The sequence below is a fragment of the Lagenorhynchus albirostris genome, chromosome 3, assembly GCF_949774975.1.
Source record: "Lagenorhynchus albirostris chromosome 3, mLagAlb1.1, whole genome shotgun sequence".
Lineage (NCBI taxonomy): Eukaryota > Metazoa > Chordata > Mammalia > Artiodactyla > Delphinidae > Lagenorhynchus > Lagenorhynchus albirostris.
The window spans coordinates 118,245,481-118,533,838 of record NC_083097.1 but is presented as its reverse complement, the minus strand read 5'-3'; the positions used below and the strand labels follow the sequence as shown (position 1 = coordinate 118,533,838).

The window sequence follows — 288,358 nt, the reverse complement described above, 5'->3', positions numbered from 1 at the left end:
CAACTACTGAGCCTGTGCTCTAGAGCCCACAAGTCACAACTACTGAAGCCTGAGTGCCTAGAGCCCATGCTCCGCAACAAGAGAAGCCACTGCAATGAGAAGCCTGCACACTGCAATGAAGAGTAGCCCCCGCTCGCCACAACTAGAGAAAAGCCTGCGCACAGCAACAAAGACCCAATGCAGCCAAAAATAAATTTAAAAAAAAATGCATGTGGTAGAACAGCTGTCCAAGACAGCTAAGACACTTCTGAAAAAGAGTTAGTAGAAGCATTGGGTACAGTGGCAGGGGGAGCTACCCAACCAGATACTATGACTTACTGTTAAAGCTGGAGTAATGAAGACTGTTCATTGGAACAAGGACAGAAGATGGACCAATGGAACACAATAGAGGAGCTCGAACAATACTCATGTATATGCAGAAGTTTGATTTATGACCAAGAGGACATTTCAGATAGTGATTAAAGCCTGGACTCTTTGAGAAATGGTGTCGAGACAATTGGTGAATTAAATACAAATAGGTGAAATTGCATCCCCGTCTCACACCATATAAAAAAAAACGCCCATCCATTCTGGGACTTAAATATGAAATACAAAAGTGTAAAATTTTGGGACTTCCTTGGTGGCGCAGTGCATAGGACTCCGTGCTCCCAATGCAGGGGGCCCGGGTTCGATCCCTGGTCAGGGCACTAGATCCCACAGGCATGCCACAACTAAGAGTTCACATGCCACAACTAAGGAGCCCACCTGCCGCAACTAAGACCCAGCGCAACCAAAAAAAAAAAAAGTGTAAAATCTTTATAAGTGACTAGAGAAATATTCTACATGCTCAAGGATAGGGAGGATTTTGTAATCAAGAAGAAAAAGCCTAAATGATAAAGGAAACAACTGATAAATTCAACTACATTTTAAAAAGAGTGCAAAAAGACAACTTGTTGGGGAAAGATATTTGGGACATATTTCACTAACAGGATTAATATACAGAATATATAAAGTACTTTCATGAATCAAAAAGAAAAAGTAAAAATAAATTGTAAACATGAGCAAAAGCCTTAAGGAAGCATTTCACAGAAGAGGAAACACAAATGGCCCACCGACATGTGAAAAGATGCTCAATCTCATTAGTCATCAGAGAAATGCACACTGGAAACCTTGATGAGATACCCTTTCACACCTAGTCTTAGCACACGTACTCCTTCACACCTACCAGACTGACTATAATTAAAAAGTCACTCAGCCCAGGGCTTGGAGACGATGTGAAGCAATGGGAACTGCCATTCACCACTGATGGTAACATAACTTGGTACAACCACTTTGAAAAAAGCTAGACCTTTTCTAACAAAGATTAACATGCACACTTTCTACCACCCAGCAATTCCACTCCTGTGCTACGTACCCTAGACAGACTCCTGCCCGAGGGTTCCAGGTGACATGCACAGAGGTTCATTGCAGGATTTTTTAGTAGAGCCGGGACCTGAGGGAGAAAGAGAGGCTCCTGGGGCACAAAAGGTAAGGTGCCATTCACCCTAAGGGTTGTGTAGGTCGTTGACTCTAATATCACACCCTTGGTGTCTGCAGTGGGTTGAATGGTAGCCCCCCAAAAGGGGGCCTGAAACATATGAATGTGACCATATTTGGAAAAAGGGTCTTAGAAGATGTAATGAAGATAAGGATCTAGAGATGAGATCATTCTGGATAATCTGGATGGGCCCTAAACTTAATGACAAGTGTCCTTATACACAGAGGGAAGAGGGAGTCAAGTGAAGATGGCAGAGATTGGAGTGATGCTGCCACAAGCCATAAACCAAGCAACATTTGGAGCCACCAGAAGCTAGAAGAGGCAAAGGCTCTCTCCTTCGAAGGGAGTGTGGCCCTGCCGACATCTTGATAACAGATTCCTGGCCTCCAGAACTGTGAGAGAATACATTTTGGTTGTTTCAAGCTACCCCACGTGTGGTCATTTGTTACGGCAGCCAAGGAAACTAATATAGGGTCTCTCTGCCTCACTGTAGCCCCAGCTCTGTTGCTCAGAAGAGTAAAAAAAGGAAACCATCCTACTGTGCAACAACAGTAGAATACAGGAATAAATTCTGGTGTTATCTCACAAGGGAACATTACAGCCCAATGTATGAACTGCAGCTACATGGGTCAATTTGAAAGAACCTCCCAAAAAAAATGTTGAGTGAAAGAAGTCAGGGAAAACTACAAATATATGCTTCCATTTATATAAATTTCAAAAATAGGCAAAAGGAAACAATGTATTGTTTAGGTTTTCAAGCACAGGTAGTAAAGCTATAGAAAATAGCAAATGACTGACTAACACAAAATAGTGACTACGATTATTTCTGGGAGGGAAGAGGCACTAGCAGCTTGCAAAGTCATGGGATTTTAGCTGGATGCTGGGGGACTTGCCTGGCGGTCCAGTGGTTAAGACTCCACACTTCCACTGCAGGGGGCGTGGGTTTGATCCCTGGTCCTGCATACCACGCAGTGTGGCCAAAAAAAAAAAAAAAAGCTGGACGCTGGGTACAACGGTATTTCTTATTTCTCTCTACACTCTACGTGTACCTTTCATAGACTTTTTGATACCTTTGATATTATTTATAACAAAAATGAATTAACAAAGAAAGTATAGGCTTATGGAAATTAATCTTGTCGGTATGCTCTCCTCAGACGAAAGATGCCACAGGACATGGGCTAGTTAGATCATAAGTCATTCAGTCCATCACCTGACACATACGCACCGAGCTCCAAGAAGGGCTGATACTGTGCTAGGCTCTGGCCTCCAAAATGGGGGCACAGATTTGCAGAGAAAAGTCTCGGGAGCTTGGAGAAGACAGAGAAAACACACTGACTTATTTGCAAAATTAATTTGCAAATTGAAACGTGTGTGTGTTTTTTTTTAACATCTTTATCGGAGTATAATTGCTTTACAATGGTGTGTTAGTTTCTGCTGTATAACAAAGTGAATCAGCTATACATATACATATATCCTCATATCTCTTCCCTCTTGCGTCTCCCTCCCTCCCACCCTCCCTATCCCACCCCTTTAGGTGGTCACAAAGCACCGAGCTGATCTTCCTGTGCTATGTGGCTGCTTCTCACTAGCTATCTATTTTACATTTGGTAGTGTATATATGTCCATGCCACTCTCTCACTTTGTCCCAGCTTAATACGGTATTTGTTTTTCTCTTTCTGACTTACTTCACTCTGTATGACAGACTCTAGATCCATCCACTTCACTACAAATAACTCAATTTCGTTTCTTGCAAATTGAAATGTGTTTAAGGGTCACGACTTACAACATTTTCCGTTACCCCGAAGCCTGAAAGCTTTCAGTGTTTGATAAAGGGATAAATCTACTGACTGGATAAATTCCATCCGGTTAAAAATGGAAGAAAGAACACATGCACTTAACACCCCAAAGCTCACTAAAATAAGATGAAGGGATTTTTTTTTTTTTTTAAGAAAGACATAAACCCAGAAGGACAACATGAATAGGAGAAGAGACAGCAAAAAAAAAAAAAAAAGAAAGAAAAAAAAGCTAAACAAAAACCCAGCAACAACAAGAAAAAGAAAGCTGGAAAGCAGATGGATGAGTGGTTTCCAATTTAGCAGGCCCCGCAAAGCTGACTCCTAAGCCAGAGCCAGGCGGGCTGAGTTGCCATATAATTTGCACGCAGATCCCTGCAGAGGACTCAGGGTTGGCAGCCCCAAGTATCCCTAGAAGTGGGGGCGAAGGTGGAGCCTATGAGCTGGAGAATGCGCTCAAAGGCTGTTTAAGTGGAAGCCGGACTCCTTCCGTCCTCGCTCAGTGCAGTCCCGGGTCTGCCTCTCCCCGAGGCTGGTGGACCCCGGGAGGTTTATTCTCTGAAGAGGGATACACAGAGGGTCTCTTTCCTGGGGGCGGCAGCTCAGTAGACAACAGTGGGATTAAGTGAATGTCTGCCTACGGTGGCAGAGACATCCCAGTCCTCTGCCTCCATCGGTTCCCCAGAAGGTTGGCAGCGGGGGGAGCTAAGGATGGTGATTGGTACCCTGAAGAGCTCAGTGCTTGCCAGCCCTCATCACTGTGTCTCATCAGTATGTCTCTCTCCCCTGGTTCCACAGCAGAGTGGTGGGACTGGAACCCAGACACCCAACCAAGCCTTCCAAGCCCATGTACTTTCACCTTTTTCTGCTGGCTCCCCCAGCTCAGACAGATACTCCCCTCTGACCTCCACCCCCAGCCCACTGTCCCCAACTCCAATATACTTGTAGAAAGAATTAGCTGGCATTCCATCAGACACGTCGAGGGCCTGGCCACCCTTCCCTGACCTCGGTAAGCTCAGCCCTCACATTCCCACACCCATGGCACCCCGGTCCACAGTGGATTCCTCAGGATTTTCAGGAGGTTTTCTGAAAATCAGGAGGAGATCTGAAGAGTCCCCAAGGGTCCTGGGCCCTGGAGTGAGAGATGATAACAGAGGGCAGAATCTGGCCCTCGAGGGCCGTGCTTGAGAGCTTCCTGGTCAGACTCACAGCCGGTGGGTGAATGGGTGTCCCCTTCCCCAAGTGAGGGAGGGGTTAAACAAGTGCTTCGAGACCATCACATGCAGGGAAAGAGGAGAAGCAGCAGCTTCTGTGCCTTCCAGACCTGCAATGAAAACCCCAGTCTCCCCGCTCCTGCCACCCCACTGCTGCCAACACTGGCAGAGATGAAGGGTAAATCACGTCTGTCTAAGAGCCTTCTGAGAAGGGTGGCAGTGAAGCCGTTTCCACACAAAAGGCAGCAGCTTCTAGACTAGCGGGAAGACAGGGATCAGGAGTTCAGGTGATTCGCAGCCCTGCCCAGGATGGGAAGCGCTCAGGCACAGCTGGCCTGTCTCCAAGGGCTGGCGCTGTTTGGTTCCATCTCTCATTCACAGATCTGCCTGACTGGTCCGCTCCAGAGCGGAGACCCCATAACGAGTCAGGAAAAAGAGCAGAAATACTCGCAAGAAACCCAAGAGGAATTCTGAAAAGATCCTCCACACCCACTCCCTCCCTGCTCCAACCCCAACTGTCATCAGCTCAAGCCACAAAGCCTTCCGTCCCTGGGGAGCCCCCAGCGCCATTCCTGCCTGCGGGTACCACACAGCCAGGACAAGAAAGCATTCCTTTCGGTGGGGCGAGGAGGAAGCGGGCCAGGCCCTGCCAGGCGGGAGGGGAAGAAGGATTCCATTCCCATTGTTCTCACTCAGACCGCCCAACAATGGGAGAAGGCGCAGGAGGAAGGAGGTGCCTTGGGAGTCTGTCTGACCTGCTGGAGCAGCAACAACCAGGGCATTCCAACCTCCCTACTGGTGTTTTCTCCCCCCTCCCTCCCCTAGAGTTTCCCACAGCATCCCTTCTTCTTCCTCTCCCTGCCCCCACCCTCCACTTCACCTTCAATCGGCAGGAACCTCAGGGCAGGGGCCCCAGCCCTGGTGCCTGTCACCTGTTGCCAGCCCCTGCTTGCCTTTAAGCTCTCTGCAACATTCCTTCTTGCAGACCTGCAGCCTCGACCCACAGAGCTAAAACCCAAACATCTCCCCAGTCTGTAGACCCCACACCACAGTTCCAGGGCCACAACCACGTGGGGTAGAGACTGCTAATCAAAATCAGTTTCTTCCATTGTAGTCATCACTGTTTTTCATGAATACGTGCCAGGTACTGGGGATACAGCAGCGAACCAAAGAAAGATTCCCGTCCTTATGAAGCTTATGTCCTCGTTTCCTGCTCTCACCTGTGTGCCAGGTCTATGTGGCAAGAAAGTGTCTCCTCGGCAACCTGGCCGGCGGTGTGGCAGTATGGTGCAGTGGTTAGGGGTAGGGTTTTTTGACGCCAACTAGACCTGGGTTCAAGGCCTGTTTCTACCCATGTGCAAATTATATAACCTTAGGAGGATTTTTCGTAGCCTTCTACGTCTCAATTTCCTCATTTGTAAAAGTAGGGGTTTAGTATGGAGATAAGCATTATTGTTAAAAAAAAAAAATTTAGTTATCACAGGGGTTGTTGTGAGGATCCAGTGAGAACATGCATGTCAAGGGCTTGGCCCAGTGTCCGGCATGTAATAAATAAATGCTCAGTTAACATCGGGTGAGCTCATGGGACCACTCCTCCATGGGGAAGCTGTCTTAGGGAAGGAATCTTTGCTCTGGTTTACTGTGTACTTGCTAAAGTTCCACTTGCCCTGACTGCTCCCTTTTCTGCAACATCTTATTGTGAGCCAGCTCCCACCCCAGAAATTCACAGGGTTGTTTATTTTCCATTTGTCCATATGCTCACCACAAACACAGAGGAGCTTCTCAGAGAGGCTTACACTGAGGAGCTATAATCGCAACCTTGCAGCCAATGCATGGAGCCAGGGGACAGGATCCAAATGAAAACGCTCTCCATATGGTTCAGATTTCTGGGGTCCTTGAGAAGTACAACCCAGGAAGGTTTTTAATTATGTCATTGGGCTGTTTGAGAGAAAAGAGTACCCTCTGAGAGGACCCTTTCTGAGCTACCAAACTGGAAGATGACTCAGTCTCATCAGCTATCTCCTTTGGTGTTGGGACAAAAAGGCAGGTCCCATCCTCCTGAAGACCTTCCTTCCCAAGAGGGTGAACACAAGAAGGTTTGAAATCATTCAATGAACGCAGTAGGGGCAGGGCCAGGTTGGGGACTGGTGACCATACTGTCACAAATAAATCTTGCCCACAAGTGATGTCTACCTGTTCATGTTTGCGGTGGGGGTGGAAAACCATTCTCAGAGTAGATATAAAACAAGGCCCTGAACTCACGAAACCCAGCTTCCCCAAAGATGTTAAATCCTAGTCTCATTTGGGGGCCATTTATGCAGATATTGAAAGACTCAAGGAGACATCCGAGGAGAGCGTGATCTAATCCTACTGTCTTAGACGAACGTGCTTTCCGAGTTCTTCTCACCATGAACTTGACTTACTGGAGCCTCACACTGCACACAGCCTCCTCATAAGTGTTACCACATTTGCTTGCCTGTTGTCAGTGTGCCTCAGATACCTAAGGAGTTTCCACTGAGCTCTTTGGCTTCTAGACACACAGGGCCGAGAGGAGGTGGGCAGAGCCATCATGTCCCTGTTGACCTGAAGATCTGGATTGGCCGAGGGAATCCCAGGATCCACACTGGATTTCTCTGTGAGTGTGTTAGGGGGTGGAGGCGAATTAGGGGTGCTGGCTTGTCCTTCTGTGTACACTAGTCCATTGGAATAGGGAATCTGGTGTCAGCTCAGAAAACCCAAGGGGACAGGCCTGAAATGAAGACATTTTAAGTGGCAGAAGGCATGGGACTGTGTTTACTAATTGTGACATCCCTCAGGGTCTGCCTGGCAAAGTGGATGGCACGTAGAAGACCCTGCATCAGTCAGAGTTCTGGTAGGAAACAGGGGTCCGCTCCAACCAGAGGAATGAGAAGTTTCATAAAAGTTCAATTTACAAACTTGAAGGAAAGAAACAAGGGATAGTGCAGTGTCCCAGGGTGAGTCATAGTGGGGGAGCCTGAAGAGGCAGGGGGAGGGGAGAGTGCCCACCAAGGAAACCCAGCTCACTCTCCCTTCTCCCCCCAGCCTCCTGCTGGTGCTTCCCATTGGCCAAACCCAACCAGAAACCAGAGGGAAGTGAGCCCAAGGTGCAGACCGCCCCAGTCCATCCCCCACGTCACACGGCAAGGTAGAGAAGGGAGACACTGGTTCTGGAGGGGCAAGCAAAAAGACACCCAGCCCAGCCCTCAGTAAGGATTTGCTGGTTGACTGAGAAGCCAGCATCTGACCCAGGATGAAGCTAGAAGGGAAAGAGGCCTCTTGGTGCTCCTTTGTGTTATTGCTGTGTGGGGATACAGTCAACACACTGAACACTTATTCACCAAGCACGGTATTAAGGGCATTACGTAAATGGTCTCAATCTTCACAACGGCCCCAGGAGGTGAGTGCTGCTATGATCCCCATTTTACAGGGGAAAAAACTGAGTCTCAAAAGGGTTATATAATTGGCTTGAGACCCATACTTATTAAATGGATTCAAGTTTAATCTTACTGCTTTATTTTTATTTCCCCACTTTTCATTATGAACATTTTTAAATATAGAGAAAAGTGGAAAGAATAAAACAGTTAACATCCTTATATCAACCACCCAGATTCAATAACTGTAAGTACTTTGTCATTCATTTTGTCTATAAGTATATGTAAATATGTAGTGTTTTTTTTTTTTTTTGTGGTACACGGGCCTCTCACTGTTGTGGCCTCTCCCGTTGCGGAGCACAGGCTCCGGACGTGCAGGCTCAGCAGCCATGGCTCACGGGCCCAGCCGCTCTGCGGCATGTGGGATCCTCCCAGACCGGGGCACGAACCTGTGTCCCCTGCATTGGCAGGCAGACTCTCAACCACTGCGCCACCAGGGAAGCCCTGTAGATTTTTATTTAGAAAAAATATAAGATAATTTGCAAATATTCCCTCATGCACCTTCTAAAATACTGACACTCTCCTCCTAATCACTCTACTATTATTACACCAAAGAACATTAACACCAATTTCCTGATGACAAGCAAACCAGTTTCGAATCAAATTTCTCTCGTATTCCCTAAAACATCTTTTAACTTATTTCTTTATTTGACCCAGGAGCCAGTTAAAGGTCATGCACTGCATGCAGTTGTTATGTATTTTTGTTTATTTGTTTTCGTTTGTTTTTGTTTAATGTATCTTAGCCCCTTTTAATCTAGAACTGTCCTCCCAAATTTTTAAAAAAAATTATATCAGCTTGGTGAAGAGTCCAGGCCTGCTGTCTTATGGAATGCTCTGTATTCTTGATTCATCTGACTGTTTCCTCATGGTGTTATTTATCTTGCTTCTGTATTCCTTTTTATTTTTGTACACTGGAAGTAGAGGCTGGATTAGATTCGGGTTAAACATTTTTGGTAAGAATCCTTTACAGGTGATGCTGGCCCCCCTACTGCATCTCCTCAGGAGGGCTGTGATGCCAAGTGACTCTCAGAGCCTGCACTCTGACCTGCCAATCAGAGGCCAGTTCCCCAGCCAGGTAGGATGGGTGGCGGAGGGCTGGAGACAAGCTCGCCGACCATTAGAAAAATCCAGACTGAGGAATTCCTTACTGAGAGCTGTCTGGTTGGGAGAATGGAAAATCCATGGGAAAGAATAGGGTAAGATGGGGGAGTGACAGACGACCCTGCCTTCAGAGAGCCTTCAGTCTTCTCTAAGCAGTTGTGAAATAGGCCAAGAGCTCCGAGAAAAAGGACAACTCCCTACTCTGAAGCACACACAGAGAGACCTGTGCCCCATTCACATTTGAGCTGCCCCAATCCGCAGCGTGACCCTATTTACCACCAAAGATGTTTGCCTTTCTTTTTGTTCCATACATTTATGTATCATTTTATTCTTTTATAGCCACAATCAAATCTGAAATATGAGGTAAGTCTCCAGGGATTCAGTAAAGTTAATATATTATCTCCATACATTGAAAATTATAGAAAGAGTGATTTGATAAAATTGTACCGTATCCTCACTTCATTTGTTTTCAAAAGTATTAAATTGCTTGTTCTTTTTTTTAAATTGAAGTTGATTTACAAAGTTGTAAAGTATCTATTTTATATATAGTGGTGTATAACTGTTAATCCCAAACTCCTGATTTAGCCCTCCTTCCCTCCCCTTTCCCCTTTGGTAACCGTAAGTTTTTCTGTCTATGAGTCTGTTTCTGTTTTGTAAAGAAGTTCATTTGTATCATTTTTTTATATGCCACATATAAGTGATATATGATATGTGTCTTTCTTTGTCTGACTTACTTCACTTAGTATGATCATCTCTAGGTCCATCTATACCGCTGCAAATGGCATTATGTCATTCTTTTTTATGGCTGAGTAATATTCCCTTGTAAATATATACCACATCTTCTTTATCCGTTCCTCTGTTGATGGACACTTAGGTCGCTTGCATATCTTGTCTATTGTAAATACTGCTGGTATGAATATTGGGGTGTGTGTATCTTTTCGAATTAGAATTTTCATCTTTTCCGGATATATGCCCAGGAGTGGGATTGCTGGATCATATGGTAGTTCTATTTTTAGTTTTTTAAGGAACCTCCATAGTGGCTGTATCAATTTACATTCCCACCAACAGCGTAGGAGGGTTCCCTTTTCTCCACACCCTCTCCAGCATTTGTTATTTGTAGACTGGAAGTTTGTCTTTCTTATGTGGTCCCTTTTGCCCATCAAGTTATGTGGGTTTTGTTTTGGTTTGGTTAAGGATTGTCCTGTTGCAAGAAATAAAAATCCACCTCAGGTAACTTAAGTGAAAAAGTATATATTATAAGGAAATGGATATATTTAAAAACAGACAGACTCATAGGGGTCTCAGACCAAGAGCTGTCCTACTCCTCTCAAACCACATCCAGATGAATAGAAACAGGGATCCCACATGGGTCCTAAAAGCCCTGGTTTTCAGGACCTCCTCCTTTGGGCATTAGATTAGGATCCGTGACCTAATCAGGATCCACCCTGGTCCCATTGGATTTCTGCCTCCCAGGAATTCAGCACTAGAACTAAGACAGGCGGGTCAGTCTCTGCTGGCTGCTGAAATTGAGGACGTGTCACTTTAGTGAAGCTGAGAAAGCCAGCGTGTAGAGGGGGAACAGTGAGGCCAATACACAGAGGCCGGAGGTGTGTCTCAGGGTCCCAGAGGAAAAAGAGAGGCCTCCCCACCGGCTTCTGCATGAGGGAGCCCAGTTCCTTATACTATATGACCCTTTTGGCTTAAGCCAGTTTGTAATGAGTCTGTGTAACCTGCCACTAAATCAATGTGACCAGGCAGTAGCATACCAGGGCAGGGCAGAGGAGCAGGTTGCCCCGTGGGAAGGAACAGTTTATCACGGACATTGTTTAGAATTGCTGGTGTATGGCGAGGAGTCCTCTGCTTCAGTTTCGTTCTTGACTTTTTATTCTCTGCAGAAAACACAGCCCTTAGTGCCTGCACTGGCGGCTGCTCCCAACCGCCCTGCTCTTTGAACGCCACAGAGACTAAGTCGGTGAGGACCAGACCAGAAGGGGTTTGGAAAGGTTTCTTAAAGCCTTTGTTTCCCTCTGCTTTCCCAGCCCTAATTCAAATACACTCCTGCAAGGAGTGCCCCTGAAAGAATTCCCAAGGGGACTGAAATTTTCCCTCTTGTCAGCCTGTGCAGGGGCAGAGGACAGGTTCTGCCTGTGGGGAACTCAGCCCTGGATGTCAGCGGGCCTGAGCCTGAGTCTTCAGCCTGTTGCCAGCTCCAGCTAAGCACCCCGCCCCAGAGGCTGCATTAGTACCCAACATGGATTTCCTCATGCCAGGAGGATGGCGGGTGTCATTCTCCTCTTTCTGTGACATTCCCTCTTCTGTTTACTCAGTGAGATTCAGCTCTTAAGAGGAAGTGAGGGTCAAAGATGGGAGCCCAGAAGCCTTCCTGGTAGAGAAGATGAACTTGTACACAAGACCTCAAGACCCAACCCACTGTTACTACCTCCTCCAGAAACACTCCAAGAATGCCTGCCTCTTCCCAGGCCTGTGTGAGCTTCCCCCTGCAAGGCCGAGATAAACGCTATCTCAGGGAAGCAACACTGTCCAGTGGTTAAGAATGTGGTCTCTGTAACCCGGCTGCCTGGGTTGGAGTTCCGGCTTCACCGTTTCACAGCCAGTCACTTTAGACAGGTTACATGATCTTACAAGCCTCAAGTTTTAAAAAACAAGTTTAGTGAAGTGTAATTGACATATCATAAAATTCACAATTTTACGGCCATACAATTTAATAATTTTTAGTAAATTTACTGAGTTGTGCAACCATCACCATAATCGAGTTTTAGGATATTTCTATGACCCCATAAAATCCCTCGTGCCCCTTTACAGATAATCCTCATTTCAACCCTCAGCCCCAGGCAACCACTAATCTACTTTCTGTTTCCATAGATTTGCCTTTTCTGGATGTTTCCTATAAATGAAATCATACAACACGTGGCCTTTTGTGTCTAGTTTATTTCACTGAGCATAATGTTTTTGAGGTTTATCTACATTATAATATGTATCAGTACTTCATTCCTTTTTATTGCCAAATAATATTCCACTGTATTGAGTAGATAGATTTTTTTTTTTTAATCCATTCATCAACTGATAGATATTTGAATAATTTCCAGCTTGGGGCTATTATAAATAGTGCTGCTATAAACATTAGTGTCTAAGTTTTTGTGTAGCTATCTGTTCTCAATTCTCTTGGGTATATACCTAGGAGTGGAATTGCTGGGTTATATGGTAAACTGATGTCTAACTCTCTAAGAAACTGCCACACAGTTTTCCAGAGTAGCTCAGCCTTGATTTTATTAGTGCAGACTCAGTATACCGAGTCCCTACCTTGTCTGGGTGTAGTGAGTCAATGCATAAATGAGTCAATGTACATAAAGCACTTAGCACAGGGCCTGGCTCGCAGTAAGTGCTCAGGAAATGCTACTTATTATAGCTGGTGTAATTAGCTCCTGATTACTTGACTCAGGGAGTGTGTCTGATTTGAGTCTTTATCCCCAGACCTAGCAGAGTCTCAGAAACTTGAATACAGGGCCGGTTACAGGCAGAAGAGGGTCGAGCTGTCCCAGAGGCATGCAGTGCCGTGGGGATTGAGAGGGAGGGTCCTGCGGAGCGCGTGTGGCAGGACTTCCCGGAGGCAGCGGCCATTGAGCTGGAAGGCTGCCTTCTGCAGGGGCACAGGATGGATCCCTAAAGAGATACCCTTCACACCTCAGGTAAAGCATCCAAAATACCTCACCTTGGACTGAATCCTGGGGCCCTCTATTTTCCTTTTGGCACAGAGGAAGAATAATGGGGGATACTTTCTGCCTACTTTCTCCGTTGCCCAGCAAAAGTTGGGAGAAGAACTTCCAAAGGCATGCAACCTGACAGCTCTCGCCAGCATCAAATTCTTTTCCCCATCCTCTGCCCTCGACCACTGAGGCTAGGAGCAGGCTCTGGGGTGCCCTTCCAGGGGGCTGGGCCATGGGCTTCAGAACTCGCCGCTTGCCCCTCCTTAGGATGCCCCTCCAGCTCCTTCCCACCCATCCTCCACAGCCCCAGGTCCCAGCCTCTGTCCCACTCATTGTCGTATGGTGAACTCCCCACACACCCACTGTGTTCCCCAGGTCCCCATTCTAGCCAGGCCTGTGCGCACGACAGTGTGTGTGTGGTGGTGGCGGGTTAGCGAGGAGAATCAGGGTTCATTAGGGCGCTTACTCTCTGCCTGCCTCCCCCTCACTCCCCCCCCCCCGCCGCCCCGTGCCCCTCACAAGAGCTGGAGGTAGAGCAGATTGGTGAGCGGAGATCTGTGCCCCCGCCCCTGCCCCAGACAGCCTCCAGCCTGATTTATCTGAGGCTTTGGCTCTAATGCACTGTAGTTGTTCTCCACTGCGGGACCTGCAGCAGTCACACCTGCTGCTCACCTCCACCTCTCACATCTGCCGGAAGCCCCCTCCCCAGAGCCCCACCGGCCTAGGCAGCTCAGGTTGGGGGAAGGGTGTAAGGGAGGGAACACTTCCCATCCCAGAGGGCAATTTCAAAATCAATGCATTGCGGACCCAACAGCAAGCCAACTGCAGGTTTAGGGAAATCAGTGGAATGTATGCAATTAATTAAAGGGTAGGACTCAAGGCAGACTAAATACTGGAAATCAGGAACCGGAGTCCAAGTCCCTTCATGATCGGAAGGGGGAACTTCCCCATTTGATTGCAGAAAGCAATTTACTTCAATTAGCAGTGACATAAACAGGGTGATTGCTTAATAGGAGTGCCAAATCTCTAAAAAATAAACAGCCTGAATTGTATCCCTTACCATTACATTAGCGGAGTAGGATAGCTTTTCCCCAGACAGGTTGGATTAACCCTTCAGGAGCCATCCCACTCCTAAGCGGAGAGCCGCATGCCTCCGCAAGGTCGTTACATGGTGGTCCTAACATTTTTTGTGCATTTAATATGTGTGAATCAAATTGCTTGTTGCTTTCATGTCCTTTAATCCCCTCAGTAATCTTATGAGATATGTATTACTACAGCCATTTTAACAGATGGGGAGAATGAAGCTCAGAAAGTTCAAGGGGGTGAGCTTTTCAAATACAAATCCAATGACGTCATTCCCCTGCTTACCTTAAAACCATCCCATGGCCTCGAAACTCTTGATCGTGGCCTGAAAACCCCACAAGATCGATCTCCTGCCTGCTTGTCCCACCTCTACTCAAAACACTCTCCCCCTAGCTCACTACATCATACATTTTGTGGCCACTGCCTGTTCCTGAAACATATCAAGATCGTTCCCACCTCAAGGCCTTTGCACCTGCTGTTCCCTCTGCCTGGAATGTTCTTCCTCCATTTCTGGGTAGAACTGACTTCTCTCCTCCAGATCTCAGGTCAAACATCACCTCCTCAGAGAGGCCTGCCTCGCTGTTCCCACTCCCTTTTGGCTTTTGACCTGACACTGAGAATTACCCAAAATTATCTTGTGTGTTTATTGTTGGTGTATTCCTTGTTTGCTTCCCTCCCTACCCCCTGACGCCCAGCCCCAAGCTCCATGAGGGCAGAGATCCTGTCTCCTGTCTGTCTTATTCACTGCACAGGGTCAAGCACACAGGAGGAAGACAGAAGTTACCTACTTAATAAAGGAAGTGTTATCCCTGCTTTTATATAAAAGAAGAAATTGAGGTCTGGCAAAGTTAAGCCACTTCATAATGCTGTCAAACAGCTGGTGAATGGCAGAGCTGGGGTTCGGACAGCTTCCTCCCATGTAGTTACACTACACAGCCCTTTGGATCTTTTTTGAGAAGCTTCCCTTCCCCCCATCCACTTTGCCCCGCCACCTTCTCACCCTACCCACCCGAGCCCTAAGAAGCAGGCACCCATCCAACCCGCTGGGAGAGCATTAAAACGGCAGCCCCAGGGCTTCCCTGGTGGCGCATTGTTTGAGAGTCCGCCTGCCGATGCAGGGGACACGGGTTCGTGCCCCGGTCCCAGAGGATCCCACATGCCACGGAGCGGCTGGGCCCGTGAGCCATGGCTGCTGAGCCTGCGCAGCCGGAGCCTGTGCTCCACAATGGGAGAGGCCACAACAGTGAGAGGCCCGCGTACCGCAAAAAACAAAAAACAAACAACAAAAAAAATGGCAGCCCCAGAGCAAAATCTCTCCTTTCTGCTGAACCTCCCTCCATCATGGGTATCGGTGGTACTGTTACTCCTTAGCTGGGCAAGGTCCTCATTCCAAGAATGCAAATTCCGGAAGTTAAAGACCTTAAGACCGTCTTCCTTTGGCTCCCCACCTGGAAGGAACTGGGCTCCTCTTAGGAAAAGCACCCCCGGCCCCAGGGAATGTGGAGGACGTAGAAAAGCTGTTTGAAGGAGTTTATGCTGCCCAGTGACGGCCACACCACCCCCAGCCAAGTCCCACCGTTGGCCCAAGCTCCCCATACTGCCAGTTGGGTGGGAACTGCCTGGCTTATCCTGGGCTGATTAAACTGGAAAGAGAAGGCTGGGGAAGCCACGATCAGTGGCAAGACAAGTGGCCGGTAGAAGATCAGAGAGAGGGTGAAAGTCGTGGAAAATGGGACGCAAGAACCTGAGGTTTGGGTTGCGGGGGAGTGGGACTCTGAGCTTCTCCCTGCAGCCAGGAAGATGGGCTGGGGCGGACCTGAAAGCAAAGCTCTTCCCCTGCCTCTGCCCGCTAGGTGCTGGCTGACTGGGCCTCACCATCTTCCTCTGGCCCCTCCACATTGTCACCCTCAGGTCAAGTATGGCTGTCATCACTGTCCCAGATTCACGGTCCATTCCCTGTGTGACCTTGAGCAGGGCTTTAACCTCTCTGAGGCCACTTCCCAGTTGATAAGGAGATCACAGTACTCGCCCAACCTAAAGGCCGGGTTTCAACAACTTTAAATAAGGTGATGAATGGGAAAATGCCCTGGAAAGTGTAAAGTATAAAGAACACCAAGAACACTCTTGTTTCAGCCTAAGTAGGAACGAGACTTTACCATTTACTAAACATCTACTGCCAAAGGTAGTTTTTTAATGCCCCATGTTTAGAGGAAACTGAGGCTCACAGAGCACCTTGCCTCCAACCACTGAGCACTGAAGCCTAGGCGTCCATCACTGTCTCTGTTGCAGGCATCCAGCTGGGACGTGACACTGGCACGCAGACCTGATCTAATCGGACAAAATCCTGGGGAGAGGGGAGCAGCCTGGTGCAGGCCCTGAATGTAGGGGAAGAGCATTGCGGGGTGAGGGGGCACAGGGTACAAGATGAAGATGGAGAGGGGGCAGGGTCAGATCATGGGGCCTCCCAGGCCATGGAAAGGGGTTTTCATTATTTGGTTCCAAATTGCAATAAGAAAGAGATTAAAAAAAACCAAAATCAATATCTTTAAAAGCAATCCTGGCAGCACGTGGAGATGGCCCTGTGGACAATAGGGGCTAGGATGGGGTGGGAGGAATGATGGAGCTCGAAACAAGAGATATTTAAGAGATACTTTGAATTTAAGAGATACTTTGGAGGTAGAACCCACAGGACATGTTGGATGTGGGCAGGGATGGTCAAGAGAGAGCACTAGAAGTTGAAAATAGTTTACAAAGCAGTAAAGCAAAAATCCAGAGCTGGGGACTTCCCTGGTGGCGCAGTGGTTAAGAACCCGCCTGCCAACGCAGGAGACACGGATTCAAGCCCTGGTCCGGGAAGATCCCACATGCCGTGGAGCAACTAAGCCTGTGCGCCACAACTACCGAGCCTGCGCTCTAGAGCCTGCAAGCCACAAGTACTGAGCCCACGCACCACAACTATTGAAGCCCGTGTGCTCTAGGGCCCACATGCCACAACTACTGAGCCCACGTGCCACAACTACTGAGGCCACACGCCACAACTACTGAAGCCCGTGCGTCTAGAGCCCGTGCTCTGCAACAAGAGAAGCCACTGCAATGAGAAGCCCACGCACCACAACGAAGAGTAGCCCCTGCTCACCACAACTAGAGAAAGCCCAGCGCAACAATGAAGACCCAACGCCACCAAAAAAAAAAAAAAAAAAAAAAATCCAGAGCTGCCTTCTTGTTAGGGACACTTGAAACATTTCAGAAGATCCCAAACCTAGTGGATAAACATGGAAAAACTCTTGCAAACAAGCCTCATGTATGCCCTCAGGAAACAGGGACGTATGGCGCCTCTAACCCCATTGGCTAGAGCCATCTGCTCCTTTCTTTAATTAAGCTCCTCTCTGAGCCCCTTCACTGTTAATTATTCCCAGCTCCTGGGTGGGACAGGACCTCTTCTCATGAGACTGTGGCCCAGCACAGCCTTCAGAAACGGCTTAGCGTGGCTTTACTTAGGCTTTGGCGCCAACTTCGGGCCTTAGAGCCTCAAATTCCCTCGAGACCATGGGGAAAGAAGACTGAGTCTCATTTGAGGTCATACAATGTTTTCTAAGGAGCTCAAATGTCACCTCCTCCATGAGGCCTGCCCTGACGACTCTGAAAAAAGAATTCCACCTCCCTGTTATTCTCTATGTTTGTACATAGGGGCTTTAAAAATTTTTTTAGTGATTATCATAATTTATAATTACCAGAGACTCATTTGATTACCCTTTGCCATCCTTTCCCCACCAGGCTGTGCCCTCCTGCGGGCAGGGAACATATCTGTCTCTTCAGCTTGCATCTGCAGCCCCCAAGCACACTGCAGTCACCTGGTAGGTGGTTTACATTTACCCATTAAACTCAAGGCACTCAACCAGAGCTTTGAAAGCTCCCATCATGCCTTCCTTCTTGTGGTCTCTCTCAGGCCCCGGAGCTCTGACTGCCACTGCCAACTTCTGTCCACAGGAGCTGTGTTCCCAGGGGGAACTGATCACTCCAGTGGCTGCTGAGTGCATCATGTCACGGAGGTCAAAGAGGTTACTGATAACAGAAAGAAAAGCCAGGCTTCACTTGTTAAACGATGGTACTCAAAGGATTATTGCAGACGTAAGTTTTTCAAACAAGGACTCTGAGTGCTGGCCATATGCCAAGCACAGTGCTCAGAGCTGGGACATGGTGGATAAGACCAACGTGGTCCCAGGCCCGCTTGGAGCTCACGATCTCATGGGCTCCTCAGGCTTTTCCAAGAGCCATTTTTTCCCCAGGGCAGATGTCCATGGCCAAGGAATCCAGCTCTTATCCTCCCTTCACCCTGCATGGGGCAGCTTTCAAGTTCCCCAAGGAAGGAATCAATGCAGCAAACCCCACCTCTACTGACTTCAGGCCAAGAGGACACTAGGAATGAAGCCTTCAAGCTTTCATATCCCAGCCCTGCAGCTCATTAACTACATGACCTTGAGCACATGACCTCTGTAAACCTCATTTCTTTCCCTGCAAAATGAGATCAAGAGTCCTCACCCCAAAGGGTGGTTATGAGGATTAAGTGAGGTGATGATGATGATAATTGCTAACATTTTTTGGAGTTCGTTACTAATGCCAGACACTGTGCTAAGAGTTTTGTGTGAATTATCACATTTAATCTTCCCAACAACCCCACAAGGAGAGCTGTTATCACCCCCGTTTTTAGAGATGAGGACAGGCAAATCACATCATTGCCCGGTGTCAACTAGCCAGCAAGTGGCAGAGCTGGGATGCAGACCAAGCCATTGTCACTACAGTCTATACTACAACCCATTGCCTTATATGGCCTCCCCCATGTGAATGCAGGCAAAGTACAGGTTTGGCGCCTGGTATGAAGCAAGTGCTCAATAAATGGTACCTCTTAATTAAGCAACCGGAGGATCCCAATATAAGGCTGCCCAGCGCTGGCGGTTCTTTGGGACTGGCCTGGGATCTCCCAGCAGTCACACTCTCCCTGACCCGTCCCTGTTCCAAGTCCCCAGTCTGCCTCCTTACAAAAGCTCAGATTGAAACAGACGGTGGCTGGACTTTCCCTGTCATCTCCCTGGCAGCTCAATCACCATGGGCCACCCAGCGTCTCAGCCGTGACTGAAGACCCAGACCTGAGCCTCCCTGAAGAAGCCAAGTGGCCAAGTCGTCTCAAGGGACTAATTTCTGCTCCCCCTGTTCCCTTCACCCTACCTGCAGGTAATGGCCTGAATGAAAACAGCAGGGGCCTGGGAGGTAGTTCCCGGTACCGCTGGGACAAGCACGACTTGGGTCCAAAGAAAATGATAGTATGAGATCATTCATTATAATATTTAGCTCCCAGAAGAAACCACTGCAAGCCCTATCCAAACCACAGACAGCTTTGGCAGCCCCAGTATCCTCTTACGGTTACATAAGCTTTGCAGGGAAATAAATACCAACTCATCTTGAAGGAATTTTAAGGGCTAATAATCCTTAACCAGTCTGTGCAGAGAGGGCTCCCTTCCGAGGGAGGGATTGTGGTTTTCGGGAGGAAGGATTGAGAGGGCCCTGGGGCAGGGCTTAGAGGAGCCCCCGTGGGCCTGGCTGCAGGGCCATTCCTAATAGAGGCTCTGTCCCGCGCGGCCTCACTCATGCGGCATTCATCCCCAAGGCCAGCTGCGGCCCTGGCCACCCCCTCCTTGTATTACCACCAGAATCCACTCTCCAGGTGCCTTTCACAGGTACTGAGCTCTCCATCACGGGAGATGCTCCAGCATACTCAAATATAAACTGCCTGGCTCTAAGGGATTCAGTTCCAGGATTTTATTATTATATTATATTTTTTAGGTATAAGAACTCGCCCTTGGCATCAACAAAAGGCAGGATGATATGGGAGAAAGAATTTGCATTCAGAAACCGAAGACCTGTAATTTTATACTAGTTGGGTCACCTTGGGCAAGTTGCTTCACCTTTTTGAGCCTCAGTAAAATAGAAATAACAATCACTCTCTTCTGCCTGCCCTGCCTGGTTGCTGGAAGGGGCAGGTAAATTGCAGGTGTGTGAAAAACGCCTTGCAAACAGTTAGATGCTGCAGACACACCAGGCATTAAGCAGAGATGGTGGCTTCCTCCCTGGGGTGATAGGAAAAGCACTAAAAGCCCAGCCTGACCATCACTCCATGCATGTCTAAGGCACATTCTTCCACTGCCTTGTGTCTTCTGGGGGAAGAAGTGTGTCTGTAGATTGTGGAGCCAGATTCCCTGGTTCTGAATCCTGGATCTGCCACTCACTAGTTGTGTATCCTCAGCCAACTCAACTTACTCGACCTCTCTGTGCCTCACTCTTCTCATTTTAAATGGGTATAGTAATAGTACCTGTCCTAGAGAGGCCTTAGGAGAATTAAGTAGAAAATAGATATCTAGTGCTTAGAACAGTGTAAGTACTCTAGTGTTATTAATATCTTAACCAGCTAAGTAAGTTAACTTCTACTAGCCACTGTCACTGAGCAGAAAGAACAATCCTCACACCAGATGGGTAAATTTGGAAAGGGGTGACAGAAACGACTACTACCATTTAATGAGCAATTAATATATACCAGGCACTGTGCTAAGCATTTTACATACATTATCTTATCTAATCTTCATGACAGGTGGTAGCATTATTGTTCCCATTACACAGAAGAGGAGACTAAGCCTCGGCAAGGTCATGTGACTTGTCCAAGATGACAGAGCAGGTAAGTGATGGCGTCAGGACTTGAACTCAGGCAGTCTGTTACTGAGGTCAATTCCCTTAGGCTTATTGGAGGCTTGGGTGTTATCATGGCCTCTGGGATCAGAGTCACTGTAGTGAAGGGCTAAAGGAAACAGGGACTTCTCTGGTGGCTCAGTGGTTAAGACGCTGCGCTCCCAATGCAGGGGGCCTGGGTTCGATCCCTGGTCAGGGAACTAGATCCTACATACATGCCGCAACTAAGAGTTCGCATACCACAACTAAGGAACACATGTGCCGCAAAAGGAGCCTGTGAGCCGCAATTAAGGAGCCCGCGAGCCGCATCTAAGACCCCGTGCAACCAAATAAAATAAATAAAATTTTAAAATAGATAAAGGAAACAGGCAGATCACGTGTCATGAACACAATGGGTGGCCTGCAGGCCGTACCGCAGTCCCAGGCCATTCTCAGGGATCCTGGCATCTCTGGTTTCCAAGGAGGAGGGGAAGGGCCTCCCTTCAGGGCCAGACAAGACTGCAAGGTTTGGGGAAAAAACATCAAATCTGAGGGACGAGTCAAGTGCAAGAAGAGACTGAGTCCCATCCCAGCCTCGGTGGCCTTTGTTCCTCTGTCTGTGGACAGAAGTTGGGGGACATCTCTCCAGAACAGTGAGTCTGGGTGAGCAGACCAAACGCCAGGAGCCGAGGCTGCTGGCTCAGCCAGGTAAAGCCTGTGGGAGAGGTAATAAGTAACTGGGCTCAGTGAGGTTCAGCCTGTGTATCCAGGGCAACTACGAGGTTTAATCATCCAGAGACCATAGCGCTGGAACAGGCCCCCCTGAGCCCCAGAGCTGGCAGGCCACATTCCCCGAGTGCCAGGACCAAGGTGTTTGGACCCCACTGCTCTCTCCCCCCCGCAAAGCAAGGGAGGCCCTGTGACGTCCTCTAGCAAAGATCCGATTGGCCCCCATATTAAAAGCAACAACTTTGATCCCTGCCCAGAAGTTCTTACTGGCCAACTATACTCACAGGAGAAAAAGAACCTGTTCAAGCCTCACTCCCCAGACTCCTGTGCCTCCCAAAACACTCATAGGCTGAGAATGCCCTGGAAAGGTGGTGGCTGGCCCCTCTGTGCCAGGCCTGTGTTAAGTGCTGCCAGGCTTCTGGAGATCTGGGTGCCGTAGGGCAGGCCGGGAGAGGGGTACAGCCACGAGGGGATAGGGGAATGGGAGCCTTGGAGGCCCTTGGAGAACCTCGGATAGACACTGCCACGTAATCCTGCCCATCTCCTCCTTATTTGCTAGCAGGCCCCGAGTTGGTAGTTTGGGTCTTCCTCCCCGGCCTGCAGAAGGGCTCCAGGTGGCCAACCAAAAGGCTCGCCGGCCAGCTGTGTTGGGCCCTCTCGGCCTACCCGGCCCCCAGCAGGGCACTCTTCCCGCAGAGCCTCACCCACGTGGCAGCCAGGCAGCTGGCAGCTAGTTTTATGAGCATCCAAAATCCAAGGGGAACCACAAAACCACGCTGGGCTGCAGACAACCGATGGAGAAGGAGGCCGATGCTGGGGACGCCCCTGCATCCCCGTGGGCTAGGCTCCCACTGGGCTCTGCCTGGTGCAGGGCAGCGGTGGGAATCCACTCCCCATCCACCAGGCGCCACAGCCTCCCCAGTCTCAGCATGAGCCCTGTGAGCTGCTTTCTCGCCAGGTAGACTCGAGAATGGGGAACAGTGGAGGACGGCAGGGGTGGGTGATTCCACGACATAGCTCAGAGGGTCAGTAACCAAAGGAGACTAGCTGGAACCTTCTCAAATACATGGAGCCTTTTCACTGCCCATTACTAACTTCTGACAAAGGGGAAGAAATCAGGAGTTTGGGGAACTCCCCTGGCTAAAGGATGGTATGTGGGAGAGGCAGGGGGGCAATGTTACAGAATTTTCTAAAACTGCTTTTTTTTCACCAGACAATAGGTTGGGGATACTTTTCTGTGTCAGGAGATATAGTTGTACTGTATTCATTTTTTTTTTTTTTTTTGCGGTACACAGGCCTCTCACTGCTGTGGCCTCTCCCACCGCAGAGCACAGGCTCCAGACGCGCAGGCTCAGCGGCCATGGCTCATGGGCCCAGCCGCTCCGCGGCATGTGGGATCCTCCTGGACCGGGGCACGAATCCGTGTCCCCTGCATCGGCAGGCGGACTCTCAACCACTGCGCCACCAGGGAAGCCCTGTATTCATTTTATATCTTACTTTCAGGTGCCTTTTTTCAGCTGTGAGATTTGGAGGGCATAGAGATGGATGGATCAAAAAAGTGTTAGGGCTTCTCTCCCCTCTTTCTTGATCACAGTCACGATGGTATCACAGATCTTAAGACTGAAGGTCTTAGCTTAGGGCAACCTCCTTCTGAGTGTTCCTCCCTAACCACTTCGGAGGGCCTCTCTCCCCATTGGTCTTTACCTCTGTAAGGTTTTCTTTTCCTTCTGATCACTTCATCACAATGTTAACTAAATATTTTTTGATTGTGTATCACCTTTGTCCTCCACTAGATTAAAAGCCCCATGAGCACAGGAGCTTATTTTAAGCACCTAGCATAATTCTAGTGAGTTCCTAATAATGAGCACTTCCTGATAATGAGCACAGAATGAATATTCAATTCATGTTTGTTAAATGAATGAATGAATACTAAGTTCAGAGGGCGATGGCAAGAGACATAAGATGTGGTCCCTACTTTTAGTCTCACTATTTAGGGAGTGAAAACGATGGTTGTAGACTTCCCTGGTGGCATAATGGTTAAGAATCTGCCTGCCAATGAAGGGGACACAGGTGTCTGCGCCACCAGACAAGTCCCAAAACAAACTTTTTGAAATGTGAAAGACTCTATTAAGAAGATGAAAAGACAAGCCACAGATTGGGAGAAAATATTTGCAAATCACATTTCTGACAAAGGAATTGTATCGAGAATATAAAAAGAACTTGTTAAATAAACTCAACTGTAAGAAGATAAAGGATCCAGTTAGAAAACAGGCAAAGTCTTCAACAAATGCTTCACCAAAGAGATTATGCAGATGGAAACAAGCACATGAAAAGGTGTTCAACTGGGAAATGCAAATTAAAATCACAGGGGACCTCTGCACGTAAAGTGCAGGTAAAAATACTGGTGAAACTTGAACAAAATCTGTAGTCTAGTTAATGGTATTGCACCAACATCAATTTCCTGGTTTGTCAATGTAATACTATAGCTACGTAAAATGCTACCATTGGGGAAGCTCACTGAGAGGTTATTTTTGCAACTTCTCCAAGTCTGTAATTACTTCAAAATAAAAACTTTAAAAAAATAATAAGGAAGTTCAGTATGGGTTAAAGCTCCAAATGTGAAGAATGAATGTTAAAAGCTTTAAGCTCCAGGGGAGGTATCGAGTAGGCAGTGGTCAAGAAAAGCTTGTATTTAGTATTTAGTAGGTCCCTACCCCATGATGCATGCCAGGCATCATGCCAGACAGCGGGGGGAATTTAAAAACCCTGGGCCTGGGACTTCCCTGGTGGCACAGTGGTTAAGAATCCACCTGCCAAAGCAGGAGACACAGGTTCAAGCCCTAGCCCGGGAAGATCCCACATGCCACGGAGCAACTAAGCCCGTGTGCCACAACTACTGAAGCCCGCATGCCTAGACCCCGTGCTCCGCAACAAGAGAAGCCACTGCAATGAGAAGCCCGTGCACCGCAACGGGCTAGTTGTAGAGTAGCCCTCGCTCTCTGCAGCTAGAGAAAGCCCACGCACAGCAACAAAGACCCAATGCAGCCAAATAAATTAATTAATTAATTTAAAAACAAAACAAAAAACCCCCTGGGCCTATTCTCAAGAAACTTTGAATCAAGAGGGTAGGGAGTTGGGGGAAATGGCCATTGGTAATGGCAGGACCCAGTAGACACATCGTAAGCTGGATCTTGGTCAGGACTCCATTTATTATGTGGACCCCTACAGTCCCATCTCAAAGGAAAACTATGGTGACACTTCAGGTCTTGGGGTATTGATGTCAACTCAGACCCTGTCTACAACAGTCCTCAAATACCTAGGTAGTCCCAGTTCCCCAGTGCAGTGACTTGAATAAATGGCCACAGGTCCCTCTGAAGGAAGGATAGGGATATTATATGTCACAGCATTACAGGGTTCTTCTTTCTGGGAGACCTAGCCACCTCTTAGTCAGGGGCTTCCAGGTCTAAAAACTGGCTTAGGTCTGGAAACCTGGCAAAAGATGGTATCTTTTTCTTGGACCCCAATCTCTAATTTGTCTCTCCTTGATTTCTTCTGCTGGTACAAGCTGAATAGTACCCTTACTAACTAACTAGCTATTTGCCCCAGAGACACTGATATACCAACCACCTCCATAACTTTCTGTCAGGCACCCTTGCTACCACTTCAGTTTTGCCAGCCATCATGATCATTATGGTCCCCTGGCTTCTGGAGTTTGAAGCACTGTCCCCTGACCTCTATTATTTGGGGGTCCTATCATTACCACAGCTATCGGGGAGACAAAGTCTCAAAGAGCCACTCTACCCTCAGCCCTAGCCTACAGAGAAGAGCCAACACTGAACTCTGAGTGATGCGGGGGCCCCTCTCACCAGCATATCCTTTTTACCTCTTGGCGCCTGGTGTGTCCTCTGAGCCCTCCTGGGGAAGATGAGGAGGCAGGTGTTCTGGCTGTACTTAGTTGCTCTATTTCAGCACACCTACCCTTCAAGCCTTTTCACCCCCTCCTCCATCATCTGCCATGGTAACTTGGCATTTCAACTTTGCTTAGCAGGGGTGGTCACTTTCTCCATGCCTCTGGGAACATCCTAGGAGTGACTTAGTACCACCTCCAGGGTCCCGCATCTCAGGAGGGCACACCAAAGTCAAACTCTTTCCTGTTCGATGTTAACGTTTTGGTCCTTTGATAGACACCCTAAGATCCAGGCCCACGCACACTCTCCCGACCCCTCCAAGCGCTGCCTAGCTTGGTCCTGCCGGTGGGATGGGCCCTTTCCTCCCATAACATCCCTCACTGGGTTATGCTCAACTTAACCGTAAGTTCAGGCCTAGTGGCCAGGAAGGAAGGAGAGGACATATCCTAGAAGTACCTGCGCCTTCAGGGGAGAGGCCGTTGCACTGTTGTCCAGCACTGTGCTAGCCCTTACGAGGGAGGGCTGGGCCACTTCTGCAGGCTCCAAATGTCCAGCAGAATTTGGGGACTCACAATCTTCTGGGGCACCCACCTGAGATGTCTCCATCCCATTTGTCAGGGTTCTAGGGTCTTGACCTTGGCATAATAGAACTGCTTGGCTGGGCATTTCACTTTCTTTGAAGGTTAGCCACTGAACGGGCTTGGGTCCTTGCCCTCTTCTGGAGATTAGAACATCTTTGTATGCAACAGAGAGGCCTTCAGGCTTTCACACTTGCCTTTCAGTTGCCTGTTACTGGAATCAGCTGGCTATTATCTTTCTGTACAGCATCAGTGGGGCTTAGTAATAGCCATCCAATCCCTTCATCCATACAGCTCTGTGAACTCCATACCTTGCAACACCTCCCACGCCTGCTAGTGCATCCTCCACCTCACCACCAGGTGAGTTAACAGTGGGCCACCACCTCATCCCAGGGGCAGCCTGGGCTCCACCTCTGCTTGCTGTCAGCCCTGGGATAAGTGATCCCGCTCCAAACCCCACCTTATCGCCTGCTTTCTTGAACCATTCCCCGGACCCACTGTCACAGGTTGGGTTCTCCAGAAGCAGACGCAGATGTGGAGTCTGGGGTGCAAGAGGCTTATTAGCGATCAACACCTGTAAAAGGAAGGGGGCAGAAGCAGAAGCAGCGGAGGGGAAAGTCCAGCTGCAATGCAGACCCGACCTGGCGGAAAGCCCTGGGGCCAATGGTGCACCAGATTTATCCCTGTCAGGCTGAAGTGGTCAGGCCTTTATACCCTTACCTCCCCCGGCCACTAGACGTGGGCCACCCTGGGGAGGGCACAGCCTTGGGTGGGACAGCTTCTAGCAGCAGAGGCAGATCCTGAGGGACGCGAGAGCTGGGAGCTGCCTGCTGACAGCCCTGCAGCTGGACAGCAAGTCCTGCCTCGAAGGGAAATCTGGGGGATGAAGGAGAACTCCAACCCATTTTAGCTGATGAGAAACTTCTTCCCCAAAACTTGAAACATGGGATTTCAACAGAAAATAAAAGAAGGGAAAGTAAAAGAAGGGAAAGACTTTCCCAAAGGGAGAAAACACCTGACACTTTCCCAGAAGACAGGAGAGTGAGAGGCTTGGATGGGGGAGCTCCATGGGGGAGGCTGTCCCCTGGGCCTGGGGACATGATCCCCTTTAGTGATCGAGACATGCTTGACACTTGCTATCTATCAGTTTCATGTTTTGGAAAAGTAGCTGAGACTATTGGTCATGAAAAAACCCCTCAGAGAGCAGTGGGCACCATCTTCAGAGAGAGGGCTCCCAATATTTCTCCAGGGGGGGAACCTGAAACACTAGCAAAGTTCTTGGGACAGGTACCTTCTCAAAAATTGTTCCAGCTGCATGAAAAGATGCTCAATGTCACTGATCATTAGAGAAATGCCAATCAAAACTGCAATGAGGCATCACCTCACACCAGTCAGAATGGCCATCACCAAAAAGTCTACAAACAATAAATGCTGGAGAGGGTGTGGAGAAAAGGAAACCCTCCTACACTGTTGGTGGGAATGTAAATTGGTGCAGCCACTATGGAGAACAGTATGGAGGTTCCTTAAAAAACTAAAACTAGAGTTACCATATGATCCAGCAATCCTACTCCTGGACATATATCCGGAGAAAAGATACATGCACCCCTATGTTCAGAGCAGCACTATTCACAAGAGCCAAGACAAGGAAACAACCTAAATGTCCACTGACAGAGGAATGGATAAAGAAGATGTGGTACATATTTATAATGGAATATTACTCAGCCATAAAAAAGAATAAAATAATGCCATTTGCAGCAACATGAATGGACCTAGAGATTATTAAGTGAAGTAAGTCAGACAAGGAAAGACAAATACCATATGCTATCACTTATATGTGGAATCTAAAATATGACACAAATGAACTTATTTATGAAACAGAAACAGACTCACAGACATAGAGAACAGACTTGTGGTTACCAAAGGGGAAGGGGGGAAGGTATAAATAAGGAGTTTTGGATTAGCAGATACAAACTACTATGTGTAAAATAAACAACAAGGTCTTACTGTATAGCACAGGGAACTATATTCAATATCTTGTAATCAACTATAATGGAAAAGAATCTGAAAAAGTATATCTGTATCTATATATATGTATCTGAATCACTTTGCTGCACACCTGAAGCTAACACAACATTGTAAATACTTTAATTTTTTAAAAAAGAATTTATGCCAGCTGGCTATTCAACATCACTATAGGAAAAAAATAAATGGAGAGGGACTGGCCCCCTCAACTCCCTGAAGGAAGTCCTGGCATTAGGATGCGACCTGATCACTGATGATGACTTCTGCCCAGGAGAGGTTATAAGCAGGGTTTTCACACCGTCCCCCAGCCCAGACTGACTGAAGGCAGAATCCCTGGGGTTCCCCTACCACTCGGGAGCAAAGGGCCAAACCAGTAAAGCCTCACTGTTCTGTTAATTATGGAAAATAGAGAATAGCAGGACACTGGATTAACACTTTCATCCTCTATATATACCTCATAGAGTACTGAAATATCTACTTCATTGCTTATTTTCAAAGACCTAAAAACTGGAGCCCTCGTAGAGAAGTAAAGCCCCCTTGATTTGAAAAGTGACGAACACAGAAAGGGATTTTTTTCTTTCTAGTGTTTGCTTTCCATTGCACTTGAATCCAGATAAACTCAAAAGCCCCTTGACAACCCCCTCCCTGGTTACAATCCCCTTCCAGAGGTGACCACAGTCAGGGTTTATCTTTCCACATCTGCCTCTATGCCCGTACAAACCTATATGTGTACAGATGGAAATAATTTTTGTGGACGTTATTTTTTAAAACATTTGTCCATAATGCCCTGCAACTTGCATTTTTCACACATCGATTTGTCTTGGAAATCTTTCCCCACCTGCAGCGTGGTGGTTTGTAATGCAGGGGTTTGGCAAGGCTGAAGGCCGGCTCAGGATCTCCCTTCCCAGTGTGTTTCCAGTTAGGCTGGGCTAGGAGACAGTTTTGCTGAGATTGGAGGGCACATGTCACACAGTGACCACGCTCCTTTTTACTCCTGAAAGGTGAGAGCAGGGTTTCGGGTCACTCATAATGCCGTTTATCTGCTGGCCTGTGGCTGCTCTGCCCTTCCCATGTCTGGTTCTGTGATGAAAGGCATCAGCTTCTCTTGAAGAAGTTGGAGGTGGTGAGACTGACATGGATTTCAGTGGACTCCCGCTGGTCCTCACTCCCCCCACTTTTTTTAAAATAGATTATTTATTTATTTATTTTTGGCTGTGTTGGGTCTTCTTTGCTGTGCATGGGCTTTCTCTAGTTGTGGCGAGCGGGGGCTACTCTTTGTTGCGGTGCGCAGGCTTCTCATTGCGATGGCTCCTCTTGTTGTGGAGCACGGGCTCTAGGTGCGAGGGCTTCAGTAGTTGTGGCACACGGGCTCAGTAGCTGTGGCTCGCAGGCTCAGTAGTTGTGGCACACGGGCTTAGTTACTCTGCGGCATGTGGGATCTTCCTGGACCAGGGCTCAAACCCGTGTCCCGTGCATTGGCAGGTGGATTCCTAACCACTGTGCCACCAGGGAAGCCCTCTCCCCACTTTATTTATATCATTCTTAAAACTCTACCTGCCTGCCTGGTGGACTTCAAGCTCCTGCATCAGATGAGGAGACTACAGTCTCCCAAAGACTGTTCAACCAGCTCTCCCAATTGTGTAAAGTCAAATCCCCATCACACACACACACACGCGCGCACACGCGCACACACACACACACACCCAGTACCCCCTGGTGGTTCCACTTCTCTAACTAAACTGATAAGAACGCATGACTATACTTCATTCTTTTGAACTATTATGGAAATGCCAGAGTTATTCAACTCTTTCCCTGCAGAAGGACCTTTGGGAAGTTCCTCTTCGTTGCTCTTATAAACCATGCTATAAGAAGCACCCTTGGGGCTTCCCTGGTGGCACAGTGGTTGAGAGTCCGCCTGCCGATGCAGGGGACACGGGTTCGTGCCCCGGTCCGGGAAGATCCCACATGCCGCGGAGCGGCTGGGCCCGTGAGCCATGGCCGCTGAGCCTGTGCGTCTGGAGCCTGTGCTCCGCAACGGGAGAGGCCACAACAGTGAGAGGCCCACGTAAAAAAAAGACTTATTTAAAGAAGCACACTTGTTCGTGCCCCTTTTTAAAAAATCACACCTGTGATTATTTTCTAGGACAGAGAAATGAAACTGATGACTCCAAAAGTTGGCACATTTTACATTTTAGCAGATACGTCCAAACTGCAGGGAGGCCTCCTTTGCCTGGAACCAACAAAGGTAGGGAACATTCACAGGGTAGTTTTAGTCTCCTCCTCAACAAGGAGAGAAAAACGTTCAGCAGCCATTGATCAGTCAGGGGGAGTCCCTTCCTGGGATTCAGCAGCGTGGGTGGCACTAACACACACCCACATGGGGACTCACAGGCCATGTAGTGCGCCTGGAAAAGCGTTAAGGCACACAGTAAGTGTGGGAGGTGGGGTTACTGGTCCACAACAGCAGTAGCACCCACCCAGACCTCCGCCGTGGTTTCATGGAGGGCAGGATGTGCCTTTCCACCCTTGACGCTGGGCCTTGTGACTTGCATTAGCCAATTAGACATTTCAGATATGAAGTGAGATGAAATCTGAAATATGGTTGCGCATGACTTCCTTTTTGGCCATGAAAAGAATGTGTCTCAGGGACCTGACAATCCAAGGAGGATGAGGGACACATGGTGCAGACCTGGACTCAACCCACAGCCTGGAGCCAAGACCAGAGAGCCTGGCTTAGATCAGCTGAACCTTGGTGGCCCAGAGAGAGTTCAGCATCACACATTGACATCACATCTGGTTAGCCTCCTTCAATTTGGAACAGGTCCTCAGCCTTCACGACCTAGACGCTTTTGAAGATTACTGATCAGTTATTTTGGATAATGTCTTTCAGTGTGGTCCTTATGATTAGATTCTGGTTATGCATCTTTAGCAAGAATACAGAGAAGTAAGGCTGATTGATATCCTACCGGTGGTGCATGATTTCAATTTGTCCCATTGCCAGCGATGCTCACTTTGATCATTTGATTAATGTCATGTCTGCCAGACTTCACTGTAGAGTTACTTTTTTCCCTTTTGAAATTAAAAATAGCTTGTGGAGAGAATATTTCAAACGATGTAAATATTCATTTCTAATTTATATTAGTATGTAATCAGAGTTTCCTAACTCAGTCAGCAAGTTATAATTCATCACTGTCATTATTTATTTTGTGGTTCAAATTGTCCCAGATTCGGCCAGGAGAAGCCCCTTCAAGCTGGCTTCTGTGTCCATTTGACATTTCCCCACCAAGTTTTGAGCACATCCTTGCTTTCTGGCACAAGAAGATGTTCCAGCCTCTTCTTGTACTTTCCATGCCCTAATCTAGGTATCAACCATTTCTCCAAGGAGCTGTAGTTCCTGATTGTGGAAAATGATATTTAGAAACCAAGATCTGGGTGCTAGGTGTGTTCATTGCTATTGAGGTGTCACTATTCCCAGGCCCTCAGTGGTCAGAGATAGTGGATATTTACATCTATCTATCTATCTATCTATCTATCTATCTATCTACCTACCTACCTATCTATGTGTTGAAAGCCATGAGTTCTGATAGACATCTCCCATTCCAGTCTAATACCACAGGGTTCACTTAAGTTTTATCCCTCTCCATAACTGTAACTCTTTTCTCTGACACTGAGAAACCTGGCTCTCATCAGTCCTAATCATCGATCATTCGATCATTTTCCCTGATGTCACCGATCTGCCATCACCATCCTTTCCCCTGGATGCCCTTCTTACCCTCTTGACTCCCACGCTGGTACAACCTCCACCCACATGGGCACGTTCCTCACTCTGCTTGGACTCTGAACCTTCGTGCCAGGCCCCTCTTCTGCACAGACACCTTCCTCACTCTATTTGGACTCTAAAACCCCATAACAGGTCATACCTATTATGTAGGTATATACCTCCCTGTAGGTACCCTCCTCTCCCACCCAGGTCTGCCTTCCCATCTTTCTACATGAGGGTGCTCCCTGTACCACTTGGACACCTTTTTCACCTTTCAAAGGCTCTGATATGCCTCCTCCTCGGATACCCTATCGTCCCTTTGGGTTTTGATGCCTCAAGCCAGGCAGTCTTTCTACACAGACCCCCTCCTTACTCTATTCAGACCCTGACTTCATTCTGGACCACAGCAGCTCTCCCCAGGTGCACCAGGCACCTATCATGCTTTGTCCCACCTAATGGCTTCAGGACCAATCTATTCATAAAAGGATGGGAAAACACAGGAGGGAAAGGGAAGGGAGGGAAGGGAAGGGAAGGACCCTCTGCCCCCTGGCTGCTGGGTGAAGAACAGACTGTGGGGAGGCACGAGTGAAAGGAAGGAGACAGTGGAGAGGCTGCTGCAACAATCCAAGTGAGATAATGGAGACTCGGTTGTCCTGGGGATGGTGAGAAATGGTCATATTCCAGATATATTCTATAAGCAAAGCCAGAAAGGTGTGCTGATGAAATAACTTGGGAATTCAACCAAGGATACCTTATTTTTCATATTGCTTAGTTAAGGTTCTCTGGTTGCAAGAAGCGGAAACCCATTCAAACTTGTTTAAGCAAAGAAGATGAATTTATAAGGATTCAGGTATATCTCTCGGAACCCAAAGACAGGAGGAGCATCTAGGTCTCGTGAAGGGCAGAAACCAGGACCTGGAGAGCCAGTGGGAGCAGGGCAGGCTCCCTTCCCCTCTGATTCTTTGGCCACATAGTCGCCTGTCAATGCTGCTCTCTGCACATCTGCTCCACTCTCCTCTCTTGGCAGACCTCCCTCCTCTGTTCTCCATTCACACGGCAGAAGACGGCAGTGATGATCCCCAGCTCCTGCCTTACAGGCCCCATTCAAAAGACTAGAGGAAACCAACCAGTGCCTGGTTCCCGGTCCCAAATTCCCCGGAGACATAAACTGAGTGGTCAAGCATCAGTCAGAAGTCTACCTCTTATAGGGGAGTAGGGTTACACAGGACAAACTTGGCACCTGCACCCATTTTTGATGAGGGAGGGGGCACTCTTTAGTAACTAGGGGATCAATGGGCAGGTCAGACACCCCCTTCCCCAAGAGTGTCACCTATTCATCTATTAAAGGCAAAGGATTGAGTAGCTGCTGTGCAGTACACAGAAACATACAAGACACAACCCATATCTTTAAGCCAACAGTCTCTGAAGAGAACTAAGATATGAAGCAATAAGAAAATGATTTAGGACAGCCAGGGTCATATGGCAGGAGCTCCGAGAAGCGCTGGTGGCCTTCAGAAATGGAAAAACCCCACAGGCCACCAGGCTCTGTCAGCAGCATCTAAGTTTCCAAAACAGAGGCTGGTGGGGGAAGCAGGGGGGAATCTTTGGTTATTCTGCAGTGGACATGACAGGCCCAGCAGAAGCCCCGTGAGCTGGGCTGTCCTCTGATTCTGCAGGCACTGGGCCTCTTCAGGGCTCTGGACCCCCTCACCACTGATTTACGGCTTGTGCAGTCAGCAAATTTATACCCTCTGTGGCTTTGTTTTTATAGCATTGCTTCTCCAAGAGCTGGCTTCATACCTCAGACATATAAATCTGTTAGGGGGTGGTATATAACCCAAGAGGTCTTTCCCAGGTGGGCAAGATTTTGTTCTCATCTATAGAGTCTTTCAGAGCCCTTCCAGCCTGACCCCTCCACCCCCCCATCCCAAGCATTCAGGCCGTCTTTATGCACCAGAAAAGCCAACCCAATCTACAGTTCCAGTGTAGCTGGGAGATGGGGCCTAGCTCCTTCCTGAAGCCCTTAGAAAAGTTAACTGAGCCATTCAACTGCTGTTAGCCCACCACCTTGGAGAGTCAACCCAAACTGCTAATTGTGCTAATACCTGCCTGCTCTTGTTAATTCTACCATCTCTAAGACCTTGGCTAAAGGGGCTACATGACAACAAAACAGAGGTGGAATCTCGTTCCAACTACTTCCCGTTGTCATTCAAATCTAACGTGGCTAGGATCACATTTGTGGTTTAAAGCAATATGGTACTAGGGCAGAGAAGGAAGTGTCAGGCAGATTCTTGCAACGCCTGTTCATTTCCCCTCACCTGTTCCTTTTGGAGTGTTGTTTTGGTTGGAGGAGAGCTGTCGTGTTTGATGTAGGGATGGGTGAGGGAAAGGTTGAAGAATATTTACTTCTTGTGACTGAAGAGACCCTCTCCCACCTCCAAACCAAGCAGCATAACCCCAACACCTTCCTCAGGAGCGACTTGCATCTGTCAGAGGTGGAAGGAAGCTGGTGCTGGTTTGTTTGTGGAAGAGAACTTGCTGGGCCCAAACAATAAAGCACTGTGACCCTCGGCTCTGCACTGACCATGAAAACCGTTTGGTCCTGCAGGCTCCCTCTTTGACTCAGGGATCACAGATTGTGTTCAGAAGGAAATACGAAGATAATATGAGTTCCTTGTTTTCCTCTACATGGTTCAGTCTAGGTCAGCACTTTCCAGAGAGGGTTCCATGCAACATTAGTCCCACGAAATGCTCATCAAAACATAAGTTGGTGAAAAGACAACCTACTGAATGGGAGAAAATATTTGCAAATGGTATGACCAATAAGAGATTAATATCCAACATATATAAGCAGCTCATAGAACTCAACATCAAGAAAACCAACAACCCTATTAAAAAGTGGGTGGAAGAAATGAACAGACATTTTTCCAAAGAGGAAATGTAGATAGCCAACAGGCACATGAAAAGATGCCCAACACCACTAACCATCAGGGAAATGCAAATCAAAACCACAATGACGGGGCTTCCCTGGTGGTGCAGTGGTTAAGAGCCCGCCTGCCAGTGCAGGGGACATGGGTTCGAGCCCTGGTCCGGGAAGATCCCACACGCCACAGAGCAGCCAGGCTCATGTGCCACAACTACTGAGCCTACTTTCTAGAGCCCGCAAGCCACGACTACTGACCCCATGTGCCACAACTACTGAAGCCCGTGTGCCTAGAGCCCATGCTCCGCAACAAGAGAAGCCACCACAATGAGAAGCCCGCGCACTGCAACGAAGAGTAGCCCCTGTTCACCACAACTAGAGAGAAAGCCCGCGTGCAGCAACCAAGACCCAATGCAGTCAAAAATAAATAAATTAAAAAAACCCAAAACCACAATGAAATATCACCTCACACCTGTCAGAATGTCTATCATCAAAAAGAACACAAATAACAAATGTTGGCGAGTATGTGAAGAAAAGGGAGGCCTTCTACACTGTTGGTGGGAATGTAAACTGGTGCAGCCACTGTGGAAAACAGTATGGAGGTTTCTCAAAAAACTTAAAAAAGAACTACCGTATGACCCAGGAATTCCACTCCTGGGTGTGTATCCAAAAAAACAAAAACGCTAATTCAAAAAGATACATGCACCTCAATGTTGATAGCAGCATTACTTATAATTGGCAAGATATGGAAGCAACCTAAGCTCAACAAATGAATGGATAAAGAAGACGTGGTGTATATATACAACGGAATACTACTCAGCCATAAAAAAGAATGAAATTTGCCATTTGCAGCAACATGGATGGACTCGGAGGGCATTACGCTAAGTGAAATAAGTCAGAAGAGAAAGACAAATATTGTATGATATCACTAATATGTGGAATCTAAAAAATACAACAAACTAGTGAATATAACAAAAAAGAAGCAGACTCACAGATACAGAGAACAAACTAGTGGTTACCAGTGGGGAGATGGGATTGGGGAGAGGAATATAGGGATAGGGGAAAAAGAGGTACAAACTATTAGGTATAAAATAAGCTACAACGATATATAGTACAACATGGGGAATGTGGCCAATATTTTATAATAACTATAAATGGAGTATAACTTAAAAAACTGTGAATCACTGTATTGTACACCTGTAACTTGTGTAACAGGTATACCATACAGCAACAATACTTCAATTTTTTAAAAAAATCAGTTTGGGCATACTAATATCTATGATAGTCCCTCCTGGGATTAATACAATGGTGTGTGTGGTGAGAGGTGTGAGAAGTGCAGGGGTTAAGAAGCCCGGTTAACTCTGTTTAACCTGTTTCCCCAAACTCTTTGACCTGAAACACACACCTTCTGCCATTGTGCCTTCTTTACTAACAATGAGCTTAAGGACACATTTCAGAAAGTGGTGCTCCCGGCCGACTTGTCCAGGTGAGGTTGAATTTGGGAGTCAAAGGGGTACCATAAAATACTGACCTACTTAGATCCGTCCATGAACCAGGAACATTTTGGTTCTGAAAATATGCCCTCTTCTATAAAAGAGGCCTCTGCATCTCAAAACAGATGAATACAGAAATATTTGACAAATTAAATGATTAAAAAAAAATTTTAATCAACAAAAGCCTACCTATCTAAAGTGAAAATTGAACTTGACAAGCCAAACATCAAACAAACATGTGGTAAGTCTGCGGAAGAACAAAAAAATCTAATATTGGAAAAGTTATCTCAAATTCAACATCTACCATGACCTTCTTTTATTAGCTCCTCTCATTGTGATCTATTCGAGAACTTAAGCTCTTTAAGCCTCAGTTTACCCATCCACCCTATAGGGAGGTACACACTCAGTATGCTGCAAGGCTCCAGACACCAGGCGTTGAACATGACTCTGATGTCTTGGTGTTTTCTGAGGTTCTGTGGCCGAGAACAAAATCACTGACGCCAAGGAGGGCACTAACTCACCAATGTAGGAGTGAAAAGGAGGTTGTCAAAAGTGATTAGACAACTCTTGACAAACACCCACTTTAAGGACATGAAAGGAAAAGACTGAAGAAGTTAGAAATGATCATTTCTCTGGAGAAAATGACTGCTGTGCATAGGCATCCCTCGCTGCCGTTGGCCATTAAGACGTAGCCATGAGGTTGGAGTTGGGAAAACAAATAAAATGGAGAGGAAGGAAAAGCCCACCCCTTCTCGCCCAAAGGATTGTGGGGAGAGGACGGCAAGCAGAAACATCAAGAGGTTGACGTGTAGGCGTGTATTTCTCAATTTTCTCTCAGAGAGGAGGTGGGAGCTAGGTCAGGCGAAAAACGCACAGTGAGCAGGGGAGCTTCCTGCCCCGCTTCTGATGTGGCCTCTGGAAGGGTTTCCAATACAGAACAGCGGGCCAAGCAGCCTGGCCAGAGGAGAGGGTCCGGGGGGCCTGTGGAGCTTTCTCGGTTCCTGCTCGGCGGGCACACTGAGTACAGAACCAGAGGCCAAGGGTGGAACTCCTGCCCAGGGGCAGATGGAGGACCAAGCAGAAGCACAGGAGGGTCTACTGAGGGTTACACAGGTCAGCAGGATGTCCCAACAGCCGCTATCTGAGCTGAGTAGGAATGAACTCAAACGTACAACAGACACCATGGTGACCTAGCGACAGGAGTGGCCCCAAACAGTCCTCTGTGACACCAGCCAGCTCACACCCAAGGGCAAGCAGAAGGACAGAGGAAACCCTCACCCCAGACTGTGAATTCCCCCAAGCCCCTCCCTGCACAGCCTCTCAGACCAGAGAGAAGAGACTGAGTGAAACCTCAAGAGACTATTATTATTATTATTTTTTAATATTACAATGAGGTATGTACTTTTTTTAAAAATTAATTTATTTTTTGGCTGTGTTTGGTTTCTGTGCGAGGGCTTTCTCCAGTTGCGGCGAGCGGGGGCCCCTCTTCATCGCGGTGCGCGGGCCTCTCACTGTCGCGGCCTCCTCACTGTCGCGGCCTCTCTTGTGGTGGAGCACGGGCTCCAGACGCGCACGCTCAGTAGCTGTGGCTCACGGGCCTAGTTGCTCCGCGGCATGTGGGATCTTCCCGGACCAGGGCTCGAACCCATATCCCCTGCACTGGCAGGCAGATTCTCAACCACTGAGCCACAAGGGAAGCCCTCAAGAGACGATTTAAAAGATCAGATTCTAAATCAACTATACTCCAATAAAAAGTTAAAAAAAAAAAAAAAGTCAGACTCCATCATAAGCTACACTGGGCTGCACTGGCTTTTTTTCTGCCACCCAGCAGGTAGGGGTAGGGTGGGGGCTTCTACCAGTTATAACCGTAAATGAAGAAGCTATAACTTTCTCCCATTATCTTGTAATTTTAAATGGACCATAATCTATAAAAAATATTGAATCATTATGTTGTATTCTTGAAACTAATATAATATTGACAATCAACTATATTTAAATAAAAATTTTAATACATTGTACTATTAAAAAAAAGATATACTTTCTCTGCACATCTGAAAGTGGAGTGAACAAAATTTATGGCCCTACTACAAACCAATGAAGATGTTTCTTTTTATTAAATAACGATGTTACCTCTTTTTGATAGAACACAAATCGGGCTCCTTAGTATGAATCTGTCTACAAGGAATCAAGGTTCTTTTGGAAACAGTTAGTTGTTCACTTTTAAAAATACTTCTGGGCTTCCCTGGTGGTGCAGTGGTTGCGCGTCCGGAGCCTGTGCTCCGCAACGGGAGAGGCCACAACAGTGAGAGGCCCACGTACCGCAAACAAACAAACAAACAAAAAAACCCAACTTCTATTTCATAACAAATTGCCAAAGGATGGGTCAGACGTGTCACAGTGCCAGGTGGGCAGTGCTTTCTGCACAGGGCCTAAGGTGTGGGCACGGGAAGCAGAAGGACCAGGTGTGAAACGCTGCTTCCACTGAGCCCCGGCTTCACGCCCTGGAGCTCCCATCTCTCTTTGAGGTCAAGTGCTCACCAGTAAAATGAGCATGACACTCACAGGAGTGCGACCTCACAGGGCTCTTCTGAGGCATCAGTGAGATAAGGCTTAGAAGCACTTGGGACAGGGCCTGACCCCTGTGCTCAGCAGTTATTTATTACCATTATTATTTCCACATCTCTCTGCTTGCTGCACTGTAAGGCACAGGACTACAGAGTGATTTTTTTTTTTTTCCAACGAACAGCAGCACTTTTATGTCTGGAATGAACATCATTCACAGCCATCTCCATGGGACTGAGACCCACATGAGTGATTACGTCACAGCCACGCCCATGCCCACCCCTCGGGACTGCACTAAGCGCTGCCGGGAAAGGGGGCTGGGCATCTTTCATCACTTTATCCCCGGGGCCACACACAAGGCCTGGGACACAGCAGGGGTGACACGAAAGCTTCCCCAGTGGAGTCTTGCCCCGTTTGCCATGTTTCTTGGCCTCTTCTCTCAGAAGGGCCGTCAGGTTCTGAGCCAGCAACTTTGGTGCAGCCTCGGTGGTGGTGAGTCTTCACCTTTGAGGATGGGCTTTATTTTTGGAACCTGGGGGGTGTTCGGAGCCCAGACAGCAAATAAGGTGGGGGAAGGGGGGCGGATCTTGTCAAATAATGCTGAGCGAAACCATTTCTTGATCAAACGAGCTAGGAAGCTGTTCAGCGTGCGGCCTGGTGAATGCAGAGCGTTGGGAAGAGAACACGCAGATGTGTGTACACCGCCAGAGGCAGTGTGACTGGAGGTGTGGCGGGATTTGTTTCTCTAACTCTGTGGCCTCAGCTCAGGGAGGCGGGGGAGTGGGGAGGGGTGTTTGAAGTCACTGCTGTGGACAATTCTAGTTGTTTTATTTTAAAGAACAACAAAAATAAGTCATCATTCAGTAATGTATATGTGGGACATTTTTCTATGAAAGAGAAATAGTGTGTGGACTCTCTCAGGAAGGATGCCTCTGGGCTGGTGAGCAGGGCTGCTGGGCCAGAGGGTCCGGGCACTAGACTCTGCCCATAGAGCATTTGGTACCGCTTAGAGTTGATCCTGTTTGCATGCTATCGCCAAGTAGACAACTAACAGCAACAAAGCAGGAGAGGCAGGAGGGAGCAGCATTCCTCTCCTCTACAATAAATATTTAACCTGAATTTTCTCTACAAAGCAAAACCAAAAAAGTAAACCATAAAGGGATTAACAGGAGGCTAATAACCCCATTGGGAACTGTTAATACATCCATCCCAGGGCTGTTGGCCCAGCCGGGCCAAGAAGGACATTTCACTTCTCCAAACTGTGTAAGTTTGTGGTTGGAGAAAATATAGACCCTTGACATAAACCTGTATAGACAGTCTGCAATAATCCATTTTTACAAATTCTAATCCTGTAACTGGATTTTGAAAGGGGCCACTCTACCAGCTCCTGCCCTCCTCCCTTCTGGGCCTTTTGTCCACTCAGCCACCGTCCCTCAGGGCAAGAGGGCTGGAGAAGGGGTCACAACTAGCCTCGTCCCCACCCACCCTGCGAATGCAGAAAAACCAACGATAACCAGTGATGAAACCCAGGCTTTGGGATCATTGGCAATTATTCTTAGTCTACCTGCAGTTTTTTGTTTGCCACTGTTGGTCCTGAGATGAAATGAATTGGCTTTACCTGAGCTGTTGGATCCCCAAATCCCTCCCCCTGGTGGATTTTCTATCCTAAATGAATGACCGTGTGATACGCACCATGAAGGAACCATGGACAATGACTTGGGTCCCTGACATTCCCCACGTTGTTCCCTTTTCACAGGGAAAGGCCCCCGATAGAGGCTAATGAAAAAAGCAAATTTAAGAACATGCCTAGAATAATTTTATGTAAAATGTATATTATTTACGTAAACGCATACACACCAAACCATTAATAGTAGTTATTTCTGGAGAGAAAGATGTGTTTGAGGGTCAAAGAAGGATCAAAAATTTCTTTTGGTTAAAAGCTTAGGATAAACAGGAAACCCATGTATTATTTCTAATTCTCACAACAACCCAGTCAGGTGGGCCTTATTTTTCCTACTTCAGGTGTGTGGACCCTTGGGTTCAGAATGGACAGGCAGCTTTCCAAGTGTCACCCAACTGAGTGGTAGAACCAGTATTTGAACCCAGGTGGGTCCCACTCCAATGCCTGGGTGCACTTTCAGGGAAGACCTTGGCCCTGCCTGAAGGAGCTGAAGGTCTGTTTGGGTACAAGGACTCACCCAGCTGAGAGGCACTGCTTCACAGGTTCAAATCTCAGCCTCACCGCTGATGAGTTGGGAGGCTGTGGACAAGTGACAGCCTCCTGCATCTTATTCAACCATCAAACAAGCCTTTACTGAGTACCTCCTGGGTGCCGGACACTGCCGTGCCAGGCCCCCAACACCTCTGAAGGGAAATCCTTGCCCTCGTGGAATTCATGATACAATGTGGGAGCCAGATATGAAACAAGTAACCAAATAAACACATAATGGACCACAGAGGGTGATAAAAGCTAAGAAAGGGGAACACAAAAATGCCTCAGTTTCCATGTCTGTAAAATGGGATACCAATGGTGCCAACTTCATGGGATTCTTGTGCTGAGTCAACAAAACATTTCGTGTAAGATGCTTACTACCAAGTTGAGGACAGACTGAATTCCAGTAAACAGGAACGATAACAATGATGACGATATGATGATTAGCTAAACTGTGTAGCTATAGGTTGTGATAAGGAATTTTTTTCAAGGATGTGTAACAAACATGTGTTAAATGAATGCAACAAAAAGAGGTAACCCACCTGGGCTAGAGCAGGCAAGGAGGCCTGCCCAGAAGAGGTACCACACAAGCCTGTGCTCAAACCTGGACCAAGCTTTGTTTACAGGACAAAGGACTCCACCCTGCCTGGGAGGCTCTAGAGTAGCCAAACACCGGACAGACGCAAGGCAGCCTAGCCATCCCAGGCTAGCCATCCCAGGCTACAGTGGTTAGTCATGGCCTTATCACAGAGAGGAGCAGGGCCTGCTGAGAAAACAGACTGGAACAGGCCTGCTGCTGCCCCCACCAGGAGGGCAGTGTGGGTGGGGGGCACAGGAAGGCCTGGGGGAGCACTGGGTTATTTGTTATGGGGTGAAGAGGAAGCTATAAGTGGTCCTCTGTCCTCCATTAACAGCAGGATGGAGTCAGGCTGGAGCCGCCGGCTGTGGAATCAGCCTTGTTTTTTAAACACACATGGCTGGTCCAGGCCTTTTAACCCCCAAACACCCCAGGGTTCCTGCAGGAAGAAAACAGTAGCCTTTGGTCTAGAAAATCTACAGCTAGGGTGGAGCTTAGGGCATTTCTGTTCAGCTCAGAAACAAACAGAAGATAAGAATATTGTGACAAAAGGAACTGCATTTTATAATGGAGTATTCAAAGCCAGGGAGTCTGGGCTGGTTATAATTCTTTATAATGGAGACTCCTCACTGTACATCCTCAAAGCTAAGAGCGAATAATAAAAATGGATTACTCCCGTCTGCAAAGAAATACAAACTATTTATTTCTACCTCATCCATCCTTCTGAGGGGAGGGGACAGGTATCTCACCTGTTAGCAAACGTCACCTGAAAGTATGAGGTCTAGAAGAATTTAGACCCTGCACCCCTCTGTGCCCCAGCCCCCACTGTATTCCTCTGGGACTTTTCTACAGCACCCTTTGGTGAGGTGATTGGTGAAGTGGTGGCGATTAGACCAGTGATGCTTCCCTTTCTGGAGAAGTCCAGACACCTTGGCAAGTTCATGGAGGCCAGGGACCCTCTCCCCAGAAAATGCACGTGTGCCCACCACACAGAACTGTGCAGCATCAGGGGCCCAAGACTCCCCCTCTGCCCCCAAGCACATTCTAAGTCTTCAAGGACCCCAGGTTCTGTTCTTCCCAGATCAGACTGACTGGTAAGGGTCCTCCCAGCCCTCATTCTCCAATTGCTTTGATTCCATTCTCTACACGAGATAATCCTTAGCAATCAGAGGCTAATGACAAAAAAATTCAGGGCTCAGAAACACCCAGGCGAGTGGGGAAGCTCCAGTTAGCAGGAGGAGAACTACTACCACTGGGGAGACCAGGGCGTTTGAGCAAGACCCTGGACAGTGGCTCTGAACCCAACTCTCATGCATGTTGCGGGGAGGGTCCCTAGGACACTTAAGGCTCAACAGGACTTCCATCTGTCTCATCAGACCCACTGCTTGGCTAAGGAGGCACTGATGAGAAAGCGGAGGGTCCCCAGTCCCCAGAGCCACCCGCCTCTCCTGGGGCCTCCACCCCACACTCCACGATGGGGTCCACAAGGCCATGCTGCTGAGCGGGGGCAGCCCTGCCTGAGAGTCCAGACCAGACTGGCTGAGGCTCGCCAACCTCAGAGAAAGGTCAGGAGGTGAACACTTCATATTCACCGTGACTCGCGGACTTCCCTGGTGGTTAATACTCCACGCTTCCAATGCAGGGGCCGGGGTTCAATCCCTGGTCAAGGAACTAGATCCCGCATGCCACAACTAAGACCTGGCACAGCCAAATAAATAAACAAATAAATACTTTAAAAAAATTCACCACGACTCGTATCTAGCCTTGACGAAGTACAAAGATCTGGGGCTGCGTTTCAGCCCCCAACCCCACCCAACTGACCACTGATGGGGGCTGTCTTTCCCAGAGCCTTCCATCTTTATCTACCGAACTGGGGTTCCGTGCTACCTTCCCACGCCTGCCCCCACATACACAAGAACCATCCCAGATCTTCCAGAAAGCAATGTGCAAGGCAAAACTGCCCCAAAGGCAGTCCCTTAAGAAACCAGGGTGATCAGGACAAAGGAACGTATGTGAGGCGGGAAGGTTAGGATCCACAAGCCTCTGGTCAGGCTCAGCGGGAACAAGCCAGCCCCCAAACGCGGGAATGATTACTAACAGACCGTGGCCCAACCTTACACGTGTTCCACATCCACAAACTGGAAAAAATGTCGAATTAAATATGAAACAGGAAACGGAAATAAAGAGCTATGCACACGAACACATACACACACTCTTCTAGTTAGCATGGGAGGAAAGCCAGTGGTGGTGATTTTTAATTAGAAAGGAGGACTAATAGCCGCCTCCCAAGGCCAAGGCCTTCACCACTGGAGCACTGGGCCAGCGTTAACCCTTGTGGCCCCAGTGTGGGTGCCTTGCTATCAATGACCCCACTCTAGAGAAAGCTCATGGGGGTTTTCTAAGCCTGGCTCGTCAACCGAAGTATCTTTAAGACAGAGAAGGAGGGAGGGAGGGATGAGAGAAGCGAAGGGTCGGGAGAGAAGTGAGTCAACCCCTCTACCAGGATGGTGTATGGGTGAAGTCACCTGAAGCCTGAGAGAACTGGGTTCAACTCCCAGCTCTTCTGTGTACAGCTGTGTGACCGTGGACTGCTTACTTACTCCATCTTTTGGTCTCAATTTTCCTTGTCTGTGAACTGCGGATGATAGTACGAATTGGACAGTGTTGTGAGGATTAAATGAGATAACGTATGAAAAGCATTATATATGAATGTATGCCTGGAACATTATAAGGACTCAAACACGGTGGCGACTGCTACTATTAAATTAGTTTTGTTATCACTCTTTAGTCTGCTTCACGTGTCTGAGGCAGCCATTTGCTCCAATGAAACACAAGGGGATAAACCCCCTCCTGAAGAGACTGAGCTCAAAACGTGTGGGAGGTGAGGGGAGAGAGAGTAGATGCTCCTTCCGTTAACAGACGGAAACCATCACCCCACTGAGAGTGAAACGCTGACAGCCTGGAGCGGGGAGTCCATAGGCTGTCCTTTAGGGAAACCCCCCATCTCTACAGAGAGAGCAAAACAGAAGCTGAGGCCCCTCCTCCTCCAGCCCCTTCCCCACCCATCACTCCCCTGAGAGGCATTTGATTTGAGCACGGACAACAATACAGGTCCACGGGTTTTCCTCCTTTCTCTTCCCAAGACTGTGTGAGCTAGAACAGGCAGGGAAAAGTAGCCTTGGTTGTTTCTGAAACAAAAGTGATCATTTAGAGGTAATCATTATGGTCTTGAAAGAACTCTTCATAGCTCAAAGACCATTTAAACAGCTAGTGCATAGAACAGTGCTAGGCACACAGTAGGTGCTCAATAAGTATCTGCTGAGCGACCAAATGGACAAGTGTGATCTGTCCCCACAGTGGCTACTCTTGAGGCATCCACAGTCCAATGAAAGAGACGCACAGAAAGAAGCTACTACGCCCCCTCACCAAGTTTCCAGGTACAGGGTCACAAAAAGCAGTTAAATTATAGCCTCCAAACACATTTCTCATTTTATAAAATCAGTTTTGGAAAGAACTGAGGTTTCCTCTCTCTCTCTCTGCCTCCCTGTCACCTATTACCCACATATTCATACCTAAGACATCCGACCCAAGACCTGACACATAGTAGGTTTGCAATAAATATATGTGGAATAAAAATTAATTAAGAAATGCATTTACTGACATCAAGAGCCACAGTGCTGGCCTGATGCAACTGTCAGAGAAAGATGGCAGCAGAGCCTGGAGCAAGCCAGCCCTGTGAGCTTTCTTCCATCACCATCTCCTACCAGGTAGTATTTGCCTAAATGAAAGCAGACCTGCTTTCAGGTCCAGACCTGCTTCTCACTCCAGTGACTCAAGAGATACGTTTTAGAAAAGCACAGTCCACCTTAATTATTAGCAGTAGACACAGTGCCAATAATTTACATTTTGTGAGCATTTCTATGCCAGGCACCATGCTGGTTGATTTACATCCAATATATCCTTTCAGTCTCAGAAGAATAAAAGCAGGTTATATTAGCCCCATTATATAGATAAATAAACTATGGCTGACAGAAGTGAAATAACTTGCCCAACGCCACACAGCCAGTCTGTGAGACCCCAGAGGGTCTTCCTACCCCACCTCTCAGCACATCTCTCCAACCCGTGTCAGCTTCCAAGCCCGCCCAGCTGCGTCCATTCCTCAGAACACCTCGGACCCGTGTTCAAGCACTTTCCTTGGCCTGGAAAGCCCTTCCCCACTTGCAAGGCTGTGCTCAAATGCTGCTCCTTTCTGGAACCTCCCCCACCCCAGCCCAGGCAGAGCACCTGCTCCTTTCTCTGTGCCTTGAGCATCGTGCCACAAACCCAAGACAATCCAAGCGAGGGTCGGGAGCCAGTGCCACCTGTACTTCCAGCACCTAGCACGGTCACCTGTCTGCCCCACAGCACGAACATAACGCATGTCCTACAATTAAATAAAATCAAACACACCCTTCCCCAAATAGCAAAATGGAGAAATAACCCCCCCAACCCAGGGACGTGCCCATTCTGGTCCCATCTGCTCCCCAGGATGCGGCTGACCAATGGGGTTGAAGTGCAGTCAGAAGAAGATAAGAATTGGGCTGGTGCCCCAGACAGCCCCGGACAGGGGTCCAGGCCCCAGGAGAGGCAGTGGTGGCTTCCTCTCCTGCCCTCAGCAGGTGCCGGGGTGCGGGGCGGGGGGCAGGTGCCAGTCGGGCTGAGATGGTTCCAGGCCAGCTGGGTTCTGGGTGGTGGCGACCCTGACCCCGCAGACAGGGTCACAGCCGCAGCCATGCCGCCCCTGAGGTCTCCTGCAGGCCACTCCCTGGCCTCCCCTCTGGGGATCCCCACGAGCTCATTGCTTTTATGCCAAGGAAGCCAGCAGAACAAGTTACTTCCTGGGCTCGTCTTCAAGGCCAAGGGCTTTCTTCCTGTCAGAACAAGAGGCCATTCCCCCAGAAGTCCCAGCTTTTCTTCTCTCTCTTATCAGAGACTTCTGTGTAGAGAGGACAAGGTTGGCGGGTGGTGCTGCACGTGGTGGTGGCGAACCTTCCTGTTGAGACGCCTGTAAAGGGCTGGATCCAGCACCTGGGAGGGAGGCATGGGGTCCCCCTCCGTGGAAGGGCTGGGGGGCTTGCCTGTTGTCTTCCAGGAACAGAATGAACTAAAAGAACCATGGGAAATCCCTTCCAACCCCCAAATTTTGTGTTCTATCTGGAGGCTAGTCCTAGGTATCTACAGTTCAGGTGGCTACAATTTATTGTCCAAACCAAGATACCTTTTTAAATGAAAGGGGTCAAATAGGCATAAACTGGGCCTGCCCCCTGGCAAACTGGGACATCTGGTCCTTCTACCTATGTGGTTGAGGGCAGGGAACACCTTCCCAGAGTGCAAGTTTGCCTGGCTCCAAACCTGGAATCACGGTTCAAACTTTTCCACTTCTCAAAAAAGATTCTGTCAAACCACTTCTCTGAGTGACATCATAAGATACATAATAAATCATAATGTAATCTGCCCTTTGCCTGAAGTCCTCTGGTTTCTCCTGTAGATGCTCTAAACAGAGGTGCATGTCAGGGGCCTTCTTTGGGTGGGGCCGACACCCCCAAAAGAGAAGACAGATAATTCCAAGTGGCCTGTGCTACTGAATGACTCTGTCAGTACTGCCTCTTCCGAGAGGTGGGTGCAGGGAAACAGGGCCTTTAACCAACTTTCCCAGGTGGCAAAGGGGAGGGAGACTAGCCACTGATGACCAGGTAGAGTCCCTTTGGGTATCGTCCTTTGGGGTGCACCTACACGCTCCAGGGAAGTGAGAGCCGGAATAAGGGGGTGGTACTTGTCTTCCCTCCCCCAGAGCAGGATGTGGGTCCAGGCTCCCCTTTTCTCCGTCCCTCTGGCTCTGCTGTGAGAGCACAATGCAGCCCAGGGTTCAGTTTCAGGACTGTGGGAACTTAGGGGCAGCCCACCCTGATGAGCTCAAGCAGACGCAGGGCTCCCCTTCTGGCTCCCCTGTAAGTTAGGTAAGGGAAACTCTGGGATGGGGTCTCAGCAACCTTCCCTTGCATTCCTGCATCCCTTCTGTAACACTGGGGATCAGGGACAAGTGACCATTGGTGATCAAGAATCCTTGACCTTCCAGGATAGTTATCTCAGGTGTGTGTGTGTGTGTGTGTGTGTGTGTGTGTGTGTGTCTGTGTGTCTGTGTGTGTGTGTGTGTGTGTGTGTGTGTGTGTGTGAAACTGGAGATCAAAGAATCAGATGCTGTGGGAGAGTCCCTGTAGGGAAGCCCGTTTCCCCAAACTTCAGTCAGTTTTGCCACGCCCCTGTAGCACCTACACTCTTTTATTTTATGTAGTCCCCCAAAGCAAGTCCATTTTTAAACTTAAATCTACAGTTTAGCCTTACACCAAAAAGAAACATTTGTGAAACAATAGATTTTATAAATATGTTTTTACATAAATAAGATATAAGCATTTAATGTGTGTATGTTAACACATGACTATTAAACTTTTAAAAATCTTTATCCAGGGACCTCCTAAAGCTATCTCACAATTTGGGAAACGGAGGTGTAGGGGGTCAGAGGTCCGAGCTCAGGGCACCAGCAGGAAAGGAGAGGAGGAGGGCAGAATGGAGGTGGGGGGCTTATTCTCCTGGCTTCCTCCCTGCAGTCATCTTGAGCTGGCCAGGTCCCTCCCTCAAAGCCACAGCTCCTGGCAGGGACTCCCTCTGCATATCATCCTTATCGGGGAGTGGTACCTGCTCCCTCTTGGCTTCTTGAGGTGTCAGAGTGGTCGCTCAGGCTGATGCTCTCTCCTGTTGGTTCCTCAAACCCCGCTCACACCGTTGGAAACTGTCCCTTTATTACACTCTTTGCAAACTATCCAGCTGAATGCGCCATCTATTTCCTGTCTGGACCTGACTCATATAAATAAACATCTCATATAAAACATAAAACTATGATAAAGGCCCCAAGAAGTGACGAACAAAGCTTAGGAATAGACAATTCATATAGAAGTAATAAAAAACAGTGAACAAATGGTGGGCAAGTATTCAATGTATTTATATACATTAGAAAGTCCAGGCTTCCCTGGTGGCACAGTGGTTAAGAATCTGCCTGCCAATGCAGGGGATACGGGTTCAAGCCCTGGTCCGGGAAGATCCCACATGTCGCGGAGCAACTAAGCCCGTGCGCCACAACAACTGAGCCTGCACTGTACAGCCCGCGAGCCACAACTACTGAGCCCGCGTGCCACAACTACTGAGCCCGCGGGCCTAGAGCCCGAGCTCCACAACAAGCCAAGCCACCGCAATGAGAAACCCGAGCACCGCAATGAAGAGTAGCCCCTGCTCGTCACAACTAGAGAATGCCCACGTGCAGCAATGAAGACCCAATGCCGCCAAAAATAAACGAATAAATAAATATATTTAGAAAAAGAAGTCTAAGGACTATGTTATACCTTTTAAATCAGCAGAAAGTAAAACACAAGCCAAGAGCCTCCCCAATGCTGGCCAGGCTGGGGAAGAAACGGCACCCCATCATTTGCTGGTAGCAAGGAATGGTATATAGTCCTGCTGAAGAGCAATTCAGCAAAATATATCAAGTGCCAAAAAACCAAAAATGTTTACATCTGTGAACCAGGTAACCGACTCCTGGGAATTTACTGAGGAAATACATCGTAAAATGATAAAAAGAAAACTGCACAGAGACCCTCCCTTGGGCTTTTTCAGATTAAAAAAAATTAAAAAGTGTCTAGATGAGACCCAAAAGAGTAGATTGGTTAAGTAAGTTATGCTCCATCCTCCCCATGAACTTTCACCCAGTCTTTAAAATCATAAATATAATGACTTCACAGAAATGTTTATAATACATATAAAGCCAAACAAAAAACCATGAAATAATATATGCACTATGATTAACACCATGTACGAATACCCATACCCAAGGGCAAGATTGGAAGCACTTATTAAAGTGGTAAGATCATGGACATATTTTTTCCTACAAATATTTTCTTTACGGCTATAATATATTTAATACATTGCGCACAATATTATTTTGACAATCACATGTAGAAGGGAACAGTTTAAATTTCCAAAGTAACAAATATTTTGTGGATAATACCTGTAGTTAGTCTCTTCCCTTCTCTAAATCCCTGGGTTTTTTAACTGCTGGTAACAGAACACCATGATGTGGTGAGTGGAGCATGGGCTTTCAGACAGAGCTGAGCTCCTGGATTTAAGATCTGTGAGGCCTTGGCTAAGTTATGTAACCTCTGTGAGCTCCAGTTTCCTCACTGAAATATAGGATGATAACGTTTACCTACCTTCTAGGGATTTTAAAGGTAAGTGCGTAGTATAGAAGAAGTGTTCAATAAATGATGGCTATCAGGCCAATCCACTGGAGCTTATTTCTACAAGTCTATTTGACACTGCTTTCTATTCCACTTCCTACGTGTATCGCTTTCCTCCCAAATTAGACAGTGAATTCTTTAAGGGGCACTTCCTCCAGAGTTAGCCAGAGGCTGAAGCCCACAGACCACACTCCATAAATATTAGGTGAACGATGATGGATAGATAACAATTCAGTCCCTTGTTAATCATATGAAGGGGGCAAAAATAAAACCTAGAAACATTTGACCATTCAGGAAGAAGCTGATGAAATCTATGGTCTCCCACAAGCAGAGAGCCAGGAGGAACCCCCGAGAAATAATGACACTACCCACCCCCCAACTCCAAAGGCCCTCCCAGCTCATTCCAAAAAATGGAGCAAGCACAGGACCTGGAAGTGAAGCACCCCTCCCCCGATCCCACCCAGGGAACTAGCCTGCAATGGGAAAATTCCGAGTGGAGGACTCCACTGCTGAGGAAGGGCAGTTGGCCCCATGTGGTGCTTCCAGCCCATTTCTGAAGACTTGAGAGATCACAGTGGAGAAAACAAAGGAAGAGAAAACCTTAACCCCTCATTATATTCAATCTTCAGCCCCTTAAAGGCTAAACACTTCCCCCACTCCTCACTCTGAAAATTGGTCATGATAAGGAAAGAATCTAGCATTTATCCCATCTTTTCAGAAAGCACTGTATTTCAGGGTAATCAGATAGTGCCACGCAACGAGGGAGAGCTCTTCTTTACAGATTCTAGGTAATAAACGTAGAAGGAACAAAAAATTAGAAAATCACCTTTTGCAACACCAGTGACATAACTGATTCAGTCAGGGATCATCAACGGATGCACTGGTTTGCGGTGAACTGGATAGTACTCAACGTGGGACCAAAGTCCACCTCACAAATTGTTTGCTGGTAGCAGCGTGGAAAATGACAGTGGCAGGATCAGGCAAGAATCTCTTACCCCCCCAATCAATCTCTGCCCCAGGCACAGAGGGACCCACAGTAGGACCACCAGACAAGATACACCTCCCGATTCTAGGCAATAAGAAGTGTGCAGCGTGGCCACACCTGAACCTAATCAGGTTCCGGGTCTAACTTCAGTTTACGGGAAAAGAGGCCAATGGAAAAGGAGTTAACATCACCACCATCAACAATCAGACCAATCCAGAAGGATTCTACAGAGAATCTGCCTGGTTTCTTCAACAAGCCAGTCTCACAAGGGTGTGGAGAGGTGGGGAGTGAAGTTCTAGAATAAAAGCATCTTAAAAGCCATAACAACCAGATACAATTTGTGGTCCTAATTTAAATAAACCAGCTGTAAGAGATATTCTTAGGACAACTCGGGAAATTTGAACATTGATTTGGTATTATACGATATTAAAGAATGAATGCAAATTTTATAAGTTGTGATACACGGTCCTAAGGTAACTTACGAATATATTCTTACTTCCTAGAGACGTATACGGAAATATTTAGGGAAATGTCACGATGTTTGTAATATACATTAAAATACACCAGTGAAAAAAAGATATGACAAATAGAACCAAATATTAACGGCTGTTAAATTTAGTTGGTGAACTTGTAAGGTACCTAGTAGAGCTGACTTCATAAAGACAAAGGAGAATAGTGGTGGGGGGGAGTTGGGAGTGGTTGTTTAATGGATACGGGGTTACAGTACGGGATGATGGAAAAGTTCCGGAGATGGGAGGGTGGCGATGGTTACACAACACTGAGTGTCCTTCATGCCGCCAAACTTTACACTTAAAAATGGTTAAATGGTAAATGTTATGTTATGTATGCCTTATCACAATAAAAAAATTTAGGTGGTGGGTGTTCATTACACCACTGTTATTCTTTCTACTTTTCTGTTAGTTTCTACTTTCTACTTTTCATAATAAAGACTAACTCTCCTCTGGTCACACACTGTCCCTCGGTCTTTACTCTTAGTTAGACCCTATGTCTTCCAAAAAGCCAATAGGAGGTCGAAGCATTTTTTTTTTTTAACGCTCCTTTTTTCGTTAAAAGCAAACATCTAGGATGAATCCCTTTCTGGACCTGCAGAGAATCTGGCTCAGAGCAGAAGGGAGGAGGCAGATCCTAGAAAGAGAGACTCAGAGCTGGAGGCCTGAGAAACCGAGCCTTGCCTGGAGTGCCCAACACAGCCGGGCGCAAAACTAAGGCAGCCAGCCCTTCAGATCATGTGAGGTCAGCATCATCCTCCACTGACAGCCTCAGAAAGGTTAAGTAACTTGCCCAAAGCAGCTCAGCTGATGTGCGATGGATTTTTCAGAAAGCAGAGCCTGAGTTAACCAGCCGTGGAAGTTAATCTGTCTCCTCCGCTAGAGAGACTGAGGGGCTGTCACCTCCAAACAGAGGGCTGGCCAAAAACTGTGTTCGGCCTTTTCCGTACCATCCTGCGGAAAAACCCGGATGAACATTTTGGCCAGCCCAATACATCACTCCTGCCACAGGGTTCAAGGTTGGTCGGTCAGTTTGGAAGCACTGACCCCCATTTACCAGGAACTCTAAAGTGGGTGAGGCTCATGCAGGAGTCACGGCAGAAACCCGGCCTCTGGCCTAAAGGCACTTCCGAGCCGTTTGTGGAGACAACACTGAGAAACGCAATGTAACTAGGAGTAACAAAGCGGACTGTGTGGTACCTCCCCCAGCAGCACCTTTCGCACTTGGTTCCTCTTGCTGCCATGCGTGTGAGGACATATTTAAAGAGGGTTCTCTGCCTCTGCAGTTTATGGCTACGGACTCCTTAAGCTCAGGATCTTGTCTTATCTTTATGCACTTAATACCTGCAGTGCTGCCCGGCACAGGGAGGGCGCGGGCAATGCCGAATGTGGTGGGAAAGTGTGACGAAGTGCGCAGAGATGGCCCGAATTCCCCCTCCTTATCTGCCCTTCCCCCACCCCAGTCATTCCAGAATCCCTCCAAGGGGCCTGCGTTCCCTTGACTTCCTCCCCAGCTGCTGGAGGATGTGCTGTCACTTCTGCCAGAGCCCCACACAGATGCTAAGGGCCCTTCGGGAATCTGCTCCGACCAAAGGCCACCTCCAGGCCCTGAGCCCCGCCTGGTTGTTCTGTCCTTAGGCTGATGGGTACCTTGTCAGTGCTGGTCCCCATTTTCCCCAGCCCCTGGCTGCTAGGCCATCCAATTTTCTCCATGGGTGACAGGGACTCACCAGGCAGATGGGATCGGCTGCCTCCAATCCAGCCCTGAGACCTGGGCAAGGTGACGGAGATAGCAGTAGAAGTTCCCACCCCAACCCCCATCAGGATAAAGGCTTGTTTGTGTGCAGAGCGATGCTGCTAAGACCATTTCCGGGGTCAGGCCTGCCCCCCACCCTCAGCAAGTCCTCTGGGCTCCAGCGGGACGAGAGCATGACACACAGCCAGGCCACAGCGTCCAGGTGCTCAGGCCCCAAGGACGTGGGTTCCCCCAAGAGTCCCTAAGTAGGCAAATAATCCCTCCCAGACCTGGTGCCACTGTCTTTCTGACGGAGGGGGTGGGTGGGCAAACAAAAACCTTAGCAACAGCAGCTTCTCCCAAGGAAATCTCCCTCCCCACAACGTCCATGCCTCTGTGGGCTGGCATTTCATTCGGGGCCACATTTTCCTCCCTCATTCCCAGGGACGGCACTGAAAACACACGATCTCCAGGCTCCCACGTGGCTGTAATGACTCCAGTTTTCCTCACCATATGCTATTCACTGACACAGTTTTTAAATGCTGCGACATACACGTACCGCCAAGCACATTCTTGCCTTTCAAAGCCTTTTTTTCATTTTGGTCAAACAGGTCAAAATTATTAGTGTCACAGGCCGGATCTGAAGGCAGAAGAAAATGTGGACAAGCAGAAACCTGGAATTCTGTCCTTGTTTGTTTTTAAAGCCATATTCCAACTTTTTTTTGAATGTGTACTCAAATTTGAGATGGAACAATTCTGAGGTTACATATTTATACTCGAAGATATTTGAACTAGAAAATTCAGTTCAAAATAGTCAACACTTGAAGTTACATCCTAGCCCAAGACGCCAACACTCAGTGCAGCCGCATTAGTCCTACTTCCTGTTGTTTATATGACAAATTCATATAAAACTATTCTGACGAGGATACTTCCAGGACCTGCCCTCCCCGCCTCCAACCCCAGCTTTTTGTGCAAAGCTAGTTGCCTAAATACCACTGAGCAGGGGCACTTTTTACAACTTTACTTTGTCCTGTTAACTATAATTAAGTTATATCTCTAAACCTTCCCAGCTAGAAAGCTTCTGTAAATGCTTCCTAATGAGGTAGCCTGGCAGGATGGCTTGGGGCAGGTTCTGGAGTCTGACATGGACTGGAACCCCAGCTCCACCTTTTCAGCTCTATGGCTTTGGGCAAGCAACTCAACATTCCTCCACCTCAAGGTCCTCTCCTGGAAAACAGAGAAGCTAACAGGCCCCAGCCCAACACACAGTAGGGACTCTGTACATGCTCACCACTCGTCTCGTTCTGCTCGTCCTGACTTGGCGTTTTCCCTAATTGCAATCCCCCGCTGCCGACCTCACAGGTAGAAAACACATGGGGGCAACAAATAGGCAAGCAGTCTGCATAACCTTGGGGGCCAAGTTCCCCAGTGACCCAAGTATGTTTCAGCATCACGACCCTTGGTCTGGCATGGACCCAGAGGAGCACAGGCACCTAGGAAGGGAAGGAAGACTCTTCCTGTTCTTTCAAGCTCTCAAAGCTCTCCATGTCACTGCCCTCAGCAACCCCCCACTCCACCCCCACTGGGCCTCCACAGCCAATGTCTCCTTGCACGCAGGAGGGCCTGGTTGGCTCTCATCCCCCTCCTGCAAGGTTGCTCTGTGTTGTCCTCAAGGTGCCTCGAACATGGTCCACCCAGTGAGGGTCCAACTCTCTCTGAGAAACCAAAGTCTCCTTCCCTCCAAAGCGAAGGTAGAGGACGCTGAGCTCACCTGGGAGGACTCAAACCAGCCAGCGCTCGCCCTTTCAGCCCAAATCCCAGTATTCAGGATGTTTCCACAACATAGCTTGGGGGCAGGGGGGAGAAGAGGGATGGCAATTGGGACGCAACCTAAACATTCAATAACAAGAGATTATTGAAGTAAATTATGGTATAGTCAGGTGATGGAATACGACCCACACTTAAAATGATGAGATGCAGGCAATGAAAGGAGATGCTTGGGATAGACTGAAACAAAAAGCAGGCTAAAAAGTTTGCACAGTGTCATGCAGTTTGAAAGTTTTTCATAAACCTTTCCCACGCCTATTGTGTTTATACATTTCACACCTAGATACATACACAAGCACCAAAATCATACTGCAGTCACCGCACGGTGGAATTGGGGGAAATCATTTTCTTTCTCCTTTTGCTTATCAATAGTATTTTCAATAACGGTTATGCATTACTTCTGGAAAGAGGAGGAAATTAACTTCAAAAGACCATGAAGAATCACCTCACCTCTAGTCTCTGTGGCTGAGTCACATCTTACAGAGAGAAGAGACGAAGGCTGGGCGGAGCTCCCCAAACGCGGCTTCCCCTCCCGTGCGTGCGTGTCACTGACATTCCTTCCCAGTGGCAGAGAATGAGTTTCTCGACAGCAGAGCCGGCCCACCTCAGGGCCAGGATGGTGCTGGCAGGAGTCACTTTCTAACACGTCCCGACACGTGTTTCCAGTAACGCTGTTTGTGGCCGCTTTCTTCTCTTATCGCTCCTCCCGTGACCTTTGCTGGTTACAGACTTACTGGCTGGAGCCAGGTGGATTTGTGTGATTTTTGTTGATGGTTATTAGGAAGAGGAAGTGCCAGAAGGGATTACCTCAAGTTTAAACCTATTTCCAGCAGAGTCCTGGGGCCTTTAATTACACATCTCGGGTCTGTTTGGTAAAGAAGTGGTCAAAGATGTGTTTTTTATCTCCCTCGGAATCTCCAGCGACTGGCAGTGCTCCATGTGCGCCTGGTGTTGTGTCAACTCCAGCCACTGGTTCCTGGGGGGAGGAGGGCGGTGGTGGAAGATGGGATGTGAAGAGGAAGGCCGGCGAGAGGCATTTTAAACAGCCCCATACCTGGGAATCCTTGCTCAGGCCATGCCATTTTGCGGTACAGACAGTAGAGGAACTGCACTCCCAGAGAGCTGGAATTTTGTTTGCAGGACCAGAACTACTGCAGATTCCAGAGGAGTAGCCCGATTCAGCTACTGCTGAACTACAAGGATGAGGACAGTCAGAATGTGAAATGCCCAGACCAATCCAAGAGCAGACTTTTCTTTTTTTTTGCGGTACGCGGGCCTCTCACTGTTGTGGCCTCTCCCGTTGCGGAGCACAGGCTCCGGACGCGCAGGCTCAGCGGCCATGGCTCACGGGCCCAGCCGCTCCACGCCACGTGGGATCTTCGCAGACCGAGGCACGAACCCGCGTCCCCTATATCGGCAGGCGGACTCTCAACCACTGCGCCACCAGGGAAGCCCAGACTTTTCTTTCTCTCTTCCTTTTTTTGCAGGTTTGTTTTCACATCTTGGTACTGAAATATTAACAGCCTGACTCACCGTGAGGCAATCCTTGACTGGAATGATCAAGGTACCAGATCAGCTGTGGGGCAGACCAACGTCACTTCCGCTACAGGTGGGTCTACTCAGAGAGATCAGAACCAGCTGGTCCTCAAAAAGAACCTTTCCCACTGTGATTTCTCGAGGCCGGGGAAAGAAGACAGATTCCTGGAATCCACCACCCAGGCCCTCCTGTGTCTTACTTGCCCGCTGAAGGGACTGCCAAGTGACAAAGTTGCTAAAGGTCCAAGACCAGGAAGTTTAACACGTAAATTGAGACTTTACTGGGGGAAAAAATGAGGATGCTCGGTCACTGAGGGTCTTAGCACGTTTTTGGCATAACAGCGAAGTCAGGAAATGAGGAATTGTTCTTTAGCTGCTTATATTAAAGACACAGCATTGTAGGTCAAATGCACACACAACTTCAGACAATTGGACTCCAAATTTCCCTTTAATTTACGGCCCAGAGGGGATGGAATTTGGGGAGGAACATTTGGTTGAATGGAAACGGGAACAAATGGGGTTTAGTTAGAGGCCTCTTTCATCCTTCATCTGAGGCTGGGACCCCTTAACCACCCAAATTCTGCCCCTGGCAAGGCAGTTTCTTCCATAATCCCCAGAATCCCAACAGTTCCCTTTCAGGAGGAGCACACAGCATTGAGTACAGATTCTTGCCCCAGTCTCTGCAATCCTGAAACCCCCTCAAGTCAAGCTAAGTAATACGCTTTTTCTTGGCACTGCTGCCTCATTAGTGCAATGAAAACAGGCCCTGAAAGACACAGAAGAGCTTCTTCCCTGGGGTCAACCCAGCCAGCTCTCTGAGGCTCTCAGCACCATGTTCCATGAGGCAGGCCTGGGTGGGAAAGGCTGCCTGGGGTGGGAGTGTAAAGGCTATTTTAGTTCACCCACAGTTCTGAAGCAATAGGGACAGCCTTTACATCTTACATCAGGATTGTTCCAAGTGCAGTGCCCATACCTTGAGGGTACCTTAAATGATGTTAGGAGGGGCATAACATTTTTCATTTTAATGGGTATGTATTTATTTTAGTGTGAATTTGAGAAAAATGAAATTAGCACATCAGTGGTTATTTCACGGATGTTGTTTAGGATGAGGCTAAGTAATAACAAATTGATTAATAATAAAAATTTTAAACTAAGGAGTAATTTAATAATATAGGTGATATAGAAATAGGACAAAATCCATGAAGCCAATTTTTAGATGACCAAAGTTTGGGACAAGTCTGTGCTAGTTAGACAAATTAACCAATGTATATGCAAAGGCTAGACAAGTATATTAAAACACTAGAGACAGCCTTCCACGGTGCTAAGGACTATGGAATCAGAAAGCCCAGGTTCAGATGCTAGCTCTATCGTTCAGTTAGCTCTGTGACCTTGGACAAATTCCAACTCTTTAAGATTCAGTTTCTTCACCTGTGAAACAGAAATGAAAACTCCTATCTCATTAGATTATTCTGAGCATTAAATGAGGTAATATTTATAAAGTCTTTAGCATAGCACCTGGCATATAAGCAGTGCTTTCAAAGTAGGAGTGAGGCTCATAGAGGGAATGGATTCATTTCTAAAGTAGGCTACTCATCTACCTGTCCTAAAGAGTTCCTTCCAGGAAGATGCAACCCAAATAGTACACGAACATTTAGCCTTTGGGTCATGGATCTGCTCCCAGAGAAATATGCATGCAGACATGCTTGCAAATGCCAAAATTGCATACAATTTTAAGGTGTTCACATTTGCCACCTCCTTTAACCACTTCCTGAGCTGACTGCAGACCTGGTAAGCTAAGATGGAGAGCCAGGGTCACAGGAGGTATCTCCACTACTTCTGCGCCAGGGAGGCCGGGCGTCATCCCATCTCCTGGATGCGTTCCTAAACTAGATTTTGGTTCTCTCAGGCTGCCTCTAAACACAGAGGCTACCACAGCTTTACTCTCTACGTGGGCAGAATGCAAATAAGATATCAAGGACCGCCCTCGGCACCACCACCACACTCAGTAACCGGCTTGTTCTTCCTGCCCTATCTCGGAACAGTACAGCCTGGCCTTGCAATTTTTAACTCGGTGCTAATGGAGCTGGGTAAACTCAAGAGACCAGCAAATGTACATGGAAAACCAGGGGCCCCGATAAGCTGCTGATATGGTGTGCCTGCGCTTCCGTCCGTTCTATTTAAACACTGATAGACCCCTGCACAAACAAGAAACTCTTTGTGCTCTGAGCATCCGCAACTGCCATCCGGAGTCCATTCTGGACACGGCCAAGGCTTGGAGTAGGCGGAGTGGGGGTGGGAGAGAGGCAAACCTTGCCTGCATTTTATCAGACAAATGCACACGGGGAGGACCAAGCTGATCTTCAATCCTAAGGGCTCCACATCGTTCTGCCCCCTGTCCCACCTCACAGTGCTCTCTTAACAACTGAGACTGAGAAAATGTCTTCTAGAAAACTGACTGCAGATCCTTCAAGCAGGACACATGGGCTAGTTCAAGCCATGACCCACCCACATCACACCAGTAAGTAGGAGATGACTGACTCAGCTCACAAAGAAGCAAGGAGGTGGAAGCTGGTGAGTTTCCCCACATGCACTAACATCAACCAAAAAAGGAGTCAAGGTCAAGCCCAAAGAAACTCCAAGGAAGTCAGATTGCTATGGAGCTGGAGTACGGAGGCTATTTGAGTTTTGGTTTATTTAGTAAACAATGTTTGTAAACTCAAATTCTGAATTTGAATTTCTTTCTTGAATATTAAGATGGTAAGAGCCTCACTCCTCAAAGTATGGTTCTTCTGGATGGGTAGTTTGGGCATCATCTGGGAGCTTGTTACAAATGCAGAATCTTGAGGCCCAGACCAGACCTTCTAAACCAGAAACCGCATTCTAACAAGATCCCTGGGCAATGCATATGCACGTTACGGTTTGAGAAGCACTGCTTAGAGTATTTACAAAGCTCTTGGAAAGGTCTATTAGAGGCTAATAAAACTATTATGGATTATGTCCTTTCAGGTTTGCAACAGATCTTCACCTAAATATCGAGTAATAAAAAATAAAGTTCAATTTAAAAGGAGACTAATAACAGTAGACCTATAACTTTTGTTTTCAGTAATCAGTTTTCAAATCTAAATAAAGACATTTCTCACAAATAGCTCAACAGAGATGACATCAGCTGGGCAGCTTCAAACACCCTTCTCTGACTTGAAAACAGGACTATTCTTAGCAGTCCAAAGACTACAATACATGCTCTTCCCATGAAGGTTCACAGCTGTACACATGTGAATTAGTGGCACTTTGAGAAGTTAAAAATGTACTTCAGATTTAGCATTATTGACAGAAGGCGAATTTTACAAAATCAGAGAGTAAATGTTTCTATAATCAACATGGATTACCTTTGGGAAAAAAAAAGCAGAGGAGGTTGAAGATGTTTCGATTAGTGGTCAACAGTGGCTGGGTTTGGGGCTTCCCTGGTGGCGCAGTGGTTAAGAATCCGCCTGCCAATGCAGGGGACATGGGTTCGAGCCCTGGATCAGGAAGATTCCATATGCCGCGGAGCAACTAAGCCCATGCACCACAACTACTGAGCCTGCACTCTAGAACCACGAGCCACAACTACTGAAGCCTGCGTGCCTAGAGCTCGTGCTCTGCAACAAGAGAAGCCACCGCAATGAGAAGCCCGCGTACTGCCACGAAGAGTAGCCCCCGCTCGCCACAACTAGAGAAAGCCCGCGAGCAGCAACAAAGACCCTGCGCAGCCAAAAATAAATAAATAAATAAATTTATTTAAAAAAAAAAGAGAGTGGCCAGGTTTGATGTGGAATCTAAAAAAAATGATACGACTGAACTTATTTACAAAACACAAATAGACTCCCAGACATAGAAAACAAATTTATGGTTACAAAAGGGGAAAGCAGGGGAGGGAGGAATAAATTAGGAGTTTGAGATTAACAGATACATACTACTATATATAAAATAGATAAACAACAAGGACCTACTGTATAGCACATGGAACTATACTCAATATCTTGTAATAACCTACAAGGGAAAAGAATCTGAAAAAGTATATATATATTATGTTATACATATATATTATATATAATATATATATAAAACTGAACCACTTTGCCGTACACATGAAACTAACACATTGTAAACAGTATAAACCAACTATACTTCAAAATAAAAACAAAACTCGTAAGCTAAAAAAGAAAAGAAAAAAAAGAGTGCCTGCATTTGGATCCTTGCTTTGTGTGCTGTGTGACTTCACCTAAGTCACTCGACTCCTCTGAGCCAGCTCCCTCAGTGTAAAATGGGGATAACAGAACTTTTACTACTGATTTATTGTAGGATTAAAAGATATTACGCATGAAAAGCATTATAACAGCACTTGGACTCACTAAGTGCTGAATAAATGTAAGCCATTAATAAGAAATTAGTGTTGAAATACTGTTTCAAGATGTCATTCTGCGTAACTTGAGAGCGAGAGAGTGAAGGACACCTGGGTCTTGTCCTGTCTCTGAGAGCCTGCAGGAATCACTTCATTTGAGCAGTAGCTAGAAAGATCCACATCAGCAGCTAGGCCTGCCTCACTGGCTTAGAGGGGGGATTAAAGAATCCTGGGGTACGAGCTGGGGAGCCTGAGGCCAAGGTCAACGGCTGTGTTAGGGTAGATGTTCTGTGCCTCCAGGCCAGAATCCCCCCACTGCCACTCCAGTGAAGGGGAGTTGGCGGCTGGGAGCCTGGGGGAAGGGAAATAGTGTTTGCGGATCAAGAAGGGGCAGGTGCACTCCCAGGATAGGTGCTGCATCTTTGCTAAGAGTTCATGTTCTGACAACACCAACCAAATCAGTCTCAGCCTCATCACTTAAGAGCTCTAAGGGGCAAGTTGGTTAACCTCTCTGGGCCTCCCTTTTTTAAAGTATAAAATGAGGATAATAGTACTACCCACTTCAAAGGTTGGGGATGATGATTAAATGAGGTAATGTGTATAAAGAATAAAGCAGGGTACTTAGCACATGGTAAATGCTCCATAAATAGTACCCATGACTATGTATTTATGATAGGCGTCTGCAACACAGCAATTTTACTGTAGGTTGAACTCCTGGGGCCAAGGAATTGGATATAAATTTCAGATGAACAGAGGACTGGAAATGTTTTGGTCATCCTATGAGTGAAAGACTAAGATTATAGGAAGGCTTTGTAATAATTGCTGCAAAAGCCTAGTCATTGTCCTTAGGAATCAAACAGTGGAAAGAAGAGGAATTAGAAGTTGGCTTTAGGGACTTCCCTGGTGGTCCAGCAGTTAAGACTCTGCACTCCCGATGCAGGGGGCCTGGGTTCCTACCCTGGTCAGGGAACTAGATCCCACATGCCGCAACTAAAGATCCCGCATGCCGCAATGAAGATCTCACACGTGGCAACGAAGATCCCACGTGCCGCAGCTAAGACCCGGGGCAGACAATAAATAAATAAATATGTATTTAAAAAAAGAAGTACTGGGCTTCCCTGGTGACGCAGTGGTTGAGAGTCCGCCTGCCGATGCAGGGGACACGGGTTCGTGCCCCGGTCCGGGAAGATCCCACATGCCGCGGGGCGGCTGGGCCCGTGAGCCATGGCCGCTGAGCCCGTGTGTCCGGAGCCTGTGCTCCGCAACGGGAGAGGCCACAGCGGTGAGAGGCCCGCGTACCGCAAAAAAAAAAAAAAAAAAAAAAAAAAAGTACTACAGAAAAGTTGGCTTTAAAAACATAACCATTTAGGACTCATCAGAACTCGTCGAAAAGCAGGACAAAGCAAGATAATCTCCACTGTAGCAAGAAGACTGTAAAAAATTTCTTTTTAATGTCTAACATGACCAGAATGGCTTAATAAGAGACCTCATCTCACCAGACTATACTGGTGGCTAGTACTACACTATGTAAAAATGATAAAGCCACAAAAACAAGGCTGAAACCACCCCTCAAAACAGTTGCTTTTGGGGGGTAGTGGGATTAGAGTTGATTTCTAGATTTGGTTTTTTTTTGCAAAATCAGGGTATTTTTGAAACCCCTGTAAGATCAAGGGGGGAAAAATGTATGACGGTCTGATAGTTTCAGGCACAGTGAGAGATGATTTGGGGCAGTGCTTTTCAAACCTTTTTTCCGGCTGTGGAACACTTTTTGTAAACAAAATCTTATTGAAACCCCCATCTATAAAGCAGATAAAACATTGCTTCTATTGAATAAATTCATTTATAGGTTCAGTTTTAATCCTTGCTCCACGTAGGTCTCTAAATGAGAGCACAAATGTGTACTGGTTGCATACACATTTCAATAAAGACATTCTATTCGATTTTTTAACGGTTAAAGATAGTTTTAGAAGATAAAATTCCAAATAAAAACACAGAATCCTAGTATTTCTTGGAAGATGGTTCAGGAACATAGAGAGGATTGTGAAGATGAGGGCTAGCCGACTGCCAGGCACTTTTCCATAGGGACCACAGCTTCCAGAGCTGCATGCAGAAGTCATCTGTGTACATGTAGGGAAAGGAGGAACAGTGAGCGGAAGACACCCCGATGTCTTCTGTTTAATGACCAAACCAAACTAACACAGAGGGGTATGGAGAAGAGGCGAGTGTGGGGACACTGTGACAAAGGCCTCATCTGTGCAAATCTCCCCAGGTCCCAAATGAAAGGAGAAAACAGGCAGGCGTACCGGATGGGCTTGGATTTGCTGGAAACACCTACCTGGGGGCATTCAGGAATCCTAACTGGCGGGCTCAGGAAGGAAAATAAAGCATGTGATCTTCTTGTCCGGTGGGGCTAAGCAGGAAGGTAAAGAAGGCAGAAAGTAACTAGAGTTGCCGTGGCCTAGGCAAGATGTAGAGAAAGGAAAGGGTGAGGGGACCGCCGAGGAGATGGTCCTCTCTACGGCGGGAGAGAAGAGACTGGTAGGGATTTGGTTCAGGAAAAGGCAAAGCCAAATAGAGTGATCTAAAGTACTGGAAACCTTGTTAGGGGAGGTACAGAGTGGCAGGTAAGGAGGTCTGGTGAAGAGCAGGGAACATAGCGAAGAACTTAAGGTGAGCGCAGAAAGAAACAAGCGAAGGATAAGAAGTTCAAAGGACGCTTTGAAGACGTAAATCCACACAAAGATAGTGTACGGCAAATCTTGTCATATAATACAAATGGCCCAAGAAAAAAGGAGGCGAGAATTTCAGCCTACAGAACTCAGGAAATGAGAATCAGAGTTTATTGGCTTTATACAGTGTTTTGATGTGACTGAGTGATGAAAAATTATTTGCCGGGGTGGCTTGGCGGTAAAGAATGCGCAATGATCCCTTTTATAGTAATCTGTGAGGATCAAATGAACATGGATATAAATATAAGGGCCTACAGAAACACATGATGGTATTACCAGAAAAGCAAGAGTAGGTCATACTCTCATCTGGGCAGCAGGAATTTAGGTAGAAAAGAGCGGTTTGATTTGTCAGGGATGGTCTAATGACAGCCTTGACGAAGGAAGGAATGAGGAAAGGCAGAATTTATGAAAGCTATGTGGTCCTCAGAAGGAAATGAATGCCTGGGTTTGAATGATAGGTTGGGGTTTTTAACGTCCTGTCCTGGAGCTGGCTGGAGAGCTGTAAAGAGCTGTCTCCTAAGTGCCTGGCCCTTTAACTACATTATCCCATTTAGAACTAAAAGCAGCCCCGTGAGAAAAGATTCTGGAACACAGATTAGAAAACCAAAGTTTGGATAGGCCAAGTGAATGACCTAAGACAACAAAGCTGGCAAGTGGGGAGCAAGGGTTCCGGCCCCGTGGGATGGACACATGCGCACATCTCCCCTCGCAGTGGTTTTCCAGGTCCCAGCCTCACAAACGCCCTGAGATGCTTTCCCATCCATCCTTCTAGGCCTTTGGGGCCTGGCTTCTTCAGGTGGTAGGAATCTCTCTTTCCTTGGAGGGTATTGGTTTTAGGAAGACTTTGGTGCTCTTCTGGTGAAAACTAAGTTAGGGGCAGGTCATCACAACTTGAAAAATGCAAAAACCTTCTTACACCTCTATGCAAATAAGGCAGAGAAAATGATGGTGTATTATGATTTCTTGGACAGGAAAGCACTTTGTCTTATGCCCTGCCCTCTCCCTCACCAGAACCTCCTTGTGCCCAGGGGCTCCCATGCACAAATCTTGCATACCCTATAGCCAGCACAGGGTCATACACATCATAATCAGCTAATAGAAATTAATTTATCAAATGAAGGCCTAAAACATCTATATTCAAGAAGCCGGAGCATTTCCATTATGAGTAAGTCCCAGCAATCTACTGCACAGCATAGTGGCCGTAATTTAACAACACTGCTGTGTACTTAAAAACCTGCTGAGAGGGTAGATCTTATGTTAAGCGTTCTTATCATCAAAAAAAAAAAAAGATAATACTAATAACAAAAGAAGAAACTTTTGGAGGTGATGGAGAGGTTCACGGCACAGACTGTGGCGATGGTGTCACTGTATACTTATCTCCAAACTCATCAAGTTGTACACATTAAATACGTACAGCTTTTTGTATTCAATCATTATCTCAATACAGTGGTTTACAACAAATAAAAATTAAAAGTCCAGATCAAAAGTATGTATAATATACAGAAACTATATTTTTCAGAAGGTGGACTTTATCACTTCTAACACACAGGTGAGTGTCTAAATTTCACCTGTAATTCTTTCTGAGGGGAATAAAATACGTAGATGGAGGCGAAGCCAAGGCCACTTGGGATGTGAAGATGCAGGAAGGTGTCTTGGCTTCCCTTCAGGTGTCTGATGTCACTAAAGCAGTGCTCTAGAGGGCCAGCTTGGGTAAACTTATGAGCTCTGTTTTGCCCTGTGTTCCTAAAAGTTTTATGGGAAGGTCACTAATAAACTAAGTGTGTAATGCTCCACCATCTAGTTAAAAAATAATAACTGCTACTGGAGCTGACTTGCGCTACATATTTTCTGCAAAACACATTTATTTACCTTTCCTTCTAATAAAATACACCCGGCAATAAATAAAAGGCAGTAAAAGTATCCATGCCTTACTATTAAAATTTGATATGTTTTTAGTGACAATTTTTAGTATATTGTTTTTGAATGGATCAGGTACTATTTGAAAATAAGCACCCAATGAAGACACGATTGAGATTGGCACCAAGTTACAAACATAATAATTTGTCCTAAGTATAGTGTCTGTACTCAGAGAATTTAAACGTCTTACCCTAAAAGATCAAATTGCACTTTAAAATGGTCAACGTACTTCTACCAATGAGCCGCTTGTATAAAAATGCCACCATAAAACACATTAGTCTTTTTATTTTTTAAGTTTAAACTACAGTCTAGTGAATTTAGTTCATCATACGCTTACATAAATCCTACAGTGGAGGTGGGGGTAGTCTTTGGAATTTCAGACTTCTTTTTTTAAGAAAACCTCTCAAGAAGGTATCCAACCACTTCTTGGAGACATAATCACATCTAAAGAAAAGTGACCCGAATAAAGGAGGGATTTAAAAAAAAACCTTTAGTCAGTCTTTAAATTTATTCTCCAATTTAGGCCAATCCTCTTTTATAGGGGGCTCCTAGCAATTAGCTGGCAATCTTATCCTGTGAGTCTAAAGGATTAAAGCAGAAGCAAAGAACAAAAGGAACCGATTTGCTACACTCTTCCACAGGTCCCCTCTCTTCTTAACAAATCAGACTTCATTTCCTCCAGGGCCCTCCTTACCCACCTAATCTTCTTTCTTTCTTCCTCCCACGGTCCCTTAGGAAAAAGATTCTTAAACGTAACATTAGGGAATGCCATCTAAACCAAATTCCTTCAGAATATAACAAAGGTTGAAAATGACTGCAGAAACTAGAGGGTGCTTTTTTGAGTCCTTGTTTTGGGATTCTGACAAAGTGTAACTTTTTTGATAACTGGATCTTAATATAAAAGGTAGCAGTAGGTAATAAGCCACCCAAGTTAGGTTTCCCAGAAGTTTAGACACACTCCCTTCCCTCTTGCAGACTATTTAGGACAGTGCTCACAGAAGGTCACCACATTAAAGAGAGCACAGCCTGGGAATGGCAGACGTGACATCTGTCGAACTTACTGTTCCATCTGTCACTGACATGGGCCACATACAAACCTCTAGGGCTCTGAGGGACTTTAAGGGGCCTGCTAATCCACTCCTTTTCCTTTACCCTTAAACCATTCCAGAGGAGGATCGACCCTACTTTTAAAGACCTCCAAGGAAGAGTCCACAATCACTCTTAGCCAGCCAAGTATTTGGAAATCATTTTCCTTATGGCCTTTCCCCATTGCTCTGCAGACACATTCCTTCCCATAGTCTTGCCATAAAAAGAAGAAACTATGGTAGCCACGAGCTTTGAGAAGATCTACATGAAGACAAAATAACTCTTCATTTCACCCAAAAATCGATGCCATGAAAATACCCTAATGAAAAATTAACTCATAATTTTAAGCGTAGGTATACATGCTCTGCAGGTTTCTTCTATGGAAAGTGAACGTTGGAGATGAGTACTTACCCCTTATCCTTATTTGGAAGCTCTGTGTAACTGCAGCAGGAACCAAGTCTGACCATTTATAAATTCTACAGGATGGGGATTAGAAAAACACAAGTTTAGTTTCAATACCTAAATCTTGAAAACTGCTGTATCACAGAAGGGCTTAAGGTCAAAATTAGTTGGGAGACCTACATACAGATTAAAACGCATCCCACACATACAGCCACAGGGAAAATACATACAACTACCCCAAAAAGGGCTTTTCTCATACACATGACCGTGATTTATAGAGATCTAGGGTTTGAGAGTCATTGAGCCAAACCTAGAAAAAATGGACTGCTAACTTTGATTCTTTAGCCCACCAGTGCCCACTTTTTAAAAGAACTATATAGTAAGTACCAAGTGATGCTAGTGATAAAAGAGTTGCTGAAAATATTGATCCATCCAGTGGCTCGCTTAGTAATTTATCTGCAATCCTAGTTAAAATACCAACTGGAAATAAATCATGAATATAAAAATCCTCAATGTCAATAATCAGAGAAAAAAACAACATACTAAAATGACCAGAATGACATCTAAACCTAGTGACTGCCAAATACGGCCTGAGAAATGTTCTGTCAAAATAAAGATGTGGAATCAGGAAACAGATGGCAAAATTCTTTCTAAAACCTCACTTTAAGGGAACATTTTAGGCATTTTGGACTGTTGTGCAAATGAAAAAAAGAATGTTTCATCAAGTGTAACTCTAGCCGAGTTATGATGATAGGTTGCTCCAATCCTCTCTCCTTGACTCAGGAAGTAATGGGCTTAAATGGGGGAAGCAGCTCTCAGTAGGGGATGTGACTGCAAACCTTAACTAGCATGGTGAAAAATGAGTGCAGCTTGGGATGAATTTCAGAAAAGAGTCAGGCTGGGTTTCAGAGTCAGAAGGCAGCACTTCCTGAATTCTGTAGTTTAGCTGATGATGCTTTGCGGCAAGAAATCACCTTCTCTATTTGAGATGGTTTTTTTTTAGGTTTTTGACCCAATGATGAACCTTCCAGTCAACTAATGAATAACAATGAATACCGTCTTCTCAGCACTCCAGCACTAATCTTTGTAAGATTTAAGGAAACCATTTTTCTCTGTTTTGCTGTCTATTAACCTGCAATCACATATGGATGGGAAAAAGCTTATGAAACATTTCATTTCTCACATAAATGATAACAACTATTCACTTTAGAGCAGGATGAACAACATACAAAGCAGGGTTGGGAGATGTCTGTTTCATACAACTACATCTCAGTTTCTGACCTGGATGAAATCCTGCATAAATGCAAGAGAATTCTCTTTATTTCATATATTCTATACTCAGGTTTAATAGATTTGCATTTCAGTTTACATCTTATTAATTTGCCAACTGACTTAAAACTCTCAAAATCAGAACACAATGCTTTTTGGTAAAGAAAAAACAAGACTTTTCAGCAAAACAGGCATCAAACCAAAACTTGAGTAATGTATCTATTCTACAAGTGACAAATTCTGAGAATAACTGGAGGGCTGAGGGGATCAAAATGCCAGGCAGTAGATAGGACTATTTCCAATTTCTAGTCAGAGAAACTGTCCTTCAGGAGGACAGCTCTCCATTTAGGTTGTCCAAAGAGCAGGTCTTTCTATAGGCCATAAAGTTGTAAGTAAGAAAGTTGTAAGGAGTAAACTGGGTAATAAAAGAGCCCCTTTTTAGAATGACACAAAATTAGTTTCTGTAACTCTTTTCCTCCTGAAAGTCTTTTACGCTCAACCTGAACTTATCCTCCCCTTCAAGAATTCTTGGTGTCTTGCTTTGAGATGTCCTCCATTTTAGCAGCAGAGCCTACAGAGAACCAATACACAGAAGTTCCCTGTCACAGAGCACTTTCTGTGGGTGCTCTAAATGAGCACAACCATCCACTGTACAAAAGCGTACAGTATATGCAAAGGGAAAGTTAAACCTCGAGTACCTACCTTTGGTGGTTTAGCAAACGCTCTCACTCCATCCACCTTATCGGCCTTACAGACTTTATAAATGCTATTTAGGCTTAAAGATATGTGAAACAAGATTTTTTTAAACCCACAAACCATCTACAGAAACGTGTGCATTTTGTTATGCCTCTCATCACCCTTCAAATCATCTTCAGAAAGCCTGAAAAGGTGAAAATCTAAAGAGCTAAAAAACATCAGCAGAACCTGAAAATTATTAAGCTACATCTTGCACATGATTTTCCTGTATTCATCACTGAGGTTTCACCAAGAACCAGATTCAGGTAGGTAGTAGGGGCCACACTGCTTTTTCATAAATTATTCCCTCATACTGTACATAACGTACAGTTCTATGTCTATTCTTGGCATGTTTTAAGTTAAAATTTGATCATCGGTGTTTTACCAGCATCGTCAGGACCAAGTGATTTTTCAACATCTACTATTCCAACCCTTCAAGAAGGTCAGACATCCAGAAGAGGTGGTAGGGTTGGACTCAAAGCTGAGGCCAACACTCCATTTGCTGTGTATATTTTTCCTGATTCTCACCTAGAACCCTGCCACCTCAGGCAACCACTTAACTTGAACTATCACTTGGCCCTGAAACTCCCTTTCAGGAGTTATTTCTTCCCTTAAACATAGTATAAGAATATAATGAAGGTGAAAAGAAATTTCATCTGGGTTACAAATGACTCACAGTGGGACACAGCTCAAGTCAGATTGCTTAGTTTGTATCATTCCAAATGGCAGCAACAAGTAAGAGACATGAGGGACCTACCTCTGTAGTCATGGATGAGACCCAATTGTCCCCTAGCCCAAGGTCAAAGCCAGTTTATTCCATAACCTTACGCAAATAACAGTGGTTCCTCAGTATCCCCTTTCAAATAATTTAAACACTCCTCCTTTATCTGAAAGGGTTATTCTTAATAATGAACCTACCAAAGGGAGACAGAAAAGAATGAAAGACAAAAATAAAAAGTAACAGTGCAGGATAAACATTTCCACCCTAACAGTAAGGCCTCTAGGTAACATATGGTACCAACTTTATATATCTACAAAGACGTTAATCTTTAGAACATTAAAAGGAGAGAAATCACCTTCCTAATTAATTTTAAAGCAAAGCAAACTGTAGGTTTACATATGACAGAGTCTTAAGGACCACCAAATATGCAGAAATAAGAATTCCAGATATTTCAGTCCTCAAATATACAAAGCCAAATAAGGCACAGGACCTAAAGAATAAACACAAAGTGAGACTACAATGTTTTAGTTCATGTGATTTAGGGCCCCTCTATTTGGTCCTGTAAGATAATTTAAATAGTTCTCTCTGTTGTACATGTCCAAATTTATTCAGACTGTTTAGAGAGATCTTCGTTCTGAAACATAGAACACGATAGGCTATAAACTCCTCCAAACTACATTGTTGGTATAATCTAATTCAAAATATAAAAAATCTTCAGAGACTTTCAAACCCTGCCCCACTAATCTATTGTAAAATACAACTTTTAAACAGAAACATACTATACTATTACTTATAGTAATCAATAAACGAGTTAGAATGAATGATCACTGAAACGTTGATCCAGGAGGCACTGTTTTCCTGCTTGGTTTTCAAATAATGTACATTTCTGTGCACTACATACTGACACCCCTGAACAGACTTCCTAAGCTGATCCTGGATGTTCACATGCAGCAGATAAATGAATATCTGCAGGTATCATACCAAGCTAGTGCTGGTTTGTGTAGTTATTGGACCATCTTGCTACATTTTTTTCTTCATATTTTGAATAAGTGGAAGAGGTGGAAAATATCAAATGACTGATATTGTAAGAACCACTGGTCTCTAAATTTAACACAATTGAGACAAAAATAGAAATCAGGAGGAATGAGACATTTTTAGCTTCAACTGGATGCTCATAGGACTTAAACCAGTTGGCTGTGTTCACCTGAGAAAAAGGGCAAATGCAGGAAACACGCAGAAAACATTGGAAATAAATTATCTGAGATTATGTCTAAAAAATGAAGCATAATTGGGAATTCCAGAATGATTTAAGAGCTCTACAATTCCTCCCTATTTTAACCCATTATCTTTTGAAGAACTAATATATTTTAGGGAATATATTGAGTATGATATGAAAGAAACTTCCCCTGCTGAAAAATTGGCCCAAGACCAATTTCTTTTCTGTTTACTGAATGATTCTGTATCAATCTATATGAAGATCAGAAAAAACTGCCTTAGCAATTAACAAGTGCAAACCAAGATATTAAACACTAATCCACAGCAAAAGTTGCTACACAAGAGACGTTTATTAATGTTCTGTTGTATTTACAGCTTTAACATACCAAACCAGGGTGAATACCACTTGGTAGAAAGCACATCACTCTACACTATAACACATTGGTCTCTGCTAACACATTGTAAAAGCAAGTAGTACAGTATGTTAGGGATCATCTCAAAAGTTCCAAGCTAATTCTTTCTTTGCTCCTGGTAACTAATCCCCTCCCTACTCCTAGCCCCTGGCCTAATCATCAGGAGACAAAAGAAAAAGAAAAAAAAGGGGTAGGGATTCTAATCACAGAAAGTATCACCAATTGCATTTTATTAGTAATTATGCTGCATTTGTCCTTGTCCTTTCTATTTTATACAGTGATAACACCTTTACAATCCCTTAGGTACACAACAGAATAAGGTACAGCAAAATTAGAATACAGACTATAAAAAATTAATGCTTATCATTTACCAATTAAGAACATATTCTTGACCACACCTTAAATGTATTTTGCACTATGATTTTGTTTCTAGGTGTTCACAGTACAATTAAATAAATTTCTAGATTAATTTTAACAGCAAAATGGATTATGTGCAGAAATGCAGTCATAACAAAAGTTATACTTTTGAGAAAACCCCTTTTTTAAATGGCCAGCATTGTACATATCTTACACTAAAATATTTAATTCCAAATTCATTTTGAGATGGAGGATGAATAAAGCAAGATTGCCCCCTACTGACTACAGGGACAAGGCTCATGCTATTTAAAATGACTACAAATAGATAAGGCATTATTAGTACACCACAGACTTGATTGCGAGAGCTTTTTCAAACATTAACCACTAATGATTCAATGATTACAGAATTTTGCATTAACTATTAAAATTTTACATCTAGGAACAAATAGAGAGAAATGATCTTTGTCAACAGTACTTTATTTTTTTAAAGCAGGTGATTATTCCTCTGTGTTCCGCCTCTTGATTCACTTCCTGCAGGTGTTCTCTTGCTTCTTGGGAGAGAATTCATAAACGCAGGAAGGCCTCTGCCAGAAAACATCTGCCAGAGAAGGATATTGAATATTGAAACTCTGGTTAAGTTGTTATTTTGGCTAAAAGAAGGATGTAGTCACAAAAGAAGGCAGGATGTCTGGAGACACAAGAAGTACATTTTTACATAGCTTTAAGATTACTATACACTGACATCATAGTATTCAATAAACGTTACATTTTTGGTTCTTAAAGTTATAAAGGACTGTAGAACTAGAGAGAACTTGAATGCTTTCTTAAAACCCACGAGGTCAGGGGTCTCTCTCTCTCTCTCTCTCTCTAAACCTCCTAACAAAAGAACAGAATTCAAGTAGCACTTCATCCTACACTTAACCTCAACAGCAATGACTGAAATTTGGGGACAAAGACACAGTAGAATCCAAATGCATAGGTAATTTTCCACACACACTCGAAGCTGTTTACCCTGCCAATTCTGCCAAATCTCACAGGAGGAAGATTTCCAATAAGGATGCCAGTGATATCAGTCTATACTTGAAGTAGGGCAAAGTTAGGAAACAACTATAAACTCACAGGTACCACAAGTACTTTTTCCAATCAATTAGAAAAAAAGTGACTGTATTTTGGGGCATGTATCTCGGGGTGGGGGGACTGTATATAGCCCCAATTTTTAAAAAGCAATATACATGACTAAAATAAATACTCTCAAAATGATGTCCATCTATTTTGTTAAATGCAGTTTTCATCTAATACTCTAAGGCACTTTTGTTTTGGCATATAAATTGGTTTGGTTCTCATGGAAATAATGGAAAAAATACAAATAACTCCCTATATTACTGCTAAAAAAAATACTCTAAAGAGATATATTAACAGCTTAACAAATATTTATTGAGAAACTACACTGTGATACCCTATACCAGAAGAGAGTTGGATGGGCTCATACATAGGCCCCTAGCTCACTTTTCCATCTTTCCAAATTACTGTAAAAGCCACAAGCAGCCCTTCTGTATCTTTTCTAATTAGACTACTGTATACGTCTTTAAAAGGCTGGCAAGATGCAGAAAAGCTACAACACTGGAGGAAATCAACATGTTCTTTTTGAACACTTAATATTTCCCAAACCCCAAATTCACTAACACTGGTGTTTTGATTTGAAGTAAACCAATGATATTGACGTAAGAGCAACTTTTCTTCATGGAGACTTCAGAATGTGCAGGGACAAAGACACAAGAATATAAGGAATCATGAAGGGCAAGTAGAACCAAAAAGAAAATTGGTAGACAGATGTCAAATAGAGATTTTTCAATGAGGCTAGCTACACTCACTACAAGCCTAAGTAAATTCAGTTTTACCACTTTCCATTAACAGATAAAAACTGATAGAATGATTACTATAAAGTCAAAACACTAGAGTTTTGCAAGAATATGAGATACAGTTCAGATACAGTTCACCTGGCCACTTTCTTTAGTTCATGCTGCTTCCACGGAGGCAAATTAGTTTTAATAGATCCCTCAAAGTCAGAGCCACCCAACAAACATTAAAAATGCATTAAGAGGTCCTACCTACTGTACAGCACAGGGAACACTACTCAATATTCTGTAATAACCTATATGGGAAAAGAATCTGAAAAAGAACAGATGTATGAATATGTATAACTGAATCACTTTGCTGTACACCTGAAACTAACACAACATTGTAAATCAACTATAATATTAAAAAAAAAATCCATTAAGAGGTCCTAGATAGGTTACTAATGGGTGATCTCAATCACCATACAAATTCCAAATGAAAAAGATTGCTAGAGAGGCACTCACTGCTCTCTAAGACCCAGAGGCCTGTTCTGATCAACTTGACTCACAAGCTGTTACAAAAACAGTGATGGAATGCCACGTTTTAGGGACTGTGGCTATCATTACTAAACTTTAGATTAGATCACTTCAGAAACAAAAGGAATCCAACAGCCTACAGATCATTTAATTTCAAGAGGAAGACAACAATTTCTTCTAGGACACTGTGTGATTTTTTTTTTTTTTAAGCAAAAATTCCCCTGGAAACATTTTCTACTATCTTGCTACTTTACAACACAGTCCAAATAAGTGAAACTAACTTGAGGTGAATTAAAAATAAAGACGTATTAAGAAGGAGGGGGAAGGTTATAGAAAAAAGGAAATGAAAACACTTATCACTACGTGGAAAAAAGTTAAGAAGATATCTGATGCCTCATATGTATAGCTCACCAGGTCACAGCAATCACTATTTAATTATGAAGGGCCCTATCTCATTAATGCCGCGAGGGCTTACAAATTTTCTTCCCTCCTATTTCAGATGTGGTTAAAGTAACAAATTTAAGATCCATTATACTTCACATATACAAGTGCTTTTGCAGTAGTGTTAGATTATCAGTTAACTGTGTTACCACCTTACGGTTACTATAACTAGCTCCTCAATTATCTGGCAGCATCAAAAGAAGTGGTACTCCATAAAAATTTATTTTCCAGTTCATTGGTAAATAAGATAAAGTATGGACATTTTACATTTTTGACCATTTCAGATAAAGACGTTTCTAAAAGGTATCTGTTTCTTTTTAAACAACATAGAAGGAACATTTTGTTTTTCCTGCTTCCTCACAGTCACACACTTCTTGCTGCCACTGTGCCCAGCTCTAGCAGTTCCTTCTGGCTTTTTTTGCTGTGAGGCAGGAACTCAAATTTCCTTTATAAGCTTATAAATAAGTTCTGAAAGGGAACCTGAGAGTTGCCCTATGATAGTAGTACGTGAGCTTTAGTGTTCAACTCTTGTAATATCTACTTTGGCTGGTTAGAAAGAAGGCCTTTTGAGGTCATTTCACGGTGTGTGTGTGTGTGTACTATATTTTGGGCAGCCTAAATAGAAAAGTCACTATTCTTACACTTTTTTCTAGTACAGTGCCAGATCTTAGCACGGGAATTGAGTTATTTTTCTCTATGGCAAAGTTATTTTAGAAATTCCCTACCTGTGGCTTTCTGGCAAAAAGGAAGCCCACAGCTAGCTTTTAACTAGTGATACCTCCAGTAAAGAAAGTAAAAGGTCTTGGTGAAAGAAAAGAAAATCTTCACACCTTACATGATGGTTTTCTAGTACATCTTCAAACTAAATTAAACTAAATTTCCTCTGAACTAGAGAAAGAAAACATTCTACTTTTGGATCTGGATGGACAGTTCTTACCCCTGTCAAATGGACAAAGGAAATTCAGTCCCATGAGATATTACAGCTTTTTGGGTTCCCTCTGGGGATACTGAAAGTTAGTAAGGAAGTTATTAAAATTCTAAATGCTGCTGTAAGTCCCTAAACCCCTAATTTGGAGCTCTGAATCCTCTGGGCATGTCTGGGACAATTTCAAATCAACTAGGATATCAAAGTCAGACAGGAAAGCAAAGAAACCCTACTATGCCCTCCACTGGGGAACTTTATTCATATACCTCTAAGTCTCTGACAATGCCTAAAGCACTGTAAGGCCTCTGGCTCCAAAATACAGAGAACACCAAGTCTATAATATCCTTTTACCCCTTGCAACAGCATTATTACTTAACTAAGGGCTGCCTACTTCAACTCATAACCCTAAAGATGCTCTGTTTTACATTTAGAATATACCCATAAAGCATTTCAGAAGTTTTAGAAAATCAAAACAATAATAACAAATTTTATAAACAAAAAAAACCCTCCAAGTCCCTAACAATACAGGAAAACTGAGAAGTTCAGGCTTTCTCTCAACCTGTATTGTCATGTCAACCTGTCATGTATTAGAAGCAAGAATGTATGCATCCTCTAATAAAGCCTGAAATTGCCTTCTAACTGAAGAATGAAGAGAACAGACAGCGTGTGGCCTCATTCCATTTAGAAAGTCAAAGCCATTAGACTAGACCTATAGAATCTGTGAAGGAAGGAAGAAAGGGAGGGAGGGAGGGAGGGCAGGAGGAATCTGTCCCCTCAGGATATGTTGGGCACCAATGGATTAGGGGAAATCTGCAGGTGATTTCAAGCATTCATCCTAAGAAGAACTGTGGCGACCCCAAAGAATTAACTTTTTTTTTTTTTTTGCGGTATGTGGGCCTCTCACTGTTGTGGCCTCTCCCGTTGCGGAGCACAGGCTCCGGACGCACAGGCTCAGGGGCCATGGCTCACGGGCCCAGCCGCTCCGCAGCACGTGGGACCTTCCGGACCAGGGCACGAACCCGTGTCCCCTGCATCGGCAGGCGGACTCTCAACCACTGCGCCACCAGGGAAGCCCAAGAATTAACTTTTGAATCTATGGTAGGTAAGAGTTAAACCTAGGGCTTAGAAGTAACTACAAATTATAATCAGATATGTAGAGGAAGAAAAAAGATGACAATGGTTAACTACAATAAAACCACACAAAATATCTGACAAGCCTCTTAAAGTTAGGATGTCCCAGACACAAACAGGCACATCACAGGCATTAGGACCTAGGCCAGTGGTGTCAGTGTCCATCTGTGCCCAGACTGTGTAACTGAATTCAAATTCAGGACACACCACTCAGGACATTTTAAACATGCAACAAAACATTCCTTTTCTTTTAAAAAAAAAAAATCATACACACAAGTGGTACTCTTAATGGCTAAAATTATCTCTCAAATAAAAGTCCACGCTCCTTTGAAGAAACTGACTTTAACCAACAGAACCTAAGTTCTTTCCATGCTTTATTTAACTTTTATAAGAAATGCCTTATGAATATACTCTACCATGCAAGTATCTGAGCTTATCTGTCACTGTAACCTTTGTTACTTATGTAAGAACATTTAATTATACATGTAAAGTGCTTAGTACAGTATCTGATATATCAAAAAGTTGACAAACATTAGTTATTACTATTACGCCATGCTTGAAAAAATTTTTGTTTCATTTAAGTAGTTCTCATCACATTATTCTGTTGCTTAAAAACTTTCAATACCATCTCACCACCTGGCAAATTAAATACGGTACTTTCTTTTCTAGAAGCATATATTCTGAGACCACCACGAATCTTCAAAACTGAGAACTCTACTCTGCATGCTAAGATCACCGCAAATCTTCAAAACTGAGAACTATACTCTTAGCATATGATTACTTACATAAACTATGATAACCCAACAGCAAATACAGAACAAACTAATGTTCACATGGAGTCAGCCTTGTGTTGAGCCAACACATCACTGGGTTTAAAGGGCTGCTCTATGAGTTCAACACTTCCACCGCAAACGGGCTTAGTGCTCAAGATATTTGAGAACACTTTCTCAGCCTGGCTTTCCAGCCTTAATCCTCAACACTCCTTTATGCTACAATCACACTGCTGTCCCTTAAGCCAGCTCCGTAACTTCTCTGCCTCTATTCCTATTCAATGCTTGGCCTTAGGTGACTCTGAAATGCTTCCCCACCCAACAATTTCCACGATCATTTACACTTCCTACCTATCATTTCAGGTTTATCTCAACTGCTACAACCTTCACAAATCCTTGCTTGAGGCCTTCAACCAGCCTGGTCCCACCTGTCCTCAACAGTCTTAAGTAACAAAGAGTCAACTCCACGAAGGTTAGATCTTGTAACCAGAGGCCTCTCTCTGGTGTACTCTTTCCCAAGATTCCCTAACTCCTCCTTTTTGTAGCTAGTGATGTAAGATGGAGTCAGCCTCTGGGGAAAACCACGGGTGAACCAAAGAGCCTCGGCAAGGCTTAGTCCTCCTGTTCTAGGCAAGGGAAAAGGCCCTTTCCTCCCCTTCCTTTCCTGGGGTTTGACACTACCACCAGAATGGTAACATTAGGATGGGAACCTGAAGAAAAGGGATCAGCAAAGCCTCTCTGACTAACCTGAGAAGACGGAAGCCTTGATGGGCTTGTCAGTGGCCAGGCAAAAGGAGTTCCTAAAGTACTCATGGTCCTGTCAGCTCTGGGGTTTAGGGCCCCACATAACTGAGCTGAGTGATCAGGCCTGAGAGGCTCCTTCTCGCTACAGTCCTCTGGAACCGGTAAAACTGCAGGCAGCAGTGGCTTTGGGATTCACGATTCAAAGATCTAGGACCCTGAGTCCCAGTCGAGCCTCTTCTGCATTGTCTAAACATGAGATAATGTTTTCTCCTTCGGCAGTTTTTCTAACTTGCCTTTTTTAATAGTTTTTTTCATAGAAACACCCCTTACTAAACTAGAAACTAAAAGACAAGGCTTCCTTACCTTCTCCATATCCCCTACCGCAGGGTGTACACTCTACTCTAAACCTGAATAGTCATCTGCAATGTATCACATGATTACACTGGGACTACAATAAAGTTTTTTTCTTTAATACCTTTAATAAATAAAGAGAACTCTGGTCCTGGGGAGATTTGAGAAAGTTTCTGGCATCTTCCGGACTTTTGCATAATTGATAAATCCTCTGAGAAACAGGAGAAAGCCTAATTTAAAAAAGAGAAGTCAAGAATGAGTTTATAATTCCCATATTAAGTCCACTCCCCAGAAATATCCCTTCTGATACCAATACTTCATCATTTTTCTGCTAAAAACTATCAAAACACAATTGCCTCTAAAATTTCCAAAGGATTTCCACACCAAATTTTCCACTTCTCAATGAGAATACATAATCTCAAGAGCCAAAACAAAGTCTCTTTTGCACATTCAGAATCTAAGTGGTCTAAAAAGGAAAAAAAATAAGATGGGGCCAAACATTTACATTTGGAAGCCTCATTGAGAAGCATTATCAAAACCTACCTTCTCTCCCCTGCCCCAACTCTGGCCTTGCCCCACGGCTCCAGGGATCTTAGTTCCCCAACGAGGGACAGAACCTGCGACCACAGCAGTGAAAGGGTGGAATCCTAACCACTGGACCACCAGGTAATTCCCAAAAGCTACCTTCTGAGTTCCAAAAAAGTATTCCAAGATAATATACTCTTTTTAGAGAGGTTATAAACTGTTTTTCTCAAAAAAAAAAATTCCATCCTTTCTTGCTGTGGGCTTCTTTTTTTCCAAAGACAGTACATAATGTTGTCCACTAGATGTCAGGCTCCCCTTACCTTTACAGCAATTCTCATATTCTCAACTGTATTTCTCTACTCTTAATTTAGGAGTCAGCGGGGAAGGTGAGGAGCCCCCTCCAATGGTAGCTCACATACTCCCGGCCCTCCTCCTCCAGAGATGGTCCCTGAGTCTTAGACACATTTTTTTTAAACAGCTTTATGGAGATATAATTTACACACCATAAAGTTTACCCATTTAATGTGTACGATTCACTGGCTTTTAGTCAGTTAAAACTATAATCCAATTTTAGAACTCTGTCGCCCCTAAAAATATCCTGTACCCACTAAGGAGCCATTCCCCATTTCCTACCCTCCTCCCATCTCCCCAGCTCTAAGCAATCACTTTCTTTTGGATACATTTTAAAATATACTCAAGGAGTAGAAGACTCTTTGTACTCAAATAGAAATGATTTTTGGCAGTAACCAAGAATCATCAGCACTGAGCACAACATCATCCTTTTGGCACCAAAATCAACAAGCCAGCTCCAGTCAAAGGATGGGTGCCATGTGGGAATGAATATAGGTCAGTTTTGCTAGACATTTCAATTTTGAAAGGTTAAAAAATGCAGGTATTTTATATGAAAATTCTTGATTTTCATGCGAAGACAACTAATAATAATAAAAAAAAAACTTCTTGGGGCTTCCCTGGTGGCACAGTGGTTGAGAGTCCGCCTGCCGATGCAGGGGACACGGGTTCGTGCCCCAGTCCGGGAAGATCCCACATGCCGCGGAGCGGCTAGGCCCGTGAGCCATGGCCCCTGAGCCTGCACGTCCAGAGCCTGTGCTCTGCAACGGGAGAGGCCGCAACAGTGAAAGGCCCGCGTACCGCAAAAACAACAACAACAAAAAACTTCTGAAAATAACTGTGGAACATACAAACCACAACTGCAGGCTAGCTATAGCTTATGAGCTGCCAGCTTGAGAACTTTGTACAGACCTGTTCTCTGCAGGAAAAAAAAAAAAAAAAAAGTTCTCTCTGCAAGGGGTTCCAAAAATGACCCAAACACTGGATCCAAATACACTAAGTACATCCAAAGTCTCACTACTTTTTGCTTATCAGTAAGCAGTAAGATAGCAAGAATGATGAATTACCAAGTACTATAAATTCATCTCCCATGAAACTTTAATATATGAAGGAAATCAGCCCATTAAATTTCTTTAAATTATCAACGCTGTCAACAATCAACCTAAAATTATGCTTAATGACTCTTCTTTGGTCTATTCAGGATTTGCTTGGACTTTAGGCGGCTTGGGGGAAGATGAGGAGTCAGACTTTCTCTTAAAGGTACAGTTTAGAGAATAAGCAAGTCAAGGAACTACTCCTCTAAAGTAACTCTCCTGTAGGTCACTTTTAAAAAAAGTTTCTCAGTAATCAAGGGAAGGGGTAAAAATCACCCTCTCTCTTTCCTTGGAATGCCAATGACCAATAGTAGAGCAGATGATGCTACTGGGGAGGTGGGGGATGGCATCATGGATGACTTGTATTTTCTAAGTAAAATTTAGGGTCAGCAATACATGGCTCTATTACCCTGGGTAAAACAGGTAGGTCCTGAATATATTAAGCACCTGTCAGGCATGGGTTCTACACTGTGCTAGCCAGACCCATTAGCAGCCCTGGAACAAAGGATCCTAATCAAGGAGACAACAAAAAGGCCTGAAACAGGAGAAATGTTAGGATAGGAGAAAATGATGTCACAGAAGCAGAGTGAGGCAATTATACCATCTTTAGCAGCTACAGGATGTCTCTGCTATTGTAGAAATGACAGCAGTGATGATGGTCTGTTACTGTATCATATGTATTTTCTCTACAATGAGGAAACCAACAGTATTCACCACACTGCTCATTTCTTTGCTTTAAGATATCTTGGAAGAAAAGATTTTAAAATAAAAATTTAGAGTAATAAGTATAATCTGAAGACCAACAACCTGAAATGGCTGGTATATTTTTTTAAAAAAAATTCCTCCCTCTCATCACAAAATAATTCTTATTCGCAACAACAGCAAACTAAAGAATTCTGGAACCCCAATTCTTACTAGACATAACTTCTGGTGGTTCTTCCAGAAGTTATGTCTAGTAAGGTTATACATTTTCTGTTTTCTACCGATAGATCCAACTGAATATAGGCCACATACACTCATGAGTAGTTCAGCTGGTTACAATATACCTATAAGCAATTTGGGGTTGAGCTTGTGAATGCTTTGCGGCAATAACTCACAAGGGGAAAACAGATCTATGGACTATAAAGTTATCTTATCAGTGTGCCCCTCTGGCTACACAGGAAATGTGAGAAGTGTATATGGACGGGTTAAGAGAAATTTATCACCACTAAGAGACGTTCTATGAACATTTATATTACTCTGATGGTGACAAGAGCCTAATCCTTGAAATATTTTAAAAATTATACTTACTATTGCTAATATATTACTGTATAGTAAGTGAGATGAGGGCTTAACAAAAGTAATTTTACTTCTAAAATTTAACATAATCTTTCCTCTCCTTTGTCTTTGTTAAGAGCACTTACCTAAAACCAGGAACACCCACCAGAGCCAGTACTGACCATCAAAATATCCAGGGAAGTAAGTGGAAAACTGAAAAATAAAGCAAAATACTTCAGAGCACCTCAGCAGATATAATTTCACATTTTAGCTTAAGAGTTTACAAAACACAAGATTTTATCTTGTATACTAATGCTATTCATTTAGTTCTTACAAAAATTTCTAAGAAGTTAGTGAAAGTATTTTATACAGTACAGATCTGAAATGATTATGATATACGCAAACATATTTTCTTTCATGGAAAAGCAATCTTGAAATATGATAGCTTTCGGCTTTACATACGCCTTGTTTTGAAAGTGCTCAAATCTGCTTGTTTTTAAAAAAAAAATTTTTTTTTTTTTGCCCACGTTATTTTCCGTTGTAGAAATATGTCTTGATGATAACTTTCATTTTGCTTACCCAGTGCCAAACCCAACTATCTGACCTCTTTTCTAATGATCCCTGATTTTGTTCCTATGCCTCCAGCCATGTCTTGACCTTGGAAAACTTTTGTCACATACATCATGATGATCACATTCCTTTGCCAGGGACTAGCACATAATGTTATTCTGGCCAATGGAACTGAGGGCTGCTGAGAAGGTTTCCTAGCTCTTAAGAAGAAAAGGAGGAGAAGAAATAGTTCCCTTTCTTCTGTTGAACACTGTTGTGTTTCTGACGTGATGCGTGAAACTGCCTTGGCCATCTTAACCCTGAGGGTGGAGCAGCTATACTAACATGTTGAGCAGACCGTCAGCTGTCCTCGATGATGTCAGTGAAACATTTAACTAACCTCCATGTCAGGACTTATTTTCACTGGAAATAAAGTTTCCCCATTGTTTTCTAAGCCATTTTGAGCTAGGTTTTCTGTTACTCAAAAAGCCATCCTAACTAATACAAGCTGATTCATTCAATTCAGTTAAAAGTTTAGTAAAAATAAAAAGATTGGTAACTAATTTGATCTTGTTTTTATTGGAGGCTTTACACAGTATGGACTTTAGCACAGTTTGAGCATTAAATACAGTATTTTATTTCTTAATAAAATAACAAGGTTTATAGAGAAAGAATGAAAAACCTCTTTAGGGCTTGAGTTCTTAACTTAAAGTCCATGTTTTAGGTGAGTACACATTAGCCATCTAGGAGAAAAGCATGTAACTTTTATCAGATTCTCTAAGGAACCTGGAATTCTAAAAACGTTAACAATTCCTTTAGAATAAATAACTTTGAAAAACTCCAATGCTCAGTCAACACTCATTAATTAGTTAATGTCAATTTATGATAAACACATTGGTTTTATATATAAAGTTAACCATGGCAGTAAACCTATCCGAAATCAGAGGACACTTTAAGAGACTAGATATTTTACAACTTTAAATTAACTTCATGCAATTCTAACTAACTGGTAACTCCTACATCACTGAAGATCTCTCTCTAATTTACCTTAGAGATAAGGGCCCCTAATGGAGTAGGGCTTGTTAAACAGTTAAACAGTTTTGGCTCTCCAAACATTATGGCATAACCAATGATGCTACTGATAACCAATCCTGGAAGGAAGGATAGGAGGGAGGAAGGAGGGAGAAAAGAAGAGAGGGAAGGAGAGAAGAAAGACTAAAACTTCAGTAGCATTAACGAGAGGAATGTCTGCTTTTGATGAGATACCAGAGAGGTGACAGAGTCTTTCTTTTATTATAAAAACAACTAATTTCAGAACAAATACATGTATTATCACATTACAAACATTAAAAACAGAGAAAGCAGCTGGTGAACAAGGACAGATGGATGCCCTTGGACCACCAATATTCACTAGATTTGACTACAAAACTTGGGTGCATGAACCAACTGCAACTGATCTAGGTTCAATTTCATGAAACCAGAACAAAGACAAATCAAAAATCATTTTTAAGTGATTCCAAAAAGCAGATAAAAAAAATCAAATATTCAAAATTATTCTACTTATTGCTTCTCTACAGACTATCATTACTGTTGCACAACTTACCCTGACAATCAGGATCCACTTAATTAGAGAGAGACCAAATCCTGAAATGGCCCCATACCTTCCTGCAGCTGAAGTGGTCAGGCAAAAAGACAGGAAAAACCCAATCCAGTTAAAGAGGAATGCCACTGTAAAAGCCAAGAGAAAAAAAGAGGTCAGACATGTCCTGTTACCCAAGGAGCAAGAGTGCCCTAAGGGTGCCCTCTGTACTTGCTTCTGCTTAAATGGCTTAGCCCACCCTCCAAAACCCTTATCCCACTTCCCCAAAACATCCATCCTCTGTCTTCCTCCCAAAAGCAAACAAGAAAACACAGTCTCTGGATATCAGGTGTTATATTATTACATCTACTGCTATATACGCTTTCAAAAATGCCTTAATATCACCACACTGAATACTTATGACTTGTGCCCTTTACTGTATGTGTTACACCTGAGTAAATAAACATTATTTGAACATTAAATTAGTGCCCGCCAATAATCTGATTCAAGTCATTCACCTCCTGCTTCTATGAATTTTGACAGCTTATGTAACACGTCACCTCTAAAAGCACTGCATTTGCTTCATATCTTTTTAATACAGTAAATTAAAGAAATTGTTGCTCACTTCCAAGTCAGGCATATGGAAACCTAAATGCAAAATAACATCAAGGGGGAAAAATCGGGCTGACTTTGATGTATTAGAAAATAGAAGCTTGTAAAATAAAATTCATCGAAGGCATTTAATTCCTATTCCACGGTCAGGAATGAGTAGGAGGAATGCTAAGGGGCCTTGAAGATTGCAAAACTGAAGCTTATTAGATCATGTAAAAATGAAGCATCCCCCAAAACTGCTTTAATTATATTTTGCATAGGTATTCACAGAAATAAAAGACAAAGAGAAAGGATAGTAAAAGTGTACTAAGCTCTGAACATCTCAGGAAAAGGCATCAAATATAATGTAATATATTAAATAAAATGTATTAAAATAAATATAATGTATTAAATATATGTAATAAATATAATGTATTAACTCAACTAGTTCTTTTAATTCAGTCATATTCACTCATAATCCAAAGCACTCTGGTTTGTGGGAAGTGGCTCTGCTGTGTGTATATACTTACTGAAAAAAGTTAACATGAAAATCCCATCGTTTCCTATCCTCATCTGGTCAGGATCATCAAAATCATCCCGACCCACAAAATCCTCATCCTAAATGAAAAGAAAAGGTAAATTCACAATAAATTATTTCAAGGCAAAGGAAAGACATCAAGAAAAACAGAGAAAGGGACGAAAGTGAGTTCCAATGAGAAAATATACTGCTTCGGCTCAATTCAAAACTAGGAGCATTAAGGCTTTAACTATATGTTAAAATTTTCATTTGTCTTATAAGTAAAAGATATAATTTTTCTCAGTGAAAGGAATTTTTCACTTTATAACCCAAGTTCTTTAACAATACACTTCAAAAATTATGAAGTTCACAAAGAACTGTTCACTCTTCCTTTTATATATATATATAAATATAAAGAAAAGAAATATATACATAAAGAAAAGAAAAAGAAATTTTTCTTACACATTTGGCTTAAATTCTAGAATATCAGCAATCCAGGGCCTGTTTAGCCCAGAATATTCGTAATCCTGGGCCTATTAAGAAGATACCATTGACTAGCTCAAGTGCTTTATGAGACTGACTTGGGGTGGGGTGGGGTGGAGCGGTGGAAGAAGATAGTGTAATCATACGTGAAGAGTCTAACAGCGCTGCCCACTGCTCCATAACCATTTGTTTATATTGGTACATAGGTCTGAAACAACCTCACTTCCAATCTTGTCGGCAGATAGGATCCTTTCCATCCTAACCTGAAAACACAGTGTTGCAAGTCTAGAAGGAAGATGATCTTGACCAACAATGACACCAACATATGCAACTTACCTTTTCAACTAATTGTAGATAAGTGTTGAGATATTGAAAAATAAATGAATATACGCTTAAAAGTAAAAGTGGTAGACTTGTACACAGTACAATGAGGGTTCCTCAAATGAAAAAAAAAAAAAAAACTTTAGGGAGAACCAAAACTTGCCCTACACAGGAAAAGGACTGGGAAATTCAAGCTGCCAACTGGCTCCCCTGGGGGATGGGAACTGAAGAAGTGGCAGGGGCAGCTTTCATCTAATTTAACACCTTTCCTCTATTGTTTGAAATTTATATAAGAATGTATTCGTTTTATCTTTTTAAAAATACGAAATAGCTAGTATTATGAATGCATACTAGTAGGATAAATAGGCTTTGCCAAATTAGAAAGTAATTCTGTTTTTTGCATAACTACTCAAAGATGTACTACAAAAATACATGGAAGTAATGCCTAATCATATTACAAATGCCTTCTAGCTGTTCTTTCTGTCCTTGGTATCTCTACTACCAGGATTCCTCCTACAAACTGTTGCCAGGTTAATGTTTCTAAAACACCATACTTGTCTTATCATACTCATGCTTAAAAACTCTGAAAGATTCTGTGTGACCTACGTGTTAAGTCTAAATGCCTCAGCCTAGCATTCAGAAGATTCTACAACCTACAGTTCTGGTCACGAACTCTTTGCTCAAGCAAAACCAATTACTACAACCACAGAACCTGCCCTGCACCTGGCTGATTCACATCTGCTTTCTGAGCTTTTCCTTCTGGAATATTCTTATCCATCAAAAATCGGGGCCCACTTCAAATCCCATCTTCCCCGTGATCACAAAGTTAAAGTCACAGTTCTTAACGCTCACTGCTCTTGCGCTGTTCCTTAGATATAGGTCTTCGTGGGCCTTTTCCCCAGCTGCATTTTAAGCTCTTGTATGGCAGGAGCATTGCTTTATACAAAGCCTTCCACCTATCCACTGCAAAATACATAGCACATTGTATAAAAAAGTGTTCTATACGTGTTGGCTGAATAAAAGAGCCCCTTAAGAAGTTCTTAAATGTGTACAAAAGCATTCTAAAGAGTTCTGTGATTAATCAGAGCTAATCTCCTGGTCTATTTCATGGGACAGTTACCATAATCCAAGAGGTCTGGAGAGTACATACAAGGACTTTGGAGTCTAGAATATCTGGGTTTGACTCACCTATGCTACTTATTAGCTATATGACTTTGGGCAAATTATTTAATCTCTCTGGGCCTCAATTTTTGCATTTGTAAAATAGGGATAATATAATCTCTACCTTGCAAAGTTATTGTGAAGACTGGAAACAACATACAAAATACATGTAAGCATCAAGCACTGTACCAACCACATTGTTTGCTTCCAATACATGGTAACTATATTAAGACTGTTTTGTCTTTAGAGAGTGAGCTGCATGAGGGGTCTTAGTTTCTCCCTAGCACCCACAAGAAGTGAATGCATTTCACCAGGTAGAATCAGCCTAGACTAGGCTTGTAAACTATTACTTCTGCCCAGCAGTGGTTTTATGAATTTCACCCCTCATAGTATAAATATGATCTGCGAACAGTCTACTATCCTAAGGCCCGAACTTCTGGGGCTTGTGTCATTGCACTGCCCAGACCGAATTTCTGTTCTTGTTCTTATCTTTTACTCTAGTTTCCTGTCAGGCCTAGGGTCTGGAGCCTTGATTGCCCCACATTTATGGGGACTGGATCCTGCTTTCCTTTCTCTCAATATCTCACCCAAGGCCCCACCTGCATCAGCTTCAACCTGAATGAATATTTATGAAAACACAACTGTATCACTTATAGGCCTGACATCACGAACCAAGAGTGTCCAAAATTCTCCATGGGCTTTCATCACACCCCACCCCCACTCCCATGAATTAACATCAGGCCAGATGGGATCTGAATTCACTGTGCCTCCACAGATGGCATGATCTGGACCGCTGGTGGCATGGGGTTCATCTAGATGATTGTTAGAGCCCTTCTGAGTTTAATTCTATGAAGTTCCACTTATTTATTCTCTCCATAGACTCCCTAGCAGCTATCTACCTAACACCAAAATATTCAGTGTGCAGAATCAAGGCAAAGTTGGTGTATTTCCTAAATCAGCCCCGGCTCCAAGATGTTTCAGCCATGCCAGGAGACTTGAGAAAGTGATGGCAGTAGGAGAGATATAGGGAAAATGAGCTGGTTTGACTAGTGATTTTTCTGCTCATTTGTATCTTTTACCTCATCGTTTTCAGGAAAAGATAAGAGTTTATTATCCCAAAAGAAAATGTATCTGCTTTTAAACACTAGCTGTACTTTTACTAATCAATTTAATCATAAGTAATATCACAAAGTGGATAATGCAAAGAACTTAATTCCCATAAACCAGCACCAAGTAACATGGTAAGTTGGACTTACTCTTCCAGGAACCAAAGGGATAGTAGCTTCAGCTTTGGTTCTCTCAGCTTCATCATAACTGGGCAGTGTGGTAGCCACATTGTAAGATGGGGGCTTTGGAAACCCAGACTCATCTTTGTAGTCAAAATATGCTGCAGAATAAAAAGGAAGTCATAATAATCTGAAGATTAGTTGAAATGAGGAAAAAGAGGATTTCTGCTAACTCTGGCAAACAAAAACCAGCCATTCCTCTAACAGTACATACAGAATAATTGAATCAAAAGGTGTTTAAAGATGAACATAAGACTGGGAATGATTTTTAAATGTATCCACTTTTCAATTATCTAAATTCCACATTCACTTTGCCCTCCCAAGTGCTTCTGAACACTTTTTTTTGGCTGTTTATGTGGTGTGTTCACAAAAGGCATGTAATATTAATAATGGAATAAGGTAAAATTAAACTAAAAATAATTCACCTGTGTGTTTGGAAATATGTACCATGGTGTCCTCCCATTTATAAACATGAAATAAACTTGAAAAAAAGTTAAAAGTCATTTCTCACAGATTTTGGCCCTTTTGATTCTTTCACATTATTTTTGCCATGTATTGTTTTCTGTGACATGCCTAAGGTAATTAGGTAATTACAGGTTCAGTTACAGAACCATTATTTATTTGTGTGAAATCTTGCATTCCTTCTTTCTAATACTGCATCTTCATTTTCACTGACTTCTATTATAAAAGATTCAATATGTATTATTAGAAAAGTTCTATTTACAAATGGATTAAATTTCTATACAATTTTTGAAAACACTTAAGAATTCTGAAAAAATTCCTATACTTCATCAAGATGAACATTTTTCTTTTCTTTTTTCTCTTTGGTTAATTATAACTAACTTCCAATTTTACTGTAGTATATTACTGAAATTATCAATCAATAGAATTCACCTCATTAACAGAAAAAAGGAGAAAAATTCTGTCTTCACATGGGCAGAAAAAGCATTGATAACATACCTATTAATAACAAAAAAACCTAGCAAATTAGGAATACTGTGAAAGAAAACTATGATTCCTTAACCTTCTCACAAATCTCTATGAAAAATCTAGAGTAAATATCATAATTAATGGTAAATTATTAAAAGCTTTCTCCCCTAAGATTAGAGAATCAGACAAAAATGGCCCACCATTCCCACTTCTAATCAAACATTATCTTAGAGGTACTACTAGTTGATACAATATGGAAAGAAAAGAAAATGTAAGACATAAGGATTGGAAAAGAAGAAATCTATCCTTAACCATGGATGACATAGTTACATATGTAGAAAATCCAAGAGTATCTACAAACTATTAGAATTAATATATGAATTTAGGAAAGTCTCTGAACATATAGTTAATATAAACCATCAACTGTATTTTCATATGCCAGCAACAAAGAGAAAATAAAATTATACACGGGCCTTTTATAACAGCACCAAAATACACCAATACCTAGGAATAAATCTAATTATCTCTATATTGAAACTCACAAAATATTATTGAGAGAAATTAAAGAAGATCTTAATAAATGGGAGGGATTTAACATAGACTGGAAGATGCAACATTATAAAGATGTTAATTGATACACAGATTCAATGCCATCCCAACTAAACTTCCAGCAGAATTTTTGTTTGTTTCATCCGTTTTATGGAAATTGGCAAACTGATTCTGAAATGTAAATAAAAATACAAAAAGCCAAGAAGTATCAAGGAAATCTTGAAGAACACAAAGGCTAAAGGACCTAATTACCAGATATCAAGATTATAAAGTTCTGGAATTAAGAAAGTTAAGCACAGGCACAAAGATGAATATATAGACCTAAGGACAGAATATTTAGTCCAGAAAACAGGCGCGCGCGCACACACACACACACACACACACTCACTTGATTTATGACAAAGGTGACATTACAGCAGTGGAAGAAGAATGAATGGTCTTTTCAATAAATGGTGTGGGACCAAATGGATATCCATATGGAAGAACAACCTTGACCACTACCTCACACTACACAGAAAAAACAATTCCAGATGGAACGCCCATCTATCTAAATGGGAAAAATAAAATATCAAAGGTTTTAGACGAAAATTAGGAAAATGTGTTACTGAAACTAAAGCTGCCACCTAATCCAATTCAAGAAATTTGTTTTTCTCTATGTCAAAATAACTATTTTACATACATTACACATACACATACATATATACATGCATGTATGTGTATATAAAACACTGTATATATAATTTCCTTAAAAATTTCTTTTTACTTTAAATTTAAAAGTTAATTTACAAATTGAAGGGTACAATCTGCATTCGCCCACAGCCACAGTAATTCTGAATACATGAACAAAACTGATACCTACTACCTTAAGGAAAACTTTTTTTTTGGCTGCACCACGCAGCTTGCGTGATCTTGGGTTCCCCGACCAGGGAAGGAGCCCAGGCCGCAACAGTGAAAGCCCGAATCCTAACTACTAGGCCACCAGGGAACTGCCCTTACTACCTTAAGTTGAGGGAAATCAAGAACATTTTTATTTCCCTATTTCAACGGAGTTTTAAAAAATGGGATCCATCAATATAGACACCTCACATAATTTTAAGTTTCCATGAAAAGTTTAACGACAACCTTTTCCATTTTATTTAGTACATTCAAAACAAACAAAAATCCAATATTTGTTAGACTGTCCAAATTTATACACCACAAATTAAAACAGGTAAAGTGAGTATACAAAATAGTGACTTGTGCCTTTTATCCCCCTGCCAACATGTGTGCACCACTCTTATTTCTAACCATCAGCCATGTACTTGCCACTCTGCCACAGTTGTTTCAGAGAATATGGAAGAGGTTCCATCAAAACTGGTCAATTTTCAGTAATTAAAGTAGAACTGGTTATCATAAAGATCTAATTACCAAAAGTCCTGAACTACTGCAATTTTCTTTCTTCTCCCCCACCCCTTCTAAACATGCGTGTGCAAATTATAAAGATAATCTGGTATAAGATGGGAAGATGAAAGGTTAATTAAGGATGGTTTTAAACTATGAGAAACAAAATGAAAGAGTTGGGAGACTTCTAGTTTTTTTATTAAGAATTTATTAGCATAAAAGAAATCTAACATACTATATTCCAGGTCACAGGTACTAGAATCAAAAAGCAAAACAGGGGGCTTCCCTGGTGGCGCAGTGGTTGAGAATCTGCCTGCTAATGCAGGGGACACGGGTTCGAGCCCTGGTCTGGGAGGATCCCACATGCCGCAGAGCAACTAGGCCCGTGAGCCACAACTACTGAGCCTGCGCCGTCTGGAGCCTGTGCTCCGCAACAAGAGAGGCCGCGATAGTGAGAGGCCCGCGCACCCGCTCGCCACAACTAGAGAAAGCCCTCGCACAGAAACGAAGACCCAACACAGCAAAAATAAATTAATTAATAAATTCCTACCCCCAACATCTAAAAAAAAAAAAAGATTAAAACAACAGGATTTGGTTTAAAAAAAAAAAGGCAAAACAACTAATGAGCAAACTACAAAAAGAACAGCAACAGAAAAAACAGGTGATCACCTGGTTCCTGAATTCTACCTCCTTTATATTAAGAGTCTCTTGGGATGAAACTGAGTTCCGTAAGAAAGCCACATTGGAATGGGGTTTTATCTGTTTTTCAGAACAGTGACTTTTTTTCACCGCAGACTACAAACTAAAACTAATGTCAAAGATTTCTTAAGGAAAGCTGAAGCAAACACAAACACCAACAAATACATAGCAGACAAAAGCCTCTGGCTGATGCATTTCAAGAGCTCAGCAGCCACCTCACCCTGTTACCTACCTGCACTCTCTGCAGAGATGCTGCTATAAGGTGGAGGAGCGTCCCCTGCAGCTTGTTCCGGCTCTCCAGGCTCTTCTTCATTCTGCAACTAAATAAAAATTTCACATTTTAATGCAATCATAAAGCCAATTAGACAGAGGAAAACCTGAAAACTGGAATAGCCTTTCTGGAAAGCTATTTTGCAATGTGTTTCAAAAGCCTTAAAATGAGCAAATCCTTTGCGAATTATTCTACTCCCAGGAGTTTATCCTAAGGAAGTAATCAGACAGAGGCAAAAAAGGTAGCCATAAATGCTATTGCAGCAAAAATTAGGAACAACCTAAATACCAATCATTGGGGACTTATTAAATAAACTACAGTTCATCTCACAAAGGATTACTAAGTAACCACAAAAATGAAAATGAAGAAAATTCGATGACTTGAACAGATATTCGTGCTGTACTGTTACATGAAAAAAGCTAAGTTTACCAAACCGTATGAATCATATAACTTGGTTTTGAAAGACAGATATGTGATGGAAAGCAGGTGTATAAAGATAAACATCTACAGTTTACACTGGTTATCTCAGGAGATGCAATTAGAGGGGATTTTTTCCTTGTGTATATGTATGTTCTAATTTCTTGTAATGAACATTTATCACTTAATTTTTTCCATTAGAAAAATAATCTAATAATAAAAATCTGTTAAGGCAAAGACAAATCACAGTAAAACCAAAGTTTACCATTATATCCAGTTTGTGCATAGAAATTATATCTTAAATAATTGAGATATTTACAAAAACATAAAATTCCACCTAATTCTACATATAACCTCTGTCAATACATCTTCCTCTTCCATATCTCAGTAACTTTCTCACTAGTCAAATCTACAGCTCCAGTTACTTTAGATAACTGACACTGAAAGTGTCTTCCTACCACTGCCAGTCTATATAGTCTATGCAACTCATCTTCATAAACAAAGACATGTGATTTAATTTTTCCACTGTCACGACTACAGCTCATTTAAAAGATGAACTGGCTAAGAGTCAGTCTATTGATGGGCAGATGGGAATATGCTTCAGAGGTGATGGAAGTATTACCTGGTCTGGGTGCTGGTTTTGTGAATGTCAACTCCATTAATGTTTAGTAAATGTTATATAAATATATATGATTTATGTAGCTTTCTGTGTCTATATTTTACAAAGGAATTTTAAAGAAAAAATTAAAAACATTAAAAAAAAAGATGAAGTGGCTGAGAATGGAAGTCAATCTGTAAAGTACTAACAGAGTATTTATCAGTGTAACTGACTTGGGGGTCTGCGTCCCAGCTGTGTAACATCAAGATATATAGAGCCAACTGAGCCAGCTGTAAAATACAAACCCCTCTAAACCAACTGCTGCAAAGAACTCTATCCTGAATTGAAACAGAAAGAGAGAAAAGCCTGACCTGTCCTAACATGAAGTAGATATTAAAGTAATATCTCAGCCTCCAATCTCTATGCTATTCAAAATCGGAAGCCAACAAAACCTTTCTGATTAATACTGCCAAGCATTCAACTTCAACTGAATTCTTCTCCCAAATTTTCATCAACATCTACCATCTGGGAACATTTTTTTGAACCCTAGTTATCTAATGTTAAACCTAAGGCATTCCCAAAATAAGTGCATTGTAACATAAGATGAATTTTCCTTTCAAAAGAAAGGAAAGGACAAAATAGCTACAGTAAATCCAAATGTTCCTGGGAGACCAAATCAGTAAATTATTTAAATAGAGTTCCTGGGGCCATGTTCACTTGGAATACTTTTAACATCATCTGTAGCTCTCTAGACAGGGTATTCTCAGCCTACTCCTACCTAACCACTCTTGTGTGCTGCAAAAAGTACAAAAAAGCAGCAAAAAAAAAGTTGCAAAAAGCAGCAAAAAGAGTCAGCAGCAAAAGCAGAGGCAAATACAGACTCACTTTCAAGAATGTTGCCTTAACTTACTGTAGCCAGTCATGTTCTTTATTTAAACCCTGCTTGATATTGTTTTTTTCCAGCTTGATATTTTTGATTTGATAATTCTTTCATCTCCTGAGCTTGGTCAAATAATCATGTTACCTCTGCATAATTTAGGTTTTAGAAAGAAAGCATGAGAATTCTAAGAAATACAGAATTCTAAGAAATAAAGCATAATGGAGTTTTAATGCCTGTATCTACAAGATAGGTTGCCTGTCTCCTAGCAACCTGGAAATGTGAAATTTGATCATTCCACACCAGGGTAACAGATAACAAAGCAAAGAAATTCCAATTGGCTCAGAAACCCCCATTTTCTCTTTGATGAGGAAAAAAGAAACACTTCCAGATGAAAATTTTTACTCCATTAAAATTCACCACTTCAGAATCATATTATTATTAATAATTAGTAATTAATCATACTAATATTATTTCTAACTGAAAAAACATAACCAACAAAAAACACCCACTATGATTATGGAGGCTCCCCACATACTGGGATGATCCCAGGACCTCACTCTACAGGGTTCCCAACTCTGGTGTTTTCTATAATGCTGGTGATAAATTTAGGCTCCACCAAGAAAGGTGTTTAAAATGAAACACTACGATGTGGGAGGGAAAGAGGCAATCACCTTCAAGAAGTATTTAGTGACCACCATCTGTGTGAATAATAACTTGTTATATAACAGAAGCCCTAACTATACATCTTTTTACACTTTGGGGGCATCTATTGCCATTAATTTGGCTCTGCCAGCCAAACAAGCCAGGCACTCACTAACAGGGGCGGGGGGGAGGGGAAAGGTGGGGAGGACTAGAACTAGAGTGGGCCTTACCTATAAGGCTATGAAATTGGTTACCTGGTTCCAAAATGTATTTTTTAAAATATTTCTTTATTTTTTAAATTTACTTAGGCTGCACCAGGTCTCAGTTGTGGCATGCAGTATCTTTTAGTTGCAGCATGCGGGCTTCTTTAGTTGCAGCATGCGAACCCTTAGTTGTGGCACGCGTGCGGGATCTAGTTCCCTGACCAGGGATTAAACCCGGGCCCCCTGCATTGGGACCGCGGAGTCCTACCCAATGGACCACCAGGGAAGTCCCCCAAAATGTATTTTTAAGGTTCTCCTTTTCTGTCCTTGGGAACCTTTCCTGTGCAGCCCTCCCTGCCATATCCCTGGGGTTCAGGGATCCTCAGGCTCTCCCAAGGCTAAGACAATAAGTGTCACTGTCAATTTGGGGCTGGCGTTGGAAAGATGCCCAGTCTCTTCTAGCAACTGGGTCAGTGGAAGCTTGAGTGCAACCTACCTGTTACAGATCCCTGGTTGTAGGGGATACTGAGAGACAAATCTGAGAAGTGGTGGGACTTTCTGTTCTCTCCCTACTGCGGGGGGTGGGGGGGTGGTCCTTTGATTGTGTAATTGTGACAGATAATAAATACCTTCGCGGCTCTGGATTCTTCTCAGTCACATAATTTTTTTTAACAATTCTCATCAATTTTACTTATCTCCAAATAAGATTTAAACTGTGGCTTTTCCAAACAGAATTATACAATTACCTATACATGCCATATAAACTACTGAGTTTAATACAAAAGTATGTCTCCACTGCTGACAAAGGAATAATTCAATCATGTGAAAATTCAGATGGTCTTTCTCTTTGCCACTCCCCGGACAGTGCCCTTACTCCCACTTTCCTGATTACCTGCGTTCCTCCTTATACTCTGAGCAGACTCTGTTATGGCTCCCCAGAAGAACCCTTAAAACTCTTCCACATTCCCATTTTATAAATATGTCACAATCTCCTATGGTACTTCTTAGCCTTGATCGCCCTCAGGTTGAAAAAAAAAATTACCTACAAATAAGTACTAAAATGCTTTGTCCTCTAGATTTAGCCTGTGAAATACAGCACATCTAAAATAAAGGATGTTTTTCCTTCCTCCGTATCCTATCCATATTGTTGCTATTAGAAATAAGTATATGGTGTTTTAGTTGGACAACAGAATCTCCCATATAGAAATCATACATAGCTCCAGTTCTAATAGAAGAAAACTTGAATTAACAAGTTTAAAGACACGTAAACCCTACAGGTTTAAATTCTTATTTGAGCTCCCACCCCAGTAAGAAGGCTTCCTCATTGCCCTCCCATAAGTAGTTCTAAAGATGTTCTCCAATTTAGAAATAAGCTGTTTTTAAGCAACAGAAGAGCAAGGGCTAGGATTAAGCCTAAGTAAGGGTCAACATTTACAACTGTACAGGACGGCAGTACCTAAAGGCACTTACGTAAAAGTCATTCTTGGATTCTATTTACTAAGAATGGGAGAACAAGAAGAAAACCTACTAAACAACAAAGAGAAAAGCCAAAAACTCATAAATCCATGAGAAGAGGTATCAAAATATGCCTCATAATTCACACAAATATGTGGAAAATAATGCTGAACTTATCCGGTAAGTCCATAAAGTTACAAGTATTTTCACCACTCATTTTTTTCTTGGGTGAGTCCTATTTAAACGGCAAGAAAATTCTGGTAAGTTTTAAATCACTTCTTTAAGTTAGTAACAGTCTCAGAAAAGCCTAAACTTTAGCTTTAAGTGCTATTTACCACTTCTAATTTTAGAGTTAATTTCTAAAACTTTTACTTAAAATGCAATTTTTTAAACCTCTCATTACCAACCCACTATTTCTGTGTACTCTTTAAATCCCACCAAATGAGACAGTATCATTACCAGAAAGTAAACAAGCACATTTCTTTAGGTAAACAACTGAGTATGCTATTTTACTGTGTTGTTCAGAAACAGCTGAAGTTTGTGGACTATAAATTTTCTATTGTATATAGACTATAGTTTTTTTTGTAATTGAAGTATAATTGGCATTCAATATCATATGATATTACTTTCAGGTATACATTATAGTAATTCAATATTCATATACATTTCAAAATGATCATCACCGTATCTAGTTACCATCCATCACCATACAAAGTTGTTACAGCACTACTTACTGTTTTCCCTATGCTATACATTACAACCCCGTGACTTACTTATTATATTTTAAAACTGGAACTCTGTACCCCTTAATCCCCTTCACCTATTTCACCTGCCCCCCAACCCACCTTCCCTCTGGCAACCACCTGTTTGTAGATTTTTAATTGTATATAGTATACTGACTATAAAATATTCTACCACCACCAAATTCTTTACATTCAAGAATAGTTCTCCTGGGACTTCCCTGGTGGCGCAGTGGTTAAGAATCCACCTCCCAATGCAGGGGGCCCGGGTTCGATTCCTGGTCAGGGAACTAGATCCCACATGCATGCCACAACTAAGAGTTCGCATGTCACAACTAAGGAGCATGTGTGCCGCAACTAAAGGAGTTGGTGAGCTACAACTAAGGAGCCCACCTACCTCAACTAAGACCCGGCACAACCAGAAATAAATTTAAAAAAAAAAAGAAAAAAAAAGAATAGTTCTCTGCTAAAGGTAATTTTGACAAAGAGAAATTCAACAATAAAAAGACAATCTAATTTTAATAGACATTTCTCCAAAGAAGATATACAAATGGCCAGTATACATGAGACGCTCAACATCATTAGTCATCAAGAAATGCAAATCAGGGGCTTCCCTGGTGGTGTAGTGGTTAAGAATCCGCCTGCCAATGCAGGGGACACGGGTTCAAGCCCTGGTCCGGGAAGATCCCACATGCCACGGAGCAGCTAAGCCCGTGCACCACAACTACTGAGCCCATGCGCCACAACTACTGAAGCCCGCGTGCCTAGAGCCCATGCTCTTCAACAAGAGAAACCACCAGAGTGAGAAGCGCGTGCACCGCAGCAAAGAGTAGCCCCCGCTCACCGCAACTAGAGAGAGCCTATACACAGCAAGGAAGACCCAACGCAGCCAAAAATAAATTAATTAAAAAAAAAAAGAAATGCAAATCAAAACCACAAGCTACCTCGTCACACGAATGAATATGGCCATAAAAAAAAAAAAAAGGAAAAAAGGGGGGCTTCCCTGGTGGCGCAGTGGTTGAGAGTCCGCCTGTCGATGCAGGGGACACGGGTTCGTGTCCCGGTCCGGGAAGATCCCATATGCCGCGGAGCGGCTGGGCCCGTGAGCCATGGCCGCTGAGCCTGCGCGTCTGGAGCCTGTGCTCCGCAACGGGAGAGACCACAACAGTGAGAGGCTCGCGTAAAAAAAAAAAAAAGGAAAAAAATCAAATGTTGAATATGTGGAGCAGTTAGAACCCTCACACACTGCTGGTAGGAATGTCAAGTAGTACAGCCACTGCGGAAAACAGTTTGGCTGTTTCTCAAAAAAAAGTTAAACACAGAGTTATAAAAGGATCCAGCAATTCCACTCCTAGACATATACTCAAGAGAAATGAAAACAAATTTTCACAGAAAAACTTATATATGAATGTTCATAGCAGCATTATTTACAATAGTCAAATGGTTCATCAAATGATGAATGGATAAACAAAATATGATATATCCATACAAAAGGATGGATAGGAATAAATCAACCTAACAACAACAAAAAAATGGCGGTAAAGTACTGATACGTGCTAAAACCTGGGTCAACCTTGAAAACGTTATTATGCTAAGCAAAGGAACCAGTCACAAAACGCCACATACTGTATGATTCCACTTATATAATGTCTCCAGAAACGGCAAATCCAAGAGAGACAGAAAGTAGACTGGTGGTTGCCAGGTGCTGGGGAAGGGAAGAAAGGGGAGTGACGGACTGCTAATAGTGTCATATTTCTTTTGGGAGTGATTCAAATGTTCTGGAATTAGACAGTGGCAATGGTTGCAAAACCGTGCGAACACAGTAAAAATCACTGAATTGTACACTTTAAAAAGATGAATTTTATGGTATGTGGATTACATCTCAAAAAAAGAGTATTTTCTAAAACTGCAAATCTGTATAATGCACATTTCATTTAAAATGACACTGAAAACTGACTATTCCAAATCAGTATTTCCTTGCTAAATCAATGTCTATGTCCTTTAATGGGAGGGGATAGGTCCTGATCCCATAAATATCTCCAGAGCTTAACAAGGAACACATATATATGAATGGATAAAAAGAAAAAAGAAAAATAACACAATGAATTATAACCTCATCATGATTTTTAAAAAATTCCTTAATATTCTCCTTTCCTGAAAAGAAAAATATTAGGATCAAGAAATTAAAAGATAGTTTGACTAACAATCTGTTTTAAGAGCTGAGAATAAACATCATGATTTTTTTCTACTTTGTTTACCTAAAGATAACTTTAAAAACAAACAACCACCGGATTTAGACTATCCCCAACAGCAGCTCTCATGGCAGAGGGAAAAGATAAATGCAAATCCTCTTAATAGCAAAATGAAAACAATTAAAAATCAAAATTCACCAAAGCAAAGTAATTAGAATAATGCTTTAAAAAGACAATGGCAATAAGAGGTGAAAAGTATACTACAGTAAACCTCCTCAGAAAAGCCAGCAGTTTGTAAAGCTTTCTATTTAAAGATGTTTGTGGTTATCACCGTTAACATACATAAGTACAACTGATGAATATAATCTGGTTTGGAAGGAGGGAAAATATTCTAACTCAGTATTTATGTTAGTCCTTAGAAATGAGAGCAAATGCTACAAACTATGATCACCAATTTGATGGTTTTTCTTCTTTTTTTCACCTGAGGTCCAAATAACAAGTGTAGGCATACCATCCAGAGAGAAAAGAGGAAGGCAAGATAGTAGCCACTCATCACCAACTCCAACTTCATTAAGAAGCCAAGGCACTAGGAGAAATAACTCCTCATCCATGAAGGCACTAAACTAGCCAACTATGGCTATGATAGTGGCATTGTGAGATTTTTGGGTGGCACCAGAAAGCTGCCATCAACCTGCCAACCCCTGGGATCCACATCTTACATCCAAGTATTTTCACTACTGATGGCTTCACCAAGGCACTGTCAAGTAAATGGTGCCCAGTGTTTTCTGTCACCTAGCTTCAGCAAAATCTACAGCCAAGAACCTTCCAGGTTAATGATAAGTGCCCCCCCACCCCTTGCCATGCTTCATGATTTTATAAAGATTGGGGAAATAAGGAACAATCACATGGTTTTCAAATAGGTAAGTCTCTCTGCCCCTGAACATAATATGTTTTAAGAAGTAGCATCCAACTATGTACTAACCAATCCATGACTTGATTCTTACCTCTTCTCCACTTTTTGGTTCCATAAGAAAACTCAGTTCTTAGTTCAGCGCTCCAGAACCCACTTGGAGAAGGAATTAAACGTCCTAGCAAAGGCAAGCTGAACTGGAGACTAAACACCTGGCTTGTTCCCCTTGCCTCTGACAGGACAGTTCATCTTTTGTTTACAGAATAAACAATATGAAAATAGGAGCTAGATCAGATTCATTTTAAAATAGTTTACATAAAATCTAGTCCATGAGTGGTAAATACTGTTTGTGTTTTTAAAACCCTACATGTTGCCCTCTTCTAAGATACGTTAAAGCTCTAAAATATCATCATGAAAGCAAAACTGAACTCCTAATTATTCACCACTTAAAAGGATATATTAAGCAACACTTTATGAAAAAAGAATTGTCCCAACAGAACGTGGACTACAACTGGCATCTATTCAATGGTTCTTTTAAATTTCAAGAACAATTTTTTACAATTATCTGTTCCTATTTATAAACTCACAACAGAACTGAAAGGATTTTGGACTTGGCATGCAGAACATTTCTAGTCTCCATTAAGATTTTATACACACATATACACACTAATACACACATATACATGTATGTGTAAATGTACACATATAAAGACATATATATAAAGATACATATATTTAAGATACATATATACCATACATACATATATATGTCTCTCCTAAAATCCTGACTGGTAAAACAATTATATAATGCAATATTAAAATTACAAAAGAAGTCAACCCTTTTAAATCAGTACAATGCAAGGCTATCATCAAACTACATGCCTATCTAGCAATATATTTAGATTAGTTTGATTTGTACAACTTTTCTGAAAAACAGCTGTACTGCAGAAAGAGTACTTAGAATGTGAATGTGGCGACTTCCCTGGTAGTCCAGTGGTTAAGACTCTCCATGCTCCCAGTGCAGGGGGCCCGGGTTCGATCCCTGGTCAGGGAACTAGATCCCGCAGGCCACAACTAAGACCCGGTGCAGCCAAAAATAAAAGTAAATGCTATTAATGTAGATACATAACCTACAGGAATAGAATTAGATGTAAATATGTTGTGATTCATGCTTTCCATTCTCTCCATTGCCTTTTCTTCTGCAATAGCCCACAACAGCCTTCCTCATGGATAGTCAGAAATTTGAATGATTTCATTCAATGAAATTTTACCAGGCACTATTACATGCCACAATCACACCAATTTGACTATTACCCCTTAATATTCCTGAAAGAACACTTCCATTTTTTCATTAATTTACTAGAAAGACTGGTTGCTATTTTTTTTTTTTTTTTTTTACTGGTTGCTATTTGAAGCCATAATAGTATTATTTAGGCTGATAATTTGGGATATTAAAAAGTTAACTTGATGAAATTTGTTAAATGATGCTTTATGTACAATTTTTAAGATCAACATTCGTCAACATGGACAAAATAACTTTTCCATTAAATCTACTGACAGAAGCACTATTCCTATATACCATTATAATAAAATGCCAAAGGAAATTCTTTCTTAGGTACAGTTACTGGTTTCTTCTGGGCTCTACTTGTTTTTCATTTGTCAGTATTTTCTACTCTGTGGTCAGCTTAGTGTTTGGGTCATCACAAGGGATGGCATATTTTTATCAGCAAGTTCCTGCAGAAGTAGTACATATCCATCTTACAGATCTTCAAAAGTGAACTATCAATTTCTTCATTTATCGTTAGCTTTTTTGTGCACAAGGACATGAAGATGTTCACCCACATGTACTTCCCAAATTAAGAACTTTTATTCATTCAAAAGACCCTACTGAGAGAATGAAAAGACAACCCAGAAAAGAAGACAAGTTTTCTGGACAAAGGACTCATATCCAGAATACATTAAAAAAAAAAAACTTCTAAAAAGCCGTAACAAAAAGGAAAACACCGAACTGAAAAATGGGCAAAAGTCTTGAATAGACACTTCACAAAAGAAGAGAGCCAAATGGCTGATAAACATATTTAAAAAGTGCTGCATTTCAATAGTCATCACAGAAATGCCAATTAAAACCACAGATAATAATTAAAATAAAAAAGCAGAAAATACCAAATGTTGTTGAGGGTACATAACAACCAGAACTCTCATACTGGGAATGTAAATTTGCAGATCCACTTCAGAAAACTGTTTAGCAATATCTACTAAAGATGAATTCATACATACTGTATGACCCAGCAATTATACTCTAGTTATACATCCTGACAGAAACACACATGTTCACCAAAAGACATACCAGGATGTTCAAAGCAACAGTATTCATAAAATTGGAAACTACCCAAATGCCCATCAACAGCAGAATGGGTAACTAAATTATAACTTCACACAATGGAATATTATACAGCCATGTGAATGAATAAACTGTAACAACACACAACAGCAAGGGTGAATCTCATAAACATAATGCTGAGCAACAGAAACCAGACACAAGAGCATTTACTGTACGATTACACTTATGTAAAGAGCAAAACCAGGCAAACCTAGTCTGCCAGCTGAGTGGTCACCCAGGGCAGGGGCACAACTGGAAGGGCACATGAAGGGAGCTTTTGGAGTGCTGGTAATGCTGTTGCTTGAACTGGGTACTAGTTAACGTGCATGTTCAGCTTGTGAAAATTCACTGAACTACAATACACATTTATGATTTGTGCATGTTTCTGTATGTAAATCATACTCACTAACAGTTCCAGAAGGGGAGAAAAGGAGACGGGCAGAGGATTCATGAAACCGCATCCCCCTAAAACTGAGTTCCCCTGCTCAGTTTATGATTAATCCCTCTCCAAAACTTTATTTCATTTCTGGTTCTGCCCCTGTTCCTCTCAGGATTGAGGGCTATCAAAGAAAAGGGGGAAATGAAACCAAACAGGACCCTGTGGGGCCTTCCCAGGTACAAAAGGCTCTTCTTGTCCTTTGTTTCATTTTTTAAAAAAATTTTTATTTATTTATTTATTTATTTTTGGCTGTGTTGGGTCTTCTTCGTTGTGCGCGGGCTTTCTCTAGTTGCGGTGAGAGGGGGCTATGGGCGGGGGCTACTCTTCGTTGCGGTGTGCGGGCTTCTCATTGCGGTGGCTTCTCTTGTTGCAGAGCACAGGCCCTAGGCGCACAGGCTTCAGTAGTTGTGGCTCGCAGGCCCTTGAGCACAGGCTCAGTAGCTGTGGCACACGGGATTAGCTGCTCTGCAGCATGTGGGATCTTCCCGGACCAGGGCTCAAACCCGTGTCCCCTGCATTGGCAGGCGGATTCCTAACCACTGCGCCACCAGGGAAGCCTGTCCTTTGTTTCTTGTTTGCAGAAAGAAAGGCTTTAGTCTCCTAGGCAGCAACTACTGAAGCCTGCATGCTCTAGCACCCGCGTGCCGCAACTACTGAGCCCACGTGCTGCAACTACCGAAGCCTGTGCACGTAGAGCCTGTGCTCTGCAACAAGAGAAGCCTTCGCAATGAGAAGAGTAACCCCTGTTCTCCGCAACTAGAGAAAGCCCGCGTGCAGCAACAAAGACCCAACGCAGCCAAAAAAAAAAAAACCCTTGCCTGAAAGCCATCAGAGAGTTTGGGTCTTTTGAGCATAAGCTGCCCGGCTCTCCTTGCTTGGCACCTTCAAATAAACCCTTATTTTGCTGCAAATACCCGCTGCCAGAGTTTGGCTTTCTGTGCCACAGGCACACGAGCTCTTGCTGCGTTAACAGTGTAGACTGTGAGCCCTCTGCAGACTGGGACCTTCATAGGGTTCACTGCTGTATTCACCCCAGCACTTAACAGTGAGTGGCATATCATGGATACCTTATTAGCACATGTTGACTCAAGCAAGCATGGAGGTGTAGCTTTAACAGAAACCTACCTGAAGAAATGGCAGCTAATCTTAATGCCATCTTGACTTACTAGTTCACATTTATCTTATTCATATTACTTTACAAATCACCAAATAATATAAGGCTAGGTATGGAGCCACATGCAGATGACTGCTGTATCTGTGGAAGGGCCAGTGATGATGATTCCATGAGTGATCAACAGCAGGTGGCATCCCCATCACTACTTCATGCTTCATAAAGTACTATGCATTACATACATCAACACTATGGTTCCAGAGTTACCTATTTTAAAAAGAAATGGTAACAAGAGTATAAGAAACAAAAAAGAAAAACAGACCTCTCCGACCTTCAGCTCTTAGGAAATAAAACATTTAGCATAGTGTATTGGGTACAAATAGGTATTCAGTAAATGTCTGTGGTACATACGAAGGAAAATTGGTATTTTGATTGATCACACTAATTCCTAGAAAGTTTTCCCTTCTAAAAACTACCAATTGGCATATCCAAAAAATGGAATATTCTACATTAAAATGATAGTAAAGGGACTTCCCGGTGGTCCAGTGGTTAAGAATCTGCCTTCCAATGCAGGGGACATGGGTTCGATCCCTGGTCAGGGAACTAAGATCTCACGTGCCACAGGGCAACTAAGGCCACACGCCACAACTATTGAGCTCACATGCCACAACCAGACAGAAGCCCGCGCACCGCAACTAAGACCCGACGCGGACAAAAATAAAGAAATATTTTTGAAAAATAAGCATGATTATAATTTCGAAAATAATAATAATAATAAGATAGTAAAGTCAAATGTACAGCCCCAGGAAGTGACAGACATGCCTAGAATCCAGAGACTCACGCTGACTGCAGCCTGCTTGGCTCTGCTAGCCCCATGAGCTACCAGAGCTCTCTCAGCTATGCTTGCTCATTATTATTATTATTATATGATGATGATGATGATGATGCCTGGAATACAGCATACTGAGACAGAGATTACAGATGGGGAAAGGTATTCTATTCAAGAGGCTGCCTTAACTTAGGCCTGGTCATGAGGTCCCCTTCTCCTGCAAGAACGAGAACCAAGAGGGAGAGTCATTAAGCATTTCATATCTGTCCCTTCACCCTATCAGAGAATGTTCCAATATGCAAGTGTATAATTGCTTGCATTTTATAATTAACACCACTCAAAGAACATGTCAGGCCATGACTGATGTTTTTTACCTCACTAAGTCTAAAGCTTACCAAAGAAAAGACCATCAAAAGAAGTAATGACAATCATAATTTTCCAGCTGAAGATTAAACACACACATTTGCCTCTTATACCTTCCCAAATCCTCTCAAATGTAAATGTTATTAAAGTTTTATTAAATTCGAGGCAAAAAAAAATTCAAAATCGATTAACAGGAGACGAAGCAGCAATAAAATCCCGCAAGTTAGAAGCAGGAAGACAGGAAACAATGTACACAGCAGACCCAAGAAACCTGAATCCTAACCCAGAAAGCAGAAAAATCAACCTGTCTTGCAGTATACCCTCTAAAGGCTCAAGAATCAGTGGTAGCAGGTACCAGCGGAAATAACAGTGAAAATGAGATTTAAAAGCAGAAAGGGGAGTTGGAGATCCAGTTATTCATTCATTCATTCATTTATGGCTGAGTTGGGTCTCTGTTACTGCGCTCAAGCTTTCTCTAGTTGCAGCGAGCGGGGCCTACTCTTGGTTGCAGGGTGTGGGCTTCTCATTGAGGTGGCTTCTCTTGTTGCGGAGCACAGGCTCTAGGTGCGTAGGCTTCAGTAGCTGTGGCATGTGGGCTCAGTAGTTGTGGCTCACGGGCTCTAGAGCACAGGCTCAGTAGTTGCGGCGCACGGGCTTAGTTGCCCCGCGGCATGTGGGATCTTCCCGGACCAGGGCTCGAACCAGTGTCCCCTGCATTGGCAGGCAGATTCTTAACCACTGCGCCACCAGGGAAGCCCGGAGACCCAGTTAAACAAACACAGCTCCGGGAATCCCCATTAGAAGACTCTCTCTGGAGAGACTGAGGTGGAGAGGTCTGGACTGGAAACACCAGAGCTTAGGAGAAAGAACAACATATCAGAAAAGAGTGATTAAGTGAGAGGTTTATGTACTAAACCTTGAGATATCCCAGTCTTCCTCCGCCAATCAGCTCCCAGAACAGTAACAGTCAGGCCTATTCTCTGGGGAAACTGACCAGCCCAAGAAGAAAGATTTAAAAACACTGTCACGCAAAGCAACAGCCTAGTTAGATTAGAAGGCAAGAAGCCCCCGCAAGAAGTTCCATCAAGCGTACTGAGCTTCCAAACTGCTTTACTGATTGTGCACTCTTAACCAAGCAGACAAAGACCACCACATACTTCTAAGTAAAAGGCCATAAAAGACCAAAGCAAAGAGAATAAATGCAACACGGAGGAAAGAACTACGCAGGAAGGTGTGAACTTTAAAAAGAAAGAAAAAAACTTTCTGTAATCTCAGAGAAATAAGAGAAAAAAAATTAAAACCATAACACAAGGACAGTGTGCTACTAAAATAGGGGATAGGGCCAATTAAAGAGTTTTTGAAAATTAAAAATAACAGATTATTAAAATTTTATCAAAGAGTTAGAATATAAAATTGAGAATCTCTCATAGAAAGTAGAGAAAAACAGGTGAAAATATGAGAAGAGGTTAAAAAAAATTTTAAGGGACTTCCCTGGTGGTCCAATGGTTAAGACTCCGTACTCCCAATGTATGGAGCCTGGGTTCGATCCCTGGTGCGGGAACTAGATCCCACGTGCTACAATTCAGACACAGCGCAGCCAAATAAATAAAATTTTAAAAATTAAATAAATAAACAATTTTAAAGAATCAGTACAAAAGATCCAAGGAGAGAAGGAAAAAAAAAATTAAAGCAGAGGAAAAAAAAATCAAACACTTTTTAAAATTTCCCAGAACTAACGGACATGAGCTTCTAGACCAAAAGGACCCACTGAGTGCCTAGCACAACAGATGTAAACAGATCTACACCAAGGTACAACATAGTGAAATTTAACAACACTGGGGACATAAAGAAGCTCCTAAAGGCTTCCAGAGAAACAGAGAAAGTAGGCCACATTTAAAGAATCAGACATCACAATTGGCTTCGGTCTTCCTAATAGTGGAACCTAGAAGGCAATGCAACAAATGGCTTTCAAAATTCTAAAGGAAAATGTTTCCAACCCAGAAGTCGAAGTAAGGGTGAAGATTAAAAAAAAACAAAACTTTAACCCCCATGCATTCTTCCTCAGAAAGATACTGGAGTGTATGTTCCATGGATATGAGACAATAAACCAAGAAAGAAAAAAAAAGATGTGAATCAAGGGAAAAGGCTTCAATTTAAAAAGTTGGAAAAGGAAATCCCTAGGATAACAACTAAACAGCAGACCTTGAGAACAGCCTTCTAGAACAAGTCAAAAAAACAGGAAAGAGCCACACACACCACCCCAACAATGAAATCAATAAAGTAACTGATGTGTTTGAAAATATCAAAAAACTATTAAGAGGGGCTTCCCTGGTGGCACAGTGGTTAAGAATCCACCTGCCAATGCAGGCGACACAGGTTCGAGCCCTGGTCCGGGAAGATCCCACATGCCACGGAGCAACTAAGCCCGTGCACCACAACTACTGAGCCTGAGCTCTAGAGCCTGCGAGCCACAGCTACTGAGCCCACAAGCCACAACTACTGAGCCCGCGCCCCTAGAGCCCGTGCTCCGCAACGAGAAGCCACCGCAATGAGAAGCCCACGCACCACAACAAAGAGTAGACCCCGCTCACTGCAACTAGAGAAAGCACGCGCACAGCAACGAAGACCCAGCACATCCAATAAATAAATAAATAAATAAATCTAAAAAAAAAAACAAACCCCAAAAACCATTAAGATTATTAAGTGAGAGTCTGAGGGTGAATTCATGTTATAAGCAATTTATGATATATACGTAGAAAATCAGACAAACAAAAAAAAATGTTGTTAACTAGGGAAAATAAGGTACTGTCAGGCAAGGAAAAGTAACCACAGCATACAACATATTACTGAATACTGATCTAACTACATTGTGGATATAACTATACTAGAAAAATGGAGAGACAGGAAATGGGAGTACATGCAGTTGTGGGAGGGTGGTAAAAGAGAGCTAAATCCTTAAATCTCCTAGTGGTAAGTCAATTAAAAAATTTTTTTAAACCCTGAAAACTGAAAAATCAAGAAGTAACAGCCTATAAATGTTTTTTACCTTCACAGATAACAGCGAAACAGCAAAAGAAAGAGCTAAGAAGCAGGTAAGTAAGCAGGAGACTGCTGTTTTGGGTAATAAGCCTGTAAGATCGATCTGACTCTAACCTATATGTAAGTATAACTATCTGTAAGATATGAAAAATAAATTTAAAAAGATTAAAATGTGATTACAAAATGTGTCATGAAAGAGTAATCTCGTATTCATGGGAAACTAACCTAACTGGGGGAGAGGGGAGGTACTCAAACTCCCCTTAGGACAGACTACCTAAACTGAGAGGGGAGCTGGGAAGAAGGGAGCATTCCAGGTAGAGGAAGTAGAGCAACAGGAGAGCTCCTGGCCAGAGAAGGTGATGTATTCCACGAAGTGAAACAAGTTCCCCAGGGAAACAACAAATCATGAGAGTCCAACTCCACCCCTTCTCCCAAGTCCTGGTCTCCCCTATCTACCTCTTTCCTATCCTCCAAGGCCAGGCTCAAGTTACATCTTCTCAGAAGCTTCCTAAGAAGTCTCTGGAAGTAGGTGATCTCTTCCATCTCAAGATAATGCCTTTTATCTACTATCTTATTTTCTGAATTAATATAATTAATATTGTATCAATATCATAATACATTCTCATGGATTGAAGTCATTCAACAGGTATTTAGTGAATACTTACTATATGCATCAAATTGTGCTGGGTACTAAAAGTAAGGGGAAGAAGAAAAGGAAGGCAAGATGCGAAGGAACGAGGACAAACAAAGCAGCACTCTACAGGCACTTAGTCAACTTTTAATTCCATAATATTTAAACACGCAAGCTGGCACTTCATAAATGCCTTATTACGCAGATTGCAGATGGCTCACAAGATGAAAAGTCTTGGATGAATGGAAGCTTGACACTTTAAAAACCAAGATACAAATCTGGGGGGAAAAAGTATACTCTATACATAAGACAAGCATAAAAGTAACATTTTCATAATAATAAACAGCACACAGCGATTTTTAAAAATTCTTTTTTCTAAGATTCCTAGGCTCACAAGGAGAAAACCTGACAAAAATACAGAGAAGAAAATAAAACCCACCACAATCCCATCTTTCAGATATCCTTCCAGCCTTCTGGGGGAATACAAATCATCTTACAACCTTTTTCACTCACTACACGGTGGAATTTTCCTTCATTATTAAATATTCTTTTGTAATATCACTGTAGCATTTGAAAGTCAGTCTATATTTTTCTCATGGGAAAAAAAGTTCACTTCTTAGAAATAACTACAGCAGTAATTAGGTACAGCTAAATAATATTTAAAGCAACCTGCTAAGAGAAATACAAAATCAGTGTTAAAAAGGTATATGCCAGAAATTGCTGAGATCCTTTCAAACACAATTACAGATTCTTACTTAAATATTTTCACTAAAATGTGAAGTCCTAAATATAAAATGGCATTTGGATTACCTTAAACCTAACTGATACATAGAAAATAAGATATTTTAACCTTCCCAATAATGGTGAAGCTAATAAGCCAATAATTACCTTTCATGCCCAGCATAATTTGCCTTTTCTCCCCCTCGACTCAGCTAGTCATTTTGGCCAGAGCTGAATGGTGACAAGATGGCTGTAAAGCTTACAACATCACATAACTGTGATCACCTCAATTAACTCTCACCTAAAATGAAATTGGACCAATGTGCTTGAGAGCATTAATGCTACCCACCCTCACATGCATGACTGAGTAGATCTGATTTTAAGTATGTACACTCTAAAATACTATTACATCTGAAAATGCAATTCTGCTTCACAAGGACAAGTGTTGAAAGGAATCTCCTATCAACAATCAATCATGTGTAAGATCCCCAAGGCTGCAGATAACCCTCAATTCATACTTCTTATGCTATTTCTATAATAACATGAGCAGATTTTCCAAACTTGTGAAAATGCAACTGCTAAAAGCAGTGAATAAGAATACTAGAAATCAAGAGCCAGTTTCCTTTAAAAAAGCTAAAAAAACTTTTAAAATTGGTATTTTCTTCCTTTTAAAAGATTATTGATTTTATTGTGAACCTAAAATTGCTCTTAAAAATAGTTTATTTGAAAAAATTTTAAATTATTGATTAACTTTTCTGATTTCTAAAAGCATCATTAACTTTTTATTTTTTAATTAATTTATTTATCTATTTTTGGCTGCGTTGGGTCTTCGTCGCTGCGCATGGGCTTTCTCTAGTTGCAGCGAGCGGAGCTACTCTTCGTTGGCGGTGTGCGGGCTTCTCATAGTGGTGGCCTCTCTTTGTTGTAGAGCACGGGCTCTAGGTGCGCGGTCTTCGGTAGTTCTGGCACGCGGGCTCAGCAGTTGTGGCTCGCGGGCTCTAGAGTGCAGGCTCAGTAGTTGTGGCACACGGGCTTAGCTGCTCCGTGACATGTGGGGTCTTTCTGGACCAGGGCTCGAACTTGTGTCCCCTGAATTGGCAGGCGGATTCTTAACCACTGCGCCACCAGGAAAGTCCCATATCATTAACTTTTTGTCATGATACACCATGTTTGTTTGAAGCTGACCAGAAGGGAAAGACCTACAAACAGAATGTTTTAACTAGTGGGAAATTACAGAACAGTACTCTGTACTCACCAGTGACTCATTCTTTTAAAACATAATATTAAGGAGATTTTTCTATTTTTTAAACCATGCATAATTTAAAAAAAAATCTACTGGGCATATATATTTACTGACATCATTTTCAAAAATAATTATTCATCATAAAAGAAATTTGCTAAATCATCAATAGAATGCTCTCTTTGGATCAAAGCCACCAACTTCTATAAATAAAAACAATCAATCATAAAGCTGGAAGGAGACAAAATGATCTAATCTAACTACTACTTCATTTTATGAAAGGAGGAAATAAAGCTAGAAAGAGATTGAAGTTCTAAGTTCTAGCCCACAGTCATATGACAACTACATACTTCATTGCAGAAGTCAGGCAATATATTACTGATTAGATGTTTTCATAAAGTCCTTTTTTGTTCTCCTGAATCAGTCTCTACTTAATGTCCAAATTGAGCCTTCCAGATACTGAAGTGTACATCACACCCTTCAAAAACTGCTTTTTAACACAAAGTTATATGAAAAGTTTGGACATTATATCATAAAGCTCCTAAAATGAAAGCTTCAAGATACTAAGAACACTATATTCCTGACTACACAGTCCACAAAATTTCACCTAAATTTAACAAGGACAAAACAAATTTTTAAAATTAATAACAAAGTAAACAGCAAAATAAGCACTGAGTTCCATAGAGAAAGGATTGGTGGTTAAAAGGACTTGAGTTTTACCTGTAGTGCTTTCAATTTTTATAGGATTGTAGTCATTGTTAATCAAATCTTAATGTTTACGATGAATCTGGGCAATACATACTATATGGGTATTATTTTATACTATTCCTGCAGTTTTTATTACTTCCAAATAAAAAAAATTTTAAGGAATTTTTTAAAAAGAAGCAAAACATGATCATTAGTGGAAAACTTGCAAAATAAGAATGAGAAATCACTCATCATTTTTCTTTAAAAGTAGTTTGAAAAACAAAAAACAAAAAGGATGCTACACATTTGTCAAAACCTATATTTGTCTAAACCTACAGAACTTTATAGCACAAGGGGTGAACTTTAATGTATGTGAAATACGATAAAAAAAATTTAATGTATGTGAAATAATGTATGAACTTTAATGTATGTGAAATTTAAAAAAAAATGTTAGGTGGTTGGTGGTTCCCAGGATGGTTTGCAGAATGTGACAAAACAATCTAACTGTGTTATAAATTTATGAAACCACCTCATTAAAGAGGGTGAGAAGAAAAGGTGCTGACATAAGTACCTAAGTAACTTTGGAAATGAGTAGTCTTTATAAGACTAAAGGCAAAAGAAACTGTACATATGCCCTGTCCTCTAGTTGATAAAACTGTTTCCCACAGGGGTGTAAGTTAACAATTCTGACACTGCTACACATGTACATGTACACATGTACATTAGAACTGAAGTTAAATTAAGTAAATGGATGGCAGGTGGGAGGAGCCAGGTCTCTCATTGTTGGAGTAGAAGTTTAAAAATGAGAGGGGAGGAGGCTAGAGTGATCCATGTAGTAATGGATTAGAGTCAGTTTAATATAGATAGATGGTTACATATGAAATGTTTATGGATATACACACACACATATATTTCTTTACTCTGTCAGCCTAGAAGGCCTAGAAGCAATGACACACCAGCAGCAATGAGCACAGATCTTGGTTTCTAACATCATTCTCCAATAAAAGGAACCAGGGTTCCTTGGAGAAATGGCTGATTCCAGGATGGCACAGAAAATATACATGGTGAACCTGGTGCCAAAAAGTAAGGAAGTGCTTTAAAAAAACCACAAAGATGGAGCTCTGTCAAAGGGATACAAGTGCCAACTGAAAGAGATCCCAATGGCCAAAGCTGGAACAATTTGAGCAACAAAATAAAATAGTGTTGGCTTATAACCCAGAGTAAAATTAATGAGTTCATACTAGTATCACTGAATAAATAAATTAATGGAGAAGAGACGAATGTCCCACGCAGAAAAATTCCAAATAATTTATGTAGATACACTGCTCCCAATGAGGTGGTGGAACTTAACTCCCCAAACCTTAAGTATAGGCTGTGCATAGTGACCACATTGACTTCCTTCCAAAGAGCACAGTACAAAAGGGGGGAAAGAGTCATTTTATGTAGAGTGATCTGACAAACACTACTTCAGCCAGAAGATCAAGGTCAACATCAACAGTGGTAAGTCATGGGGACAGTATGCATTCTTGATATGACATGAAGTAAAATGGCACTTTACCTCTGTGGTCTTCCTCCCTCCAACCCACAACTTTAGTCTAATCATGAGAAAAGCAACCAACAAATCCCTGGACTTCCCTGATGGCGCAGTGGTTAAGAATCTGCCTGCCAATGCAGGGGACACAGGTTTGATCCCTGATCCGGGAAGATCCCACATGCTGTGGAGCAACTAAGCCTGTGTGCTACAACTACTGAGCCTGTGCTCTAGAGCCTGCAAGCCACAACTACTGAGCCCGCGTGCTGCAACTACTGAAGCCCACGCACCTAGAGCTCGTGCTCCGCAACAAGAGAGGCCACCGCAATGAGAAGCCCGCGCAGTGCAACGAAGAGTAGCCCACACTCGCTGCAACTAGAGAAAGCCCGCGCACAGCAACAAAGACTCAAAAATAAAATAAAATAAATTAATTTATTAATTAAAAGTAAATTAAAAAAAAATCCCAATTCAGGGACATCCTGCAAATAACTAATACTCCTCAAAACTGTAAAGGTCATCAAAAACATGGAAAACTTGAAAAACTGTCACAGTCAAGAGGAGCCTACGGAGATACAATGACCAAATGTAATGTGGAACAGAAAAAACACACAGATAAAAACTGAAAATCTGAATAAAGTATGGACTTCAGTTAATAACAACATATCAATACTGGTTCATTAATTGTCACAAATGTACCACACTAATATAAGATGTTAAAGGATTAACTGGGTCTGGGGTATACAGAAACTGCACTATCTCCAATGTTTCTGAAAATCTAAAAACGTTACAAAAAGTAAAGTTTATTTTTAAATATTTAACACTTTTAACATTTTTTTTTTAAAGGAAAGGAAGAAAGCCTGAAGAACGCACACCAAACTTGAGAAGCAGTTACACCTCTGGGGAGAGACTAGAAGGGAAGTCAAGTTTTCCTTTACAAGTTACTGTTTGACTCCAGTACATAAAGAATGTATCTGTGTACTATTTTATCACAAGAAATGTTTAACATTTAATGCCACATTTAAACACTGAATGACAAATAAAATGAAATTGTTATTAAACAGAAACCCTCCCTAAACCTTTGTATGTCTATTCATAAATATCCAATCTCCAGAAAGACCTCCAAATCACATTCAAGCCTCTGATTTACTACTAACTGATATTATTGCAATACACAAATTTAAAAGAGAAACTGTCAAAATTATACTAAATTGCTAGGGGAGAAGAAATATATAATACACGTGAAAGAAACTGCTTTAATCAGAAAATATTTCACTAGAAATGTTCTTAAATTGGATCAATATTTAGAGCTGGTATTTAGAACTTTTAATATAAATTGTGGTATTCAGAAAAAAATGAGCCTGTTACAGAAGGATGTGCAAAGTGATGTCTGATAACACTCACTTTATTACTACACTTGGTGAAAGCAACAACATACACTGTACTTCTATCTAGACAGCCACGAGAAGCAATTACAACTGGAATGTGTAAAATTCAACAGATTCAATACATGGTATTCACCAACTGCCTGGCATACTGGCAAAAATGACTTGAGAATAAAGATAAGATCACCAAGTTGATTCTCAGCAGTAATCTCTAATTAAAGTGTTAAAAGTTGCTTTAACTAAATGGGCATTATCCACTACTACAAGAATATGATTCCACTAAACGGCTGTACTTGTTCACAGATAATGTAAGAATAAATGATTAAGAAACCAAAGTAATTATTTTAAAGCCCTAAGAACAAGTAAATCAGAGACTGTCACTTGAATTTCTTCATCTTCCTTTTTTTTTTAATTAACAAAATACAAAATTACTCTCATGGTAGGATTTATTTTATAATCGAATTTAATGTAATGTAATATAATTGGTGTCCAGGATAAAGTAATTTGAAGTTACATGCAGGCAAGGCAGTGGGTGGCATCAGTTTAGATGATGCGAGGATTTCCTAGAGCACCTCATAGAGAGTGAGTCAAATACAATGGATAGCTGCAGATCTGCAGCTCCTGACACTCACAAATCCTGGTTCCACATTCATAACAAATTACAAAAGTGCTCTCATGACATATTTCCTCATGTGATAATGTCTGCTTAAAATATCACACCATTATCTTTTACACACAGAAATATTTATGGACAAACTGACATGATTTCTAGCATTTGCTCCAAAATAATGGTAGAGAGTGTAAATGAAAAAGATTAGCCATTTGTTTTGTTTGTTTGTTTTTTTATTTGGCTGTGTCGGTTCTTACTTGTGGCACGCGGGATCTTTGCTGTAGCATGCGAGATCTTTCGTTGAGGCGCGTGGGCTTCTCTCTAGTTGTGGTGTGCGGGCTTAGTTGCCCCGTGGCATGTGGGACCTTAGTTCCCTAACCAGGGATCGAACCTGCATCGCCTGTATTGGAAGGTGGATTCTTTTTTTTTTTTTTAACGTCTTTATTGCAGTATAATTGCTTTACAATTTTGTGTTAGTTTCTGATGTATAACAAAGTGAATCAGCTATATGCATACATATATCCCCATATCCCCTTCCTCTTGCGTCTCCCTCCCACCCTCCCTATCCCAGCCCTCTAGGTGGACACAAAGCACTGAGCTGATCTCCCTGTGCCATGCGGCTGCTCCCCACTAGCTATCTATTTTACATTTGGTAGTGTATATATATATGCCCATGCCACTCTCTCACTTAGTCCCAGCGTACCCTTCCCCCTCCCCGTGTCTTCAAGTCCATTCTCTACGTCTGCATCTTTATTCCTGTCCTGCCCCTAGGTTCTTTAGAACCTTTTTTTTTTTTAGATTCCATATATGTGTTAGCATGCGGTATTTGTCTTTCTCTTTCTGACTTACTTCACTCTGTATGACAGTCTCTAGGTCCATCCGCCTCACTGCAAATAACTCAATTTCGTTTCTTTTTTTGGCTGAGTAATACTCCATTGTATATGTGGAAGGCAGACTCTTAACCACTGGACCACCAGGGAAGTCCCAAGGTTAGCCATTTGTTGATAATTGTTGAAGCTGAGTGATGGGTACATAGGATTTATTACACTAAATTTTTGTATATGTTTGAAATTTTCATAGTAAAAAGTTGAAAATGTACATAAAGAAGATGTGAGATACACAAACACATACACCATTATCTTCTTAATATATACATACAATGGAATATTACTCAGCCACAAAAAAAGAATGAAATACTGCCATCTGCAGCAAGTGGGTGGACCTAGAGAATATTATGCTTAGTGAAATAAGTCAGAGAAAGACAAATACTGTATTATATCACTTATATGTGGAACGTAAAAAATAATACAAATGAATGTATATGCAAAACAAACAGACTCACAGATATAGAAAGCAAATTTGTGGTTACCAAAGGGGAGAGGGAAGGAGGGAGGGACAAACTAGGGGTATGAGATTAACAGATACAAGCTACTACATATAATATAGGTAAGCAACAAGAATATTCACATAAAGGGAATTATACCCAGTGTCTTGTAATAACCTATAATGGAGTATAATCTGCGAAAATACTGAATCACTATGTTGTACACCTGAAACTAACACAATATTGTAAATCGACTATACTTCAATTAAAAAAAAGAAATTATGCCTACAACTCAACAACAAAAAGCAAACAATTCAAAAATTTGAATTTTTGAATTTGCCCAATTCAAAAATTGGCAAAGGACTTGAATACACATTTTTCCAACGATATTCAAATGGCCAACAAGCACATAAAAAGATGCTCAATATCACTAATCATTAGGGAAATGCAAACCAAAATCATTATGAGATGCCACTTCACACCCATTAAGATGGTTTTATCAAAAACAAAACAGAAAATAACAAGTGTTGATGAGGATGTGACAAAATTGGAATCCCTATGCACTGCTGGTTGGAATATAAAATAGTGCATTTCTATGGAAAACAGTATGGCAGTTCCTCAAAAAATTAAAAATAGCAATACCATATGAACGAACAATTCTACAAATTGTTGGTTCATATGGTAAAACCTACAAATTATACAAATTCAACAATATATCCAAAAGAATTGAAAGCTGGGACTCTTTTGATACTTGTTCACCCATATTCACAGCAGCATTATTCACAATGGCCAAAAAGTAGATAAACAAAATATAGTATACACATACAATGGAATATTATTTAGCCTTAAAATGGAAGAAAATTCTGACATATGCCACAACATGGATGAACCTGGAGGACATTATGCTGAGTGAAATAAGCCAGACAGAAGGAACAAATACTATATGATTCCACTTATATGAGGTACTTAGAGTAATCAAATTCATGGACAGAAAGCAGAATGTTGGCTGTCAGGGGCTTGGGAGGGGGAAATAGAGAGTTATTGTTTAAGGGGTATGGAGTTTCTAGAAATGGATGGTGATGAAGACTGCCCAACAATATGAATGTACTTAATACCACTGAACTGGGACTTCCCTAGTAGACAGTGGTTGGTTAAGAATCCGCCTGCCAATACAGGGAACACGGGTTCGATCCCTGGTCCAGAAAGATCTCACATGCCGCGGAGCAACTACGCCCGTGAGCTACAACGACTGAGCCTGCACTCTAGAGCCCACGAGCCACAACTACTGCAGCCCGCCGCCTAGAGCCCGTGCTCTGCAATGAGAAGCCACCGCAATGAGAAGCCCGCGCACTGCCACGAACAGTAGTCCCCGCTCGCTGCAACTGAAGAAAGCCCGAGCACAGCAACGAAGAACCAGTGCAGCCAAAAATCAACAAACAACTACTGAACTAACTGTACACTTAAAAACAGTGTACAGTTAAAATGGTAAAACTTCATATATATTTTACCACAACTAAAAAAATTCTTCTAAGAAATAATTCCACCCATCTTCTCAGTATTTTTATAAAAGTTTTCTTTGATCATTGGCAATACAGGCCACAAATACGCCAAATAACCTCAAAATCTTGACATGACATCCTAAGGGGCATTCCATGATATAATTATAATGTCTTCTGAAACTAAAAAAAATAAAAATAAAAAAATAAAACCACATGGGCACCACTCACTCCTTCCTCTAGGATCATGACGTCATCTAACACTTGAACATGAAAAAGTTTGGCCTGCCGGAGATGAAATTCTTTCCCTCATCTATCAAAACCTTCCTTCACAATCCTGAAAGAACTTACCCAAAACTGCTTTACAATGTCACCAAACTACAACACAAACTTATTAGTGATGCCCACAAGCGAGCAACTTCTTTAGCAGACAGGGAGTCAGATCTAAAAGTAAACATTCTGCAGCCTTTTTTTTTTGGCTGCACTGGGTCTTCATTGCAGTGCACGGGCTTCTTCTAGTTGTGGCGAGTGGGGGCTACCCTTCGTTGCGGTGCACGGGCTTCTCATTGTGGTGGCTTCTCTTGTGGAACACGGGCTCTCGGTGTGCGGGCTTCAGTAGTTGTGGCACGCGGGCTCAGTAGTTGTGGCTCGTGGGCTCTAGGGCACAGGCTCAGTAGTTGTGGCGCACGGGCTTAGTTGTTCCACGGCATGTGGGATCTTCCCAGACCAGGGCTCGAACCCGTGTCTCCTGCACTGGCAGGTGGATTCTTAACCACTGTACCACCAGGGAAGCCCTCTGCAGTCTGTTTTTAAGTCTATATGGCAGTGTCATCATTGCCTACTTTCAATGGATTTAAATCCAAATATCTCAGAACATTTCAGGAAGTATTTGGCAAAATGCATGATATAGCCAAAGATCTATTACAGTGAGGCAAAGAAGGCTTGGAATGGATGAACAGGGTAAACATCCTCAGAGAGATGAAAACACAACAGGTTTCTCAACACTGGGCCTACCTAGAGCTTCCTGAAACAGTGCTTCAGAATGTTTGGACACACAATTTCAGTTTCAAAATGCAAAAAGGGAAAAATAAAGCGACAGGAAACCTATGAGCCCAGCCTATCTGTATAGTCTGTGGTAATGCTAAGTTGTGCACATATTGCTCTACCAATCAAAAGGCCATAAAGGCAAAACCACTGTTTGCATTTATGAATGAATCATACAGTTTTCCATTACACTTACTTCACTAGAGGACCAGCTCAATTTGACTAACCAGATCAAATAGAAGTCAGAACGGCCCTTTGTGACAACCAAAGGGTATCATGCGCCTATCAAGTTGCCTGGACAATTCAACATTCCATAATTCAAAAGCCTTTTAAATATGTATATTCTCTGACCACGCATTTACATGGCTAGAAATTTATACTACGGAAATGGTTGAAGATGTATATAAAAGAAACTTCAGTGACAGAAAAAAAATTATAAACACCCTTAGAGACCAACAATAGCCAATTGATTAAATTATGGTTCAGCTATACAACTGCATGCTCTGCAGACATTAAAATATGAACCCATTTTATTATATAGCTATATTGTGTGCCTTTGTACATATATGTGCACAATACATACACGTGCAAATTTGTGAATGCACATGTATTTGAGAACATGTGGGTATGTAAACATACATGTGCACATATGCACAAAGTGTGTGCAAGTATAATCAGGGGCCCTTGGAACTGCACGTATGTACAAAGATGTGCCTGTATATGTATGTATGGGTACATAAAAGAATACATATGCACATGTATATATCTGCTAATGCATATGCTTATATTTGGGCCATAAACCTGTGTTTTAAGTAGGTAAGCATGTATTTATCCTTGTAATCACTACTTAGAAGCTGTGACCTTGAGCAAGTTACTGAGCCTCTAGGGAGTCTTGACTTGTCATCTATACAATACCAAACCCTGCCTCGAAGGGGTTTTGTGAGGATTAAGTGAAATAATGGATATAAAGCACTTAGTACCATGACTGGCACATAATAAATGCTCAATCAATATTAACTTTCCTTATCTGTACATGTACACACTCATGTATACTTACACAGCTATGAGTCCACAAGAATACACAAAATATTAACTTTGGTTATCTATATGTGATAGGTTTTTGGTGTGGGGTTTTGGTTTTTTTTGGCTTTCATATTTTGCAATTTTTCTAGGAAGATTAGGTCTGTCTTTTTTTTTTTTGAAGATTTCTTCAAAATAATAAGTTTTAAAAAAGTAAAAACGATGGCCTGTCCTTAACATACCTCTGTTCTGCATATTAAAAGCTATTAAACACTACTCTGAGAAATACGTAATTTTGTTACTCCACCAAATTTTTTGTATTCTAGCGTTATGTCAGCATTACCTAATAGCTCAAGAAGATGGCAGTACAAAGAAAAGCCACAGCTTTTTGCTTCTTTGCCTTATCCAAGGCAGGATGAAAAGAATGAATTAAATCACACGATGGGGTACATGTGATTTGTGAACACCTTGGTGACAGTTAAGTGATACCTGTCAATCATATTTTACTAAAGCAGGGAGGAACCCAGGGCCTTGCCCAAGGTCATACAAAAAAGCATGTACCCCAGCCTGTGAGAGATCTAAGGACTAGACTCCATTGCCACAATTTGGCCGTGCTTATGAAACCAAAAAGCTGAATTCTTAAAATCGGTCATATCAGGAATCTGACTGTAGGAGGGAGGAAATTACAACAGAGGGCTGACGACAGCAAAACAACCCAGTAACTGGCCCCACCAGGGTTAATCTACATGTTTTAATCATACTGGTTTTCCTCACTTCTAAAATATAAAACTGTATATCATCTATGATAGGACATTTAATTTCATAAAAGCACGATTGCCATTTGTATGCAAATTATAGTGAAAGCATCTGAAACAAAATGTAAGCAGTTACCTGCAGTTCCAATCAACATCAGTTACCAGCTGGCTCAGTTGCCATAATTACGGTGTCTTAGATTGAATACCTCTAAAAACCCTGCAAAATGTCTTCCCGAATTTCCGAGGGAAACCCGGCTACAGACAGGCGAGTAAAACAAGCAGCTGTTTTCCCTAGGGCCTCAATTTATAAATCGTACCCGAGATAATAATCCAATCATCTCCTATACATTTTCTCCCCAGCTATGCTATTCAATCTCTTTAAACGTCATTTCCAATCTCTGAAAACACACACTCAGGCACACGCCCTGCAGCCTGCAACGTAGCTCGACATTATAGGGACATCGCCAGTTAATCGCCTTTTCCAAATCTACTGCGAACTGCAGACTTGTTCCTCGTCTCATTTTGACTTTTGTCTTAAAACGCAAGCGAGGGGGATGGGTTTCGACGAGCAGACTAGGCTCTGAAACCCTGAGTAATCGCATCTCGCTGCGGAGAGCTGTCGGCAGCAGTAACAGCGATTTTAATCTTTCATCTCCACCCAGTTTCCTTTCCCATCTCACGCTTTTTTTTTTCTTTCTTTCCAGTGACATCAAATTCAAGGTGGAAAAAAGGAAAACTGAATGCACCCTGGTCGACGCCTCCGGAGGGTGGCGGGTTCCGACCCGGGGACCCGCCCGCCGTGGGAAATGCGAGAAACACCGTGGGGCGGAGGGTTTTCCACCGCCCGAGTCCCGGCCCGGGTGGCGGAGGGACAGGCCCAGCTCGCGGCCGCCTCGAATTCGAGCCCGGGGCCCGCCCGGCCCGCCCGGCCCGCCCAGGCCCAGCGCGGCCTGCCAAGCCGCGGCATCGAGTTGGCCACAGGCGGGGCCGGAGAGGAGGCCTGAAGCGGCCAGCGGGTAGGGCAGGGCCGGGGAGACACTGGGCGCTGCTTACCTGCTGGTACCGGCTGCCGCAGGCCGGCTCCACCGCCGCCAGCGCCGCCAACGCCAACGCCATGGCGCAGCCGGCCGCAGGGAAGGAGGGCGAGCGAGCGAGCTGAAGGTGCGCGGGCGCTGCGGCCTGGGGGCGCCGGGAGGCCGACGGGGACGCGCCTCCGGTGGGTCTGGGTGGCCACCGCCGCTGCCAGGCCCGCCGCTCTCCTCGGGCTGTAAACGCCGCGGCTACCGAGGTTCCGACGCGGCCCCTGGGGAGGAGGCGGGGACGACGACGACGACGCTGCGCCGCCGCCCCGCCCCCGACTCGCGCCGCCCGGCCCGCCCGGCCCGGCCTCGCCCCGCGGTGCCGGCGCCCCGGGTGGGCTCCGCCCCTCCTCCCGCACCCCGAGGCTGAGGCTTCGGAGTCGGTTCCGCTCGAAACCCGGTTGCTCCCAGGTCACCGCAGAGAGAGCGACGCTGTAAATGGGCCCCTCGTTCCAAGCACCGAGCTTCCCCTGCGTGTCACTTCTAACCCTCATCACAAACCCCAGACACGGGGGCCGCAGCCCCGTTGCAGAGGTCGTTGGCGCCCAGGGAGGTTGAGACAGCCTCACGCAGCAGCCATCTGATCCCTAATATCTGGCTGCAGAATCTCGGTTCTTCTCCACTCCCTTCTTGTCTGCCATCCTCATATAGACTAGGGGTCAGTCCGCTACAGGGCAGAGGCCAAATCCGGTTCAGTGACTGTGGAAAGCAACGTGAAAGTCAAATTTCTGTGTCCATAAATTGTTTTATTTGGAACACAACCGCTCCCATTTGTTTAGTATGGCCTGCAAATCCTAAATGACTTGCTATCTGGCCATTTAGAGAAAAAATTTGCTGACCCTAAATCCCGGAGAACTCCTTGATCTCAAAGCCTGTTTCGGGTGGCTGATAATAATAGCATCCGTATTTTTATGTAGTCCTTTTCGTGTTTTAACAGCCTCATCCGTGGATATAGACACGATATTTTCTGAACTAAAGCTCTCTGACATGAAAGGCAAAACTTCAAAGATGTAGCCATGCTAAGAGCTTTCCAGGTAACAGGAACATGTATGCAAAGGGGGTGAGGGAAGTGAAAGCTTGCCTTGTGGAAGAATGGAAAGGAGGCAGCATAACTGCCATATAGGAGATACAAGTATTGATGTTCCACAGATGAGGGAGTAATGCCTGAAGACATTAAGTATTTTACAAGTATTTTACAAGTATTTACAAGAACACAGTGCTGGTAAGGGTTAAAGCTGGACTGTAAACCCATCAAGTTGGCTTTCTAAACCATTATCATGCAACTAAATTAGAAACTTCATGAAGATGAAACTATTCGTCTTTTAAATATTTTGATATCTCCCCAAGTATCTAGCACAGTATAGCTATCTGTACTAGAGCAGGCATTTGAGGTCTGCTGTTTTATCATACCCAGACATCTGGAATTGCTTCTACTCACATGTCCAACACAGAAAAACACTTGATCTCTGAAGCCTGTCGCCATTCCCACTTCTTCTTGATTGCCTTTCCAAGTTGGTAGTCCAGAATTGCCACTAATCTCATTATTGTTTTATCTTCTAATTTTCAAGTTATTTAACTACATATTTTAAACCTCAGCTGCACGTTTTGAACCTGAGGTCTCTGTATGTAGAAGCCAACTGTAATCAACAAAAATTCTAGGGGCTTCCCTGGTGGTGCAGTGGTTGAGAGTCCGCCTGCTGATGCAGGGGACGTGGGTTCGTGTCCCAGTCCGGGAAGATCCCACATGCCGTGGAGCGGCTGGGCCCGTGAGCCATGGCTGCTGAGCCTGCGCGTCCGGAGCCTGTGCTCCGCAACGGGAGAGGCCACAACAGTGAGAGGCCCGCGTACAGCAAAAAAAAAAAAAAAAAAAAAAATCTATATATTTCTCTTCCTCACTTTGAGTTCTCTACCAGTATCCAAACTCCAACATGTCTGTCCCTATTTCCAAGCACTGGCCTCACATATGTCCACTGTGGGAGAGTGAACAAATCCAGCAACATGCCGGTCCGAGAGTTTCCAAGGGGTCTGCTCCTTAGTCTGTCCCACAATTGTTCTTTTTAATCCGGAAAAACAACCTTCAAATGTAACTGATGTACACTGAGTCATTCCAAACATAATCTCCTACCTTGTGGTTTTATATAAGGGAAAAAAAGTCTAATTTGAAATTTTAAGAAATCTCATCCTTGGAAAGTAGAAATCCAGACTTCTTTGCTCAGATTTTCTAAATTTATGGGTAAGAAGGAATAAAAAAAGATGTCTGTGCTGAAACATATGGCTACTGGAGCAACGGCTGCCACCTTCATGCGTGTCTGCAGCACTCTTGTGGCTTCTGTGGATAAGAAGTTGCTGTCCTTCTCATCTACTTCTTTCCTAAATTACTTTCTCCCTCAATAGCTATATACTCCCTGCATGTGGACATACATATTTATCATAATATAAACACTGGGCTTTCTCACAGGAATATTTTCTCTCAAAAGAAAAAAAAAAAAGTGGATCTCCAGCTTCCAATCTCCCTTTCTTGCTCCTTTTCTGATGTCCTGAACCAGTATGTTTTCTGTTAACGGTGAGGACTTTTTTTTTTTTTCTCTGAGTTCCCCCAAAGCCTTTTGTAAGTAGATTGGGAGTTCCCTGGTGGTCCAGTGGTTAGGCCTCCATGTTCTCACTGCCGAGGACCCAGGTTCGATCCCTGGTTGGAGAACTAAAATCCCATAAGCTGCACGGAGTGCCCCCCCCCAAAACAAGCCTTTTGTAAGTAAATTGAGGTGATGTGTGTTGATTCAATGGCTGCGTGAACTGGGGAATTGAGAAATTGAGTCACTGCTGTGTAAGGTCTCCAGTTGGCGAGCAAACTGTACAGCAAAGGGGCAAACTCTGAATTTCTGACTCACGGATCCATGCCTGCTACAAGCCAAGCAGACAGAGAAGATAATCCAAGGCTGTAAAAATTGCACTCTTTGGCTTCATCTTGAGATGTTGTCAAGAGAGTTTCCACAGAGAAAGTTATTAATTTCAGACTGCTGTACTTAGAAGCTTATTTCCCCACAGAATAGCAGTAATACTTTCCATGTGCAATTCTTTTTATGTGAATTGCTGGCTCTGAATCATCCATCCTGAGAGAGAAGAGAAAAATTACGGACAAGTAAGAACATAGCTCATGTCTGTTTCCCCACTCCTACCCCAATTTAAACAAAAATCTCCTCCAGGATAGATGTGGTCTTCTTTCACATCACCTGAGGTCTGTCCAAGGCAGTACTGAGCTCAATAAGTAACCAAGAAAGGTTTGTTAAATTTTAAACAAAGTCTCATTGGTCTAATATCTCATTTCAGGCCTTGAATGTCTCCAGCTAATCTTTACAGGACTCCAGCTGAACCGTGCAGCTCCATTTCTAGTGACTTACTACTTCTTTGAATTCTCACTCCATCACTTTGAGTATCATTAAGGGCAAAGGTAATGTCTTGCTATTGCAAATAAAGAAATTATCCACTGATAATTACTACTGTTTGTGGAGCACCTCCTGGGTCTTGGACCCTTTCATAATCATCTCCTTATTCTTCATAACAAAACCCTTCTGCAGATGAAGAGATTCAGGAAATGTACATCACTTTCTCAGCTAGTGAGTGGTGGAACCAAAATGCGAACCTGTCTGACAACAAAACTTGGGCACTGCCCTGTGTATGGAGGGAAATATAGGACATAGAAGAACCTTGGAGTCTTCACAATGAAGTAGAGAAGATAGGAAACACATATTCAAGACATATTTTTAAATATAAAAATTGCAAGTTAACTATATTTGTGTTGGCCTATATTAAGTAATGCCAAGAGGTGGTGAAGAGAATTATGTGACCAGGTGTGATAATCAGGTAAGGACTGAGGAGAAAGGGTTTTGAATGAGAGTAAGGGTTTGTCATGATGGAAAGAGGGAAAGGCATAGCAAGTCATGAATATAGTTGTACAAAAGCTTAGAACAGGGGTCCACAAACTTTTATGTAAAGGGATAGATAGTAAATATTTTGGGCTTTGTGGACCACAAAAGCTTTGTGACAAGCTTTCTGTCACAGCTACTGCACTTTGCCATTGTATCATGAACACAGCCATAGAAAATAGTAGACAGATTGGCGTGGCTGTGTTCCAATAAAGCTTTATTTATGGACAATGAAATTTGAATTTCCTATCATTTTCAGGTCATGAAATATTATTCTTCTTTTGATTTTTTTTAACTATTGAAAAATGTAAAAACTATTCTTAATGCAGGTCATACGAAAACAGGTGGTGGGCTGGATCCGGCCTCCAGGCAGTAGTTTGCCAATACCTAGTTTCACAGCAGAACAAAAAAAGTTTATGTGCTAAGAGCTTGACTACGTAGTTTAAACCACAGATTGATGCAGAAGGCCTAATGGAGAAGAAAGGGAAAGAGTGAAGAGGATGGGAATTTATAAAAACTCTTAAAACATAAATGGCTTGTGCAAAAAAGTAAGAGGAAAAGGGTTAGTCAAGTAGGAATCCAACATGAGACTCCTGATTCCTTAGTTTACCTTCTTGCCACTGGAATGCAACTGATTCATTCATTCAACAAATATTAATTTAGCACCCATATGGGCAAGTACTGAGGCTTTCTGCCTAGAACCTGAAACTATAAAAGAATAGTTTCTCATTTATCCTCTGAAATGAAATTAAGTAATGCTAAGAGTGGTTATTTACTTATTTTAGTTAACAGATAATAAGTTTTGGTATGTTATGGCCTTATTTTCATTCATCTCTAAGGATTTTCTAATTTCCCTTGTGATTTCTTGGACTTGTTGATTATGTAGCAGTGTGTGGTTTACTTTCCTTATATTTGTGCATTTCCCAAATTTCTTTCTATTATCGACTGCTAATTTCATTCCATTGTAGTTGAAGAACATACTTTGCATTATTTCAATCCTTTTAAATTTATTGAGGTTTGCTTTTTGCTATAGCATATGGTCTATCCTGGAGAATGTTCCATGTTTACTTGAAAAGAATATATATTCTGCTGCTGTTGGGTAGAGTGTTCTACAGTTGTCTATTAGGTCTAGCTGGCTTATAGTTAACTCAGATCCTCTATTTTCTTGTTAATCTTCAGCCTAGTTGTTCTAGCTATTATTGAAAGTGGATTGTTTTGTTTTGTTTTGTTTTGCTGTACGCGGGCCTCTCACTGCTGTGGTCTCTCCCATTGCGGAGCACAGGCTCCGGACGCGCAGGCCCAGCGGCCATGGCTCACGGGCCCAGCCGCTCCACGGCATGTGGGATCTTCCCGGACCGGGGCACAAACCCGTGTCCCCTGCATCGGCAGGCAGACTCTCAACCACTGCGCCACCAGGGAAGCTCTGAAAGTGGATTGTTGAAGTCTCCAACTGTTATTGCTGAATTGTCTATTTCTCTTTTCAGTTGTGTCAGTTTTGCTTCATATATTTTAGTGCTTTATTGTTAGGTACATATATATTTACAGCATTTACTTATTTTTTACACTTTTTTGATTCAAAAAGGATATAAGTGCTTACAGTATAGCAAGAAATCATAGATTAGAGTAGATGAGAAAGAAAAAGCAAAACAAGAGTAGCAACATGAAATAGACTTTGCCTTCTTGTTCACTGTTGTCTCTATGTGAACAGAGCCTGACACATAGTAGGCCCCTGTAGGATTGAAATAACATCAGGAATGAGGTTAACACAAAAATGAAGTAATACATATTACAGGCACACCATAAATTTGGCATCCAATCATAGTGAAGACTTCATTGTTTATACAATTGATAGTGAACCTGAGCTAAATAAAACGAGAAGGACTTCCCTGGTGGCACAGTGGTTAAGAATCCACCTGCTAATGCAGGGGACACGAGTGTGAGCCCTGGTCCGGGAAGATCCCACATGCCACGGAGCAACTAAGCCTGCGTGCCACAACTACTGAGCCTGTGCTCTAGAGCCCGGGAGCCACAACTAATGAGCCTGCGTGCCACAACTACTGAAGCCCACAGGCCTAGAGCCCGTGCTCCGCAACAAGAGAAGCCACCGCAATGAGAAGCCTGCGCACCACAACGAAGAGTAGCGCCGCTCGCCGCAACTAGAGAAAGCCTGTGAGCAGCAACAAAGACCCAACGCAGCCAAAAATAAAAAGATAATTAAATAAATAAATTTACTAAAAAATAATAATAAATAAATAAATAAAACGAGAAGATACCGAAAACAATGGAGAAATTTCTTCCAAGAGTCTTCACTAACATTTAATTATAAAGATGCCAAACTGACCCCTCTGTCCTGAACAGAACATATGCTTTAAGTTTTGGGGATCCTCCCTGCCAGGAATGATGCTACAGCTTGTCCACGTACTTACTGCCATCTATGATTGTGCACGTTGTGCATTGCCCCACTGCAGGAATGGCCATCCCATTGTAGTCTATGCAAATGACGCCCACCACCCTGAATTTGGGCAATATACAATCTGTGCAACCATAGGAGGTGAACCCACAGAATCTCTGAGTGATCCCTCCCCTGACAAATGGCTCCCAGTTTATTTAGGGGCATTGTGGGTGGCAAAGGAATGAGGAACAGCAAAGGGTCCACAAAGAAATCAAGTGAGTGATCCTCAGCTTTGGACAAAACATACCAACCAATTGTATTAAATAGTTCTTTGAAAAAAAGAACAAGGTGATTAGGGAAATGCTTAAATCTCTAACCCTCAGGCTGACTGGAAGGGTAAGAAAAGGGTTTGTCACATTTCCCAGGCTAGTAGTTTTCTTACTGTGTTTAGGGAGTATAATAAGTAACACAATTACACAAGGGAAATACTAAAGCTCATATTTATTCCTGTGGTGTGTCGGGAGAAAAGATGTGCACTAATTATGACACAGAAGAGAAGCGACCCGCAGGGGGCCCCCACTGGAAGAAGCTGAGGTTGGCTTAAACTGAACAGCAGCTTGTGGGCATGCACGCTGGTTCCTACAGGTCTTCAGGGAGCTCTTCCCAGGTGACTTAGAGCAGGCCTCAGGCAAAGTACAAGAGAGAATCTCGAGTTCTAAATGAGATTACATACGGACCTGGAAATTACACCTTAGTTTTTTTAAGCAGTGTTGACATCCCAGCCAAATTATTCAGGAACTCCTCTCTAACATTATTCCTGTGTGGGTCTCGCCATCCTCACCACATCTTCAGTAACTAAAGCCCGTAGATAGAACAAAGAGAAGCCCCCTTGTATGCCAAATTCCTCTCCTTGAGTCAGCAGTGCTCTAGGGTAGTGGTACAAGGTGGGATGGCACTCTGGGAACACAGCCTTTCCAGAATTGATTGCAACAAAACAGGTCACAAAATCTCACATTTCAATTTTAAGTGGTATAATTGGCTACCCTCTTGGTGGCGGGGATGGAAGCTGTTAGCTCTTGAAACACCAAACATCCTCTTTCCTTGTCTTTCCTTTACCTGTTAAGCCAGTGTCATTCCAGTGGCAAACATGGTCAGTATACTCATCTGTAGGTCATCCAGAATACCAGCTTAATTCCCACGGATGTTTGTCACGCTGTTTATTGTCCACCGCCCTAACAAAGCTGCCTCTGATGTCACTGGCCACATGAACAGTGCTTTAATAACTCACATGTATTACACTGGGGACTGTGCCAAGCAGTTTACATTTATCTTTTTACCACTCATAGTAAATACATGGGGTAGAGTCTGTTTCTATCTCTGTTCTATGGATGAGGGAACAAGTTGCATGAAAGTTAATTATCTTGCGTGTGTGTGTGTGTGTGTGTGTGTGTGTGTGTGTGTGTGTGTGTGTATCATCGAAGACTGGGGCTAAAAGGACCTTAGAAATCATTTGATTTGATCCTTCACTTTACAGATGAGGAAAGTGAGCTCAGAGAGGTTAAGTCACGTGCCCATGATCACACAGCCAGGAAGTGGCAGAGCTGATCCCCAGCACAAGGTTCCTTCCACCTCGGAACTATACCATCTACCATTTTAGGTTAACACACATCACCCTGGCCTCCTCTCTGTGAGTCTGAGGCCCAATCTTTTATGATTTGAGAATTTGTACCATCCCCAAGTGTGCTGTCATCATGCAACCAAATGTGATTCAAAACAAGGCCGGGGCGGGGTGCGTGGGGGCGTTTTGTGCTCTCTCTGCAACAGATTGATGATGAAGTCAAACTTCATGACTCAGAATACGCAGAAGCTCTCCAGCCCTTAACAACTTTCCCCACAGGAAACCTTGTGCCAGGTGCTTGGTTACCTTTTGAGGTCTTCGTGGGTGGCAGAGAACGCTTCCAAAAATAGATCTGTCCTCAGTGCTGTCAGAAGAGGCTTGCAGCCTAAAAATGTCACTCCCTTCTCCCTTCCAAAACACAGACATCACTGCCCAGGGCGTAGCCCTTCCTTACTAACCCAGCAGGTGCCTAAAGATAAGCCTTCCTCCCACCTGGAGTCTAGACTTCTTTTATTGGGGAAGGTAGAAAAGTGTCTCTTGCCAGCAGGAAAAAACCACCTTTCATATGAATTTTGGCAAAAATTGCTCTTCTAAAGCAGATAGATTTCAAGGAAAAAGGTGTGGGTCTCTGACTTAGTCTTTTACCTCCTGAAGATCAACTAAAATGGATAATGTATGTAAAAGTACTTTGTAAACTGCAAATATCAAGAACTATCAGGTGTTTCTGCCTGTGGTCCCTGCATCTCCAAAATTGCAGTGAGTGGAAGGGATGACTTCTCTAGCGATACCTCTGGTGACACAGATTTTCCAGCCGCAGAGACCCAGGGAGTTTTCGTGGCCTGGGCTTTCTGTGAGTAACTCCTTACTTGCTGAGATGAGATTAGGACCACTGCAAAAGGCAGTCCTGAGGCTGGACTGATGCTGGCTAAAACGGGGTGCAGGGCGCTAGAATGAGCAGAAATGAATTCAACCAGACAGCAGAATTGAGGAGACTGGGAGAGAGCATTGTTCAGCCGTGGGCGGACCTTCCATTTGAGTCTCTTCTGCTGTGTTAACCTGGAGTTGGTCTTAATACAGAGACCTGTTTGCTAGCTTCTTGCCAGGGGCATGCGATGCTTGAGCTCCGTGGAACACCTTGTCATGTCAGAGCTGTTTTCAGTTCTTTTATTTTATTCATGTATTCATTCATTCATTAAATAGATTGTTAATTCTTACTCCATGGGCAGCTTTCTCTGTTTCAACAAACCCTTCCATTTTCTGCCCACATACAAAGCCCACATGCAGTGAGTATAGTTTGAAGGTAAACAGGTTTTGCTTGAATAGAAAAGTAAAGATGTGCCTCCTTCTAGTGCACCCAGCCCCTGCCACCCTCCTGCCTCCACACCATAAACTAGAGGTCACTCTGGGGATATTTTCTGGATGTGGGAACCATTCGGCTCCTGGAAAGCACTAGTTTCAGAATGCCAGGTACTCTTTTCAGAGTATTTTTTATAGCATTATTACAGTATTTATTGGGCACTCTTGTACATAGCTCCACGAGAGGTTCTGAGGGAATATAAAAAGCAATAACAACAGTAGCAACACAAAGATATATCATTAAGAACAAGAAGTGTAAGATGTGGTCCCTGGGCTTTAGGTACTTAGAATGGGATGCCCAGAGGCAGAGGAAACGCATGTGACTCATGCCACCTATCCCAGGCCCCAGATAGATACCAATAATTGATCACAACACTCCCACCGAGGTCAGTGCAGCTCAGAATTCTTCTCAACACAGTGCTTTGAATCACCACTGCCAGTTGTCTGGAGCTGGCAGGTAAAATACAATCCATCCACCTCCTCTTTCCATCCCTATATTTTTGACCAAGTTCAACAGAAGTTCAGGAAAGGAAGAAATGATCATATGTGCTACAGTGGCTGGGAAAGATGCCACAGGGGAGAGCAATTTTAGCTCTACCCTGAAGGACCGATCAAATTTGAGTAGAGTGAGTAACTAGAAAAGAGGAGAGAGGAAGGCTATTTGCGGTACTGAAGTTTCTTGCATTTTTTTAAAAAGGTAGTCAAATCTATGTCTCCTTTTTTTTTTAACTTCTTGCTTTAATTTAGGAAGATCTTTCTCATCCCCCAAGATCATGAAAACATTCACCTATATTTTCTTCCAATACTTTTACGGTTTTCTTTTTTACGTGGACATATTTGATCCAGTTCAATTTATTTGGGGACAAGGAATATGATAGGAATCCATTTTTTTTTAATGGCTAGCTAGCTCTCCTACCATTTGTTGAACAATCATTTAAAAAGTCTCCTATATCATATACAAAATATCCTTATATACATGTGCTTATTTCTGAACCCCGGATTCTTTTTTCAGTCATCTGTTCATAAGTTTATTGTGAGTCCTGAATTTTAGAAAACTCAATTCACAAACTCAACATACAAATTAGATAAACTAAGGAGATAGGATTCTTCAGGCTGCAGGTCGTAAGCTACCCTAACCACCCCTGAAATGATTCAATTTTTCAAAAGCTTAAATGTATACATCTCTTTTATTATGTAACAGCTCTATTGACATACAACTCTTATACCATACACCTCTTCCATTTAATATGTACAATTCAATGGTTTTAAGGATATTTGCAGTGTGGAACAATTTTAGAACATTCCCATTCCCCCCAGATCTCCAGTCCTGTGCAACCATTATATATTTTCTGTCTCTATGGATTTGCCTGTTCTGGGTATTTCATTACCAATGGAATCATATAATATGTGGCCCTTTGTGTCTGTTTCATCCATATTTTAGCATGTATCTGTACTTAATTTCTATTTTTTAAATTGAGATACGATTTATATAACATGAAATTAACTCTTTTAAAATGTACATCTAGTACCCTCATTATGTTGTGCAACCATCACCTCTATCTAGTTCCAAAACATTTTCATGACCCCAAAAGGAAACCCTGCGCTCATTAAGCAGCCACTCCTCACTGGTCCCCCTCCCCCAACAGCCTCTGGCAACCACTGATCAACTTTCTGTCTCTATGGATTTGCCTAGTCTGGACATTTCATATAAATAGAATCATACAACACGTGACATTTTGTGACTGGTTTCTTTCACTTAGCATAATGTTTTTAAAGTTCATCCATATTATAGCATGTGTATCCATACTTCTTTTATTGTAATTGTTGACTATACCACACTTGGTTTATCCATTCATCAGTTGATGGGCATTTTTGTCATCTCCACTTTTGGGCTATTATGCATAATGTTGCTATGAACATTCGTGTACGTGTTTTTGGGTGAACTCTGCACTTCCTTTAAAAGGGGGGTTATCTTTTGCATAAAGTCATATAATTCTTTGTAATACCAATCCTGTGAGTCATCTTTTCAGGATATCAAAAAGTTTATTTCAGGACTTCCCTGGTGGTCCAGTGGGTAAGACTCCGTGCTCCCACTGCAGGGGGCCCAGGTTCTATCCCTGGTCGGGGAACTAGATCCCACATGCATGCCACAACTAAGAGTCTGCGTGCTGCAAGCAAAGAAGATCCCGCATGCCACAACTAAGATCCGGCACAACCTAAATAAATATTTTTAAAGTTTATTTGCTCCTAGCTTTGTTTCTTTTCTTTTTCTTTCTTTCTTTTTTTTTTTTTTTGGCTGCGTGGCTTACGGGATCTTAGTTCCCTGACCAGGGACTGAACACGTCCCCCCTGCAGTGGTAGCGCAGAGTCCTAACCACCCCTGCAGTGGTAGCGCAGAGTCCTAACCACTAGACCGCCAAGGAATTCCCTAGCCTTATTTCTTTAAAGCCAAATGTAATTTCATTTGTGGAAGCCTTGATCCTGTCACTCTATGCTAATTTGAACCACCACTAAGTAAAGTAAATTAAGAAATTAATTAAGAAAACTGCAGTCTGGTGAAGGACATGGCTAGGTGGGTGCACAAAAAGATCTGGTGATAAAGATGAGGGTGACACTGAAGTATAGTGTCCAGACTCACTAACACTACTCCTTTTAAGTCCTTTTCTTTGCGGGAACAGGATCCAGGTAACTTCATTCATTTATTTATGTACCAGAGGTTCAAATTTTAAACTAGCTTAAACATTTAATAGGTTTTGCCCGTTAATCCTGCCGTGAACAGGACTGCCGCAGAAAGGTTCAGTGAAATAAATTAAAGAAGCAAAACAAAGTCAGACTCAGTTTTTTTACAGACCCAACTCCCCCACCAGACTCTAAGTTCTTGAAAACAAGGCCTGCATCTTTGTGGTGGGAGCACCATAAAAGTACTCTATTTGTTAAATGAGAGAATGAGGGAAGGCGTGTCTAGAATCAGATTTCTAGCTCTTGCCCCACTCACCTACTCCCACCCTGTTGTTTATGCTCCCCTGGAGACCCCGGTTTCACCCAGTTCTAAGGGACAAATCATGGTCTATCTGAGGCAGGGGAGCTGGAAGACTGTCTTTAGCATTTTGGGGAAGGGAGGGGGCACCCACAGTAGAAAACCAAACAAACCTGTTCGGTCATAATCCTTCATCTGCCAATTTTGAGAGGAGAGTGATTTTTTTTTTTATCCTTTGCAGTTTATACTGAGAAACAAAAATGAAAACAAAAGCAAACAAAAAAGTCTTTAAATACTAAATCAAAGCGACTTGACCAAACCCCAAGGGTGCCTGTGGAGGTGAACAGACCTAGCACTGTAAGCCCCCAATCCTCCTCCCAGGGCTCCCTGACCCCTCAGTGCTGGCTAATTGCAGTTCTGGGAGAAACAGAATAAACAGATGGTTCAATGCCGCTATTTTAAGCAGCACCAAGTCCAGTTAGTCAATGCTGGCAACAGACAGTGCAAGAAGCACCTTCATGGCCCGGACGGCCATGTACTCTGCGATACATACTGAAGACAAGTTGCAGGGAAGCCCGAAAAGTCCCTTTCAGGAAAACACCTCTTTGCCCTTTGTTAGGGAAACCTGGGCAGACATGCCAGGCCAGAGGTGACATATCTATCTGGAAGCGCCTAAAAAATCCCACAATGCCTTGGCTTGAAGCAGCCGTCTCGATGTGCCAGTGGCTGGCTCCTTTGTATTACCTGGCAATCAGTTCAGATGTCACCTCCTCGGGGGGGGGCTACCCTGGTGCCTCACACAGCCCTTGAGACTGTAGAGATGAAATCGCTCGTCTCAGCCCGCACACTGCCCTAGTTCTGTCTCCTTGGCCACAGGAGCTCACTAACGGTGAGGGGTGGCGGGGCCACCATCTGAAAGGGGGGTGGCGGCCCTTTTGATTAGTTGGTACTCAGTTTTTCTCTGCCTTTAGCTTCTATTCAGATGAAATAATGGTGATCCCCCCCCCCCGCCCCACCGTCCCAGAACAAACAGAGCTATGACTTAACGCTTGTTTCCCAGTGTTCACTGCTAATTTCCTGCACCATCAGGTTTCCTGTTCTCTCGCATTTCCATTAAACCTAGACTCCCCCACCCCGGGATGTTGGCACATTGTGGGGAGCACATTGTGATGGGCTGGCTTGCTGGGGGTTGGGAAGAGGCTGGAAATCACTTGAGGAGAACTTGTCCCTCGGTGTCACCCACCCAGGGGAAACTTGTTCTTCTGACTCTCACCCTCAACCCCCAAGGGCAGCCACAGCTCACCAATCACCGCCAAGCCTGGAAACAGCCTCTGGGTTCTTCCGCACAGCACTCCAGGCAGCCACCACCACTGAACTTAACTGGCAGTAGTTGGCTTGATTTATTACAATAATTGGAAAAGAAAAAATAAATCTGTCCCCCAAACTGGATTCAGTTACACTGTTGCTCAGATCGTGTTTTCTTGCACTGTTTCATGAATTTTCCCATCACCAAAGTCCGTAAGGTGAGAGGGCCCCTTGTTCTTTTAAGGAGGAAGGAAAATTTCTCTGAAAACTTCTTTTAAAAATAAGTTTGAATATTTTTTAAGCATGAAGAAGTACAGAGGAGAAAACATTTAATGGTCCCTGTCCTCACTGCCCAGATCACTCCTGTTGATATGAGATAATTATTATAATGTTAGAATAGTAATACATGTATAAGTTTTGAAATTTTAAGCATTAAAGTATAAAATAATATAAAAGTATGAAAATATAAAATAAAGTATAGAATAACAAGTGATAACTTCTGTTCCTGTCCTTCTTATGGTAACAACTATTATTTATTAATAATTTTTTATGAGTCCTTCCAGAAAAAGTATATGTATATATATATACACATTTTTAAAAAGATTTACCAAAATCAGGAGAGAGATAATGCTCTACATTATGTTCTGTACCTTGTTCTTTTTTTCCTTCTTATTAAATAATACATCTTGGCATTCTTTCCTGATTCACCTCATTCATTTCATCAGCATATGGTTTTCCAACATATGGATGTGTCATAATTTAATCAGTACCCTATTAATGGCAAAACATCTTTTAAAGACTTCATTGGGCCCCTTGGCAGTTGATACACTATTCATCAAAAGAGAGGAGGGACCCCTATTTCATTCATTTACTCAAACTCCTATAGCTCCAAAGATGATTCTGCTTGGTCCAGAACATCTGGCAAATACGACTACAAAGCAAAGCATCAGCGGAACTGGGGTGCGGGAGTTGTATGAAAAAAGCTGTTTGTAATGCACCAGAGTGAAGATCACTTGCAAAGATCATAAGCAGTAAACGTCGACAGTCCTAGAAGACTCAGTCACGTGATGGGGTCAGGTGGTATTGCTCTGGGTGACATCAATGCAGCGTTGCTTCACACAGACTTCGGACTAACAATGTCTCAGAAGCCTTCTGGCACTGAAAATGCTTTATTTTATTCATAATGGGTTATTTACTACAGCTGCTGAGTCCACTGAGCCATCCGTGCTTTCCTATCACCAAGGTGCCTTGAGATCGATTGATCGATCAATCAATCAGTTTATCTATCTATCTTTTTTTTTTTTTTTTTTTTTTGCGGTACGCGGGCCCCTCACTGCTGCGGCCTCTCCCGTCGCGGAGCACAGGCTCCGGACGCGCAGGCTCAGCGGCCACGGCTCACGGGCCCAGCTGCTCCGCGGCATGTGGGATCCTCCCGGACCGGGGCACGAACCCGCGTCCCCCGCATCGGCAGGCAGACTCCCAACCACTGCGCCACCAGGGAAGCCCTATCTTTATTTTTTTTAATTCTCCAGGGAAGAGACCTTTGCTTTGTAATTCTAACTCTGCCAAGGATTTGGGGTGATCAGTTCAGGTAAAATTGAAACTAGCCTCACTTTACCACTTGTTAACTGTGTGCCCTGGGGCACGTCACCTAACCATCCTAAGACTATAAAATGGAGATGATAATACCTACCCCACAGGGTTGTTGGGATGATCAGCTGGGACAATTTATGTCTATAGGAAAACACATGGTATGCGCCCACTCGTGTATTTAAACACATATCTAATATGTGAATCTGCAAAGAGAGATGTCTAGGAAGATGTTTACCAAAATGCTAACCTTGGTTTTCTCTGGGGGTGGGATTTCTTAAGATATTTTTCCTTCATTTTTTTCCATACTGCTTGGGCTTCTTTGTTTTGGGGATTTAAGTTTTGGGTTTTTTTTGTGTGTGTGTGGGTTTTCTTTACAACGATTAGGAATGATATTTATAAAAACCATAAAGCCATTTTCAAAATGAGATAATGCATTTAAAAGATCACATACAGTAAGTGCTTAATCAATGGTAGATTTTGTTTTGTTTTGTTTATTTATTCACTTTATTTAGGCTGAGCGGGGTCTTAGTTGTGGCATGCAAACTCTTAGTTGCAGCATACAGGATCTAGTTCCCCAACCAGGGATCAAACCCGGGCCCTCTGCATTGGGAGCATGGAGTCTTACCCACTGGATCACCAGGGAAGTCCCAATGGTAGATGTTATTACTGTGAAAAGCTATCTTCAAAAGATGGCTCATTCAATTCCAGAAAATCACAATTTAACTATATTTAAGTCTAAGAAAGCCCAATTTTTAAGAAATTAGGGTTTGGAATCAGACAGTCCTGGGTTTAAATCTCAGTTCTATATCTCTTTTTTCCCCTCTCAATCTTTTTAGATGCTACGTCTTAAGCAAAACACGTCACCACTTATAGCCTTGATTTCTCCATCTGTAAAATAAAATGCTTTTCCCCTTATCCAATCACCCAAAATCCTACGTAACCTTCAGACCACTTGGTGTTTCCAGTTACCTTGAACACACAGAACACCTAGAATACTTGTGACTTTGTAGTGGGTCCTGGATACAATAATAGAACCCAGTCATGCCAACACTGCTAATTTCCTACACAATATCTACTTCCTTTTCTCTCTACTAACAGAACCTGGATTTTATTCAGGGCAGCAATGTGCCCAATTAAAAATGCTTACCTCCCAGACTTCCTTGCGGTTAGGGGTAGCCATGTGACCCAGTTTGACCAATGAGATATAAGCAGTACTCATATGTTTCTTATATATCACAAGGAGCTTACAAGAAAATTGGCGTATACCTGCTCAAAAGGGAGATACTCATCTGATATATATACTCTGCCCTTAAGTCTTCCCCCGTTCCCACCTGAAGCAGGAAAATGACATTTAGAGGAGCAGTAGCCATCTTTGCAACTATAAGAGCCACACACTAAGAATGACAGAGCAGGAAAGCAGAAAAAACCAGGTCCTTGATGAATTCATGAAAATGCTGTCCAAATCCTGGACGACATACTCTAGATTTCATGTTGCATAAGGAAAACAAACATTTAGTGGGTTAAGCCACTGCTGGCAGGATTCAGTTACATGCAACCAAATGTAGTTCCAAGCGAATACACTACATTACAGGGTTTCTATGAGGAGTCAAATAAGATAATGTTTGTCAAGTACTTAGCCCAGTGCCTGAAACATGGGCATAACTTAATAAATATTTGTTGATGAGCTCCAATCTTGTCCTAGTAAGAGGAAATTAGGAATTGGAAATCTTTTACAGAACATGATTTCCTAATAGAAAGTTAGGAACTTTATTTGTTCATTTGTAAAGTTCTTAGAATGATGCCTGGCACACAAGAAGCACTTTATAAATATCCGATAAATAAATACAATCCTAACAAATGCTTATTAAATGCCTACAATGTGCCAGGCACTGTTCTAGATGCTTGCAAATACAGAAATGAAGAAGACAGACAGTGTTCCGGCTCTTGTTGTACCTTCATTTTAGAAGGGGCAGCAGGAGAGGAACAGTAAGCAAATAAACAAATAAACAAGAAACTGTCATGAAAATAAAAGGATGGTGTGATAGAGATACGAGATCTCCTCGGGTCGGGTACACAGGGAAGGCCTCTTGCAGGTGGTGACCTTGAAAGTAAAACCTGATCTGTAAGAAGGAGCCAACTCTGTAAAGATCTGGGGAAAAAACATTGTAGGCAGAGAAAGGCTTGTCAAAAGCCGTAATGTAGCTATGAGTCTGGAGTTACAAAGGAAGAGTCTTCCTGTAATCACCCAAGGTTTGCATTTGCAACCACAGAGAGGAATGCAAACGCAGGGCAAATCCACATTTTATGCAGTCTGAAACTTACAACTTGGGGGGCCCCTCTTTAAGAAAAAGAATACAAAAGTACGGATACAAAATAGGGCTTTGGAAGGGGCCTTTGCAAGTGAGTGGCTCTAAAGCTTAAGCTTTCCTGAGCTTCATGGAAAATCTATTTCTGTTTAGACCTGACGTGATAAAGAAAAGTAAAGAAAAGATTTTTGTACCAATGTTTTCTTAGGTCAGTCTCCCAAGGCAATAGAAATAAAAGCAAATATAAACAAATGGGACTTAAACAAACTTACAAGCTTTTGCACAGCAAAGGAAACCATAAACAAAATGAAAAGACAACCTACGGGCTGGGAGAAAATATTTGCAAATTGTGTGACCGACAAGGGCTTAATTTCCAAAATATACAAATAGCTCAGACAACTCAATAACAAACAAACAACCCAATTGAAAAATGGGCAGAAGATCTAAATAAACAGACATTTCTCCAAAGAAGACATACAGATGGCCAACAGGCACATGAAAAGAGGCTCATGATCGCTAATTATTAGAGAAATGCAAATCAAAACTACAATGAGGTACCACCTCACACCAGTCAGAATGGCCATCATTAAAAAGTCTACAAAGGGAATTCCCTGGCAGTCCAGTGGTTAGGACTTGGCGCTTCCACTGCCATGGCCAGGGTTTGATCCCTAGTTGGGGAACTAAGATCCTGTAAGCAGCACAGTGCAGCCAAAAAAAGAAGAAGAAAAAGCCTACAAATAATAAATGCTGGAGAGGGTGTGGAGAAAAGGAAACCCTCCTACACTGTTGGTGTGAATGTAAGTTGGTGCAGCCACTATGGAAAGCAGTATGGAGGTTCCTCAGAAAACTAAAAATAGAGTTGCCAGATGATCCAGCAATCCCACTCCTGGGCAAATACCCAGAAAAAACTCTAATTAGAAAAGATATTCATAGCAGCACTATTCACAATAGCCAAGACATGGAAACAACCTAAATGTCTATCAACAGATGAACAGATAAAGAAGATGTGGCACATATATACAATGGAATATTACTCAGCCATAAAAAAGAATGAAATAATGCCCTTTGCAGCAACATGGATGGAGCTAGAGATTATCATACTAAGTGAAGTAAGTCAGACAGAGAAAGACAAATACCATATGATATCACTTATATGTGGAATCTAAAATGTGACACAAATGAACTTATCTATGAAGCAGAGATGGACTCACACAGAGAACAGACCTGTGGTTGCCAAGGAAGGGGGTGGGGAGGGATGGAGTTGGAGGTTGGTATTAGCAGATACAAACTATTGTATATAGAATGGAGAGACAAGAAGGTCCTACTGTATAGCACAGGCAACTATATTCACTATCCTGCAATAAACCATAATGGAGAAGAATATGAAAGAAAAGAATGTGTCTGTATGTATAACTGGATCACTCTGCTGCAGAGCAACAACATGGTAAATCAACTATACTTCAATAAAAAATAATAAAATTAGGGCTTCCCTGGTGGCGCAGTGGTTGAGAATCTGCCTGCTAATGCAGGGGACATGGGTTTGAGCCCTGGTCTGGGAGGACCCCACGTGCCGCGGAGCGGCTGGGCCCGTGAGCCACAACTGCTGAGCCTGCGCGTCTGGAGCCTGTGCTCCGCAACAAGAGAGGCCGCGATAGTGAGAGGCCCGCGCACCGGTGATGAAGAATGGCCCCCTCTTGCCACAACTAGAGAAAGCCCTCGCACAGAAACGAAGACCCAACACAGCCAAAAATAAGTAAATAAACAAATGTGGGGTTTAAAAAAAAAACAAAACAAAACCACTTCTCTAATAAAAAAAAAATGACATCATGTGATTAAAAAAATAATAAAATTAAATTAAATTTTAAGAAAAAGTAGATTTGAAGTACAACTTATTCAGACTCTTTTGGTACTCAGAAACGCACTGAGTTTGATGGAGTGAAAAAAGTTGACATCTGTGATAAGGATCCAGGATGACAGGACCCAAGAATGAGCATCTAGCTGGGCCAAATTTGTACTGCAGCCGGAGACTCAAACACCAGCAGGACTCCTCGTGCTGCATCCACTTCCCTAACCTATACATGTGCTTCATTCCTATCTTCCTCTTGCACGATCAGCTCCATCTGCTTTTCTGACCCATGGGACAGAAAACCACGACCACTCATGTTACATGGTACAGCTCCAACCACTAGCTCCAACCACTACACTCCTGGCACATCCCAATTCAGATCAGCCACATTTCAAGTGCTCAATAGCCACACCTGGCTGATGGCTACCAAGGTGGACACACAGGTCTAGATTTCTTGGCTGAGATCTGGTGGATGCTGCTACTTCTGTCCATCACAGCAGGCCCAGGGCTGTAGTGATCAAGCTCAGCCTACTCTTGCCTTCTGCGGATGTCATGATTGCGTGTCTGCTCTTGGGCTCAGAAAAATGTGCAGGATTAATCATCACGGGCTTTCAGAGTACACACAGCACAAGCACATTTGCTGCTAAATTGCAATGACAGAGTTCTTTCTTTGCTGGACTCAGAGTTAATGTCTTTGCACTTCCTTTATTCCAGAAATGAAATTAAAGCCACTCAAACACACACACATAAGAGGCCCCCAGCAACCTGCAGCTCCATCAGCAAATTGTTCAGCCTTGGTAGGAAGGTCATTAGACTGGTTTTAGATAGAGCCCATAAAGCATCGGGAAAACAGATAAATTTCAAAATACTGGTTGCTCAGCTGTACTTCAGCTCAGCCTCTCAAAGGTAATAAACGCATCTCTCAAAGTGTGTCTGCTTTCTCTTCAATTTGCTACATCCAGATACTATAAGGTATACTCCTTTTTCATTACATACATATTTGCCCCAAGTTTTAGCCAACACATATGTATATAGGTCAGATCTGCTCCATGTCACTTTGGCAGGTTGGTTTCTCTTCTGTCTATAGATTTTTCAGGTGCATTTTGTTGAAAAGACCAGATGGGACTGATTTAGAAGTCTTATTTCTCCGTCTGGAAGCAATTTCTAACAGTGGCCTAATAATTTGATAGCTACTATACATCGAGCACTTATTATACAGCAGGCAACGTGCTAAGTGCTTACAGACACGATGTCATTTAATTTTTGCAACGTCACCATACGTACGTACTATTGTTAACACACCCCCACTTTACAGAGGAGGAAAGTGAGGTTTGCGGAAGGTTAAGCACCTTGTCCGAAGTCATCCGCCTACAAAGCAACAAAGCCAAGATTTGAACCCCAGTTGCCTGACTCCAAAGCTTTAGCTGTTGATGTCTGCACAGCAATTCGGCATGATTTTTGAAACAGAAAGCCATCAAGTCTTGCTTTCAAGGGCCAGCGCTTTCACCAAAAGGCATTTTTGAGGCAGGGTGTCTGAGAAGAGAGGACAGTCGGAATGACGTTACCAACTGGCAGGGCTGGAAGGTAGCAAAATGAAGCTCCTCGTCTGTGGGAAAAATAAAGACAGATGTGCAAATGCCTGGGGAGAGGTCAGTTGACCAATCCTGGCAAAGAAGGGCCGGACCCCAGTCCTCCACTGTTGTAAACCAGCTCTAACCTTCCTCTATGTGGCCTAGAGCAAAGCCACCTGGCTCCCAGAGCTGTGGCTCTGCCAGGCTTCCCTGAGGGCCGATTTGGATTAACTAGTTAATGGTTATACACTAGTTTGAATAGGCGAAGGGCCCAATAAAATCTCTACTCAGGTCTTTTTAGCACAGTACTGAGCCCCTGTTGATGACAGATACTAAAGGAAGATTAATGTCTCTTTAGTTTTATGGCTTGAATTGAACCATTTGGCAGTACTAGGCCAGACAAGCAATAAACAGCATGCCGATGTTAATTAGCTAACTCGACTCTAAGCGACAGCACCAGTAGTGTTCTCAGAACCTGAATTTAATGCTGGTAACTTCAGGTGGAGGGCAGGCATTGGAGCAACATTTGTCAAAAGACTGAATGCACAGATTTGAGGCTCACTCAGGCACCTACTATGTGCCGGACAGTGGATTACAAATACCGGGCTCTAAAAGGCCACCTATGTGACGTCAAGATTTTGCCCGGCGATTGGGAATGTTACTACATCGGTCTGAATGTGGATTTCTCCATCAGTAAGTGCACAACCAGCACTCAAGCAAACCAGCAAACTATTGAACCATCTTGCTTGATAGCAAACTATCAAACGATTTCTCGGAGCAAAGAGAAATTGAAAATCCAACAGTAGCTCTCTTGGAAGGCTGACCCTAGAAGACGGAAATCTTCATTTGCCAAACACAGGATTTTCAGGAGCTATTTTGATAACAAATATAAATTGAAAAATATACAGAATATTTTCATCCTTTAAAGGTCCACATCTACTCAGATTTCCACATGGCAAGAGTAAGTAAATTCCCACTTAGAGGTAGAAGTCACATGTCAGTCACATAACACCTCTCCCGCCCACAACTCTTTTTTTTTAAGTGAAAGCAAGTTTATTTAGAGAGAGACACATTCCATAGGCAGATGCAGTCTGTCTCAGAAGATGGGAGCAGCCCCCCAACTCTTAACTGTTTGAAAAAATGTGAAATGTGCAAGTTTCCATACAAATAACTAGGCAATTGTCCAGCTGGTCTCAAAAGTGGCTAGATCCTGTTAATCATTTAACACCTTACCTGATGTAAGATAAACACAAGAGAAGTCATTGCCAGGCTACAGTATTTTCTGGAACCATTATTTATGTATTCATTCGTTCATTCCTTTATTCATTCAACTAAAATAAATTGAGGGCCTACTATATGCCAGGTGCTGTTCTAGACATCAGTGAAGCATGAACAAAACAAAGATCACCTGTCTTCCTGGAATTTACATTTTTGCGACTACTTTCAATTCACCAGCAGAGCCCAAGGACCCTTCAGCTTGTAGTTTACCGAAACGAAATAGCCTTTTGGGCTAGTATTCAGATTTTCTTACGTTGATTCGTTCTTTCAGCAAATATTTACTGAGTAACTACTGGGCTACTCTGGAACAATACAAACATGTATGAAGATGGAGCTCACTGTCTAGATGGAAACATAAAGCATTTACAGAAAAAAACAATACAACAAGGAATTAAATGCCATGAACCAAGCAGACAGAATGCTGTGGAATAGTCAGAGAAGAAAATTCAGCTTCATGGAGGAGAAACTAGGTGGCATTTGAATTAGGATTTAAAGGATGAGTATGGGGACTTCCCTGGTGGTCCAGTGGCTAAGACTCCTTGCTCCCAATGCAGTGGGCTTGGGTTCAATCCCTGGTCAGGGAACTAGATCCCACATGCTGCAACTAAGACTTTGCATGCCACAGCTAAAAATTCTGCATGCCGCAACGAAGTTCCCACGTGCTGCAAATGAGACCCAGTGCAGCCATATAAATAAATAAATATTACACACACAAAAAAAAGGATGGGTATGATTTGCATATGTAAAACGAAAGGAGGATGGGACATACTAGGATGAAGGGCAGTCTGTAACTGACCAAAAATAACTGATCTTGTTTTCTAATATACATGTTGGTAAAACAAGGTCTGAATGCTGCTACAGACTGAATGTTCGTGTCCCTCCCAAATTCATGTTGAAGCTCTAATCCCCAGTGGGATAGTATTTGGAGGTGGGAACTTTGGAAAGTAATTAGGTCATGTGGGTGGAGCCCTCATGATGGGATTAGTGCCCCTAGAAGAAGAATCATGAGAGAGAGATCATTCTCTGCCATATTAGAATATAGCAAGAAGGTGTCATCTGTAAACCAAGACGAGAGCCCTCACCAGAACCAAACCATTCTGGCACCCTGGTCTCAGACTTGTAGCCTCCAGAACTGTGAGACATCTTTGTTGTTTAAGCCACCCAGCCTATGGTCTCTTGGTCAGTTTGGCTAAGCAGCTATATAGCAGCCCAAAGTATCTAAGACAAAAGCAAAGGTTTCAAAGAAGTTTTAAACTTCTGTATCCAAATGAAGTTTTAGAGCAGCTGTAGTCCTCAGTTCAACTGAATGCTCAAGGTCTACCTACAATGAAGTCACAAGAGTGGAAAATTGATTTCATCTCATATGCCCACAGTAGAACTGGCTGCTAGAAGAGTTAAGTTATAAATAATTCTGAGGCTTTATTAAGGTTCAGCAGGAAAGGGCCTGTGATTGATTAGTGATGCCTGCCACAGGCACAGGATTCAGATATGGTAGTTGATTCGTTTGCGGTCCCTGGGTTCAGGTCACATACCTGAATTACCCAGTGAGGAAAGCTCTGTAATAGAGGTTTTGAAACTGTTTTAGCAGCACAACCTTTTGTGCAGATGAAATCTTACTCAACATTCCAATTTTTTTTTTTTTTTTTGCAGTACGCGGGCCTCTCACTGCTGTGGCCTCTCCCGTTGCAGAGCACAGGCTCCAGATGCACAGACTCAGCAGCCATGGCTCACGGGCCCAGCCGCTCCGCGGCATGTGGGATCCTCCCGGACCGGGGCACGAACCCGTATCCCCTGCATCGGCAGGCGGACTCTCAACCACTGCGCCACCAGGGAAGCCCTCAACATTCCAATATTTTAAAGAATGGGGCTACCCTCCTCAAAACAGGGAAGGGAGAGGTCTAGAGCCCCACCCACTCACCCTCCTCAGCCATCAGAGGGGCACCTGGAGCACAACCTGAACCATCACCACTTTATGAGACTGTGGCTTTCTGTGTCACAAGAACAGCATTTAGTAATTTGTTCATATTAAATTCCACAAGAGGGATGATAATCACCATTTTACAGATGCAGAAACTGAGGTTCAAAGAGGTTAAGTGCTAAGCCCCAGGCTCCTCCCTCTTACTCAGGCTGGCGTCTCACATGTCTCTAGCTCTGCAGCTTCATCAGAGCTTGTCTTCCAGAGAAGAGAGCTGAGTTGAATAGAAATAAATGCAAGGAAAAGGGGGGTGCTCCTGCCCCTCTGTGTGAAATTCTGTCTCCCTCTGCCTTTGCCTGCATAGCACTTCCACAAGCTCCTTTGTCAGTGACACATTAGAGGTCTGCAATCCTGAGCCACTCAGGGCTCCAGCAGGACTGAAGTTTCCCCCTCACCTCATGAGCTGAGGCAACCTGAGCATGCCCTTCCTCCTCTCTTCTCGGCTGTTCCTAAGGAGAGCCTGTCATCTCTGCTTGGACTGGAGCGTGGGGTGGAGATGCAAAGGGGGGCACAGGGTGGTCACGGTGAGTCCCCACATAAGGCGTTTACAAATGACAAAGCACGTTTGTTATCTCACCATGCTCACCCCGCTCATCATCACCACCATCCCTTCCAGCCTGGACCACAGCAGCAGCCTCCCATCCCACCTCTTCTCCCCTCACCCACTCTGGTCTCACCGCAACCCCTTCCATTTCCTGCACTGCAGGCAGAGATTTTTTAATAATGCAAATCTGATTGGGTCACTCCTTTGCTCAAAACCCTTTAACAGCTTCCCATTGTCCTCAGTACCCTGTGGGAAGAGCACTTGCTTGTGAGAGAGTGTGTGTGCACGTGTGTGTGTGCGTGTACGCACGTACACTCTTGCAAGGGAGGGTGGTTTATGATACTGGGACATTTGATACACAGCAGGGTGTGTGTACTTATTCATGTACATTTACGTAGGTCCTGCTTCAGTCCACAGAGGTATTGCAGTGGCTGCGTATACAATATGCTTCCCGGGCAGGCAACAACAGGAAGCATTTCCAGCTATGTTTTGGAAACTTCATTCATGTGGTATAAACCAACTGCAGTGTAAAATAATAATAAACGAGTGTTTTATTATTCTAAAAACTCCGATAGGAAACTAAGAAACAACATAGCTGCGGAGGTGCTCTATCACAGCCCCACGTGATTTCTGGATCAACAAAAGGGCATTCCGAGGTGCACTAGGAGAAACTGAGTCATTACCTAAGACAGTCGGTGCCAGCCCTCCTCTGCATGACACTCAGGGACACTTGTTTATTTTTAGAAATTTTCCTCATTTTTAATTACACAGGAATTACACTGTTGGGGAGGGGGAAATTCCTCTTCTACTCCTCTTGATTTCTTGTGGCTGGACTAATAATAAAATTGACACAAGACAGGAGAAAAAGAAACAAATTTCAATTCATGCACATGGAGGTCCCATAGAAATGGGACCTAAGAAGTGGTCAAAGCAGGCACCTTTAACCTTTTTAGACAAGAAGCAATAAATTTGTGAGGAATTGACTGGATAAAGAAACATAGGTTTGGGGTGATGGATTAGTGAAGACGCTAAACAGAGCTTGGGCTTGGGACAGTACATTAAAGAAGGAACAAGGTTTGTTTATATAGGCTTCTTGGCCTGACTTCCTATCTTTGGTGATAAGGGCATCCTTCTACCTCCAGATGCAGGGAGTGCATCTGTCACGTGAGAGATTGATTTCCTGCTTTCAGGGAGACAGAGAGTCAGGGTGTCCCTCTTGCTTTGGCTGATTCTTCTAACGATTTTATTTATTTATTTATTTATTTTTGGCTGCATTGGGTCTTTGTTGCTGCGCGCAGGCTTTCTCTAGTTGCGGAGAGTGGGGGCTACTCTTGGTTGCGGTGCGTGGGCTTCTCACTGCGGTGGCTTCTCTTGTTGCAGAGCATGGGCTCTAGGCATGCGGGCTTCAGTAGTTGTGGCACGTGGGCTCAGTAGTTGTGGCTCACGGGCTCTAGAGCTCAGGCTCAGTAGTTGTGGCGCATGGGCTTAGTTGCTCCGTGGCATGTGGGACCTTCCCGGACCAGGGCTTGAACCCGTGTCCCCTGCATTAGCAGGCGGATTCTTAACCACTGCACCAGCAGGGAAGCCCTGGCTGTTTCTTAAGTCACTTTAATTCAAAAGAATCAATATGCCATTGAGGCACATTTGGGGGTGGCCGACTCTGGGCCCCACAACATGAATATATTTCTGCTGCAAAAATGTCAAACAGGGCTTCCCTGGTGGCACAATGGTTGAGAGTCCGCCTGCCGATGCAGGGGACACGGGTTCGTGCCCCTGTCCGGGAAGCTCCCACGTGCCGCAGAGCGGCTGAGCCCGTGAGCCATGGCCGCTGAGCCTGCACGTCCGGAGCCTGTGCTCTGCAACGGGAGAGGCCACAACAGTGAGAGGTCCGCGTACCGCAAAAATAAATAAATAAATAAAATGTCAAACAATATCCACCTTCTACTCAGAAGTATCCACTGTAGCCAATTTGGTATTTTGTGTATTTTGAGCCTTTTGTTTTGTGGGGAAGGTTGTTTTTGTTGTTTTCCTACACAGGATCATATTCTATGTATTACTCTATAACATGCTTTTCTCTTTCAACATTTTGTCTTGGCCTTACTTCCCTTTCCGGGTATGCAGATCTACTTTGTTCTCTGTAACCACCACATTCTAATTCCACTGTATGGGTGTATCATAGTTTATGGAAGGATTTTCCTCTGAATAAACATGTGGGTTGTTTCTGACTTTTTGTTATTACACCCAATGCTGTATGTGAAAACTATGCACAGTCAAAAAATAATTTCTCTAAAATAGAGAAGAGGAATTTTTGAGGTAAAGCATATACACATTTAAAATTTTAAGAGATACTCCCGAATTACCCTCCAAAAAGAAAGTTCAGGGATCTCCACTAAGCAGTGACATGGTTGTACAGGACTGCTACGTATGTACCTTTGGAGATTGTGGCCTAAAACTGATATAGTGTTCACAAGCAAAAAGAGGCATGCAAATCCATAGGATAATACAAACTCTAAAAAACAAATAAAGCACCGTTTGCACTGCCATAGGGGATTGGGGGTAGAGAGAGAATGGTGAGCATAGAGGACTTCTCAGGAGAGCAGCCCCCTCCTCACCCTTCCCTCCTCCAGGCCCCGCCCCTCTTCCTTCCCATCCTCTGGTTGAATAAAGCAGCACTGAAGGGAGAGAGAGAGGACTTCAGATGCAGCAATGGAGAAGGAAAATTGGTATGTGCTCTAACACAGACTTCAGGAGGCTGCCATCACCAGATCCCATGAACAAAGTACTGATGGCTAATTGTACTGACCCCAGTGGAAGTTTGCATTCCACCGGGCTTCTCTCTGGAGATGCTCTGTTCCTCAGCTTGTGATGTAATAATATCATGAGCAGCCTACTTCCCCAAGTCTTCCAGCCTTCAGACAGTACCCTTCCCTTCAATAACAAAATAAAATGGCTGCTTTTCCTATTTCACAACCTACGGCAAGGCCATCTCCCTCCCCAGGATTACTGTGGATTCCAGGGTTACTTATGTGTCCCTGGTCACTTCCTGTCCCTGTCCTGTTCTTGAATCTGCTACTGGCCTCTCTGTTCTCACACCTCTCTCCACACTCATCATCGCTGCTATTCCTTCTTTAGTTCTGCCACACATCAATGTTTTTCTGCGGTTTGTGGGTAAAGGAGAGGGGTCACAACACAGTGCTGAACAGGAAGCATTACAGCGAATACCAGGCATCACTCTTCTGAACAACTCCTTGACTGCAGTACCCTGCGGGGAGCCACTGGCTGAACTTCTCAGGCCCTGGACTCATGGCAACTTGCCAGGTCACCTCCTCTCTCTCAGGGGCCCTTTGCCGTCTCCCCAGATTTCTTCCCATTTCACAGTCCAGGGAACAGCTCCTCAGTTCCCATTGCTTTCTTCTTATTCAGCCCAGCAGCTGACCTCTCTTGGTCTTGTGGAGTGGTCGATAGGCCCCATCTGTCCACATCGGGGCTCCGCTACTGCTGCCTGCATGGCCTTCGGCATGGTACTCATTCTCTCTCAGCTCCAGTTTCTTAATGTGTGACAGGGGTAACACCAGAATGTATTTAAAGGGGTTAGCACCGTCCCTCATACATTTGTGCTAGGCATCCGTGACAGTACCACCTCTCACGCCAGGAAGTGACCCATCAGGTCCCTTACCGCTCAGAAGGGCTGTTATGGCCCTGAGTTTTGCCACCACCCTAGCACATCTGGCAGTTGGCTTTTGAAATATGACTTTCTTCCCTGTTAGTGGGTTGTAGGAAAGCTTCCTTTCAGCCTAGCTCCTTAGAGATGTTGCTTGTGAAATGTACTCGTTCTCGGGGGTTTCATGGTGAATATGGGAAAAGAGGTGCTTGGGCAACGTAAACTCCCTTCCTCCAGGTCACAAGGCAGAGATTCAGTGCAACCCCTCCCCTTGGCCCTCTGCTACCCCTCCCTTCACGGATGGCACCTGCACCCACCCAGGGGCTCAAGGAAGACATTTGGGAGTCATTGTGAAGCCGCCTTTCCCTTATCTCCGCCTGTCAGTCCCCCAGTAAGCCCTCGTTGGGGTTACCTACAGATTCTCTATACACCGCTCCGCACAAGCCAGGCCCATGCACCTGGGTCACTGCAGCCATCTCCCCGCTGGAATCCCTGCTTCCACTCTTGCCTTCCTACAGTCCATCGTCCAGCAGGAGAGCAGAGCCATTTAAAAACATGGCAGGGACTTCCCTGGTGGTACAGTGGATAAGAACTTGCCAATGCAGGGGACACAGGTTCGATCCCTGGTCTGGAAAGATCCCACATGCTGCGGAGCAACTAAGCCCGTGCACCACAGTTACTGAGCCTGCGCTCTAGAGCCCGTGAGCCACAACTACTGAAGCCTGTGTGCCATGACTACTGAAGCTCGCGTGCCCTAGAGTCCGTGCTCTGCAACAAGAGAAGCCACCACAATGAGAAGCCTGTGCACCGCAACAAAGAGTAGCCCCTGCTGGCCGCATCTAGAGAAAGCCCACGCGCAGCAACAAAGACCCAACACAGCCAAAAATAAATAAATAAAGTTATTTATATATTTTTAAAAAGTAAAAAATAATAACATAAGTCAGATCACTTCCCTCTCTTGCTTAAAACCCATCAGCGCTTCCTGTTGCCTTCAGAGCAAAATCCAGGCTCCGCGGCGAGGCCCAAGGCCGTGATCCCACTGCTGCCTCTCCAGCTCCATCCCCCGCTGCCCTCACAACTTGCTTCCTTCCTCCTCCTCTAAATCCACATCCCTGGAACACTCCTCACACCTGGGCAACTCCATGGCTCCTTCTCAGCTTGCCAATTTCGGCACAGAAAGACCTACACTGACCACCCACTCTAGATTGGCCCACCCACTCCAATTTCTCTGTATCATCCTGCCCTGTGTACCACCCTCCGAGTCTCCCTCTACTCAGTTGTTACTGTTTTCTCCCCACAAAACTGTGAGCTCCCTGAGGGCAGGCGCTCTGTCTGTCTTGTTTGCTGTTTTGCCCCCAGCCCCTGGCACAGCAGGTGCACAGTATGCACTTATCGAATGAAGGAGCAAACAGATGAATGAATACATCAACCAGGAAAATGAAGGAGGAAACCTCCAGGAGAACGTGTGGTGTGAGGAGACACTCCAAGGGAGGGGTCCCCAGGGAGCTCTCTCTCCACACAGGAGCCTGCTTCCTCACTGGGACACAGGTGTAGATCGGAGCCAGGAGCGACAGCCCTGAAGTCTCAGGGGCCTCCTGAGGCTTCCTGAGATGGGAGAGGGAACGGCTCTCCATCACTGAGAAACGCCTTGACTGCCGCAGCGAAAGGGCAGAGCTGCTGCCTCCAATGCTGATTTCCACACAGCGGCTGCCTTCCTCCACCCACCAGCGAGCCCACTGAGTTGCCGTAGCAACAGAGGATGGTGCCAGAGTCCAAATAGGGATGTCTGCATCTCCCAGCACGTCTTCTGGGGAGGGCGAGAAGGAGGGGGGCCGGTCCACAGTCGTGCCCTGGCTCTGTCTGCCTCTGGTCTGTCCTGGTGTCTAAGCAAAGCACCTCCTCTGCCCCTCACCCCCACATCCCTTGAACATCGGAGGAAGATCTTGCTTCAGAGCCTTCTCCTCTGTGTTCTCTCTCCTGCTGTGGAAGGCAAGGGAAGGGATGGCCTCATCTTTGTATCCTGTTCAGGCCTGTAAATTGGCCAGAAGAACAAAGGACAAGGGCTCTCTGCTGGCTCACGGCTCTCAAGACGGCCTTAAGAATGTTTTCTTTTTGGGGCTTCCCTGGTGGCACAGTGGTTGAAAATCCGCCTGCCAGTGCAGGGGACAGGGGTTTGAGCCCTGGTCCAGGAAGATCCCACATGCTGCGAAACAACTAAGCCCGTGCGCCACAACTACTGAGCCCACAAGCCACAACTACTGAAGCCCACACGCCTAAAGCCCATGCTCTGCAACATGAGAAGGCACCACAACGAAGAGTAACCCCCACTCGCCACAACTAGAGAAAGCCCGCGTGCAGCAACGAAGACCCAACGTAGACAAAAATTAAATAAATAAAAAAAAATTAATAAAAAAAGAATGTTTTCTTTCTTTTTTTTTTTTAAGAATGTTTTCTTTTTAAATACCACTTTGTTAGTCTAACTTGTCACGTCCTGGAGTTTTTGAGGCTCTGTTGGCTGCCTTTTTGGTATCCCTAAAGAAGCAAAACCTGGCTTTTACTCCCCAGAAGCTAAATGCCCTTTGGGGAAGCTGCTGAGAAGCAGTTTGTGTCATTTGTCAAAAGAATGACAATAGTATCTACCACTCACTGAGTGTGTGACATGCATCACTTCTCTCAATCCTCACAACTGCCCTGGAGAAAAGGTATTATAGTCCCTCTTTACATGTAAGGAAACTGAGGCTCCCTCGTTCCTGGGGTCACACAGCTGCTAAAGGGCCAAACTGCGATCCAAACACTGCACTCTCAGATGCTGAAACCCAAGCCATTGGCCACTGCTCTATACTGGGAAGTACCAGCAGCTACAGAACATGACTACAGTGAGCTTCCCCAGCCTCAGCCAGCCCTCTTGGGTCCTCATGTGGCCTCATCCTGGCCACAGTGGCCAGCACTTGTTGGCTCAGGCCCCAAGCGGCATCACCCCCACAGGGATCTAACAGCAACTCGCTCAGAGTGGGAACAAAGGCAGCTTTTTCAGCCCCTTCTTTAGAAACCTTCACTCCACGCCGCAGAAGCAGCCCCTCGGATTGGCTGTTACCATGGCAACTGGCTGCTGATCTCTGTCCAATTATGTCAGCCCAGAACTGCAGTGCCTCCGTGTCCATTTCCTGCCCAAGCTTCCCAGCCCGCCAGCCCAGCCCCTCTGACCTCCAGGCAGCTTTGAATGCCTAGGCTTTCTAATTACAGCTGCCTTTCAGTTCCCTAGTCCTGTTGGAAAACCTTTGTATTCTGCATTGAACTTCTCCTCCCAAGAGCCCATTTATCATACCCAGCCTCTGGCTCTTTATCTGGGGTTTATGAAGCACTGATTGTGTTATCCAGCCTTGCCCCCAGCATATGTACTCAACCGACTTGCAGAGTGCTTGGACACACACATTTCAGACATCTGGGACTTAGTGTCTGGCACCAAGATCTTTCCGCTGCAACCGTGACTTTGTATGCGGTCTACAGTGGCCTGATTTCACGTCTGATTTCTTCATTCATTTATTCATTCAATGACTCATGAGCACCTACTATGTTCCAAGCACTAGGGACACCATGTTAAACAAGAGAGAATGGAACTTTACATTTCCCCAGGGGAGAGGGGTGATAAAGTAAACAGGTAAACAAACAAATAAATATAATTTGCGGTATCTGTAAGTGTGGTGCAGATAAAGGAGCTGAGGGGCTCCGATCCTAGGCTGGACATTTTCCTCTGTCCTCATCTAAGCTCCCCACTTGCAGAGGGAGGGGCACACCAGATGAGGGGTGAGTAGATGGTGCTTGATGTCCAGTGGGCACTTTTGGATGCAAGTGGCAAAGACCAAACTTAGGGAGAAGTGTTCTTTAGGCAGTGATGCAGCTGGGGATCTGAGGTCGGAAAGTCATCAGGACTCCATCCCCATCTCCTGTCCCTCTCAGGACATCAGCAACCTTCCTTCCCCTTGCAGTGGCTTTTCCCACGAGATGGGAAGCGTGGCTGCTGACAGATCCTATGAGTTTTAATTTTCACAGCCTCAGTCATGGAAGACAGCCTGACCTCAAGCACTCTCCCATTCCCAGACCAAAACACCAAGGGGAGAGACTCATTGACCCAGGTTGGAGGTTCCCAGGCCTGGGCTAACAAGTAAAGGCCAAGGATGGGATCAGAGTACTAATAAGGGTTAGTGCTCTGTGCTCTGGGGGAAGGCAGACCATCCCAGGGTCTAGACCACCCCTACAAAGTGAGACCCATGGCGGTGTGTGCTCCCTGCCACTCCCCCACCCTCACCTCACCCCACCCCTACTCCTGCTTTCATACCTTAATGGTCTCACTTCTGTTTCAGAGAGGCAGTGTTGTGGCCTGTACCCCAGTTCAGTCCCAGTTCTTAAGGTCACCCTCTGCTCTGGGGTCTTCTCTGCCCACCTCACCTGTGTCACCCTCATGTGGAATCCTAACCACTCCATGCATGAGTCCAGGTCACCATCAACACTGGGCAGGTACAGCAGGTTTTATTGAAGGTCTGGAGGTGACAGAGGGCGAACACCCCATAGCTCAGAACAAAACCAACTTGTGGTCCGATTCTCACCATCTTCTATCCTTAGAGCTGAGACCCAAGGGTCTTATCTGGTTTCCCTCCCTCCTGACCTCACACCCCACCCCCAACTCACAGCCGGCGCCTGGAAATTCCTTATTACGTTCTACTGCAGAGGTATTCACCTGTCTGTCTCCACTCAAATCAGGTTCCCGTGCCAACACTGGCATATCCTAAAAACACATTAAGGTGCTTTGCTCAACTAAAGAATCTTCATGCTGAGCCTACAAAGGACAGGAGAAACTTTGGAACTATAGTCACTGGTTTAACTTATCCACTCTCAAATGCTTAGGGCTCCCATTCCCAAGGACCAGAGCCAGGACAGGAGGTGGGGGCAGAGGAGTTCATGCACAGACTCTGATTTGGGCCCAGGATAAAGCGGTGTCTTCCTCGATGCGGAACTCTTGTAAGCCTGACCGGGAAAACTTACACACAGTGTATTCCACCACGCCTACTTTGAGGTTAGATGGGTTCGTGTTTTTGGATCCCTGAGAGTTCCTCCAAGGGGTGGGCTAGCAGGTCACACACTACCCAACACCCAGAAGGTGACACAGAGGAAGAACAAGTGGCTCCCAGACTGCAGAGGTCGGGGATGCTTCAGCGAGGGACACACGATCCCATTCAGGGAAGAGAAATAGTAATATGGCTCTGTTACCAAGCCTATTGCCCCAGAATCATACCTCTGTCCCTCCCTCAAACAGAAACCAACTACTCTTATCTAAGTTTCAGGAGGAAGCTACAAAGAGAAAAAAACAACTGGTTGGAACCAACTGGGCCCAAGATGGTGGGAGATTTGACTTCCAATAGACCTTGAGCCTCGTTATAGTCTCATTTAATACATTAGCATGCTAAATGACACGCCCGCCAGCGCCAGGACAGTCGACGATTGCCATGACAACAACTGGAAAAGCCCATACAAGGACTGAAAAGGAGAGTTGGATTTCTGGGTCCAGACCACACCCCTGTTCTTGGATAACTCACGAATATTCCCTCCATTCTTTCCAATTTCCTCCCTTTTACCTCGACCCTCCTATATATTTGATGTCTCCACCCGAATTGGGTTGAGAAGTTGATTTGTGAACTAGGTTCCTGCTTCTCCATTCTTTGGCTGTTGAATAAAGCTTGTGCTTTTCCCGTCTCAGCATCAGTTTTGTATTGGCTGTGCGAATCTGATCGGAAAAAGAACCTCCCTGGCAGAGACAGGGGTCTTGGTCTGGGCTAGGACCCCAGCACGAGTGCAGTCAACCGATTCAGTAACAGATCCTCTCTCCCATGCTCAGTTACATTACCTTGCAGCTGAAAAAGTTCAAGTGCCTGCATTTCCAGTGCCTGCTCTTTTCACTCAATGCCATGGGGCTCAGCAAATGCTAGACTCCTAACGGGGTGTCTCCTCCACAGCTCCCTATTGGATCTGTGAAGATTCAAAGATGACAGTCATCTGGGAAGCTGTGCCCTGACATGTTTCCAGCTGCCTGACGCTATCTCTGTGAACAATCAGAGCCCTCCCTGAGACCTCAGAAAAACCTGTGCAGAGGTAGACTGCCCACAAAGGGCACTCATGCCTTCTAGTGCCTTAACTTAGAGGCTATTTTTAATCTTCTGGAAGGATGAGGGACAGGGATGAGGAAACCAGCTGCCCGTTCTACTTCTGTCCTCTTCTCCCCCAGAGAGTTCAAATGAGGAGAGTTACCAAGATCTTGGTGCTCCTTCCTTAGAAGGCTGGTTCCTTCTCATTAACTCAGATTTCCTGGAGCCTGGTCCTATTATGGACTCCTCCTGACTTCATGGTCTGAGCAAACTGCAGGTGGTTTCTGCAAATGCATTTGACTTTGAATCTCGGGGCTACGCTACATGGCCTTGAGATCACTTTCCCTCCTCACAGGAGGGAAGAGCACATTAGTGACATGGCCAGGAACCAGGTAACTTGGGTGAGCTGGTCCTGGCTCTGAGGAAGTCTGACTACTGCAAGCAGGTCACTTGCATCCTGGCACCTTGGTTTGCTCATGTCAAACACATGGCTTGATAGTTTTCCGAACCACAGTCACTCATCTCCACCTTCATATCTTCTGTCACACTTGTGTATTACCTGTCTTATTATATACTTAATCTTTTTCTGAAAATTCATTAATCTTTATAACTTGGCTCCATGCTAAGCAATACATCCATGAAATCACATATTTACGGTGCTAGTTTTATTTTTTCGACTATGTGCTGAAACAAATATTTATTTTTAATCACACTCATCTGTATAATCCCTGAAACCATCCTGACTAACATACACGTGGACCACCCTTTGGAAACGCTGGATTAGAGCACCACTTCAGCTCCCAATGTCTTCACCCCTACTGTGAAATTCTAATAATCCCAAAAAGGAGAAGCAATTTCAGAAAAAAAAAAATATTATTCCCCAGCCAACAGCCAGCATGATCCTTCAAACAAAATTGCTGTGTTTTGACAGGTTCTCCTCTCCCATCACAGTTTACAGAACCCAACACTGACTCCAATTTCCTGAGCCTTTGAGGAGTCTACTGGGCCCTGGCCACTGCACTTCTCTTCGAGTTCCATGTGGTCACTGAAGGCCTCAGTCCCAAACTGCCCCAGGCCCGGCTCTGTGTCAGGTGGTGGGGTTGCTGTGGCCCAGAGGGAAATGGCCTTCCTTTCCCACCCCAAGTGACTGCAGGGTTGGCCTTTCATCCTAAGCAAGCGATCCCACGGTTAGAGCAAATCTTTGTTGGGTTGGCAGCCTCATCTGATGCCCTTCACACCCTCAGTGTTTCCTGGAACTCTTTGGATGACACATCGAGAAATTCACGGGGATCCTTGGCTTGGAACTCTCTTCTCTGGTAAGAAATTGGCAAGCGGGGGAAAGAAGAGCTGGGTAGCCAAGAGAGGGGCAACACAAGATGTTTCCCTGGTGAAAGAAGTCGTTCCTGACACCTGCACAGCGACACAAAAGCTGAACAAATCATCAGCCGAATCATCAAGGTTGATCTTTCTCTTCCTTAGGGGTCCCCAAATCTGGCTGATCATCAGAATCATTTGAAGCGCTTTTAAAAATAAAGTAAAAATAAAGTTAAACGCCCTTACGCAGCAATTACACCCCTAGGTATTTACCTATGATAAATGAAAACATATTTATAGCAGCTTTATACATAATAGCCAAAAACAATCCTAAAAGTCCTCTCAGTAGGTGAAGAGAGAAACAAATTGAGGTACAAACATGTGGTGGATACTACTCAGCAATAAAAAGGAATGAACTGTTGATGTGATCCATGCAACAACACGGATGGATCTGGAAAACACTATGAGAAGCAAAAGAAACCAGATCCAAATAAGTGAATCCTGTATGATTCTGCTGGTATTCAAGAATGGGCAAAACTCACCTACGGTGGCAGAAATCAGGACATTGGTGGTCTATGCAGGGTGGGGGTTGATTTAACTTTCTGGGGCCATGGAAATGTTCTATATACATTTGTCAGAACTCATCCAATTATACTCTGAAGATCCGTGTAATTCGCTGTAGATAAATTTTACCTGAATTTCAAAACAAAACTAAAAAATATATCCTCTGACCCCATCCCATTCCTACTGAATCAGAATCTCCAGAGGCAGAATCTGGAAATTTATATTTTAAAAAACTCCCCAGGTGATTCTGCTACATAGCCAGATGTGGGAACCTGCGGCTCTAGAAGCTTTGGCTGACTCTCATTGTTTACCAGATTTGAGGAAGTTCTAGGGCTGTTACTAGAAAGAAAGACTAGCTATGATAATAGCTATTGCTCACGGAGCACTTATTATGTTCTCAAATTCTTCCAATAACCCAGCAAAGCAGGTGTCATTTTACAGATTAAAAAAAACTGAGAGCAAGAAACTTGCTCAAATCACACAGCTGATAAGTAGCAAAACCACTTAGCCCAGTCTTCCTTACTACAAGTACCTCATTCTTCCCACCATTCATTCATTCATTCATTCATTCAAACAATCAAAAACAAATAAGTATTGTGTACCTTCCCAGAGCCAGCCCATCTGCTGGCATGATGTTGTACCAACCTCCCTGAGAAGTCTCTAAGGAGGAGTAATGCGTGAGCGAGATGGAGTCTGTAAGGCAGCATTTCCCTTTGATTTGAAGAACTTGAGGAGGTAAAGGGATCCCAGGCCTCTTTTGATTTTAATTATTCAGGTGGTTTGGGGAAAGGCAGGAGGTTTATGGTTATATAAGCATTGCTAAAGGAAGCCTCTCTGTTGCTTACTTTGGGAACTTTCCAGAAGCTAACACCAATAGCAGGTCATGATAAAAATGGGTTCAAACCATTATCGGATTATGAATAATTCACAAGGTACCCCCTGTTACCCATTACATTTTGTTCTACATAATTGCCTTCTGGAAATCTGCTCCCAGTGAAGGGAATTGGGAGTATGCATGAAATTGAATATTTCTGCCTTTGACAAATAAATTTAAACAAAATTGTGAATTAGTTTCAGTCCACTGCCGCCTATCCCCTTTGAGTTGATAAGACTGGTCTTGTATCCCAGCAAAATAACTGAGCAAGGAGAAAAGGGTCTAGCTTCTTTGAAGGGGAAGTCAGCCCTAGCTCCTATTCATGGCAGGCAGTGTCCCAAGGGTTCTAAATATTGTGGAGGATTCAGGGTGGGATGGGGAGCTCTAGGTCTGGGGAGAATCAGAGCCAAACCACAAAATGAACTCTGGATGGTATGATGCAAAGATGGGAATGACCAGAATAATAAGAGTAATCTTTTCTAAAAAATTGAGATGTAATTCATCCTTTTAAAGTATACAAGTCACTGTACACCAGCCTCTGGCAACCATTAATCTACTTTCTATCTCTATAGATTTGCCTGTTCCAGACATTTCATATAGATGGAATCACATAACATGTGGCCTTTAGTGACAAGTTCCTTTAACTTAGCGTAATATTTCCAAAGTTCATCCATGTTGTAGCATGTATCAGCACTTCATTCCTTTTTATCGCTGAATAATATTCCATTGTACAGATATACTATATTTTGCTTATCCACTCATCACTTAATGGAAATTGGTTTGTTTCTCCTTTTTGGCTATTATGAATAATGCTACTATGAACATTCACGTACAGGATTTCGTGCGAACGTATGTTTTCAATTCTCTTTGGTACATACGTAGGAGTAGAATTGCTGGGTCATAAGGTAACATATATTCAGTTTTTTGAGGAAGTGTCAAACTGTTTTCCACTGTGGCTGCACCATTTTACGTTATTACCCCCAGCAGCGTACAAGGGTTCTGCCCTTTTCTAGCACTACCTTTCTCTAGCAATACCCTTACTTTATCTTCCTGGTCAAAATGCTATCTATTCTATGTACCAGTCACAGCTTATCTGAAAACCTAATCTACATTACTGGCTTCATGTGTCATCCCTCTGGACAACACATTCACAGTTTAAGAAAAGCTTCCCGGAGATACAATAATACATTATTCAGGACACGTCCAAATTCAAGACATCTGAAGCAGAAAGAGGATTTATTTGCTTATGTAGCTGGGAAGATAGCAGAGCAGCTTACAGACTCTAAGGGGGAGTTACAGGAACCAAAGCTTCAGCTTCATGGTGAATCAGTAAATCTCTCTCTCTCTCTTTCTCTCTCTCTCTGTTTCATCACCCCCACCTTTCTGAACCTCCCTTTTGTTTCTTTGGTTCCCTCTTTCCATGATACTCTCTCCATATCTCATCTCTGTAGCCTCATCTTGGCCTCATTCCACATCAGGTTCTTTCCATGTAGAAGAATGATGGCTGCCAGCAGTTCAGACTTACATCCTCCCAGCTTAGTAGCCCCCAGGGATAGTTTTAGATCTGGGGACAGGGACCCTCTCTCTCCCAGAATCGTGTGTCATGCCCATCTGGATCAATCATGTGTCTAGGAAAATGAAAGCTAATGTTCGGTCTACACTAGCTACCGCACCTACATCTGTGGCCAGATCAGAAGAAGGGGCATAGGTGGACTAGGGTAGATGGTGAGAGGGACATGCTGAGCAGCCAGAAATAATCACTGCCAATACCTTAATCCAAAGGGGAGGAGCTAGTGTTAGAAATTTCTGACATCATGGACATTCCAAAATCATAGGCAAATAGAAGGTCATTTGGGGCAGGACAACAACCCCAGAGCTTATTCTGTCTGTGTCTGGAGCCAGCCCTGGTCTGGACAGTCTCCTGGGGTAACAGAGGACACTGAGTCCCTGGAAAGCCAACAGGCACTTTTCAAATTATAGGGCAACACATATCACCGCAGCACACGTGGGGACTGGAGCAGACCCACCACCTAACTTGATTACTGCCTCCTTAGCTATTTAATTCTGTTGCAGTTTTACTTTGTCCATATGAGTGGAACGGAATCTTTCTTAGAAAATGGAGGAACAACTTCAGTAAATGAAAGCATTTTCTACTTTACTCTCGGTGGGTTCCAAAATCTGAAAAGGACTCTCAAGGGACTTCCAAAACTTCTCAAATAAGGTTAAATGGCTATTAGGACCCACACATTCAAGAGACAAAATGAGCTGAATCCTTAGATGTTAGAATTGGAAGACCCTGTGGGGACCACCTAGTCCCCCCACTCGTTTTACACAGGGAGCAATTGAGCCCCAGGGATGGAAGAGGCCTGTCTGGTCGCACAGATAAGAAGTGGCAGAGCTACTACATCCATATTTCCCAGTGCATCATGCCCATTCTTCTTGACCAGGCCTCTTCTTGTCTGTACTCTCCCTTATGAGCACAAACTTAAATTAAAAAAAAAAAAAAAGTAAATATGGCTCCAGATACATAGTAAGGGCATAAGAAAGAGGTGCTGAATGGTTGCAAAGACTTTCCAGTTTAGTTCACTCTTTGGGCATTGCAGGAACCCAGCCTATGCCTGGGGGAGGATTTCTTGCTGAAATCAGCACTGCGGGTACCATAATCCAGCTGTGAGTCACAGACTGCACAGGAAGCATTTTAATGAGATTTTTCTGAGTGAGAGAGGAGAGTCTTTACATGTGAGGAAGGGAAAGAGGTGCAGACAGTTTTGAAACTGCAATAAACAGCTGAAATCAACAGACTCCACCTGAGTACTTACCATGTATAATGCCCCGTGGGCAGAACAAAGACATTTCAGACACAATTCTCTCCTTGCACATTTACAGCCCAGTCTCCCAGGAGAGAAGACATGCTTCTGGGACGTGTTTTGGAGTGTGTGTGTGTGTGCGTGCTCTCACGCACATGAATTTGTAAGAGCTCTTAGTTCCTGTCTGTCTCAGAAGTTGCAAATATTTCTCTCCGGCTTTCATTTGTCTTTTAACTTGTTTTTCTCTTCTGAAGTATTTCATTTTCATACACGATCATATCCATCAATCATTTCTTTTGTGTTGCCTACGCTTTTGTGTCATGACTCAGTATCCTGCTCTACTTCAGTTTTCTTCTAATTTTTTTAAAATAAATTTATTTATTTATTTTTAATTTTGGCTGTGTTGGGTCTCTGTGGCTGCACACAGGCTTCCTCTAGTTGCGGTGGGGGGGGAGGGCTACTCTTCTTCTCCCTTCACAGAGCAAATATCCCACATAAATGGATGGAGACCGATGGGGGGTGACTGGGGATGTGGATTGTCAGCAAGAACAATGCTCTGCTAGCCCCATCCCTTTTTCTAGACCTAACCTGAGAGCATGTCTGGTCTCTCTAACTCACCTAGTTAGCACTTGCCTTCTCACAGATATAGCTTTCCTATCCTTGTTCCAAATATCTCCTCCTTGGGAACCCAACAGCTCTCCCTCTGCCCCAGAGGAACGAGACCTGCCTGTGCTTTTTTTTTTTTTTTTTTAATGAGGCTACTGGATATTTTCTGAGGGGTGAGGTCTCCTGATTTAAATATTTCTCTCAGGGCTTTTTTTTTTTTTTTTAAATATTTATTTATTTATTTATTTATTATTTACTTGGTTGTGCCGGGTCTTAGCTGCCACAGTCAGGCTCCTTAGTTGCAGCTCATTGGCTCCTTAGTTGCAGCAGGCAAACTCATAGTTGCAGCACGCATGTGGGATTTAGTTCCCAGACCAGGGATTGAACCCGGGCCCCCTGCATTGGGAGCGCAGAGTCCTAACCACTGCGCCACCAGGGAAGTCCCAACCTGCCTATGCTTTTGCATTATAGATGACCTAGTATTCTTAGGGAAGCAGTGCCTTCTGCACTTTAGATATAGGAAGGAGTGAGTCTGTGTTCTAGAGAGGATTCTTTTCCCTCTAACCTTCAAACTGGCATTCACCAGTAAGAGGTTTTTGTTGTCAAGGGTGGGGAGGGGGACAATCTGGCAGCCTTCAAATCACACATCTCAGTCTTTTAACAAGCAACTCCATGGTTAGAAAAATTTTAAGGACATAGCAAAGATTTAATGGCAAGGGTGTGCATTATTTTTTTTTAATTGAAATATAGTTGATTTACAATATTGTGTTAGTTTCAGGTCTACAGCATAGTGATTCATTTTTGCTGTTGTTGTTGTTTTGCAGATTATATTGCATTATAGGTTATTTACAAGATATTGGGTATAATTTCCTGTGCTATACAGCAGGGGTCCCCAACCCCTGGACCACGGAGCGGTAGCAGTTTGTGGTCTGTTAGGAACCGGACTTCACAACAGGAGGTGAGTGGCAGGCAAGAGAGTGAAGCTTCATCTGCCGCTCCCCACCACTCACATTACCGCCTGAACCATCCCCCACCCCATCCATGGAAAAATTGTCTTCCACGAAACCCACCCCTGGTGCCAAAAAGGTTGGGGACCGCGGCTATACAGTAAATCCTTGTTGCTTATCTATTTTATGTATAGTAGTTTTTATCTGTTAATCCCATACTAATAATTTGTCCCACCCCAACCCCCCTCTTCCCTTCGGTAACTATAAGTTTGTTTTCTATGTCTGTGAGTCTGTTTCTGTTTCGTATGTAGATTCATTTGGACATAGATCTATTTTTTAGATTCCACATGTAAGTGATATTATATAGTATTTTTCTTTCTCTGTCTGACTTATTTCACCAAGCATAGTATTCTCTAGGTCAAGGATGCCCATTATAACATAGTTTATAATAGTGAAAAACTGGCAAGAGCCTAAAGGCTCAAGAGTAAGGGGATTCACACACCTATGGTTTAATCTTCAACAAAGGAGGCAAGAATATACAATGGGGAAAAGACAGTCTTCTCAGCAAGTGGTGTTGGGAAAGCTGAACAGCTGCATGCAAATCAATGAAGTTAGAACATACCCTCACACCGTACACAAAAATAAACTCCAAATGGCTTAAAGACTTAACTATAAGACATAACAACATAAAACTCCTAGAAAAGAACAGAGGCAAAACATTCTCTGACATAAATCGTACCAATGTTTTCTTAGGTCAGTCTCCCAAGGCAATAGAAATAAAAGCAAAAAAAAAAAAAAAACAGATGGGACCTAATAAAACTTTATAAGCTTTTGCATAGCAAAGGAAACCATAAATAAAGTGAAAAGACAACCCATAGAATGGGAGAAAACACTTGCAAACGATGCGACCGACAAGGGTTTAATTTCCAAAATATACAAACAGCTCATACACTCAATGACAAAAAAACAAACAACCCAATCGAAAAATGGGCAGAAGACCTAAATAGACATTTCTGCAAAGACATACAGATGGCCAATAGACATATGAAAAGATGTTCATCATTGCTAATTATTAGAGAAATGCAAATTAAAACTACAATGAGTTACCACCTCACACGGGTCAGAACGGCCATCATTAAAAAGTCTACAAATAACAAATGCTGGAGAGGGTGTGGAGAAAAGGGAACCCTCCTACCCTGTTGGTGGGAATGTAAGTTGGTGCAGTCACTATGGAAAACAGTATGGTGGTTCCTCAAAAAACTAAAAACAGAGCTGTCATATGATCCAGCAATCCCATTCCTGGACATACATCCGGAGAAAATATACATGCACCCCTGTGTTCATAGCAGCACTATTTACATAGCCAAGACAAGGAAACAACCTAAATGTCCATCGCCAGAGGAATGGATAAAGAAGATGTGGTACATATATACAATGGAATACTACTCAGCCATTAAAAGAACAAAGTAATGCCATTTGCAGCAACATAGATGCAACTAGAGATTATCATACTAAGTGAAGTCAGAAAGAGAAAGACAAATCCATAGGATATTACTTATACGTGGAATCTAAAATACAACACAAATGAACATATCTATGAAACAGAAACAGACTCACAGACATAGAGAACAGACTTGTGGTTGCCAAGGTGGTGGTGGAGGGGGAGGCTGGGGAAGGGAAGGATTGTGAGCTTGGGATCAGCAGATGCAAACTATTATATATAGGATGGATAAACGATAAAGTCCTACTGTATAGCACAGGGGACTATATTCAATATCCTGTGATCAACCATAATGGAAAAGAATATGAAATAGAATACATATATATGTATAACTGAAGCACTTTGCTGTACAGCAGAAACGAACACATTGTAAATCAGCTATACCTCAATTTTTTTAAAAAAAAGAATATGGGGTTTATTAAATTATGGCACATCCATAAAATAGAACATTATTTACCTTGTAAAACTATGCTGTAGATGAATACTCATAGACATGGACAGATGGGTACAGTACAATAAACTGTTAGAAAAAAATATAATTGTAGTATGATGCCATTTTTGCCAGTATACATACAGATAAATGTACAGATGGATATATGTATTTCAAGTGTTAACAGCAGTTGACTTGAAATGGTGGGTATGTTTATTATCTTCATTTTGCCTAAGTGTAGGTTCTACATATCTTCTAGGGGTTACCTTTAGAGATGGTATTGAAGAAAAAGGAACATGAGGAAGATTTCTGGCGTGCTGGGAATGTTCTAAATCAGTGCTATCCAAAAGAAATATAATGTAAGCTGCGTATGTAAATTAAAATTCACAGGTGAAATTAATTTTAAGGATATATTTGTATTTAATATAATATATCCAAAATACTGTCATTTGGGTATTTAATTACTATAAACAAACCACCAATGACATATGTTCCCTTTTATTGTACTAAGTTGTTGGAAGTGTATTTTACACTCACAGCACATCTCAATTCCAACTAGCCAGACTTGAACTGCTTAGTAGACAGAGTGGCTAGTAGTTACTGTATCGAATAGTGCAAGACTGTATCTTGATTTGAGTGGTGTCTTCATGGATATTTATATAAAAATTCATCATGCTGTACATTTAAGATATAAGCGTTGGGGACTTCCCCGGTGGTGCAGTGGTTAAGAATCCACCTGCCAATGCAGGGGAGCCGGGTTCCAGCCCTGGTACGGGAAGATCCCACATGCCGCGGAGCAACTAAGCCCGTGAGCCACAACTACTGAGCCTGCGCTCTAGAGCCCGCTCTAGAGCCACGACTGCTGAAGCCCGCACGCCTAGAGCCCGTGCTCCGCAACAAGAAAAGCCACCGCAATGAGAAGCCTGCGCACCGCAACGAAGAGTAGCCTCCCTCGCCACAACTAGAGAAAGCCCGCGCGCAGCAACAAAGAGCCAACGCAGCCAAAAATAAATAAAATAAAGACTTGACCTTTAAAAAAAAAAATCTTAAAAAAAAAGGTATAGGGCTTCTCTGGTGGTGCAGTGGTTGAGAATCTGCCTGCCAATGCAGGGGACACAGGTTCGAGCCCTGATCTGGGAAGGTCCCACATGCCGCGGAGCAACTGGGCCCGTGAGCCACACTGCTGAGCCTGCGCGTCTGGAGCCTGTGCTCCGCAACAAGAGAGGCCGCGACAGTGAGAGGCCTGCGCACCGCGATGAAGAGTGGCCCCCGCTGGCCGCAACTAGAGAAAACCCTCGCACAGAAACGAAGACCCAACACAGCCAAAAATAAATAAATAAAAATTTAAAAAATGTATAAGCGTTGTATCAATACTTCAATAAAATAAATTTTAAAAAATTTAAATGAACCTTTAAAAAAGAGGGTTAGGAGACATATCAAGCAAAGAAAAGCAGCCTCTGGAGACTCAGCAGAGCTGAGCATTCCTCTCTGGGACCGAGGACACCATTCAGAGTTCCAGGGGCAACCCCCTCAAGTCAGCTGATTTGCCTACACAACAGAGGCTCAGCCCAGGGCCAGGCAGAGCAGGGCGAGTCAGCTCCACTAAGAGAAGGAAGAACAGAAACTTGGGGAGAACGCCCTAATGCTAGTAGGAGCGTGGAGTGAGTCTAAAGGTTTACACACAGCACCTTCTAGCTGCCTTTGCCCCCAGAGATGAAGAGAATGTTCTGGGACTCATGTAGAGAAGAGGCGGGTGAGATCCCAACCCACTGGCCAGGAAGGCTCCCATGGCCACAGCTGACCCGTGCTCCATGCAACCCTGAGAGAATCTACCTCCATTCTGCTCTGAGCACTGCAGGTTAGGTCAGTGTTCCTGAGGTAGGGTACATGCACCCGATAATTTTAGTGGTATGTCGGAAAATTTTTTTAATTGTTATGTATTTATTTAAAATTGTGTGTGTGTGTGTAAGTACATGCGTGTATAATGGAACATAAAATCCATAACTTCATAGATAACAATTGGTTAGGGTAATGCTAAAGTTAAAAAAATGACCATAGGGAGTCCCCTGGTGGTCCAGCGGTTAGGACTCTGCGCTTCCACTGCAGGGGGCCCGGGTTCGCTCCCTGGTCAGGGAACTGAGATCCCACAAGCTGCATAGAGCAGCCAAGAAATAAAATAATAAAATAAAATAAATGAATAAAATAAAAGGTGACTGTAAATAAAAATATTAAGCATGTAACAACACAGATGGTACATGGATATAGCAGCAACAGCAACAAATTATAAAGTGGTAGGCAAATCTTTGAATTTTTGATCAACCACTGTCCCTCCATGAAATGATCCTGGAGACCCAGGCTTTTTGGGGTGGGGCAGGGGGAGGTACTTAAGGGACTGGTCTATGCAGGTGAATCAGGAGGAAAAGAAAAGCAACAGTTAGTTCAGAATCTCTTCAAGAGGCGTCAGAAATTGGCTGGTTGGAAGTCAAGAGACCATTTGCTAGAAAAAGCAAGACCTTGAAGGAAACACAGTGCAGGTTTCTCCAAAGGGACTTATATTGCGGTCATAGTGGAGATTCTTCTTCTTTGTTCCCCTGGGGCAAAGGGGAAAGGCCCCCACTCCTCACCCAGGCGGCATCCCAGAGCCATGCACTCCTGGGTCAGCAGATCTCCCAAGGGGGCACTTCCTGTCTGTGGGGTTCACAGGCAAGTGGCTGCCTGCAGGGCTGACCAAGGGCCAGGACAGCTGCCAGGATGAAGGACTGACAGAGAGGAAAGCCGTGGGGAAGTGCACATCCGTGAATATTGAATTTGTTGAACAAAAAAAGATAATGGACCAGTTCCCTAACTCTGGGTGGCGCTCTCTTTCTTAGGTCTATGAGTAGATCTGTTTTGGGAATTTGTCTTTCCTATCAATATCCCCAAAGTCCTTTCTTTCTTTCCTTTTTACCTGTTTCTGACCAGAATGCTTCCCAACTTGGATAGAACTACCTTTGGACGCCAGAGCTAAGGGTCAGGGTCCTGCCAGCAGAGCAGGAAGTAAGGGCTTTGTCTGCCCTTGAGTTCCTGGGGGCCACAGGGCCCGCTGAAGAGAAGCCACACACACACCCATTCAGCAAGCATGTGGGTTTCCTGAAGAAACCAAAAGGTTTCTTTTGGGTCCTTTGAGCCTAAAGCCTGTGTGTGGCACCTGTGGAGCAGACACAAAGATTTCACCATCTTGTTCTTAATGTACTCAGTCCATCTGGGAGTAGAGAGGAGCAAAAGCATTAAAAAGGTAGAAGGAAGCCAAGAAGGAGAGATGCCTAGGAGTGCACTGAGGAAGAAACAAGCCAGGCTCACAGAACGGGGTGGGGGGTGAATTATAACCCTCCTCAGAGCTCCCAGCCATATGGATGGGCCCATGATGGTAATAATTGTTTCTATTTATGGACAGCTGACAACGTGCCAGGACTGTGCTGAGCTCTCTCTCCATGTGTTACCCCACTTAGCAGAGTGGCTGACAGCACAGGCTCTGGAGTTATTCAGTCAGCACATTTTATTAAGAGCCTACTATGTGCCAGGTGCTGTTCTAGGTACTGGAGAAACAGCAGTGCCAAGTCCAAGTCCCTACTCTAAGAAGTTACCTAAGCCAGAGGCTTCACTTGGACCAGATTTGGGTTTTAAACCTACCTTTCACTAGATGATCGACCAGTAGCCCCTGTGGGCCTTAGTCTCTCCAGCTACGAAATTTAAAAAGAATTTACCTTAAAGGTTTGTGTGAGGATTAAATGAAACAAAACGTGTCAAGTTCTTAGAGCAGTGCACAAGACCCAGTAAAGGCTCAATAAATACTGGCCGTTATTTGTAATGCTTCAGGTAGGTACCCTTATTGTCCCCATTCTTTTTTTTTTTTTTGCTGTGGTGGTGAAATATACATAACATAAAATTTATCATTTTTACCATTTTAGAGTATATAGTTCAATGGCATTAAGTACATTCACGTTGGTGGGCAGCCATCACCACCATCCATGTCCAGAATTTTTTCCACCTTCCCAAACTGAAATTTCATACCCATTAAAAGTAACTCCCCATTTCTCCCTTCCTCTGGTCCCTGGCAACCACCATACTACTTTCTATCAATTTAACTACTGTTAAGTACCTAATATAAATGGAATCATACAATATTTATCCTTTTGTGGCTGGCTTATTTCACTTAGCATAATATCCTCAAGGATCATCCATGTTGTAGCATGTGTCAGAATTTCCTTCCTTTTTTTTTTCTATTTCTATTTTTTCAAACATCTTTATTGGAGTATAACTGCTTTACATTGTTGTGTTAGTTTCTGCTGTATAACAAAGTGAATCACCTATACATATACACATATCCCCATATCCCCTCCCTCTTGCCTCTCCCTCCCACCCTACCTATCCCACCCCTCTAGGTGGTCACAAAGCATGAACTGATCTCCCTGTGCTATGCGGCTGCTTCCCACTAGCTATCTATTTTACATTTGGTAGTGTGGTAGTGTATGTATGTCAATGCCACTCTCTCACTTCGTCCCAGCTTACCCTTTCCCCTCACCGAGTCCTCAAGTTCATTGTCTGCGTCTTTATTCCTGTCCTGCTCCCAGGTTCTTCATGACCTTTTTTTTTTTTAGATTCCATATATATGTGTTAGCATACGGTATTTATTTTTCTCTTTCTGACTTACTTCACTCTGTATGACAGACTCTAGGTCCATCCACCTCACTACAAATAACTCAATTTCATTTCCTTTTATGGCTGAGTAATATTCCATGGTATATATGTGCCACATCTTCTTTATCCATTCATCTGTCAGTGGACACTTAGGTTGCTTCCATGTCCTGGTTATTGTAAATAGTGCTGCAATGAACATTGTGGTACATGACTCTTTTTGAATTATGGTTTTCTCAGGGTATATGCCCAGTAGTGGGATTGCTGGGTCAGATGGTAGTTCTATTTTTCGTTTTTTAAGGATCCTCCATACTGTTCTCCATAGTGGCTGTATCAATTTACATTCCCACCAACAGTGCAAAAGGGTTCCCTTTTCTCCACACCCTCTCCAGCATTTATTGTTTGTAGATTTTTTGATGATGGCCATTCTGACTGGTGTGAGGTGATACCTCATTATAGTTTTGATTTGCATTTCTCTAATGATTATTGATGTTGAGCATCCTTTCATGTGTTTGTTGGCAACCTGTATATCTTCTTTGGAGAAATGTCTATTTAGGTCTTCTGCCCATTTTTGGATTGGGTTGTTTGTTTTTTTGATATTGAGCTGCATGAGTTGCTTGTGTATTTCGAAGATTAATCCTTTGTCAGTTGCTTCATTTGCAAATATTTTCTCCCATTCTGAGGGTTGTCTTTTCGTCTTGCTTATGGTTTCCTTTGCTGTGCAAAAGCTTTTAAGTTTCATTATGTCCCATTTATTTATTTTCGTTATTTCCATTTCTCTAGGAGGTTGGTCAAAAAGGATCTTGCTGTGATTTATGTCATAGAGTGTTCTGCCTATGTTTTCCTCTGAGAGTTTGATAGTGTCTGGCCTTACATTTAGGTCTTTAATCCATTTTGGGTTTATTTTTGGGTATGGTGGTAGGGAGTGTTCTAATTTCATTCTTTTACATGTAGCTGTCCGGTTTTCCCAGCACCACTTATTGAAGAGGCTGTCTTTTCTCCATTGTATACTCTTGCCTCCTCTATCAAAGATAAGGTGACCATATGTGCGTGGGTTTATCTCTTGGCTTTCTATCCTGTTCCATTGATCTATGTTTCTGTTTTTGTGCCAGTACCATACTGTATTGATTACTGTAGCTTTGTAGTATAAAGTCAGGGAGCCTGATTCCTCCAGCTCTGTGTTTCTTTCTCAAGATTGCTTTGGCTATTTGGGGTCTTTTGTGTTTCCATACAAATTGTGAAATTTTTTTGTTCTAGTTCTGTGAAAAATGCCATTGGTAGTTTGATAGGGATTGCGCTGACTGCTTTGGGTAGTACAGTCATTTTCACAATGCTGATTCTTCCAATCCAAGAACATGGTATATCTCTCCATCTGTTTCTATTATCTTTAATTTCTTTCATCAGTGTCCTATAGTTTTCTGCATGCAGGTCTTTTTCTCCTTAGGTAGGTTTTTTTTTTTTTTTTTTTTTTTGCGGTACGCAGGCCTCTCACTGTTGTGGCCTCTCCCGTTATGGAGCACAGGCTCCAGACGCTCAGGCCCAGTGGCCATGGCTCACAGGCCCAGCTGCTCCACGGCATGTGGGATCTTCCCAGACCGGGGCACGAACCCACGTCCCCTGCATTGGCAGGCGGACTCTCAACCACTGCGCCACCAGGGAAGCCCTTAGGTAGGTTTATTCCTAGCTGTTTTATTCTTCTTGTTGCAATGGTAAATGGGAGTGTTTCCTTAATTTCTTTTTCAGATTTTTCATCATTAGTGTACAGAAATGCAAGAGATTTCTGTGCATTAATTTTGTATCCTGATACTTTACCAAATTCATTGATTAGCTCTAGTAGTTTTCTGGTAGTATCTTTAGGATTTTCTATGTATAGCATCATGTCATCTGCAAACACTGACAATTTTATTTCTTCTTTTCCAATTTGGATTCCTTTTATTTCTTTTTTGTCTCTGATTGCTGTGGCTAAAACTTCCAAAACTACGTTGAATAAGAGTGGTGTGAGTGGACAACCTTGTCTTGTTCCTGATCTTAGTGGAAATGATTTCAGTTTTTCACCATTGAGAATGATGTTGGCTGTGGGTTTGTCATATATGGCCTTTATTATGTTGAGGTAAGTTCCCTCTATGCACACTTTCTGGAGGGTTTTTTATCATAAATGGGTGTTGAATTTTGTCAAAAGCTTTCTCTGCATCTATTGAGATGATCATATGGTTTTTCTCCTTCAATTTGTTAATATGGTTTATCACATTGATTGATTTGCATATATTGAAGAGTCCTTGCATTCCTGGGATAAACTCCACTTGATCATGGTGTATGAGCCTTTTAATGTGCTGTTGGATTCTGTTTGCTAGTATTTTGCTGAGGATTTTTGCATCTATGTTCATCAGTGATATTGGCCTGTAGTTTTTTTTGTGTGTGACATCTTTGTCTGGTTTTGTTATCAGGGTGATGGTGGCCTCGTAGAATGAATTTGGGAGTGTTCCTCCCTCTGCTATATCTTGGAAGAGTTTGAGAAGCATAGGTGTTAGCTCTTCTCTAAATGTGTGATAGAATTCACCTGTGAAGCCATTTGGTCCTGGGCTTTTGTTTGTTGGAAGATTTTTAATCACAGTTTCAATTTCAGTGCTTGTGATTGGTCTGTTCATATTTTCTGTTTCTTCCTGATTCAGTCTTGGAAGGTTGTGCTTTTCTAAGCATTTGTCCATTTCTTCCAGGTTGTCCATTTTATTGGCATATAGTGCTTGTAGTAATCTCTCACGATCCTTTGTATTTCTGCAGGGTCAGTTGTTACCTCTCCTTTTTCATTTCTAATTCTATTGATTTGAATCTTCTCCCTTTTTTTCTTGATGAGTCTGGCTAATGGTTTATCAATTTTGTTTATCTTCTCAAAGAACCAGCTTTTAGTTTTACTGACCTTTGCTATCGTTTCTTTCATTTCTTTTTCATTTATTTCTGATATGATCTTTATGATTTCTTTCCTTCTGCTAACTTTGGGGTTTTTTTGTTCTTCTTTCTCTAATTGCTTTAGGTGTAAGGTTAGGTTGTTTATTTGAGATTTTTCTTGTTTCTTGAGGTAGGATTGTATTGCTATAAACTTCCCTCTTAGAACTGCTTTTGCTGCATCCCACAGGTTTTGGGTTGTTGTATTTTCATTGTCTTTTGTTTCCAGGTATTTTCTGATTTCCTCTTTGATTTCTTCCGTGATCTCTTGGTTTTTAGTAGTGTATTGTTTAGCCTCCATGTGTTGGTAATTTTTACAGTTTTTTTCCTGTAATTGATATCTAGTCTCATAGCATTGGGGTAGGAAAAGATACTTGATACGATTTCAATTTTCTTAAATTTACCAAGGCTTGATTTGTGACGCAAGGTATGATCTATCCTGGAGAATGTTCCACGAGCACTTGAGAAGAAAGTGTATTCTGTTGTTTTTGGATGGAATGTCCTATAAATATCAATTAAGTCCATCTTGTTTAATGTGCCATTTAAAGCTTGTGTTTCCTTATTTACTTTCATTTTGGTTGATCTGTCCATTGGTGAAAGTGGGGTGTTAAAGTCTCCTACTATGATTGTGTTACTGTCGATTTTCCCTTTTATGGCTGTTAGCATTTGCCTTATGTATTGAGGTGCTCCTATGTTGGGGTCATAAATGTTTATAATTGTTATATCTTCTTCTTGGATTGATCCCTTGATCATTATGTACTGTCCTTCTTTGTCTCTTGTAATAGTCTTTAAAGTGTTTTGTCTGATATGAGAATTGCTACTCCAGCTTTCTTTTGATTTCCATTTGCATGGAATATCTTTTTCTATCCCCTCACTTCCAGTCTGTATGTGTCCCTAGGTCTGAAATGCATCTCTTGTAGACAGCATATGTACAGGTTTTGTTTTTGTATCCATTCAGCCAGTCTTTGTCTTTTGGTTGGAGCACTTAATCCATTTACATTTAAGGTAATTATCAATATGTATATTCCTGTTATCATTTTCTTAATTGTTTTGGGTTTGTTATTGTAGGTCTTTTCCTTCTCTTGTGTTTCCTGCCTAGAGAAGTTCCTTTAGCATTTGTTGTAAAGCTGGTTTGGTGGTGATGAATTCTCTTAGCTTTTGCTTGTCTGTAAAGGTTTTAATTTCTCTGTCGAACCTGAATGGAATCCTTGCTGGGTAGAGTAATCTTGGTTGTAGGTTTTTCCCTTTCATCACTTTAAGTATGTCCTACCACTCCCTTCTGGCTTGCAGAGTTTCTGCTGAAAGATCAGCTGTTAACCTTATGGGGATTCCCTTGTTATTGTTTTTCTTACCTTGTATGTTATTTGTTGCTTTTCCCTTGCTGCTTTTAATATTTTTTCTTTATATTTAATTTTTGATTGTTTGAGTAATATGTTTTGGTGTGTTTCTCCTTGGATTTATCCTGTATGGGACTCTCTGAGCTTCCTGGACTTGATTGACTATTTCCTTTCCCATATTAGGGAAGTTTTCAACTATAATCTCTTCAAATATTTTCTCAGTCCCTTCTTTTTTTTTTTCTCTTCTTCTTCTAGGATCCCTATCATTTGAATGTTGTTGTGCTTAGTGTTGTCCCAGAGGTCTCTGAGACTGTCCTCAATTATTTTCATTCTTTTCTCTTTACTCTGCTCTGCAGTAGTTATTTCCACTATTTTATCTTCCAGGTCACTTATCCGTTCTTCTGCCTCAGTTATTCTACTATTGATTCTGTCTAGAGAATTTTAAATTTCATTTATTGTGCTGTTCATCATTGTTTGTTTGCTCTTTAGTTCTTCGAGGTCCTTGTTAAATGTTTCGTGTATTTTTTCCATTCTATTTCCAAGATTTTGGAGCATCTTTACTATCATTACTCTGAATTCTTTTTCAGGTAGACTGCCTGTTTCCTCTTCATTTGTTTGGTCTGGTGGGTTTTTACCTTGCTCCTTCATCTGCTGCATATTTCTCTGTCTTCTCATTTTGCTTAACTTATTGTGTTTGGGGTCTCCTTTTCACAGGTTGCAGGTTCATAGTTCCCGTTGTTTTTGGTGTCTGTCCCCAGTGGGTAAGGTTGGTTCAGTGGGTCATGTAGGCTTACTGGTGGAGGGGACTGGTGCCTGTGTTCTGGTGGATGAAGCTGGATCTTGTCTTTCTGGTGGGCAGGACTGTGTCCAGTGGTGTATTTTGGGATGTCTGAGAACTTATTATGATTTTAGGCAGCCTCTCTGCTAACGGGTGGGGTTGTGTTCCTGTCTTGCTAGTTGTTTGGCATGGGGTGTCCAGCACTGGAGCTTGCTGGTCATTGAGTGCAGCTGGGTCTTAGCGTTGAGACAGAGATCTGTGGCAGAGCTCTCACCGATTGACATTACGCTGGGTCAGGAGGTCTCTGGTGGTCCAATGTCCTGAACTCAGCTCTCCCACCTCAGAGGCTCAGGCCTGACACCTGGCCGGAGCACCAAGACCATGTCAGCCACACAGCCAGGTACGTGGGGAGTTTCTTGCCTATTGGGAAGTCTGAGGTCTTCTGCCAATGTTCAGTAGGTGTTCTGTAGGAGCTGTTCCACATGTAGATGTATTTTTGATGTATTTGTGGGGAGGAAGGTTATCTCCACATCTTACTCCTCTGCCATCTTGAATGTCCTCTTCCTCCTTCCTTTTTAAGGTTGAATAATATGCCATTATATGTATATACCATATTTTGTTTATCCATGGACACTTGGGTAGTTTCTACCTTTTGACCATTGTGAATAATGCTGCTATGAACACGGGTGAACAACTATCATTTCGAATCCTTGCGTTTGGATATACACCCAGAAGTGGAATTGCTAGTTCATACAGTAATTCCATTTTTTATTTTTTGAGGAGCTGCCATACTGCATTTCCACAGCAATGCACCATTTTACATTCCCACCACAAGAGTTCTAATTTCTCCACATCCTCACCAACACTTATTATCAGTTTTCTTTTTTTTATAATAGCCATTCTAATGGGTGTGAAGTGGTATCTCATTGTAGTATTTATTTATTTACTTACTTACTTAGTTATTTATTTAGCTGCACTGGGTCTTAGTTGCAGCACACAGGGTCTTCATTGTGGCATGTAGGCTCTTTAGTTGCAGCATGCGGGCTCTTAGTTGTGGCACGCGGGATCTAGTTTCCTGACCAGGGATTGAAGCCGGGGCCCCTGCATTGGGAGCACAGAGTCTTAACCACTGGACCACCAGAGAAGTCCCCTCATTGTGGTTTTGATTTGCATTTTCCTACTGGTCAGTGATGTTGAACATCTTTTCAGGTGCTTCTTGGCTATTTGCATACCTTCCTTGGAGAAATGTGTATCTAAGTCATCTTTGAATTTGAGCTGTTTGTGTTGTTGTTGAGTACAGCAAGGTGTTTTACACGAGTTTAGTCCTTTCTTCCCACAATGCTCCCAGAGCCTCCTCTTTATTTAGTTAGTTAGTTATTTATTTATGGCTGTGTTGCGTCTTCGTTTCTGTGCGAGGGCTTTCTGTAGTTGTGGCAAGCGGGGGTCACTCTTCATCGCGGTGTGCGGGCCTCTCACTACCGCGGCCTCTCTTGTTGCGGTGCGCAGGCTCCAGACGCGCAGGCTCAGTAATTGTGGCTCACAGGCCCAGTTGCTCTGTGGCATGTGGGATCTTCCCAGACCAGGGCTCGAACCCGTGTCCCCTGCATTGGCAGGCAGATTCTCAACCACTGCACCACCAGGAAAGCCCCAGAGCCTCCTCTTAATGCCCCCGCCAGGCACAGACTCAGGCCCCGCCTCCTCTGCTGGCCTACCAAGGCACCTCAGCCTGATAAATGAAACCTGCAACAGCAGCTAGACAAGAAATAACCAAATGCAGAAAGGAGGGAGGGGAAGACCAACTAAGAGGATAAACAAATAGCCTCCAATTCTCTCAATCCGGTCCTTACTAAATTGGGCACAAAATACCAGTGCCTCAGATCCAAATGTGAAGTGAGTCATATGAATTTCACCTTTGAACTTCACAAAGGGAATGTGTCTTTGCACATTCTAGGAGCATCCTCCCTGCATCCCCTCACAATGGAGCGGCAGCAGCAAGGAGCAGAAGACATAAGAAAAAGAGGGGCCTGGAAGGATGGTAGGTCCTGTGCAAGCAGCCTTTGGGGAGCAGAAACGTGTCTGGGGGAAGAAGCAGCAAGAGTGATTGCTCCCCCAGCACATTCTCCAGAGGTGGAATTTTAGAACAATAGTGTAATAAATAAGTTGATGTTAAAAAGGCAATTGCAGCCATGATGAAAAGTTGTGTAGGGAAGACATGTGAGAGCAAAATCAGGAGACCTCCTAAAATGGCAGCCATCCATGAGCCACTTTTTAAGCATACTTGCTCCTCTGACAGTGACCCCAGCCCCATCCCAGGTTCCTTCCCCTAGACATTAGAATAAGACTATAGCTCTTCACCAGGAAACACTACATGCAGGTTCCCAGGCGCCATCTCTGGAGATGTGCCCTCAGTGGGTCTGGGGCAGGCCCTGGGAACCTGAATTTTGGCCCCGCTGCCCACGATGATGGCAGTACTAATGGCTAGAGCCCATACCTCGAACCCCGCTGGCTACTCTCAGTGGCAGAGACTCCCCTGGGCTGTCCCCAGTCTGTGAGACAGCCACCATAGTCTCTATTCCCCCTTTCCCTTCCCCAATACTGGGAATGATTCCTGAGATGATAAACAGAAAAATTAGGGGTCAATGACTTATTACCCCAAGACAACAGGATTCTTCCCTCCCCAAAAGAATTTGCTAAGGGATGCTTTCACTTTTCAGGTGCTTGCTCTTAGGTGTGTGTTTGCCAGATTAAGAGTGTGAGAAGTTTGGCAGATGGCATTCAGGGGAGAGGTGGAGAGCATTTAAGATCCATGGCAAACTGAACATCACTGAGCAATGAAGATAAAATGAGAATCACAAGCTAAAGTTACAGAGAGATAGGATTTGGTTTTTATACTTGTCAAGAACACACCCATTTGTAACCATAATAATAATGGCTCATGAGCTAGGCCCTGTGCCAAATGTTTTATTCATTAATTCACTTAAAAATATATTTACATAAGTAAACGTGTACAAAAATATAAAGAGGCTGTATTTACAGATGGTTGCAAGTCAGTCAAGCGGTATAGCCTTCTGTTTTAGCACTTGAGTTCTAGACAGCCTCAGGTTCCAGTCCTGGCTCTGACCTTCATTAACTGTGTGACCTTAGCAAGAAGGATATCCAGACCTCAGTGTGCTCATCTGAGAAATAAGGCAGCACGTACCTCACAGGACTGTTCATCTGATTAAAGGAGATGATACATGCAAAGCTCTTAGCACAGTCCCCGGCATGTGGTAGAACAGCTTATGAGTGTTTCTAATGGTTGTTATTATCATTGTTGCTGCCAGAGTAGAGTTTGAGTCCCCCATCCTAAAGCAGGGCAAGAGTTGGGTCTAAAGCCACTTCTGACTTCACACACTCCCACCAAGATAGAGGAAATCCAGGGGATGCTTTCAGGCTAGTGCAGTTGCCGAGGTGGTACCAGAGCCAGAAACAACCTGCCACCAGCATTCATGCTGGATAACTCCTCCTGCACACACAGTATGTCCTAGAAACTGCAGAGATCTGTAAGATAGATGGGAGGCCACTCTAAGAATTAAATGAGTTAGTAGAGAGCCTAGCACACAGCAAATATTCCATCATTATTAGGCATTGTTATTATCTATCGTTTTGTAAGGTATCTGCTAGAGTGTCTCTAAAAACATGACTTCATTAATAATAATTCACATTAATTGAGTATTACTCCAAGAGCCATCTCTTGGGTCTGCATGCTCAATGCCTTCACCTTTTCCTGATGACAGCATCTCATTTACCTCTGGGGACCTTCCTCCCTCCATCACAGTCCTCTATTCCTGACAGTCAGTAATAAATCGTTCCAGCCTAACCAGCCAGAGGTGACCAAGGACAAGCCTGTGGTCTGCTGGAATCAGATTTCTTGGCTCCAAGCAGTGAGGTGGGGCACTCCAGAGGACCCACAGAAGGATGGCAGCTCTTTTGTAAGTTTTGGGTTCCAGCTCAAGGATTCCAAGGAGGGTCAAAGGGAAGTGGGAATCAGTTCTGGACTGGTTGCTGTTTTGGACTCAGGATTGAGAAAAGCAGAGATTAACTAGGGATGGAGTGCTGTCATGAGGTGAGGCCACAGAGCAGTTGGTTATCTGCAGTAAGAGATGAGAATAGCAAACCAGGCTTTTGCTTTTGTCTTTTGTCAAAAGTCAGAAAGCAGCAGTCACCCAAAGAGAGGTCCCTGTGGCATTTCACAGCTGCTGCCTGACTGTGGGAGAAACACAAAGCTGTGGCTTTGCAGCTGGCTTTATCTCCTCTGTCCTCCCAGCCGGCTTTTTTTCTTTTTCAGTCCAAGCTGATTTTCAGCGCCAACTGTGACTTTGTACAAAGACACCCTTCCTCAAGACACTTGACTGTCATTTGCTAGAAAATTGTCCTAATGAGAATTCAATCCTCTGACGACTGTGACATGAAGGAACCCCCTGGAGTGTGCAAAGCCCAAACTGCAGTGATAGGCAGAACCCTGCCACACCAGCAGAGGTTGGAGCTGGGTCATCCAAGACAGAGCCCCAGGGGAGGCCGAGCTACAAGCCTCTGGTGCTGAGACGCCCATCACTTCCTGGCCTCTTTCCAGCCTCCCAGAGGACTGATTGTTTAGCTATTCTTTCCATTCTGGGAGCTATCCCAATCTTTATCCAGTAATCCTTGTTAAACCAAGCCACTGAGTTTCTATTGCTTGCCACTCCAGAATCCTAAATGACCTATCTCTCTAAGCCCTGTGTTGGCTGCTGGGGATAGAGGAATAAGATGCAGGCCCACCTGGATGTGCTCACTGACTACTTGTGGCTAAAGGGAGCGATTATTCTCATGACAAAAAGATTCTTCCTTTTGTAAAATAATTCACTCCTGGGTCCTCCCTTCCTCCTCCCACCCCTCATTTTGTAAACTTCACGATGGCTTACTCTATCCCCAGTGCCAGACCTGCAACAAGCCCTCAGCGGATTCATTGAATGAATGAATGAATGGATGCTGTGATCATCTCCATTTCTGCTGATAACTTAGTAGCAGATGCTTTCAATAAGTGGTAGAGCAGAGATTCAAAACCAGGTCAGCTTGTGTCTTCCCTGCACTACACCACACTGTGTTTCTCTTATTCACCTGAAAAATGAGTTCTCCTTTTCTTGGATAGGAGAAAGCCAAGGTACCAAGGAGAGATTCTAATATCAAAACATCACATTCTGATTTGGCAGATCCTCTAAAAGTTAAACAGAATTCCCACATGACCCAGCAATCCATTCCTAGGTATACACCCAAAACACTGAAAACAGGTACTCAAACAAGCACACACACACAAATGTTCACAGCTGCACTATAGCCACAAGGTGGAAACAGCCCCAAAGCCCATCAATGAATGGATGGATAAACAAATTGCGGCAGATGCACACAATGGAATGTTATTCAGCCATAACAAGAAACGAAGCACTGATGCATGTTATAATGTAGAAAAACCTCAAACACACATGCTATGGGAAAGAAGCCACACACAAAAGGTCACATATAGTATGATTCGATTTATATGAAATATCCAGAATACATAAATCCACAGAGACAGAACACATATTTGGTGGTTATCAGAGGTTGGAGGGAGGGGGAAATGGAGAGAAACTGCTTAACGGATAGAGGGTTTCCTTTTGGGGTGATGAAAATGTTTTGGAACTAAATAGAGGTGATGATTATGAAACACTGTGAGTGCACTAAATGCCACTGAATTGTTCACTTTAACATGGTTAATTTTATGTTAGGTGAATTTCACCTCAATTTTTTTTTTTTTTTGCTGCACCATACGGCATGCGGGATCTCAGTTCCCCGACCGGGGACTGAACCCATGCCCCCTACAGTGGAAGCGTGGAGCCTTAACCACTGGACGGCCAGGGAAGTCCCTCACCTCAATTTTTAAAGCCCACATTCCAGGAGCTGTGCTGGCACTCGGGAACACCAAATGTTCCCCACGGCACCTATGCTTAATGCTGTTCATTGGTTTTTAGGTTGTGCCAGAGAAGCCCTCTTTTGGAGGCAGTATGGTCAAATGGCTGGAGTACAGACAGCCTTGGTTCAAACCCCAGATCAACTACATATGTGCCCTTGGGTGAATTTCTAAACCTCTGGTTACCAGTTTTCTCATCAGTGAAACTGGAATAAGGGTATCTACCTCATAGGGTTGTTTTAAGGACTAAGTGAGAGTATAATGCATGCAAAGCACTTGGAACAGTCCCTAGGACACGATAAATGCTCATTTAATATTAGCTGCTATAATTATGATGATGATCCCCTATAGTGGGTTCACTGTTTCCAACTCCTCCATTTTCAAAAGTTTTTGTCATACTCTCTCTCTTATACATTTTATGCTGCAGAGATCTGTTTCTGCCAGGAAAGGAGCTGTTCTCCTCAAAGCAGACTGACTCCCCAGTGAGGAGACCTCCAGCGATGAAATTCCAAGGATGTTCGGAGGGACCCTTCCTGCTTTTTATCTCCATCAGCAGTGGAGAGCTCCCAGGAAGTGAACTCGACACAGGATCATTACAGCGATCCCTGTTCCCTTTGGCTGCCTGTGCAATTTAGTGCACTTATTGTGAGCTCTGTTTCTTGGTCATTTGCTACGTGGGATGGCATTGTTCCCCTCCCAGCCCCAGGCTAGTTCCTGTGCTCTGTGGTGTGGAGACTTGGAGATGTGGGAAACATCCCACACACCTGGTTAGCCAGCCTCAGAGGTCCACCCTTGTGCAGACGGGTCACTAGGCTCAAAAAACATCCTGTCCACACCCTTAGCCTATCAAACCTGTGCCTCTCACCCATGCCCAGGTCACACATTCGATTTTTTAAAAATCATTGTTTTAAAAATAATTAAAAGTGTTCCATTTGCAAAAGGATATGCCCTGAAAAGGAAGCCTCTTCTGCTCCCTGCCCTTCAGCCTCCCAGCCTTTCAGTTCCCCTTCCCCAAGATCATCATGACTGTTTCTTGAATATCCTTCCACAGACAGTCGACACATATAGGAACATATATTTATTCCTCTCTCCATGACCCCCACACATATTCTAGCACAAATGATACCATACAGGGAATTTGCATCTTGTTTTTTTTTAAATTAACTATCTATCATGGTAGTATTCATATTAGTTCACAGAACTCCATCTCATTTTTAATGGATGCACTGTATTCCATTTTACAGGTACCCAAAGCTTTATCCAACCAGTTCCCAACTGACGGACATTTAGGTTGTTTCCAGTATGTGCCTTTAACAAGCAGGCTACAATGAATGCCCTTCTAGAAGGAAATGAGAATTCAATTTCCTTCTGTTGAGGTGAGGCTTCCTTCTCTTCCCTTAGCACTTTGCTCATAGAGTTGCCTGTACATACAGGACATGTCCTATATTTTGTCCTGCGTCCTGTATTGACTGTCAGGACACCATGAAGGTCTTGCATTCAGCTTTTTTCAATAAATTACTAAAATGCGTCAGAGCTATTTTTCCTCCACAGTAACTGGTGCTTAAATCACTTAAATGGCAACACCAGCTGAAAAGCGTATCTCCACAAATAAAAATTCAACCTCTTATGATCTCCTGCAGGTTTAGCTGAGGGAAATAAAAGGGGAGACTGAGAATCAAAGGTACTTATTTTCATATTCAGGAAAGGAGAACACTGTTCTTTGGTCAAAGTCCCAAGCTGTGACCAGTAACTGCGATGATGAGAAATCACTTACGATTTTTGTTCTGAAAATCAGCCAATCAGCGATACTCTCACTTCAGTAACTATGCTTCTGGATGTGAACAAATCCACCACCAAGCCTCTGAAAGCCAGCAAGTCAGTGACAGTCCCCACGCTCCTAGACGACAGCCAATCAGCAAGCGTCTCACTCCCAGGACCGTGCTCGAAAGCCAGCCAGTCAAAGACAACCTTGCTCCAGGGAGCAGCTGAAAGTCCTTACATCCTTAAAGCCTTTCTCTTCTGAAAGTCCACCAGCCCCTGCGCCCAGGCTTCCCAAAACCTTCCATAAAATCAGCTCTGGCTTTGCTGGGGAGACTTTGCCTTAAAAGTGCAGTCTCACTTTCAGGCAAACAGGAAGTTCACCTTTTTTTTTTTTTAAATCAGATGTTAAACTCAATTTATGTTAGCTTGCAGTTGTGCAGCCCTTTCAAACTGGGTCAAGTTGGACCCAGTTTATAGTAAGTCAAGAGTTTGAACCTGTAAATGACAAATGCACTCTCACAGCTGTGAGATTATCAAATTCAATCTCTTTGATTCTTGAAGTGGTTTCTATTACTTTTTTTTAAACCTTCCTGCAATTTTTTTTATTGAGGTGTAACAGACACAACACTGTATTAGTTTCAGGTGAACAAAATATTTGATATTTGTAAATATTGCAAAATGATCACCACAATAAGCCTAGTTAACATGTCACCATACAGTTACAAAAATATTTTTTTTGTGATGAGGACTTTTCAGATCTACTCCCTTAGCAGCTTTAAAATCTGCAGTAAAGTTGAACTGCAGTCACCATTACATTATCTGCAGTAAAGTTGAACTGTAGTCACCATTATATTATACCATTACATTACAGTCACATTACATCCCCATGATTTATTTACTTTATTGCTGGAAGCTTGTACCTTTTGGTCCTTTTCACCAATTTCTCCCACTCCTTACCCCCTCACCTGTGGCAACCACCAGTCTGTTCTCTGTATCTGTGAGCTTGGTTTTTTGATGTTGTTTTAAATTTCACATATAAGTGGAATCATAGGCTATTCTGTCTTTGTCTTATTTTGCTTAGCATAATGCCCTCGAGGCCCATCCATTTTGTTGCCAATGGCAAGATTTCATTCTTTTTGATGGCTGAATAGTATTCCATTGTGTAATATATACTGCATCTTCTTTTTTAAAAAATATTTATTTATTTTCTTACTTGGCTGCACCTCATCTTAGTTGTGGTAGGCGGACTCCTTAGTAGTGGCATGCAAACTCTTAGTTGTGGCATGCATGTGGGATCTAGTTCCCTGATCAGGGATCAAACTGGGGCCCCCTGCATTGGGAACATGGGGTCCTATCCACTGTGCCACCAGGGAAGTCCCTATACTGCATCTTCTTTATCTATTCATCCATTGATGGACAGACACATGGGTTGTTTCCATATCTTGGCTGTTGTAAGTAATGCTGCAGTGAACACAGCGTTGCATATATCTTTTTTAAAAAAATTGCTTTATTTGGCTGCTCCAGGTCTTAGTTGCTGCACGTGGGATCTTTGTTGTGGCATGTGGGAATCTTTTAGTTGCAGCATGTGAACTCTTAGTTGCAGCATGCATGTGGGATCTAGTTCCCTGACCAGGGATCGAACCCGGGGCCCCTGCTTTGGGAGCTCAGAGTCTTAGCCACTGGACCACCAGGGAAGTCCTAACATACATCTTTACGAATTAGTGTTTTCATTTTCTTCAGATAAATACCTAGGAGTGGAATTGCTGGATCGTATGGTAGTTCTGTTTTTAATTTTTTAGGAACTTCCATACAGTTTTCCATAGTGGCTGCACCAATTTACATTCCCACCAACAGTGCACGAGGGTTCCCTTTTCTCCACATTCTCGCCCACACTTGTTATTTGTTGTCTTTTTGGTAATAGCCATCCTGACAAGTATGAGATGATACCTCATTGTGGTTTTGATTTGCATTTCCTCATGATTAGTGATGTCGAGTATCTTTTCATGTACCTATTGGCCATCTGTATATCTTCCTTGGAAAATGTCTATTCAGATCCTCTACCTATTTTTAATTGGGATTGTTTGTTTGTTTGTTGCTATTCAGTTGTATGAGTTCCTTATATATTTTGGATATTAACACTTTATCAGAAATCTATTTTTCTGTATATATGAACCCCCAAATATAAAAGAGCAAGCATAACTTGTGCTGAACTTTCTGAGCAGTGAACATTTATTAAACAAGACAGAAATCCCTTTTGAAAGTTTCTGCAGTATGCAGTTGTTCATTTAATAAAAGATGAAAAATCAGACATAAGCCAGCATATATTAACAACTAACCATAAGAGATGTATGATTTCCTTAACTAACACTAAGGAAAGCGATAAACAATTTTTTTTTAGGAAAAATTCAGATTAAGCAGATAATACAATCACAGCAGAAATGTAATGGACTTCCACACCTGTATATCATCATCAGTCTTTCAGCTCAAGTAAGTGTTTGGATGGACTACCACCAGAAGTGTTTTCAGGTTCCAAAATTGCAAACAAATTTTCAAATGCTAGGATGAAATCTGCTGCCATAATAATATAATAGTTCCATTTATCACTACAGAGATTATCAAAGATCTAAATGTCTCACTCTTTTATGGCATTGCCAAAATGCAAATAATCACAGTGCAGAAACAAATTTTCCTTTGTGCAATATTTTTCTTGTGAAAAAGGCTTGCATATAAGGCTATTGCAAGTAGAATACCTTTCAGATGAGACTTCAGAAACAGTAAAAATTTTTGCAGACAGTCTCTTATTGAGTTAAGAGTTAATCACACACACACACACACACACACACACACACACACACGAAAACCAAAAACAAAGGGACATGGGAAACTTTTGGTGATGGATAAATCTATCACCTTGATTATGGTGATTGTTCCCCAGGGAATGCATATGCCCATACTCATCAAATTATACACATTAAATATATGTAGTATTTTGTATATATTTTAAAAAGTTAGTAGTGCAAATCAAAACCACAATGAGGGACTTCCCTGGTGGTCCAGTGGTTAAGAATCCACCTTCCAATGCAGGGGACACAGGTTCAATCCCTGATCAGGGAACTAAGATCCCACAAGCCATGGGGCAACTAAGCCCGCGCGCCACAACTACTGAGCCCGCACACTCTGGTGCCTGCGCTGCAACTGGAGAGAAGACCACGCGCCACAACAAAGAGCCCGAGTGTCGCTACGAAAGATTCCGTGTGCCGCAACTAAGACCCAACACAGCCAAATAAATAAATTAATTAAACCCCCCCCCACCACAATGAGATATCACTTCACACCTGTCAGAATGGCTATTACCAAAAAGACAACAAATAACAAGTGTTGGTGAGAATGTGGAGAAAAGGGAACCCTTGTGCACTGTTGGTGGGAATGTAAATTGGTGCAGCCACTATGGAAAATAGTGGCTCAAAAAATTAAAAACAGAACTACCATATGATCCAGCAATTCCACTCCTAGGTAGTTATCTGAAGAAAAGAAAAATACTAATTCAAAAAGATGTACCCCCGGCTTCCCTGGTGGTGCAGTGGTTAAGAATCCACCTGCCAATGCAGGGGACACAGGTTCGAGGCCTGGTCCGGGAAGATCCCACATACCGCGGAGCGGCTGGGCCCGTGAGCCATGGCCGCTGAGCCTGCGTGTCTGGAGCCTGTGCTCCGCAACGGGAGAGGCCACAACAGAGAGAGGCCCGCATACTGCAAAAAAAAAAAAAAATTAAATTAAAAAAAAATTTTTTAAATACAAAATATCTTCCCTCCTAAAAATAAAAAAAAGAAATTACATGTGCATCACAACCAATTCTAAGGTCATTGCTAATATCCTAATATGGTAAAAACATTTTTATCATGAAGCTGTGATTCACCAAAATATATATTTGTATTGAGACGACAGAAACAATTTCATCTTGAATGCTGGATATTTTAACTAAATTTATAATTGTGTTTACATTAATTTTGGATGTTTTACCTTTGGCAGAATGAACTTCTTAAAGCTTTATTTTGATTCCATGAATTGGTTGAATAAAAATCAAATCCCCATTGGAGTTAACTGATATACTTAAAACACTGGATGACATTGATATCAAACTGGCATTATTTAGCTGTTTGTAAGGTTGTTCTTTTGCCCATGGAGCCCACACATTAACAGTTATCACTTCTCTTTGGATATGTACAAGGAAACTTGGAATAAAAAATGAACAAGATTAAAACAAACTCACAGAAAAAGAGATGAGATTTGCAGTTACCAGAGGCAGGGGGTGGAGGGAGGGGGAGTTGGCTGAAGGTGGTCAAGAGGTACAAACTTCCTTTTAAAAGATAAATAAGTACTAGGGATGTAGTGTACAACATGATTAATATAATTAACACTGCTGTACGTTATGAATGAAAGATGTTGACTAAATCCTAAGAGTGCTTATCATAGGTAAAAACATTTTTTTCTTTTATTTTGTATCTATGAGATGAAGGATGTTCACTAAACTCATTGTGGTAATCATTTCATGATGAATGTAAGTCAGATCATTATGCTGTACACCTTAAACTTATACAGTGCTGTATGCCAATTATATCTTAATCAAACTGGAAGGAAAAATCTTTCCCAAATAAGTGCACCAAATACACATTTTGGCTGAATAACAATGTTTATATCAGTATTTGACCAAAGTCGAGGTCAAAATGCAATACTACAATCGCAGAATGAACTTCTTGGATATCAGAATAAAGTCGAAATTTTATTTTAAAAATAAAGAGTTAATGAGAAATTTTTACTATTTTTGTTGGAGATAATACAAATATAACTTTTGGTGGATGTTTCCATAACGGTACAAACGACGTTTATTCAAAGTTGAAGCAAAGCATGAATAATTCTATGGAAGGCGTTGGTGGTCCTGCCTGTGCTCTGCATAATGTGCTCAAGAGTACCTGATGTTGGGACTTCCCTGGTGGGCCAGTGGTTAAGACTCTGAGCTCCTAATGCAGGGAGCCTGGGTTTGATCCCTGGTCAGGGAACTAGATCCCGCATGCCGCAACAAAGATCCTGCAGTCCGTAACGAAGATCCCGCGTGCTGCAAATAAGACCCGGTGCAGTCAAATAAATAAATAAATTATTTATTTATTTATTAAAAAAAAAAAAGAGTACCTGATGTCTTTTCTTTTGAGATTGAAGTAACTGTCATGCAATGTTCTCCTACTTCAGCATTTACACTATTCTAACTAAGCGATTTAAAGCTTTTTGTGATTTTTTTTTGGCATTCAGTATTCTTTACTTCTCCACATTCAAAAACCACTGGCTCTCTAACAACTGCAGTTGAGAGAATCCTCCATTTATTTGAAGCACGGACATTATGCTTCAATTCTGAAGAAAAGGACCCCAAAATTCTTGTTGGCTTTTTAAATAATGCACTGAATGAAGTTTGTTCCTAGTTTTCAGTATCAATTTAGCGATAGGATTATGCAAACAGAAAGAAGAACCAACAGTGTTGCTGCAGTACTCCATTGCTTAAAGGAACTTGTTGAATGTGTTAAAGAAGAATTGATGGAAAATGTATCCCTTTTATTACCAAAGCTGTTTTTAAAAGGGACAACATTATGTAAGCAGGAAAATAAATTTCAGCCCTAAGTGGATAATTATTGCAGCACTTGTTATGATTATCTTTTGAAATGGATTTCATCCATTGACAAATTCAATTCTTTTACATGGATGTTACTAAATACGCTTTTAGTGTGGAAACAGGTGGAATCATCAGGTGCAGTGTTGAAGAAAAAAAGAATAAACACTGATGACAATGCTCCTTTTTGTTTGTGCACATTTAAAAAAGTTATTGATCAAAAGGTACAATGTAATCCTGAAGAGTGGAAAAGCAAGTTATGCTGTGAAAGACTTTATTATGGGCTTCAACCAATGAAATTTGAAGAGTAATTCTCAGAGTTGTTAACTTTATGACAAGTTGTTAACTTTATGACCAGCCAGTTCTATATACTGGCTCATAATGCTAACGCTGAGCACGATTTCTCATTAGTGAATGTTCAACGGCCAAGAACACAATAAGTTAGACGTGACCCCTAAAGAAATCGTATCAAAATGTAAATAAAACACAGACTGTAACTTTGAGGAATTTTATAAGCAAATCCTGCAAAACAAAGATTAAGAGCTTCAGTAGTTGTGGCACGCAGGCTCTTTAGTGGCTTGCGGGCTCTAGGGCACAGGCTCAGTAGTTGTGGCGCATGGGCTTAGTTGCTCTGCGGCATGTGGGATCTTCTTGGACCAGGGATCGAATCCATGTCCCCTACACTGGCAGGCAGATTCTTAACCACTGCACCACCAGGTAATTCCCCAAAATTTGCTTTTAGAATAAGTATGTCATGCGATATTTTTCTTTTATCTCAAAGTACATATGCACAGGCAAGTAGCCATAATTCAAATTTAACTGGATATCCTGTATTTTTGTTTCTTAACTCTGGAAACAGTACTCACCCAGCCTCAGTCCATTCCTGCCTCTGATCATCCCTGTCTGTAATGCCACCCTCCTCCTCTTCAGCGACCAAACCCTGATTCTCTTTCAAGGACCATCTCAAAACCCTAGTAATAATAATGATCCCTTAGTGACAGCTAACTCAGTGCCAGGCACCGTTCTCAGTGCCTTACATGTATTAAATCATTTATTCTTCCCCTGAGGTAACTACTCTTGGCAATAATAGTCCATACAATAAGGTAGGTGTTATTTTTCCTATTTCATGGACGAAGCAATTAGTCAGAGAGAAATTGACTTCCCAGAAGTTAACCAATCGGTAAGTGGTAGAGCTGGAATTCAAAGCCAGTGTGGCTCTGGCATCCATTCCTGGATATGCCACCCAAGTCTGTCCGGCTCTGACCGATGTGGCTCTCTTGGGGCTGTGACCTGCTTCCCCATTTAACATTTGAACAACACAATCATGCAGTTTATTACATTGTCTTCCCCTTGTGAAGGAGCCTGAAATTACTAAATTTGTTCATATTTCCCCATTTAAAAGGAATTCTGCAATAGCCAAGAGGTAGAAGCAACCTTAGTATCCATGGACAGATGAATGGATAAAATAATATAGTATGTACGTATGTATGTGTGTGTATGTATCTATGTATGTATGTGAGAACACTGTGCTAACTGAAGTAAGTCAGTTGCAAAAGTCAAATACCACATGATTCCACATATATGAGGGAACTAGAGTAATCGAATTCATAGAGACAGAAAGTAGAACGGTGGCTGCAGGGACTCGGGGCAGGAGGAAATGGGGAAGTTGTTGTCTAATGGTTTAGAGTTTCAGTTTGCCAAGAGGAAAGAGTCGTGGAGATTGGTTGTACAACATGAATGTACTTAACACTATTGAGCTGGATGCTTAAAAATGGTTAAGATGGTAAACTTTGTATGTTTTTACCATAATTAAAATTTTTTTAAAAGAAAGAAGGAATTTCATCTTTGCCTTCTCAGCCTCTCCCCTCTCTTCTGCTCTCTAGGAAGCCAGTTTTGGGCAGTATCATGTCTAGGTTTTTGCAATGAGAGAGAGGAAAAGAGAGACACCTGGGAAGCCAAACCCAGGTGTCTGCATCAGAAAAGAGAAATTTACTGTGAGGAAAAGAATGGAGGTAAGTTGAAGGATGGGCAAGGTAGTCACCTACTTTGGCTGGTTACGTGGGATGGGGTGTTGGGGCAGAGATTTTTTTAGTTAGGAGTTTAGAATGAGCAGTGGAAAAGGTTTCCTGGTAACAGTAAAAAGAATGAGGCAAGGAGAATTTTAAGAGGTGCTCTGGGTTCTGATTTGGATTGTCTTTAACATTCTTCTAGAGACATTACCAACAATTGTAAGTGTTTTGGGTTGCCGGACTGTTTCTTTGAATATAACTCTGGTGAAAGGATAGAAATAATAATATGAGATTAAACTATGTGAAATTGCCAATATTTAGTTTTTTTGACCCAGAAAAATGACAATTTTTGTATGATTCAATCTAATAAGTGATATTTATGGAGCAGCTGCCACGTGTCAGGCATAGTTTCAAATGCTTTCCACGTGACAAGGTATTTTAATGCTCAAAACAACCCTATGAAGTAGCTACCATTACTCTCCCTATTTTACAGTTGAGGAAACTGAGGCACAGAGATTAAGAAAGTACCCCAGCTAATAAGTGGTTGATCTAGCATCTGAACCCAATGGGCTCCAGAGCCAATGCTCTGAAACATGTGGGGCTTTGGCTTTTATGTGCAAGGTAGTGAGCTAGGTGGTATGGGAAATGCAAAGATCAGTGAGAAACAGCTACAGGGAGTGAAGGTAAGACATGGCCTCAGATAATTAGAAAACAGCAAGTAACAGGAAGAAAGCCTCAGCAGAAGCCTTGGCAGGGGATTCCACAAACATGGCGGAGGGCAGCACAACGTGGGAATGTGTGGTCTGAGGAATGGAGTCTCTGGTGGGTCAGATGACACACCTCAATGCACAGGGGAGAGAAACAGGGGTTGAATCCCCTGCTTAACACCTACCCCACCCATGGAATTTTCCTGAGTGTGTTATCTATTGCAGCATAACAAATGACTTTATAATTTAGCAGCTTAAAACAACAAATGTTTATTATCTCACAGCTTCTGTGGGTCAGGAGTTCAGGACTGACTTAGCTGAGTGATTCTGGGTCAGGGTCTCTCATGAGATTTCACTCAATATACTGATCAGAGTGGCACACTTGTTGCAAGTGACAAACCTGTACATTATAATCACCCAAAGTCCATAGTTTACATCAGAGTTCACTCTTGTACATTCCAGGGTTCAGACAAAAGTATAACCACACGTATCCACCATTACAGTGTCATACAGGATAGTTTCACTACCCTATAACCTCTGTGCTCTACCTATTCATCCCACCCTCCCTGCTAACTCCTGGCAACCATCTTTTTATTGTCTCCATAGTTTTGCCTTTTCCAGAATGTCATAGGGTTGGAATATTACAATATGTAGCCTTTTCAGTAACACACATTTATGTTTCCTCCAGGTCTTTTCATGGCTTGACAGCACATTTCTTTTTAGCCCTTATTGTAATTATTGCTTTCAGCCATTAAGTTTTGGGGTAATCTGTTATGCAGCAATAGATAACTCAATATTCTCCCAGAGTTTCCCCTAACTAGCCTCAGGGAAGAAAAGATATTATTTTTATACTCCCTCATTCATTCACCCAACTTAAACCCAACAGAGTATATTTGGCTTTGGACATGGCTAGATCTAGGCAGCTCAAATGATGTCACAGGGCTTTGTATCACTTTTCTATTGTTTCTACTTTCCTCACTGGCAGCTCTAAGCTTTCCTGGATTTCACAGCTTAAAATTCCTGTAGAAGAAAGGTATCTCCCCACAATACCAGCATAAACCCCAAGGAAGACCTGAGTCATCTGCTGCAACAGTGAGTCATGTTTTTAATCTCAAGACACAGAAAACTCTACCAGCAGTGGCTTAAATAAATACCACATGGATATTTGTTATTTCCTTAGAGGAAGTCCAGAAGTAGAGGTCTAGCACTTGTCAAACATCAAGGACTTAAGTTCCTTCTATCCTCCACTCTACCTTCATGCTTATTGCCTCATAGTTATAACATGGCTTCCCCAGGTCCAGGCATCACATCTGCCTTCACCACAGGAAGGAAGGAAAAGGAACAGAGACTGCATAGATGAACTCACAAGCAAAAAACCTGGGGTAGGGAGGGACTCACAGTTCTTTTAGTTAGCCAACTTTAGTTCCAAAACAAGAGGATGGAAGGATGGGTATGGGTAACAGTTTAAACCCAGGCATGGAGTGGGAGGAGCCTGAGGAGGGCAGAAGGTTAGGGTAGAGAGTATTTCAGGGTTAGAGAGAGAGAGCTGTAAGGAGGGTAGGAGGAAATAAGGGGTATTGGTAACATGGCTAGCCATGCTATGATATGCTAACACAGTCAGCCATCAGTTTCCCCAGGAAATTGGTTCCAGGACCCCCACAAATACCAAAATCCATGCATGCTCAAATCTCTTACATAAAATGACACAGTATTTGCATATAATCTACATACATCTTCCCATAAACTTTAAATCACCTCTAGACTACTTATAACACCTAATACAACGTAAATGCTATGTAAACAGTTGCCAGGCACAGAGCAAATTCAAGTTTTGCTTTTTGAGAACTTTCAAGAATTATTTTTTGAATATTTTCCATCTGAGGTTGGTTGAATCTGTGCATTTGGAACCACAGATATGGAGGGCCCACTGGTTTTCATTTAATGCTTACAACAGCTACATGAGGTCACTATTACGTGATTTCCACTCAATTCCCAAGTTCCAGATAAGAAAATGAAGAGCTGCAGAAGCTGAGTCATTGGCTTGAGTCACTCACTCAAGAAATGGATATTGGCAAGACCAGAATTTAAACCCAGGCCTTCCTGATTAGTCCGCATGCAAAATCAAGAGCCTCCAGGCTTAACAGACACCTGCATTGGTTCCCTACAGAAAGGGTAACTCTGGGGAAACAGACCCTATTAGGTCCCATGAAGTCACTTCCTGTACCATCTGAGGGCAAGTGCTGCAGACCTGGAGGTATCATCTGAAGTGTTTGGAGATTGGGATGGGAACCTCACTGTGAAACATCTGCAATCCTCAGGCTAAGATGAGATTTCTAACTGAATGTTAAAAAACAGAAAAGCAAAAGACACCTACACCAACACTGAGGCCAAAGAACAAGTCCCTCTAACTGTGTTAGCTCCACCGCCCGGGCTCATCAGGGCCTCACCGTTAGAAGCCCACTCTCTCAAGCTGCTCCGGAGTCGCAGCGAGGCCCAGGGAAGAGGCGAACCAAGTCACGGGAACTGCAGGATGTGGTCGCCCAGCTGACTGTGGACCACACGTGTGGTGTGTTCTCATTTCTGTAAAATACAATGTAAGGATATTCACGAAAAATCACTGAGGATGTAGTCTAACCTGTTAGCAATGATTACCTTAGGTGGGAAGTAGAGGAGACCAGGGACCTACATTTTTCTCTAGTTCATACTGCTGCAAAGATGGATTTTTTTTTAAGGTAGAAAAAATCCAATTATATTTAAAACAAAAAAGCAGCAATAACTAGGTAAATAAATGATATCTAAAAAAATAAACTGAAGGCAGAGCCCAGCCCAGCCCTAGAGGAAGCGATTCTGCTCTTCCTCCCGCGCCCCACCCCCAGCACTGAAAACCCTGCGCCAGCCCCCGGCCTTGGGGACTGCATCCCTGGGAGCGACCTGGGACCCCCCAAGTCTCCCTCCTCCACCAAACCAGTCTCCAAGCCCCGCCCCCCACGGCTTTTCCGGGGCCTACACAGCCCCTGCGCTAAGAAAATGGGAGCCCCTGGCCCGCCGGGCAGAGCCCTCCCTGGAGCCGCAGCCCCTAGAAGTCAGCCCCGCGGGCAGAGCGCGGCACCGCGTGACCTGCAGCCACATGACCCACGCGGGGCGTGGCCGCCAGCGCAGTCGCTGCATCAGCCGCGGGAAGCGTCCGCGTAAGTGGGGAGCGGGGTCCGCGGGGACCCTCCTCGCGGGCGGGGGTCCGGGCGCTGCCCAGCCTCCGGCAACCTGGGGCCGGGACCCCCAGCGATCCGTTCGGGTCCCTCCCCGGGAGGGGCGATGGGATCGCCATTGGGGTGGGGGAAAAACTCCTGTACCCCACGGACCGCGGATCCGGCCACCTCAGCCTTGGCCTTCCCACTCTGATTTGACCGCAGTGCGGCGGGGAGGACTAAACGCCCTCCTTCCAGAGCGATTACCTTTGCCGCGTGTTCTTTGGGGGAAACAGGATCTGCAAAGCAAGGCAGGCCGCTGGGAGCGCCCCTCTCTGGTACTGAAAGAACACACCTCTCCAGGCCTCCACCTGCTCTAGTGAGCCAAGATGATCCCATGACCTCTCTATTTATTGAGGAAGAGTTCAACAGTAGAGTATCTAGCCAGGTGGGGGTTGTCGAGGGGTGGGGAAGGGGGGCCTGGGTCGAGCTGCAAGAGGATAGCCAACATGTTATATTGAATACTCTGTGGTTTACATGCATCTTCTCATTTCACATTCACCATCATGAAATTTGTCAGGTAGGTGCTGTTGTCCCCATTTTCCCGTAAGAGAAAACAAGCTCAAAGAACTTGGGTCCTTAACCAAGGTCCTGCAGTTGATCAATGGAGGAACCGAAATTGGAACCCAGGTCTATCCCACAGCAGCGCCTCCCGGTGGGTAGTGGAGGCACTTGGCCCAGCCTGTCAATGCTCTTTGAACTTCCCCCTCTGGGCTCAGACAGCATGGAGAGAAGGGCCTCTCCCCTCCACCCCTTTCTCCTCACCCCTTACCACTGTATTCCTTTTTTTTTTTTTTTGCTGTACGCGGGCCTCTCACTGTTGCGGCCTCTCCCGTTGCGGAGAACAGGCTCCGGACGCGCAGGCTCAGCGGCCATGGCTCACGGGCCCAGCCGCTCCGCGGCTTGTGGGATCTTCCCGGACCGGGGCACGAACCCGCGTCCCCTGCATCGGCAGGCGGACTCTCAACCACTGCGCCACCAGGGAAGCCCACCACTGATTCCTTTTGTCACCTACCCCTGCAGGACAAGATGAAGCTCATCATCCTGGACCACTATTCTCAGGCCAGTGAGTGGGCAGCCAAATACATCAGGAACCGCATCATCCAGTTTAACCCAGGGCCAGACAAGTACTTCACCCTGGGGCTCCCTACTGGTGCGTTGTGGGATGGGGAGGGTGGGCGAGGGCATTATGGGCTTATAAGGGGCCAGGTAGGTAGGCCCATTCAGCCAAGGGACTGCAAGGAGGGCTCTGAGGTACTGGCCCTATGAGTGAACGACTCCCCTGCCCCCGGACATACGAAAGAGGGGACCCAGCTTCCTCTGGGCTGGTTTGTTGCTGCCTGCTCCTGAAGAGTCCTGGAGTAGAAGGGATCTTGGTTAGGCAGGAAAAACTTTGATTTTTAGGCTATATCCTAAGCCAGCCCTGTCAGTCAAGTCTCCTTAACAGAATTAAGTCCTAATACCTTAAGGCATACGTTTTATGTAATGAATTAATTTCTCTTCTCTGTATCTAGAGTGCTACTAACTAAGCGCCATCCTTGGGAGAATTGAGAAGATAGTCACTCAACGCATTTTCTGTAAGGCTTAGTTAAACACAGGACCTAAGTGAAAAACAGTCCTAGTTTCTTTGGGGAAAAAATCAGAATGTTGCCTTTATGGGAGGATATTTTAAACCCAGTTTTTCAAGGCAAATGTTCTGATTATTTCTTTCAGAAGTGGGGTGGATTTGCCTCAGTGACCAATCCACTATTGCAGGAGTCTTCAAGCTTTTTCTGTATACGGCCAAATAATAAATATTTTACACTTCACTGGCCATACACTTTCTGTTGCAGCTACTTAACTCTGCCCTTGTAGCTCAAAAGGAGCCATAGACAATCCAGAAATGAGCATGGATGTCCGCCAGCATTGACATTTGAGTTTATATAATTTTCCTATATCATAATATTCTTTTGGTTTTTAAAAAGTTTTAAAGTGTAAAAACTACTCTTAATTTATGAGCTCTACAAAAACAGGCAGCAGGCCAGATCTGGCCTGTGGGCTGAAGTTTTCCGACCTCTGCTCTAGCGGTTTGTGGGAACAGTATATTCAGGTAGGTATCTGGTGAAACCACCAGCGTCTCAGACTGTGTCAGGGCTGTGCTAACATCCTGTTTTCTAACTGTGGAGCCACCCTGGGTCAGAGTCTGGGCTTCTGCTGAAACCCCTCCCCATTTCCCCATCGTCTGCAAAATTAGATCCAAGCCCCTCAGAGTGGTGTTCAGGGTCCTCCAAGACCTGGCCCCTTCCTGACTATCACACTTGAACCAGCACAGCATTTCCATATGGGTTCCTTGGAACATTCCTACTGTTAGTTGAAGCACCCTCAGGGTTCTGGGTGGAAGCCACAGAAGCCGACTCTGGCTAACTTAAGCAGAAAAGGAATTTATTGGCTAGATAGTGGAAGCTCACAGAATTGATGGGAAGGCTACAAGTTTGGAAAATGGACATGATGAAGCTCAGGGGGAGGACAGGGAAGCTCTGTGGCTCAGCCATGGCTAAGATCATGTCACAGGGATAGGCTGATTATTTTGTGTGGATGGGGCTGCCACTGTCATTCATTCAGCAGATACTTATTGAATACCTGCTGTATGCCAAGCTGTTCTAGGTGCCAGGGATACAGCAGTGAATAAAAAGAACACAAATTCCTGCCTTCCTAAAGCTTGAATTATGGTGGGACAGACAGATAATAAACAAGTGAATTAGCAAAATATAGAGTATGTTAGATGGTGATAAGAGGGAAGGAGAAAAATGAAGCAGGGAAAGGGGCTAGAGAGTGTTTAGGCAGAGGTGGGAGTTACAGTGTTGGATATGGGGGCAGGGAAGGTCTCTCTGAGAAAGTGACATTTGAGTAAAGGCCTAAAGAGGTGAGTTAGCTATGCAGATACCTGAAGGAGAGCATTGCTGGCAAAGGGAACAAACACCATGTGCAAAGGCCCTGAGGTAGAATTGCTTGAAGCAGGATTCCTAGCTGGGGAGAGAGTTAGCCAGGGGCCAGGTTATATAGAGCCTTTGTTAGGACTGATTATAACTCAGAGTGAAATGAAAAGCCATTAGTGGGTTATGAAAACAATGATCTGATTTGGGTGGGGCTTTTTTCTTTCCATCTTTTTATTTTTAAAAGTTTCATGCATTCAGAAAAGCTGAAAGAATAGTACAGTACCATCTACCTAGATTCACCAATTGTTAACCTTTTGCCACATTTGCTTTCATCTCTTGTGGCTCATGTTCTGTCTGTACACACACACATACACGCACACATTTCTTATAAGCCACTGGAAAGCAAGGTCCAGAGATCCTGACACTTTACCTCTAAATCCTTTAGTACATATCTCCTCAGAATAAGGACATTCTCTTATATAACCACAATACTATTATAATACCTACAAAAATTAAAAATCATTTCATAATATCATCTAATATATAGACTATATTAAATTTTTTCCCCGAATTGTCCACATTTATTTTTTAGAGTTTTTTAAAAAAATTAATCCCAGTGTCCAGTCAGGCTTCATGCATATTTAGTTTCTTAATCGACAGCAGTCCTCTTGCCTTTTTACGGGTTTTATGACTGACTTTTTAATGAGACTCAGCTCGGGTTTGCTGCTCCGAGGGGAAGTCTTCCCCAAACCCACAGGCTAGCCTGTACCACAGCCGACATTACTGCTTCGTGTCCCCACTCCTAAACAGTGAGCTCTTCCAGGGTGGCTGCTGTGTCTCTCACTTCTCTGCATCCCCATCACGTACCTCTCACATACTGGTTGCTCAGGGAATGTCATGTCAGTAATTAAGTCTGACATTCACTTAGGTGCTAATCACAGTCATTTCAATCATCAGTGTGCTGAATGCTAGGGATTCAGCCATGAACAGGACAAGACACAGCCCTTTCCCTCCTGGAGCTTACAGTCTAGGGGGGAAATAGGCATTAAACCAGCACTTAACGGATGGCAGTTGGGACTGAGCATTGGGCAGGACTTCAGATCTGATTTGTTTCTGTCAGGTCTGACAGGTTCTCCTGGTGGAGCATCCCTGATTCATTCCCGGGCGCCCTCTGGGCTTCCAGGAGCTGGGGGCTGAAGGGGGTTCATGGCTGTGGCCTCTCTTGCAGGGAGCACCCCACTTGGCTGCTACAAGAAGCTGATTGAATACTACAAGAATGGAGACCTGTCCTTCAAATATGTGAAGACTTTCAACATGGACGAGTATGTGGGTGAGTCTTGGGAGAATCGTACTCCTCCCCTCACAGGATCGGCCCAGGAGAGGACGGGGGAGGTCTCAGGGAACCAGTGGCATTTGGGGGTAGGCTCAATTGGTGATACTGTATCTTCCAGGCCTTGGTTCACTCAGCTATGACATGAGGCTAATAAAGCTGACCTCATGGGCTGAAAGCATTAAGTGATATAACAGGTGTGGAAGCTTCTTGATCAGAGCAAGCACTTAATGAATTCCAGCATATCTCCTCCCCTGCCTCGTCCCCAACTCCATGCCATTTCTTTCCGGAACAAATGGCTGCAAAGGGGATCTGGGGTCCCATGGCTGGGGTGTGTGCTCCCCCTCACACCAGTGTCTGTGTCTGGACTTTCTCTCTACTGTTCATCTTCCAGTCCCCTTCCTGCCAAGTATACTGGGAAGGGAGCTGAGACTGGTGTCCTTTCCACTGATGAAAAGTGCCACCTTGGGCTTCTGTCACCCTCTCCACCTCCACCATCATTTTGTAATGGTTTTAATTGTGGTAAACTACACGTAACATAGAATTTACCATTTTAACCATTTTTATGTGTACAGTAGAGTGTTAAGTAGATTCACACTGTTGTGCAACCAATCTCCAGAACTCTTTTCATCTTGCAAAACTGAAACTATCCATTAAAAATCAACTGCCCATTTCCCCGCTCCTCAGGCCCCTGAAACATGCACTTTAAACACTGTTTTTCTTCTTAACTGAAAAAAATCTTTTTTTGGAAGCTCTGAGATAATTCTCTCCAACCACTTGGTGTTCCACTTGGGGTTCAGGCTGAGCAGGGTGTAATGGGGGGGTGAATGGTGAGGTGGGAGGCACAGGGTAAGGGGTGTTCTTGCTTCCTTTCCTGATGGGCCCAGCCCTCCCCCGCAGAGGCTAGCCCACCTCCAGAGGTCCAGACTGATCCTGGCCTCCAGCCATTCTCTTGTGAAAAGGAGATCAGAATGAGGGCCCAGGCCCATGGTCATGGGCACAAGGACACCAGCTCAGCTTACTCCAAGTGGCTGGGGGTGAGAGGGCTACTGCCCAAGGCTCCCCGATGGGCTCTTCCCTGAAAGTGTCTCTGGGGTCTGGGAGTATCCTGCCATCCTTGGGAGGGTGCCCTTGCTCAGCCTGGCATGACTGAGTGCAGCCATGGCCCCACAGGCCTTCGTCGAGACCACCCGGAGAGCTACCACTCCTTCATGTGGAACAACTTCTTCAAGCACATTGACATCCACCCAGAAAACACCCACATTCTGGATGGGAATGCAGCTGACCTTCAGGCTGAGTGTGATGCCTTTGAGGAGAAGATCAAGGCTGCGGGTGGGATTGAGCTGTTTGTCGGAGGTGAGCTCGACACCGCAGCAGATGTCCAGGGCAAACCCAGGGTGGCTGGAACATAGGAGAAGGGGACAAGACCCATGCCTGTCTGCAAACAGCTCCCTCTCTCTGCACCAGTGACAGTGGGGTCACTCATTAGCCTGAGGCAGCAGGGAAGGCACAGAGTGGGAGCCCTGGTGCCCTGCCCTGCCTCTGCCGCTCAGAAACTTTGTGATCTGGGGCATCTCCTCTTTCTGCAATTTGATGCCTTGTCTGTAAATCGATGGATTTGGATTTGGACTCCAAGATTCTCTCTATTCCTCAGACAAGGTTTTATGGATCAGTCATGGGACTTAGTTAAACATAATCACAGACTCATGTAGTTCCAGAAGATTCCACCATCAGCCCCTGCATGCTAAAAATAGCAAATTGAACCCCAGAGAAGTTTTGTGACTTGCCCAGGGTCAGCCAGCCAGAGCAGTGGAGAGAGGGTGGGGACCTAGGGTATCCCGCTCTCAGGTTTATGCCTGTCCCTGCCCTGAGTTGCCCTCTTACACTTCCATCTGTCAAGGCCTCTGGAGTCCCCCATGGGGGGTGGGGGTGGGAGGCTGAAGTCGAACAGTCTTTGACTGCTCCAGATTTAACCCTTCTTTACTTCCAGGTGGGGAGGAAATGGCTAGGAGTGCTCATGTTCTGAGATCTTATAAACTTGGCAGCCCCTTTCCAGACCCTGTGTATGTTTTCTTCGGTGTGACTCCATCCCAGCAGGGATAGAGAAGTGGCAGGAGAGAGAGAAGTTACGCTTGGATGATCTGGGGGGCAGAAGCTTTTGGGATTGCTCCGTACTTAGCTTTCTGAGGGTGGCAGCAAGTTAACAATGTCTGTGTGTGCCTCAGCTAGAAATGAGAGGGGAAGATCATATGCTTGGTTTTCAAGGATTTTTTTCAGACCCCAGGTGGGGAAGGAGAGATTGTCCGTTCTTGAAATCTTGGATCCCTGGGACTGACAGGGCTGCCCTGTCTCTTCTGGGCAGGCATTGGCCCTGACGGACACATCGCCTTCAACGAGCCGGGATCCAGTCTGGTGTCCAGGACCCGTGTGAAGACGCTGGCCATGGACACCATCCTGGCCAATGCTAGGTTCTTTGATGGAGATCTCGCCAAGGTGCCCACCATGGCCCTGACGGTGGGTGTGGGCACTGTCATGGATGCTAGAGAGGTAAGGGCACAAGGGGGGCTGGACTTGGCTTTTTGCTGTTAATTTCAACTATACAGGTACCACCTGAATCCATTTTATTAAAAATGAAGACATTGTAAATAAGGCTAAAATCCCAACTGACCCTATCACTGCCGTCCTTCCTCTCTGGAAGTAACCATTCTTCCCAGTGTGAGGTGAAACCTTTTCAGCACTGACTGCCCAGGAGGCCACAGGCTCCTGGTCTCTGCCTACCCAGCACCACTAATATCAGAATATGAATTTGTACCTGTCCAGGTACTGAGAGGGGCCCTCTGGTTCCCTGCAGTTGGTGGAGGCCACTGCTTGAAGGGAGCTCCCCCTGCAACCGCAGGATGCTTGTGGTTATAGCCCTGTGCTCAGGGAGTCATAAATGTGGAGAAGTGTGATTGAAATAGTGTCTTGAACTGAATTGAGTCTTTCTATAGAAATTTGGGTATCATTTGAATTTTTTGTAGTTCCAATTTCCTTACTTTCATTAGAAGCATTTTCTCTTCCTTTCTGATATATTCAGTGGGAAGCAGCTACAGACATTTTAGCTTTAGGTTTCTTTGCCCAAGTCTGTAAACAAACATGTAAATCATGGAAAAAGTTTCCCTGTCTAAAGTGATTTTTTGTGAAATAAGCAATGGCAGCAATTTCTGTTGGGTAACCTTGAATCAGTACCTAGGGAGGTCATTCTGCTGTTTTTGGCCTTGCATCTTATAAACACTACAGTTTGAGGGCTCTTCCTGTGGTGTGCAGAAAGGACCTGGGGATGGAAATCTGGAAATTCTTTTTTTTAAAACGAGTTCTGGGGTCCTGAACAAAGAGTCACATTCTTTCTATGCCTCTGTTTTCTCATTTCAAGAAAGGAACAGTAAATCCTGCTCACAACTCCATGGCAGAAGTGAATTACAATGAAAGGATATCTGGAATGCTGAGTTCTTTATAATCACTTTCTGGCACTTAACATTCTTTTTTTTTTTAATTAAAAAAATTATTTATTTAATTTATTTATTTTTGGCTGTGCCTCACGGCTTGCAGGATCTTAGTACCCTGACCAGGGATTGAACCCAGGCCCTCGGCAGTGAAAGCAAGGAGTCCTAACCACTAGACTGCCAGGGAATTCCCACACTTAACATTCTCGATATTTTAAGTGTTGAGGGGAGTCTGTGCCTGTTTTACTTAAACAAGAAGCATTACTCCAAGTCACATGAGCAGGTCTAATACTCTGAACTGAAAGTGACCAGATTAAGGGGCAGCTTTATTGGCATTCAACCTTAGCAGCCACACAGATAACTCTCACCATTGCTTCCAAGGCCTCCCTGGAGGCGCAAATCAGGACCCGTCTTTTTCCAGTTTGCCACTGTGGAAACTCACCCAACCTAGCGGCCCCGGGACCCAGTGTCAGAACCGTTGGGATAAGGCGTGGGCCTCTGTATGTACGGCACATCTGCTCCCAGGGCACTTTCACGGTCATCATCAAAGGTGCCAGGAGGCACTATCATGTGGTGGTCAAGAGCATGGACTCTGGGTTAGAAATGACCTGGGGCAAGTTACTGAAACCCCCATCACAGAGTCCACTCCCTTATCCTAGAATGTGGGGATAACAGTGCTCCCCATCTCAGGCTACTTGTGTGACAGAGCACACAGAGCGTGGAGCAGCGTGCCACGTGCTAACGACTTACAATGACACATAACAACAACAGTCCTTACGATTGTCCTGGGTGGCCACCAGGATTCAGGTGTCTAGACTCCCCGTTCCGCTACTCCTTCTCCTCCATCACAGGCTTGTTTTCTGATCCCCAGGTGATGATCCTCATCACGGGTGCTCACAAGGCGTTTGCTCTATACAAGGCCATCGAGGAGGGAGTGAACCACATGTGGACCGTGTCTGCCTTCCAGCAGCATCCCCGCACGGTGTTTGTGTGCGACGAGGATGCCACCCTGGAGTTGAAAGTGAAGACCGTCAAGTATTTCAAAGGTGAGGGTGGGGTGGGTCAGGGAGTAGGTTGCCAAGTTCAGGTGTGCCAGGAGAGAGGAGTGGATCTAGCTTGCATGCTCTGGCCACTCTGACAACTATGATTTTAATAAAATCAAACCCTCCTCTCAGAATACAGTTTTCTCTTCCATCCATGACTATTTAAGGGTCCATTTCTAGAGACCTGTTTGCTCTGAGGAGGAGGAAAGAGAATGAAATGAAAGTGGTAGTTCAAGGGCAGTTTGGTAATCTCCTTGCAGCGATACTGAGCCTCAGGTTTTTTATCTTTCCAGATCTTGTACAGGCCTTTTCCTTGTAGTCAAGGCACTGAACTGTCATGCACATCTTTTTTTCTTCTACTTAAAGCGGACACTCACTGCTTTAAATAAACTTATGGGAAAATCCTCATTTACTGAGCAGGCAAATTAGGAATTTGTTCTTTGATGAAAAGATTTTTTTTTTTTTTTTGCGGTACGCGGGCCTCTCACTGTTGTGGCCTCTCCCATTGCGGAGCACAGGCTCCGGACGCGCAGGCTCAGCGGCCATGGCTCACGGGCCTAGCCGCTCCGCGGCATGTGGGATCCTCCCGGACCGGGGCACGAACCCGTGTCCCCTGCATTGGCAAGCGGACTCTCAACCACTGCGCCACCAGGGAAGCCCAAGATTAACCTTATAATGGCCAACTCTCCTAGAGACGAATTTATAACAGTCCCATGGATTCTAGCATTCATTAGGAATAACAAATTCTTTTCCTATTCTTAGGGTGTTTATCGTTTGGGCCCACAGACGAAAGATGATGAGTATCAGTTCTAGGACAAAATTTGAGAGCTCCTGGATGTTACTGTTGATAATCATGGAACTCTGCCTCTACCTGCATTAATGACTTTTGTTTTTAATTTTTTGTAGGTTTAATGCTTGTTCATAACAAGTTGGTGGATCCCTTGTACAGTATCAAAGAGAAAGAAACAGAGAAAAGCCAGTCTTCTAAGAAACCATACAGTGATTAGCCTGTGCTAATCCTAGTGCCAAGTACCTCATTGGGACAGGCAGGTCTTTCTGGAAATTGTCTTTAGGAGGACAGAATTGTATTTCTTTAATCTAGTACGGTTACCCCAGATAAGTGGGTGAACTTATTATTCTTGGCTATGCAGCGTGGAGTCCAGTCATGGAGTTTAGCTACTTGGTTGTAACTTACTGTTAATCAGAAAAAAAAAAAAAAATCACTCCATAATTTTGATGTTGGCCCGACTAGGGGTTTTTAACTTTTTGCTCTGTCTCTGACACTGTTCACGTGTACAATACACTCCTGCTAGTAAGTTCTATCATTATGTGCACTGATTCTCAATTGGGAGGGAGTTAGGGGCTTATGTATATGGGACAAAACCTCTTTGGAGAGTCCTGAGAGCCCCTCTTGAGCAGGCGTGCCCCTTATTTGGGAATCACTGTTTTAGATTAAGGAACAAACACTCTTAATGTCTAGAACCAGTATAAGGAAGCGGTCCCTCTGGTCAGTAACAAGTGCCATGGGAAGGAAACTATCCCTTACTTTCTTTCCCCAGTTTTTACTGCTCTTTCAGTTGGCCTTTCTGTGAACTCAGAGGACTCCTTGAGGGAGGATTTGGGTGGGTAGGACTAAGAAGAAGGCTTTTGCTGATAAACTCAGAGCCTCAAGGGGCCCAGCCACGTCAAACTCCCCTCCATCAGGGACCTTCCAGCACCAGGAGGAAGGCGGAAACGCTTTTCCCACCAGAGCCCTGTGTTTTGTTCCAAGGTCTCACTGTGGCACCTCTCATACGTGCTCTTTCATAAGTCCACAGGGCCAGCAGATACTGTCAAGTTCAGCGTTGTGTTCAGTCAAGGTGATGGAGCCAGGGCAAGCAGCTTAGTTGAGTTAGAAACAACACACGAGTGACATGTTCTACATCCCTAAGAGCTGAGTGCCAAGAAACATACCAACTGTTTCTAAAGTTGCCTAATGTCCTTCCCCACTGAAAATACCCTGCCCTTCTAACCCTCCCAGGTTCGTGTGGCATGGTCTGATGTTCCCAGAACATCAGGAAATACAGTGCTTTTGCTCCTTTATCCTTCACCCCTTGTTCACAAGCTGTCCACTGCTCTGCCTTCTTTTACTCCTCTGCCTTGATGGTTTGGATGCTGCCTCCTCCTCCCTATCTCTGTGCCCATTTGAAGCTGCTGCTGCCTCTATTTCTGGGAAAGACCTTTCGGAGCCTGGCTCAGGCCTCTCTTTAAGTGCTGTGTTTGGTACCAGCATTTCACCTTTAGCTTTTATACGTGATTGTGCTGTCATTCTGTCTTAAGCTAATGGATCAATGGACTTGTTTACAATATTTTCTATTAAATCCAGTATTTTCAAGTAAGATGTGTTGTTTGTGGACTTCCACCCCCAAAGGTCAGAAGCTGGTTTGGGTTGATATTTATGTATTTTGAGAATAGCTAGCGAGCAAAGCTTCATACTCACTCCTCACAGCAGCTCGGCAGGAAGTCACAATCATAGCAACTGTTGATCTTCTTCAATCACCCGAGGGGAAAATAATCAAAATATTTCATAAAAATGAAGTGCCTGTGTGAAAAAATGGTAGGAATGAACAGATGAGCAATAAAGTATCCGATTCTGGCTCTACTTGGCGTCCAAATGAAGATATGACTGTTAACTAGAATAAGGCAGATTTGTGACCAGGAGGGATGTATCAACTGCAAGGTATGGAAGACAGGTTTATGGTTTTTTTTTTAGTTAAAAAAGTCAATATAATGGAACATCTTGGGTCAACGTAACCAACTGAGGTATAAGTAGAAGTTGAAAGAAGGGTTTACTTTTTTAAGAACTGTATTAAGATAACTTACATTCCCATAGAATTCACCTGTTTTAAATATACATTCAATGATTTTTATTAAGTTTATGGAGTTGTACTATTCCTCACCACAGTCCCTCTCTATCATCCCCAAAGCTCCCTACTCCTACCCCAGCCCAGGTGACCACTCATCTACTTTGTCCCTATAGATTTACCTTTGCTGGACATTTCATATATAAATGGAATCATACAGCAGACATCTTTTGGATCTTCTTTGGCTTCTTTCACTAAGCATAATGTTTTTGAGGCTTACCCATATGACATGTAGCAAGCATCCATTCCTTCTTATTGCTGAAGAATATTCCATTGTATGGATATACCACATTTTGTTTATCCGGTAAAGAAGGGATTACATTTTAAGTACATATGTTAATAGGAAAAAAATCATATTAGAACGAAATGAGAAAGGATTTAGTGATGACAGCTAAGCTGGAGATGTCTGTATGAACTCAGGACCTTAAAAAGATCTGTCATGGGAAAAGAATCTTAAAAAGAGTGGATATATGTATATAACTGATTCACTTCACTGTACAGCAGAAAGTAACAACATTAAATCACCTATACGCCAATAAAAATTAAAATAATAATAATGATTAAAAAAAAAAAGATCTGTCTTTCCCAGGCCAGTTTCCCTGGTGGCCCAACAGCCATGTCGTCCTGCTACAACCAGCTCTTATGCAGATCAAGTGGGATGTATACTCCTGGGCCAGACTGGGCCTCTGATACCACTCAGGGCTTCTTGGAGAGGAGAAATTATATGTTTTGGGGGCAGGGATCACAGTGGGCCTGGAATATCTTGTTCCCAGAAAACAAGGATGCTTTCAAAAATGTCCGAGGCAGTACTGAGAGGACAAAGCAGCCTGTTTAATGAGACTCCTATTGGCCAGGTTGTGACAGTTTGATCAATAAAGAAATATTAAATACAGCTAAATGAAAGAAGACATACAGATGGCCAAAAAGCACATGTAAAGATGCTCACCACCACTAATTATCAGAGAAATGCAAATCAAAACTACAATATCACCTCACACCAGTCAGAATGGTCATCATCAAAAAGTCTACAAACAGGACTTCCCTGGTGGCACAGTGGTTAAGAATCTGCCTGCCAATGCAGGGGGCACGGGTTCGAGCTCTGGTCTGGGAAGATCCCACATGCCGTGGAGCAACTAAGCCCGTGCACCACAACTACTGAGCCTGAGCTCTAGAGCCTGTGAGCCACAACTACTGAGCCCACAAGCCACAACTACGGAAGCCCGTGACCCTAGAGCCCGTGCTCCGCAACAAGAGAAGCCACCGCAATGAGAAACCCGCACACCACACGAAGAGTAGCCCCTGCTCACTGCAACTAGAGAAAGCCCACGCACAGCAACAAAGACCCAACGCAGCCAAAAATAAATAAAACTAATTTTTAAAAAAAAGTACAAACAGTAAATGCTGGAGATGGTGTGGAGAAAAGAGAACCCTCCTACACTGTTGGTGGGAATGTCAATTGGTACAACCACTATAAAGAACAGTATGGAGGTTCCTTAAACTAAAAATAGAACTACCATATGATCCAGCAGTCCCACTCCTGGGCATAATATCTGGAGAAAACCATAATTCGAAAAGATACATGCTCCCCAGTGTTCATTGCAGCACTATTTACAATGGCCAAGACATGGAAGCAACCTAAATGTCCATCGACAGGAATGCATAAAGAAGATGTGTTACATATATACAGTGGAATATTACTCAGCCATAAAAGAAGAACAAGATAATGCCATTTTGCAGCAACATGGATGGACCTAGAGATTATCATACCAAGTGAAGTCAGTCAGACAGAGAAAGACAAATATCAAGATATCACTCATATGTGGAATCTAATTTTTAAAAATGATATAAATGAACTTATTTGCAAAACAGAAACAGACTCACAGATTTCAAAACCAAACATTATTATCAAAGGAGAAATGTTGGGGGGAGGGATAAATTAGGAGCTTGGGATTAACATACACACAGTACTATATATAAAATAGATAACTAACAAGGACCTACTACATAGCACAGGGAACTCTACTCAATATTCTATAATAACCTATATGGGAAAAGCATCTGAAGAAGAACGAATATATGTATCTGTATTGATAAAACTGAATCACTTCGCTACACACCTGAAACTAACACAACATTGTAAATAAATCAACTATACTCCAACAAAATTTAAAAAAAATAAATAAATACAGCTAAGTGGAACAAATTGAATCTATCTGTAAAACCCCAAGTGTGACACTCAAAAAGGAAATGGTAACATTAAGTATATATGGAGTTGTATAGGAAGTTGTTCAGGAAGGGTGGATGGAATGTGCTTAAATTTTCATTACATTTAATAAAAACAAGCAGCATGTTGACATAAATGGGTGTCACCTCTCCTATTAAATACGTCTGTTTATAAAGAACAGATGGATACAAGAGTCTAGCCCACTATCTACCCGCCCCTATCTATGGCTTACTCCCTTACTTCCTCAGGTCTTTGCTCAAATGTCATTTATCAGAGAGATCTTCCCTGACCCTCCAATATAAAGTAGCAATCCTGATTCTCCATCCCTCTCTGGGATAGTTTGTGATGCCTCCTTCCTGGGAACTAAAATCCCTACTGTGCTGAGATGCTAGTGAAGCATGCATAAGTTTCCAGTAAGACATATTGTGACAGAATCCCGGGTTATGAAATAATGGGTAAATAAAACAACACAGTAATTTGGATCTCAAGGGTGCCCTTAACACCAACTATTTTCCCCTAGTCCATTCGGTCTACGTAGAGAGACCTAATTCATAATGTCTCAAGACTCTAATCCCTTTTCCTCCAGTTCTTCTCTGAGCTGATGACCTTGAAAATAGAAGCAATCGGAAAGAACTTCCACAAGTTCCCACCATCACATACACCCGCCTGCCAGCCCTGCCCTCATTGTTTGCCCTTTTCTTGTCACCCTCTGTGCACTAGATCCCATCTTCTCTTGCCTCCTTGAGGGCATTGCTCCAGCAAGACTCTCCTCTCGCACCTACAGCATCAAACTCCTTCTTTCCTGGATCACCCCTACCAGAATACAAAGCAAGCTTTAAAAACAAATCTCTTTACCCTGTTTGTCCCCTCCTGTAATAGCTTCATTCTCTGATACCCTTTTCAATAAGCAAAATTTCTGGAATTACCTATACTCCGGCTCCAATCTCTCTCCCCTAGTTCTCTCTTTATTCTGGTATTCCCATTATGCACGTTACACACCTTTTGCAATTCTCACAGTTCTTAGATATTCTGTACCTATTTTTCTTTCATTCCTTTTTCTCTTTAAATTTCAGTTTGGGACATTTCAAGATATTGACATACCTTCAAGTGCAAGATTCTTTTCTCAGCTGTGTTCAGTCTACTGATGAGCTCATCAAAAGCATTCATTTCTGTTACAATGTTTTTATTTCTAGCATTTCTTTCAATTCTTAGAGTTTCTTTTGCTTACTCATCTGTTCTTGCATGTTGTCCACTTTTTCTGAGACCTTATCATATTAATCTGGGTTATTTTAAATTCCCATTATGATAACTCGAAAATCTCTGCCACGTCTGAGTTTGGTTCTGATGCTTGCTTTATCTCCTCAGATTATTTTTTTCCGCCTCTTAGCATCCTTGTAATTTTTTATTGAAAGTTGGACACGAGGTACTGGGTAATAGAAACTGAGATAAATGGGTCATTAATGTGAGGTTTTATGTTTATCTGGCTAGCAGTTAGGCTGTGTTTTAATGTCTCCTGTAGGTGTCAGATGCTTCAATTTTCTTCAGTGTCTTTTGTTTTTGTCTCCCCTGTTGTCTTTGGGTTTCCCTAGAAACTCCTTAAAATAGAGGCTGTGTCTTGCAACTCTTTCAAGAGCTGTAATCCACTGTTATAACACTGGAGCCCTATAGATGATATAGTATTAGGGAGAAGCATTCTATAATCTTATGGTTAAATCTGCTTTATTTTACTGGGCTAGAATCTCTGGGCTGAGACCTACAGAAGTTCCTTTAGCCTTTTTTTCCTCCCCACTTACGTGAGCAAGGAAGGCTAGAGAGGGCTCAAACCATCCAAATGCCCTTCCCCTAGATCACAGAAGACTCCAGCAAAGTAATTTTCCTTGAGGGCAGGCTTCTGCCTGGAAGCAAAGCTCTGGGTGTATTTCCAAATGGTTACTCCTCCCACCCCACCCCCACCTCCTGGGGCCACCCGTTCCCCCAACAAGAGGGGATTCCTCTGCCATCTTCACAGTGGGAACATGATCCAGCTCCTGGAGGTAAAACCCACAGAAGCGTGGGGGCCCCCTAAGGAAAACTCCCAGGAGTTTTCTTGTTCCTGTTTTAAGTTGTAATAATTTGATACTTGTTACAAATTGCTCCCCAGAGTTTTAAACTCTCAAATGAATCCACACTCAGCCCCCTAGCAATTCATTTAAATCCTAATTATTGCCTCAAGCAACTTCGACTTTGGGTGAGCTGATCTGTGTTTTCTGCATTTTCCTGTCTTTCTAGTTTTTGTGGAAGTTTGCCCTGTGACCTCAGTTCTCTGATGGATCGAAGAAAAGCTGATTTTCAGTTTGTTCAGCTTTTTTTATTGTGAAGATACCCCATTCTTTCTCAAACACACTCCAGATTTTCACCTCCCCTCCAGTGAAACAGCACTCGTCAAGGCCACCAATGACCTCTACACTGATTGCCAAGTCAGTGCTCAGAGCTCATATTATTTGATCCATTGGCAGTACCTGACAAAGCCGACCCCTCCTTCCTTCAAATTTGACATGGCTTCCAGGACATCACACTGTGCTGGTTTTCTTACCTTACTGGCCACTCTCAGTCTCCTTTGCTGGTTCCTCCTCATCACCCTGAATTCTTAGCATTTGCAGTGTCCCAGGGCTCAGTCTTTGGACCTCTTCTCTCTTAAAACTCACTCTCTTGGTACTTTCATCCAGTCTCATGGCTTTAAATACAATCTATACATTGACTCCCATATTTATATCTCCAGCCCGAATCTCTCCCTTGAACCCTGGACTAGAATATCCAACTGCCTACCGAACATCTCCACTGAAATAACTATCAGACATCTCAAACTCATCTGTCCACGACTCAACTCCTGATCTTCACTGGCAAACCTCTGCTACCTATAGGTTTCTCCATCTCAACTATTCAAAAAGACCTAGAAATCGACTGTGATGCCTCACCTTCTCACATTGTATATCCAATCTATCAGCAAATCCTATTAGTTTTACCTTCAAGGAAGTACAGAATCTGAACATTTGTCAAGACTCCAAGTGCTGGTACACTTGTCCAAGCCATCTGTACTTTTCACCTGAGTCACTGCAGTAGTCTCCTAATTGGTCTGTTTCTGTCCCTGCTCACCCTGCTCCCCTGAAACGTTAAGTCAGACCCTATCACACTTTGCTCAAAGTCCTCCAAAGGCTCCCATCGCAGAGTAGAAGCCAAAGTTCACCCAAGGCCCTATGCAGTATGTAGCACCACCCACTCCCATCCCACCTCTTAAAATTCTCCCTTCCTCAGCCTGCTTAAGTCCTTACTGGCTACCACACGGTGCCTGGAGCCCTCTAACATGCTCCTATCCCAAGGGCCTTTGCCCCTGCTGTTCCCTCTGCCTCGACTCTCTTCTCACAGGTGTCCACAAGGTTCACTCCCACACTGCCAAGCCTTTGTTCAAGTGCTATGTTGATGAACTCCTCTCCACTCTTTAAGATTGCAACATCACTCTGCTTCCCCTAACACCTTATTCCTTCTCCCAACTTCTCTCTGTGGTGCTTATTTTCTGATAAACAATATGATTTGCTTAGCGTCTGTCTCCTTCCACCAGAATTTAAGTTCTACAAGGGCAGGGAGATTTATACCTGCTTTAATCACTGTTACATTCTCAGCACCTAGGAAAATAGTAAGGCCCATGGTGAGGTGTTCAATAAATATTCGTTAAATGAGTAAATGAATACTAGGAAACACAGTAGGTTACAAGAAGGGGAACGGGATCGAAAATAAGATACACAATCACCTTTTAAGTTTATATGCATTTAGGTTATATTAATATTAGTTTAGTTTGCTGATTCAATGAAAAAAATAAAAAAGAGCCAAGGAAAAGCAATAACTGTGCTGACTTTATACTTACCAACTGTGGCATCAGAATCTCACTAAATTTTCAATGTGCACAATATTCCCCAAAGCAACCCCTGGCTCTGAGAAATACGGGACTACCTGGAGTGGTAAACCTTTGGGCTGCCTGAATAATTGTGCAAAGAACAGACTATGGGTGCTGAAAGTTGACAGTACCATAAACAGCTTTCTGACCACAAACTCTCAACCTGGCCTGCAGGCCGATGTTTTTTTTAATGAGCCAAAGTTCAGGGAACAGACTATTTGGCTACTCTTACCAGTATGAGAGGGCACCACAGTGTTACAATTCCTTGTCTTACTTAGCAGCTTCAGCTATAACTTAATTTCTTTACTTCAGTGGTTGCAGGCAAGTGCTACTATCAGGAGTGACACTTTAATGTCACGTCACAATTGGATGCCAACTATGGTTCAAATAGTTTTAAGTGGCCTTACAGTTTTTGGTAATACTGCTATTCCTGCCTTGCTTGTCTCATTTGATGCGATTCCACCTACCAAGGTGTGTAACAGACTATAATGACACACAATGAGGAAAATTAAAATCCCAGAAATAAACCTGCTTCTATAACAAAGTACACTCCTGTCATAACCAGTTATTGCATTTATAACATGGGAACTGTTGCCACCTGCTGGTGGTGCTTATGATAAAATTAATACTTGGTGGGCTCTCCAAAATTCCAGTCAAAATTTTAAAATTCCCTTCTAAAGCAGGCAACCACATGAATGGCTTTATGATTATCATATTTGATTAACTCCAATTTTTTTCTCTGAACAAAAAAGCAGTAAGTATATTAATGAAATTCTAATGTAAACGAGAACCCTCTACTACTAAAAAATGACTTTGCTGACAATGCTATAGGTCTGGGAGTACGGCTGCCAAGTGTTTTCTCCCTTACCCATCTCCTCAACAGGAAGGGATGTAGCCACTAGATGCTCACTCGTTGGATTCAGTATTTAGCTGAGGTGGCAGGCTAATCCTCTCAAACTAGTGCAGAGCCTCCGTGAGTCCAGATGACCCACAAGTCTGATCAACTTGTCCAGTGTTTAATGATTTCCTCATGAAGCTGAGCAGAAAAATGACCATAACAGACACACAGCCTAAAACTCCAGAGACAGCCAGTGTTCTCAAAAGAACCTGATTCAAAGCTACAAAAAGACCTCAATCAAAAAAGAATTTCAGGGACTTCCCTGGTGGCACAGTGGTTAAGAATCCAATTGCCAATGCAGGGGACACGGGTTTGAGCCCTGGTGCAGGAAGATCTCACATGCCACATAACAGCTAAGCCCGTGCGCCACAACTACTAAGCCTGCACTCTAGAGCCCGCAAGTCACAACTACTGAGCCTACGTGCCACAACTACCGAAGCCCGCGCGCCTAGAGCCTGTGCTCCGCAACAAGAGAAGTCACTGCAATGAGAAGCCCACACACCGCAACGAAGAGTAGCCCCCGCTCGCCACAACTAGAGAAAGCCCACGCGCAGCAACGAAGACCCAACGCAGCCAAAAATAAATAAATAAATAACAAAAAAAATTCAAAGGAAATTAACAGCAATTCATAGAATGAAATTTCAAATTTCCAAAAATTATACTCATTAGTAATTAATGTGTGCAAAAAATTTAATTGTGTGCCATTTTGCCCTATCAGATTGGCAAAAATAAGTTAATTTTAAAATAAAACAATAATTTTAAATGCTGAGGGGAAAAAAAGGCCTTCATGAAATGAAGCTAGATACACAAAACTCTTCGTTCTCTCATATACTTTCTTGATAATACCAACATTCCACAAACCTATTTATTTCACAGGTCATATAAGGGGTTACCTCAATCTTCCATTTTACTCAGAGACAGAAGTACTCTACCCAAAACTATACCATCTTAAAATTAGCTCGTAACTCATGCCTCAAAAATAAGCCCTATTGTCTTTGTGAAAATTAAGGGGTGAAGATTTTGTACCTAAGGAAGAAACAGTTGAACAAACAAATCTTTAAGACTAACGACCTGTTGTGTTATTTATTTATTTATTTTATTTATTTATTTTTGGCTGCGTTGGGTCTTCGTTGCTGCGTGCAATCTTTCTCTAGTTGCGGCGAGCGGGGGCTACTCTTCGTTGCGGTGCGCGGGCTTCCCATTGCGGTGGCTTCTCTTGTTGCAGAGCATGGGCTCTAGGTGCACGGGCTTCAGTAGTTGTGGTGAGTGGGCTCAGTAGTTGTGGCTCACGGCCTCTAGGCTGCAGGCTCAGTAGTTGTGGCTCATGGGCTTAGTTGCTCCGTGGCATGTGGGATCTTCCCGGACCAAGGCTCAAACCCATGTCCCCTGCATTGGCAGGCGGATTCTTAACCACTGTGCCACCAGCGAAGCCCACGTGTTTTTTAAAATCATGGAGAAAAACCACGCCATTTGTTTCACGAAACTAAGGCTTCTTTCCTACTTCCAATACATCATCAACATAATGCACAACAGCCTAAAATAAAATAATCTCTAGCAATGTCAACTAGCCCATGAACTAATAAAGAGCTTCTGAGTGGCTAGTAGTGAAAGATGAATTGAACTCCTATCCAGTCACTGAGAAGAAGCACTCTTCTCAAGTATGTACTGTATAATTAGTTGTTTTAATTTCCATTTCTTATCTTCCACTTATTCTTTAAGTTAACTTTCGTTCTTATATTAAATGTGCTGAATTGAAGTCCATGTAGTTCAAACAAAATATGGGTTCTAAAATCTAAGTTCAGTCACAAGCGGAGGCGCTGTACTATGACTTTCTTCTGCTCATTTTAAGAATATGTGTTATATACCATATAGTTTTTAAATGTGACCAGTTGCCTTGGTGACAGAACACAGAGCAGCAACTCTGCTTTAATTATAAGACAATTTTTAAATAATTTTTATTTTTAAGATTAAGCATCCTCATTGACAATCCAGAAACAGTCCGTGCTCTTTGGATACACACACTTAAAATGGTTAAAAGTGATTCACCAATTTTCAATGACAAGGTATGAAAAAAGAATATGTTCACAGCTGCAGAAGAATTCCTCTGTCCTTTTTTTCCAAAAATCTTATTTTGCTACCAAGCCACTCACCAAACCACAAGGAAAGACAATTTTTCAAAAAGCCAGCAAAACCCAGAAACAAGGATCTAGGTATCAAGCCAAAATTATCCCCTGAAACAGCGCTGTTGCCAAAAAAAAAAAAAAAAAAGGATAGGAAGACAAATTTCCATAGCTCATTAGAGAAGCCCTTTAAAAAGAATTCAGAAAGTTAGGACTGGAACTATGGCGGTACAGTGTTCAAAACGCAGATAATTAAAGTTCAGCTTGCGGGCTTCCCTGGTGGCGCAGTGGTTGAGAGTCCGCCTGTCGATGCAGGGGACACGGGTTTGCGCCCCGGTCTGGGAAGATCCCACATGCCGCGGAGCGGCTGGGCCCGTGAGCCATGGCTCCTGAGCCTGCGCTTCCGGAGCCTGTGCTCCGCAACGGGAGAGGCCACAACAGTGAGAGGACCGTGTATCGCAAAAAAAAAAAAAAAAAAAGTTCAGCTTGTTCGTCTTGGGAACGTATTAGGCTTTCTCCTATCCCAGCAGAGGAAACAGAAATATGAGCTGCTGGAGGTAATATTAAAATTGTCCTTACCAATGAAAAGCAGGGCAAGAGTCAACAGAAAGAATGCTGAACAGAAGACAAGTTGTTCTGAATCTAGGCTCTACTGCCTAGAAGAAACTGGAAAGTTGAATAGGGCTGAAATTCTTCTGAGCCAGTATCAATAAATTCTAGACTTGGCTCAAAACCAGTGGACTATAGACCACTAATAAATATATCAGGTGACCCACAGTGTTTGTGGTATCAAAAAATATTTTTAAAATTATCTATAAATTTCTATTCTGAAAATCAGATCAAAATGACACTGGGCCAGCCAATCAGTTATAGAGTAAAGGGCTTCCTCCAAAGAAAATTTAGCAGTAATTCAGGTTGGAAAGAATGTAACATGAAGTAAATAACATCAGGCTCTCGGTACAATTTTAATAAGGCTTCTACCCACCCCAGTTGTAAGCAGTACTACTGAGGGAGCTCCCACAGAATGTCTTAGAGGGATGTTTCTCAGAGATAAAAAGGACTATAAGCTTAACTCTTGACCCCTCTCTCCTTACCTAAAGCTTGGAGAAGAAAATAAATATTTAATTTTTAACTACTCAAAGCTTTGGGCACATTGTAATACTAATATTTTCTAGTTTTCATTTTCGGAACCTTTGGCTTAATATTTCCTCAATCATGTTGCAATGAAAAATGTCTGAATGTGCCTTAATCAGTAGTACCACATGAAAATATTAAACTTGTTCTTCCATATCTTCTACACAGGAAGAGGGAATCAATGGTACCCTAAATATCCTGCGAAGTTACTCTGTATACTTGACAAAAGATTAGGGCAAACCATTCCACTTCCATATCTTGAGCAGCAGAAGTTAACTAGTCTTCAAACTCATCTTCCCAAATAACTCCATTAACATCCACAGCATGGAACAACCTGGAAGCATAAAATAAGGTACATTTTAATACACCTGATAGAAACTGAATATAATTTCTTTCCTTTTCTCAAATATACTTTCTGTACTCTTCTGATAATATCTTTTCCTCTCCTTTAATCATTCCACTGGCGAGGGCTGAAATGTGTGTCCCTTAAAGTTTATAGGAACAGGCCTTTTAAGGATCCAGACAACTCTCTAGGACCAAGCATAAACAATAATGGGAGATGGGTATCACAAAACTGATACTAAATGTGTACCATATGTGGAATAAGCCAAGACTGGAAAATTCAGGTAGTCTAGAAGCTGAACTCATTAAAAACACTATAACTTTATTACACGCTAATCACTCCATCCTCTCCATCTTCACTGTCCTTGCACTCTCCATCTATAGAATATTTTTCAGTTGCCAATTTCTTTTCCTCCCCTTATGTTACTTAAAATTTATGCAATTTTCAACACTATATTTCCAATGGTTCATGGGAAGAACTGTTTCTTCAACTTATCTTATAGTTTCATAACACCAATGATTGACTGTAGGTATTCCACAAATGTCTATTAACAAAGATTATCAGCTGATGCTGAAATTGGAGCTGGTGGAGAACAAGATATTCACATTGTGCCAAGGAATCACCCCACAGATCACTTACTAATAACAAAAAGAGAAACCTTACCTTTACAGTGGAACAAATGATAGAACTGAGCATCATACTAACAGTGAGACAGCCTGACTTTATGGATCTGATGTGGTACAACATGAAGTACATCACCCCTTATTAAGTATTCTTGTCAAAAATGTTACTCTAAATCTAGTCAAACTCCAGTCTAGAGCTAACTTCCACTTTACAGGAAATAGAGAGGATAGAGAAACAAACTCAAAGGTACCATGGAGAAACAAAACTCCAGAAGGTAAGAAGTTATACAGGACAACAGCCTGGACTCCTCAAAAAGTCAATGCTCCCCTCAACACAAACAAACAAACAAAAAGAAGGTGGGCAAAACTTTTCTCCATTAAGAAACTAAAGAGACAGAACCAAATAAAGTGATTGAACTTGATTAGATCCTGGTATAATAAAACAGCTTCAAGAGATATTTTTAGGGATAGTTGATAAGTCTTAAATATTTTATTATATGATAGTATGCCATTGTTGTTAAATTTTTTGCAGTACTGTCGTTATATAGAAGACTTTTCTTATCTTAGGAAAGACATGTGAAAGCATATAGAGGGACTTCCCTGGTGGCACAGTGGTTAAGAATCCACCTGCCGATGCAGGGGACACGGGTTTGAGCCTTGGTCCAGGAAGATCCCACATGCCGCGGAGCAACTAAGTCTGTGTGCCACATCTACCGGGCCTGAGCTCTAGAGCCCGTGAGCCACAACTACTGAGCCCACGCGCCACAACTACTGAAGCATATGTGCCTAGAGCCTGTACTCCGCAACGAGAAGCCACCGCAATGAGAAGCCCGTGCACCGCAACCAAGAGTAGTCCCCGCTCACTGCAACTACAGAAAGCCTGCGCGCAGAAATGAAGACCCAACGCAGCCAAAGATAAATAAATTAATTAATTAAAGAAAAAAGCATATAGACATGAAGCATCATATTTCCAACTTAGGGTCAAGTAGTTCAGCAATAAATTTAGAAAACAAATATGGCAAAGTATTACCAATTGTTCATTTTGGTGGAAGGTATCCTATTAATCATAGTCCTATCTTTTCTGTATGTTTGAAAATTTTCACTAAAAAAGTTGAGGAGGATAATAAATAAAAGAAAATCCCCAGATAGTATATTTTCATCATAAAACTCATTTTCAAGAAAATTCATACATGGGGGAAAATATATGAGAATTCTCTAAATAAGCAAAGTACTGAAGTAAAACTTTCTGGGCTTATGGTCCGCAAACCAAGTACCCAAAACTGCTGAGACTAGGAGTCTGTGTGTACGTACCGGTTAAAACATGGGGAAACAGGATCAGTGAAATGTTTATAAGGGTTTGCTCTGGAGAGAGAACCCATGCAAATCCAGCAGAAATACTGCATACAGCCGGTACATGTCATCTTGTTACATCCATCTAATTTCTGGTGGGAAAGACAGAGAAAAATATCAAGGCTACAAAAGCAAAAGAGAAATGCACATGACAAAATGATTTGGTACAACATTCTCCTTGTCTTCTCCCTTTTCTAATGCAGGGTGGAGATATACAGGTAACACACAATGATAACTATGAATGCCTAACTCGTTTGCATTACAAGTAAAATACAGAAAACACTTAGCAGGTGTTCCTACAATTAGATACTTAGCAAAACCTCTTCTGATAAACAGTAAATACAAACCAAACATGTATAAGTGGAACACATAGTTAGATTAATATTAAAATGTTTGGATTTAATATGTGGGATTTAAACTTTTTACGTAAATCTAAGTAAACATTTGGTACCAAGTCCCCCATTCTATAAGAGCTGAGGCATGTCAGAAGTGGTTAAATAGAAGGCCAGTTTCCTTAATGGAGTAACTGGGGCATCACCACAAGGGTCAGCTCAGATATGATGGACTGGAACAACAGAATCAAATGCAAAGACATATTTCAATTTTGAAACATATTAAGATTTTGTCAAGAAGCAGTAGCTGTATCTATCTATCTTGACTCAGATGTCTCCATTTCATAAGCAGGCACTTGTAAAACAGCTATTAAATTCCAGGGTATATAGTTCGGAGGAGAAGTCAGGCTTGATTCTTTTTTAGTCAGGTAGATGAGTTAAGAGTTGACTGTAGCTCGAGTATGGCCTCTTTATAACCCACTCAATTTTGAGGTGGATATAATGTGAGAACAACTGTCACCGTATGAAAGCACTTTGAAATGGGAAGCCTACATACATTTTAGGTCAATAACAATATTTAGTAGTAAATTTACATCTTCCAAGTTAAGAAAGTTTAATAAATACCAAAATGTGTTTTCTTAATTAGGCACAAAATTAAAAGGCTTCTTGAGGAAATCGTAACATGCTTGCAATTAGGTTTGCCTCCATGTCTGTCCCCAAACCTTTACCTCAATGGGAGTCCCACAACATGGGCAGCTCTTTGAGTTCTTTTCTAGCCACTCCTTACTTTCCATCTCTTCCAGTGCCTTTTGAATCACCCTCTTACCATACCTCTGTTCCAAAAATCTTTTATTGGCCTCATCTGCTTGCAGGTACTCATTTCGTAAGTCCATTAATTTCTCTAGAAAGTGAAATGGAAAATTAACTTTTATACAACTTGTAATGCTGACTAAAAACCATTAAAATTGGCCATAACCTTTGACTACTCAATAATGCTATTCCTGGGATTTCATCATAAGGAATTAATCCAAAGTAAAGTTACATATAAAAATGGCAAACGAATTAAACGTCCAAGGGAATAATTATGTGTGGAGCCACTTAAGATATAATATTTAGTTATTAAAACTTATAATTAGGATGGCTACAACTCAGTTAAAATACTCATTATGGAATTCAGAAAAAAGCGTATTTAGGTTGTAACTAGGTAAAAATTACACATGCATGAAAGACAAAGAACAGACAGGAATCCTCCAAGTAGAAAAGCTGGACTTGTTAAAGGTGACAGAACAACAGCTTATCTTTTTCCTTTGCTTTTAACTTATTAATGTTGATATATTTGTGCAACTAGTACAACTAGTAGTACAGTTTAAGACTGACTTATCTAAATGACACAAAGGTTGAAACAGACGCTGATTTTCTACTAAATCAGCATCATTCACCATTTGATAACAACAGGCCTACCAAATTAAACAAGAGCACCAGGGCAAAGACCAGCTATTCAATTCTGTATATAAAAAGAAGCCAGTGAATAAAGTTTACCACCCACAGGAAACGAAAAGTCCCTCCTGTCAACTTTTCCCTTTAATACTCTTCAGTCTGGTTTCTACTGCTTTATCACTTAACTCAAATGGAATGGGCAGCCATTCCCAAAGGCTTTAGTTGTAGACAAGGCTTTTGCTCACAATTCTATTACCTTAATTTTTCAACACAATTAATTAAAGACCTCTCTCAACAATGTTCTAGCTATGTTATTAATTTACTTTCCTCACATTATTTACAGGTGGACATCTTCCCTCTAAATGCAGTGGACATCTTCAGGGGCAGAATTCTATCTGCACTTTTGCTTCACTTGTGAATCCTTTCTCTGTACTGTTCATTCCCATGACTCCATCACTTCTACTTAGATGTAGCAGACATGTATTTTTTTATCCTGTCACTTTTATCTCCTCTACTAATTCAAAACGTTTTTGTGTTCCTAGACATCTTAAGGACAAAGGTTACTGCTCTAATGTTCTCAAAATAATAAAATGATTAGTATATCATATATTTTGTATGGTAATATCAAATATATAGATATAGAGACTGAGAAAGAGATTCCTAATTTTGCTGAAGCCCCCAAGCCTATCTTTGATTTCTTCCCCAAACACTGTGAAACACCCGAAATGTACTTCAGCCTCTCAATGATAAGGATACAGAAGTCTAAAGTAAAGGCTAACATTATATTCTGGTGAGTTCTCCATCCCATCTGCCTATAACCACTACAAAACTCTGCAACAGGCAACTGGAAGTACTGTATTTACTCATTCTCCGCTCAGAGTCCCTTCTTAGAGATAATGACACTGCTAACAATTAATAACTATAGTAATACTGGCATTACTAGTTACCATTTTGTGGTTTAAGACTTAAATATAAGACATAACACCATAAAACCTCTAGAAGAGAACACAGGCAAAACATTTCCTGACCAAGGCAATAGAAATAAAAGCAAAAATAAACAAATGTGACCTAATCTAACTTACAAGCTTCTGTACAGCAAAGGAAACCATAAACAAAATGAAAAGACAACCTATAGGCTGGGAGAAAACATTTGCAAATGATGTAACCGACAAGGTCTAAATTTCCAAAATATACAAACAGCTCATACAACTCAACAAAAAACAAACAAACAACTCAATGGAAAAATGGGCAAAACAACTAAATAGACATTTCTTCAAAGAAGACATCCAGATAACCGAAAGACATATAAAAAGAGGCTCATCACTGCTAACTATTAGAGAAATGCAAATCAAAACTACGATGAGGTACCACCTCACACCAGTCAGAATGGCCATCCCTAAAAAGTCTACAGGGGAGGACTTCCCTGGTGGCACAGTGGTTAAGAATCTGCCTGCCAATGCAGGGGACACGGGTTCAAGCCCTGGTCTGGGAAGATCCCACATGACGCAGAGCAACTAAGCCCACGTGCCACAACTACTGAGCCTTCGCTCTAGAGCCCGCAAGCCACAACTACTGAAGCCCGCGCACCCTAGAGCCCGTGCTCTGCAGCAAGAGAAGCCACCGCAATGAGAAGCCCGTGTACTGCGACAAAGAGTAGCCCCCGCTCGCCACAACTAGAGAAAGTCCACGTGCAGCAACAAAGACCCAACACAGCCAAAAATAAATAATAAATAAATAAATTTATAAAAATAAATAAATAAATAAAAATAAAAGCTAAACTCTAAAAGAAAAAAAGAGTCTACAGGGGAGTTCCCTGGCAGTCCAGTGGTTAAGGTTCCATGCTCCCAATGCAGGGGGCACGGGATCAATCCCTGGCCAGGGAACCAAGATCCCACATGCCACACATCAAGGCCAAAAAAACCCCAACAAAATAACAAACAAGTCTACAAATAACAAATGCTGGAGGGGGTGTGGAGAAAAGAGAACCTTCCTACATTGTTGGTGGGAATGTAAATTGGTGTAGCCACTATGGAAAACTGTATGGAGATTCCTCAAAAAACTAAAAATAAGAGTTGCCATATGATCTAGCAATCCCACTCCTGGGCATGTATCCAGACAAAACTCTAACTCAAAAAGATACCTATGTTCACAGCAGCACTATTTGCAATAGCCAAGACATGGAAACAACCTAAATGTCCATCAACAGATGAGTGGATAAAGAAGATGTGGTATGTATATAGATACAACAGAATATTACTCAGCCATAAAAAAGAATGAAATAAGGCCATTGGCAGCAACATGGATGGACTTAGAGATTATCATACTAAGTGAACTAAGTCATAAAGACAAATACCATATAATATCACTTACATGTGGAATCTAAAATATGACACAAATGAACCTATCTACAAAACAAAAACAGACTCACAGACATATAAAACAGACTTGTGGTTGCCAAGGGGGAGGGGGCCTGGGGGAGAGATGGATTGGGAGATTGGGGTTACCAGATGCAAACTATTATATTTATACAGAATGGATAAACGACAAGGTCCTACTGTATAGCACAGGGAACTATATTCAATATCCTGTGATAAACCATAATGGAAAAGAATATAAAAAAGAATGTATACATATGTATAACTTAATCACTTTGCTGTGCAGCAAAAATTAACACATTTTAAATCAACTATATTTCAATAATTTAAATAAATAAATAAATACACAAACTAAACAAAAAGTAGTTACCATTTTGCATTTTCCATACATTAGCCCATTCTCAAACTATGGTTAAGTACCAGTTTTTTTCCCTCACTCTGTCAAGGACCAGTACTTTTGCAAAAAATAATCAAATGAATTATTAGAAAAATGAGGGTAAAAAGACAAAAAATATAAGCCTAAATTTTTATTAGATTTGACTGCCATAAAATTTAGTCAGTGAATAGCGATAGCAAAATCATTATTAAAGTTTCAAACACTGACTCTCAATTTCTGTATTTACCTTGTCACAGACCAGTATAACAACTACAACAACTTTAAGTAGCACTACAATAGGTCATTTCAAACTTACAATAACCTTATGAAGTAGCTATTATCATCAGCCCTTTTAGTTTGAGAAAGACTAAGTCACCAAAGTCTAGTCAAATTGATGTCCAGGGCCCGATTCCTCAAACCTCAATCTAGATCAGAAATGGCTAACAGGTTTTACCTCCTGTGACTACCTCAATAGAGGGTGGCCTTCTGAAGCACTGTGTTGAGGAAGATTCTGAGGCCTCCCTGGGCTCACTGAGAAAGCACTTGATGACTGATCAAACATGTGTACAGTGGAAACAAGAGTGATGGCTTAGGTGCTCTGCATCTGCCGACCAGGATCTACATTATTCCATATTCATAGACAGAAATTACCCTGTCATTCCTTCCCTGGAATGCTCCCCCTGATATCTGCGTGGCTTGTTTCCTTACTTCCTTCTTTACTCAAACCACTTTGCCAGCCAGGCCTCCCCTGGTTTTTCTAAATAAAATCCAAAGCCCCTTCCCCTTCAAAACACTTCATAGCCTGTCCCTGCTTTATTTTTTTTTCCCTCTTCAGCATTTACCACCATCGAATATTCTTATTTATTTTGTTTGCCTATCTCCCCCATTAGAAGGTAAGTTCCATGAGGGCATTTGGTCACTGCTGTATCCCCAGAACCTAGGACAGTAACTGACTCAAAAGTATGTGTTGAACAAATACAGAAGAACACAATTCTTCCAAACTGAAGAATTGAAGTGATGTCTCTTTTTATTTCCGGTGAGTGGGGGGAGGCGGGTGGAGCGCTGGGAGACTGAGTTCACACAGTTACAACCTACCTGCAGTCACCTTACATGGAGAAACCCCATGGTAGGTCAATCTGCATAAAGTACAGAAGGCAAAATTGCAGCTGGAACAGATGCCCATTGTGCAGCCAGGCTCCTGCATCACAGGCAGCTGGCAGGATGGGCGGGGGCAGTACACCACATCTGCCATCAGGTCCAAGGTAGACTGGAGGAGAAGGCGGTCATAACGGGCAAATAACTCTGCTTCCACTAGCTCTTTGACCTGGAGGGAAATATAAAACATCATAGGTTTGATGATTTCCCAACCAGTTCTGATCCTGAGGAGATCCTTAGGAAGCTAGTGTAAACCAGAGGCACATAAACTAAAACTCCACCTTCAAAATCAAACCAAGTTATGGGAGGTCTACATCTTGACTGAGATGGTGGTTACATGGGTCTACACATGTGTAAAAACTAAGCAGACAGGGGGAAGGGTGAGCTGTGACAGGGCGAGAGAGAGTCATGGACATATACACACTAACAAACGTAAGGTAGATAGCTAGTGGGAAGCAGCCGCATGGCACAGGGAGATCAGCTCGGTGCTTTGTGACCTCCTGGAGGGGTGGGATAGGGAGGGTGGGAGGGAGGGAGACGCAAGAGGGAAGAGATATGGGAACATATGTATATGTATAACTGATTCACTTTGTTATAAAGTAGAAACTAACACACCATTGTAAAGCAATTATACCCCAATAAAGATGTCAAAAAAAAAAAAAAAAAACTAAGCAGACAGTACACTTTAAATGAGTACATTTATGCCTTAATGGAGTTGACTGAAAAAAAAAGGAAACCAAGCAGGCTGTCTTTAAAAGTCTGTAAAACATTTGGTTAACTATTCTAAGAGATAACCCCTCCAGATCCCAACGTCACATAAAGACAGGGTCGTACTTCCCCCACCTAGCAGATATACAGAGTAAATCACCAGAATTACTTTACTTTTTTAACTGCTCATCCCTGCGGAGGACCACACATTCCAAAGCCAGCAAAGGAAGCATTTACATTTGCTTAAACTAAGATCATGGCATTCTTGATGGATACAATGAAACGACTTGTGGGCTGGCTCCCAGGCCTCAGACTGCCCTGAGGAGCCCTACCAAGAAGTTCCTGAGGAAATGTCTCCCTTTGTGAGAGAGAATCAGGGGGCAGCTGTCAGCAGAGAAAAAGAGTTACCTGACCAGGAGTGGCCACTGAAGGGCACTTGGGTTCTGGGCAGTTGAGGCACTGAACTTGGCCATCTCTGATCTGGATTTCAAAGTAGTCCTTGAGACAGGCTTTGCAGTACACATGCCTGCACTCCAAGAAGTACATGCACTCACTACCCAGCTTCTCACAGAAGCAGATATTGCACAGGAACAATTTACTATTAAAGCATTTTATCTGTTGAGCCTGATCGAAGTCCAAGATTTCCTGGATCAGACTGGACAACGATTCCACATCCTGCACAGCTCTCTCGTCCACAACTTCCGCTTGGTCTACATCAGATCCAGCAGCTCCTCCAAAATCTAGCTCTGTGTTGGAAGAAGCTTGAGCCATCCTCCTCTGAACTTTTTTCTGAGAACCCATCTTGAGTTCAAAAGGAGAGACAATATTCAGATACGCTAAGGTCTCTTCTTTAAGAAACTGCATCCAGGCAAACAGGACCACGCTGCCGCGGTGTTCTTCCCACAGGTTGTCTAAGTGCTTGCAGAGAGCAGACAGCTAGGGGAAAACACATGAGGATGCTGGTAAGTTTGGAAAGATGACGATGCTGTCAACTCCTGATTTCCCTTGAAATCTTTTTAGGTCAGGGTTTTCTACCTCCTAACATGATTTTTCACTTCTGTGATAAACTGTGCTGCACAACAGCATCAGTGTTCTTATCGAAGCACTTCTTAAACTATTCAGCAACACAAGCCACAGTAGAACACAAGGTCAGAAGCTAAGAGAAGTATCATTAAAACAAGAGAAACAGCAAGACTCTACCAAATGCAGAACTAGGTTTACATACGAGCCACTGCAATGGGGGACTTTTTCTGTTCCTTATTTTTCTTCACGTTAGTATTGCTACCTCGTGTAGGAGAAGAGATCTAGTTCTAAAATGAACTATTTCTATTCCTTGGAGTCCTAGCCCTGTAGGTACCCTACAATAATGATTAGGAAAAGAACAGTTTAAAAATACCATCCAAACCTTAAAATTAATTCTTTCAGTCGTATCAAGAAGCCACCTCGTGCGAAAGAATCACTAACAGAATCTAACCTCAGAGTCCTTGGTATTCAGATTTACAAGCTGATTTTAACTAAGCAATCTGGGCTTACACCAGATCCTGGCTAACAGAGGGAGGCAGGCTGATATTGAATCCAGACATGATTATAAGCCCTTAACATGGTTTGGCTGCCATAGGCAAAGCTCACATTTCCTAACCTAAGCAACCAAAGTTTAAACTATTTTGACTTTTCCTCCTTAAAACTGGTCTGTTCATGGGCTTCCCTGGTGGTGCAGTGGTTGAGAGTCCGCCTGCCGATGCAGGGGACACAGGTTCGTGCCCCGGTCCGGGAAGATCCCACATGCCGCGGAGCGGCTGGGCCCGTGAGCCATGGCCGCTGAGCCTGCGCGTCCGGAGCCTGTGCTCTGCAACGGGAGAGGCCACAACAGTGAGAGGCCCACGTACCGCAAAACAAAAAAAAACCAAAAAGCTGGTCTGTTCAATTTGAAAGGCAAATATAATTAGATTTTCCATTAGAAATGTAAAATATTTTAAAGTAGAGCTCAGGAATCATAAGCAGCTTTTCTTTTTAAGGTAAACATCAAAAAATAAGCCTTCCAGATGTAAATAAATTTTGTAAATTTGAATACCAAGTGAAAAAGGACCACATTCTCTCTTCCCTACGCTGTGTAGTGCTATTCACTAAACCCTATACAGGCACAAAATTAAACACTTACTGACTACTTCAAGATTGGACAACTAATGCTTTTATACATTTGCATGAATATGCTTATATGATCAACCAGAAACCTGATGAAATCTTTAAAATGTAATAAATACTAAAAGGGAAGCCTTGTTCGTGAGTATTGTTTGAGCTACCAAGTCCAGTGGAGAAGCCATTCTCCTCCATCCTCTTTTCTTCTCTAGTCCCTTCTCAAAAGAGGCATCTGGGATGTACATAAATGTGAGGAATAAGGGAGGAAGAAAGAGAAGAGCATGAGAGAGACTGTGTGTATATACTGGAAGAGGAATAATGGAAAATACTAGAAAACTAAACCCACTTCTATCTACCAACCAAATTCAGTGAGGGACAGGGCCATGAATCAACTTCACTATCAACAGGTGAAATTCATGATGCCAAGGAATCAGGGCCCAGTAACAAACAAGAATTGAAGGAAGGACAAAAATTTGATAGAGAACCCTACTGTAATTTTAGCTGTGTAACATAAAATCATGAATAACCCTCTTCTCCCCACACCCTAAAAGCCAGCATTAAGTAGATGCTATTTGGCTGGAATCTGAAACTGTATATGTGCAAACATGCATGGACATAAAGTATCAAGAGCTCTCTAGAGAAATGGGACTATAAATATCTAGATAATTCAGTCAACTCTCAGTGATCTAAATGTCAAACATCGTTGATATTCTTGGGCAAATCATCCACTGTCTTGCATGTGTTGCCTCTGACACAGATATTAAAATGTAAGGTAAAATTCCTTTTTATTCTACATGTATTATTCTTTCTTAAAGTTTAATTTTGTTTTTAAACTGTAAGTTCAATTTTACAAAAGCACTCTCATCTAAAGATTAGAGTGGTGATGAGCAGGGGTGGGAATGAAAATTACATGATCAAAAAGGAAAAACTGACAGCTGTTCCTTGAGGTCAAGTAACTCTGACAGCTTTTGTCTTAATACATCAGCCTATCAATCTTCATCATGACTTCTAGAACAATAACTGCTACTAATCCATTATCTACCCCAGAATACATTATATTAGCTTCAAGCCATATTTATGTCTCAATCAAGAGTTGAGGTTGTTACTAGAAAAAGATATACAACCCAGAGGAAATGAAGATCATAATATAAGATCTCAAGCCTTAATGAGATATCTACAGGAATCATACACATTTCTATTCGTGTGCATTCACACCTATGTGAGAGTAGTCAATAACTCTGTTATTATTATACAGACTTTTAAAAATAAAAGCACTCTTACGTTTTCTTAGGAAATATTTATTATTATAACTACATTAGCTCAATTTTAGTCCTCCTAACTACAATTAAATCTTTCATTTAAGGAATGGATAAGAAACTAAAAAAAAATAAAAAGCAATACCAGGGCTTCCCTGGTGGCGCAGTGGTTGAGAGTCCGCCTGCCAATGCAGGGGACATGGGTTCGTGCCCCGGTCCGGGAAGATCCCACATGCTGCGGAGCGGCTGGACCCGTGAGCCATGGCTGCTGAGCCTGCGCGTCTGGAGCCTGTGCTCCACAGCGGGAGAGGCCACAACAGTGAGAGGCCCGCGTACAGCAAAAAATACCCCAAAAAACAAAAAAAAAGCAATACCAACATCTAAGGAAAATGAGGAGGACCTTATAGTATCCATTACAATACAGATTAAATAGGAAAATAACAAGACAAAGAGAGAAACAATTTACTTGATTAAAAATTACTCCTACTGCAATTCAAAATGATTAATCGTTCTAATTACGCCATTCTTTTCTAAAACACCAAACATTTTCAGTTTATTAACATTACAATTCATGAAGGCAAGGGAAAAAAAATTACAAAATCAAACCCATTTGTTCTTCATGCACTGAATTCAAGATCATCAAGGTAGTGTTCAATTAAAGATGATTTTTAAGTTTCTAAAGATGGATAGGAGAAATTAAGTTTCGGGTCTAACCTGAGTTGGTGACAGCCATTTGCCACTAAGTGTGAATGAAGGTGGGGCGGAGGATGGATAATCTGGTGGCAGTTCAAAGTTCAGCACAAGTGGAGGCAGAAAGCAAATGGTGTATTCAAAGCCACTATTCTGGAGACACTCATTTGAATTGCCTGAACCAAAAACAAAGATTAGAAAGGATCAGTTGGTCAACACTTGAGTGTCCGTTACTGCTGAGCAGTGCTCAAGAAAAACGTAATGCTTTGGTTGAGGGGATAAAAACCCTCCCCCAAAGCACCTTCTATTCCCTAATGTTACTTCGTAGCCGCCACCTTAAAAAAAAAATCTTGTAAGCCCTTAAAAAAATCTACTAAGCATCATGAAATTTAAAATGAAGATACACAACTTATTCTTGTATACACTTTTGAGTATAATTCCTAACACTAATGACAAGTAATAACACAATGTTTTCTTTTGTTGTTGTTTTACAGTAGATGATTAAAGACACAATCTAGAGAAAAGGACGTTTATTTCTATCAAAGAGCCATGACCTACTTAGACCAGCATGTGCCAACTACCCATGAATCATAGTTGGGAGAATTTGTGCCAGTACAAGGATCTCCTGAGGGCAAGACACAACACACAACACTCTCACAATCACAGTTTCATTTTCAGTTATCACACTTAATTTGTTTACTCAAAGCCTTTATAGTAGAAACATTTTAAGAAAGTGTTCACAGATGACATCTGGTACATTGGTATCAAAAGTACCAGTTTTCAACTTTTTTCTGAAGCAGAAGGTCACAGAGTAGCAGCAAGTGTCATGTGTTTATGGTGGTTGAAAAGATTCTGGAAACCAAATAGGATTAACAACCGCCATGGTACTTTAAGTCTTTCCAAGTGTTTTCACATATATTATTTCATTTTCTCTTTTATTATCCCTATTTAACAGCCAATGACTCATGGCTAATGAACTGCTAGTTAAGACGATTAGGATGCATGAAATATGCAGGATAATATCCGAATTCAGTGATCAAAAAGGCAGAATCAAATTGAAAATTGTTCACCCCCAGCTCAATTTTCAATTAAAAGAGAAACAGGCATTAAATCTGTAATACTACCATATATCACTAATGCCTATAAATACAAGATGATAAATAATTTAGGGTACACTAAGAAACTGAGAATAACCTTTATTTAGAAAAATCTGTTTAAGAGAATATTAACTAACCGCTCACAAATATCTTGAAATTTTGTGGTAAGTCCAAATAGATCCTGGTTTCTCCACCTTGGACAGACTCTGCTTTTCTAAATTCATCTCCATCATAAATACTCGCCAGGGCCAGCAATTCATCCTCCTGAGCTTCTCGGTCTTCTGACGACATTTAATTTTCTGAGGAGCTGAAGACAATCATTCAAGTCAGTTAAGAACAGAAAAGGCACAGAGTTTGGAAAAGTCTAGCGGCACTGTCCACGGCCCCCCCGCACACCCCCCAAAAAGAAAGTTCCTCAAAAACAACTGCAAAGAATTAATCAATATTCTCACTTTTCTGTCAAACTAAAAATGACAGGCATATCTAATATTCCAGTAGCTCTGCAACAGTAACAGCCTTTTCCAAAAAGGAGAGTTGTGTTTCTTTTAATTGCTGACTTTATCAGTTAGGTATGATTTAAGAAAAAAAGCACAATCAAAGAAATCACAAATTAGTTTGACTTGCCCACTGAACTTCGGAAAATGCCTTGCTCATAAAAGTAGTCAAAGTATACTTGATATGCTTAAAAATAAATGAATTTTTTAAATCCACAGCAATCTCTAGGACAGGTTTTCTCAATCTCTGCGCTACTGACATTTTGGAACAAACAATTGTTGTGGGAGGTTATCCTGTGCATTAGAGGATGTATATCAGCATCCCTGGCTTCAACCTACTAGATACCAATAGCATCCCTTTCCCTCAAGAGTTGTGACAGTCACAAATATCGCCAGACACAGCCAAATATCCCCCCCTTGCACAGGGAAGGCAGAAGAAAATTGCTCCCAGTTGAGACCACCCTACTCTAGAGAATGTTACAGGGACAGATACTATGTAAGACAGATAACTGAGGAAGTAGCAAAATAACATTAAATTTTTGAAACAATAATGAATTTTGTCAAATCAATTGTAACATTTATCATTTTTTAAGGTAACACCAACCGTGAAAATATGCTACAATTAAATTGTACAATGCTTTTTAATCACAGCAACTGAAAGATGCGCCACACTATCAGATAATTTAAATGTGCAAAAAATATGTAGTGAGAATCTACGAAAATTACTTTAATAAAACCACCACCAAAATTACCATTCTATCAATTAAAATACTGGACTATAACTGCATTTGCAAATATGCTCCCTCTTGGCTGAAATATTTTTCTAAACTGAAATGCACAGAATTGAAAAGTTAGGACATGGTTTTTCACATTATAAAATACTACAAAACTTAGACAAATTCATTTAAAATGATTCCATTTTCAAAAAGTACGTTTTTCCAGCAGATGATAACAGTTCTGCTTGAGCTGTGTCCCTAAGACACAGTGACATATTCTATTCGAGGTCAGTTAGTACCTGTTAATAACAACCAGAAGAAAAGGATATTAGCATTGCAGTCCGTATTTCAGCTCAGTTTGGAACTCACGCAAATCTCATTTATTCTCCAGATGATGGAGATGAGACTGCTGAAGCTGGATAAGAGGCCAAGATGTGGAACTCACACTAGGTATACTACAGAAATCCTGCCAATGGCAGAAAAAAAAATACAAAAGATGGTGTTAGGACCCTCTCCAAATTTAAATTCTGAATTTCCGTTACCATCACTTAAATCAAACACATCCTAACACACAGTCAATCCTAATCTACAGCTGCATATTACTCTCCTAGGTCAGCCTAACTGAGGCACGTGGTTGAACGGACATGTGCATGTCCCCAGTAATAAGAGCGCCCTTCTTATCTGACTGCCTTCAGCCCCAGGAGGAGCTGAGGAGAAACACTGAGGTCCTATGAGAGGACAGTACAGCATGCTCCCATAGCAAACGACTTCCTGCGGTTTTCTTGATTTTGTTTTTCCTTTCCTCTTCTGCTTCCTCTATTCCTTCACTTCCTATCCCCCTCCAGTTTGTCCTCTTGCCTGCTAATGAATTAATCCTGCCAGGGACACTCAACATTAGGTTAATTTAAGCAAGACAGCAGGATATTTGAAAACAAAACAATAAAAGCGCGCACGCACGCACGCACGCACACACACACACACACTTTTAAGTCCTATTCTAAATGCTTTACCAGGCTTCTTAACTGGGAATGAAGGAGAAGGGGCGAGTGGTCCATAGATGGGTTTTAGAGAATCCTATGAACATCCTAATATTATATGCAAAAAATATGATATAAAACCATAATTTTAAAACCAAGTTCTCAGATGTGTGACTCCCAAATAAGCTAAGAATGAAATTCAGGATTAATTTACATTTACTGAGTAGTATTACTATGTACTATACCGTCTTTTCACATTACTTAATTGTAAACAATTTTACCAGGTGTAGTACATGGTGATAATGTAATTAAGCTTTTTGTTTCTTCCTGTTCAAACATTATAAATGGGGTGAGATGAATTTATAGTTTCTGGTTTTAGATTAGTGTTCTCTACCTTGTCTGCATGGTAGAATCACCTGAGAAGCTACTTTTAAAATCCCAATACCCAGGCGATACCCCAGAGCAATTCAATCAGGCATCAGTAGCTATCCAAGCTCTCCACGTGATTCTAATGAGCAGCCAGGCTTAAGCTCTACTCCAAGCTGTTTGAAATCGGCAGCTCCTCATGACCTACCCCACCAGACCCCAGCTTCTGAAGCTGCCACTGGGTCCCAGTCCCTTAATTCAGATCGCTGACCTAGATTTCCTTCTGATTCTATCCATTCAGCTTTCAAGACCCATATCCAAAGCCCCTATTCCACGTAAAAATTTCCAATTAGATATCGTGTCTTTCTTTAAAAATCCAGCAAACTTTTCTACTGTAACTTTCCTATGATATTGTCACAACCCACCTTGCATTACAGTTCTTCCTCTGAACTTGCACTTCCTCTCCTACCAGACTGCATTAGCTCCTTAAGGATGAGGATCAAGTCTTTTGCATCTGCGTATATTGTTCTCAGCATCTAGCAGTGCCTTACATTAGACACTGGAAAAAGTGAGAACTGAATTGGGGTGAGATGCAGTGTGCTCTTATGGGGGACTAGAATCAAGGTTCAGTGACAGCGTTGCCACATCCCACTAGGAGCAGGTTGGGTCGGTCGTCACAATAACCGTAAGAACAGTCACTTAGGGAGCTCTTACCGTGTGTCAGGCATTGTGCTAAGCCCTTTAAATGCATTAGCTCGTTACATTCCCACAGCCCCATGGACCAAGTCCTGGCCCTACTTCCATTATACAGAGAAAAATGACATTTTAAGTCCTTGCTGGCCCAAAGTCACACAGCTAATACATAACTAAACCTGGATTCGGACCACCCTGTTTCCTCAGCCGTAACACGGGAACGAGAATAAACCCCGGTGCCACGACACAAGAGAGAATTCAAGTTTAATATTACATTTGGCAAACCGGAAACCGCTACATCAGTGAGGGAAGGCCCCTCCTCCTCCGGGTTTCCCTTGGGCCTGGGAAAATCCTACTCATACTCCCAGGCCACACCGTGCGGGCTCCAGCGCTGGGGTCTGCCCTGGCTCCGGGCTCAGCACGCCGCTGCCGGTGTCTCCACCGCTCACCGCGGGGTGTGGAGTCCTTGTTTTGTGAGACTCACCTACAACTTGGGGGCAGGCCCGAGCCCTGCTACCTGCCCCGGCGCTTGGACACGGAGGGCGCTGCACGGGTGTGGGCCGGCCCGGGGCGTCCCAAGGGAGCAGGGCTTGGTCCTTCCCCTTCCTCCTCTAAGCGCCCCGTGGGTCTTAGCCGGGCCGGGCTGTGGGCGCCCAGTCCCGAGTCTGGGGAGCTGAAGCCCGCTGAGCAGTCCCGGCCCGGCCGCCCTTCTCTGCCTCGCGCGCCCGGAGCGCAGTCCCCACCGTACCTTCCGGCTGCCCCGCCGTGCCGGGCCCGACAGTTCCGCCCTCCGCCCTAGCTCCGGGTCCCCTCACCTCCACTCGCCGGCTCCACCTGGAGACGCCCGGCTCAACCAGCGTACCGCCTCTTCAGTCTTCGGAGCTGTCAGCTGAGCGGCGCGGATCTGGCTGGGAGTCCCCCGCGTGAGAAGGGCTCTGCGCAGCCGCCTTGACCGCCCCGGCCCCTCGGCCGCCCCCCGCAGGTCAAAGGCGGCGCTGCAGGAGCGACCATCGTCACCCGTACCGCAGCCCTGCACACTTAATAAGCATGCCTCTGGAGAAGTTGACACAAATACAGATTCTGGGGCCCCCTACCCAGGGGGGGTCCTTTCAGTACTTCTGTGACAGTGTCCGGAAATTAGAATTTTTACCAATCCCTACAGGTGATCATGAGGCAGCGATCTACCGGGGGCAGACGTTCCTATAACCATCCCAGACCTGCTCCCCCAGATAGACTACGCAAGCCTCTTCTCCCTCCTCGGATCCCGGTCTCAGAAATGCTGCCCATCTTTCTGGAACCTCCACTATGAAGGCATTCACTCATTGTTCATAACAGTAATAACTACCATGTTTACTAAGCATAGGATGCTTCAGGCCCTGTGCTACGTGCTTTATGTAAATTTTCTCTTTATCTTCACTATAACCTTATGATTTCGGTACCGTCTGTTATTCCCACTTTACGAGTGAGAAAACTGAAACTTAGAGAGGTTCAAGAATTTACCAAAGGGTACACGATTATTAACAGGCTGAGTGGGAGTTAAAATTACATGTCCCCTACCTCATGCCATATGCAAAAATTAACTCAAAATGGATCAAAGACCTAAATGTAAAAGGTAAAACTAAAAAACTCTTAAAAGAAAATGTTGGAATAAATCACGAACTTGGATTATGCAGTAGGTTCTTAGATATGAAAAAAGCACAAGAAACGAAAGAAAAAGTAGATAAATTGGGTTCATCAAAATTAAAGACTTTTTTGGCTTCCCTGGTGGCGCAGTGGTTGAGAATCTGCCTGCCAATGCAGGGGACAAGGGTTCGAGCCCTGGACTGGGAAGATCCCACATGCCACGGGGCAACTGGGCCCGTGAGCCACAACTACTGAGCCTGCGTGTCTGGAGCCTGTGCTCCGCAACAAGAGAGGCCACGACAGTGAGAGGCCCGCACACCGCAATGAAGAGTGGCCCCCACTTGCCACAACTAGAGAAAGCCCTCGCACAGAAACGAAGACCCAACACAGCCAAAAATATTAATTAATTAATTAATTAATTATTTTTAAAAATGAACAGTTTAAAAAGAAATTAAAAATTTTTGTGCTTCAAAGGACATTATCAAGAAAGTGAAAAGACAACCCACAGAATAGGAGAACATATCTGAAAATCATATATCTGATAAAGGTTTAATAACCAGAACATATAAAGAACTCCTACAACTTGACAATAGAAAGACCGGTAACTCAATTTAAAAATGGGCAAAGGATCTGAATAGACATTTCTCGAAAGAAGATATACAAGTGGTCAGCAAGCATGTGAAAAATACTCAACATCATTAGTCACCAGGGAAATCAAAACCCTAATGAGAAGCTACTTCATGCTCACTAGGACTGCTATAATAAAAAGAAAAAAAACAAGCCCATATATACAGAGAACCATTTGGTGGTTGCCAGAGGTAGGGGGTGGGCAAATTGGGTGAAGATACAGCTTCCAATTATAAAATAAATAGGTCATTGGGATGCTATGTGCACCGTGGTGACTATAGTACATAATACTGTATCGTACACGGTATTTGAAAGCTGCGAAGAGAATAAATCTTAAAAGTTTTCCTCACAAGAAAAAAATCTGTATGTATGGTGACGGATGTTAACTAGACTTATTGTGGAAATCATTTCTCAATACATACGCATATTGAATCACTGTGATATACCTGAAACTAACATAACGTTTTATGTAAATTACACCTCAATAACAATTTTTAAAAAGAAGACAGATAGGGGCTTCCCTGGTGGCGCAGTGGTTGAGAGTCCGCCTGCCGATGCAGGGGACACGGGTTCGTGCCCCGGTCTGGGAAGATCCCACATGCCGCGGAGCGGCTGGGCCTGTGAGCCATGGCCGCTGAGCCTGCGTGTCCGGAGCCTGTGCTCCGCAACGGGAGAGGCCACAACAGTGAGAGGCCCGTGTACCGCAAAAAAAAAAAAAAAAAAAGAAGACAGATAATAACAAGTGTTGGTGGGAATGTGGAGAAATTGGAACCCTCATATGTTGCTTTTGGGAATGTAAAATGGTGTAGCCACTCTGGAAAACAGAGGGTCTGCATTTTCATTTTGTGCTGGGCTTCACAAATTACGATGCTGGTCCTGCACCCAGGAGAAAGGAAAAGCCAAGTGGGAAAAAAAATCGGGCACTGGAAGGGCTTACCTGACTGCCACAGAAGGGAAATTTTTGAAATGCAAATAATCAGCCCTAATTTTCTGTACTGTAAATCTTGACCATTACAGAACAGAAACCTAACTACCCCTGTAATGGACACCAAAACCAGAAATATACTCCTTAAAAACGTAAAGGAAGGAAGAAGACTCTCTGAAGCCATTCACTAATATCACTGTTCATGTTTAGCCAAAGGAAATAAAATCAAGAGAGAAATGCATGGCAACCGTACCGCAGAGTGCTTGGAGGTGAGACCACAAACACAGACAGAGACCTCCCAGATGCAAAAAGCGAGGGAGCCGAAGAACCAGGTCGGGAAATTCTCACAAAGTCGGAGTAGGAGGTGAATTGTGACATCACATCATGACTTCATGTCAGAGGTCACAGGATGGAGGGAATAGAAGGGAGGATTTCAAAGCAGTGTTAATAATTTGGATGAATGTTTAAAGTGGACTAAGCATTCAGAGTCCAGTTTGGAGGTCAGGATTGGATAAAGAGAGTTTTCTACTTAATTTTCTCTTTAGACTCCATAAAAATAACATTTTTGTATCTTTGGTTTTATGTGACTGGCGTTATGTCGTTTGGTTTTAAATTGAGCTATCCCCACGTGCCCAGCCCTTCACTGTGCTAAGCATTTTACACGCATTGTCCCATTTAAACACCCAGGACCCCATGACCAAGGTAATTTTATCTCCCCATTTCACAAATCAGGAACTTGAGGCACTAAGGGGTGAAGTGATTTTACCGGTGTCATTCAGTGGTGACATATAGTATCAGGACCAATTCTGCATCAGTCTGACCCTCTCTTAGAGCCTGTGAAAGAACTAGGGTTTGTTGAAACAGAAATACAGAATAAAATCATTCTGGCTTTAAGAATTAAAAGGGGAGGCCCTAGGAAAGTCAGGATTACAGTTTATGACATCATGATAGGTGAGAATGAAGATACAAAGAGAGAGAGAAAGAGACCCAACTCCATCCCCCGTCCCCAGGGACACTAGATGATGATGGAGTCTAGGGCTAGGAGAGGATGGGGTGTGTGACCTAGGCCAGAGGTCAAGACCCAGGCCATTGGGTAGAGATGCAGGAGTAAGTCACAAAATATGTCTGGTCTTGTAGGGACCAGCAGGGCTTCCATCAGGAACTGCACTGCTTCCCGTCCATCACTGGCATCCAAATGGTGTCCAGAGACTTTGCTGAGCTCATCCCACCTGCCCAGAGGGGACAGCCTCCTTTTCAATGGCCACCACTCACAAGCACCCCTGAAACAAGCCTTGACGTAGAGAGGGGCAGCAGCGTGGAAGGGAAAGCCCTGCCCCAACTCTGGGACAGGACTGGACAGTGGTGAGCCCCACCTCATTACAGAAGTTATCACTGCTGGTCTCCTGTCGTTATGTATTTGCTCACTCTGTAGATCTCAAAAAATTTACCATTATCACCTGGGAATCTGAAAAATTGGTGTTTCTTTAAAATGGGGGCTTCATCCTCAAAAAAAAAATTGAGAGCTACTACACTAAAAGCCATTATAAATAATTAACAACTAGAGCGCTACTCATGTCCCATGCCCCACTCTAAATGTTCTGTATTGACTAACCTAAACCTGACAGTAACCCTGTAACATATTACCATCATCGTCATCCCTATTTTAAGGCTAAAGAGACTGATCACAGAGAAGTTAAGTGGCTTGCCACTGCCACACAGATAGGAAATTACAAAGCCAGGCTTTGAGCCCAGGCAATTGGAGTCCTGAGCCCACATTACTAACCCTAATGCTATGCTTAGATCAAGTTTACACTTTGCTCATGCAAAGTGCTCAGGTCTGTAAGGAGAAATAGCCAGACTACCCGTGTGGCCAGCTTCCCTGGTCAGCGTAGCTCAAACAATACCTCAGGTCATCCCAGGGTTATATAAAAACAGACTCGCAGAGAGGCTTGCGGTGGCTAACAGTATAAAAATGTTTTCTGTGCTTCTGATGCAAAAGGTAAAATTTGATTTACAATAATAGGCAAAGAATGATCATGTTTATACTTGCAAACTGGGACTTCATTATTATTCCCCCGAAGAACAGTGAAAAGAGTTTTGTAACCCCAAGGTAACATGGCGCTGTAAGAAAGAAAGAGGGGTGAGATTCAGCAGCGGCCATCATAAATCAGTGTACGGCTGTTTCTCTCGGAGCTCCAGGCTCAACTCCTGGCTGTCATAAACTTATAAAGGGGAGCCCCGTGAGAAGTTATGTAACGATGGCAGGACTCATTTTCCTTCCTGCAAGAATCTTTCTGAAGCAAGGTGAGAATTAGGCTGATTAGATTCTATGTGAAGAAAGAAAACCAAACCAATGGAAAGGGGGAAATGTGGGTCAGTTTTAGCTATTTACCACTTGCCTTGCCAAAAAAACCCTGACCTTGTAAATGGAGAAGAACATGCCGAATTCCACCAAATCAATGAGCGGCTGGGGGCTTCCCTGGTGGCGCAGTGGTTGAGAGTCCGCCTGCCGACGCAGGGGACGTGGGTTCGTGCCCCGGTCCGGGAAGATCCCACATGCCGCGGAGCGGCTGGGCCCGTGAGCCATGGCCGCTGAGCCTGCGCGTCCGGAGCCTGTGCTCCGCAACGGGAGAGGCCACAACAGTGAGAGGCCCGCGTACTGCAAAAAAAAAAAAAAAAAAAAAAAAAAGAGTGGCTGGATGACCGAATAAATTAATGAATGAGTGTGATCCAGGCTTTCTCTGGGGTGGTTCTTCCAGTGTGAGAACAGTTCCATCCTAGAGTCACTGAGAAATGCTGAATACATAACAAGGCCAATCAACAGAGTCAGCCTCTGAATATTCATGCACAGATGATGCTCCCAGTCAATATGTTTGATTTTTGTGTTTACTGATAGATTTTCAAATTCACTGTGTAAACCAAAGTTCTAAAAATAAAAAGAAGAGGAAAAATGAAAACAGAAAAGAACTTGTGGTAAGATCATACATTACTTCTGGATAGGATTGCCAGATAAAAATACTTATACTAAAAATTTTTCATTGTTTATCTGAAATTCAAATTTAACAGGGCACAGTATATTTTTATTTGTTAAATCTGGCAAACGATTTCTGGGCTAATAACCCTATGTAGAAGAGAGGGCTGAAGAGAGTTATCTGGTGGACATGCCCACACCTGGGAGTCAGAAGGAAGGCAAACCAAAGGAGGATTCAGAGAAGCAGACAGAAGAGCCTGCAGAAATACGGAAGAAGAACCAGCTGTGCGCAGAGCTTCTGCTGAGCATTGACACAAGCACGGGGGGAGGTGGGGACCAGGAGGATGCTCAGTGAGAAAGGCCTGATGGCTGTAGAGTTTGGCCCTTACAAGGTTGTTGGTGCTTCTAAGAAGTTCTATGTCAGTGGTTCTCAGTGAGGGTGGGGTGGAGAAGGGGTGCGTGGCAGAATGACCTGCAGTATATCAGAACCGAAATCTACATGCTGGAAGTAGCCCTCTCCCCCTCTGAGGATTGGGGAGAGAGACATAAGTGTCACCCTCATCAACTCAGAATTTATGTGGTCTGTTCGCGGGGGCCGTGTTGTGGTTCCTAAAGCACAAAATAAATGATAAATCTTTTCTTGCATTTATCTTGAAAACCACGAAGGTGATCCACAGTTTACAACTATCTGTTGGAAAGTCCTTATCTTCCATCTACTTCCTTCACAGCCTCTGCCCGTTCTGTAGGGTACCTCCCTCCACAATATCCTCAAGCTTCAGCAATCCCCCACCCCCTCATCTATTTTTCCTTTTATTATGTAGATCAATTAGGCCTCTCTTGCCAGCAAAAAAGGTCCAATCAACTTTCTCAATCCGGTCCCAAATGATCTGAAAGATGAAGCATTTTCAGAGAGGGGGTAATAGAGCTGGCAATTATAAAATTCTCTTTGGCAGGCTGCGAAAGAGAAAAGTATGAATTTTCTTGCCCTGTTCCTGGTATTTTGAAAAGCTTTTCAAGTGATCGTGATACGTGGACGCTTCTGAGAGATACCACTCTTAATCAAGACACAAAGCCTTTTCATTTCTTGAAAAGTCTTATTTCTTGGCAAATTTCTCCCTGCAAAGTGCATTCTTCTCTCTGCTCTTTGCCCAGAAAGAGGTGCCCTTGTGTGGGAATGGACATCTGTGGTCTGTCCCAACAGAGATCACAGAGTGCGGGCCAGGACCAGGTGACCCAGAACAGCCACTTGAGTCTCCCGGTCAATGGCCCTGGCTACACTGCCTCCAATTTCAACAAGGTCTTGCTGAAAAAAAGAGGCAGACCTTAGGTGGTCCAGTCACCTCCCCAACCAGAATGATCCTGAGGATGAAGCTTCCCAGTTTCATCCACACCGCCTTGGTGGGTGGTGATGACTATGGCCAGCGACCGGGCAGATTCACAGGGGGCCCCGGGGGTGAGCAGCCAACCCCGCAGGACATTCATAGGTGGGGCATGATCTTAGCCTTCCTCCAGCTGGTCTTCAAGTCCCCCAAGGGTCAGAGTCCCACCCTGCTGGTCTGACCCCTCAAGGTTCCTCAGGACACCAGGGATCCTCTGACCCCCCCACCCTTCTCACTTCACTCCCCGACCCCTCCCAAACAACGGACCCAAGTGTGAACAACCCCAAGGCTGGTGGTGAACAAGGCCTCCAAGCACCAAGCCCAAGCCTGCCCTCTTTTCAAAAAGATGGAGGCTGTCCTCAGCTATTTCGGACCTATTTCAGAGGACGTCTGCGCCTTCAAAGCTATTTTCAAAACTCAGGATGACGAAGGCTCTCCAGATGAACTCCAGTTTCACCCCCTGATATGTGGCGGCTAAAGATCAACTGACCCGGTAGCCAGAAAGGAGGAGGAAACATTACTAAAAGGGGACCTCGTTCCCAGAGGTAATAGCCTTTAAAAGGTCTGGTTTGCTGACTTTGGACTCTTAAAGGGTTGTCTTAGCTTCCTGCCCCCAACGTGAGTGAAACAGAGAACAAGAAAAAAACCACCTACGAAATCCAAATTCAAAATTTTTCTTGGCCTGTGAGTCCATTTTTTACATCCCCGAATCCCAGTCAAGGCAACACACACACACACACACACACACACACACACACACACACAATCAATGCCCTTTCCAGAATATAAATGTTAACACATGTAAAATCATGAATTCCATAATTCCTCCTGTGGGCGTTGGGTCACATTAGGTTTCCCACTAAGTGAAATGATTGTCACCTGGGTATAGCTCCTTCCATTGTGTTGTACGCAGCACAGGAACACGGGTCTGGAGCTGTGGACATTTGAGAACTCCAGCCACCCACCTCCCTGCCTCTGTGGCTTTCCTGCCTTTGGCCACCAGATGGCACTCTAGAAATGTTCTCAGCACCAGAGTCTCCTGCACCAAAGCGCCCCTGCATTACTCCCAGCTGGCCTTCTTCTTCCCTCTTCTCTGTTCCCTTTCAATCGACGTCCCAGAGTACAGTTGAAGGGGCTTTGTGGAGGGCAAATGTGCATGATCTTGGGCAAGCTACCCAACCCTCCATGCTCAGCTTCTTCACCCCTATGGCCTGGTTGTGAGGGTGGCATGGGACGATGCAGGTAAAACACTCGGGACAAGGCTTGGCAGGTAGCTGCTATTCTCATCAGTCTGCTCAGACCCCTTCCAAAGCTCCGCATGCCTTCAGGACAAGGTCCAAATCTTGAGCACGGGGTCCCAGGCCTTCCATCATCTGGCGGCCCCTGCTGACACCCCCAGCCCACCGTCCTCCTCCCCACTCGCACAGGCCCTCGTGTGGGACTGCGAGAAGCAAGGTCGCCCACCTCCAGCCTCTTCCATTCTGCTCCCTCCACCTGCTCGCACCTGCCCCCCCCCCACTCTTCCCCGTCCTTCAGGGTGTGTCCTCCAGGAGGAGCCTCCCCTGATCCCTAAGCCTGACTCTGGAGCGATCCACTGGACCCACTTCTTTCATTTTCCCCACCCTGGCTTGAGACTACAAGCCCCTTGGGGGTCACTTTGTCTTGCTCACTGCCTTGCACATAGTAGGATGAGTGAGGGCCAGACAGTGAGGCCGCCATGCAGGCTGACTGTCACCAGAGGGCCTGGGGCCCACGCTGGTTCCCCTTGCAGGGCAGGTAGCACTGGGCCCTCGCCCGAGCTGAAGAAGCCCTGGGAAATGAGCCTTCCTGGCCAAGAAGGCGGAGGAAAAAAACGTGAAGGGACAAATGCAAGACCATTTTTACCATTTGCATTCGAGGTATAAAGCCTGGCAAATAGTACAAGGCAAGCTAGTCCCATGTAATGAGTGCTTTCTCTGTACCAGGCATTGCACCAAGCCTTCACTTGCATTATCTCATCAAATCCTTACCACAAACTCGGGAGATGGGTGACAGCCACGCTCTACAGAGAAGGAAACTGAGGCCCAAAGAGGTTATGTGACTTGTGCCATGTCTCCGAGCTGTTGAGTGTTCTGTCTTCAGAGCCAGACTGTAGGAAACACCCCATTGGATTCAGACCCCTTGCTATTGGGAAACCTCCAGGGGTAGAATATGAAAGGATAGGGTGTGGGAAAGAGAATACAGAGGGGAAGGGGGGTGCAAGGTGAGGCTTAGGCCAGGGAGGTCCTCAGTCGCCCCATCCTAATGGCCACAAGCCCCCTGGCCAATGGGCCTGATTGGAGTCATTTGTGTCCCAACAGGCACCTCCAGCCCCAAGGACTGAGCTGCCAACACCCATTGAGGGGAAGCTGGCCCTTAACTCCCATCACTTCAAAAGGTTTAGAAACCTCTGGACTCAACCTCAAGGTAAAGTGCGAGACTGGACAATGGTGGGGGCAGTGGATGGAGGAGGAAATGAGAAGCAGCAAGTCACCTCAAGGCCACCCAAGCCAAATGCCCACTCGCCCCCCTCCTGGCCTCACCTCTGTGACGGGACTCTTGGACATGAACAGCAGTGGGAAGAGAAGAATTGGAGGAAGGGAGGGAAAGGGAGAGGAAGGTGTGGGAGAGGGAAAGGTATAAAAACCTCCAAGACCAAGGAGCAGGAGCTGGGGGATTCCCCCGGACAGGGGCTCAGGCTGGACCAGATGTGGAGAACAATGGGCCAGGAGGCTAGGGAGCCGGAAGGGAAGGGGGAGGGAGGCCACACCGTCGGGTCAGAAAGGTCATTGTACTTCAGGAGCCAAGGACACGGGCACCTTTGGCTCCTGAAGTATGTGGGCAGGGACTGACCCAGGGCCAGTGCAGCCAGAGGCAGCCACAAGGTAGGCCAAGCTGGCAGATCACGCCACCCACCGCTAATAACAACGTCATTGCCTACGACTCCGGGCCAACGTTTCATTTCATCCCCACGATTTCCTGCTGAGAGGGCTACTGTTGTTATTCCCATCTGCACTCTTAAGATGAGGCCCAGAGAGGTTGAGTAACTTGTCCTACATGACCCAGCTGGGAAGTTGTGGAGTCAGGATTGGAACCCAGGCATTTTGGCTCTTATAGCCACTCTCTTAATCAGCGCTGCTTCCCATGAGACAAAAACGGGTGATGAGGGCGAAGTCAAGACTGAGAGGTAGACAAGTGTGGGAAAAAGGGGAATGGGAGAAGAATGACGGGAGATGACGGAAACAAAGAGAGACAAGGAAGGGAAGAGAGGCCAGGGTGTGACTTGCCCGGGAGGGGCTCAGGCTCTCTGCTCACTTGGCCACAGCAGGGGCTCCCCTCCCCTCAGTGGCTGCCTTGCCACATGGACGGCACCTTCCCATCCGGCCTGTCCCCAGCCGCATCCTCCTCAGCGGCGGGCCACTCAGCTTCATGGAAACTCTCTTTCTCTAATTGGCATAGAAACTCATAGCCCTCCCTTTTCCTGTAGGTGGGGTTTCCATAGGAAAAAGCTGCTTCTCTGTTTCCCCAGCCTAGCAACTGTTTGGAAGTCAGATCCCCACATCCTGCTCTACTGGGTCAAGTCCCTCCTGGACCGGCTCTTGTCCATCATTTGCTAACGGGGACCAACAGTGCCCCTGAACAATTTTACTCCATTGGTCCTTGGACCCCTCAAATCTCTTCGGATGAAGATGGCCTCGCCTGGGAATTCTGCTGGCTCCATCAACTAATTATGGGACGAGGCTGTGCCAGCAGGTCTGGGGGCAGGAGAACAGGGCTAATCAAGCCCCCCAGGGAACACTGGAGGACTTGCCCAGCCTTCGAAGAACTCTAGCGGTTTCTGGATCTAGCCCACTCTGGCGGTAAGCATGATGCGACTTCTGCCACTTCTGCTGGGACTTTGGGGGCCAGGTGGCTACTTGTTCCTTTCAGGGGATTGTCAGGAGGTCGCCACTCTCACTGTGAAATATCAAGTGTCAGAGGAAGTACCGTCCGGCACAGTGATAGGGAAGCTGTCTCAGGAACTGGGCCGGGAGGAGAGGTCTGGGCGAACAGGGGCTGCCTTCCAGGTCTTGCAGCTGCCTCAGGCGCTCCCCATCCAGGTGGACTCCAAGGACGGCCTGCTCAGCACGGGGAGGCGGCTGGACCGGGAGCAGCTTTGCCGGCAGCAGGACCCCTGCCTGGTTTCCTTTGACGTGCTTGCCACAGGGGATTTGGCTCTCATCCACGTGGAGATCCAGGTGCTGGACATCAACGACCACCAGCCTCAGTTTCCCAAAGGTGAGCAGGAGCTGGAAATCTCTGAGAGCGCCTCCCTGCGCACCCGGATCCCCCTGGACAGAGCTCTGGACCCAGACACTGGCCCCAATACTTTGCACTCCTACACCCTGTCTCCCAGCGAGCATTTTGCCCTGGATGTCATTGTGGGGCCCGATGAGACCAAACACGCGGAACTTGTGGTGGTGAAGGAGCTGGACCGGGAAATCCACTCATCTTTTGATCTGGTGTTAACTGCCTATGACAGTGGGAACCCCCCCAAGTCAGGCACCAGCTTGGTCAAGGTCAATGTCCTGGACTCCAATGACAATAGCCCTGTGTTTGCTGAGAGCTCGCTGGCACTGGAAATCCAAGAAGACGCTGCCCCTGGTACTCTCCTCATAAACTTGACTGCCACAGACCCTGATCAAGGCCCCAACGGGGAGGTGGAATACTTCCTCAGTAAGCACGTGCCTCCAGAGGTGCTGGACACCTTCAGTATTGATGCCAAGACAGGCCAGGTGATTCTGCGTCAACCCCTAGACTATGAGAAGAATCCTGCCTACGAGGTGGATGTCCAGGCAAGGGACCTGGGTCCCAATCCCATCCCAGCCCACTGCAAAATTCTCATCAAGGTCCTGGATGTCAATGACAACACCCCAAACATCCACATCACGTGGGCCTCCCAACCATCCCTGGTGTCCGAAGCTCTTCCCAAGGACAGTTTCATTGCTCTCATCATGGCAAATGACCTAGACTCAGGAAACAACGGCCTGGTCCACTGTTGGCTGAGCCAAGAGCTGGGCCACTTCAGGCTGAAGAGGACCAATGGCAACACATACATGCTGCTAACCAATGCCACGCTGGACAGAGAGCAGTGGCCGCAATACACCCTCACTCTTTTGGCCCAAGACCAAGGACCCCAGCCCTTATCAGTCAGGAAACAGCTCAGCATTCAGATCGGTGATGCCAACGACAACGCACCTGTGTTTGAGAAAAGCAGGTACCAGGTCTCCACTCGGGAAAACAACCTACCCTCTCTTCACCTCATTACCATCAAGGCCCATGATGCAGATCTGGGCGTTAATGGGAAAATCTCATACCACATCCAGGACTCCCCGGTTTCTCACTTGGTAGCTATTGACTCAGACACAGGCGAGGTCACCGCTCAGAGGTCACTGGACTATGAACAGATGGCCGGCTTCGAGTTCCTGGTGATCGCAGAGGACAGGGGGCAGCCCCAGCTTGCATCCAGTGTCTCTGTGTGGGTCAGCCTGCTGGATGCCAATGATAATGTCCCAGAGGTGATTCACCCCGTGCTCAGCGATGGGAAAGCCAGTCTCTCGGTGCTTGTAAATGCCTCCACAGGTCACCTGCTGGTGCCCATTGAAACTCCCAATGGCGTGGGTCCAGCAGGCACTGACATGCCACCACAGGCCACCCCCAGCTCCCGGCCATTCCTTTTGGTGACCATCGTAGCAAGAGATGCAGACTCGGGGGCAAATGGAGAGCTCCTCTACAGCATTCAGAGTGGGAACGAAGCCGGTCTCTTTGTCCTCAGCCCCCACCTGGGGCAGCTGTTCATCAACATCACCAATGCCAGCAGCCTCACTGGGAGTGAGTGGGAGCTGGAGATCGTGGTGGAAGACCGGGGCAGCCCCTCCTTACAGACCCGGGCCCTGTTGAGGGTCTTCTTTGTCACCAGTGTGGACCACTTGAGGGACTCAGCCCGTGAGCCTGGGGCTCTGAGCACATCGGTGCTCACGGTGATTTGCCTGGTCGTACTGCTGGCCATCTCCGGGTTGATCTTGGCTCTGATTATGTCCATTTGCCGGACGGAGAAGAAGGACAACAGGGCCTACAACTGTCGGGAGGCCGAGTCCACCTACCGTCACCAGCCCAAGAGGCCCCAGAAACACATCCAGAAGGCGGACATCCACCTCGTGCCCGTGCTCAGGGGCCAGGTGGATGAGCCTGGCGAAGCTGGGCAGCCCCCCAAGCACGTGGGCAAGGAAGCGATGATGGAAGCAGGCTGGGACCCCTGCCTGCAGGCCCCCTTTCATCTCACACCGACCCTGTACAGGACTCTGCGTAACCAAGGTAACCAGGGAACGCTGGCCGAGAGCCGAGAGGTGCTGCAGGACACTGTCAACCTCCTTTTCAACCATCCCAGGCAGAGGAATGCCTCCCGGGAGAACCTGAACCTTCCCGAGCCCCAACCTGCGACGGGCCAGCCCCGCTCAAGGCCCCTGAAGGTTGCGGGCAGCCCCACAGGGAGGGTGCCTGGGGACCAGGGCAGTAAGGAGGCCCCGCTGAGCCCACCGGCCTCCTCTGCAACCCTGAGGCGGCAGCGGAATCTCCATGGCAAAGTAGCCCCTGAGAAAGAGTCAGGCCCCCGTCAGATCCTGCGGAGCCTGGTCCGGCTGTCTGTGGCTGCCTTTGCGGAGCGGAACCCCGTAGAGGAGCTCACTGTGGATTCGCCTCCTGTTCAGGTACCTCGGTGTGGGCAGCTCCCTCTCTTGTCAGCCCCCCTCACCCGCCCACAACAGCATCAGACCCCATTACCCTCACATTCTTCACATTCATTCCTCAGGCTCACCACGCACTTCAGGATGCATTGGGTGCAGTGGTTCAGGGCACAGCTCTGGGGTCAACAGAATTTAGCTGTGTGATCCTGGACAAATGACTTACTGTCTCTGAGCCTTAGTTTCCTTATCTATAAAATAGGGATGACAGTAAGAGCATCTGCCTTGCAGAATTGTCCTAAGGATCTGGTCAGTTAATTCCTATATGAGCACTCACTTAGAGTGCCTTGTGCAAGTAGACACATAGCAAAGGTAGTGATTAAGAGTACAAGCTTTGGAGCAAGGCTGCCCAGGTTCAAATTCTGGCTCCACCTCTTCCAAGCTGTGAACCACAGGGAAGTCACTCAGCTTCTCTGTTGAAGTTGCCCAAGTTAACAGCACCCATCTCCCAAGTTTGCTTGAAGGTAATAAAGTGAATGTGCTTAAAGCCTCTAGAATAGCATCTGGCGTGTAGTCAGCACTCAGAAAATGATTATGATGATTTCTGCAAAGCTCTTCTCCATTTCACCTGCCCTCATCTCATCTGGGCAACCTCCGGGTGAAGCAAGCCGGCACAGGCATCATTGCCCCCAGGCTCAGGGGCTGCATTTGACCTGCCTGAGACCCCAGAGCTTGCCAGCTAGGCCTATGGGATAGGACAGTGGAAACAACCTTGGAACTTGGGAGTTAGGCAGATCTAGGTTCCAGTTTCAGCACAGCCACTTTAGGAGCTGGGCAACATTAACATCTGAGCCTTATTTTCTTCATCTATAAAACGGGGATTGTGATGCCAAACTTAGCTGTGTCTACCTCCCAGGGGGTTGAGAATTAAATGGGATGATGAATGGCTGTGTCCAGTGACCTAGGATTTACTGGACACACCTGGGAAAGCTTTTTCCGGGACGGTGTCTGATCTCACACCCGTATCAACTCCTCTGAACCCCAGATCATTTTCCCTGTGCCAGGCTGCCCGCCCAAGGCACACTTCTGTCATGAGCCAGGCTATCAGCTCATGTTTCCTGCGGAGCAAGGACACAGCTTCCTTCCCCCACCCCTTCCCCAGGAAGCCACCTCGAGAGGGCCCAGCTGCTCTCTCAGGAGTCCTGCCCTGGGCTCTGTGCAGCCCCAGAAGTTGCCCAGAGCCATGCATTCATTCATTTGTTCATTCATTCATTCACCCATTCATTCATCAAATGCTTATTGAATGAGCTCTTTGTGCCAAACACTGTGCTGGTGGTTGGCAAACAGAGAGAGCAGATAGCAAGCCCTGTGGGTGACCCCACTGGGGTGAAAGAGAGGAGGGTACCAAGTTGGGATCAAGTTAAGAGGCAGCTTGCCTAATGCTTGTCTTTCCGGTAGCACAGTGCCACAGTGGAGTCAGACCCCAGTTCAAAGTCCAACCCTGCCTCTAACTGCTGTGTAGCCCCTGTGAGCCTCAGGTGCCACATCTGTAAAGTGGATATAATGGTATCTCTTTCCTTGGGTTACTGAAGAATGACATGAGATTATATACCACTGGACAGTTATTAAGTGCTTATCATAAGATCTATTCCTAAGTAATTTATAGACTTTCACTCATTTAATCCTCATAGCCACAACCAACACATGACCTGAGTCTCATTTTTATTCCCTTTTTTTTTTTTTTACTGCTGAGGAAACTGAGGGTCAGAATGCTTAAGTAATTCCTCAAGGCCACACAGATGGGAAGTGGAACAGGGGCAGATTTAGGACTTGAACCCAAGTCTGACTCCAGAGTCTGGACTCTAACTGTGAAATGACAGCCTGAATGACAACATACAACTTAGGGTTTGGCACTCAGGGAGTTTCCCTGAAGTAGCAGCTGTCACTCGAAAACAGGGTGGCAGGTGCTTGTAGGAGGGTTTCTGGACCTGAGCCAGGAGGTGGGAACTGCCCTGAGGCAGGCAATGGGACCCTGGCCCTCCCACATCACAGTGAAACCCCAGTCCTGGCCACCTCCCCTTCCAACTCTCCTCTGAGGTTGGCATTTTCTGTCTTGAGCTGCCCAGAGGGCAGAGGGACTCTCTCAGGGAAGAGGGGGGCTGGGCCCAGTTGGGAGGCAGAGGCAGCATTTCTAGGAGGAACAACCCAAACCCGTTGACTCTGCAGAGCATTTCAAACCACCTAATTAATCCTGACAACCCTGTAAAGAAGTCTGGGTGGTATTTTTAGATCCACCTTAGAGATGTGGAAACTGAGGTCTGAGTATGTCTAAAAACCTGCCTGACATCACACAACAAGCTAGAAACGACCTTGACTTGGTCTTTTGCCTTCTCCCTCACAAGGGCCTGTGGGGCCTCACCCTGACGTCTCACCCACCCCTGCCCCATTCACCAGCCTTTCTGAAACGCCACCGTCTCCTCTGGCCTTTCAGCTTGAGCACCTTCTGACCGAAACTCCCTTCCTCCCTAACCCTGGCCCTCACCCCCTCTCCACTTGCCAAGCCCCTGTGGAACCTCCGGGTCTCAGCAGAGGCGCCTGGCATGTAGTATGAACTCAGAAAACATATGTTGAAATAAGTGAATTACTTCCCCCTGTATCCACAGCCCCACCCCGTAACTCCCTCCTTGCTGCAAGCTGGGTGAGGGGCCTTCCTCTGCTCCACTTGACCTCCATCGTTTCTCATCCCTGGTGCAACCCCCCATAGCAGCTGCTGTGTCCTGTCTCCCCTGACTGTCCTCCCTGGCAGACTGGGAACTCCCTGAGGGCAGAGACTGGGCCTTGTTCTCATTCTTACCCCCCCAGCAAGCACTCGGCGTGGCACAAACAAGCTCTCATTAAATACTTGTCGAGCGAATGAAAGGATGAATAAACGAATGATTCAAAGACACCCTTCTGCCTTCTGTACAACATAGTCTTACATCTGGCCCGCCAACAATGGCTCAGTCTTTGAACATCACTGAAGCGGGGGAAATAACACTTTACAATAATCCTTATCGAGGTTATAATACATTTACAGTCAGGACATGCCCTTTTCACCCCCGTCCCACCGCTTCCACCGGGAGCTGGTCTCCTGGGGGAATGAGAGTTGGGGGACAGGCCCAGAGGGTTCTCATTCTCTCTCTCAGACTCCCAGGTCCCGGGAATTTGTAGTTGACACATGGCCAAGCAGGGAACCTGTCTGCACACATCCCTGCCTCCGTCACCATCACCGTTCACCATCCCCCATCCGATCCACGAACATCTGAAGCTGGAGGAAAGACTATAAAAAGAAAGCGCCGGCATTGAGGGAAACATCCGGTGAGGAAGTGTGCTGGGTCGGAATTGTGTGGAGTCAACAGATTTTTCCTGTCTTGTAGCAAATCTCCCAGCTGCTGTCCTTGCTGCATCAGGGCCAATTCCAGCCCAAACCAAACCACCGGGGAAATAAGTACTTGGCCAAGCCCGGCGGCAGCAGGTAAGCTGCACGTAGCCCCCACTGGCTTCTCAAGCCCCCCACCAGCCTGCCCTCACCCTTGCAGCCTCTGTGCCTTGAGGAAGGGTGAGCACATCCCAGACGCTGCTCCCCTGGGAGACTGCAGCGAACAGCATCCATTCCCCCACCCAGGCATCCTGGTCCTGGAGCAACTGTATTAATAGTATTTACAGGACCCAAGTCACTAAGGAAGTGACTTCATCCCTGAGGCTCTGATTATCTATCCGTTCCCTGATTGCAGAGGTGCTGGGCTATGAACTTTAAATCTGTAACGTTTAGCTCTTTCTCTTGACCCTTGAACATAATATGAAGGCTCCTGGCTAAGGATGTGGGTGTGTGGGTGTGTTCCTTTGGGCCGTCCTAGAATTAAAGAGACCTCAAGAGGACATCTAATTTAACTCCCTCTTGCTACAGATGGAGAAACTGAGGCTCTACGTAGTTTGATCCAACCCAGCTATGTAAACTTGAGCAAAGCAAGCCTCAGGGATGCAGTTTCTCATCCATGAAACAGAGGTCACCACACTTCCTTGTAGTGATGGGGTAAGGATTTAATGATCACACGCATTCTAAGCCCATGGCCCAGTGCCTGGCACATGGGAGGTACACAAACAATGCTAAGTCCTTTCCCCTTAAAGTGACTTTGCTCAAGGTCAAATAGCCAGTGAGTGGCAAAGCTGGGACCAGCTCTCAGGACACTGACTTCCGGTTCAGTGCTCTTGCTGTGACAACTTACAGTCTTTTTTTTGTTGTTTTTTTTTTTGCAAAGATAGCTAGAAATAGTGTAGAGTAGCGGTGAGCACACACATTCCAGAGTCGTTATCAGCCCGGATTTGAATTCTTACTTAATTTGTGGGGACCTTGGGCAAGCTACCTAATCTTTACAAATCTTGGTTTTCTCATTTGTAAAATGAGGACAACAAGAGAACCCCTTACAGACGTGAAAGGTTTGATGAGAAGGTAAATATACCTTGCAAAGCATATGTCTGACTCAGAGTAATTGCTCAATAAACATTAGTTGTTGTTGCCATTACTTGCAAACTTGCTACCCCTGCACAGGAGCAGAAATGGCCACAGAAAAAAAGCAGCAAGGACCCCCAGGCCTTAAAGGGAGCTTTTCCAGATGCTGGGATGAGGCGCCAGGCCTGTCCCCACCATGCTAAGGTAGTCCCAGGAACTGGCCTCCCCCAGGTGATAGAGAGGGCCTTTGGGAGGGAGGGGTCAGGGAGACAGCAAGAGACACCATAGTAGATTCTGAGTAGCTTTCGGATGCCTCACCTCTGCTGCATCCTCTATTGACCTGCTCTTCTGGTCTGCGATTTAGCCTCAAATAGGGAGGAAGGAACATTCAGTCACTCAGTCCACAAAGTATTTATTAAGCACCTACTATGTGCCAAGTCCTATTCTGAGCACTGGTGAGAGAGCAGGGGATGAGACAGACAAATATCCCTGCCCTCACTGGAGCTCATACTCAGATAGAGGGATGGAGGGGTGGAAGGATGACTGCATTAGATCACCCAAAGTTTACTAAACTCCTATTCCATGCCAGGTAATGAGAAGCAATGGAGGGACAATGGTGTAATATCAGGGCATTCATAGTCACTTCTGTTTGCTGACTGCTTACAACACTGTGCTAAGCTCTTTACATGCAACACCTCATTTTACCCCCATAACGCCCCATGAGGTGGGTGTTATTTATTACTCCCATTTTACAGATGAGGAAGCAGACTCAGAGTAGGCAGGAGGGCTGGGATCAAGTAACCCAGATTGGTCTGACTCTGCAGGCTGGGCTGTGGACCCACTTCCCTCTGTGGATGAATGAATGCTGGCATGAATAGAAGACTATTCATGAGCAGGAATGAATGAAACTATGTGTGAATTTCCTCACTCGCGGACTGTGTTGGCTCCCTTTGCAGGAGTGCAATCCCAGACACAGATGGCCCAGGTGCCAGGGCTGGTGGCCAGGCAGAACCAGATCAGGAGGAAGGGCCCTTGGACCCTGAGGAGGACCTCTCTGTGAAGCAGCTGCTAGAAGAAGAGCTGTCGAACCTGCTGGACCCCTACACAGGTAGGACTCCCCAGGGTCACCCCGACCCCGCTTCTGCCCCCATGGTACCCTCCTGTGCCCAGGCTTCAGAGTTCTGCTCCAATCCACTGCAGGAAAACAGCCTTTCTATTTCTGGAGACTATCAGCAAAATTTTTTCACTTCCCCTGGAGCTTCAGATCTTCATTTGTTTAAAGATCAGATTCTACTTTGGTCATTCATTTAAAAAAATCATCATAAGAATAGTGAACAGTTACTGAGCTCTTGGTGTGTGCCAGGTACCAAGGAAGCGTCTTATATACATTATCTCAGTTAAGCTTCCAAACAGTCTTTTCAGGTAGATATTATGAGCTCCAATTTAGAGATCAGCAAACTGAGGCTCAGAGAGGTAATACAGCCTGCCCTGAGTCACTTCAATGATTGAAGGGAAGCCATCCTGAGCCCACCTACCATCAGGGGACCTCTCTCTACCTCCTAAACCACTCATCTGCATTTCTTTGATGTCTTTAAATACCCTTTTACCCTGAGAATTCAAGAATCTGCCAGCTCCCTCCGCCCCCGCATCAGTCAGCCCCCTTCAGGTAACACACAGTAAGTCCAACCTACGCTGATTTTCTGTTTCTGTAGTTAATAATCTGCTCTTCATCTGGACATATTCTGTGCGCTGAAGGCATGACAGGGACTTCCCTTTCCTTGGTTAAAAAAATAGATAGCTAACTTTTATTGAGTGCTTTCTATGTGCTAGTCCCTGTTCTAATTGCCTCATGAGAAAATCTTCTGAGATAGGGACTATTTGTTATCCCCATTTCATAAAGGAAAAAAACTGAGGGGCCAGGGTGTTCAGTAATTTTCCCAAGGTTGTGCAGCCAATGGTTATTAACCCAGGCAGTGTGGCTCTAAATTAAAATTAAGTAAAATGAAATCTAATTAAAATCAAGTAAAATGAAAAATTCAGTTCCTCAGTCATATCAGCCACATTTCCGGAGCTCAGTAGCTACGTGTGGCTAATGGATATTGCTTGGGACAGCACAAATCTACAGAGTTTTACAGGACAGCATTGTCTAGAATGCGGAGCTGTGAGGCCCAATAGAGTAGCCACTGGCCACATGTGAAAATGGCTAGTACCAATTGAGATGTGATAGAAGTATAAAACACACTCCAGATTTTGAAGACTTAGTATGAAAAAAGAATGTAAAGTATCTCATTAATAATTTTAAAAATATTGATGTGATAAAATGATATTAAATATAAAAAAACTTTTACAAATTAATTTCACCTTCTCTTTCTACTTTTTAAATGTGGCTACTAGAAAATTTCAGACGACCTCAGTGCCTTGCATTATATTTGTGTGCACCAGCTCTGCGCTGGAACCTGTGGGCTCAGTTCCCATGTGGTCCTGCTTCCCCACAGCACAGAGGGCAAAGAACACAGGGAGATGGTAACAAGTGGTGTGACGAAGAGCGCAGCAGGGGTAGAAGTGCCTGCGCTGCTCACAGGGCTGGACTGTGATGAGGCTACTGGGGAACGTGCCTGACACTGGGGTCTTGGCTGCATCAGATAAAAGCCCCACCTGAGGATGTGATGATGACCATATTTTACCGTTGTGTGAGCTCACTGAATGCTTACAGCCACCTGACAAGATAAGTGCTACTATTTCACCACTTTGTGAGCGAAAAAGGAGGCTCAGAGAGGTTAAGCAAGTTTTTCAAGGTCACAATGTTCATAAGCTGCAAAGTTAGGAAATCAAATCCAGGTCTGCCCAGTGCCCACCTGCCGCGGAGTGAATTCATCATCACATTTCAGCCATTCTCCTACACTCCACTGATTTTCTCATTCCAAGCTTCATTCCTTCCAAAGCTCTCTGACCCTTGTGCAAGGAAAAGCCTGATTCTGTAACACCAAAAGAGTTCTAAACTTATTACCCCAGAGTCTCAGGGAACTTAGGTTTACATTCCCCAAATGTCCAGGGTTAATATTTATGTCCATTCAATCATTCAATAAACGTTCACTAAGCCCCAGGCGTGGGCTGGACCAGTCGGGAAGGGGCATGACCCTGCCTCACAGCCTGCACAGCTCCACACTGTGAAGGCAAGACCGAGACTCATTTATTAATAGAAACAGCATTTACTGTATTTTGCAATAACTTTTCAAAATCACAAAAGTAATATTTGGTTAATATAGACAAATGTAGATAAACAAAAAGAGAATAAATCATTTCTGCCCAGGGGTAATTTCAGTTAACACTATGACGCGTCCCCTTCCAGTCTTTCATTCTATGCACAGATTTTAAAGCAGGGTACCTTAAGCAAATATTAAATACATGTTAAAGCAGATGTTGTGCTTTTTTTTTTTTTTTTAAAGACACACATTCTTAACCACAAGGCCTATAATTTCTTCCCTCTGGCTTGGCCTCTATCATTGGGCCTGGAACTAGTTTTCTGAGACAGGATTTTCTGTTGAAGAGATGGGAAAAGGAGAAGTGTGATGGTGGGATTTGGGGCCTGGGGGACACTTTTTCACCGCCCCGGCCCTTCCCTGGGACAGCTCTTAGGCAGCCAGCCCCTTCACGCGGTTTCCTGCAGCTTGAGAGGGGAAGGTTGAGGAGTTGAGAGCATGGGGCCAGGAGGCAACAGTACAGACCTTAGTAGGCCTGGGAAACCAGAGCCACCTAGCATCCAGGGGGAGGAAGGGCCAGCTCTTCAGAGACTGGGTGCAGTGGTGTAGTGACAGGGGGCTTCCAAGTCATCAGACCTGGGGGTCAAATCTGGGCTTGGGTGCCTAGTAGCTGTGTGACAACTTCTTGGAACTTCAGTTTCCTCATCCATAAAATACTCTTGACTTCAAAGGTTTGTGTGGAGGTTAAATGAGATAATTATGTAAATTGCCTAGAACAGAAGTACTTAATAAGTGGTCACTATTATTATGAATAGGAACCGAAGGCAGCGCCAAGCCAGGAACTCCAGCAATGGCTAAAAACGGGGATTCCCCCACCCCCACCCCCGGCATCCTCAGCTAGTGGTGTCCTGAGGGAGTGAACATCCTGGCTGTACAGGGATGGATGAAGGACACCTAAACCTGAAACAGCCCCACGGACCGGGAGATGCTTTAGAAACGGGCCATTTCTAATTCTAGGCCTTCCTCCTCCCCCTGCCGCGTCCTCACTCAGCTCACGCGCGGACATCAGTCGCTGCCTTCCTGCCCGGAGCGCTTCCCTGTCAGGGCCTCTTCCTTCCCGCCCACCTCCGGCCGCCCCATCGGTCCCCTCCATTTCCCTTTCCTCCTTTGTCCGGCGCCCCGCCCTGCCCACGACCCCACCCCCGCCCGCCATGGGCTCCGCCCTCACCGCGTCCCTTCCGCCCCTTGCAGGCCTGGCCCTGGACCGGCTGAGCGTCCCCGATCCGGCCTGGATGGCAAGACTCTCTTTGCCCCTCGCCACCAACTACCGTGACAACGTGTTCTCCCCGGACGCTGCGACCTCGGAGGAGCCCAGGACCTTCCAGACGTTCGGCAAGGCGCCGGGGCCCGAGCTGAGCCCGACGGGCACGCGGCTGGCCAGCACCTTCCTGTCGGAGATGAGCTCACTGTTGGAGATGCTGCTGGAGCAGCGCCCCGCCGTGCCGGTGGAGGCCGCCTCCGAGGTGCTGCGGCGGCTCTCAGTCTGCGGAAGGACCCTGAGTCTAGACCTAGCCACCAGCGGGGCCTCGGGCTCGGAAGGCCCTGGGGGCCGATCTGGAAAGAAGGGGGCCGAGGGCAGGACCAGCAGCGGCGGCAGCAGCAGGGACCTGTGGATCCAGGAACCAGGGGCCCCGGGAGATGTTAGGAAGCCCAGGCCCTGAGGACTCTGGGACAGGAGGTGGTTTCTCTAATCTTTGAACTCACTGACCAGAGGTGGCCTGAGAACTTAAGGTGACCAGTGCTGCCCCACAGAGGAGGCAGGAGCCCCAGGACAAACAGCGGGCTGACCAAAGCAACCCCTTGTTAGGGGCTGGCTCTGCCTGTGGATTTTTTGGAGGAGGAAGACAGTTGGCCGCTGAGATAAGTGTTTGCTGGCAAAACACATGTAAGAGCACAGAGGGTTCATCCTCCTGCAGAGCGGATGCCAAGGAGTGTCACAAGCAGGAAAGGATGGCCTGGGTGCACACTGGAGGGTGTGGGGGGCTGGATCCTGGGGCACCAGGCAAAGCTCTCTGACCTACTAATAAAGGAAAAGCAGTGGCTCGTTATCCTGTTTGCACCTGTCGAGAGGGAGGATGGAAGAACAGAGTGAAGGTTCTTTGTCATCCAGTCCCTGGCCAGAGGGTCATGCGGGGCCTGGACAGGAGGGTGCACAGTGTTAGGCAGGCAATGATGGACATGGGTACTCTTGACCCCTGCTCCTCTGCTGCTGCTACATTATCAAATAATCCGATTCTCAGCTGGAAAATTAAGGCTAAGAAAAGCATGACTATAGAGCATTAACACGAGCCAGACACAAGTCTTTACAATAGGATTTCATTTCATTTCTCCACAGCCCTAGGAGGGGAGGTGTTATTATCCCCATTTCACAGACAAAGCCATGAGACTTGGAGAGGCTGAGGGTCTTGCCCAAGATCAAGCAGAGAGAGGAGGCAGAGCCAGGAATCGGAACTAGGCTTGTCCAACACCAAAACCCATGCCCTCGACCTTGACACTAGACTGCCAGCCAAGGAAAGGAAAGGAAGAGCCCCCATAGGTGAGCTTTTGCCAGTAGCAGACTTGCCTGAGATCCCCTCAAGAAACACAGTTGAAAAGAACATTTCCAAAGCCACTCAGGCCTTCACATCTCTGCTCTTCCAAGCACATAGCGAGAGGGACTTGGAACTGACCTGATGCAGGGTGGGTGTCTGCAGACTCCTGTGCTTTCCCAGCAAGCAGCCCTTCAGGTACAGAAGTCATCTTTCCAGACCCACCAATCGTGAGTAAATCTTCCTCTGTCACAGCAGTGAATTCAGGCCCTAGAGGACAGTGTGTGAACCGGGTCTATGAAATTGACACTGACAGCAACAAACCTTCCAGGAGAGGAAGGAGTGAAAAAAATAGCAAATATTTTCCCAAGGCTCAGCCTTATAATTTCCCTGGAAATTTCCAAGCAGTCTATTCAGCTTCTCAGTAATGTGCGGCTTTCTTGGATACTAAAGGGAAAAATTCCCTTCTGTGCCTCTCCTTTTGCCCTTTTTCTGGAGCTCAGTACACATGTTCACTGTCCACAGAAATGGGCCAATCATACTCCCAACTAGGGATAATGAAAACCATCCACACTTGGAATGCAACGAGGCATCATTATTCCATTATCCCATTTTACAGATGAGGAAAATGAGGCCCTCACAGTGCTTCAGGAGCTTCAGGAATGCTTCTGGAGCAGGGTCTCTAGGTCTCTGATCATCACGCCGAGGCAGAGTAAACTCTTTACAAGGTCTGTGATTTGCAAGCTGCTGGGTTCCCCAAGTCAATGAAAGAGGCTGGGGGACACCAAGCAGGTAGGGTCTCCAACCTGACCAGCCAGGTACCTGGCACAAGGCAACACTTGATGAATACTTGTTGAATGGAAGAATAAATGAATAAATGGGTAAATAGATGCTACAGGAGTCCCTTTTCTCTATATTGGAGCTCCAGGTAAGACTTCCTTAGAAAAGAGAAAAAAAAATGTTCCATTATGTGAAGACAAAGTCAGAAAACCACAGCACTGGAGTAGGCAGTGCTGGCCCCCAATTACTAGTGGATTTTCAGTGCAGAGCTGATGTTGGGAGGTGGAGAGAAGAGATGGGGAGAGGAGGTGACCTAGGGAAACTGGAACCAGGGCTCGCAACTGGATCACTGCCTCACTTTAGTTCAAAAGTCCTAAATCTTGGACCCCCTGAATGCCAGGCGAGACTTTGTGTACAGGTGTTTTTCTAGGCAGAAGATACGGAGTTATCAGATTTTCAAAGGAACATGTGACCTATAAAAATATAAGCAGCACTGCTCTCAGTCACTATCTAAACCTCCACAGACGTGGGCAATTTTAGTCACAAGGAGTCTGAACATTTTATAGCCAAGGAAATGGCAAGACAGAAAGAGGTGACTGGCCCGGAGCCACACGGCAGGCTTGTGACAGGGCTAGCATCTGCATCTGAGGTTCAGGATGATGTTCTTTCTAATACATCAAGGGTTCTTAACCTGGGGTTCTTGGTTGGGCTTCAGGATCTAAGAACCTGCTGAACTGCATGCAAAATTGGGAAGATGTTCATTTTTCTATGGGAAGGAGTCAGTGCTTTCATCTGATTCTCAAAGGGGTCTGTGACCTAAATAACATTAAGGCCCACTGTGATCCTCTATTCCCCGCCGAACCTGGAGAACTCATGGGTAGAGCTGTTCCTGTTCGGAGGCAACCGACCTTTGATCAGGGCGGGGTTGTAGGTACGTGAGGGTTAAGTGCTCTCACCCGAACGTTGCAACCCCTCCAAGTAGGCTGATGCCAGACCTTATACCCAATAACCGACTGAGAGTGAGACAGTGTGCATGCTGACAGAACTGAGTCTGCTGAACAGAAAGGTTACAGAAACTTCTTGACATAAGCCGAGATGTCAGAGCTGAGACCTTGGACGTGCTCAAAACCGTTTCCACCAAGATGGGCTGTCCCCCGGGGGACTGAAGGAGCTGGCGAGCCAGCGAGCACTCAGTTAAATGTCGTCTTAATTTGGAAAGCGCAGAGGGACATTTTTTATCAATAGTCAGCCGTCCTCCAGCACCAGGAGGGCAAGGCAGTGCTCACTCGGAGCCTGGGGGCCGTCCTGAGATTGACAGGAAGCCTCCTTGTCTGTTACCCAACTTCAGCTTGGCAGCTCACTGATCCCTACCTCTCCGCTGACTGAAATGAGTGAGATGGCAACTACCACCCTTGGGACTCTGGAGAGAACCAAATCTCCAACACGAGAAGAGAGGACAGGGGAGGGGAGGGGGGAGTTTTAGCACAGGCTCAGCCTGGCACATAGTGTGGACCTAGAAAATAGATCAGTGTTTTCCAGTCCCTACTGAGTACTGGGCACAATATAATGGGTCTGGGGTGGGGGGCAGGATCAGAGACGCTCATTCAACAAACATTTTATATTTGCTGAGCAATTACTACAGGTCAGAAGTAGCACTAGGAATGGCAGTCAGGGGAGGGGTATACAGAATCATTCATTCAACAGATATTTTAAAGCACCTCCTATGTTGCTGGGTAGGTTTGGTGCTGGTGTCCGGTGGAGAAAAGACAACGCATAGAATCCCTCATTCACTGAATGAATATTTACTGAACATTTACTAAGTGCCCTGCCCTGTATTAGCACTGAAGATATGATGAACCAAACAGCCTCATTCCCTCCACAGTGTCAGGGCTCCCTGAAAACAGCATCTCCGGATGAGGAAACTGAGGCAGCAGAGCCTTGCGCAAAGGGCTCATTGCTGAGGGCATCAGGGCTCGAACCTCGGGTCGTCCTGACCCAGGCTGGCCCTGCTAACAAAGGCCACCTCCCTAGCCTCCCCTTACATTTCCTTTCAGGGCACTAACAATGAGTCATTAATAACGGAATTTTAATGGCAAAAGCACAGCAGTTCCAGGGTCTGCGAGGAAGCCCATCCCCTGGGCTGTACAGAGACCGTAGGGACTGAACAGCGAGGATTCTTGGCCCCTTGACAGCATTTCTCTCACGACTCTTCCATCCTTCGTGCTCCACAAAGAGAGCTTAAAAATATCCTCCCTCCACATTTGGTACCCTAAATTGGATCAGCACTTAACTTATAAGGACGGAGAGGGAGGGAGAACCCTATTTGGCCATCAACACAGAAGGCCCTGGGCCCCCGGACTGTGCGAACTGCCCCTCTGCCCCAGGCATGGCCAGAGGAGCCCATAATCGGAGAACCCCAAGTGACAACAGGAGGGGAAGAGGCTGGCAAGTGGAGCTCCACGGGAAGGCAGGAAGTGACACTTTACTTTACACAGAGGGTGCCCCCGGGAAGTTCATCGGCGATCTGCAGGGAGCCGGGCTCTGCGCCCGACTCTATGAGGGAAGCACTGGGTTAACCAAGTTCTTTACTGCAGGACTTCTTGGAACCTTGAATATGCTGACGTGCATCGTGCATCTATAAAAAGGGGACGTCTAGTACACTGTTTCCCAAACTTATTTGACCACAGAAATCTTTTTTTTTTTTTTTTGCAGAGAGATTAGTGCACTGCACAGCTTAAAAACCGGAGCTTTAACCAATGCGTGTATTGAGCCCTTACCTGCACGACGGGACCTTGTGCTAAGTGCTGAGGATACTGGAATCCAAAGACAAAGTCCCTGCTTCCAAGGAGCCATCTGTGGAAGAAAGCCACATGAGGGGACCCGTGGGGGTGAGGCCAGTGTGCAGGGCAGCCCTGGAAAGGGAGCAGAGGGCAGGAGAGGCGCTCGAGCTGGAGGAAGCTTAGGGCTCCAGCAGTGAGAGGAAGTTGCTGGGAAAAGTGTGATGAGACCACTAGAGGCTGGGGAGGGGGGCGGGCAGCAGAGAGGGAAATGTGGACAACTCCCCTCCTCAAATCCTCCCCGCTTTGAGCTGGCCATGCTGGGTGGTTTTTCGCATTTGGACAGTTCCTAGGGGGTTTGGGCCTCAGTCCCTCCCACCCACCGTCCTCAACCACATCTCTGCTATTGAACTTGGGCTAACATCCAGAAGCCGGGGAACAGCTATGCACAAATTCAGTAATTGGAATCATTAGCGTTGACTCAGAAATCATTTCTTGCTATGTCTCTCTCTCGGAGAAGCTTTTAAGACCCTTTAAATTGGTTAATGGAGAGTTTAGAGATGAGGATGGAGCCTCGGCTTTCTGCTTCCCCTGCCTGTCTCCCTGGCTTTCCCCAGCATACTCAAGGGCAAGAGTGATGAGACAATCCAGTATCAGTTTTATTAAACTCCCATCCATTTCTGGCACAAACCTTTCACAAAAGAGGATCTCAAAATCTATACTCTCCTGCTCCAAGACTCCAAGGGCCCAATTGCCATTTAACCCCTCGTATCGGCAGGATGATAATAACGCTTTCACGTAAAATTACAGTGAGAACTGTGCAAAAAAGAGCCCTGGGCCAGGAGTTGGGAGGCTGGGGTCCTTGTCCTGGGCTGGTGACTCATAAAGCCAGGTAACCATGGGCATCACTCTGCCTCCTCAGGCCTAAGTGAGCACCAACGTCCTTTCCGCAGTGAAATGCCCTACATCAGCCCTGGAGGGTAGGAGGGCAGACACCGCTGCCCTTGGTCTACAATTGAGGAAACAACACAGCAAGTCAGGCCACTGCTTCAAGGTGACGTGGCCAGAACCTGGATCTTTACACACTTTCTTCTTCTGTACTGTGCTGGGCAGGTACTTAAGGTTCTTTGGGAAGGCGGGTGAACATCTGGCCTCTTCTCTGGGATTCAAGTTGTGGTATCTCTCTGAGAACTCGCAGGCTCCATCTCTAGGGCTGAGTGAAGTGCGAAGGTCTGAAAAAGTCAAGCAGCTACATCAGGCATTTAGACACTAAACTCCTTCCTTCCAAATCAAAGGTGAAATGGAGACAGTCGGGAATCCATTGGGGATGAACAAAAGCGGACGTCATTCAGCGTTTCCTGAGTTTTAGGCATTCATGAAACCACCCCGTGACTTCTGCCACCTCTCTGGATCTGTGCTCCCCTTTACGCAATGTCACAACGTTTTTTCTCTACTTGATTCATTATTTTTAATATCTGTGACACTATGACATGCTAATCGCATTTTTATAATATATATTAATATACAAACACTAAAATTTAAAAATATTAGTTTGAATACTACCTAAAATCCTCTGGTGAAGCACTGGAGACACACACATCAGACGCTGGCAAAAAATGATGTGGTCTAAGCCTGAGGAAATCGAAGACTGGCAAGGGGGACGGGAAGGGATTTGCTCCAAGGCAAAGGCTAAGGCGAGGACCAGGGTCCCTGGAACCTTCAGCAAAGTTTTTCACAGGTCACTGAACGAATCTTTTTTATGCACAGCACAGAAATGACTGTGAATGGGGAATTCCCTGGCAGTCCAGTGGTTAGGGCTCGGCGCTTTCACCACTGAGGCCGCGGGTTCAATCCCTGGTTGGGGAACTAAGATCCTCACAAGCCGTGTGGCGTGGCCAAAAAATGAATGTGTCCACTGCCCATTTGTGAGGCTGAGCCTACCAACTAGGGGAAATGGTCAAAGTCATTTGTTAGCCATGCACTTGAAATTGCTTGGGAACCTGAGCCCCCATGGAATTTCTACCCTGTAAAGGGATACTGACACCCTGTTTTTTTTTGCTGCATCCCATCTCCTCCCTGCCCGCCCCTCCCCCCAGCACCAGTGAGAGGTACCGGTGGCTGCATTTTATCTCACCTTAGCCGAAACCCAGTCTGACGAGTCTCCTTTCCAAGGGGTAGGGGTGTGGGTGTGGGAGAACAGCCCTGCTGGGGGATCCGGGGCTGGCTCTGAGACGAGCGTTTCTATAGAGGAGGCCAAGGTTCCCCGTGCTGGAGGCATGTGGCAGGCGCGAGGCTCCTGCCAGCAAGGTGTTCAGGCTGCAGAGGGAGGGGCTGGAAAACGACTTCAATCCTCTCACTGCCAGGTCGCTGGGCCCCGGGGCTGTGAGGAGAGGCGAGAGCAACTCTTACTCAGGCTGTGTTCTTAGACTCCTACTTTGGAGCAGGGGCTTCTTAAAGGACTTGGTTCCCCTGGCACTACTAACCCAGGTCAGCCCGAATGAGTCAGGAGTGAGCAGGGCTCCCAGAGCCCTAGATGGTAAGTCAGGGCACGGAGGCAGCCTTGGGATGGTGTCTCTCCTGACAAGTCATTGGAGTGACTACCATTTATTCAACACCTACTGTGTGCCAGGCTGTGCTAAGCCCTTTGCTGTCATCTCATTTAATCTCAGTGCGGTGGCTTCTCTTGTTGTGGAGCACGGGCTCTAGGCACGTGAGCTCAGTAGTTGTGGCTCGTGGGCTCTAGAGCACAGGCTCGGTAGTTGTGGCGCACGGGCTTTGTTGCTCCGCGGCATGTGGGATCTTCCCGGACCAGGGCTCAAACCCGTGTCCCCTGCATTGGCAGGCAGATGCTTAACCACTGCGCCACCACGGAAGTCCCATCTCATTTAATCTTTACAATCTAATGAGTTTTCAGAGGTGAAGAAACAGAGGTGCAAAGACATACAGGCCAAGTTCAGGAATGGAGCAGGGGTTAAAACTCAGGTTTGATTTGTCTGACTCAAAAAGCTGTGCTCGTTCCCACCAATGGAGCAGAAGTAACAAAGAGACCAAAGACTACTGCCACCCCCTTCTCCGTCACAGGGTACTGAGCTCGGGGAGGCACCTGCTGGCTTTGACTCTCATCTGTACCTGCTGCCTCCATGGAAAAGAGGGTCCGCAGCCTCTCCTGGGCAGGCGCATTCCCCAGAGCTGCTGACTGCTGGTAGCATCTCACAGCCTCTCCCAGATTCCTCTGCACACCAAGGCCCTTCTCATAGCAAATTCCCAAGTGGTACCTGCTCTGTGAATCCTAAAGGAGAAGACGGACAGACACACAAATGCCCACGCATGCAGGACTGAAGAACTGAAACGCTGGGGCAGGAGGAAGGTGCAGCAGTCAGCAGGCCGGTGCTTCACCCCTGCAGGGTCAGGCCCAGCTGCAACCCTCCCTGGACCAAGGGATCTCAACTGTGAAGAGCCAGAGGCCCAGAACAGAGGACACAGGGATCCCTCCACCCAGGGAGCTTCCGGCCAGAGCAGCGTGGAGGCTTCTCGTGTTGAGGATGGTGCTGAAAGTGTGCAGAAGTGAAGGCTGCGGGAAGCACTTGGCCCTGCTCTGGGAGCCCAGGGAGTCGGGCTCCTATGTTATCCTGAAAGAGCCAGGAGCAAGGGTGGAGGCTGGGCTTCCGAAGGCCCTGAAGGCCTTCCTGATCTCTACCCAGAGAGCTACAAAGCATACATTACAGAGAACATGTTTAATCTCTTTGTCCCTGGCTCTGGATCCTCTCTCCCCTCTCACTGAGAATTAGGCTCCTGGGAGAGGCAGTATCAGGTAGGGAGTAGGAGCCCAATCTCTCCAGCCAGACGCCTGGGTTCCAATCTTGGCTCCACCACTTACCAGCTGTGTAACCTCGGGCATCATATTCTGTGTCTCTGTGCCTCAGTTTCCTCATCTGTAAAGTAGGCATGATAAGAGCACCTACCTTATTACCCTGTCGTGAGGATTAAATGTGTCAATATGTGGAAAGTGCTTAGATTAGTGTTATTATTTTCACACCTTTAGTTGCCCACATCATTCATCTCTCCCTCTCTGTAATGAATATTTTCATTATATTCAATCTCCCAACCATGGTTCTATTTCTCTTCTACCCTCTAAAGAGTTTCTGTAACACGTAGGTCAAAGTCTATGTAATAAATATGGTGGACTCATGGCTACAGGCCAGCTTAGGACAGTTAGGCCAAAACACCCATGCTGTTATGTGTGTGTTACACAACATCCCTTTGTGCACTTCTCCTGGCATGCTGGGTGACTAATGCCAGCCAGGGTGCCCCCAGGCTTGTCCCACACATGGTCACACAACCCACTGAGCCCAAGGAAGACTGGGGCTCTTTCATAGAAAGACAGGCACAGAGGCAGGTACTGTTTGATGACATTGGTCCCCTTTTGATGGCTACTGCAGATACTTTGGACAACACAGAGTGAAAAAGGAGAAGTATTCTGATGCCCAAGAGTTCAATAACGCTATCACTGTGTTGGCCAGGAAGTAAAGAGAAGCAGCAGCCCCTATGCTGGGAAATTCTAGTGCATGGCCCCTGCTGGCTTTAACCCAGGGCTCCTGGTCCTTTAAGATACAACTCAAAAAATATACTGGTCAAAGACACTTGACGATACAGCAAACCCACAGATGCCTTTTCAGTAATTCACAGTGACATAAAGCTCTGAGATTTCCTGCATTAAAGATACCTGTTTAACAAAGTATTTCCCAAACCCATCTGACCATTTTTCCCTCGTGTGATTTATAAACGTTCCATGGAACTAATGCTCTGTGGAACAAACTCCATGCTGCCTGGATGCCAATCCTTAGGTGACAGACAACCAGACATCCTCTACCCCGCCAAACTGCTCAATGTCTTCACCTCACGCGTCTTCTGACTTCCCTGGACTAAGCCACTTGTGACGATGCACCTTCCACGTGTACACTTTACAAAGCACTTTCACACTTATTATCTCAGATTTTGATCCTCACGACAACCCTGTGAAGTGGTAGACAGGTCAGGCAGGCATTAGTATCCCAATCTTAAGAGATGAGGAAGACAAGAAGTGACCAGCCCAGTAGTATGCTAGTAAACGTTTAACAACCAGCTCTCCAGGGGAAAAAGCCCTGTTTTGTAGCATTTGGCAATTCTAATGCTAATGCTCTCCCCGTAGCTGATTCCAAGCTGACGACAATTCTCGCAGGCTGGTACAAGCCAATGCCAGCACACCACTGGACCTGTCCAAGGGGCACACGGTAAGTCAGCAAGAGTTAAGGCTTGAGGCCAGCCCAATGCTCTTATCAACCGTCTCCTAGGCACGGTACCAGTTCCAAAATCCCTTCCTTTATCAGACTTGATCCCCATCATGCCTGGATATGGACACCTCATACCCCACTGTTGGCTGCAAGCCAAAGATATTTCACGGCTCTCTGCTCGTCCAGGTATGCCTCCTTGGTGAAGAGCACCCCGAGAAAAGCTTGGGCCTGTGGTCAAGGAAGAAGGAAAAAGGTATCTTGGTCACTGCCAGGCCCCACCTGCCCCAAGTGCCCAGGAGTATCCCCACCAGTGGCACTCACCTCTCTCAAGCCTGAGTCTGCAGCATGCTTCAGCATGGACACTGCCCTCTGCTGCTCAGGGTCCCACGAGGAGGCTGGATCCTGCAGCAGGCACCTGGCATAGCGGTACTGAGCCAGGTTGTGGCCCTGGCTGGCAGCCAGCTGGTAGTAAGAGGCTGCCTGGGGCAAAGGGAAAAACATCCAGTCAACTGATAACTCTGTACGCTGCCTTTTTATGGAGTGAAGTGTTCAATTAAATAACACATAATCATTATAGATTAGTCAGAAAATACAGAGAAGCCAAAAATAGAAACAAAATTCCAAGAAATCCTGCCTCCTAAAGATCATTCTCTGTTAACATTTTAGTGTACAATCTTGCAAATTTCTTTCCCCCCGTACTGTATGTATTAACATATATACACAAATATGTTAATATACACTCACACACATATATAAATGTGTGTGTGTATGTGTGTGTGTGTAGGAAGAAAGGGAGAGAGAGAAAACTACACTCACTATTTTTTGTAACCTATTCTTTTTCATTTAACAATACACCATGAATATCTTTCCCTGAAAATAAATATAGATCTAGCATATCATTTTTAAGGCCCACATAGATCTTATTAACCAATTCTCTGTTGAAGGAACTTCAAGTTTCTTCCCATTTTTTGGCCATCGTATACAATTCTAAGAAACTGTTACATATAAATTCTTATATATAACATCTATGCATACTTATCCTACTTTTTAGAATTAATTGATCCCTTCATCAAGGTAACGTTCTAGGTCGTGAGGATACAGCTGCAAAGAAGAAAGACAAGGTCCCCGGCCTTCCTGTGTTTTGAGTCTAAATTCCTAGAAGCTGGAGACTTCTTTCTTAGTTTTCCCTCCGGGCTAGAAGAGAGAAGCTGGACTTTCCCAAGCCCTGCCCACTGCTCATTTCTGGAGGTCACTCTGGGCGGTGCAGCACAGGCCATGGGCCTGGGGGCAGGGAGGAAGTGTAGTACCTTGCCGAGGTCCCTGGGGGTGCCTCTGCCGTGCTCGTGACACAAGCCCACATTGTACTGCGCTTTGCTGTAGCCACGGTCTGCTGCTTTCTGGAAGTAAGAAAAGGCTGCCATGTAGTCTCCATCCCTCATGTTCTCTGTCCCTGTAAGAAAGCACTAGGCGTAAACATAGCTTGCTCTGTGAACTTCCCCACATTCTTAGTCAGATACCCACATGCTCCTTCCTTTCTTTTCTTTTTTTTTTGGACACTTCGCATGCACTTCCATCCTCTGAATATTTCACTGGTTTGCCATAGGTATCAGTGGGTTCTGCCCTCCTGTACACCATCCTCCTCTTGGTAACAACATCCTAATTTCCCTTTGGGAACAGCCCTCCCCGCAGTGCTGTCAATCAATGTGCCTGCCCTCTTCCCAACCAATGAGACCCTCTCTCAGGAGTCTGAATCTTGATCTGGCTGCAACAGGAAAGAAAACAGCTTCCGCAGGTTTATTCTGATGGCAGCACTCTGAAGACGCTGTTTCTCAGTTACTGCCGCATGCATCCCTGGAGCTCTCTGATTCCTGTCCTTTCTGAGGCTTGGCAAGTCGACAGATCCCAATAGATTCCTTTTGTGCTTAGGTTAGCCAAAGTGGTTTTAGGCTGCTTGTAACCAACATAACATAACTGATTCAGCTGACACTGTCAATCTTGCTTTGTGAGAGAATATAAGAAAGAGAGCTCAGCTCCAAAGCCCATGTTCTCTTTATCATCCAAACGAAAAGGAAAACAGGGAAGGGGCTGAGCACAGCCTACTCTCAACTCTAAGCCTTTGCTCAAGCTGTTTCTCCTGCCTGGGATACCTTTTTCTGCCTCTATCATCAGACCTTCCCAACCTGTTTCTGCTCTAGAATCTTCAGACCACACTCAGGCTTTAAACACGCTTTCGGCACTTACTTCACACACAAGCCTTTTTCTAGGAACTGAACTGTTTCAAGAGTACAAGCCCTGTCTCCTCAATTAGACTGTAAAATCCTGGAGGCAGAAGCAGAAAAAGAATGTAGAAGAAATAACTTTGCATAGGGTGAAAGCTCTATACAAATGCAAAATATGATTATGGCTTATGCTCCCTTTGTGTTCTGCCACAGTGCTTAGCACTTGCTGAATAAATGAATATGCATATGAAGGAAGGAATGGGCAAGAAAATTCGCGGAAGACTGTCTGCCCATGAAAAATCACAAAAAGCCAATGAGGCAGAAGCCGGGCTCCGTTCGGCCAGCAGTGAATGAGTCACCTCCTGGCTGCCTGAAAACTCACTGTCAAGGGTTCACAGAGCCCTCTGTTCTTGAGGAGAAGACTCGAGAGGGCACAGGATCCCACCCTGTCCCCATCCCCCACACCGATCCTCTGCCTCTAACCTAAACCAAGTCACCATCATGTTTTGCTTAGCCATCAGTAACAGCTCCAATCTAGTCTCCTGTTTCCCCTCTGGCATTCCTATGACCTGCGTCTGTCTACACAGCAGGCAGAGAGATCTTTGGAAAAGTAAATCAGATCACATGACTACCCCCACTTCCTGCTCCAGCGTAAAACACTCCAATGGCTTCCTGGCTCACTCAGAAGCACCACACGCCACCACGGCTCAGAAGGCCTGATCTGATCTGGCCCCTGCCTGCTTCTCTGACTTCATCTCTTTCTACTCTCCTGGTGATCGCTAAACTACAACCACGCTCACCCTTTTCTTTGTTCCTTTAACAAACAAAACTCAATCCTGCCTCAGGACCTTTGCACTTGCGGTTCCCTTTACTTGGAAAGCTTTCTCCAGATGGAAACAAGACTGGCTTGTTTTTGTCAGTCTGGTCAAGGATCTTTCCATCCGCGAGGCCTTCCAAATCAGAGCTGCTCCTTGCCCAAGTCACTAATGCATCCCCCTGTTTAATTTTCTCCATAACATTTATCACTATCTGAAATACTCTTTGTTTTTTGGGTTTTTTTTTTTGTGGTATGCGGGCCTCTCACTGTTGTGGCCTCTCCCGTTGCAGAGCACAGGCTCCGGACGCGCAGGCTCAGCGGCCATGGCTCCGCGGCATGTGGGATCTTCCCGGACCAGGGCACGAACCCCTGTCCCCTGCATCAGCAGGCGGACTCTCAACCACTGCGCCATCAGGGAAGCCCTGAAATTCCCTTTTTTATTTGTTTACCAGTTTGCTGTTTTTCTCTCCCTCAACTCACATGGAAGCTCCATGAGAGTAAGGACTTTGTCTTGTGAATCACTGTACCCCCAACACCTAAACTAAGACCTAACCAAAGGTGAATGCTTAATATATTTGTACTGAATGAATCCTAGCCTCTCACTCACTTGCCCACTAGAGTCCAGGAGGTGCTGCTGGCAGTCTGGGTCTCCACATGAGAAGGCCTGAAAGAAGCCAAGTCACTGCAGAGAATAGGACAAATGGTGGAGAGGAATCTGGAGTCTCCAGATGTGGGTAAGGAAGGGCACTTGAGGGCCTGCTCCAAATCTCAGGAGCCTGTTCTTGCCTAAGTGCGGCAGAAAATTCAAGGTGTCATTCGAGATTTATTTTCTCCTTCTGACACAGTAACTGAATTTTCAGGTAAGCACATGGTCATTCAGCTAAGGACTCTATTTTCCAGGCTCCTCTGTGACTAGGTAAGGCCGTGAGCCTTCATTCTGGACAATGATTTGTGTAACTTTTAGGTTGGGGAGGAGTGGTCCTTTAGTTTTCCCACCTTTCCCTTCTAGCTAGATAGAATTTGGATATGAGGCAAACTGAACCTTGAGATGGGAGCCCATTTTAAGAAGGGCAGAACCATCTGACTGAGAATAGGTCCCTGACACCACTGTGCCACCATGCTAGATTTGGTCGACCTACCTGGGAGAAAATAAACTCTCTCTTTGTAAACCACTCCCTGCCCTGACTCTACTTGACCTACCGCATACCCTTTCCATTTTCCCATCCACCCTCCTTGAGACAGGGTCCACCCAGTTACCCAGGAAGTTGAAAGCGATGGAAACACTGAGCTGGAAGAGCTGCTGAATGGAAGTCATGGCCTCCTCGAGGGAAAGACTTTTTGATTTATCTTGTTCCTGGGGAAGAAATATAAAGACTCATCATGGGACAGTTCACTGGGATTGCCACCTGTCTAGGGGAATGTTACGGGGATCCAGGTGGCCAAATCTGGACAATACCTGCTTTTCGCCAGTGGGCTGAGGCTGGGCTGGCTTTGCCTTGGACTTGAAGCTACTGCTGGCATGCAGGAAGCCGGCGTCACTGGGATCTGCAAGGGAAAAGGCAAAGGAGGAAGGTGTTAGTACTCCTTTTCTCTCACTCCCCCAGTCCACAGAGCCCTCCATCCAGCACCACTGCCAGGAACCAAAATCATTCCAAATTGCCCCAGAAAGCATGGGGGCTCACAGGAATGACAATTCCCCAATGTGGCATATGCAGCAACAAATGTCCATCTGCCCAACTCCCCACCCCGCCACCGCCTTCTGCTGATTTTAGGAGGTGGGACCATACCTTCCTCAGAGGCACCCTGAAGACCAGTTGTTCTCAAGGAGCTGGGTGAAGGGAGGCTCTCAGGCCGAGTGGAGGGTTCTTCCTGGCCCAGCCTGAGTTCCCTGAGGCCAGTGTGCCTGGGAGCCGGGCTATCAGGGCTGGGCAGAATGTGTCTCCGCAGTGCTGGAAAGAGCCAGTGAGAGCGGTCACATCAGAAGGGGATAGGTTCAGCCTGCTGGGGCTGACTGAGCCCTCCCTGAGGCTTCGCGGACCAAAGGAAGAATCTAGAAACTCCTGAGACATGTCCTTCACATGCCTCCTCCTCCGTTTCCTTGGCTGGCTTCCCTCCGCAGGGGCGGAGAGGGGCCCGCATTTATGCTGATCCCCACACCCCAAGCATAAATCGCTCCTTGGCTTGAATTCTTCCGGTCGCAGGGAGGGATCTACTTTATTCACTGTTCTAGCCCCAGCACTTAGCACTTAGTTTGATGGTTAATATTGATTATGATTATAATCATAATACTAAGGGCAAGAACTTAAACCGCTACTTACTGAGCACATACTACATGCCAGGCACTGTTCTAAGTCCTCGACATGTATTAACTCATTTAGTCCTTCCAAGAAACCTGTGGGGGTGGGTTTTATTATTTCCCCATTCTATAGGTGAAGACACTGAGGCACAGGGAAGTTAAAAGTGACTCATCCAGGGACACCAAGCTAGTATGAGCAGTTCTGGGCTTGAACCGTGACAGTGTGACTCCAGAGCCTTAATCACTGTGCTGCATTGCCTCTGTGCCACGGCACACGATGGCCATTCATTATTGATGAATGACTGACCAGAGAATGACCGAACTGGCTGAGGAGTGGGCAGGAAGCCACTCCTAGGATCTAAAATGACCTGGACCCCTGAGGGGCTCTGTCAATGGAAGGGGAGGGGAGGACATGGGAGGGGCCTGGAGGACAGGCGTGGCCCACACGCCCGGTGGACAGACCTTCCTCCCATTCCTCTTCCTCTGACTGCAGATAGGAGAGGCAAGGAGCTGCTGACGGCTCTTTTCCTGAGGTGTGTCCAGAGATGCTTCCTGGCCCAGAGAAACTCCCAGCCCAGCTCTCCTGTCCCCGGGACTGAGAACTCACAGGAGCGCGGGTGCCTCAAGGGAGATGAGAGGAAACGGTCCAGAGGACTGCGCCAAAAGCAGCGCTCCGCTCGCCGAGGTCCTGCTGGCAGGGACGCCTGGAAGTGGATCTGCCTTGCCAGCTGCAGGGCCAGCACGGCCAGGGTGCCCTGAGGAAGACAGCACTTCAGGGGACACAGTTCTCCACCAGTCAGCTCCTTCAGTCTCCGCCTACATCTCCAACATCACTTCCTCGAGAAGTCCTTCCTGACTCCTGGCTGTAGCCGCTCCCCCACTGCGCACTCTCGTAAGCACCCGAACTTCCCCCATGGAGCCCTGATCACACTGGTACTTAAACAGCCATCTCTACAATTACTCATCAAGGTCTGTCTCTCCTGTTAGTCTCTAAGCACCACGAGGGAGGAACCATGTCTGTTTTGCTCACCTATGTATCCCCAGGGCCTAGCAGAGCACTAAGATACAGCACTAATAAATACATGCTGAATAAACGCCTGAGCGAGTGACTGAATAAACAAAATCTAAGCAGGCAAAAAGGTAACACGGCAAGTTTGGGCTTGGGCACACGTGCAGCCAAACGCAGACGGGTCAGAGTTCCCCATCAGGCTCCCTCCTTCTCTAGCCTGGCACAACTCCTCCCCCACCCCAAAGCCACCCCACCATACACATTCACAGCTACAGGCTTGTCGTGGGTGTCTCTTCTCCAACAGGTCTGCAGAAGACCTAAGCTAGCTCCTAGCCCAGTGACTGCTTGGTTTTCCCTGTCCCTTCCTGTGTTATGCACGAGAAAAGACACCCAAATACATATTTGTTGCAACAGGCACCGTATACAATGGCAAACAAGACAGACCCAGTCTCTGCCCTCATGGAGTTCATACCTTCACTGAGGGAGAAAGACGACATCCAAGTACACAGAGAAATAATATAATAACTACAAATTATGCCAAATGCCGCTAAGGAAACAAATCAAGAGTTTACACAGGGCATAAGAGGGACTCCTGACAAGACAGGAGTAGAGGAAAGCCTGTCTGTAGAAGTGATGTGTGTGCTGAGACCTGAAGGAAGAGAAGGTCCCAGCAATGTCAATAACAGGGACACGTATCCATATCACTGGAGATAAGCTTGTGCTCAGGTCCTTTCACATAGGCAGTAGTGACAGAGCTGAGGGATGGCATCAGGACCCCTGAGATGCAGACCCAGTTTTAGAAGGACTCACTGTAGGATTGCCCTAGGGTTCATATCTTTGACAAAATGGGAAAACACATCCCTCCCCAGGGTGTGTTATGCCCCTAGGCCATAGCTCCCCAGAGAGAAGTGTCCCTGGCATGGAGACATTCCAGTCTCAGCTCTGCTGATGACACCAAGTTACAGATGAGACAACTGAGGCTCAGAGAGGTCAAGCCACTTGCCCAAAGTATGCAGCATGAAAGTGAGAGGGATGAGAAGGGATGGAGACAAGTGTGACGTGAGTGCCAACTTCATTTAGAATATCTTATAAGCAGAACCTAAGAGGCAAAGATTCTGCCTTGTTAGACCTCGTGTTACTAAGCCTCTGCCTTTATAGATCAGATTTAACAAATATTTACTGAGCGACGATCACGGGTCAGGATATGTACTATGTGCTTTTACAAGCCATACTAGGTATAGCAACCAAGCTGTAGAGCATAGTAGCTAAGAGCACGAGCTCCAGAGTAAAATCTGGTTCCTCTACTGAATAGCTGTGTGACCTTAAGAGTGTTACCTAAAGTTTCAGAGCCTGAGTTTTCTCATCTATAAAATAGAGATTATATTTCCTCTGCAAGATTTTGTAAGAATTAAATAAGATGATATATATAGATACATTAATAAATTAAAAGTTAGCTATTTAGTATTATTTAATTATAAGATTCAGGAAGGCAAGAGTCATATCTACCTTGTTCTCTGCTATGTCCCTAGTACTTAGCAAAAAATGCCTGGCTCAAAGAAAGTGTTAAATAAATGTTTACTGAATGAAAGGAGGAATATATACATGGGCAGCAGGGGGAAAGGGAGTAGCAATATCTCCCCAAATATGCTCCAATGCCATGAGTTACTCAAATTTTGAGTGTGGCCACAATGATGCCCTAGCTCCTGTTTCTAGGCTATACTTCCATACAGGATCATTCTCATCCACACTGAAGGACAAGGACAGGACTGGGGAAACCTTACCCATGATATGGCATCCCACAATGTGTTCCGGGAGTCGCGGGCAGACATCCACTGGAAGGCAGCCTTCCATCCATGGGACCTTGGGCCCTTGCTTGTGCCTGGGCCATGGTGGCCAGACCTAGAAGATGTAAGATGTAACAGAGGCTATCAAGTTCTGTCCTAAGTGGGAGTAGAGGGAGGCTAGGGGAGCACATGGGTGACGGAATGGCAGTCTTTCACCTGTCGAAGCTGGGCACAGGGACCAGCAGGTTGGAGGAGGTAGCCTGAGGCCCATCTGGGCTGGTGGACTTGGAGGTCACCCCACGGAGGCCAGGTCCCAGCAGACGGGGAAGAGCTGTGCAGAGCAAGGATCAGTCACTTTGATATGAGCGGGACTGAGGCAACAGTGGCCCCACCAGTCTTCCCTCTGACCCTTGACAGAGCCCCACGCCAGGAACCCAGGAAACACTGGCACCTGATTCTGCAGAGGTTCTTAAACAAGGATACATACACGTGGGGATCTTTTGCTTAGTACAGATTCCAGCGTGCCACCCCAGAGCCAAATAAACTAGGATCATTCAGGGTTGAGCATCAATATTTTGAAAAAGCTCCCCGGGTGATTCTGACGCCCTCCTAGGGCTGACAACCACTGTTCTAAAATGACCAGACATTCATACACAAACTCTCGTTCAATGTTTGTAGCTCTTTGTCTCTAAATCGCGCCTCTTTTCATTGGCTCCGCCTACCCCATTGGCCCCGCCTACTGCACTGGCCTCTACTCCTCTTTCATGAACTCCGCCCACCATCTCCGGGTACTTGGCTCCTCCCCCTTCCAATGGCTCCACCCATCTCCCTGGCTCTAAGTTCCACCCTCTTCCTACTAGCCACGCCCACACCTCAAATTCGAACGGCCCCTTCACTCAGAGTGCAGCGCGGCCCCTAACGACCCCGCCTCTCTTCCGCTCTAACACCGCCCACTATTGCTTTGGCTCAGTCCTCCGGCCCGCCCCCTCCTCAGTTCCAAGTCTCAGCTGCCGCAAGACCCGCGGCCGAAGGCCCTTACCTCGGCCCAGGAGTCCCGGGAGCCGCCACATGTCGTCGCCAACACCATAGAGCTCGCAGCCGAAAGAGCGCGGCCAAACTCCGGGACGGCGGCTAGAGTGGCCTGTGTGGCGCCCTCGGAGTGGCCGAGTCCCCAAGGAAGCTCACCGCCAGCCAATTAGAAGGGGGCCCAGCCGGAAGGACGGCGCTCAGCGAAAGGAAGTGGGAGGTGTAGGCGTACTGGGGCTAGCGGAGAGGTGAACTTCGACAAGGGCACGGCGATGTGGGCCCGGCCTCCGGTGGAAGAGGTGTCATTTGCTGCCGGCATAAGAATGGGGGGGGGGGGGTCGCAGGGGGCGAAGCTGAACCGCCTCAGAAGAAGGACCATTGAGAAGCGGGGCGAGAGCGGCCTCGGTGGTGCCAGACGACCTTGCAGACACCGTGGAGACTCGAGGGGGAACAATCTTCCCCAGGCCCCGATGCTAGAGGAGGTGGGAGACACCAGGCCCAGTGGGTGGAGGAGAGGAACCTTAGAGTCCGACGGAGGAAACCAGTAGTACGAGCTTTCCGCCCAAGGCCATCTGCTTGGAGTTGCCCGACTCCACTCCATGGGTAGGCGATGAAAACTGCGAGTGGGGTTCCGATTCGGGGGGATCCAGCTCTGGCTCCAGCTTTGTCTCACCATGTAGCCTCGGGCCGAGCCCTTCCCTTGTCTGGGCCTCCGTCTGCCCAGTAATAGGGTCAGATGGAGTGAGTTCGACTGGTCCTTCCTGATTTGACAAGAACAACTTGAATTGCTGCTTTCGAAATACCAAAGAGGATACTGGCCCCTTCCCCGCCCCCACGCCTGTTAATCAGAGGTCTCATCTTCAGACTCAGCCAGAGTTATCTGTGTATTGTTTTGTTGGGCAAAGACTCGGTCCTCTTTCCCCACACCTGAATCCGTGAAATAAAGGAGCTCAAAATCAAATATAAGTTGCTTACACTTTCTCCCTCTTCCTTTCTCCCAGGTAGTGACTTCTGGCTTGATGGAAGTCTCTATCTGGGGTAAAAGAGTACTGGAGGTACCTACTTTTAGACCCAGGCATGTGTATGACAGTGGTATTAATTTGTTCAGCAATTTTTGAGCCATATGTCAGCCAGCATCCTAGAATCTGAGAAGACCGAGGAGTAAAGAGCATTTGTAGCCTCCAGGAAGACATGATCCAGTGTTTTAAGAGTGGCCTCTGGAGTCCCACAAACGGTTTGAATCCCAGCATTTGCAGCCTCCAGGAAGACATGGTCCAGTGTTTTAAGAGTGGCCTCTGGAGTCCCACAAATGGTTTGAATGGTTTCTTACTTCCTGTTATGTATTCTTGGTCAGTTTACTTAACCACTTTAAGCCTCAGGTTCTTGATCTATAAAATAGGAAAACGGATACGTCATGCAATTGTTGTGAGGCTTAAACAACACATTTAAACTGTTTAGCATAGTTCCCGGCACATGGTAAGAGCCTAACGAATGTAAGTTGCTATTAATGGCAGTGGTAGAGGAGGTGAGTACGCAAAAGGCATAGATATGTTCCAGTAGAAGCAAGAGCACTGGGTTATGGGATACCATGGAAGGATTCAGAAAAGTAGTTGCATTTGAGTTGGACCTTTAAATTTGAGTAAGAATTTACCAGGTGGAGAAGGGAGGAAGGTATTGCAAGCAGAAGAAGCAATAAACAAAGGCCCAGAAACGTGAATATTGGGAAACTTCAGAAATACCCTTGGCTTTGGGATTTGGGGCAGCCACCTTTCACATTCCTTGTGTTATTGTGTCAAAATAAAATAACAAGCATGCTGGTTCAGCTCTCTTCCACCTCCCAGCATTTCCCAACTGTTTGAGCCCTCACTGCTCTCCACGTTTCCCAATTCCTGTAGCACTTAATTTCTTACCACACAATTTAGCAGTAATTATATGTTGTCCTGTTATTTAATTATCTCATTTGTGTAAGTTTAGTCTCCCCAGTTCTCTCCCTCAGGGCAGGGATGGCATTTTCCTATTTTGCATCCCACGTAAGGCTTGACACAGAAGATACTCAAACAATACACGTTGACTTGACTGGACACTTTGTGCTGATGATTATTACAGACAAGACCACCAGACCTCAATCCTGGGATTTACCGATTTGAGCAGAAATGTATTCATCCCGCATACATTGAAGGCCCTCCATGTTTAAGGCGAGTTAAAAATTTTTGACGATGATGTCTGTTCCTATGTGTAAAATGGCATTTTGATGTCTCTTGTCCCTAGAAGCCTGTGAATGCTAACAGACCATTTGAGTGAGGGGTACTTGGCTAGAGCAGCTGGAGTCCTCACTGACTGACACACCAGATCACCTGTTCAGTGCTGCCCAGAGGAGCACCATCGGGGATAACAACTTTGTTCCCTTGCCTTTAGCTTCTGAATTTGCAGGCCCGAACCATTAGCCATTCTCTTCTGCTCCCAACGTTGTTCTGTGTTGTTGGCTTGCGGCCCAAAGTCAATCTGACTCAGTCCCTCTACAAAGGTAAGCTGTCTTACATCGGGAACTTACTGCCCAGATGTCCAGTTAATCACCTTTTGTTGATGCCATTGTATACGCAACACAGTGAGTGGTCTAGACATTTGTTGTTGGCTTCGCCTTGTAGACATTCTTAATTTGCATTCATCAAATATATGAGAGCTTATTCTGTGCTGGAGAATGTCCTGAGTGTATAACAATTTTTAAGAATGGAATGGTCCCTGCCTTCATGGAGAAAATAGTCTAGCAGGACAAACATTCAGTAGACGATTGAAATCCAGAATGGTCCTTTAGTTATGTATTGCAGCATAGCAAACTCTCCAAAATTTAGTGGCTTAAAACAATCATTTTATTATCTCTTGCAGTTCTGTGAACTGACTGGGCTCAGCTGGGCAATTCTGCTGGTCTCACTTGGGGTCTGTCATGAGGTGGCAGTCAGATGGCAGCTGGGGCTGGAGTCATATGAAGGCTCAACTAGGCCTCTTTCTTTCTCCGTGTAGTCCCAGGGCCTCTCCATCTGGGTAGCTGAACTTTTAAATAGTGGCTCAGAGCTTCTAAAAGTACAAAAGCTGAAACTGCCAGGCTTCTTCAGCCTCAGGCCTGGAACCTGCTCAGGGCCACTTCTCCCACACTCTGTTGGTTAAAGCACTTCACAGGGCCATCCCAGCATCAGTGTGGGAGGGGAAGACACACAGGCACGAATACAGGGGAATGTGGTTTTTTTTGTGGGGAAGGAACAGGGTGCTATTGGAACACCCAGGGGAAGCTCATAACCTAGGTATGGAAGTCAGGAAGACTTCCTGGAGGCAGTGACTTCTAAACCGATGAACCTGAATGAGGAGGCCTGGGAACTAGCCAGATGAAGAAGGGAAGGGAAAAACAATTCAGGCAGGGGAAACAGCTGGTACAAAGTCCCAGGGAGGCAAAGAGCACAATTTAAGATCAGTGCAACTGTAGCTAGGGTAGGGGATGGTGGAGGGGGTGGTATAGGATAGCAATAGCCCTTTAGTCTGGAGAGGTAAATGGGACCAGATCATAAAGTCTTTTTTTTTAACTTTTTATTTTATATTGGAGTATAGTTGATTAATAATGTGATAGTTTCAGGTGTGCAGCAAAGTGATTCAGTTTTTTATATATATATATATATATATATATATATATATATATAAAAATGTATCTATTCTTTTTCCAACTCTTTTCCCACTTAGGTTGTTACGTATTATTGAGTAGAGTTCCCTGTGCTCTACAGTAGGTCCTTGTTGGTTCATAGTCTTATATAGCGCCCACCGCCCACCCCCCCACTCCCACCCCATGTCTGGACTGTGTCCTGAGGGCGTGAAACATCAAAGAAGGAAGGAGAGGCATGATCAGGCCCAAGGGATGCTAAAAGGCTCTTGGCTGCCGTGTGAGGGATGGTTTGGAGAGGGTCACGCCCTCATTTTCACCCTGTCCCTTCTAGCCAGTGACCTCACCTTCATCGCTGAGAAGGCTGAGTCATTATCACAGCACTGATACCAGTTCCTTTTGCTTTTTGTTAGTGGGAATTTGTATCATTAAAAAATGCAGACTCCTTTGTGCAAGTTTTTGATTTTTTTTTTGTTTTGTATTAGAGGAAAAACCCAAAAACATGTCATAGAAAGCCTACTATTTCTGGTAGCATCTAGACATGAGGCTGGCCAGGTGGTCAAACAGTTTATACTTAAGTGTGAACCGCGTTAAGGAAGAGCCTGCCTGCAAAAAGCAGGGATCGTGCCAGGCTCAGTGGATTCTACCCCTCACTTAAAAAATGGGCTGCCTGCCGGGACTTCCCTGGTGGCGCAGTGGTTAAGAATCCGCCTGCCGATGCAGGGGACACGGGTTCGATCCCTGGTCCGGGAAGATCCCACATGCCGCGGAGCAACTAAGCCCGTGAGCCACAACAGCTGAGCCCACGAGCCACAACTACTGAGCCTATGTGCCACAACTACTGAAGCCCACGTGCCCAGAGCCCGTGCTCTGCAACAAGAGAAGCCACCGCACTGAGAAGCCCACACATAGCAATGAAGACCCAACACAGCCAAAAATAAATAAGTAAAAAAAATAAAAATAAAAAAAGGTCTGTTAAAGGAGAGCCTACTCTAGTAAAAACGTCACTAAACGGCTTATAACAAAGCCCAGCAGACCCCACACACAGCTCTCTACCCTCTAGTCCTGCTCCCTAGAGGCAACAATTTTCAACTTTAAAATTTCTAGAAGCAGCACAGAAGAGCACTGGAATGGGACTATCTGGCATCCAACCCAGCTCTCCCACTTACCAGCTGGGTGACCTTGGTCAAGTGAATTATCTTTTACCTTGGTTTCCACATCTGTAAGATGGGAATGATAATTGTACACATCTCATGAGATAACACATAATTGCCTGGCCCGTGGTCAACAAACAGTAATGTGAAGAAGGATCTAACTTGAAAGCAGCTGTGAGCACAGCTGTGGATGTTTAGCTGCACACTGTACAAATAAATGTAAGCCACGAATGTGAGTTGGAGGAAATGACAAGAACACAGAAGAGGTCTGTCTCTTTCCTTTGTTCTAAGGCCAAACTCGGTATTTGCTCCTAGTCCCATTCCCTTCCTGTCTCTTCTAGAACCTTGTCTCTATAATTATCCTGACCCTCAAGACAAGCATACATCTATTAGTTTTTTTCTTTCTATGAAATATACACAGGCCTTTCCTTTCTTGGGGGGGAAATCCTTTATTTCATCCTCCTGCCCTTTACAGCTACCATTCTGTTTCGTTCTCCCTACTGCTGGATTTCTTAAGTAACACACAAACTGCCTCCCAGTCCTTCATGACTCCCTCACTTTTCCACCGGCTCCCAGCCTCCATCGCTACTCTTCTGACACAGCTGTCACCAGGGTCATCAAAGACCTCCTCATTAACCACCAGCGGGCCTTCGCTCAATCAGTCTTGACCCAGAGCCCTTGACTCAGTTGACCGTCCACTCCTTAACTCTCACATACCAAACCACCTCGTCACCCAACCCTTCCTTACGGCCGTCAATTGTATCATTTTCCCCAGACCATTCAGGAATAAACCTTAAACCCAGGGTTGGCTCAACTCCTTTCTCTGCCCACCCCCATATTACTTTTGACTCTTACTGCAAATGTGAGAAACTCATTGAAGATAGCTTTTTAGAAAAGTTTTTATCAGGATATGGAGGAGTGGGGGACAGCTAATGGACCCCAAAGGTAGACTGCATCTGGAACCCAGGAAAGCCCAGGACTGCAGACTCGAAGCCAATGATGTGAGTCCTCTCTCTCTAGCTTGCCTCCTGGATTTCTCGTGATCGGCACCCCAAAGGTGTCAGACACTCCCACACCCAGCTAGTCACCAGGTCCCGTAAAAATCACCATCTTTTGTGTCAGCCCCTTGAATCTGTCTCCTCTCCAGCTTCCCTTGTACTTCCTCTCCCATGTCTGTTTACCTCCTGATCACTGTTTCTGCCATTGCCTCTTCCTCCTGATACTGAGTACATCATTGCCCACATTTCAGTTCTCTGTCCATCACTCTTTTCTTGACCTTCCTTCTGGGCGGCTGACTCCTAAACAGAGTAGAGTGGTTAAGAGCTTGAATTCTGGAGTCCTAATGGCCTGGGTTTGAATCCCCCACCACTTTGTTTTTGGCCGCGCCGTGCAGCCTGTGGGATCTTTGTTCCCTGACCAGGGATCGAACCCTTGCCCCCTGCAGTGGGAGCACGGAGTCTTAACCACTGGACTTCCAGGGAAGTCCCTACCACCACTTTCTAGCTGAGTGAACTTGGGCAAGTTACCTGAATTTTTTGAGCCTCAATTCCTCATCTGTGAAATGGGGATAATACTGGTCCCTTCCCGACAGGGTTGATGTGAGCATTCACTGGGCAACCACACATGAGGTGCTTAGCACAGCTCCCTGCACACAGAAAGGACTCGATAAATGGCAGCACTTAACAGCCTTACCCTCGTTCTCTTTCCTGAGTTCTAACATCACCTGCTAGTCTCTTCCATTAGATGTCCTGCTGTGACCTCAGATCCACCTGTCGGAATACTCCAGCCACTGCTGGAAGATGCAGCTTTCTGAGAACTGGAGGGGGGTGGGTGCTGAAAAAGAGGGGTGGTCTCATCAAATCCTCGAAGGAACCCTGACCTAACCTCAGCCACGCCCCAGCAGAGAAGACTCTGAAGAGCAGTTCCCCTGTAAGCCTCCAAAAGCTTTGCTGGCTGTTTCTTGGAATCCGGGAGAGCAGGCAGGGCCGCTGTCAAGAGAGCAAATGAAGGATGTGAATCCAACCTTTTAAAAAAAAGCCCTGGGGGTGTGGTAGCAGGATCAATGGAGCTTCGAGGTGGGTGTGAAAGGTGAGAGCAACACCCTCAGGGTGCTGAGCCGGCTTAGGCTGGGGCCTCCCTCCAGTACTGGGGTTTGGCAGCACAGAAGCCAGAGGTGCTCCTGTCTTCAGCTGAGCTGTTGCAGGTCCCCCTTGCCGCCCTGTGAACATTCCTCATTAAGCTCTTGTGCGGAGCAGGGCGTAGGGCTTTCATCTGCCCCTCAGCCCTGCGCGCCCACCTCCCTCTCTGCCGCTGGGTGGCGGGATTTCTACTGGCAAGAACATGGTGAGGGGCAGTGCCCCACTCTCCGTGCAGAACAAGAACTGGGGTCGTGGGCAGGGAGGGTAACCTCACTGAGAGCCCTCTGCTCTGAGGCAGAGTGGCCAAGTAGTTGAGAGCTCTGGCTTTGAAGCAGAATGTGCCCTCTTTGAATGCCACTTCTGCCATGGCTGTCTTTGTGATCCTAGGCAAGTTGTTTAACCTCTATGCTTCAACTATACAATGGGGATAGTAATAGGCCTATCTGACAGTTGTGAGTTTTAGTAAGATAATGCAGGAAAAGCACGAAGCTTAGTCCACTTAGACCACCCCCCACACACCCTGTGCTGTCTCCACCCCATCTGTGTGTTGTGTTGTCCTCTATTTACATGCCTGTCTCTGCCATTGGACTATGAGCTCCAGTAGGTCAGTGATAGAATTATACGGTTCTGTGTCCTTGGTGCCCAGCTTAATAAATACATTTATTGTTGGAAGGAACTGGTAAAACAATATAGAAGATTCAAGATTCCCTCTGGCCTCAGAGTCCTACCATTTCACCACAAATAGTGGGCCTACGTTGGTCACTGTCCTGGGGGCTGGGGATACCACAGTGAATGCAATAGGATGGGCTCCTGGCCTCAAGAAGTGAACTGTCTAGGGAGTGATGGACATCAAACATATAACAAAACTGAAGATACATTACAACTGGGAGCATTGCTAGTAAGAAGGCAAGGCTGCTATGAAAGTATAGAGCAGAGACTATGTTTGGGGGAGGGGAGAATCAGGAAATTTCCTGGAGGCAAGTAAACCGAGGCCCCAAGAACGGGCAGCCTGGAGCGAAGTGGAAGGTGTAAAATAGCCTTCCAAGCAGAGGAAACAGCATGTGCAAAGGTCCTGAGGTGGAAGGGAGCTAGGCTGCTGGGTGGAAGACAAGGTTAATGACTGGAGCCTAGTGATGGAGGGGGTCAGTGGCTTCTCCAAGGCCACAGAGCTGGAAGCATAGGTTATGCAGAGCCTTGTAGGTTATGATGAGAATCTGAGCCTTTAACCTGATGACAATAGCTAACATTTATTCAATTTCATGTATATTTGTACTGAGCTGAGTACTTTATGTGTGTTTTCTCATTCTCTTTGCACAATCCCCCAGGAGGCTGGTGCTATTATTCCCATTTTACAGATGATGAAACCCTGGCTCAGGGAGGTTAACGTGTTCAAGGTCACCCAGTTGGCTGTGGCAGATCTGGGATTTGAACCCAGACATCAGGATCCCAACGCCTGCCCTCTTAACTCCAGCGTGGCCCAGCCTACGAACTAAGTGCGATCTTTGATCCGTGCTGCATCATCCTCAAAGCCTGCGTTCTAATTTCACCATACGTGCCCGATCCTTCCCCTTGGAACTGGGGGAACCCACGCAGAGGCCCGCCCTGGTGAGATGAGCTCCCTGGCGGCCGGCCGTACAGCGGGTGGTGGCGAGCACCGAACCTCCTCAACGCAGGCCTCCAGCCACGTGACGGGTCTGGGCGCCGGCGCTGCGAGCGCGGAACGCGGCCGCAGTGCGGTGGGCGCTGGGGTAACGCGCTCGCGCTGCCGCGGCAGCTGTGAAATCTGGAGTACCGGACCCCAGAGAGCCGTGGGGGTGTGGGGAACGAGGGGTGCCGCTCCGCGTCCGGCAGGGGGCTCTCTCTCACGGAGATCTCGGGGCCCCGGCAGCCCGGATCAAGTTCCCTCCAGCCTTGAGAGGGAAAACAGCGTTCGTTTCTGATTTAAAAAATGACTGTTTTTTAAATAGGCTTCATTCTTCCTCTCTGGCCTCTCCCAGGGCCAGAAAGAGGCAGAAAGCGACACGGAAAATCCATTCCAAACGAGCAGCCAAGAGGAGACACGGCAGCTCCCAGATGTTGATGTTTTGTTTTTTGACATAAATCTTTGCACTCATATGGGAGTCTTTTCATTGATTCATGTTTCCATCTGCTGAATTTCCTTTTATTTATTTAATACGGCTTTTGGGGGAAATCTTGCTCCGAAGCTCTGGAGGAGCATAAACGGTGGCAACCGCTGTACCCCTCCCCGCTCCTCCAAACCTTGGCTGCTGGGGGAAGGGAGTGAGTGGCACCCTGCGGATAAGGCTGCTGCATGTCCTCCGCTTGGGGAGCAGGTGCCCTAGGCCCCCGTTAACGTGGCTGTTCCCCTGCTTGGTGCCTGCCAGAGGCTGTAAACCCGACAAAGAAATGGCAGGAGTCACACGGAGTCTCTGTTCCTTCTCCTTCCAGCCCACCCACAGTACCACGCTGCCTTCACGCCAAAACACTCTACATCTGACAGTGGATGTCCGCATCAAATGTATTAAAGAGTATCTCTTCCTTCCCCGGCTCCTCTGCCCACCCCAGGAGTGATTCTTAGTAATTAATAAGAGCTTCACCTCTAGAGTCAGACAGCCTGAGTCTGAATCCTGACTCTACTCTGTATAGTGAATTCCTGAACACCTTAACTTCTCTGAACCTCAGATTCCTCATCTGTAAAATGGGGATGATTATTCTTTCTTTCTCAGATACAGTTACACTTTACAAATGAGACACTGAGGCTGAAGGTAGTTTAGAGATTTTCCCAACTAGGACAGAGCCAGGACATACTCCTATGTCTTTCTGATCCTCACCCTATTTATTCACCCCCAATCTTGCACAGCTGCTCCTCCAGGTTTCCCAGAATAGGCCATCTGTGACAGAAAGGGGGTACCCCCTTTTCCATGAGGCAGAAGAAAAAACTAGAAGTTATGGTTCAGGAAGTCTGACACCTTAGAACAATATCTATCTAACCTTAGAACATAGGCCCAGATTTGGGAAGGACCTACAGGTCATCTCATCGGGTCTCCTACCTAATCCATGCAGACTTCCCCGACAGGTACAGAAAACTCACGTCCTTACAGCCCCTCCTATCTGAGGGTGTCTCTAGGTATCAGGAGACCCACAGACCCTTGAATGGGACCATTTGAATGTAAGAAACATGATTTCCACAGACCAAGCCCCTTAAGACCCCTTGTTGCTAAGGCCCAAGGCTGTATCTTCAGTCCTGAGTAGAGGGGAGGGATTACTCAAAGTGTGAGATTATTCCATAGTACATCCTTTGTGAAGCACATTCCTTCCTTACGTATATCCCATCCAGTCCAAGCTCCTCTGCATGTGCTACGTGGGGCTCTCCCTGCAGGGCTACATATGGCTACATATCTGGGACTCTATGATTTGGTTCTAAGCTCACTCTGTAGGAGCACATGTCCTTAACTCTTCATCCACACATGCTGTTTTCTGGAACTCCCATATATGGTAAACCGACATTTATGATGCCTCTGTATGTGCTCAGGGCCTTACAGGAAGGAAGCCTCAAAATATGATTATTAAAGAGAATCGGGGGCTTCCCTGGTGGCGCGGTGGTTAAGAATCTGCCTGCCAATGCATGGGACACGGGTTCGAGTCCTGGTCTGGGAAGATCCCACATGCCGCGGAGCAACTAAGCCCATGAGCCACAACTACTGAGCCTGTGCTCTAGAGCCCGTGAGCCACAACTACCGAGCCTGCGTGCCACAACTACTGAAGCCTGAGCTCCTGGAGCCCGTGCTCTGCAACAAGAGAAGCCACCGCAATGAGAAGCCTGCGCACTGCAACGAAGAGTAGCCCCTGCTCGCTGCAACTAGAGAAAGCTCACGCACAGCAACGAAGACCCAGTGCAGCCAAAAATAAAATAAATTAAATTAAAAAAAGAAAGAAAAGTTTGTGAGGTCCAAAAAGGAGAAACAACCCCAATACCCAGCTATAATGAATGGAAATATAAATTGCCGTATTTCATACAGTGGAATATACAGCAATGAATATCAATTAACTTCAGATACATGAAACAACATAAATGAATTCCACATAGATTCATGATAAGAAAAAACCTCAAAAGAATATATATTGTATTATTCCATTCATATATAGTTTAAAAATAAACAAAACTATACGATTTAGGAATGCATACATGGGTAATAAAACTATAAAGAAAAACAAGGGGATGTTTATCACAGATATATGTAATAACACATAATCTATTGATATTATAATATTAATTATAAGTATGTTAATATAGGGGACCAGTATGGGTTAAATGGTTCATATACATGTTTTAGACATCTTCTGTATATGTTGTATTCACAATTAAATTTCTAAAACATCACATACCTACTAGGGTCCTGTGAGAATTGAATGAGGTAATACATGATGAAAGCGTTAAGTTCCATTGCCTGGTGCGTAGTATGTGCTCAACGGAAGTGACTTTTTTCATGTTGAGGGAAATATTGGGGGCCCTGGAGAAATGCCATATAATTAGCCAATAATAAGAATTCTAAAAGGCCCTGGTTTTCCTTTGAGACACACTGTCTTCCTATTTTGGTGGTATCTGGTATGTAAGCATAAGTCTGTGGGGGCGGGGAGGCGGTGGCTGATGATGTAGGGTTAATTGACCGTCGTAAGCTTAGTGCGGAGCTGGAAAACTTCACTCTCCTCCTCAGAGAAGACACAGAGGCGAGGGTGCCTCTAGGGAGCCTGGACGGGAGGAGTAACAGCAGTGAGGAGAAAACTGCATTTTGCAAGCCTCATATGAGAGGTCCAGCCAGTCCCAGGGATGTCTCACCTACACCCTCTCGACTGCACTGTGCTTCCTGCAGTGTGGTTGAGGCCTCAGAAATCAGCACGGGCGACAGTAGGATGGCTCAGGCCCAGCTCAGCGACAGTGAGGGAAGCCATTCTGCTGACTGTGTTCTCTAAGACAATGTGCAAGCAGCCAAGGCAGGAGCAGTCGCCCAGCCAAAAGGTGCTGGGATCAGCCAGGAGGCTGGGAAAACCTGGCAGAGTCTTCCAGCCAGGAGATGCCAACAGCGGTGTACACCTCTAGATGCCACGTCTGAGGGTCCAAGAACGGAAACTGCTGTGCCCAGCCTTGGCCAGGAGCTCCCTAGCTGTGCCTCCCCATGGGGAGCCCAGTCTGGGATCCTGGAGAAGGCCTTTCCCAACCAGAGTGTGCTGATTTCCACACCAGGGATGGATACACTGCATCATGCGGTGGAACTCATGGAGAGATGTGAGTTTAAACCTTGGGTGCATTACATAGACTGTGGCTTCTGGAGCTAGAGACTCCTTAGGATTTCCCCCTTTTATTCTGACCCCGTCTAGTTAATCCAGTTCAGTAATTCCATTCACCTGATATCAATTAAGCACATGTACTGTCCAGGTGATTTTTCTAAATGCTGGGAGTATTATGATAAATAAGGAAGACATGGGTTCTGCCCTCAGGGAGTTTGCAGACTCGCTGGGTGGGGGTGGGTGGCGGTGCAGGAAGAGCTGCGGGAAAAGTAATTCCAGTTATGAGGTGTATTACGAAAGGAGAAGCTCAGGTCCTATGGGAGAGGATCAACAGGAGGTTTAAGACAGTATAGTGATATTTCTCAAAATCGGTACTTGTACCTGCGTCAGGTATCTAAGGTACTTGCAGAAAATTCAGATTCCTGGGCCTC

At 44.4% G+C, this 288,358-nt stretch overlaps 5 protein-coding genes and 1 long non-coding RNA gene across 25 annotated transcripts; 2 read left to right on the top strand and 4 right to left on the bottom strand.

Annotated features, from left to right (window-relative positions):
• Positions 1-71,064: 71,064 nt before the first annotated feature.
• NDFIP1 (Nedd4 family interacting protein 1) lies at positions 71,065-121,739 on the bottom strand. 2 transcript variants are annotated; one of them, XM_060143872.1, is made up of 8 exons: positions 121,469-121,739; positions 91,739-91,826; positions 87,919-88,049; positions 84,711-84,798; positions 83,614-83,738; positions 81,608-81,674; positions 78,362-78,467; positions 71,065-72,101 (listed from the first exon to the last, which is right to left on the bottom strand). In XM_060143872.1, the coding sequence occupies exons 1-7, from the start codon at positions 121,529-121,531 to the stop codon at positions 78,364-78,366; spliced, it is 666 nt and encodes a 221-aa protein (XP_059999855.1). In that variant the 5' UTR covers positions 121,532-121,739; the 3' UTR covers positions 71,065-72,101; positions 78,362-78,363. The 2 variants fall into 2 exon arrangements, with proteins under 2 accessions (XP_059999855.1, XP_059999854.1); XM_060143871.1 differs by lacking the exon at positions 78,362-78,467 and having other exon boundaries at positions 121,469-121,680.
• A 1,550-nt stretch (positions 121,740-123,289) lies between these two features.
• LOC132517170 (uncharacterized) lies at positions 123,290-207,517 on the bottom strand. 2 transcript variants are annotated; one of them, XR_009539610.1, is made up of 5 exons: positions 205,338-207,517; positions 202,594-202,824; positions 193,291-193,423; positions 187,442-187,584; positions 123,290-124,604 (listed from the first exon to the last, which is right to left on the bottom strand). It is a non-coding gene; the product is annotated as an uncharacterized LOC132517170 (long non-coding RNA). The 2 variants fall into 2 exon arrangements; XR_009539609.1 differs by lacking the exon at positions 123,290-124,604 and having other exon boundaries at positions 187,284-187,584.
• Positions 193,909-205,236, top strand: GNPDA1 (glucosamine-6-phosphate deaminase 1). Of its 2 annotated transcripts, none has more exons than XM_060143868.1 (7): positions 193,909-194,031; positions 195,112-195,241; positions 198,232-198,333; positions 199,507-199,689; positions 200,696-200,880; positions 202,687-202,861; positions 203,765-205,236. In XM_060143868.1, exons 2-7 carry the CDS (start codon positions 195,118-195,120, stop codon positions 203,863-203,865), a joined length of 870 nt encoding a protein of 289 aa, XP_059999851.1. In that variant the 5' UTR covers positions 193,909-194,031; positions 195,112-195,117; the 3' UTR covers positions 203,866-205,236. The 2 variants fall into 2 exon arrangements, with proteins under 2 accessions (XP_059999851.1, XP_059999852.1); XM_060143869.1 differs by lacking the exon at positions 193,909-194,031 and adding an exon at positions 194,223-194,366.
• Positions 207,518-214,736: 7,219 nt separating the features above from the next.
• Positions 214,737-261,535, bottom strand: RNF14 (ring finger protein 14). Of its 14 annotated transcripts, none has more exons than XM_060143857.1 (10): positions 234,005-234,107; positions 232,922-233,042; positions 231,453-231,619; positions 230,081-230,250; positions 228,871-229,022; positions 225,173-225,700; positions 223,997-224,225; positions 219,442-219,614; positions 218,343-218,473; positions 214,737-216,399 (listed from the first exon to the last, which is right to left on the bottom strand). In XM_060143857.1, the coding sequence occupies exons 4-10, from the start codon at positions 230,232-230,234 to the stop codon at positions 216,342-216,344; spliced, it is 1,425 nt and encodes a 474-aa protein (XP_059999840.1). In that variant the 5' UTR covers positions 230,235-230,250; positions 231,453-231,619; positions 232,922-233,042; positions 234,005-234,107; the 3' UTR covers positions 214,737-216,341. The 14 variants fall into 14 exon arrangements, with proteins under 14 accessions (XP_059999840.1, XP_059999838.1, XP_059999839.1 ...); XM_060143855.1 differs by having other exon boundaries at positions 232,922-233,055; positions 234,005-234,092; XM_060143856.1 differs by lacking the exon at positions 234,005-234,107 and adding an exon at positions 233,674-233,899.
• PCDH12 (protocadherin 12) lies at positions 244,286-257,248 on the top strand. 3 transcript variants are annotated; one of them, XM_060143852.1, is made up of 4 exons: positions 244,286-247,478; positions 250,868-250,965; positions 252,897-253,048; positions 256,392-257,248. In XM_060143852.1, exons 1-4 carry the CDS (start codon positions 244,599-244,601, stop codon positions 256,859-256,861), a joined length of 3,600 nt encoding a protein of 1,199 aa, XP_059999835.1. In that variant the 5' UTR covers positions 244,286-244,598; the 3' UTR covers positions 256,862-257,248. The 3 variants fall into 3 exon arrangements, 1 of the variants encoding a protein (XP_059999835.1); XR_009539608.1 differs by lacking the exon at positions 250,868-250,965 and having other exon boundaries at positions 256,392-256,527; XR_009539607.1 differs by lacking the exon at positions 256,392-257,248 and having other exon boundaries at positions 250,637-250,965; positions 252,897-252,948.
• Positions 261,536-261,920: 385 nt separating the features above from the next.
• On the bottom strand, positions 261,921-275,872 carry DELE1 (DAP3 binding cell death enhancer 1). 2 transcript variants are annotated; one of them, XM_060143850.1, is made up of 13 exons: positions 275,720-275,872; positions 274,897-275,011; positions 274,678-274,795; positions 272,495-272,642; positions 271,379-271,540; positions 271,048-271,136; positions 270,849-270,945; positions 267,863-268,005; positions 266,877-267,035; positions 266,691-266,783; positions 264,415-264,574; positions 263,420-263,665; positions 261,921-262,517 (listed from the first exon to the last, which is right to left on the bottom strand). In XM_060143850.1, exons 1-12 carry the CDS (start codon positions 275,748-275,750, stop codon positions 263,421-263,423), a joined length of 1,560 nt encoding a protein of 519 aa, XP_059999833.1. In that variant the 5' UTR covers positions 275,751-275,872; the 3' UTR covers positions 261,921-262,517; position 263,420. The 2 variants fall into 2 exon arrangements, with proteins under 2 accessions (XP_059999833.1, XP_059999834.1); XM_060143851.1 differs by lacking the exon at positions 274,897-275,011 and having other exon boundaries at positions 275,720-275,840.
• Between the last annotated feature and the right edge of the window lie 12,486 nt (positions 275,873-288,358).

Bases quoted from the DNA above. Each gene is read 5' to 3' on its own strand.
- RNF14 (XM_060143858.1), bottom strand. From the start codon at position 230,234: ATGTCGTCAGAAGACCGAGAAGCTCAGGAGGATGAATTGCTGGCCCTG. The intron at 229,023-230,080 runs GTTAGTTAATAT...TTTTTGGTTCAG, and splicing joins TTTCAAGATATTTGTGAGCG to GCAATTCAAATGAGTGTCTC. The intron at 216,400-218,342 runs GTACGTACACAC...TTATGCTTCCAG, and splicing joins GTTTCCCCATGTTTTAACCG to GTTGTTCCATGCTGTGGATG.
- NDFIP1 (XM_060143872.1), bottom strand. From the start codon at position 121,531: ATGGCGTTGGCGTTGGCGGCGCTGGCGGCGGTGGAGCCGGCCTGCGGC. The intron at 91,827-121,468 runs GTAAGCAGCGCC...ATTTTTATTTAG, and splicing joins GCGGCAGCCGGTACCAGCAG to TTGCAGAATGAAGAAGAGCC. The intron at 78,468-81,607 runs GTAAGTGCTCTT...TTTTTAAATTAG, and splicing joins GTGGGTGTTCCTGGTTTTAG to GCTTTCTCCTGTTTCTCAGA.
- GNPDA1 (XM_060143868.1), top strand. From the start codon at position 195,118: ATGAAGCTCATCATCCTGGACCACTATTCTCAGGCCAGTGAGTGGGCA. The intron at 195,242-198,231 runs GTGCGTTGTGGG...CCTCTCTTGCAG, and splicing joins CACCCTGGGGCTCCCTACTG to GGAGCACCCCACTTGGCTGC. The intron at 200,881-202,686 runs GTAAGGGCACAA...TCTGATCCCCAG, and splicing joins CTGTCATGGATGCTAGAGAG to GTGATGATCCTCATCACGGG.
- DELE1 (XM_060143850.1), bottom strand. From the start codon at position 275,750: ATGTGGCGGCTCCCGGGACTCCTGGGCCGAG. The intron at 266,784-266,876 runs GTGAGTGCCACT...CCTTGACCACAG, and splicing joins CAGACTCAGGCTTGAGAGAG to GCCCAAGCTTTTCTCGGGGT. The intron at 263,666-264,414 runs GTACAGATGAGA...CTCTCCTCACAG, and splicing joins CTTTTCCATGGAGGCAGCAG to CCCCGGGGCCCAGCGACCTG.
- PCDH12 (XM_060143852.1), top strand. From the start codon at position 244,599: ATGATGCGACTTCTGCCACTTCTGCTGGGACTTTGGGGGCCAGGTGGC. The intron at 247,479-250,867 runs GTACCTCGGTGT...CCTGTCTTGTAG, and splicing joins TGGATTCGCCTCCTGTTCAG to CAAATCTCCCAGCTGCTGTC. The intron at 253,049-256,391 runs GTAGGACTCCCC...CGCCCCTTGCAG, and splicing joins CCTGCTGGACCCCTACACAG to GCCTGGCCCTGGACCGGCTG.